The sequence below is a fragment of the Bos indicus x Bos taurus genome, chromosome 11 (genome assembly GCF_003369695.1).
Source record: "Bos indicus x Bos taurus breed Angus x Brahman F1 hybrid chromosome 11, Bos_hybrid_MaternalHap_v2.0, whole genome shotgun sequence".
Lineage (NCBI taxonomy): Eukaryota > Metazoa > Chordata > Mammalia > Artiodactyla > Bovidae > Bos > Bos indicus x Bos taurus.
Window position 1 is genome coordinate 86,563,612 of NC_040086.1, and position 269,803 is coordinate 86,833,414.

At 46.5% G+C, this 269,803-nt stretch overlaps 5 protein-coding genes, 1 long non-coding RNA gene and 1 pseudogene across 10 annotated transcripts; 3 read left to right on the forward strand and 4 right to left on the reverse strand.

Moving 5' to 3' along the window:
• Positions 1 to 20,683: 20,683 nt before the first annotated feature.
• On the reverse strand, positions 20,684 to 27,999 carry RRM2 (ribonucleotide reductase regulatory subunit M2). 2 transcript variants are annotated; one of them, XM_027556095.1, is made up of 10 exons: positions 27,840 to 27,999; positions 27,669 to 27,743; positions 27,170 to 27,313; positions 26,768 to 26,884; positions 26,125 to 26,258; positions 24,638 to 24,732; positions 24,395 to 24,528; positions 22,984 to 23,088; positions 22,786 to 22,899; positions 20,684 to 22,705 (listed from the first exon to the last, which is right to left on the reverse strand). In XM_027556095.1, exons 1-10 carry the CDS (start codon positions 27,936 to 27,938, stop codon positions 22,553 to 22,555), a joined length of 1,170 nt encoding a protein of 389 aa, XP_027411896.1. In that variant the 5' UTR covers positions 27,939 to 27,999; the 3' UTR covers positions 20,684 to 22,552. The 2 variants fall into 2 exon arrangements, with proteins under 2 accessions (XP_027411896.1, XP_027411897.1); XM_027556096.1 differs by lacking the exon at positions 27,170 to 27,313.
• A 9,035-nt stretch (positions 28,000 to 37,034) lies between these two features.
• On the forward strand, positions 37,035 to 55,025 carry LOC113901573. The gene is made up of 3 exons (XR_003513479.1): positions 37,035 to 37,076; positions 53,746 to 53,893; positions 54,863 to 55,025. It is a non-coding gene; the product is annotated as an uncharacterized LOC113901573 (long non-coding RNA).
• A 2,666-nt stretch (positions 55,026 to 57,691) lies between these two features.
• Positions 57,692 to 75,897, forward strand: CYS1 (cystin 1). The gene is made up of 3 exons (XM_027556097.1): positions 57,692 to 58,019; positions 70,660 to 70,712; positions 73,813 to 75,897. The coding sequence occupies exons 1-3, from the start codon at positions 57,702 to 57,704 to the stop codon at positions 73,916 to 73,918; spliced, it is 477 nt and encodes a 158-aa protein (XP_027411898.1). The 5' UTR covers positions 57,692 to 57,701; the 3' UTR covers positions 73,919 to 75,897.
• A 3,295-nt stretch (positions 75,898 to 79,192) lies between these two features.
• Positions 79,193 to 90,884, reverse strand: KLF11 (Kruppel like factor 11). Of its 2 annotated transcripts, none has more exons than XM_027556098.1 (4): positions 90,678 to 90,884; positions 88,329 to 88,598; positions 85,818 to 86,787; positions 79,193 to 81,858 (listed from the first exon to the last, which is right to left on the reverse strand). In XM_027556098.1, the coding sequence occupies exons 1-4, from the start codon at positions 90,720 to 90,722 to the stop codon at positions 81,572 to 81,574; spliced, it is 1,572 nt and encodes a 523-aa protein (XP_027411899.1). In that variant the 5' UTR covers positions 90,723 to 90,884; the 3' UTR covers positions 79,193 to 81,571. The 2 variants fall into 2 exon arrangements, with proteins under 2 accessions (XP_027411899.1, XP_027411900.1); XM_027556099.1 differs by lacking the exon at positions 90,678 to 90,884 and adding an exon at positions 89,734 to 89,910.
• A 28,634-nt stretch (positions 90,885 to 119,518) lies between these two features.
• On the reverse strand, positions 119,519 to 170,487 carry GRHL1 (grainyhead like transcription factor 1). Of its 2 annotated transcripts, none has more exons than XM_027556101.1 (16): positions 170,316 to 170,487; positions 167,009 to 167,195; positions 164,330 to 164,400; positions 161,238 to 161,625; positions 160,104 to 160,180; positions 158,532 to 158,688; positions 157,700 to 157,811; positions 156,639 to 156,733; positions 138,090 to 138,248; positions 134,154 to 134,205; positions 132,707 to 132,846; positions 131,604 to 131,641; positions 128,585 to 128,676; positions 128,163 to 128,248; positions 124,367 to 124,431; positions 119,519 to 121,114 (listed from the first exon to the last, which is right to left on the reverse strand). In XM_027556101.1, the coding sequence occupies exons 1-16, from the start codon at positions 170,333 to 170,335 to the stop codon at positions 121,000 to 121,002; spliced, it is 1,854 nt and encodes a 617-aa protein (XP_027411902.1). In that variant the 5' UTR covers positions 170,336 to 170,487; the 3' UTR covers positions 119,519 to 120,999. The 2 variants fall into 2 exon arrangements, with proteins under 2 accessions (XP_027411902.1, XP_027411901.1); XM_027556100.1 differs by having other exon boundaries at positions 134,118 to 134,205; positions 170,316 to 170,486.
• A 17,008-nt stretch (positions 170,488 to 187,495) lies between these two features.
• On the reverse strand, positions 187,496 to 243,296 carry TAF1B (TATA-box binding protein associated factor, RNA polymerase I subunit B). 2 transcript variants are annotated; one of them, XM_027556102.1, is made up of 15 exons: positions 243,144 to 243,296; positions 241,356 to 241,454; positions 238,055 to 238,142; positions 235,721 to 235,818; positions 233,920 to 234,015; positions 231,639 to 231,792; positions 225,492 to 225,648; positions 220,152 to 220,251; positions 201,779 to 201,926; positions 198,048 to 198,225; positions 197,455 to 197,501; positions 196,595 to 196,685; positions 192,280 to 192,350; positions 191,537 to 191,759; positions 187,496 to 188,279 (listed from the first exon to the last, which is right to left on the reverse strand). In XM_027556102.1, the coding sequence occupies exons 1-15, from the start codon at positions 243,159 to 243,161 to the stop codon at positions 188,075 to 188,077; spliced, it is 1,773 nt and encodes a 590-aa protein (XP_027411903.1). In that variant the 5' UTR covers positions 243,162 to 243,296; the 3' UTR covers positions 187,496 to 188,074. The 2 variants fall into 2 exon arrangements, with proteins under 2 accessions (XP_027411903.1, XP_027411904.1); XM_027556103.1 differs by lacking the exons at positions 238,055 to 238,142; positions 241,356 to 241,454; positions 243,144 to 243,296 and adding an exon at positions 234,968 to 235,127 and having other exon boundaries at positions 235,721 to 235,806.
• On the forward strand, positions 206,136 to 207,303 carry LOC113901577 (annotated as a pseudogene).
• Positions 243,297 to 269,803: the final 26,507 nt, after the last annotated feature.

A 269,803-nucleotide genomic window follows, 5' to 3' on the forward strand; every position in this document is an offset into this window, starting at 1 on the left:
CTTCAATCTTTCCCAGCATGAGGGTCTTTTCAAATGAGTCAGTTCATGGAGAATACTAAAGTGGATTGACATTCCCTTCTCCAGGGGATCTTCCCAATCCAGGGATTGAAGCCCTGTCTCTTATGTCTCCTGCACTGGCTTTTGGGTTCTTTACTGCTAGCACCACATGAGAAGCCCTCCTGGGAGTTACATATGTCCAAGCTTAATATACAGTACGCACTAAATATGTCCAGCTTATTGTATGTCAATAGTACTTAATAAAGCCAAGGAAAACCAGAAAAAAGAAAATCACTCCAAACTAACAAGAACATCTCAAATTCCAAAAAGCAGAAATAACATAAACATTCTCTAATCGCAGTGCAATAAAAGTTTACGACAAAACCTGGGCGGGAGGGCGAGGAGCAGGGGAGCTACCATCTTGAAGGAGAAAAATTCTGCTAACTCATGAGTTGAAGAAGATGCCCACACTCAAACTGCAGAATACATAGCGATAATAATAAAACACCTGAAACCAGACCCCACAGGATTCAGCTAAAACAGTCCTCATAGGAAAACCCATGCTCTTAAAAACTTATATTTAAATTAGCAGAACAACAACAACAAAAAAGGAAATAATTATAAATCCAAAGCTGGAAGTAAGAAAAAGAACAAAATCAACCTATGTGGAAGGAAAGAATACAAACCAAAGTGAACATAACAGGGCTAGAAAAGCAAGGCCCAGGAATGTCCTTCCTGCACCAGTGGGCACAAAGCTCTGCCCTCTTCTCCGCCCTCCCCTCTGGGCTCACCAGGCACCTCAGGTCCTGCTCCACCCCTCTGCCACCCCAGCTCTCCAGCCCTCCAAAGCTGGCCCATCTGAGGGGGAGGGGATGAACACACCTGGGAGTGGGCATGGGAGGATGGGGGCAGGAGGTGGGATGGACAAGCTCACAGGACAGCAGGGTCTGGGCTGCTAGGCCCCCAGCAGAGGATCCACCCCGTGCACCAGCTGAATGGACCACCCGGCAGAGAGTAGACACAGAGTCCACTCACTCCCCTCCCCACCCTCTAGAGCAGTGGTCCCCAACGCTTACCGCACATCAGGTCTGCCAGGGAGCTTTAAACACGCCCAGGTCCTTCCCCCAGAAGCTCGGATTCCATCTAGTTGCAAAATGAAAGAAGCCGCTCAGTCCTGTCCAACTCTTTGCAGCCCCATGGACTCGTCCATGGAATTCTCCAGGCCAGAATACTGGAGTGGGTAACCTATCCCTCCTCCAGGGGATCTTCTGAACCCAGGGATCAAACCCAGGTCTCCCGTCTTACAGGCAGATTCTTTACCAGCTGAGCCACAAGGGAAGCCCAGTTGCAAAAGCCAGGAGCAAGTGGAGAGAGGCAGCCAGGGACATAGAAAGGAAGGTGGGCGTGGGAGCCACCCTGGAGTTCAAACCCCTTCTGCCTTTATGAGCTGGGTGACCTCAGGCCAATACCTTGCCCTCCCTGAGCCTCGGTGTTCTCAAATGGAAGAAGCATCCCAGATGATGGGAGGGGATCAGCAATAACACAGGTAACTTTCAGCTCAGCACAGGTGCCTTAAGAGCGTACGACAAGGCAAGCTGGCATCATTGCCCGCCCCCCCCCGGGAAGCCTCCAATTCCTGCAAGGCAGCTGGGCTCCAGGACCACCTGCCACAGCTGGGGAGTCACAGAAGCCCCTGGGGGAGATGCTGGCCTGCAGATACGGCTGCTATGGACCCCCAGTCCCAGCCTCCAGGAGACTGTTCTGGTTCCAATTCAGAATGCCTGGCTCCTGGCTCAATGGGCTTTGTCCCAAAGATGTAATTTCTATTTTGATTCCACTCGACATTTAATGAAATGACTTTCAGACACCACGCAGCCTGTCTGAGTTATGAAACCACATCTTCTGGATCCCATACTCAGCCCAATCACAAGGCCCTTCTTGTTTCAGGAGCTGCCCCACATCACCCGAGGGAGCTGAGAATGCCCTGGGGGGCGCCAAAGCCTGCAGCGCGGAACCTTTGCTCTGTTTGATCAGGGCCCGGACCCGCGTCCCTGCAGGCTAGACCATGACAGCAGCCTCCACCCTGCCTCCTACTCCCATCTCCCTCTCTCCAATCCATTGCTGTTCAAACTGCAGATTAAAAACTTCCAGGGAGACAGGAAATCAATGGGGAGGGTTGCAAACAGCACTGTCAGAAAAACAGATCAGAGAGAATAGGATAGAAAACACTGGAATGTATCAGGTGTGGCAAGAGTGATGGCTGATGCCAGGACACCCTGCCTGTGTGGTGGACACCAGGCCTCTGTGAAATGAGCAGAAGACTGAAAGATGCGGCTCTCGTCCATGACCCTTGAACTTTCTGAAATGCACACCTGAGCGTGTCACTCCCCAGCTAGAATTCAGTGGGTTTAGGGACAGAGTTCAGATTCCTCAGGATGACATCAAAAGCCCCCCGAGACCCTCATCCCACCCCCATCCCCACTAGAGAGCAGGGGTATCCAGGCTGCCCAGCCCTCACCCCCAGAGGACTCAAGGGCAGGATCTAGTGAGCAGGGTATGATGTCGTAAGTCATCTCCTAGGTGATCCCAGTCCACCAGCTGACCTCCTCTGGGCTAAGACCACTTTCTGGATTCTATAGAAGCAAAGATATGAATATTTCTGGAAGCTTTCTATTCAAAACAAAGTGGTGATGGTGGCAATGGTTTAGTCACTGTCATGTCCAACTTTTACAACCTCATGGACTGTAGCCCACCAGGCTCCTCCATCCATGGGATTTCCCAGGTAAGAATACTGGAGTGGGTTGCCATTTCCTCCTCCAGGGAATCTTCCTGACCCAGGGATCAAACCTGGGTCTCCTGCATTGCAGGCAGATTCCTTACCATTGAGCCACCAGGGAAGCTCCCCAAAAGAAGTAGAGACCTTAAAATTTCTCCATGACTTGAAGTGATAGGACCAGATGCCATGATCTTAGTTTTCTGAATGTTAGCTTTAAGCCAACTTTTTTACTCTCCTCTTTCACTTTCAGCAAGAGGCTTTTTAGTTTCTCTTCACTTTCTGACATAGGGGTGGTGTCATCTGCATATCTGAGGTTATTGATATTTCTCCTGGCAATCTTGATTCCAGCTTGTGCTTCTTCCAGCCCAGCGTTTCTCATGATGTACTCTGCATATAAGTTAAATAAGCAGAGTGACAATATACAGCCTTGACGTACTCCTTTTCCTATTTGGAACCAGTCTGTTGTTCCATGTCCAAATCTAACTGGTGCTTCCTGACCTGCATACAGGTTTCTCAAGAGGCAGGTCAGGTGGTCTGGGATTCCCATCTCTTTCAGAATTTTCCACAGTTTATTGTGATCCACGTAGTCAAAGGCTTTGGCATAGTCAATAAAGCAGAAATAGATGTTTTTCTGGAACTCTCTTGTTTTTTCAATGATCCGGCGGATGTTGGCAATTTGATCTCTGGTTCCTCCGCCTTTTCTAAAACCAGCTTGAACATCTGGAAGTTCATGGTTCATGTATTGCTGAAGCCTGGCTTGGAGAATTTTGAGCATTACTTTACTAGCGTGTGAGATGAGATCATGGCATCTGGTCCCATCACTTCATGGGAAATAGATGGGGAAACAGTGGAAACAGTGTCAGACTTTGTTTTTTTGGGCTCCAAAATCACTGCAGATGGTGATTGCAGCCATGAAATTAAAAGACGCTTACTCCTTGGAAGGAAAGTTATGACCAACCTAGATAGCATATTCAAAAGCAGAGACATTACTTTGCCAACAAAGGTCTGTCTAGTCAAGGCTATGGTTTTTCCTGTGGTCATGTATGGATGTGAGAGTTGGACGGTGAAGAAAGCTGAGCGCCAAAGAATTGGTGCTTTTGAACTGTGGTGTTGGAGAAGACTCTTGAGAGTCCCTTGGACTGCAAGGAGATCTAACCAGTCCATTCTAAAGGAGGTCAGTCCTGGGTATTCTTTGGAAAGAATGATACTAAAGCTGAAACTCCAGTACATTGGCCACCTCATGTGAAGAGTTGATTCATTGGAAAAGACTCTGATGCTGGGAGGGATTGGGGTCAGGAGGAGAAGGGGATGACAGAGGATGAGATGGCTGGATGGCATCACCAACTCGATGGACGTGAGTTTGAGTGAACTCCGGGAGTTGGTGATGGACAGGGAGGCCTGGGGTGCTGCAATTCATGGGGTCCCAAAGAGTCGGACACGACTGAGCAACTGAACTGAACTGAAAGTGAAGTGAAGTGAAGTCACTCAGTCGTGTCCGACTCTTTGCGACCCTGTGGACTGTAGCCCACCAGGCTCCTTTGTCCATGGGATTCTTCAGGCAAGAATACTGGAGTGGATTGCCATTTCCTTCTCCAGAACTGGCTATTAAAAGGGCTTCTCTTGTGGCTCAGCTGGTAAAGAATCCGCCTGCAATGTGGGAGACCTGGGTTCGATCCCTGGGTTGAGAAGATCCCCTGGAGAAGGGATAGGCTACCCACTCCAGTATTCTGGCCTGGAGAATTCCATGGACTGTATAGTCCAGGGGTCACAAAGAGTTGGACACGACTGAGTGCCTTCCACTTCACTGGATATTAAAAATAGGAAGGCAGGCAGCTCTCTGCAGCTGGAGCCCTGCCCCAAGGCTCTGGAAACCTCTAGAACCAGAGGGATGCCAAATGCTACTCTGCCAGCAGCTTCCTAAAGCCCAGTTGCCACCATATCACGTGAACATCTGGACAAGCCCAGGTTCCAAGAGAAGCTGAAAAAGAAATAAACTGAGGACCTCCCCGGTGGTACAGTGGACAGGAATCCGCCTGCCGACACAGGGGAACATGGGTTGGATCCCTGGTCTGGGAAGATCCCACGTGCGCTACTGAGCCTGCGCTCCAGAGCCCAGGAACCTCGACGACTGAACCCACCTGCGTTTTGCAACTACTGAAGCCCGAGCATCCTACCACCCCCCGGCTCCACGAGAGAAGCCACCTCGACGAGAAGCCCCTGCGCGGCAACTAAAGAGTAGTCCCTGCTCACCAGTCCTAGAGAAAAGCCCCCACAGCCACGAAGACCAGCACAACTAACAATAAATAAATTTATTCTAAAAAAGAAATTGAACGTTAGCCACTGACCACTGACCCCTGAACCCGAGGTCTCGAGCGCTGCCTGGTCTCGAGCGCTGCCTGGTCTGCATTCTGAGTCCTCAGAAGGGTGCATGGCCAAGGAGCTTGAAGACACCTGCGGAAGGAAGTTCAGGTCCCTGGCTCTAAAGGTTTGAAGCTCTGCTCACAGGACAGTCTCCAGAAGGCCCTGTGAGCGCAGGGGAGGGAAGGCAGAGACATCTACAGCATCTGAGGATGCAGGTTAGCCCTGAGGGTAAGCGGGGAGATGGGCTTCCCAAGTGGCGCTAGTGGTACAGAACCCACCTGCCAATGCAAGAGACAAGAGACGTGGGTTCGATCCCTTGGTCGGGAAGATCCTCTGGAAGAAGGTCTGGCAACCCACTCCAGTATTCTGGCCTGCAGAATCCCATGGACCGAGGAGCCTGGTGGGCTACAGTCTAAGGGGTCGCACAGAGTTGGACACGACTGAAGTGACTTAGCACTCAGCGTTCATGAGGAGGGACGGTGCGGAGAAAGAGACCCAACCATTATCTCACTTAACCCCTACCGTGTGTGTGCTCCCCAACTCGTTACTGAGTCACAGACAGCAGTTCCCCCAGGTCAGTCACTCACTGTCTCATTCATTCATTCAACAAACATTCAAGAGAATCCAGAACGCCAGACCTGTGCCCGATGATGTCTGGTGGTACCAGGGCACATGGCCCCATCCCTGCCCTCAGGGTACTCACTACCCGAGGGATTGGAGGGGGGGTCAAGAAAGGGACAGACAGGTACCATTCTGTAGTATAAACACTCAGAGCTACAGGCACACAGAGGCACACAGAGGCGACCCCGAGCCCAGCCCCACAGTGTCGGAGTAGCACCATGGGAAAGTGACCTGCTGGACAGGTGCTGAGGTCCAGAAGCCCTGAGGCTCAGTGCTGGTCAGATGGGGTGAAGCCAGTGGGTGCCTGGACTCCGGCAGTGCGAGGGTGAGGGAGGCCCATCCTTTGATCAGCTTTCTAACAGATCACCTGGAGGCTACGTGGAAAATGGACTGGAGGAGGGCACAGCAGGGGAAGACTATTTTTTGGGCGGCTCCAAAATCACTCCAGATGGTGACTGCAGCCATGAAATAAAAAGATGCTTACTCCTTGGAAGAGAAGTTATGACCAACCTAAACAGTGTATTAAAAAGCAGAGCATTACTTTGCCAACAAAGGTGTGTCTAGTCAAAGCTATGGTTTTTCCAGTAGTCATGGATGGATGTGCAATTTGGACTATAAAGAAAGCTGAGCGCCAAAGAATTGATGCTTCTGAACTGTAGTGTTGGATAAGACTCTTGAGAGTCCCTTGGACTGCAAGGAGATCAAACCAGCCCATCCTAAAGGAAATCAGTTCTAAATATTCATTGGAAGGACAGATGTTAAAGCTGAAGCTCCAGTACTTTGGCCACCTGATGCAAAGAACTGACTCATTTGAAAAGACCCTAATGCTGGGAAAGATTGAAGGCGGGAGGAGAAGGGGACGACAGAGGATGAGATGGTTGGATGGCATCACCAACTCAATGGGCATGGGTTTGGGTAGACCCCAGGAGTTGGTGATGGACAAGGAGGCTTGGAGTTCATGGGGTCGCAAAGTGTCGGACATGACTGAGTGACTGAACTGAACTGAACTGAGAGTGGGGGAACCGTGAGCATGAGTGCGGCCATAACCCAGGAGGGATGGCTGGGATCTCCACTAGGAGGGGCTGCCTGGGAGCCTCTGGGACTGATTGCCCAGGACGGTGCGGTGCGGACGAGGGTGCAGTCGGGGGGAAGGCTCCCCCTCCTGGCCACAGCAGGAAGAGCCGCTCCAGCAGCTTGGATCTCTGACCTGGAGAGTTGGGAGTTCGTAGAGTGAGGAAGCTGCAGATGGTGAGCATCCTGGGGATGTAACTTGGGGAGTGGCAGTGGAACGCCCAAGCAGAGATGTCTACTTGCATGTTAGGTCTGGAACTCGAGAACCTGCATTGAGGTGAGAGTTACGACTCCACAGACAGGCGTGCAGACGGCCTGGGGAAAAACCCTGCAAGAGAGACAGGAGAGGGCACGGGGAGGGGTAGGGTGTGGGAGGCAAAGGGCACCGAGGAGGGGCCCCCAGAGCAGAGCCCAGAGGACACAGGTTAGAATTGAAGGGCCCACAAGGGGGCAGACAAGGGGGCAGCACACGACAGACTTGAAAGTTCAGAGCCCCCGCGCTGGGCTGCCCCGGGCTCAAATGCCAGCTCCTCACCTTACTGGTTGTGCGACCTTCAGGAAAAAGCTGTCTTGAAGCTCAGCATTCAGAAAACTAGGATCTTGGCATCCGGTCCCATCACTTTATGGCAAATAGATGGGGAAACAGCGGAAACAGTGGCAGACTTTATTTCTGGGGGCTCCAAAACCACTGCAGATGGTGACTGCACCCATAAAATTAAAAGATGCTTACTCCTTGGAAAGAAAGTTATGACTAACTGAACTGACCTTTGGGAAGTGACTTAACCTTTCTGGGCCTCCATTCCCTTACTTGTAAAGGGATGTTGTGAGAAGCGAGTGAGTCAGTATATAAAAAGTGCTTGGAATAGTGCGTGAAAGTCGCTCAGTCGTGTCCGACTCTTTGAGACCCCATGGACTATACAGTCCATGGAATTCTCCAGGCCGGAATACTGGAGTGGGGAGCCGTTCCCTTCTCCAGGGGATCTTCCCAACCCAGGGATGGAAGCCAGGTCTCCCGCATTGCAGGCGGATTCTGTACCAGCTGAGCCTACTAGGGAAGCCCAAGAATACTGGAGTGAGTGGCCTATCCCTTCTCCAGTATATCTTGCTGACCCAGGAATTGAACCCAGGTCTCCTGCATTGTGGGCGGATTCTTCACCAGCTGAGCGACGCGACGTATCAACGTTAGGGAAAAGAAAGCAAAGGCCCAGTGTCTCGGGGACATAGTGTCGGGGGTGAGGTGGGGAAGAAGCCAGACCGCGGGGAAAACTGAGGCAGGGATGGGGGCGCGGGGAAGTTGGTGGAAACTGCAGAGGGCCAGATGGGCAGAGCAGGGAGAAGTGAGCCGGTGGACAGGAAGGGATGTCGCCCCTCCAAGGACAAGATCCAGGAAGGACAAAGAAACCCAGCCCAGGGCCTGGGAAACTTCCTGGGGGCCCAAGCCCTGACCCAACCCCTGCCTGGTGCCCTGGCAGCGCTGGCTGACGGGTCAGGAAGGCCAACCCTGCCCACCCTCCCTGTCCTCCCCGCAGCCCTCCTGCCCCAGGTGAGACCACTCAGGCCCAAACTGCTCGCTTCCTAGGAATGCAGATTCTTGAGTCTCCAGACAAGCAGGGGCCCACGGGGCAAGGGGAAAACGCGTGGAGATCCACAGTGTCCACGAGCCACGCGGCCCTGCTGACCACACATCGAATAGCAGAGGCTGGTGGGACCCGGAGGGCTGGGCCTGGGCCAGGTCGGGGCAGAGGTGCCCTGTGGGGGGACAGACTCAGTGCTGCTCCCAGCAATAGTCAGGGGCACCCACAGAGAGGGGGGAGCAAGAAAGCACCCCAGGGAGGAGGTGCAGGCCTTCAGGGCCTGCAGTCACCTGCTCCTCTGCCCTGGGGACCTGGCGTGTCCCCCCGCCCTCTGCAAGCCACACCCCTCCTCCTGCAACCTGCCTCCTGCAACCCCTCCCCCAGCGTCCCCTGGCCGCCCCGGCTGCCCTCCTCCTTCACCCTCTTTTCCAGCCTCATGCGGCAGCCCTCAGCCTCCTCATCCCTCGTCTATACCTGCTTCCTGACTTCAGATCCTACCTACCCATCAAAGCCCCCCAAAGGGCTGTCTCCAGCTTAGTCAGGCCTCCTCCCTGAACTCCAGCCCCACCTTCTCACCTGCCTGTCCAGCTCCTGCTTGCACGTGTGCTAAGTCATTTGCAACCCCATGGACTCTAGCCCACCAGGCTCCTCTGTCCATGGGGATTCTCCAGGCAAGAATACTGGAGTGGGTTGACGTTTCCTCCTCCAGGGGATCTTCCTGACCCAGGGGTTGAACCTGTCTCTCCTGCATTGCAGGCAGATTTTTTACCACTAAGCCACCGGGGAAGCCCACCTGCTTGTGACCTAGTAGGCACCTCAAAGGTAACCTGCCCAGGACAGGCCTCTCGTGTGTCCCTCTGGGTGCCCTGCTCTGGCTACTTCCTCTGACTCCCAGCTCACACCACACCAGATGGCCCTGGAGCTAATCCCATCTGCTTTGTCTTCAAAATTCAGACAGGACGTGGCTGCGCCCGCCACCTCTCTGCTGTCCTCCCCACCCGAGCAGGTCACATCGCATCACCTGGGCACCTGCAACTGCCTCTGAACGGGTCTCTGGCCTCCACCAGGACATCCCGGCTGATGGCTGACACAGAAACAAGAGTGCTCCTTTGACAATGGAAGACTGATCCCACACTCCCCACGCTCCTCATCCCATAACAGAGAACAAAACCCAAACTCTTTCCCCGGGCTTGCAAGGCCCCACGCAACCCTCCACGCACAGACACCCCCTCCCACCCCGCCCACTGACCTGGCCCCGTCTCCCACCCCTCGTTCTGCTCTGACCACGCAAAGACAACGGAGGTTCCTGCCACAGGGCCTTGGCTCTTGTCTGGCGGCCGCCAGAAACGTGCTTCCTTCCTTCAAGCACGTTCTGTGTCCCCCAGCTCCTCCTCCTGTTCCTGGGAGGGAGCCCTTCGCTGACCACACACCGCAAAGAGCACATTGCCTTCCTGGCGTCCCGCTCCGGCCCTGGTCTTGTCCAGAGCGCGGCCACCACCCGACGTATGGCAGGGAGGTGAGTCCTGGATCGGCGGGCTTCCTGTCTCCCCACCAGCACACGCTCTGCGCAGGGCCCGGTGTCCCCGGTGCCTGGACCAGCAAGGGTACCCAGCAGGGCTGGGATTAATGGCCTCCCGGCCCCAGCCTCACCCCTCCTCCAGACGGCTGGGTCTGCCTCGCCTGGGCTCAGTGTTTCTGACCCTGGACTAGTTCCCCAACTCCCTCCTGCTCTATCCTTCCCAGGTGCACGGAGGGGGCTCCTCCCCGGCCCCCTACTCCCCCTTCTCCGGAGACGATCACACTCCATCTCTGTGACCTTGGAACACAGGACCCTAACTCAGTGCTCCCGGACCCCAGCCTCCCCCCATTCAGTCTTGTCACGATCTATCTTCTAGCTGCCTCTGCTGGCAGCAACCAGGGATGTGAAGGAGATGGGTCCTGCCCAGAAGGGGCTGGCAGTGACCCCGGAGAGGCCCTACGAGCAAAGGGACGCCATCCTAGCACAGCCCACAAAGGGCATCGCAGAGCATGGCTGGCTGGCACCAGCTGTCTGAAGCCCTGAGGGGGACCCAGTAGGGGTGGTGGGGACAGAGGGTGCCGCCTTAAGTCAGGCTCTGCCTTCTGCAGACTGAACTCCTGTGAGCTCAGTCTGCACACAGCGGAGTGGGACTTAGCCGGGCTCAGTTCTCTCAACTGAAAGAGGCTTCAGAGCATCCCCAACCCTCCCCCAGCCAGCCCTTGTGACAGAAGCAGCAGGCTCCCGGGTCCCAGCCAGATCCAGAACCTTCTGAGCAGCATCGAGAGGCCATAGCAGAGGAGAGGGTACACACAGGAGTCACCAACGCAGCCCAGCAAGCGGCAACCTGGGGTCCTCAGCCTCCACATGGCCAGCACTTCCCGCCACAGCTCCGGGGCTGGGCCCTCTGCCCTGAGCTCCTTGGGGGCCAGAACGGCCATCCGCCTGGTAGATGCGGTCCTTCCTTGCTGCAACTGCTCTTCAATCGAAAACTAAAGCAGAAACGCAGAATAGAAAGCCAAACGGCTCTCCCTCCCACCACTCTGATTTCACTTCTCCATTTGTGATACCCTGTCTTTATCCAGATGGACCCATATTTCTAGATCACTTATGTCACTGTAACCACCAGGCACATATAATTTTCTGTTCAGCTCTTTCATCTCCCGTTACTCTGGAACCAGCTTCCCGCATTGCAACACAGCCTTCCTATTTACCATGTGTAATGACTAGTTAGTACTCCACTGGGTCCATACCCCGTGATTTATTTTAACCATTCCCCTTCTGCTTGACATTTAGGCAATTTCCAGCTCCAGCTCGACTTGGAGATGGAAGGCTGAGTCCCCTGATAAGAGATTGGGAGGATGTAGCCCGTCAGCTGGCGTCCGTGGAGGACTTCCACCTGCAGAGGACACAGAGGAAGCAAGTCACGGAGCCCCGCGTCCACACTTCACTCACAGGCACAACCAGAAACCCACCGACAGACAGCAACCCCCTCGCCACCCTGGTGTGTCCCCCTCCGGCTGGCTCCATATCTTTCCATGGCTCCCCGTGACCTGTCCGCTGGGGCAAGTAGACCCCCCCTTAGCCTGGCGCTCCAGGGCCTGCCCCACCCCTTCAGAGTCCTCTCTTCTCTCCCACCAGGTGGTTCACGCACCACCTCTGCCATCACCCCCGACCCCCAGACCCACACAAGGCCTGGGGTGACCGCCGCCTCGGCGCTTAGCGTCCTTTGTCATTGCTGTGCCGGCAGAGGGCACAGCTGGCTCTATGGGAGGGGACCCTGAATTGCAGCATGTATCAGTTTCCATGGTGTAAATACCAAAAGCTGATTCTGAGCTACCAAAGTGATGTCACTGGTCATGGAATTGGAAAGAGATGCCCAGTAATATGCAACAGAAGTAGAGGGCCCGAGACGCATGGAAAATGATAGTAACATGTATTAAGATAGACTCTTGAATATTGATCATGCTTCTCTTTAATATAATTTATTTAATTGCAAGTTTATGTAATTTAATTTTTAGTAGAAAGGCAAGAGGGCAAAGTGGCTGTCTGAGGAGGCTTACAAATAGCCGAGAAAAGAAGAGACACAAAAGGCAAAGGAGAAAGGGAAAGATATGCCCATTGGAATGCAGAGTTCCAAAGAATTGCAAGGAGAGATAAGAAAGCCTTCTTAAGGGAACAATGCAAAGAAACAGAGAAAACAATAGGGTGCAAAAGACGAGAGATCCCTTCAAGAAAATTGCAGATACTAAGGGAAACTTTTTTGTAAAGATGGGCACAATAAAGGACAGAAATGGCAAGGACCTAACAGAAGCAGAAGAAATTAAGAAAAAGTGGCAAGAATACACAGAAGAACTTACAAAAAAAGGTCTTAATGATCCAGATAATCACAATGGTGTGGTCACTCATCTAGAGTCAGACATCCTGGAGTGTGAAGTCAAGTGGGACTTAGTCAGCATCACTACGAACAAAGCTAGTAGAGGTGATGGAATTCCAGCTGAGCTATTTCAAATTCTGAAAGATGATACTGTTAAAGTGCTGCACTCAATATGCCAGCAAATTGGGAAAACTCAGCAGTGGCCACAGGACTGGAAAAGGTCTGTTTTCATTCCAATCTGAAAGGCAATGCCAAAGAATGCTCAAACGACCACACAATTGTGCTCATTTCACAAACTAGCAAGGTAATACTCAAAATCCTTCAAGCTAGGCTTCAATAGTACGTGAACCATGAACTTCCAGATGTTCAAGCTGGATTTAGAAAGGGCAGAGGGACCAGAAACCAAATTGTAATCATCCACTGGATCATAGAAAAGACAAGGAAATTCCAGAAAAACACATACTTCTGCTTCACTGACTATGCTAAAGCCTTTGACTATGTGAATCAAAACCAACTGTGGAAAATTCTTAGAGATGGGAATACCAGACCACCTTACCTGCCTCCTGAGTAACCTGTATGCATATTAAGAAGCAACAGTTAGAACCAAACATGGAACAACGGACTGGTTCAAAATTGAGAAAAAAGTATGTCAAGGCTGTATATTGTCACCCTGCTTACTTATGGGCAGAGAGCGTGAGTACATGCTAAGTCACTTCAATTGTACCAACTCTGCGACCCTATGGACTGTAGCCCGCCAGGCTCCTCTGTCCACAGGATGCTCCAGGCAAGAATACTGGAGTGGTTGCCATGACCTCCTCCAGGGGATCTTCCTGACCCTGGGATTGAACCTGAGTCTCTTATGCCTCCTGCACTGGCAGGCAGGATCTTTATCACTAGCACCTCCTGGGAAGCCCCCATATGCAGAATGTATCATTCGAAATGCTGGGCTGGATGAATCACAATGGAATCAAGATTGCCGGCAACAACCTCAGATATGCAGATGATACCACTGTAATGCCAGAAAGCAAAGAGAAACTAAAGAGCCTCTTGCTTGACCAAGGTGAAAGAGGAGAGTGACAAAGCTGGCAGAAAACTCAACATTAAAAAAACTAAGATATCATCTGGTCCCATCCCTTCATGGCAAATAGATGGAGAAAAAGTGGAAACAGTGGCAGATTTTATTTTCTTGGGCTCCAAAATCACTGCAGATGGTGACTGCAGCCATGAAATTAAAAGATGCTTTCTCCTTGGAAGAAAAGCTATGACAGACCTAGACAGTGCGTTAAAAAGTAGAGACATTACTTTGCCAACAAAGGTTGAACTGTGATGCTGGAGAAGACTCTTGAGAATCCCTTGGACAGCAAGGCGATCAAACCAGTCAATCCTAAAGGAAATCAACCTTGAATATTCATTGGATAGACTGATGCTGAAGCCGAAGCTCCAATACGTGGGCTACATGATGTGAAGAGCTGATTCATTGGAAAAGACCCTGATGCTGGGAAAGACTGAAGGCAGAAGGAGAAGGGTGTGACTGAGGATGAGATGGTTGGATGGCATCACCAACTCAATGGACATGAGTTTGAGCAAATTCCAGGAGATCGTGGAAGACAGAGAAACCTGGCATGCTGCAGTCCATGGGGTTGCAAAGAGTTGGCCGTGACTTAGCAACAGAACAACAACAACAATAATTTTTAATAATGGCTGTAATTAACAATGCTCAGTGCTATGGGTTGAATTGAGCCCCCTCTCCCAAAATTCATATGCTGGAGTCCCAATCCCCATTACCTCAGAAGTAATGAGGGCTACATGAGATCATAAGGGTGGACCCTGATCCAATCTGACTGGTGTTCTTTTAAGAAGAGAATAACACATGCATAGATCGAGGGACAACCACGGGACCACACAGTCAGAAGGTAGTCATTTGCCAGCAAAGGAGAGAGATCTCAGGAGAAACCAAACCTGCCAAGAACCAGATCTTGGACTTCCAGCCTCCAAAACTGTGAGAAAGCAAACGTCTGTGTGCAAGCCATCCAGTCCAGGGTGCTTTGTTGTGGTGGCCCTAGCAAGTGAATACACTCAAAAAATTCCTGAAAATGTACTAACCGACTCCCGAGTGGGTACTTGCTGGCTCAAGCTGACCACTACTGAACATCTACCACTTTCCCATTTCCTGACTTGATCGTGGATCCCTCAAGAGCAAGGTCCTGCCTCACTCAGAGGTCATCAAACACTATTTAGAAAGGGCCAGAGAGAAAACATCTCAGCTCCACACACAGCACAACCTCTGTCGCAACACATAAACAAGCCATGTGGCCCTGTGCCGGAAGAAGCATTCAGTGGGTGCTGAAATGTAGATTTCCACATATCATGAAATTTTATTCTTTTGATACATTTTTAAACATTTTTAGCTCAGAGTCTGTAAAAAAATAGGCATTGGACCAGATTTGGCCCCAGGGCCTGGTGTTCTGACCCCTGACCTTCAGTACTTCCCTCCCTCAGCAGAGGGAGGAGGGCTCGGTTAATGCTTGATGAAGCAGGGAGGGATGCAATGAAGGTCCGCCAGCCTGCCCGGCATTTCAGTCAGCCAAGTCCCCTTCCGGGCAATGTCAGGAATCTTTTTTTAATGCAAAATGTTTTTCTAATGTGCCAAGGGAAAAAGGGCTTTCTGAAATATAAATCAAATCTCTCTCTGCAAGGCAGACCCATCCCCTCCTTGCTGCCTCTAACATTCTAAGTGATGTGTCTTAGAAATAAAATCCAGTAACTCTTCCATTAATAACTTCTGTTTACCGAGCGTCTCAAAACCATGTCACATCAAACCTAAGGAGACAGAACTCGGATCACTGGTTCCCCGGGGGGCTGAGGCGGAGGGGAAGTGGAGAGGGGCTGCTGATGGGGGACGAGGTCTCTTTCTAAAGTGGGTTGTGTTATCCAACTCTGTGACTATCCTAAAAACCACTGAAATTGTATCTCCATAAAGCTGTTTGAAAAACACACCAGGACCAGAGTCGCCTAATTCTCACAGTGACAGTTTCTAAATCCAGTCTTTGCTGCTGCTGTCCCTGCAGTGACAGAAGCGGGCTTGGCAGGAGGGAGGCCCCCGGTACCCACCTGCAGGCCTTCCCAAGCAGGAGCGCATCGTTGGGGGGGCTCCCTGGGGTCCCACAGGAGAGGCTCTCCACCCCAAGGGGAGGCACAGCGAGACCCCACACAGGCAGCCAGGCTTCTAGGCACCTTCTGAAAGCAACTGGAAACTTCCCATTTTCCACCCCCTGAAAGCGGTCACTGCTCCCATTACTAAACCTGGGATTCAACCTTCCTGGTGCTTCACTGCGAGCTTATTTGCGGGACTCAGGAAGAAGGCAGCCAAGAGTGGCTCCAAAGCCTGGGCCGGTGATGACTTTCTCTGATTTACGAACAGGGAGGCGGGCCACAGGCCCACAGTGACGGAGTGCAGCCCGCCCACCGCACCAGGTACACAGGGAAGGCAGGACGAGGACACGGGCCGCTGGACAAGGTCCCTGAGCAGCAGGAACGGCTCCAGAAGTGCTTCTTGGGACCAGCATGGTGGCCTGGGTGCCTGTCCCTCATAAAGGAGAACAATCACTCCCAAGGGGTAAAGGGACGGAGTGTGGCCATGCGGCCAGGACACATGAGTTCCAGTCCTGGTCAGCCACTGTTTATCTATGTGCTTCCCAGCAAGACTGGTGACCTCCCTGTGCCTCAGGGCTATATCTGTAAAATGGATCTAATTCTCCCTGCCCCAGGGTGATTGTGGATCACAGGAACTCAGGGCTGTTGTAAACTCATTGGCTTACTTAAGGGAATATTTTGGGTGTGGACTTCAGGCATGGCTGGATCCAGAAAGTGAAGTCATGAATACTCTGTTTCTCTGAAAATCAGCTCTCTTTTCCCGTGTGTGCGATGCAATGTCAATACAGGCCTGCTTAATGGTTGAAAGGTGGCTGCAGCAGCCCCAAACCCTCTGTACCCTAAACCCCAAGGCCTGGGGGAAAAACAGGGCCTCCGTTGCCCAAACCAAATGCAAGCCCTAAGCCTGGCTCTGGCTGGCAGTAACCAGATCCTCCTTTCAAGCCATCAGACCACGGTGACTGTGGTCACAGGACTTTGACTGTGAGCAACAAGGGTGGTCAGTGGCCTCTGGTGGGAGGAGGGGGTAACCAGCCTTCCAAGGCTCTACCCACTCCTAAAGCAGATTCCATCTTGCAGAGCCAGGAGGGATAGCAGCACCGCCCACCACATCACAACCCGATTCAGAGGGTGCAGAGTTAGAGGCCTTCTCTGGGTCACAGGAAGCCTCAGGCAGAGCTTGAACTCTCAGGTCAAGGGCCACACCCAGGAAGACTCAGCTCTAACCCCTAAACTTGGAGGGCCCTGCTGTCTCCACACGGGCCTGTGTGCAGGAGCAGTCCCCTGCTACAGGCCTGGCCTCAACCCCTCACCTGGCTTGTCCCCAGGTGAGTGTGGCCAAATTCCAAAACTTGCCCTGCTCACATCACGAGCAGTGATGGGTCACACCTGGCCAGCCTACACTGGCCCCAGAACCCTGCTCTGATGGTACCATCTGGACGTGGGAGGATGGGCATCCTTGTTTATGAGGACAAGTCAACTCCGGGAAGTTACATGACTACCTCAACATTGCCCACTGTATGAACTCCCTTTTGAAATAAGGTGTCCTTCCATCCTGCCCTCCATGTCTCCTATCCCTCCCAACTTCCCACCTGCTTCCAGGTAATTTCTTACAGCTACATCCCTGAGGGTCCCTGAGGGTCACTAATTCATCAGCCATGTCTAATCGTTCTAAACAGGCTATTTTTTAAAGCTCTAAGAGCTTGAATCCCAGTAATGTTGTATTCTTAGAAATTCTAGCTGGTTCTTTTAAAATCGGCCTGTTATTTCTTTATAATTCTGTTCTTTGCGGTTTGATTCACTTTTTCCTTTGATCACATGTGTGTGTCAGTCACTCAGGTGTGTCCAACTCTGCAACCCCATGGACTGTAGCTCACCAGGCTCCTCTGTACAAGGGATTCTCCAGGCAAGAGTACTTATTATTATCTTATTAATCCACATTCTTGAGATTTTTATATCCATTGTTCCTACAGTCATGTGGCTTCTTTGGTTTTTTAAAAAGTATTTTATTTAACTTTATTTTATTTGACTCCATCGGGTCTTAATTGCAGTACCCCAGTTTCCCTCTAGCTGTGGCACACAGGTTTAGTTGCCCTGACACATATGGGATCTTAGTTCCCCAGACCAGGGATCGAACTCGCGTCCTTGTATTGGAAGGTGGACTCTTAACCACTGGACCACCAGGGAAGCCCTTCCTTGTATGTTCTGTTATGTGGGGACCACACACAGCTGGGTTGGGGGTATGCATCTCCCACAAGTTTCTAGACCACAAATCCGAGAGGAGCAGGCCTACCTAGGGTTTTGCCTTTTTCAAAGTCCAGAAAGATCAACACCCTCATCCTCTCCCCAGGGCTAGTGGGATTATTAGACTCTATTTCTATTTCAGCTTTGCTTTGTGCAGATGTTTTGGTTCTAACTCCCCCTAGTGCCGATCAACCCCTCCCAGCTAACCCAAGGGTGTTTGGTCCTTTACTCTGATTTCTCTAAGGAACCAACAAGAGAAATTGTTGGTTCCTTAAAGAAACCAACAGGGCTCTTCCAAGCAGTCTCCCAGGGTCACTGTTTTGTTCCCAGCCTTTGACAATCTCCCTTTCCTAGGAAGGCAGCAGCCATTTAACTTTTATCACTGGGAAGTGTCTGAAGCAGGAGGGTTTTGAGGCGCCATCGTGCTGGAGCCACACTTTAATCTTTAGAGCCAAACTATGGTTTGTCCAGTAGTCGTGTACAGATGTGAGCGTTGGACCATAAAGGCTGTGCGCTGAGGAATTGTTGCTTTCGAACTACAGTGTTGGAGGAAACTTTTGAGAGTCCCTTGGACAGCAAGATCAAACCAGTCGATCCTAAAGGAAATCAATCTTGAATATTCATTGGAAAGTCTGACGCTGAAGCTGAAGTTCCAATACTATGGCCACCTGATGCGAAGAACCAACTCACTGGAAAAGACACTGATGCTGGAGACTGAAGGCAGGAGAAGAGGGTGACAGAGGATGAGATGGTTGGAAGGCATCATTGACCTAAAACTCATGAATTTTGAGCAAACTCCGAGAGCTAGTGAAGGCCAGGGAAGCCCAGTGTGCTGCAGTCCATGGGATCGGACACAACTGAACAAGGTGGTTGTGGTTACTGAATCCACTCCAGGGAATGGCTGTGCCGAGAGTACACCAGGAGGGGGAGCCCCCTCTACAGAAGGGGATGGGGTGGATAGGGTCCAAGCAGTCTTTGCTGGTCTGAATGGGCCAAGCCATGCAATTGTGTGCCTCAAAGCTGTGGTCACTCACTGAGGAGCTGGGATTGTCTTGCTCGGCAGTTAAGACATTATCAGGATCTTAATCCTACTGAACAGCTCCCTGGCCAGAAAGAGAAAGTGAAAGTTGCTCAGTCGTGTCCGACTCTCTGCGACCCCATGGACTGTACAGTCCATGTAATTCTCCAGGCCAGAATACTGGAGTGGGTAGCCTTTCCCTTCTCCAGGTGATCTTCCTGACCCAGGGATTGAACCCAGGTCTCTGGCATTGCAGGCAGATTCTTTACCAGCTGAGCCACGAGGGAAGGCCAAGAATACTGGAGTGGCTACCCTACCCCTTCTCCAGCCTGTCTTCCTGACCCAGGAATCAAACCCAGGTCTCCCACATTGCAGGCAGATTCTTTACAACTGAGCTATCAGGGAAGCCCCTCCCTGGCCAAAGGACACTTATAAATACCATCTCTGCAAGAAGCCAGTCTTCAGGCTTTATTACAGGCCAGGCAATGCCTGGTAGGCAAGGGGAGGCTCCCACCACTGTTACGGCAGCCAGGCTGGGCCACACCAAGGGAACAGAACCCCAGGGATCAGGAGTGATTAAATGTGCCTCCTACATAAGTGCTGGGGCTCAGTACATCTGGACCCCAATCAGAAAGCACATCCAGTGAAACCGAAAAGTGGGATCCAGGTTACCAGGCTTTTTAAAGCCCATGGGTGATTATAATGCCCACCAGCGTTGAAAACCACTGGTTTGAACCATATAAAGTCCATCCCAATGTCAAATGTTTCAGATTCTCCCAAGGTAAACTCAATGGGGGGTGTACCTGAGGGCTGGAGCAGCCAGCATAGGTGGATCACAAGAAAAAACATGACCTTGGGCTGCCTGCTTGGAGGCTAATAGTTGATGGTCCTTAGAGCACAGCTGCCTGGAAGTATCTGATGGTGTTTTGGGGATAAAAGGCAAAGCTCTCCACTGAGACCTCTCCAGGACATAGAACACACTTCTACCCACTCCAAATGCCAGCACAAATTCAATGGCATCCACCAGCCACTCCAAGGGCGTAATCCTTGGAGGCTGTGTGATGAGATAGTTGTCTCTTGTGACTCTGTGGTCTATATCCCACCAGGCTCCTCTGTCCATGGGATTCCCCACCCAGGGACTGAGTCTGCATCTTCTGCATCGGCAGGCAGTCTTTACCACCGAGCTTCGAGGGAAGCCCAAGCTCCAAGACAGGAAGTGGCTAAAATCTGTGCCTTCTAAGTGAACATTCTTCATAGGAGTACAGGGAAGGAATCTCAGTGCAATGAAGCAGAAAAAAAGCAGTTGGAAAGACTCATCCCAACCCCGCCTCCACCAGGGAAAGCAGTGTCTCCACACTCCTAAATTCTCCCCTCCACCAGCATCCCCATGGCTGTCTCCCCTGGTTTGGCTCCAGAACTGCATTCTCATCTAACTGGGCTTTACTTAGGCACCCAGCTTCCTCCTGAGGGGTAAACCTAAACCTCACAGCAGCTTTGTCCTCTGCCCCGCCTCTGACATCCGAACAGTGCCTGGCAACAGTGCCTGGCGGGGAGCCTGCAGTTTGCTCAATGAATGACTGTGTATCACCAGTGGGGACACAATGAGTAATTCATTAGTTTAAGGACACACAGGTGAAAGGAAGTGAGATTGCCCCAGGAAAGGGCATTTACAGACAGTAAATGTCTGTAAAAGTGGGACAGTCTGATGGGGGCCAGGAGACTCAGCCCCCGAGAGGTGGCTCGCCTGAGGCTGTGAGCCAAGTTCAACTCCCTTGCTCCTGGTTTTACAAACCCGCGTGCAGTTCAGCAGATGCTTTGGGGCATCACCTTTCAAGTGAACTGGTTTCCCACACCTTGTGCTAGAACAGCCTCGACAAACCCCCAGAACTGCAGAAAGCACATGAACCCCTACACAATATTTATGAAATACTTTCTAGTTTTTTCTTCCTGGATTGAAACACAAATGTTACCAAGGAACTGACACAAGAACAGTTTTATTGAAATCACTGAACACTTGTGCAGTACTCAATATCCGTATTTTGAGACGTTTTAGACAAAAAAATGTTTCCCTTTAAACGGATGAAGAAACCGGATCCTAGTTGGTGGAAGTTAATGCTTGTATCACACAGCTAAGGGGAGGTAGAATCCTAAAATTTGCTTCCAACTTCCACCTGTACCTGACCATGCCAGCTAAAGCATCTATTTTTGTGTTGCCTAAGTTTAAGGACCATATAATCTAGACTAACTTCACAACAATAATTTAAAAAATAGAGAAGGATCCCATATCACAGAAAATTTTAAATCGACTATTTTACCATTTATACAATGAAGAAAACTGACAATGGTGGGGGGGCAGTGGTCAGCCAACACGCAACACAATGTGTTAAACAGCCACAAGATTGACGGGCATCACTTATTTCCTTCCATGTTACATCTTGCCTTTTTTGGAGGGAGGAAGGAATAAAAAGGCAGATTGACTCAAACCTATTAAATATACCAGTTAAGTTAATATTTGAGTGGAACATGTATTAATTATTCACATAACACTAGCTTTCTACTGCAGTTTAAGAATCCAGCAGATGATGCTAAGGTTTAAGCAAATCCTAGAAGTCATTGCACTGAATGGTTAACTACTCAATTATGAACTGGAAAATAATACTGGGTACTTATTTCAAAGTATAAACTACAGATACAATATTAAAAAAACATAGATAGTAGAAAACTTCTCTAACTTAAAAGTATAAACGGTTAAGTCAACAGTACCTACTTACAAATTTCACAAAATCAGAATAAACACTCAACTTTTAAGAGGGGCCATTTCAGTCCTGCCTTTACCACTTAATAGGAGAAAGATCTTATATAGGTGGGTCCTTTCGTTCAAGGGTGATTTCAAAACCAACTTACAATGTTAATATTATATCTTGGATCCCTGCTAAGAAGACTCTTCAAGGATCTTTCATACTAACTTGAAGTTGAGGAACATACAATCTGAGAAACTAAATAAATGATACAGCCCCTCCCGCACACCGCAGGTTACCTACAGTGAGCCTGGATCTGAACTTTAGTTCCTAGAGATCTCTCATCTCTTATCCTGAGATACTCAACCTGGGCTCTAGAACAGGACACCGACCTGTGTTCTGGAGGGCACCACCTGGCTGATATTAATACCTAGGCGTGCAAAGGATTGAGTCAAAAAGCGCTTCAATTCAATTCATTCAAGGAAAGAAGAAAAATAACATGCTTAGTTTACATAGGCTTAACCTGCTCTGGTCACCTAGTAAATCTTGAATTGGCTGCCACTACTGGTAAATAGAATACTTTTATATTTGGTGCAGAAACCAACAAATTTAGGTAAAATCAAGCCTTTACCCTGACAGTTCAAACTTTGTTTATTTGTATGTAAAGTGCCAGTTTTATATACAAATCATAAGTAAACTTTAAAATCTGCTCAGAAGCAGTGAGTCTGATGTCTTCCTACAGCCTTGTGGTGGTTAATCTTTAATCTTTCCGGATCAAACTCCCTGGAGTCCCTACACTTGGAGGCCAAGAAAGCAGCTGTTAAGACCCAAAGTAAGTCCTGTTCAGCTAGCCTGCTTGCAAAAGCCAAACACGGGCAAGATCTTTCAAGAACCCGAGTAGCTTCTGACTACTTTCCATCGAGGTGACCCCACTAGCATTAACAGGATTGATTTTGAGGTAGCTACACGGTGCTAAAGATGCCATTAGTGAACATGATGGACAATTCATGGTGTAGCTCGTTGATATGGTTCAAGTAGCTGATTTTTTTCTTTTTTGATGAGAAGGAAAAAAAAATAATCAGCAAAGTAAGAGCACGTCTTCAGGTCACTTAGAAGTCGGCATCCAAGGTAAAGGAATTCTCTGTCGGACTTGACATCACTCCCATCCTCTGATACTCGCCTACTCTCTTCTCAAAGAAGTTAGTCTTCCCCTCCAGTGAAATATTTTCCATAAAGTCAAATGGATTTTCTACTCTGAAAACCTGAAAAGGTTCATAGCAAAACATAAGCACAGAACACCGGTTTCAGAAAGAACCAGAGGGCTACCCACAAAATACTTTACCTTGCTAAAGCCCAGCTCCAGCATAAGTCTATCTGCCACGAACTCAATGTACTGCTTCATCAAAGTGCAATTCATCCCAATGAGCTTCACAGGCAGGGCCTCCGTGAGGAACTCCTAGGGGCCAGAGCACAGCTTCTCAATAAAACCGAAGCATTAAGAGGTCTTCTAGCAAGCACAAGGCCTCCCTGTGTTACCCACCTGTTCTATCCTAACTGCATTGACGATTATTTCTTTTACTCTCTGTTCCGAAGGTTTGTGCAACAGGTGTTTGAACATCAGGCAGGCAAAGTCACAATGCAAACCCTAGAAGAAAAAGGTTTAAAGTCACCAACAGAGCAGTGGCACCACACTCCAGTACTCTTGCCTGGAAAATCCCATGGACAGAGGAGCCTGGTGGGCTGCCGTCTATGGGGTCGCTAAGAGTCGGACCTGACTGAGCGATTTCACTTTCACGCATTGGAGAAGGAAATGGCAATCCACTCCAGTGTTCTTGCCTGGAGAATCCCAGGGACGGGGGAGCCTGGTGGGCTGCTGTCTATCGGACACGACTGAAGCGACTTAGCAGCAGTAGCAGCAGCAACAGAGCAGTAGACTTCTATCATTAACGTGGAAGAAGAAACTGTTAGGCTGGCATTCTTGTTAGACATCCTGTGTGGTCAGACTAAAGCATTTCAAATGTCAAGGGGAAGATGACTCAAATGCTTTGTCACTAAGGCAGGCTCAGGCCCCACGCTGGGCCCCAGTGCTGCCCCTAGAGGACAGCAAGACAGGTCTGGTCCTCACTCTGTAGTTGCCAAGGAGTGGGAGGAAATTTTTCTCAGCATTCTTCCTTCCTACAGCCCTGAGCTTTAACATTCACCACCACTACTTCCAGCAGAAAAGGCAAAACTCTGAATAGGCTGGTTAGTTTTTAGATTTATAACCTAATGTCTGGGAAATCAGTAATAGTAATGCAATTTCAAGTGAATCAAGTCTGCAAGTCTTAGTGCATTAAATCCCAAGTAATGTTGATGGGAGTGGTTTTCCTGGTAAGCTCAATGGTAAAGAATTCACCTGCCAATGCAGGAGATGCAGGTTCGATCCTGGGTTAGGAAGATCCCCTGGAGAAGGGAATGGCAACTCTAGTATCTCTTGCCTGCAAAATTTCATGGAGAAGCCTGGCGGGCTACACAGTCCACAGGGTCACAGAGTCAGACATGACTGAGAACACACACACCCAGACAACGCTGATGGGAGTTAAACAGAACATCTGGGCACTAAACTTTTCTTTTTGGCATTTTAATCCAAGTGCATTCAAAGACATACTGGACCTGAATGGATTCAGAGATGTTAGCCAACTAATTCTGAAGTACAGAAGGATCACACACAGGTAGAAATAATATTACTTCCCCTAGGAAAAAATTCCATACATAGGGAAATACCTATGTATACTGAGAATATGAGTAAAATAATTTCAGCAAATTATTTCATTCTCTGCCAAGATGCCTATGGTTGAACCCACATGTTAAATGTGCATTTAAGGCAATCTCACATCTTGGGTTCCCTTCAGTGAACATGGGGTTGTAGGTGTTTGGGGTGCAGGTCAGCCTATTATCTGAATTAGACCCACCTCGTCTCTGCTAATAAGTTCATTGGAAAACGTGAGGCCAGGCATCAGTCCTCGTTTCTTGAGCCAGAATATCGACGCAAAAGAACCGGAAAAGAAGATGCCTTCCACTGCAGCAAAGGCTACCACACGTTCTCCTACAGTTAAAAAAAAAATATTTCTGTATTTGCCTGTGTTCATAGGAACAAACCAGTAACATCACTTAGAAAATGAAGCTCAGGGGTAAGTAGGGCCAAGGTCCCTTACCATATGTAGCTGCTTTGTCCCCAATCCAGCGCAAGGCCCAATCTGCCTTCTTCTTCACACAAGGCATGGTCTCAATGGCGTTGAAGAGAAATTCCCTGGTAGGCACACACAGATGATCAGTCATTCTAGCAAAGACTTCTAGTATCAGCTTCTAGGTAAGAGCACTGGGACCAAGACCAATTTGGGATTCAAACTGAAATGTTTTCTTTTTACTAGCTTGCTTTTTCCTCCAATGTTTTAGAAAAAATATCCAAAATCCATTTGGTTTATGTTAATAAAATTTAGGTATTCATTAGTTCATACTGAGGCCCACAACCTCAGTCTGTTAGATCAAGAGCATTGACTGGTTTCATTATTTCAAGTTCAGGTCATATCCTCTTCCTCCCTGTGCCTACTTTGGGAGTCCAGAGATTCCCCAGCCTGTCCCAGTGAGCTTGTTTTCCTCAGACCTTGGGCTCCTTTTATTCTCTTTGCTTGTCAACCTGGGTCTTGCCTCTCCCTAGCTTTCAAAGCTCAACCATCAGGCCTTTCTGATCCCTCCCTTCTGGTAATCTATTCCAATCATGCCCTACCTTTATTTTCTTTTTTCATTTCCACCTGCAAACATGTTCAAATCGTTTTACAACCCCATCCCCCACCCCCGCAAAGAGTTCCCTCCATCCTGCTGGCCTTTCAAGTCACCACTCATTTTCCCTCTTCACTTTCTTCCACATCATCTACAAAAGGCTACTCCTCAGCTTCACCACTTCTGTTCTACACAGGTTCTTGTCCTGAAGATGACCTTAGTATCTAGACTACTCAAATGCCTATTTCTAGTGCTCCCCTCCTCTCCAGTCAATCCTAACAATGTAAAATAGGCCCTAAGCTACTTACATTTCTTCTCTGTTATCCCCCAATATATACTATCATTTCAGGAAAATTGCTGTGTGCCTGAATTAATTTCATGGTTCATGGTGCTATTTATTATGTAATTCCTCCACTTATATTCCTAGGTCTTATTTTCTATATTATGTTGCAAGCCCCTTAAGAGGCTGGTTTTATCTTCAACTTTGCATCCTCCACCCACTCCACCTTGAGCCAACCTTACACTGTAGGTTGACAGATTTGCCAGACGTGAAAACTATCAAACCTAAGTTTTAGCTCATCAGACAGACTCTTGGAATGTTTTTTCAGAAGGCATTAGACTGGATGTTCATTAGTATGTTTCCAGCTCTAAAAGGATGGAGTAACCTTATAACTGTTTTTAGCAATTGACTAGTAAAGTCCGTCTATGGGGTCGCACAGAGTCGGACACGACTGAAGCAACTTAGCAGCAGCAGCAGCAGTAAAGTGCATTTAGGCCTGTTCTTAAGAGCAGACACGACCGTGGGTGCTAGGAATTTCTTTGACTTGCTCATTTTAGAGTCATTTTTCTATCCCTATACGATTTCAAAAAGTAACAACTAGTAATTCTAAATATGTTGGCATATCACCACCCAAATACTCACCTTTCTTTGGAATCTTTAATGTAAGTGTCAATCAGGAGACTATACATTTCAGAATGTATGTTTTCCATGGCAATTTGGAAGCCATAGAAACAACGGGCCTCGGTAATCTGAACTTCTTGGCTAAACCGCTCCACCTAGTGGTAAAACACAAAGATCAGTTTAAGGAAAATCTACCAGCAGCAATTCAGTCAATGAACACTGATTGCCTCACACTTCCTTTTTTGTATCATTATAAGCTAAACATAGTAATTCATTTTCATTCATTGCAAGGAGGATGCACTCAAGACATATATGCAACCAGTTATTAAAAAAAAACAGCAAAGCCACAAAAAGGAGAGCAAATAGATAGTTACTAGGGTTCTGGATCTATTACTATCACTTAATATGGTCTTAACATTGTTTCTCTACAGTTGAGGGAAAAAAATACCATAAGGAAGAAATAACTGCAAAGTACGCTATAGAACAGAAAATGCCACAGAATATAAACCCTGGTTTACAGAGAGAGAGAGAGAGAGAGAGAGATACCCATTCAGCGTGCAAAATTTTGAAAGACAAAAAAGAGAATTGTTAGTTCTCTCGTAAATCTTGAATAAAGGTACTTTTTCTGGGGGGCGGGGGGTGGGGGGGACGGGGGGGAACTCACCAAGTTTTCATTTACTATGCCATCACTTGCTGCAAAGAAAGCCAGCACATGGGAAATAAAATATCTCTCCTCAGACTTCAGGGCTTCCCAGTGCTGAATGTCCTTGGAAAGGTCCACCTGAAATACAGAAGTTCACAAAGGGTTCAAGCCGGCAGGACCCTCACACATACGCCTAAGTGTTCAACTTTAATAAGTCTACTAGCACCACCTGATTTATATACTTCTCACATATTCTGCCAATTTGAACATTTCACGTCCTGAGTGAACAACCATTCCAAAGAGGTACAGGGAGGACAGCAAAGCATATTTCAAACATGTTATAGCCGGCCCGGCTGGGGTCTTCCTCTAGAGAGGCAATGGGCAAAGGGTCTTTTAAGTCTCCTAGTTGCTGCATCTGATTACCTCCTCAGCTGTCCAAAAGGAAGCCTCAGCTTTCTTATACATCTGCCAAATATCATGGTATTCGATAGGAAAGATGACAAAGCGGCGGGGGTTTTCTCTCAGAAGTGGTTCGTCCTCCACACTGGGGGCAGATAGCTTAGGGTTCTTTTGGGAGAGAAAAAGTAAGGGAAAAAAAAATGTTAAGTATAGGGCGAACCATGAAACTGTCATTTTCTTTTTTCAAGCAGAATACCTCCAACGATCAGAAATTTCATGGGGCTGAATGTAAGTCGGTTGTCATACTTGGATTCTATAGGAGTATAGAGAAATAGGAAATGTCCAGATGTGCAGAGGTGCTGGGGAGGGAACAGACTTTGGCGGGAAAGCAGCGCGGGCCCGGGAGAGGTGGGTAGGGTTTGAGAGCAGACAATGAGGCTTTGGCGCCAAGCAGGCTCCGCCCGCACCGCCTTGCCTGCAGCGCCCCCTCGCCCGGCGCCCCCGCCGCAGCCCACCTACTTACCGGCTCGGAGGGCTCCTGGAAGATCCTCCTCGCGGTCTTGCTGGCCAGCACGCGGGTCCCGCTGAGGGAAGGGGGCTGCAGGGAGGCGCGTGGTCAGAAGCCTGCCCGCGCCCCTAGCCACCCACAGGACCCCGCCGCCCTGCCCCCGACCCCCGACCCCCGCCCGCTCACAGTGTTCTCCTTGTCCGCTAAGCTGAGCCCCTTCAGGGGCGAGAGCTGCTGCTGCTGCGGGTCAGCGATGGTGGCGAGCGGGACGCGGAAGGAGAACATGGTGGCAAAATGGTCAGTGAGATGGAGCTGCGCGCGAGTCCCGAGAGCCCCTGTACGGCCCCGCAGGGGAATATTTAAAGCTCCGGGAGCCGGCCCGGTGGGCGGAGCCACTTCCCCCATTGGCTGGATCCCGGATGGCCCCGCCCACCCACAGAGATTCAAGCGTAGCGCGGGAGCACAGCCTGGCCCCTAGTCCTTGCCCTACCGGGACCCTCCGGCACCTGCCCCTCCCAGGCCTCTGGGCGGCCACGGGAGCTTCCGCCCGCCTCCCCGAGGGCCTCGTCGCACAAAGGCTGCAGCCCCTGCGCGCTCCGTGCGCCTTAGCGGGCGCGCAGGCTCTTTCGCGCGTCCCCAGGACGGTTTGGGATTGAATGAAGCAATGCGATTGGAGCCCGCCAGCCCGCGAGCGGGAGCGAATTCCCCACCCCCGCGGAGCCCCACCTCTCTGAGGACCTCTCTGGAACCCAGGCTCTCGGTTACGCGGGCTCTCGGTTCCGCGTAAATGGTTTTTGCAGATGAGCTTGGTACGGAGGCCCGTAAAACGCCCCTGGCTGCGAGGGAGATGTGGCTGTGGCGATCTGGATACATGTGTGTACCCGGGTGGGGGTGCCAGGTCCCTGAGGTCCGGCAAAGGAGGGGGCTGACCGGTTGGTGACCGCCTAATGGTTAGAGCCGCGGAACTACAGGGCCCCCGGGGTGCAATGGCTGTGTCCCTTGGACACGTCATCTGTTGTCCCCTCCCTGGTGAAATGGGCTTGCAGCCATATCTAAGCTGTGGGCTTTCTAATAAAATGAGAAGACTAAATGAGGTAATTCATGAGCAATACGAAGTCCATTGTAAACCTTCAAGCTGATAACAGAGAGAGAGGGTCTTTGGTGAAGTTTCCCCCTGAAATCTCGTCCTCAACGTAGACAGTATTTTAAAAATTGCAAACTGAGCGAAGATTCAGAGAAAAAGTTCAGAGAATGATTGAATAACTATGACTTCATTTACTGCTTTAAAAGTGAAGTCGCTCAGTCGTGTCCGACTCTTTGCGACCCCATGGACTGTAGCCCACCAGGCTCCTCCGTCCATGGGATTTTCCAGGCAAGAGTACTGGAGTGGGTTGCCATTTCCTTCTCTAGGGGATATTCCCAACCCAGGGACTGAACCCCGGTCTCCCGATCGAACAGCAGTCTCCCGCAGTGCAGGCAGACGTTTTACGTCTGAGCCACCAGGGAAGCCCAAATAAGCCCATTTACTGCTTATTGGGCCTCAAAGAGCTTGAAGAAGAGGTTGAGAACCTCCATCGGGGTGATGGTGGAGACATAAACTTAGTAACATTTTAATTTTACTTTACACTTGGCCTTTCAAATTTGCCATAGATTTTTGCCCTGCATGTGGCAAAACACCAGGAAAGAAATGATTAACCAGGATAAGCTCTAACAGCACGCACACTCAGGGCTGTCACTGAGTGAGGCTTGAACTTTGTACAATGTCTTTTCTAGATATAATACTTTAAAGAGGTGGGGGTAGGGAAGATACCCTCCCCACAGAGGTCTATTTCTTAGAATACTGTATACTGTGTTTAAAGTATTCTCTAAGCCTGAGAAGAAAGATCAGCGACCATCATATCTCTTACACAAAGCAACAACTAAAACTTTGGTCCCAATCATGTGTTTGAAAGCAACTCACAGACATTGTCAATTTCCCCGTCAGCATGTACCTCCAGAAAATGGGTATTTTTATTGACAGATGTGATCATAGCTTTATCAGCCATAAAACTAACAAAACTATCGAGGAGTCCTTGGTATCCTCTGATACCTGACTTACATTCCGATTTCGGGTAATCCATATCCGACCTGCACCCTTTGGTTGCTGCCCCAGGCACCATGTGCTTTTTTACAAGCTCCTGCTATATAGTCTGTGCACGGGTACCATAAAGGATCACTCTGAGAGCCAGAAGCTGTGACTTCATTTTCGGTTGAACAGCCACGAGGCAGTGGTGGGGGTGGGGGGCGGTAAGCCGCCTTCCTCACCGTCCCCTCCTCCCACCTCTGAGTCATTCCGGCTTGTCCCGACTTCCCCCTACATCGGGTTTTTACTGCTCTCACTTTACAAAGGAGGAAGCAAGGGCCGAAGGCTACGTGGCCCCGCCGAGGGGTCACACAGCCGGGTCAAGGTTCTGGTCTGCAGTGGCCCTGTCCTTCTCTTTGCCTGGGTACTGTAGAGGCAAAGGGCCCTGGCGGGACCAGGTCAGGCCCAGTCCCCGGAAGAGAGGATGCTCCCGGCAGCCGCCAAGCTCTGAGATTCGCCTGGGATCTTCACCCTTTTCCCTTCCGCGCCCGTTTTGACAGCTACTCTGCGACTGGTCAGCACACGGAAGCTCCGCCCCCAACTTCCGGGAGGCCGCTCATTCATAGCTTTGCGATGCCACAGTGGCCACCGGAAGCCTCAGCCCGCTTCCGCCGTCCGCCCCCCAGTGGCCGCGCCCCCCAGGAGTCGCACTTTTTTACCGCCTGGAGGCGTGTGAGATGCGGCGTAGCGACATCTACCCGGCCTCTCGCTCGCTCCACCCCTAGGCAGCATTTCTAAGCGTCGGCTCACCTAGGGAGCTCAAGTGAGTTTCAGGGAGCTCGAGTTTCCCGATGCCGCTCATGCCTCCATAAATACCTGACATCGTGCTGGAGACTGTCATAATAATACTAATGACGATGACCCTATAGCCGCTGGACCAGGCGATTTACACTTTAATCCAGAGACAGTGGGAAAGTAGGTGTTTTCAGCCCTGTTCTTAGGTTGAGACTAAGGCCCAAGAGGCAAGGAGACTGCCCAAGGTCACACAGCTCCTTTTACTGCACAGCTGCAGCTTTTCTCTCCCAACTTTTTATTAACAGTATTTTCAACAGGGACTTCCCTGGTGGTGGCCCAGTGGATACGAATCTGCCTGCCAATGCAGGGGACTCGGGTTCCATCCCTGGTCCAGGAAGATCCCACATGCCTTGGAACAACAGAGCCTTCGGGCCACAGCTACACAGGACAGGTACCCTGGAACCCAGAGCTCCAGAACAAGAGAAGCAGTGGCAATGAGAAGCCCCTGCTCCCAGCAACTAGAGAAAGCCCCCGCACAGCAACCAAGACCTAGTACAGCCAAAACATAAAATAATAATAAATGATTTATTTTATTTAAGGAGTGTATTCTACAGGGACTTCCCTCATAGTCCAGTGGCTAAGACTCCAGGCTCCCAATGTAGAGGTCCTGGGTTCAATCCCTGGTCAGGGAAGTAGATACCACATGCCGCATCCAAGACCCCACACAGCCAGATAAATATATATATATATATTTTTTAATGTTTTCAACATACAGAAGAATGGGAAGAAGTCTACAGTGTTCACCCATCATCTAGGGTTCAACTGTTGTTTCCCTTTTGCCCTATCTGCTCCATCCTGGTCTACAGGTATGTGACACTTTGTTTTTTTCTGGATCATTTGATGTGTGTTGTAGATATGACACTTCACGCCTAGATATTTCAGCATACTGCAGCATGTAGCTCCTAAAAGTATCCACATTTTCTAACATAACCACAATACCATATTCAGACCTAAGAAAACTAACATCAATTCTGTATATCACTTCCTATCTAGTCCATAAGTCTCTTTATTTGGTTTGTTCATTTTTGGTGCAGGATCCTATTAAACGCATGCATTACAATTGGTTATTGTGTCTTTTTAGTCTCTTTTGATTCGAAGAACTCCTCCACCTTTTCCCCCCATGGCGCAAACTTTTCAAAAGTCCAGGCTGGTTTTCTTGTAGACTGTCCCACATTCTGCATTTCTCTCACGTGTCTTCACATTATCATTTAACTTGCTCTGCTAATCCCTGTATTTAAACTGAAAGATCTAAAGGTTTTATTAGATTAATTTATCTTTTTTTGCATGTGGTAAAATATATATAAGCTAAAATTCACTATTTGAACCATTTTGAAGTGCACATTTACAGCATTATGCAAACATTGTCACCATCCATCTCCAGAACTTTTTATCATCTCATTAAACACTAGCTCCCCATTCCTCCCTCCCAGCAATCTCTTGTGAAAAACCATTCTACTTTCTGGACTTCCCTGGTGGTGTGGTGGATGGAAGTCTGCCTGCCAGTGCAGGAGCCACAGGTTCAATCCCTGGTTCAAGAAGATCCCACATGCCACAGAGCAACTAAGCCCATGCACCACAACTGCTGAAGCCCTGTGCACCCTAGAGCTCTTGTTCCCAACAAGAGAAGCCGCTGCAATGAGAAACCCACTCACCACAATTGCTGCAATTAGAGAAAGCCCTCACAAAGCAACAAAGACCCAGTGCAGCCAAATATAAATTAAATTATTTTTAAAAAATTCTACTTTCTATATGAATATAAGTGCCTCATGTGAATGCATTCTTACGATATTTGTCCTTTTGTGTCTAGCTTTTTTGATTTAGTGTAATGTCTTCTTTATTCTTTTTTTTAATGAGAGAAAATAGTCTTAGGTATTGCCATATTTTACAGATTTTTAAAATTGAGGTACAGTTAACATATAATGTTATATTAGTTTCAGGTGCACAACATGATGATTTAGTATTTGTATGCATTGCAAAACGATCTCCACAGAAAGCTAGTTAACGTCTGTCACCATCAGTTCAGTTCAGTTCAGTTGCTCAGTCGTGTCCATCTCTGCAACCCCATGGACCAGAGCACACCAGGCCTCCCTGTCCATCACCAACTCCCAGAGCTCAGTCAGACTCATGTCCATCGAGTCAGTGATGCTATCCCACCATCTCATCCTCTGTCGTCCCCTTCTCCTCCCACCTTCAATCTTTCCCAGCATCAGAGTCTTTTCTAATTAGTCAGTTCTTCGCATCAGGTGGCCAAAGTATTGGAGTTTCAGCTTCAACATCAGTCCTTCCAATGAATATTGAGGACTGATTTCCTTTAGGACGGACTGGTTGGATCTCCTTGCAATCCAAGGGACTGTCAAGAGTCTTCTCCAACACTACAGTTCAAAAGCATCAGTTCTTCGGCACTCAGCTTTCTTTATGGTCCAACTCTCACATCTATACATGACTACTGGAAAAACCATAGCTTTGACTAGATGGACCTTTGTTGGCAAAGTAATGTCTCTGCTTTTTAATATGCTGTCTAGGTTGGTCATAACTTTTCTTTCAAGGAGCAAGCGTCTTTTAATTTCATGGCTGCAGTCACCATCTGCAGTGATTTTGGAGCCCCCCAAAATAAAGTCTGTCAGTGTTTCCATTGTTTCCCCATCTATTTCCCTACATAGTTACAATTTTTTTTCTTGGGTTGAGGACTTTTAGGATCTACTCTCTTAGCAATATTCAAATATGCAATACAGTATTATTAACTAGATATGCATTACACCCTATGACTTGTAGCATAATGTCTTCAGCATTCAGTCATGTTATAGCCTGTGTCAGACCTTCATTCCTTTTTAAGGCTGGACAATATTCCCCTGTGTGGGTATCCCACAGTTTGTTGATAAGACTTCCTTTCTGCAGTCCATCGGGCCCTGCCCTCCATGGAGTTCTTTTGTTTCCCAACTGCTAGGAAGCAAGTCAACCCTCCTCTAAGCCGAGCTACATATGTGACTCTAGAGCACCTCCTTCCTCTTCCTGAACTTGGCACCGCCCCCTTCAGACCTTCTGGATGCTCAGACTCCTCTGTTGAAAAACACATCGTTGGGAAGCAGGAAGATGGAATACTCCATTCCAGGCATGACTGTGGGCTGTGGAATTTCGAGAGCAAGACAGTGGGCTGAGGGGTGGGGTTGGGTCCACCTCCCTCTGCCCTCCAGTCTCTCTGCCTAATGCCAGAAAACTTGCCAAGGGACGTCCCCCTCCATATATCTATCTCCTTTGAAAATGCACCCCTCTATCTTACGCCGGGGGGATCCCATATTATCCTCCCTCCTCCAGGCTGGGCCTTTCCTTGCTCTCCTGTCTCCAGAGCCCTGCTCTGATCTTCCTGGGCCCAGGTCAAGCCCCTCTCCCAAAGGCTGTGGGTTTGCCCCTTCCAGGCTATGTCTGAAAGACTGACTTGAAAAAGAAAGAAAAATAAGAATGTCAGACCATGATTGTGCAGGTCTAAGGTTAGTTTATTTCTCTCCCCAATTCAGCTTACTGTCAGCTTATTACTGAATAATTTCTTCTCTAATAGCCTTCTTCCCTGGATAAAGAGGCCATCATATTGACTTTTTTCTAAGTACAGTGGTGTGGGTGTGTGTATGTGTGTGTGTTTGGGAGGATAGGGGTGCAGCCAGCTTAATGTTACTCTGAGCTGGTCGACTGAGAGCAACCTAAGCAAATAGGATGCGATTCCTGGTTTTAGTGAGCGTGTAGGGGGCTGGGGGCTTGCTTCCCTGATGGCTCAGTGGTGAAGAATCCTCCTGCCAATACAGAAGACTCAGTTCAATCCCTGGGTTGGGAATATCCCCTGAAGATGAAAATGGCAACCCACTCCACTATTTTTGCCTAGAAAATCCTGTGGACAGAGGAGCCTGGTGGGCTACAGTCCATGGGGTTGCAGAAGAGTCAGACATGACTTAGGGAGTAAACAATAAAGGGGCTGGGGAGGGGAGGGGGGAAAGCAGGGTCAGCTCCAGCAAAGAGATAAAATATCCTAGGCCACCGCCCACCATCTTAGCTAAATAACAACTTCAAGAGGGAGAGAAGAAAAGCCCAGGAGAATCCACCCAGCAAAACCCTGACGATTGACTTCCTGGAAGTTCAGGTGCTTTTAGACCAGATCAGTATAGTGGAATAAAGGGCCCAGCACTGGATTCAGGTCTGAATTTGTGTCACTTCTTATTTATTCGATGACCTTGGACCAATCACTTGACATTTCTGAGCCTGCTGCTCTACTGATAAAGTGGGTGTGATGATTTCTACACCACAGGGTGAGCCTAAGGACTAAATGGGATAAGATATTTAGTTCAATCCTTGCCATTTAGCCAGTCTCGCTGACCACTCTTAGCTCCTTGGAACACAAAACTCAAATAACTCCAGGGTGTTTTTCTTAGGTTCCTAGTTCAGTGCTTCTCTGGGTCGTCGGGTAACCACAGCCCTGGATTTGCTATTCCAGCTCCTCTGTCCCCATCTTTTTTGTCTCCTCCCCGTCACCACCACAGTATTCCTCATGCCGATGAGTGAAGCAGAAGCAGCCCCTGTCACCCAAGCCAGAGGGCCCTGCTGCACCTGCCGGCCATCACAAGTGGGGACCAGGTTTCCTCCTAGGAAACAAAGGGGTAACTCGTTAGGAAGAGGGAAACAGGCCCAAGTGTCTCAACTCCACAAAGCCCCTATGCCTCCTCTCCCAATTCTTACTCTCATGAAAGCATCCATCCTTTGACATTCTGACCTGAGGCCTGTCCTAACTAGCCAGGTCTGATGACATCCATGCTAAAGGGTGTCACCTCTGGACACCCCAGCTACAGTGTGTGCCTGGTCTGGGCAGCAACTTGACTACTCTCTGCAGGCCTGATGTCTGTGTTATGGGGCTGCCCCATCACTCCTCAGCTTGTCATTGTCTGCTGTGCCCTCTTAGGTCATCACATTGAGCATGGGGATGGGGATGAAGAAGGCAGTGCCCATGAGTGGGCACACAATGGTTGAATGAAAAGAATGAGGAAGAAGAGGCATCATGGCATAGAGATCTTGAACCTAGACTGTGCATCCCAGCTACACCAAGAAGCACTTCCAGCCTGCAAGAACCTTGCACTGGACCAAATTCAAGCACAGCCTTGATGCCAAAGAACAAAGAGATACATGGGGCGGCTTGGGTCAAAAGCCCAGGAAAAATTTTGTGCTCCTTCGTGTCTAACTCTTTGCAGCCCCATGGACTGTAGCCTGCCAGGCTCCTCTGTCCATGGAATTTCCCAGGTAAGAATACTGGAGTGGGTTGCTGTTTCCTGCTCCAAGGGATCTTCCCCACCCAAGGACTGAATCCATGTCTCTTGAGTCTCCTGCATTGGCAGGTGGATTCTTTACCACTAGTACCACCTGGGAAGCCCACTCAAAAGCCCAGATTTTCTCCTATTTAATGAGAAGGAGGACATCTTTGAAATTCACCTTTTCACTGTTCGAAAAGAACTAGCATTTGCTAAAGAGAATGTCTCTTCTTGGAAGAAATGCTGCCCACAGGTTTTCTCTAGTTGCATCCAGCAGGGGCTACTCTCTGGCTGTGGCAGGCAGGCTCCTTGGGGCAGTGGCTTCTCTCCTTACAGAGCACAGGTTCTAGGGCACCAGCTTCAGTAGTTGTGGCTCGAAGGTTAGGTATCCTCATGGCATGTGGGATCTTCCCGGACCAGGGATCGAACCCATGTCCCCTGCATTGGCTGGCAAATTCTTAACCACTGGACCACTTGGGAAGCCCTGGCCTACCTTTTAGTTAAAATTTTGAAATTAATTTATGTACGGCTCACCAGAATTGGGCAGGAAATGGTTAAACAGGAAGAGCCCCACCCCTCCTTGCCGCAAGCAGTTGGAGCCTTTGATGTGGGCCTTTAACCACACCAAAGATGGAAGAAGAATTCAGGCAGTTCTTGCCCCCACAGCCTGGTGGAACCGTAAATTCCAGACAAGCAGATTCAGGGCATCAGTCATCCAGGTAGGATCAGGCAGCCAGCACAGCGCAAGGCTGAGACCAGGGCTTTTCTTTTTGCTGGGGTAGCCCCTAAAAACTGACATTGAAAAGTAGCATGCTCCTTTGTATGCATATAAGTTGATCTTTAAACATCTTCGTGGTAAGTTAAAGTGGTTGTAGGGGATGTCATTTCCACCATGTGGCACAAATATTAGCATCTCAAAAACAATGTGTTTCTTAAAATCCCAAATCCACAGATTTCTGTAGGCTTATGTTTAAATTCTTGATCTTTTCCTTCTAATCTCCAGTGTTGATGGTATGACTTCCATTCCAGGTGGCTCAGAGGTAAAGAATTGCCTGCCAGTGGCAGTAGATGCAGGAGATCTGGTTTGATCCCTGGGCTGGCAAGATCCCCTGGAGAAGGAAATGACAACCGGCTCCAGTATTCTTGCCTGAGAAATCTCATGGACAGAAGAGCCTGGCAGGCTACTGTCTATCGGGTCGCAAAGAGCTGGACATGACTGAGCAGGTACGTGCACGAAAATCCAGTTTGTTGTTTTTCTTTTGAAGTTAGTTTACTTTGTTCGCCTGGGAAGGGTATCACCTCCCCAGGTAGAGCCGGCCTTGGAGAGCTCTGGAGAGGGTGGTCCCCCTACATAAGTCAGCACCTTCTGCATCCTCCTGGAAGCTTCACCTTCACCTCAAGGGACAAAGGAGCCCCAGCCAGAGGAAGAGCTTTGCAAGACACACGTCCCCTGGCTGGGGTGTGGGGGCTAAGGGCGGCGCCCCAGGCTGTGCAGTTCCTATGTATGCTTTTTTTCTTCCAGTTTCATTGAGATATAGTTGACATACAGCACTGTGTATGTGTAGAGCACAATGAATTTTGTTTTTTTTTTTTTTTTTTTTGCTTACGAAAACATGTATTTCATGGAACAAAACATAATTTAGGAAATGCTGATATAAAAAAACAGCATAGGCTGTAGAGTCAGGCTTGGTGGGGACACATCACAGCTGTGTGATCCTGGGAAAGTTACAGAATTTCCCTAGATCTCAGGTTTCTATCTCAAGGAGTTAGGAAGACTCATCCTGCCTATCTCAGCATCTCCAAGTTGTGCGTGCTTAGTCATGTCCAACTCTTTGCAACCCCCATGGACTGTAGCCCCCTACCCCAGGCTCCTCTGTCCAAGGGATTTTCCAGGCAGAAGACTGGAGTGGGTGGCCATTTCCTACTCCAGGAGCAGAATGATTTTTGAAACCATTTGATATCATTTCAGGGTCTCCAAAGAGCTCCTGTATCCCAGTTCTTTGTGTCTCAGAGCAGAAAAGAATTCAGTGGAAGGCAAAGTGATAGATAAGAAGTGGCTTATCAGAATAAGATGCTTGTAAGGTTTACAGTCGGGTGGGCAAAGGGATGCCACACCCCCAAGAACTTACTGCGCTACAGTTTTATAATCAAAGGAAAAGTGGGGAGAGTTAAGAACTTCTTTGTCTTTCTTGAGTAGACGTCATGCTTCCGTCATCAGCTCCTCACTGGCCCGTCTCCCCAGTGGTAAAACAGGTATAATAACAGTGTTTAGAACCTACCTCATAGGATGGTTGTGAGGATTAAACTGAGTTACTACATGTAAAATACTCAGGAAAGTTCCTGGAACATTGAAAGCAACCAGTGAGTAGTAGTTTCCATTATTGCAGTTTGTCTAACCAGCCCCCTGTAACAAGTATGTAAGCCATCTCCAGTTTTTTACTATTATAAATGATGCTGCAACATATATCTTTGTGTTTCCTAGAAGCAGAATTACTGGATCCAGTGAGGTAAACATTTAAAATTTGGATAGGTGCCACCAAGTTGCAGGTTAGACTGTTGGCCAATCCTTACTCTCACTGGCAGTGCCTGGGAACGGCTCTTCCTCTGTATCCATCAGTCTTTACGGATGGAAACTCAGATTTCCTTGTCTTAATCTGAATGTATTTGATTATTAGTGAGGTTGAATGTAAACATATGAACATTTATATTTCTTCTCTGAACTTCCTGATATTTGTCCACATATTGATTGAGCTATTTATTTTCATGGTGATTTATAGGAGCTCTATACATTTTGAATGGCACCTCTTTTTTCTGTAATATATGTTGCAGTTTTATTTCATCATTTTTCATTTACATCTTTTTTTACTAAATGATAAGTTTTTATTTTGAAAGATTTCGAGACACACAAGAAACTGCAAAATTAGAACAGGGTTCTTGTATATTTCACCCAAGTTCCCGTCACACCTTACACAACCATCGTGCGTTGTTAAAACCAGGAAGCTGGCACTGGTGCAATCCTGTTAAGTAAATTATCAACTTTATTTGATAATTTCACCAGTTACTACGTGCACATTTTACCAGTTACTACATGCATTCGTCTGTGTGTGTATGTACATGATTCTTGGAAATATTATCGCATGTGTAGATTTGAGTAAGCATCACCAAACCAGGATGCAGAACTGTTCTGTCACCAGAAGGAAACTCCCTGGGCTACTCCTTAATAGTTGTCTTTTTAAAACCATATATAATTTATTTATTTATTTTTGGTTGCACTCAGTCTTCATTGCCCGCGGGCTTTTTCTAGTTGCAGCGAGCGGGGACTACTCTTGGTTTCGGCGTGTGGGCTTTCATGGCAGTGATTTCTCTTGTTGCAGAACATGGGCTCTGGGCACGCGGGCTTCAGCACTCGCAACGCGTGAACCCAGTCGGAGTGGCACAGGGGCTCAGTTGCTCCACAGCACGTGGAGTCTTCCCGGACCAGGGATCAGAGCCGTGTGCCCTGCATTGGCACGTGGTCTCACCAGTGTTTTATTATTTCAGCTGTTCTAATAAGCCTGTAGCATTGTCTCATCAATGCTACATGCCTATTTGAACACACTGATCTGAGTTACTTAGCAGGTCAAAAATGTTAATTATCCATGTTGGTTTGATTTCAGTTTGGGATTCTTATCCACTGCACCACCAGGGAAGACCTAGTCCTTAACAGTTACACCCTCCCCAACCCCCGACTCCTGGCAACCACTGGTCTGGCCTCCTTCCTCACAACTCTGTCACTTAGAAAACATCATATAAGTGGAATCCCAGTGAGTACCCTTTGAGACAGGGTTTTTCCACTCAGCATAGTGCCCTTGAGATGACCCAGTTTGCCGAGTGGATCAGAAGTTTGTTCCTTTTTGTGGCTGAGAGGTGTCCATGGTGCAGATGCGCCACCTGGTACAGGACCTCGGGGTTTTCTCCAGGCTTTGCTGAGAACAGATGAAGCTGTTAGGAATGTGTGCACACAGGTTTTGGTGTGAACACACGTTTTTATTTCTCTAGGATGACTACACGGAGGTGTCACAGCTGCATCACACGCTGAGGGGATGCTAACCTTTACAAGAAACTGACAGACTGTCTTGCACGGTGGTTGTGCCCTCATTTGCATCCTTACCAGCAACAAAGGAGAACCCCGATCACTCCCCTTCCTCACGAGCATGTGGTATCACCAGTGTTTTTTTATTTCAGGTGTTCTAATAGGCCTGTAGCATTGTCTCATCAATGCTACATGCCTATTTGAACACGTTGATCTGAGTTGCTTAGAAGGTCAAAACTGTTAATTATCCATGTTGGTTTGATTTCAGTTTGGGATATCTTTTAGTTTCCACTCTCAGTTTTTACTGCAATAGTTTGAACATTCTTTGGCATTGCGATCAGAAGACGTGGCATGTTTTTCTTCCTCTTTAAAAAAAAATGTCTTTCAGGGGACTTCCCTGGCAGTCCAGTGGTTAAGACTCCCAGCTTCTGATGCAAGGGGCACACGTTCTATCCCTGGTAGGGGAACTGAGAACCCATGTGTCACACAGCCAAAAAAAAAAGTGTTCTCAAGTACAGAGAATAATCTAATTTTTTGAACAACTGCCATATTGTTTTCCACAGTGGCTGCATCATTTTATATTCCCACCAAGAGTGCATAAGGGTTCCAATTTCTGTATCTCCTTACCAACACATTATTTCATGTTTTTTTTAAAAAGAGGGACTTCCCTGGTGGTCCAGTGGCTGGGACTCTGAGCTCCCAATATAGGGGGCTTGAGTTAGATCCCTGGTTGGAGAATAGGATCCCACATGCCGCCTCCTGAATGTCACAGCTAAGACCTATCACAGACAAATAGACAAATATTTAAAAAAAAAAGTTGTGGTTTTTATGTACATTTCCAGCATTAACTTTTATAGGAGTATTTTAATAAGTGGACCATGTAGAGTCTGGAACAAAATTGATACTATTATCTGTTGCATATCACATGACACCATTCAGTGAAAAATGTTGACAAGAGACCAGATTCATGTGAGGTGGACATGGAAACGGCAGGGGCCTTTGGAGCCAGACACCCGAAGGCAGATCCTCCCTGCCACCTCCTGGCTGTGTAACTGGACAAGCTGCTTTTCCATCGCGCTTTACCTCCCTCATCTGTGAAATGGGTATCCGCACTGCAGTAGGATGTTGTGAGGCTTAAGTGAGGATCCACGGCAGGTCTGACACAGTGGCTGGCGTGCTGCGATCCTCAGAAAATGGTAGCTCTTACTATGCTTTTGAATTTGCTCCAGGAGTTTCCAAGGCCCCTGCCCCGTACCCCTCACCCAAAAGGCCCACTGCCACGTTGCCCGAGGAGACCGGGGAGGCGTCGCTCTCCTCTCTCTGCTTGCGCCTGATGGGAGACTTATCTAGGCTCAGCCCCAGGCAGCAGGGGGAAGATTAGACAGGTGGTGACTGGGCCTGACCGATGCACATTTTCAGAAACCTGCAGAATCATACTTAGGGTGGGTAGACATAACCCAAAGGGGCCAGAAAATGTCCCACGAAGTAGAAGGATGAGGATAAGGTCATGGAGATAGTGCGGACGGGGGCCAGGATGTCAGGGTCCCACATTCTGTGCTGATCCTGATGCCCTTTGTCTTCACCTGTCTCATCCCACGAAGAGCAGAAGTGCAAGTCCTTACAAGGCCCTCAAGACTCATGAGATTTAACATACAACTCATTCCAAACAGTGCTTTTCCAAAGGGCATCAGTCAAGGTCCATAGCCACTCCCACTCCCTCAGTTTAGGGGCAGGTGACAGCCCCTCCACCTCTCCCATGTGGAGGTTCTGGGAGCCCCCTTACTGTTGTTCTTCAGTCCCTAAGTCATGTCTGACTCTTTGTGACCCCATGGACTGCAGCATGCCAGGCTTCCCTGTCCATCACCATCTCTCGGAGTTTACTTAAACTCATGTCCGTTGAGTCGATGATGCCATCCAACCACCTCATGCTCTGTTGCCCCCTTCTCCTCCCACCTTCAATCTTTCCCAGCATCAGCGTCTTTTCCGATGAGTTGGCTGTTCACATCAGGTGGCCAAAGTATTGGAACTTCAGCATCAGTCCTTCCAATGACTATTCAGGGTTGATTTCCTGTAGGATTGACTGGTTGCATCTCCTTGCTGTCCAAGGAACTCTCAAGAGTCTTCTCCAGAACCACAGTTCAAAAGCATCAATTCTTCTGTGCTCAGCTTTCTTTATATTCCAACTCTCACATCCATACATGACTATTGGAAAAACCATAGCTTTGACTAGACAGACCTTTGTTGGCAAAGTAATGTCTCTGCTTTTCATTATGCTGTCTAGGTTTGTCATAAATTTTCTTCCAAGGAGCAAGCGTCTTTTAATTTCATGGCTGCAGTCACCGTCCGCAGTGATTTTGGAGCCCCCCAAAATAAAATCCGCCACTGTTTGCATTTTCTCCCCATCTATTTGCCTTACGCAGCTCCAACTGGGATTCTTGTCCTGGAGAAAGTATCCCACTAGTGGTCAGCAGGGGGCGTGCTTGGCCTTTGGGACGCAAACAAGTTTTTTCCGCTCAAGGCTGGGAACCAAACAGAAGGCAGCCTTGCTGCTCTCCAGAAGCTGTGAGAGCGACTGTGAGGCGACACATGACAGAATAAGACATGGAAGAAGGAAGCCCAGGCCCCACGTGCCGAGGCCGAGAGAAGTGGCATAGTCGTTCATTGTATAGAGGACACCAGGACATGTTACAAAGGAGACATTTTAATCCATGCAGAGTCAGTTAAGGGCTTCCCTGATAGCTCAATTGGTAAAGAATCCCTCTGCAATGCAGAAGACCCCAGTTCGATTCCCAGGTCGGGAAGATCCTCTGGAGAAGGGATAGGCTACCCTCCAGTATTGTTGGGCTTCCCTGGTGGCTCAGCTGGTAAAGAATCTGTCTACAATGCAGGAGACCTGGGTTCGATCCCTGGGTTGGGAAGATTCCCTGGAGAAGGGAAAGGCTACCGACTCTAGTATTCTGGCCTGGAGAATTCCATGAACTGTGTAGTCCGTGGGGTCGAAAAGAGTCGGACACGACTGAGTGACTTTCACTTTCACTATCAGTTCAGTTCAGTAGCTCAGTTGTGTCTGACTCTTTGCGACCCCATGAATCGCAGCACGCCAGGCCTCCCTGTCCATCACCAACTCCAGGAGTTCACTCAGACTCACGTCTATCGAGTCAGTGATACCATCTAGCCATCTCATCCTCTGTTGTCCCCTTCTCCTCCTGCCCCCAGTCCCTCCCAGCATCAGAGTCTTTTCCAATGAGTCAGCTCTTCTCATCAGGTGGCCAAAGTACTGGAGTTTAAGCTTTAGCATCATTCCTTCCAAAGAAATCCCAGGGCTGATCTCCTTCAGAATGGACTGGTTGGATCTCCTTGCTGTCCAAGGGACTCTCAAGAGTCTTCTCCAACATCACAGTTCAAAAGCATCAATTCTTCATCAGTTATTAATGTGGTTGACATCAAGAGCGTCAAAGAGATGATTCTGGAAGCAGACAGACCTGTATTGAATTCCTCTCCCTCACCAGCTGGTGACGCTGGGAAGCTGTGTGCTCAGTGTAACAGGCACCTTGTTAAGATGCTTCATCCACGGGCTTCATTCAGTCCTTACAGCAGGACGTGGAGCTTGGAGGAGGGAAGCAGTGTGAGGTGCATGCCAGCTGTGTGACCCTGGGCATGGCATTTGCACCCTCTCCAGGCCTCAGCTTGATCATGCTGAAGGGTGGCCTTTAGACTGTCGTTGCTAAGGGTAAGCTTCCTTGGTGGTGCTAGGGGTAGAGAACCTGCTTGCCAGTGCAGGAGGCATAGGGAACGCTGGTTTGATCCCTGGGTAGGGAAGATCCCCCGGAGGAGGGCATGGCAACCCACTCCGGTATTCTTGCCTGGAGAGCCCTGTGGACAGAGGAGCCTGGAGGGCTAGAGTCCACGAGGTTCACAAAGAGTCGAACATGACTGAAGTGACTTCGCACGCATGCATGCATTGCTGAAGGTTCTTTGAGTTCTGCCCTACTTTGCTTTCTGATCCTATTGATAAAATGAGTCTGGAGCCAGCAGGCAAAACCAAGTTGTGCAGTGGTTAAGAAGTAAGAACTGCCTGTCATGGCTGCACTGGCCAGCGTGTCCCCAGTGAATGTTCACAGAACTGGGACCAGCCTTAGGCTGATTATACATCCTCAGTTCAATTACCAAACTCTTCTCATGAGCTCTAAGGAATAATTAGCTTTTTCTATTCATTCTCTTGCAAAATGTATTTTGGATTTTAAACAGTCACCTTTTACAAATGCATCTGAGCTCACATTCTTTGAGTGCTTGTTATGGGCTAGACGCTGTTTTAAACAGTCACCTTTTACAAATGCATCTGAGCTCACATTCTTTGAGTGCTTGTTATGGGCTAGACACTGTTTTGTGCTGATGGCTTGACATGCATGACCACATTTAATTTTATTCACTTCTCACAGCAGCTTGATGAGGCAAGTACTATTAATCCCCATTTGATGCATGAAGAGACTGAGGCACCATGAGATTAAGCTACAGAGATGGTGTCAGAGTCACACCCAAGTGTCTCCACTTCCAAGGTGCCACTGCTCCATAAAGCTGACACTTGAGAACAGACCCCATTTCTGGGTTGGGCTTGGCAGAACCACATGCATGTGACATATTTCTGTTCTGGAGAAACAAACACCTACAACAGAACAGTTCTGTGAACAGTTTGCCCCTGCTTGTCCCTGGAGAGAAAGAGTGACTTCTCTCCCACTAGTCACTGACTCAGCAAATAGTTACCAAGGGCCAACCACTATTCTAGATGCTGGGGTCACCATCAGGGACAACACAGAAAAAATCCTGGCCATGGGAGCTTGTATTCTAGCAGGAGAAAAGCAGAAGCAAAGTATCAACATAATTAATAAGTATATCAAATTGTATGTTAGAAGGAGAATGGGCTATGGAAAGAAAATAGAGCCAAATAAAGAGGGTCTGAAGTGTAGGAGGGGAGATTTAATTTAGAATAAGCTTCCTTGTGATAATGAAATGCGAGGGGACATTGCGGGGGGTGAGATACGGACAGATATGAGCTGTACAGCTTTCTGGAAAGGTGAGGCAGACCCAATCAGTGCATAAGGCCCTGAGGTGTGTGTGTTTGGCATGGCTGAGGATGAGCAAGGAGTCCAGGGAGGCTGGAGAGAGGTGAGAGACGGCAATGGAGGTGGTGAGAAGGGGCCAGATTCTAGATATGGAGTCAGAAGGCAGAACTAAGGGAATTGCTGGTGGCTTAAAGGGGGGTTGTAAGAGAAGAGGAGTCAAGAAGGACCCCCATGTAACTGAGTAACTGGAATAATAGGGACTTTAGAATGATGCTGTAGCATTAAGAGGAGGCCAGTTCTCCGAACTTACGGTTGCTAGGGGGAAGGGATAGAGAGTTTGGGATGGACATGTACACACTGCTATATTTTAACTGGACAACCAAGAAGGACCTACTGTATAGCACAGGGAACCCTGCTCAATGTTATGTGGCAGCCCAGATGAGGAGGGAAGTTTGGGGGAAAATGGATACGTGTATATGTTTGGCTGAATCCCTTTACTGTCCACCTGAAGCTATCACAACATTGTTAACTGGCTACACCCCAATACAAAGTCAAAAGTTGTATCTTTTTTTTTAAAGAAGAGGCCAGTTCTCGTCTCTGCTGTCCATGGTCTCTCTAGACCTTTGCCCAGTGGTCTGGATGGCATGACTGTGCCAGAATTAGAGGGGCAAACACATAGGCAGTATGACAAAATTATTTTACGGTGTGCCAAGATACTGAAGCCAGAACCTCCTTTTATTTCCATGAAGAAAAACACACAATTTTAGAAACTTTTTATTTTGAAATAATTTCAGGCTTATGGAAGAGATGAACTGTACAGTTTCTATACTGCAGCCAGCTCCCCCTACTGTTAACATGTGGCATAACCACAGAAAAGTTTAAAAATAAGACATCAACTTTGGTGCAACACCACTAACTACACTGCAGACTTTACACAGATTTCCAGAGTTTTCCCCCTACTGCCTTTTTTTTTTTTTCAACTTTTTACTTTACATAGGAGGATAGCCGATTAACAATATTGTAATCGTTTCAGGTGGACAGCAAAAGGACTCAGCCATACATGTACATGTGTCAGGGGAGTGTGTAATTTCCTTGGTTCTGTCTCGCCACAGCAGAAGTTTGAAGCGGCAGACCAGTGTTACGGCTCGTTACAGCTCAGTTTTATTTGGCAAGCAAAGGAAAATACGTCCTTGAGGCGTGAGGGCAGGCCGACCCAAAAGAAGAGAGCAGTTCAATTTTGGCTCCTCTTTTTATATGTTTTTTTCTCCTTCCCCTGAGCCTGCCCTATGTAAACTGGGCTAGCCAGGAGGGCTGTGTGTTTCACCTGAGGTTCTCACTCGGGTCCTCGGACCTTCCTTTTTCTATTTTTGGGGGGCTTTTCCCTCTCTTTTAGCCACCGCTATTCTGTACTCCTTCTTCCCATTCTACCAGCCTAACACATGTATCCCTTCTCCCTCACACTCCCCTTCCCCCCAGGCTGCCACATAACACTGAGCAGAGTTCCCTGTGCCCTACTGTACTGCCACTTTGATGATACAGGGTCCCTCCCTGAGTTTTCTGTCACGTCTCCTTTAATTTAGGATTTCTCCTTCAACTCGAGATGGTTTCTCTGTCTCCTTGGCAGTTGCCTGGCACCTCTGTCCTTTCTCCTTGGGCCCCAGGTCTGGGCAGGAGTCTGGGGCCAGGGTGGAGCTCTGGTCAACCACCCAGGGAGCCCACCCCCCACCAAGAGAGGAGCAACCCAAGCTTGGTGTCTCCCTTCCCCGGGCCACCACCCTGATCCCCACCTCACAGCCGAGGACCACCAAACCCCCTGGTCACCACGGCCACTTCCGATCCACAGAGCTGGGTCTAAGAGGCAGAGAAACATCCCCCCACCCCTTGTGTTTCCCCAACAAAACACAGATGGTTAAGGAAAGGGAGGGCCCCTCGGTCAGGATCAAAGCACTGACTCTGAAATTTTCCCTGGGGCTGAAGAACATGGCAGCCAGTAAGGAGAGGCCCTTCTGCACCTCCCCCTTGGCCCCCACCCTCCTCACTCCCCTCACCTCATCTCACCCCGACCACAGGAGTTCCGCCCCAACTGTGCCCAGCCAGACAGTGAGCTGCTGCGGGCGCCTTTTGGAGCTGAGACACAGTGGTGTTGCTGGCACTGTTAAAATCAGGAAGAGGCTGATGGCCCAGTTACCATGGCAACCAAAGTTTGCTTTCACAGCAGCTGGTGTTCAGCTCTTGCTTGGACCTAGAGAGGCATGATGTCACAGTGGTGGTCGTGGCTGCTCCAGGCACAGTCAGATGAAGCTTTCCTGGGGGTGGGGCAGTGCTGGAGAGGGTATGGTGCCGCCAGGTCGAAGCTGAAAGATGGACTGGGATCTCCCCAGGGTCTGGAAGATGCTGATACTCCCTGGTCTAGGAAAGAGGCTCCTCATGGAGCCTAAAGGAGCACATGCTTTAAAACTGTCACCAAAGCCATTTATGTCACCGTCTGCTGCTCTGCTAGTTAGGGTGGCTCGTTGGTAACGGAGGGACAGCCAGGGCCCAGGTACCTGGGCTCAGTGTTAGGACAGGTGTTGGGGGCCGGTAGGGATTTGTAGCAAGACCACCGGAGGCTGCAGCACAGATTGACTGTGTGACTGTGGCCAAGTGTCTTGGGCTTTCTGAGCCTCAGTGCCCCATCCATCAAATGGAGGACCACAGACTCTACCCCGTGATGCTCCCAAGGGTCAAACCATCAGAAGTGCCAGGGCATCTTAGCTCTCAGTAACAATAGCTCTGAAATCTTTGCCTGGGGACCCCGCAGGAGCCACTTTTCCTTCTTCAGGACTCTGTTCTGAGCATGCCCTACCCGAGGGTCCCTCAGGGCCGACCCCACACCCCAGCCTTTGCTGTGTGCTCCTTCTCGCCGTGGCTGCCACGCGTGGAGGACCACGTGCTCCAAGTGGCAGAATGACATCTGTCTGTCCCGGGAGGGGGTGATGGTCTGGGGCTGGAGAAGCCATCATTTAATTTAGGATTTCATTTTGTACCAAACGCAGGATTCTTTTTAAAAAATTAGGGTGCTGCCTTCCCCACTATAGCAGTAAGCTAAGGACCAGGAGGGCATTGGGCCAGAAGCACCAACTCTCATTTCCCTCCTCACCCTCCAGTATAGGGAGCATCCATATGTCCTTCCACATCTTGATCCTTTCTCATCTGCATTTTGGAAACTCTCCTCCTTTTAACACCCAGCTCTAGTGTTTTCTCCATGATGCTTTATTGACCTCTCCTAGACTTATTAACTCGTTTACCTTGTCTTTCCTCAGTATTTATACCTGTTATGTCACATTTCTCTGTTTTAATTTTTGAACACGGCTGTCTCCCTCACTGGTCTCTGAGTTCCTGAAGCCAGGGACTATGAATCATTTATTTATATATTCCCCAAGTTTCTCACATGGTAAAAGCTTTACAAGTGCTTATAGAGTTGAGTCAAACTGCATTTCTGTGAGATATATACTAGAAACAGATTGAGTTTCTTTTCTGGTGATTTCATTTTGGTGTAAGTTTGCTTTCAGTTTAAATAATCAAAACATAGTTGGATAAGTGTTCCTGAGTAGATTAAATATAACTCTTAATATATTCCTAGGGTTGATACTTGCAAAAACTCAGAAAGACTTTTTATTTGTATCTAAATAAGAGAAAGAACAGGAAGGAAATGCTGATAACATTTTATCTGTAGAGAAAAAATAAAATCTAGAAGTATAAAAAGATCTCATTATTATAAAAAGTATAATCAGATCTCGTTTCTGGTTCACATACAAGAAGGAATTTAAATATTAAGAGGGCTTATTTGTCTACAAGAACCTTTTCCCTTGGGTTTCATAACTCGACAATCTCACCTGGGGCCCCAAGTGAGCACGCTGAGTTAGGTATGAAGGCAGAAATAAGTTACTAAAAACTGTAGGTGGTTAATATTAACTTCCTTTTCTTTCATGAATAAACCCTATCATCTGGGACGAAACTCAGAGCGCTTTCAACTAAACCAGGGCTCCACACAGTTTATGTAAAGGGCCAGATGGACATATTTCAGGCTTCATAAGACAAATGATCTACAAGTCTTGAACCTGTGCCCTCCGCAGTGAAAACAGAGTCCTAACCACTGGCCCACCAGGGAACTCCTTTTTTTTTTTTTTTTGACAAATGGTCTTTGAAGCAAACCTTCATACACCAGAGGTGTTAACCTTTTGACAAATGTAGGAAGTGTTAGTCGCTCAGTCGTGTCCGACTCTTTGTGACCCCATCGACTGTAACCCGCCAGGCTCCTCTGTCCATGGAATTTTCTAGGCAAGAATACTGGAGTGGATTGCCATGCCCTCCTCCAGGGAGGAATGCAGGAAAGGAATCACTAAAACGATACATGTGCATGCGTGCTAAGTCACTTCAATCGTGTCCAACTGTTTGTGACCCCGTGGACTGTATGTAGCCTGCCAGGCTCCTCTGTCCGTAAAATTCTCCAGGCAAGAATACTGGAGTGGGTTGCCAACACAATAAACCATTAACAGTGGTTACCTTGGGAGACCTGGATGGCCTGTGGTATAGAGCATGCTTTATCTATACGTTTATCTTTCTGCACTCATTGTACTTTTTTCCCTCTGCCATAAGCATGCATGCTTTGTAGTTTAAAACACTAGTTAATAAAATAAAAAGCTATGTTAAAAAGTGAGGGGGAAAATGTAGGAAAGGAAATCTGCCTCTTTTATTACTCAGGGATTTTATGTGACTTACTGTATTAGTCAGGCCTCTCAGAGTAACAGAACCATCAGGATACTTGTGCTCAGTCACGTCCCACTCTCTGAGGCCCCATGGACTGTAGTCCCCCAGGCTTCTCTGTCCATGGGATTTTTCAGGCAAGAATGCTGGAGTGGGTTGCCATTTTCTCTTCCAGGGGATCTTCCCTACCCAGAGATTGAACCCATGTCTCCTGCGTCTCCTGCATTGCCAGGCAGGTTCTTTACCACTGAGCCACCTGGGAAGCTCAAAAGAATACATAAAGAGATGTATATAAGAGGACACAGTACTGGAATTGGCTCACAGGGTTATAGAGGATGAGAAGCCCCACAACCTGCCATCTGCAAGCTGGAGACCCAGAAAAGTCAGTGATGTCAGTGAGTCTGGCTCTGAAGGCCTGAGGATGAGGGCGGCTGGTGTCCACGAGCAGGAGAAGACAATGCCCCAGCTCAGGCAGAGAGCGAGAATCTTCCCTTCCCCCACTTTCTGTTCCCTGCGGGCCCTCAACTGCATTGGTGAAGGCCTCGACTACATTGAGTCCACCGACTCTTCTTGAAACACCCTCCCAGGCACAACCAGAAATAATGTTTTGCCAGCTATCTGGGCATCCCTTAGATCTGTCAAGTTGGCACATAAGATTAACCATCACAACTACCATTAAAGTAACTTTTACTAAATATATATATATATATATATATATATATATATATATATATGACTAATGACTATTAAACATACTCATGTTTTAAGTCTCCAAGGAAATAGTGGTCTGTGACAACTACAAACCTGACTTTTTTACTTTCTAGGAGCCTGCCTCATTCACAGAATTGAGTGTCAATATCTTTTATATTTGGGGGAATTTTTTCTTTAATTTTAAAATTATATATTTATTTTTTGGCTGCACTGAGTCTTAGTTGTGGCACATGGGATCTTCAATCTTTGTTGCAGCATGCAGGACCTTTGAGTTGGGGTATGTGAGATCTAGGTCCCTTATCAGGGAACAAACCCCCTGCCCTCAGCACTGGCAGCTCAGAGTCTTAGCCACTGGACCACCATGGAAGCCCCAGCATCAATGTCTTTACTTTAGAGTATCATTGTCAGTAGCCTGGATTATGTCACAGGAAGAAACAGCCCCAGTGGAACTGGCTTGGAACAGCCAAGATTTAGTTCTTAGAACTCAAGATGAGTTCTTTAGCTCATCCGTCATGAGCGGGATGCTCCAGAACGCTCACTGACAGAGCTGCCACCAGCTTGAACATGGTCCATCTCCACGGTGGAAAAAGAGAATTTGAGGGGCTATTTCAGCAGAATTGACTGCTCCAGTCCATAAATGACACACTCACTTTTTTTCACACAAGATTGTCCCAGGACCATCCGGTCCCATGAGGGGAAGTCATCCCACTCCTACATCCAGGAGGAAGCATTTGCAGAGCAGTACTGGAGACCACCAGACACTGCATTCTAGATCTACTATATTTCTCCAGCTTCCTTTCCCATCTGTGACTGGACTAGTTTGTAAGAACATGACTGGGACTTTGTGTTTTGATGTTGTGTGCGTGTGTGTACAGGGATTGGGAGAAATTCTTTGGCAAGATAGGGTAAAAGCTTAGTTTAAAATGAAGTCATTACCTTCATCACTACTGGGTCAACAGTGTCAGAAGAACTGGTGGAGCCTTGGTAGAGCCCATGTTGCCCTTATCTTGGGGGATGCAACTCTGCTTCCCAGGGGACAGCCTGGCAAATGGAACGTGGCTGGATTGCAGCCTTGACTTGCTGCTTGGTCTGGTATTTTTGTTCCATGAGCAACCTGTGCAACCCTACATGGAGGGTGATCTACTCATCTGCTTGAAAATTCCATGACCCGGAAATACCCCCAGACCCAGGCAAGCAGGAATGGTTGGTCACCCTCCCTGCACGGTAGCCCTGGGTACCAGAGTAGTAGTTCCTTCTACTCAGAGGTCAACTTGTCTATTCGGCTAGGTTTCTCATTTATTTGGGCATAGTTAGCATGATGAAAGAATCCCAGGGACGGTGGAGCCTGGTGGGCTGCCATCTATGGGGTCACACAGAGTCAGACACGACTGAAGTGACTTAGCAGCAGCAGCATGATGAAAAGACCTTGTGGACTAGACAGACCTGGGTTCAAGTCCCAGCTCTGCTATTTACTAGCTTTGAGAACTTAGGTATCCCGCTCTTCTAAGCCTCAGCTTTGCATCCATAAAACAGAGGACCTCAGAAGGCTGTTGAGAGGCTCCTTCAGTGAGTTACAGCCTGGAAGGGCACTGGGGCAGCCTCTTAGGAAGAGGCAGTCAATGGCCTAGAGAAGGAAGTTGTGTTCCTGAGAGCATTCCCAGCAGGAGGACTTGTGCAAACAGCTCACCAGCGTTCATCAGGAACAGTTATGAGCAGGCTAGGACTTCAGCTCCACTTGACAAGTTAAAGAGCTGTGAACAAAAAAGTCAAGAGATTTAATGTTTAACCTGAGCTTTAAGCAGAGACCTCTGTCCCTTCAGCTCGTTAACTCACTAGTTCATTCTCAGGTCTCCAGTGGGAAGTGGGGAACTGTATGTTTTTCCACCTCTCTGGGACCATAGGCTGTTTCTGTGCAGAATGGACCATCCAAATAGGACAACTTCCACATTGCGGAATTGCCATTCTTGGTGACAACGTTTAAGCTTAAAGTGGGACATTTCAAGTATGTTACTCCTTTAAAAAGTGTGTTGATTTACTGGCTGCATCAGGTCTAGTGACAACACACTGGGTCTTCATTGTGTCACGTGGGATCTTGCGTTGGGCACATGGGCTCAGTAGTTGTAGCACGGGATGGTTGCCCTGCACATGTGGGATCTTAGGTCCCTGAGCAGGGATGGAACCCACATCCACTGCATTGCAAGGCAATTCTTAACCACTGGACTACCAGGCAAGTCCCGTGTTACACCCTCCTTTTAGCCAGTGGTACTGCAAAGGTTGACTTCTGTGATAAGCAGAACATGTTAATGGCCACATTTGCATAGGCTTCCTTGCCCCCTCCCCACCTCCCTTTCTGCTACACAATTTCCTCAGGGTGATCAGTTCAGTTCAGTCACTCAGTCGTGTCCGACTCTTTGCAACCCCATGGACTGCAGCACGCCAGGCCTCCCTCTCCCTCACCAACACCAGGAGTTTGCTCAGACTCATGTCCATCGAGTTGGTGATGCCATCCAACCATCTTATCCTCTGTTGTCCCCTTTTCCTCCCGCCTTCAATCTTTCCCAGCATCAGGGTCTTTTCCAATGAGTCAGGGTGATAAATAACCCTACCAAAGCCTGGAATCTGAGTGTGCTTTGAGTGGCCTCCAAATCTGCAACTCAAAACTATGAGTTCATGGAAAGGAGAGTCAGCCTGTGGCCTCTGGGTGGCGGCTCTGCCAGAAGAGGGGACTGGGCCACACTGAGGCCAGCAGATACTGAACTATGTAGTCAGGGGGCCTGCCCTGTCCACTGCCCCGGGGAAGGACAGTCCTCCAACAGGAGCCATCACCATGGTTCAGTGGGCAGGTGTGGGCACCGGAACCCGGGGGAGCCCACTCTAGAGTGACCAGCAAACTCCCCCCCACCCCCCCCCCACCCCACAGCTCCACACTCCAGGTAAAAGCTCAGCAGGAAAAGAGTCTTCCTCACACAGAAGCAGAGTGAGCCACGCCGGCCACCTGGGCCCTTTTCCTCACACATGAAGGGGTTTGGGGGTGATGCACCATCCACAGGAAGAGTCCCAAGCCTCGTCTGTCAGAAGGCTGACCCCCGTTTCCCCGCCAGCCCCTGACAACATATCTTAGGTTGTCACTTCTCTTCCTGTTTCATCTGGCAGCTCTCTACCATCGGCTTTCCATCTTCCAAAAGTGTGTGGAAATCTCTCATTTGTGGATTTCTCTCCCTTTTACAATTCCTTCCCCAACTCCCCCTCCTTTTTATTCTTTTTCTGAACTTCCTTTTTTTACACTTCAATATCTTAATTTTAGAGTAACAAGGAACAAGAGAAGCAAACTCTGCCTGCTCTGTCCTTTTGAACCAGAAGCCCAGAGATGTCTCTTTAAGCAGTGAGACCTGGTCAACTAATGGACAAATCTGCATCAGGAATCCTGTTTCCTACCTTTTGTTCAAAAGGATGTAAGTCACCCATGTTTTACTGCAGGGGGTCAGACTCTTACGGTGTTATAGAATGAGCCAAAGCAATCATGATGCAAACATGCCAGTTCTGAGGACTGAAGATATGTTTTTTTTCTATTTTTTATTTTAAATATGTTTTTAAATTTTTTACAATGTTGTGTCAGTTTCTGCCATACAACAATGCAAAGCAGCCATCATTATACACACATCCCCTCTCCCCCTCCCCTCCCCCCCTCCAAGGCCATCACAAAGTGCCAGACTGGGCTCCCCAGCTGGTGCTGCCCAGCAACCTCTCACCAGCAAGATATGTTTTTTTCTGAGTAAATCTTGCAAAAGAGTCCTGTAACTCATTAATAGTCCTTAATGAATGGTGTTGACTCTCCCTTACTTCTCCTACCCTTTTCTGTGGGGAAGCCATGAAACAGGATGCAAAACCTTGGAGCTTTGCAAGAAGACAATAGCAATTATATGAGATGCTGCCCGTGGAAAGGTATCAGCAATAATTGATAGCACTGTGGCTCTCTCAAGTTACTGATTAAGCATTCAAAACTGAAATCTGGCTTGCCTGTGTTTCAAATACTGTCTCATTTCTCATCTGAATATAAACATTATCCTTCTGCATATTCATAATGACCTGCACCCACACAATATCTCTCTCCTATCTAATAGCTTGGGATGGGCAGGAATGGTGGGAAATTATACTGGTTCTCAGGAGGGAGAAGAGATCTGGAGAGTCCCGGAAGAAGGGTACTTAAGTGTGGCTTTGAAAAGGGAGCTGGTGTTGGCAGCCTACTGCAATGAGGGTGGTCCCCAGGCTGCAGTAAGGGGAGGACCTCCTTCATGTCCAGATGCCAGGCTAGTCCCGTTGCCAAGAGAAACATCAGTCAGGACAGCCTGCAGAAAGTATCAAGAACTGCAGTTCTCTCCCGAAGTTTACTTTGTTCATTGCAGGATGTTCTTATTTTCCAGGAGCTCCCAAGCAGAGCCTCATCTTCCACCCCCTCACCAGCCACCACTCCAGTCACTACATAAAGAAGTCTTTTAATAGTGACTGATGAACCTACATGCAGGGCAGCAATGGAGACACAGACTTAGAGAACAGGCTTCTGGACATGGCAGGGGGTAGGGGTGGGGGCTGGGGGGAGGAAGGAGAGGGCGGGATGTATGGAGAGAGTAACATGGAAACATACACTATATGTAAAACAGATAGCCAATAGGGATTTGCTGTATGACTTGGGAAACTCCAATGGGAGCTCTGTAACAACCTAGAGGGGTGGGATGGGGAAGGAGGTGGGAGGGAGGTTCAAGAAGGAGAGGATATAGGTATACCTATGGTTAATTCATGTTGATATTTGGCAGAAACCAACATGCTGTTGTAAAGCAATTATCCTTCAATTAAAAATAAATAAATTTAATTATATATAAAAAAAGAAGTTCTTTAGCTGGAGGACTGTGGCTGCCAGGATGCTTCCCTAAGAGGGATCAGACCCATTTTAAATGTCCCAATATTCCTTTGTCTCTTTGGGACAAAGAGATTCTTGTTTATTTCTAAATAAGATCTTAGGTGACCTTGGTCATATGGGAAAATTCAGGCTGTTTGCTTGTTATGGGAAGGTGCTAATAAAATCAATCTGGGTTTTAAGCACGAATAAATGGAAGCCAATCCCAGAATGTGGCTGATTTTAAATGCACTCTCAGAGTGGAAAGAACACAGGCTTTGGCACTTATGCTCACTGAAGCCCAGTGAGCCAGAGAAGTCTGGGGAAACAGGGTTAGAATTAAGAGCCATCAGAAAAATCAATTGCCCTGGGAGGTGAACACAGGGAGCTCTGGATATATTTAAACTATGAGTCACATGACTAGACGCTACTTAGGCAGAAGTAAAACATGTTTTCCTTTAAATGATTAAACTTAGTTGAACTTAGTACAAGAAAAATTTCTTTTCCCTGTGAATGTTTTTTTCCCCGGGCTTAAAGAACTTCAAGATGAGATTTGTTTTCTTAAAGAAAAACTTATATCCATAGCTTCAAACTAGATACATCTGTGGACTCAGAACACCCAAATGACACCAGATAAGGTAGCCCATCTCCTGCATCTGGATGGTTAAGATAGCACATTTTAAAAAAAGAAAGGTTAGCCAAAATTCATCTTAACAGTTATTCTGCAGTCCCATCTGGATTCAGGTTAATGTCAAGATGGGAGTTAAAACTCACCATGTTGGAGCTGTCTTGCTTTGGAGAGGTTGGATTTTTTTTTAAATAAGTGACAAAGGGAGAGAAAGAAGTCTTAAATTAAATGCAAGCACAACCAACAATTACACCATCGGTTTCAGTTTGAACTGGACACGTCTGGCCTGTTTGCTGTTCTTCTTTTGGGGTTGGTTCACTTAAAAACAATAAACGTTTTTGTTCTTTCTTTTTTACTATCCAGTGACCAAAAGCTAGAATTAATTATGATCAGTGCCTACTGGCTTTTTCCCTGCGTGGAGAGAGAATGCTTTCTGTGTCTCCTTTTAAATCTTTTCTTTCTCAAAAGTGGTTACCTTTCTGAGGAGGGTTTCTAATGAGGTACCAGATCGCCTTTGGGGCAGGAGCCGCGGGACAGGAAACCCAGGGCACCACTTCCTGCTGCCCGCTCCCTGCTGAAAGGCTGGAGGGGGTAGTCGGTCCGAGAGCGTCGCTCCTTTCCCTCCTTCTGTCCTGTCTTAGGTCTGTCCATGCACGCGAGGGAGAAGGGCAGAAATGAAAGGGTGCGAGGCCCTGCACCGGTGTCATCTTACTCCATCCTCAGAGGTATCTTTACCGTCCTCCCCCCTCCCCCAACTCAATCTTTGAGGAACAGGAGGCTGGGACAGGTGACGTCCCCATGCGCTCCACACTGGGGCTGGACCGGACCGTGGAGTCATCTCCGCGCGCATCATCACCGCAGGCAAGCCGGGGTGGCCTCTGCAGTGCTTTCCATAAAGGAACGAAAAAGCGCGGCCGAGTTAGCCCGAGCGCCGGTAGGGGCTCCAGGGTGTTCAGTTCTTAACTGGTTGCGGGGAGTAGGAGGGTCCCTAGTCCCCAGGAGCCAGGGACTGGAGGGCAGACCCCCGCAAGAAAGCGCAGGACCCAAGGTGGGGAGGGGCGAGGAGGAAGGAGTCGGAGGAGGAGAGGATGCCGGGCTCCAGTGCCCTCGTCCCCGAGCCAGTGCCCCCAGACCCGGCCCTCGGTCCCCACTCCCGGCCGCCGGCTCCCCTAGAGCGCTCACCAGCCCCCAAACCACCTCCCCGGGTCTCGGCCCCCACCGCCAGGCCCCGGCCAGCATCCCGCTCTCAGCCGCCCCCGGCCACCTCTTCGCCGCGGGATCTCGTCCCCAGCCCGGCCCCTCCTCCTGCCCCGGGCCGGGCTCAGCACCCCGGCCCCCAGTCGCGCCTACTCGCACGTTCCCCCCGGTCCCGGGCTCTGGTCCCCTCACCGCGACATCAGGCCCCGCTCTCCCAGCACCGGCGGCTTCGCCCCGCCCCCGGCCCGGCTCGCATCCCCGCCCCCAACTGCGTCCCAGACCTGGGATCACCTCCACCCCCCGAGCCCCGGCCCGGCGCGCCCCCCGCACCTCCCGCTCCCGGTTCGGCTCGCATCCCCTCCCCCAATCGCGTCCCGGGCCCGGGATCACCTCCACCCCCTCTTCCCGGCCCGGCGCGCCCCCGCCCCGCCATCCCGCTCCCAATCGCGTCCCGGGCTCGGGATCTCCTCCCCCCGCCCCCGGCCGAGCGGCGCGCCCCCGGGCCTCCTCCCGCCCCGCCGCCGGCCCGCTCCGCCCGCGCGCCATGGGCAGCGGCAGCAGCCGGAGCGGCCGCGCCCTGCGGCGTCTGCGCAGCCCCGACAGCCGGCCGGCGGGGCCCGACGGGGCAGCCCCGGAGGGCGGGACTGGGCCGCCGGTCTCGGCGCCGGCGGCGGCGGCCCGGGAGGAGGCCCAGGAGGCGGCGGCCGGCAATGATCCCGGCCCCGCGGCGCCCCCCGACGGCGGGGACGAGACCCTGCGCTTGCTGGACCAGCTGCTGGCCGAGTCGGCGGGCTGGGGCCCCGGGGAGCTGGCCCCGCGGGGCCCGGCGCGGCCCAGACCCGCAGCCGGCGCCGGGAGCCCGGTGAGTGTGGGGGCCGCGGCGCCCGTTCCCGCCCAGGGCGGGGGTGCCCTCCCCTCCGGCCCACACCCCGCGCCCTGTCCCCCAGCCCCTGGCGCCGTCCCGCCGTGCGCTCCCTGCTCGCTCCTCTTCCTCCCACCGCCCCCAGTCCCTGCCAGGCTCCCTGGGCTTGCACGATGCCCTGTCCTCGTTGCCCTGTGTCACCCACCGTCTGGCCGTCCCCGAATCCCACCGGGTCTCTTGCTGATCGCACGGCCTCTCTTTCCCAGACATCCCCTCTGAGTCTCTCTGCCTCCTCTGGGTGCTGGTTTAACTGCCTCCAACTTGGGGGTTGGCAGGGACCCAGACATCCCTTAGCAGAAAAGCATCTCCTGGGCTTTCTTCTGGCCAGAGGTCAACTTTTTTTTTTTTTTAAACTGTGGCTCCTTCCAACCTAGGTAGGAGCTGGCCAGGGGGATGCTTGTCTCTCTGGTACCTCCCCCCTCAGCCAACCTCCAGGGCACTGTCAGAGAAGAATCCTAGGAAATGGGACCAGTAGCCAAACAGTGGTAGCAAAGCCCGGCGCCCAACAGACGCGTCAGGATCTTTGCCAACTTCGCGAGTTGTCAAGCAACTCGCACCCTGCTAGCTATTTTTAAGATACTGTGCAATTTCTTTTTGGCTTCCCTCTTCTCTCTTCCAGAACACTTGTAATAACATCCCCGCTGTTCTAGAAAAAGACAATACAAATGAGCACTCTCTTTTGGCAATAGCCACCACTCCGGCAGAACTGAATGAAAGAGATCAGTAGGATCAGTTCCCGGGCTTGAGGAGGATGTACAAGACGGCCCCCTGCCCTGGAGTCCCACAGGCCACACTTAACGACTGTTGGGGACAGGAGGGAAGTGTCTTGGGGGCAGCCACCAAGCAGGAGAAAGTGGGAAGCTCCTCGGCGAGATGGAGGTGGGGAGAGGTGGAAAGGACTGAGCCAACCTAGACGGTGCAGGGTCTTCCTCCCCTGACCACCTCCCGCCCATGCCCTGCTACCCTCCCAAAGTGAGCTGCAGCAAGAGGGAGCGAATTATATAACAAGATTCCTTTAGGATTACATCAGTGTTCCGTTATATAACCCTCAAAAGGGATAAACAGTTGAGAAATTCGTGGGAAATTCTGAGGTGGCATGGAAGCAGTCTTTGTGTTCAGTTTTCAAGTGCTTTGGAAGTTTCAGAAGTGAAAATGAAAACTGAAAGAGAGTGTCCCATCCCACCCCCTGTCCCACCCTCATTGGCTGAGTATCTTAGAAACTCCTAGGGTGCTGAGGCTGCCTTATTCACCCTTTCAGTCATTTCTCAAGTATTGGTTGAGCATCTGCTGTGTGCTGGGCATCACTCTGGGTGCTTGAGATGAACACAGATGGCACAGTCTTTGCCCTAAAGAAGTTCACAGTGTAATGGGCGAGAGAGATCCACAGAGTGGAACACCGGTGGGCAGTCCGTCTAGAGAGTCCACTGGAGGAGGAGCCGGTCCCCTGGAGAAGTCACATCAGCATCCCAGCAGGACAGGGCTTGACCTGGATCTGGAAGGGTCTATGGCGCTTGCCGGGCAAACAAGCAGTGAAGAGCATTTAGGCAAAGAGAATCCTGAGTGCGAGCAATGGTGGTTGGGGCACATGGTACCCAGGGTGTGGGTGCTAACAGTGGAGTTGAAGAGGGTGGGAAGGATGAATGCCAGGCTCCAGACATGTCATGCTAGGAGTGTTCCGGGTTGAGGCATTTGGACTTGATCATAAAAGCCGTGGGTATTTTGAAGGGCTAAGAGGAGTGGTATTTTGTGTCTCAGGAAAGTTAGGCCAACAGCCATGGGGAGGATGAACTGGGCCCAGTAAGACAAGGGGCAAGATGGCTCACGGGACTGCTGGAGCGGTCCACACAAGCAGGTCCTGAGTGAAGCAGGGCAGTTAGAGGGCTGAAGGGGAGATGGAGTCAAGAGACATTAGGAGGTGAAGTTCCCAGCTGTGCTGCTCTTTTGTGTGTGGATAGTATATATCTTCTGTGCCGTAGATATTTCTTGAATAAATCCTGGAGTCCTAGATTATTATAGCAGAATAGATGCTCCCGAATCCTATCCATTCTTTTCAGTTCTGGGGAGACTGAGTAAAACGGCTGAAGGTGCTTCATGTCCTGGCTCTAGAAGTCTCAGGTAGAAAGTTAGCTACTTGTATGGCCAAGTGTGGGGGCTTCCCAGGTGGCGTTAGTGTGGTAAAGAACCCTCCTGCCAATGCAGGAGACATAAAAGACTCAGGTTCGATCCCTGGGTCAGAAAGATACCCTGGAGAAGGAAATGGCAACCCACTGCAGTATTCTCGCCTGGAGAGTCCCACGGACAGAGGAGCCTGGTGGGCTACAGTCCATGGGGTTGCAAAGAGTTGGACACAAATGAAGCGACTTAGCATGCACGCGTGCACATATGGCCAAGTGTGGAGTCTAAGCCTTTCTGCTTTATAGTTTATGCCCTTTAATTGGGTCTGGCTACTGCACATTTTCTAAGACTCTGAGTTATTAATAAATAGGTAAATAGTGCTTTCTCTGTTTTATAAACAAAGCCATTTTAGTCCTAGAGAATGATCACATACCCAAAGCCACACTGCCAGTAAGTGGAGGGAGCAGTTTGTAGCAAGTCTGCCAGGTCCCATCAACAGACAACCTGGAATGTTGTATGCCTTTTTCGTTTTCCACGTGTACAATCTGGAATGTTCCATGCCTTTTTCATTTTCCAGGTGTCTAGCACTTCCAATGCTCTACTCACAGCAGCTCTAATGCCTGGCCCATTTTTCTTTACCAAATGACTTTTTAAAAAAAATACATAGTCATTTATTAATTACAACCAAATGACTTTTTTTTAACATTCAGTAATCCCGAGTGTTCCTCATGCAAACTCATCAGAACCTTTATTTTGTCTGATAAAGGTACTCCACCTTGCCCTCATAATATGCCCTGAATGTTATTTTTGGCAGCCTCCTTGTTCATTCAGATGTTTATATGCTTAGGGATAATACCATTTTTACTAAAAGTTGTGAGACTCCCAATTATTTATTTAATACATCTGTCACCAGCATCCTTTTCTTTGAGCGTTTTCATGAGCCTGTGCATGTAAGCATGTTGCTGGTCACCCAGGGGCAGAGGCAGAAGAACAAAAATGAAAAAGACCCAGAATGAGGTCTGGTCCCTGTCCTGTACCAATTTTGATTTCTACTAAACAGAGGGCTCTGAGGTTCACTTACAGTTGCTCAGAAATCGTTAATATGTTGTAATACAGACACTATTTACTCAGGCTATTCCGAGAGCCCACTCCTAACATCCAGTGTTTTACTTAATCCTTGTCAGAATAGGTCCTTGCCGAATTGCTGTCACTTTCCCCTAACTTCATGTCATAGGGGAGGGGAGAAGCCCCAGAGAGGCAGTTAACTTGGCCAAGGCCATGCAGTTGGAAAGAGCCAGTCCGAGTCTTTCTGAACACACCCTCTGCAGAGCCCTGTGTATACTAGAATTTCTTTCCAGCACTCAGGATCTTTAGTTGCAGCATGTGACCTCTTAGTTGTGGCACGTTAAGATCTAGTTCCCAAACCAGGGATGGAACCCGGGCCCCCTGCAATGAAAGCACAGTACTTAGCCACCGAACCACCAGGGAAGTTCAGTTAGAGTTTTGACTGAGCCAATTTGCCATCAGGAGGGATTTTCACTTGTTCCCCAACTTCTCTGGGGCTCAGTTTTTCTCTGAAATAAGTCTCCATTCCCTGGATCTAGGAACCTTCACCCATTTCCCTGACTGTAAAGATGTGTCCCAGTCACTGAATATGAGTCCAACCCAGCAAAGGTTATGCTTACTTTTAAGTGTTTATTTTTGAATTTAGAATAGGTAATATACATGTGCATGAGAAAAATTTTGTTCTTGGCCGTTCTCTCCAATTAAAAAAAAAAACCTTAAAATGACCTTACTTATGAAAGGGTTTAAATAAAAAGATGAGCCCTATAATTAGCTTCACTTTACAATTATAAAAGAATGTTTGCTCATTGTAGAAAAGTGAGAAAACAAAACAAAACAAAAATATGTATATAAATATATAAAGGAAATAAAGATTTCCGAATAAACTCTGCAGATATTACTGATACAATTTGATGTGGTTCCTTCCAGTTTTCTCTCTCTTTTGTGCATATCTTTTATGTCAGTAAGATCATAGTGTGTGTGTACTCAGTCCCTTAGTTGTAACTGACTCTTTGTAGCCCCATGGACTATAGCCCACAAAGCTCCTCTGTCCGTGGAATTTTCCAGGCAAGAATACTGGAGTGGGTTGCCATGTCCTATACACGTGTCAAAACCTATCAAATTGTATTATTTAAATGTCTACAGCTTGTCCCCTGTTAATTATATATATTATTGATATGTGTACATATACATGTATAAAACTGTTAAAACCTAAATGTTAAGAACAAAAGAAGCAGGATATAAAGGTGGTGGTTTAGTCACTCAGTGTTGTCCAACTCTTTGCAACCCCATGGACTGTAGCCCACAAGGCTCCTCTGTCCATGGAATTTCCACATATTGTTAAATAAAATATGCACTGGATTTTCTATAGATATTTCACTTTTTTTCCAAAACCCCTAGTTGTAAGAGACATGGGAGGCTTTAAGAAATCATCTTATTCATTTCTTCCACATATGCTTCCTGGTTCTCATTCTGCCATGGTGTGGTGTGATTCAGCCTCCCCAAGACCCGGAGTGATGACACGTCACACGCTCGCCCTGAGCTCAGCCCGGTTCCCATGGCCCCAGCCCAGGCGCCATAGCCTCCCTGGGGCTGGACAGAAGTCTGTCCTACTGACCAGGACAGGCATGCAGGCAGCTGGCTGGAGGCGGCAGCTTGCGTCTGCACTCGGCCTGGAGTGGCCACCAGGGGCTGCTGTGTCTTTGCTGTTCATCCAAGCTCCTGCAAAGCTTCCACCAGCTGGATCTTCTGGGAGATCCAGGGTGGGTCAAGCTGGGAGGGTGTCTAAGGCGTTTTGCATCTAAGTCAAGTTACAGACAGATTAACAAGAGAAAGAACCACACTTGCAAACCACAAGCGCAGAAAGGAACACAGGTGAAAAAGTGAAAACACAAAGCTGAACTGTCAGGAAAGTTAAAGAAGAAAGAGTATGATCTTCCGTTTGAGCGCAGCTTCAGGGTGTCCAGTCCTCGTATGCAATGGACCTCATACGTCATTGCCATCTTGCTTGGCCAGCAGCGTGTCACCCTCAATAGTGAGCAGAACAGCTCAGGGAAGTGGAAATAGGGTGATTATGCAAATGTTTGATTCCAATCTGAGCAGTCTTTCACTCAGTTGCCTTTTTTTTTTTTTGCTTATGGGATCTTAGTTGCCCAACCGGGGATTGAATCCAGGCCCTCATCAGTGAAAGCATGGAGTTCTAACCACTGGACCTCCAGGGAAGTCCCTCAGCTGTCCTCCTGAGGGCAGAAACTATATCTGAACAACCCTTACAAAATCTAGTGATGAAAGGAAAAGCCCCCATCTGGTGATGACAAAAGCTGGTTCCAGCAGAAATGGGCAAGAAAGAACTAGGGTCCCTACTGGATGACTTCATGAAAAAAATTGCTAAAGAATGGTTGGGTAAAAAGTATTACTTTTCTTCTGTGTTGTCCCTGAGACTATAACTAAGCTCAGCGACTGAAAACTGCAGGGAGGCAGATTGGTGTCAGTAAAAGAAAGCTTTCTTATGTGCCTGAGAGAACTGAAGGTAGGAGGCTTTATATTCATAAGAGCATTATTCACAATAACCAAAAGGCAGAAGCCACCCAAGTGTCCCTTGATGGATGAATGGATAAACAAAACATGGTATATACGTACAGGGGAATATTACTCCACCTTAAAAAGGAAGTAAGTCCTGACATAGGCTACAACATGGATGAGCCTTGAGGACATTATGCTAAGTGAAATGAGCCAGGCACAAGATGACAAATATCGCATGTTTCCACTTAGGTGGGGTGTCCAGAGGAGTCACTCTTGTAGGACAGAAAGCAGGATGGTGATTGCTGGGGATTGTGGGGTGGGAGTTGTTTACTGGGGACAGGTTTCAGTTTTGTGAGATGAAAGGAGTTTGGGAGGTTGGTTGTAAAACAATGTAAATGCACCTAGTACTGAAATGTACACTTAAAAATGGTTAAAATTGTACATTTTAGATTCTGTGTATTGCACTACAATTAATTTTTTATTAAAAAGAAATTTAAAAGAATTTTCAGATAGTCTGAGCTGCCTGAGATGAAATGGGCTGTTTCAGGAGGCAGAAGAGGTGAGCATGTGTGTGTGTGTGCAAGTGTGTGTGTGTGCATGCACGTGATTTCCCCTGCTTGCTCTCGTGTTCATTACCCCCTCTTCCCACTGTGAATTCCTTGCTGATGTGAGAAGCATCTCCTCTTCATCTTTGCACTCCCCAGAGGCACGGTGAATTTTCAAGGGAATCTTTGGGGAACACTGACTCCACCTGGCAGATCTCCAGCATCCAGCAGCCCCCGTGGCCCCTCAGGTATCCCAGGACCAAGTCTGTGCACCTTCGCTGTGCAGCCTGACTCCACATGGAGAGAGCGCCAGGTGGGCAGGACAGGCTCTTCTAGCCAGGGCATGGGATGCCCACAGTAGCGGATTAGCCACCATGGACCACACCACGGGGCCTGTGTGGTGAGATATACCCGGGGTCAGCTCGCTTCTATTCAGCACCTCAGGTAACAATCCCCAAGAAACACTAGTTTCTTAGGGAAGAAAGTGCTGTCCTGAACCTCTCAGGCCTCAAACACAAGATCTTCCCTGGGCTCTCCTCCTCCTCATGCCTTCAGGTTCTCTTCTCGCTGGGCCAGGTCAGAGGCTACTCTGGGCTGGACACTGGGTCAGATGTTTGTCATGGTGTTTGCAGGTATTATACTAAGGATGAGACAGACACTCTGTCTTCTCTCTGTGGCCCTCAAGGCTAAGTACCTATTACACAGATGAGTAAACTGAGGCTCATAGAGCCTCACAGTCCACCCAAAGGCACATCATGATTAAGTGGCAAAACTGGGCCTTGAACCCTTTTCTGCATTGTGCTATTTTTACTCTTACACCAACTGCTATATAGACAAACTCAGGATTATGCTGCTACTGCTGCTGCTAAGTCGCTTCAGTCGTGTCCGACTCTGTGCGACCCCATAGATGGCAGCCCACCAGGCTCCCCAGTCCCTGGGATTCTCCAGGCAAGAACACTGGAGTGGGTTGCCATTTCCTTCTCCAATGCATGAAAGTGAAAAGTGAAAGTGAAGTCGCTCAGTCGTGTCTGACTCTTAGCGACCCCATGGACTGCAGCCCACCAGGTTCCTCCATCCATGGGATTTTCCAGGCAAAAGTACTGGAGTAGGGTGCCATTGTCTTCTCCAATTATGACTACCCATCAAAGTGACATTGAATCTGATTCAGGAACTATTTTATGTTTATTGTGTGCCCTGCGTAGAGATCTGTAAACTTTAGGCGAAGTGATATTCTTGTTGGGGAGGATTAACTGATGTTAATGTTAACAGCTCTGGGTTTTTCTCCAGTTGTGTCCTCATGTGGGCTGCTCTGGGCGGGGATATCATATCCTTTATGGGCAATAGAACCCTGCGCCCAGCAGGGCACGTGGGAGTTAATGAATGAAGACTTATTCACAGCCTTTGATGACTCCACATATTTGCATATGCTTTTCCTTATCCAGAGTACCCTTCAATTCCTTTCCATCTGGTAAACTCCTAATCTTTCAAAACTCCAGCTAAATGTTATTCATTCCATTCTTCTCGAAAGAGTTTTTCCCATTCAGAGTTGGTTTTCCCTCCTGTTGCAGAGTGTAGGCTTTCCCAGCACCTCCCAGCACCTTATAACTCAGCTATAGAATTCATCACGTGGCATCACATTGCATCTTTATGAGACACGCCCCATGTGCTATGGGCTCCTGGAAGACTGGGTTCTTGACAGCCGCAGTCTGTATTTAGGATGTTGCTTGTGCCAAGGGGGATCTGTTGCACAAAGTAGGCTGACGTCTGGATGGGCTGTGGCCTTGCTCAGCTTCACAGGTCAAAGGCTGGATTCCACAGTGTCAAGTGCCTTATGCTGGGGAACACAGTGAGGAAGCTTATTCAGACAAGCCCCTCTGCTGAAGACGGTTTAATATTCTGGGTATAATTAATGTGATAAGAGTATCTTTGAAGCATAAAGTGGCTCATGAGACAGTGAGGAATTACCAGCCCGGATCTAAGGAAGGCAGAATCCAGAGAGGCAGGTGACCCACCGGGCTGTGCTTGCCTCAGGTGAACGTGAGCTCTGGGTCTGACCATGTCCAACAGTAAAGGGGACAGAGTTTAGGGCCCAGTGAAAACAGAGACTAAGAGTAAATCCTTTACTCGTACGTTCAGGACCCTCACGGGATTGCAAGGCGAGTGTCACAGCACAGAACAGTGCAGGAGGGTACAGAAGCCATAGTCTAGCTATCCCTTAGGTCTGCAGCCCCAGTTCCCATCACCTGGCTGGTCCAAAATACCTGAATCCGTGCAGTGCAGTTCAGTCGCTCAGTCATGTCCTTCCAACTCTTTGAGATCCCATGGACTGCAGCACGCCAGGCCTCCCTGTCCATCACCAACTCCCGGAGTTTACTCAAACTCATGTCCGTTGAGTTGGTGATGCCATCCAACCATCTCATCCTCTGTCGTTCCCTTCTCCTCCTGCCTTCAATTTTTCCCAGCATCAGGGTCTCTTCAAATGAGTCAGTTCTTCTCATCAGGTGGCCAAAGTACTGGAGCTTCAGCTTCGGCATCAGTCCTTCCAATGAATATTCAGAACTGATTCCCTTTAGGATGGGCTGGTTGGCTCTCCTTGCAGTCCAAGGGACTCTCAAGAGTCTTCTCCAACACCACAGTTCAGAAGCATCAATTCTTCGGCACTCAGCTTTCTTTATAGTCCAAATCTCACATCCATACGTGACTACTGGAAAAACCATAGCTTTGACTAGACAGTCCTTTGTTGGCAAAGTAATGTCTCTGCTTTTTAATATGCTATCTAGGTTGGTCGTAACTTTTCTTCCAAGGAGCAAGTATCTTTTAATTTCATGGCTTCAGTCACCATCTGCAGTAATTTTGGAGCCCAAAAAGATAAAGTCTGTCACTGTTTCCCCACCTAGTTGCCATGAAGTAATGGGACCAGATGCCATGATCTTAGTTTTCTTAATGTTGAGCTTTAAGTCAACTTTTTCACTCTGCTCTTTTACTTTCATCAAGAGGCTCTTTAGTTCTTCTTCGTTTTCTGCCATAAGGGTGGTATCATCTGTACATTTGAGGTTATTGATGTTTCTCCCTGAAATATTTTTTTAATTTATTTATTTTAATTGGAGGCTAATAACTTTACAATATTTTGGTGGTTTTTGCCATACATTCACATGAATCAGCCATGGGTGTACATGTGTTTTCCATCCTGAACCCCACTCCCACCTCCTTCCCCATCCCATCCCTCAGGGTCATCCAAGTGCACCAGCCCTGAGCACCCTGTCTCATGCTTCGAATCTGGACTGGTGATCTGTTTCACATATGATAATATACATGTTTCAGTGCTATTCTCTCAAATCATCCCACCTTTGCCTTCTCCAGCTTGCTGGATTTAATTTCAAGTGGGCCCAGACTGAGAGTGCCCCCTAGTGCCTGAACAGAGCAAGTGGATGTCCTCCCCAGAGGAAGGCATCTTCCTCTCAGGCCTCAGAGAACACCCACAAAGGGTTTTCAAGGATAATGAGCATCAGACAAGAAAAAATAATCAACCACCCAGAGAGTTGTTCCTGATGGCTCAGATGGTAAAGAATCTGCGTGCTATGTGGGAGACCCAGACTCAATCCCTGGGTCGGGAAGAGCCCCTGGAGAAGGAGGGAATGACAACTCACTCCAGTGTTCTTTGCTGGAGAATTCCATGGACAGAGGAGCCTGGTGGGCTACAGTCCATGAGGTTGCAAAGAGTCAGACATGACTGAGAAACTAATACTTTCAGAGAGCCAAGTGAAAATCAGAAGAAACAAAAACAACTAAAATAGGTTAGTGAGGGCCTCAGTTATTTATTTGGATTTCCAAAGGTTATTGGCCAACAAAGGTCTGTATAGTCAAAGCTATGGTTTTTCCAGTAGTTGTATACAGATGGGAGAGTTGGACCATAATGAAGGCTGAGCGCCAAAGCATTGATGTTTTCAAGCTGTGGTGTTGGAGAAGACTCTAGAGAGTCCCTCGGACTGCAGGGAGACCAAACCAGTAAATCCTACAGGAAATCAACCCTGAATATTCATTGGAAGGACTGATGCTGAAGCTGAAGCTCCAGTACTTTGGCCACCTGATGAGAAGACCTGACTCATTTGAAAAGACCCTGATGCTGGGAAAGATTGAGGGTGGGAGGAGAAGGGGACGACAGGAGGATGAGATGGTTGGATGGCATCACTGACTCGATCGACATAATTTTGAGCAAACTCCGGGAGATGGTGAAGGACAGGAAATCCTGGCAAGCTGTGGTCCATAAGGTCACAAAAAGTCGGCCACAACGGAGCGATTGAACAAAAACAACAATGTTAAAGAATCCACCTGCACTGCAGGGGATGCAGGAGACACAGGTGCCATCCCTGGGTTGAGAAGATCCCCTGAGGAGGGCATGACAACCCACTCCAGCATTCTTGCCTGGAGAATCCCATGGATAGAGGAACCTGGCAGGCTATAGTCTGTGGGGTTGCAAAAGAGTCGGACACGACTGAAGCGCCTGAGCACACATGCATGTTTATTTGTGGAGAAGAACCTATAGAAATTGACCTAGCATATTTGAAAAACGACCAAATAGAACTTGTAGAAATGAAAAACACAGTAAACAAAATGAGATTCTGATGGTTTGGGTGAACAGGAAATTAGAGATTTAGAGAAGATCAGTGCCCTGTAAAACAGAGCTGAAGAAATGACCAGCACAGAGAGACCGGGATCTGATGAAAGACAGCTTGAGAAAAAAGCCACAGCAAAACTAATATTACATTTGAAATACTTAGGTCTTCCCCTTTCACTACAGGAACAAGGCAGAGATGCCTATTATCATGACTTCTTTTCAAGGTAGTACTGGATGTCCCAGCCAGTGCAGGAAGGCTTGGGGGAAAATATGGAAGGATCAGAAAGGGACAAAACTGAATGGCCATTATTCCCACATAATGTGAGTGGGAAGAAATTAAGTCCGAAAGAATCTACAAATAAATTATTAGGGCTAATTAAGAGAGCTTAGTAAAACTGCTGAACACAAAATGTATGTATTTCAATCGTATCTCTGCACAAACAAGCAGGGAGAAGATAAAATTTTATTTTAAAAAGATATTATCAAGTATCTAGAAATTGGTTTAAAAAGAGGTGTCTATGACTTCTACAGTGAAAATGATTAAGACTTCTTAAAAGACATTAAAGAAATCCTAAACAAATGGAGAGATGTTCCCTGTTTATAAACTGGAAGGCTTGTTATTATAGAGATTATGACATGGGGAAGGGGAAGGGAGGGCAGGGTGACTTGAGAAAGTGACAATATATATATACACACTGTGCTGTGTGCTTCTGTGCTTTGTCGCTCAGTCACGTCCGACTCTTTGCGACCCCATGGACTGCCCGCTAGGCTCCTCTGTCCATAGGATTCTCCAGGAAAGAATACTACAGTGGGTTGCCATGCCTTCCTCTAGAGGATCTTCTCAACCCACGGATTGAACCCAGGTTTCCCACATTGCAGGCAGATTCTTTATTGTCTGAGCCACCAGGGAAGCCCATATCTGTACACTACCATGTATAAAACAGGTGGCTAGTAGGAAGATGCTGTATAGCACAGGGAGCTCAGCTTGGTGCTCTGTGATGACATAGAGGGGGGATGGGGGGAAGGAGGCTCAAGAGGGAGAGGATATATGTATACTTACACTGGATTCACTTCATTGTACAGCAGAAACCAACACCACATTGTAAAGCAATTATACTCCAATTTTTAAAAAGAGATATCAAGTCTGCTTGGAATGATTTGTATATTGATTCAACCCCAACAAAAGCCCCAAGGGGGACAAGCTGACTACAACACACACGTTTGGAAGTGCAAAGAACCAGGACCAATCCAGCTTCATTTGAAGCTGTGGTCATTGAGACGGGGCGGTGCTGGCGACAGGACAGGCATAGATCATTGGGAGAGTTTGCAGACAGACGTGAGCGACGCCTGTGCACTCCTGACTCCGGACAGACAAGGTACAGCAGAGCAGCAGGGCAGGCTGCCAGGCAAGGGCTTGGGTGGACATCAGGACCTCCACTCCCAGAGTGAGAGGTGGGGGCTTGCTGGCCAGTAGCTCCCAGGGAGGAAAGGGCGGGGGGTCTCTTGTTTTGAGTTGTGTAGGTCACTCCCCTCTCCCAGCCTGTTTCCCACCTACCGAACAGGCAGTTGGAGCTAGACAGTAAGGGAGCCTTTCCACTTTCCAGCTCTGGTTTATTAGCCATGGTTGAACGCGGCAGCTCTGTGTCAGCAGGAAGCCAGTGCAAAGGCAGGCTGCAGCACGGACAACCTTCTGATGCCTCTTCCGTTTGTCCTTCTCAAGGTGTCCCCAAAGCGGAGCACTGAAGACCACCCAGAGGGCAGCTGTATCTCTGAGTAAGTATGGGGCAGGGAGGTGCATCTCTGCAAGAAATCACAGCTCCCCTCCTCTGCCACCCCCCAAGCACCTGCATCTCTGCGCCTGCCCTCACTCATTCAGTCAGAAACTGTGCAGTGCTCATCTGTGAATGAGGCGCGGTCCTGGCCTTCAGGAGTTTCCAGCCTAGAGGGGTGATGGGTGGGTCCCCAGTAATCCTATTACAGTGTTAGCAGGAAAACACATTTAAACCCCCTGGAAAGTGTCAGCTGAGGACTCCAGCCATCAGGTGTTGGCACAACCCTGGGCTGTGTGAGGATTCCCCGGGCCCCTGGAGCACACTGCACCTGGAGGCTCGGCTGGGTTGACCTGGGCCCCAGCCCATCTGCCCTTGCTTTCTCGTCTCTAAGGAGTCACCGTGATGGCCCTTGTCCTTGGGACGCAGGGGATGGTGGTGCTCAAGACCATGGATGTGAGAAGCAGTGAAAACGCAGGCTCAACAGCTATTTTTATTACCAATTCCAAATGGTTGCGGGGCCAGAACCTTGCTGGTTCCCCTTATTTAACAAACATTTGCCTTATTTAACAAACCTTTCCTTGAAGAGTGGGGTCTCTTCAGATGGGCTCAAGGGAGGTCCAAGAGGGGACAGAAGCAGCCGGAGGGCTCGTGGAGGAGCTGAGGCTTAAATGGCTTGAAGGACAAGTGGTTTCACCGAGGAGGGCAGGAGCGCGCCAGGTGGCTAGAACCACAAGCAAGATGTGGAGGTGTGAACAGGACCCCGGACACAGGCTGGTAGCATTTAGAACAGAGTCTGGGGGAGAAGGAGGGCTGAAACCAAGAGCTGTAGGTGGCCTGGCCTGCACCAGATTGGGGTGGGGGTTGGGTTCCCAGCCAGAGATGGGCTGGGTCACGGCATTGAGAGCACCAGATCCTGGCCACTAGACCAGTGGTCAGTGACAGGGACCCTGGCCCTTCAGCTTTGCAGGAAAAATATCCACAAAGATGAAAAATAGTGAAGCAAGTCACGTATTGATTAGGAAGGAAAAGAGTGCAGTCTGTGGATAGAAACAGGCAGACTCAGAGGGAGAGTCCCTGAGTTGCTGCGCGGCGCTCTCACGGTAGTTTAAATTACTTTTATGGGATGGTGGTGGTGGTGGTTTAGTCACTCAGTCGTGTCCGACTTTTTGCGACCCCTGGACTGCAGCCTGCCAGGCTCCTCTGTCCATGCGACCCGCCAGGCAAGAACACTGGAGTGGGTTGCCATTCCTTTCCCCACTTTTATGGGATATTTTCTCCCAATTTTCCTTTGGCCAATCATTCTGATTTGCCTGGTTCATGTCCATATTTTGTGTATCTCAGGATCCTCCCATGTATGCACAGGTATCTCTTAGCCTAGATGGATCCTACCGGAAAGGTGTCTGGGTAGAACATCCCTTGACACTGCTCCTCTTTTGACCTCCAAGGAGCCTTTTCTATGCATGTATGGTTGGGGAGGTCTCCTGACTTTGGGAATGAGAAATATGTGGTTTGTGCAAGGTACAGCCTCCTTCCTTAATTGCCCTGCTATTCTCGTCTTGGAGTTTCAGAACAGAGAGAATGTATCTCAATAGCTTTACCATGGGGAGGGGGCCCATCTGTTTCCTGCCTCAGGGCCACTGCTGTTGAGTAGGAGGATGCTGGGTGGGCCCTGGACCTCCATCATGGCCCTGGAGGTGAAGCGGTGAGAGCTTGTACGCTGACTCAGCCCCCCGCCAAGGCCAGAACCTCCCTCAGCAGATTGGAGCATCCCTACCCATCCACCCTGATGGCCCCCTGCCCCTCACGTGTTCTGCAGACAGCACCGGCCACGCCTTGCACACCAGCTCCAGGGGGACTCGGCCCCTTGGGCTCCCATGTGGGACTGGGTGCCGGGTCCCACTGCAGTGACCAGGTACCAGTGGCCAGCTCTGCTCAGCTGACCCGGAAACCCATGCCTATGGCGATGCTGAGGACACCGGCCCAGCCTGGTGCCCACACTGCTCGGTCCTAGCTGCCTATTTCTACTGATTGTAAAGATAATTGGCAGTGACTTTCAGTTTTCATCAACCCAAGGACGTTAGGAGGATTAAATTCCACCTTGAAAGAATTAGCTATTTATTCTTATTTTGAAACAAATGGGTGCCTTCCCCTCACACGCACATTCCAGGATGTCCTTCACCAGGAGTACTTCATTCATTCATTCACTCCCTCAATAGACTTTGGTGACAGCGTGCTGAGCACCACCCTAGGCCCTGGGCTCAGGGCTGGGTGACTCCCAGGCAGGTCCTGGCACAGCGACTGGAAGGGGAGAGAGTCTTGCAGATGCGGTCAGGGCTGTGCTGACCCTCGGGAAACAGGCTCTGAAGCCACACAGGCCCTCCCCAGGGTCTGGATTGCTGGCAGCCTCCCTCCTCAGGGGAGTCTGGGGTCACAGCAAAGTCCAGAAAGCCAGAGAGGGCATGGGCTGCGGGTTGAGGCCAGTGGGAACTGGAGTCCAGCAGTGGGATGAGGAGCCAGGACTTGGTCACTTAATACACTGCCCAGTGGGTAGGGGGCCTGGTCACGATCCAGAGGACCCCACGCCAAATCCTGTTCTGTAGGGCCAGCTCCTGCTAGACCCCCAGAGGGTGCAGACACAAGAATGAGTCAGCCGATAGAGGATCTCGACACAGTTCACCTTTCTGAGGGCTCTGCAGGGTGCAAGATTCAGGGTCACATGCCGTCCACGCATGGTCTCATTTATGCCTCAGAATGAACTTAGGAATGCAGTTCTATTTTAGAGAAAACTGTCACTGAGCTAGTAAGTGGCAGAGCCGGGATGCAAACCAGGTCTTTCGACCCCCAGGCCCTCACCCCGAAGCACTGCCGGCACCGGCTTCCTCACAGGCTAAGGTCTTGGGTTACACAGCAGGAGATGAAACTGAAGAATGAGTCAGGAGCTGCTCATGGAAGAGGTTGAGGATGTGTCCCCAGGGCAGAGGTTTTCAGTCTGAGTTTGAGGATGGATCAGAATTCCATCCATGGCCACTGCGGTTGTCCAGTAGAGATGTGGAGTTTGAAGGTAACATCTTGCTTCCCGTGTCCGTGTTTCTCACCCATAGAGCCCCAGGCAGCTGCCACAAGAAGCCCGAGAGGCAGTCGGCCATCACATATGACTACTCCGAGGAGGAGCTGATGGCCAGCATTGAGCGGGAGTACTGCTGCTGAGGACAGTTCGGCAGCAGCCCCACCGTCACCCAGCAACCAACCAATGTGCCATTCCTCCCAGACCCAGCCCCAGCGGACCGGAACTGGGCTGGGGGGCGCATGTTCCAAGATCTTTCACAACTGGCCTCTTCAAATCCACATTCAGACAGTTCTGAACGTGGCTGGCTGCTGGCCATCATGCTTGCTGGCAAGAGATGGTCAGCCATGCAGACCCAGGCAGAAGGAAGGTGTGGGTGTCGGAGAGAGCTGTCTACAAGGGTCTACTGGATCCTGAAACACTTCCCCTTTCTGATGCCCCCTTGCCACCTGCTCCGGAGGAGGCTCATTAGCTGAGAGTGGCTCAGAGCCGCAGCTTTGGGGCCTCACACGCGTCCCACAGTGCCCCGGGGAGGTCTCCCACTGGAGGGCACATCCAGGAGGTATGCCTTACCGAGCTGGAGGGAGTCACCCTTGGGTCTGCGAATGAGTCTCCTGGAGATGTTGCAGATTCTGATTCCATGGGTCTGGGGCACGGCCTGTGAGTCTGCAGGTCTCAGCAGTTTCCAGGCAAGACCCAGGCTGCTGGGTCCCAGCCGCGCCCAGAGCGGCGGGGATGAGCCCGAGCCTTCGGCCTGGCTGGATCTTCCTCCCCTGGTGCTGGAGGCCTCTCGGAGCCACAGCCCACCCCCCTCCCCTGAGAGAGGCCTGTGCTCCTGCAGTGTGTGTGTGTGTATAGGTGGGGGACCAGAGCCAGAGTCCCCAGTTCTGATCCTTGCCCTCGAACTAACCTGCAGTGACTTCCCCACTCTGGACCTCGGTGCCCCTCTCTAGAAAGTGAGTCCCAGAGGTGTGCCCCCACCCCCCTGCTCTGACCATCTGGGATTACATAATCCCAGGCGTCCTTGGTCTCTGTGGTCCCCCAGGGGCACGGGACTGCCTCCCCTGCTGGGATTGAGCCCTGGTCCCACCTGCTCAGGGCTGCCTGCTCTTCCCACCCGGTAGAAGGAAGAAAATCACAGCGGTGAGGCCAGAAGAGCCTTAGAACATCCCCAGCAGACCAATGAGAAAGCCAACCCCTTGTGAACCAGGAGGACCCCTGGGGGAGACCCGCAGCCTGACCGGAAGGGAGACCCCTGCTGTGGGCCCAGCGTGGCTGCTGTCGGAAAGCTCAGGGTGGCAGGCTGTCAAGAGCCCGGGAGGCAGAAGACCGGGAGGCAGGCCCTCCAGAGCAGCTGGCCAGGACATGGGTAAAAAAGGGCACGTAGAGGGCACCTATTCGCCTCCCGAAGCCAGAACTGGTCCACCAGCGTACAGGTGATTCCTCCACGGCGTCACCTGCAGGAGCATCTCGGGGCTCGAGGAACGGCCACCTGGCACCGTGCCCAGGTCACAGGCCTGCTGCCTAAATGGGCAAACAGGCATTTCCACAAACCTCTGTGACTTGGCAAGGGTGTCTTTGATCAGATGTTTCATGGCAGGGAGATTTTAAACTTCGAGGTTTCAATGGAACCATGGAGCCTTCCAGCAAACGCCCTGGAGGGTTGGCTCAGAACCTCCCCCAAACCAGAGCTATTTCTCATCCAAGCCCAAACCATTTGTTTTGATATGATACGATATGATAACCATTTGTTATTATCTTAATAATACAGATACTTCTTTTTGAAGTTAAAATTTTGTTTCTCCCTAGTAGACAGACCAGGCCTTGACTTTAACGATGTAAATGTTTAGTTTTACATCATTCATTTGGTGAATTAATTCAGCCAGAAAGTTGACACCTTGTACTTTCCTGTGGAAACCTCATAAAACCCTTCACGAGACAAAAGCATTAAGGAAAAGAATTCCTCATGACATTTGATGTCACTGATGGGGTGAATACACTTCATCAAAGCTGAAAAGTCACAGCGGTCGTTCTCAGGTCTTCATATTTTTTTTTCCCCCAATTCAGGAAAAAATGTGTCTTCTGGATGGTGTTTGAGAATAAAGCAGCATGTCCCAGCTTTGAGGTGTTGCCACCCTGTGTCCAGGGGAGGGAGGCCGATCACGCTTGGTGGCAGGGACTAGGGTGCCAGTCCTGGTAACAAGTGCTTCTTGCAGTAGGTGTGCGGACAGGGCCACCTGGGTGCCCAGCGCTGCTCCGGGCCTTCTCTTGGTCGCTCGGTGTTGCCTCTCAGCTGCAGCTTTCTGCCGTGGAGCTGAGCGTGGGATCTTCTCATGGACACAGGGAATGTGGCTGAAACAGAGGCAGGAAGAAAAACGTCTCTGTGTTGAAAGTGACAGTGACACTTGGATGTCCGGGAAAGTCCCAGTGCCACAGACGTGCCTCCTGCTTTGTATGGTGGCAGGTTCCTCTAAGAGGCTCCCAAGCGCAGGAATTTAGAAAATGTGCCCCGGCCCCAGCTCTGAGAAATGTCGTGTCCTTCTTCCTGGGGAGGGAGCCATGGACTTCATTGTGCCAGCCACAGGCCTTCTCAAAGGGGTCCTGCCCAGTTCAGGCCCCCCATCCTCACCTAAAATAAGTTTTCCCCAAGACACTCCCCTTGATGTGCCAAAGTCTTGGGTCCGATTCTCACTGGGCTGCCATTCTGGGTGGGCTGAGGTTGCAGGGGAGGGTGGAAGTTCCCACGAGCGTCTGTTCAACCCACATTCATTCTCATTTTCTGAGCCCCTGCTGCTTTGAGCCCGGCCCTCTACGAGACGCCAGGGTTCCGGTAGCAATATCTGGTCTCCACCAGTGAGGACGTTCTGTTTCTAGTGAGCAGAGACACACTCATCAGTGCTCCGGAAAAGCTTGTTGTTATTCAGTCGCTCAGTCATGTCCAACTCTTTGCTACCCCATGGACTGCAGCCCTCCAGGCTCTTCTGTCCATGGGACTTCCCAGGCAGGAATACTGGAGTGGGTTACCATTCCCTTCTCCACGGGATCTTCCACACCCCAGGGATTGACCCCAAGTTTCCTATGTCTTCTGCGTTGGCAGGCAGGTTCTTTACCTCCGTGCCACCTGGGAAGCCACCACCCCACCTGGTAGGGATGTCCCTCAGCAAAACCACCTGGGCACTTCTTGTTCCAGTTCTTGTGATCCACACACACAGCCATCTCCCCAGGTTCCAATACCAAGCAGGGGCCGCCAGGGGTCAGGTGCCCAGCACACCAAGCCCGAGGCCCAGCCACTGTCCTGGCCCAGTGTCTGGGCCAGGGCATGTGTGCCTCTCCACGCAGCCCCGATCCAACCACGTCGGGTCGGCCTTTGAGAAGCGATGTGAGTAGACTCCTCAGCCCAGAGGATGGACACGCACTCCTGTGCACGATTTGCCTTTGGGGTCAAGGTGTTCTCCTCCCCTTTAGACACACCCCCTCTGTAGATCTCCTGGGTTTTCTGGGCTGTTTCTCTGCCTTGGCACCCTACCCCACACCCCCGTCACCTTGGCATCCCCGGACCCGCAGGTCCATCTGCTCAGTTTGGGGACTCTGCTGGGTCTCTCATGAGTTCCTGTCCCTGCACCACATCCTGTCTCTTAGGGTCACTGTCTTTCATGACCTAAGGTCTAGTTCCTAGAAAACTCTCATTTGATAATCTTGTCTGGTTACTTTGGGTGTTGAGAGTATATTTGGCTTTTCCTGTTACTCCATCTTGGGTAGAAGTGTGAAATTCCTATTACTATTACGTTCATGTTTAAACTGTCACAACTTGGCCAGTGGGAGCCCTGTGCCATTCAGCAGTCCCTGACACCCTTGATGGCAGCTGGCAACAGAATACTCTAAGCCCGTTGTTATTTCTGTGCTCGTTACCCTTCAAGGAGCCCTGAATGCTTTTGGTAAACAACTAGGGCTTTTTCTTCTATGTGTAAAATAAAACTGCCAGACCCTGAGATAGGCCCCTGCTCTCTCTACCTAGTCTTCACTTTATAAATAAGGAAATTAAAGGTCCAGTATCTTTCTCAACACAACACAGCTAGATAGAGTCAGATCTCCACCCAGGCCTGTCTCAGGTACTCCAAGGTTTTGCACTTCAACAGCTAGAAGCATAGATTCCCTATTATTTTTAAAGACAGCGGGGTCAACTGTGAGAAAAGCAAGTGTCGGGACAGGGGGAGACGAGGAGTTTGATCATTTATAGGTTGGGATGCTGGTTAGACACGTGTCAAGCAGACAGCTGGATATAGGAATTTGAAGCCAGCTGCATAAATGTAAAGGAGAGACAGAAATGCGGGGGTCTTTATGGTAGAGATACCATCTTTATCTAAATCACAAGGCTGGAAAAGATCACCAAGGTTGTGAAGAGAATACAAGAGGGGTCAGGGAAAGGAACGAAGACAGATAAGGACAGTGAGGTTAAGAGGAAAGCAGGGTGGTGTGGCCTGCAGGGGAGCCATCGACCCTGAGCAGGGCTGCTGACAGAAGAGCCTGAGGACCAGGAACCGAGGCCACCAGGCTGCCTCTGGTGGGGTGCTGATACACAGCCCGGCACAGTGGCTTAGTGACAATGTACTCACATTACTTTGCCAACAAAGGTCCGTCTGGTCAAAGATAGGGTTTTCCAAGTAGTCATGTATGGATGTGAGTTGGACCATAAAGAAAGCTGAGTGCCAAATAATTGATGCTTTTGAACTATGGTGTGGGAGAAGACTCTGGAGAGAGTCCCTTGGACTGCAAGGAGATTCAACCAGTCCAACCTAAAGGAAATCAGTCCTGAACATTCACTGGAAGAAGGACTGATGCTGAAGCTGAAACTCCAATCCTTTGGCCACCTGATGCGAAGAACTGACTCATTAGAAAAGACCCTGATGCTGGGAAAGATTGAATGCAGGAGGAGAAGGGGACAACAGAGGATGAGATGGTTGGATGGCATCACCAACTCAATGGACATGAGTTTGAAGAAACTCCGGGAGTTGGTGATGGACAGGGAGGCCTGGCATGCTGCAGTCCATGTGGTTGCAGAGTCAGACATGACTGAGTGACTGAACTGAACTGACTCCAGAACCAGGCGTGAAGGCTATGGCTCCTGGATGTTCTTTGGAAGCCTGGGCTGGGGGCTGGGGGGCAGGAAGCGGCTGCCTCCCATCCCCACTCTTGGCATACACAGAGCCTGAGGACAAGGGTAGAGGTTACCCAGCACTCATGGTCCTGTTCTGCCAAGACCAGTCCCAACGTCAGAGCAGCCAACATGGAAACTGCCTCTTCACATGATTTCTTTCAGAAAGAATCCTCCAAAGAACCTGAAGGCCGAACAGAACCCCAGAAAACAAAGAGGAGGGGTGGTGGTCAGGCACTGGGAACATCACAGTACAGGACACAGGTCCAGTTTGCAAATCGAAAGAGTTTTATATGATTCAAAGAAAAGAGTTACATCACACATACTCATTTAAATAATATGTCAAAGTCTGTTACATAAAACATAATTCTGAAACATTTAAAATTTTATCATTGAAACTACTTTAAAAGGCTCAAAGTCAAAAAAGAACAAGCAAAACTGCTTGGGCAGTAAAGTGCTCTAGGGGCCGTGCCTCCCGCGTGCTCCTCCGACGCCCTGGCGCCCAGAGGGACCCCATGCTGAACACGCCCCGCAAGGCTCTGGTTCTCACGTTGCGTTTTTCAGGTGAAGCTGTTTTCCAACTTACAATCTTTCCATCAACAACAGAGGGCCCAAAATGTTGTTTACAGAAGGTATTTCAAAGTCTCATCAGGAAATGGAAGTGTAAATCAAAACCTTTTTTCCTTTTTTTTTTTTTAGCACATCTATTCTTTAGAAACAACACTGTTCAGAGAATGAACTTCATTCAGGGTGACAAGCAACCAAACACTCAGAGACATATTATCCACCAGAACCTTATTCGGACCAATATTATTTTGTGTTAATTATGAAAAATATCCGAATTTAATGCCATTTACAGCATACACATAGAAATGTTTATGCTGATCTAGGGCATGAGTGGAAGGACGGGGTGGTGGGGAAACACGAGCTATGTACATTGAATTCTGGTTCTCTTTTAACTGTAGTATATCTCATGACCAGTAGGAATACTTAGATATAAAAGTGATCAAAGACACGGAAGCCTCCTAAACACAGCCAGCACTTACAGACCTGTATGTCAATCAGCGGTTGATACTAAAGAGTAACTTAATGGGTATCAAGTGACATACAATGAATGACTGGGTGAGGGCTATCAGACTAAAAAAGACCTGAACACAAAGCCTAATTGTACTTACTCAATATTTCACCTTATCATCATTTTAATAAAGGCAAATGCAAATAAATAAGCAGCAAAAACAGAATCTGATTACATACAGCATGACAAAAACCATTCCCAGGCTTGAAGGGCAGAGCGACATTGCCATGTTCCTTGCACACATTCTCTTGCCTGGGTTCCCAAGGCTGCCCAGTGGAAGCAGTCTCAGTGACCTCCTGGACACGGGGGTGCAGTCTCTACAACGCTGGGACCTGTGCTCACAGCTTCAGTGAGGTCTGTGGTCTCTTCTCTAGGCAGATTGCAAAATACCCCATTCCAAGTACTGTTCTGTTTGATCAAAACAACTCCCTTCCAACAAAGTGACTGAACGGACAGCTGGGTAGGATTATTGCTGTTCTGTGTCACTAACATTCCCCATCACTAATACTTAATAAGCAATGGAATCAGAACACGGCAGCTGGACCGCACACACAGCTACTTCACCTCACATAAGCTTTCCTTAGGTGGAAAGTTCCTCCAACCACTAAGGACATCTTTTTCTCTAAGAAGTGATTCTACCCACAAAACACTTGGGTAAGGCCACAGCAAAGGAAGTCAAAGGGACAGAGCAGCTGGGTCTGAGTGCTTATGTCATCTTTTCTTGGTGTCTGAGGTACAGACAGGAGACTGTGAATTGACCACAGACACTTAGATTCTACAGCAGCTCTCTGCTCACTGTATATCTACCGATTATTTTAAGTTCATCTCTGGGGCACAGTCTTCATAAGTCACACCACAGACACAGGTGACTAAGTTCTACTTAAAGAAAATTCTAATTCCTTGGGCTACATAAAGCCTTAAAAGGAACTGTTGTCTGGAATTTCCCTTTAGAGTATTAGGAAGAAGCTGCCTGCAAAGGTTTTCTTCGGCCCCCCTTTCTTTAAGAGCCCCTATTCAACTAGTTCTGATTTTAACTCGTAGATCTAAAAGGCCTGATTGCAAAGTTGTAAAGTTTTTTTTTTTTGCCTGAATAATGTGCCAACTTTACCAAAAGCAGGGTTATTATAAAAATGTTAAACACGGAAAAGAAGATTGTAAAATCATCTATATAGAAATCAGTGATCTGAGAACCAACAATATAAGTATCTTTTTTATAAAAAGCAGTATAAAAATTAGTACCCTGTCTCAATCCTACAAAACAGGAATAGGAAGGTTGTAAAAATCCAAATTTTGCAAAATTTATTGCCAAACTGTGTGTCTGAATGCTGGTGATTTAGATTACCAAATTTTCTTCCATTTCCTTAAAAGAACTTCTGAAACTACAAAAGATACTGAACAGGGTCCCAACCAAAAAAAGCCAAGTTAACAGAACGTTCATCAGAACCAGCTCCCCTAGCTCTCAAGACGATTTTGTTGTTGTTGTTTTTGGAGAGAAAATCATCACTTCCATGATTCCTGAAAAGAAAAAAGGCTTTGGAAAATTCCCGCCCACCACCCCCGGTGGCCCTCTCAGGCGGAGGCCGGCGCACACTCCGGCTCCAGCGGGCTCCCAGGGTCCTCCGCAGAGGCCGCCCTGTTGAGCCTGCCGACCGCCGCCTGCCAGCCGGGAACCCTCTTGGTGGCCATGTGGCGCCGGGCGTGCTTCGTCAGGTGGTCGCTGCGCATGAAACGCCGGTCGCACACTGGGCACACGAACTTCTTCTCCCCGGTGTGAGTTCTGCGGTGGCGCGAGAGTTCATCTGAACGGGCAAATTTCTTGTTGCAGCCGTCCCAGCTGCAGCCGAAAGGCTTCTCTCCTGAGGGGCAAGGAAACAGAAACGTAAATGCCCAGCACCTTACTGGACACGTTAAATCATGTTGTTTTAAAATTCTGTGCATGAAAACCTAAGAGGCAAGTAATATTCCGTTATTCCGGGAACAGGTTATTTGCAGGTCAAGAAATCGTTCAAGACGCGTTTCTTCCTGGCACACCTAAAACGCAACGTGTCAGGGGCCCAGGATGTTGAATTAATCTAATCTTTGTTGTTATTTTTGAACTTTCTATTTTGTATTGGGGTGCAGCCGATTAACAATGCTGTGACAGTTTCAGGTGAACAGGGAAGGGACTCAGCCATTCATACATGTGTATCCATTCCCCCCCAAACCACCCTCCCATCCAGGCTGCCACATAACTCTGAGCAGAGTTCCCTGTGCTGTCCAGTAGGACTTCGGTGGTCATTCACTCTGAACAGAGCAGTGTGTACATGTCCATCCCAAACTCCCTAACCATCCCGTCCCCCTGCCAATCATAAGTTCGTTTTCTAAGTCTGTAAGTCTCTTTCTGTTTCATAAGTAAGTTCATCTGTATCATTTCTTTTCAGATTCCACATATAAGGGATGCCATACCATGTTTTCAAATTAAAATCTCTGACTGTGAACTTGGGGTAGGAGCAAGATTCTTGAAAAGAATCAATTCCTAAAAAAAAAAAAAAAGTAAGTAAAAGAAGAATTCCTTTGCTCTCTGAAGCTGCAGATCTTTAAAAAACCCTCCCAGGACCTTCATGACTTCTCAGCATCATTAACTCCATCTTCGTGTCTGTTATTACACTGACAATGAGGTTAATCACAAGACTGGGGAGAATTCTAATAGCTAACCTCTTGTTGTCACAAGCTTCGTGCGTCTGTCACTCGCTCCATTTCAGAGCAGCTGGCAGCTGTCCCACCTGCACCGGGTCTCCCCGGAGGTACGGAGGGGAGCCAGGGAGCACCTGTCTGCAAAGTCCTCCCGGCCCTTTCCTGCCTCCCAAGGCCCTCGCCTCAACCAGGCTGTGACCATCATACACCACTCGTGCAACTTTGTGAACGGATCTGTTAAATGCTGTTGCGTACGGTCATGACCTTCCTCCTAGAAGGTTTACACCTTGTCTAGTTCATCCATCTATGTACAGTTTAGCTCCCCCGGCACAGCACTTTGTATGAGAGGTGGTGAATAAATGGTTCTGAGTGAATGAGTGCTGAAGAGACATCAACTAAATCTTTGGTATTTTCAAAGCAGATTTAACAGGAAAATTCAGCATCCCAGTCGGTTTTTATGAACCACTCTAAGGGCTTGCATTTCTTGGATTTCAAAGACCCCGTGTTGAAAGCATAAGGTGACCTGTTTCCAGGAAAACGCCACTGGTGGCAGCGTACCAGGTGGCCAGATGTTGCAGAGAGACAACATCTGCAACATTTGGTGTGGGATTTATAAAGTGTCCCATGTTTTCAACTTAGCAAAAATGTAGCCTTTGCCCACTCTACCTTATCCTAAGGAAAACATTTCCAGGTTGGTACAGTGAAAAACCATCTTATCCAGCATAAACTTACCCAAGGTTTCTATTTCTTATGAAAACTCCAACTCAGTGTGTACAAAGTAGCACCAGAATTTGTTTCTTCAGAGCCTTTATGGTTCCTGACACTTAAGAACTTTGGGAAACCTGAAGACAGCTTGCTTGATCACCTTATTTCATGCCATCCTATCAGTATTTCTACCAAGGGAAGCTGACCAAAATGAACAGTAAGACGTCATCCCACTGCATCCCCAGATGTGGAATCTGTGTTTGGATGTGATCTGAAGCTCACCTCAGTAGTCTCAGTGAGAAGTAGAGCTGCCAAGTCAAGGAGCCCCTTAGAGGTACCTGTTCACGCTAACCCTGCAGCACCAATAATCAATCATGACTTTAACTAGAGTCAGGCTCCTAAGACAGACACCGAGTGTATACTCAGTGAGATCACACAAGTATGCTGCTGCTGCTACTAAGTCGCTTCAGTCGTGTCCAACTCTATGTGACCCCACAGACAGCAGCCCACCAGGCTCCGCCATCCCTAGGATTCTCCAGGCAAGAACACTGGAGTGGGTTGCCATTTCCTTCTCCAATGCATGAAAGTGAAAAGTGAAAGTGAAAAGTGAAAGTGAAGTCACTCAGTCATGTCCGACTCTTCTCGACCCCACGGACTGCAGCCTACCAGGCTCCTCCGTCCATGGGAGTTTCCAGGCAAGAGTACTGGAGTGGGGTGCCATTGCCTTCTCCATCAGACAAGTACACAAGTAACTAAAACACAAAGTGAGAACGTGGTGAAAAACACAGCAAACCACTAGGGGCAAAGAAAGGAGGAGAGATGAGGAAATACTTTAAGAACTGGCTCTTACAGGGTTTTCAGTAAGTACACACGTGTCTCACAGGGTTTTCAGTAAGTACAGACGGGCAGAGGGTGAACAGGGGCATCGTGGGGCTGCAGAGAGAAGGTGAAGCCAGAGAGGCAAGGTCTTCACCAGGTTTGCGGCTCATCCCTGAAGCACACAGCCCCTCCACAGCAGGGAGGGTGGTAGAGCTCCTATAAGGCCTACGTTCCAGATGCAACTTCATTCCACAAGTGGGAGCTACCACGGTTAGAGTTTTAATGTGCTAATTACAAACTGCTCTACCTCAAATGCATCTCAGAGTAAACTACCATAACCACTCCCTTCAGTTCAGCTTTTCCTCAGCTGTATTCTACAGTTCACTGCCATCCCCTAGGCCACCAGTAGACACCTGGGGTTCCATGATCAAGGGCGCTTATGAAACACATCTTGACTGCAGAACCCATGACCTGTTACTGTGCTTTCATGTATGAATGTGTATGAACCTTTGTAAGCTGAGTTTAGTGAACCATTTAGCCACAGGACCCTTGAGAACAGAACTGACACTAACACAAAGAGTAAGAGAGCCACCCGAGACACTCAGGCCAAATCAAACAAGTTCCATCTACCAGCAACCTCACACCCCAAGTAAACAATGTGGTAGCCACCAGTGCCATGCTGCTGCTGCTAAGTCGCTTCAGTCATGTCTGACTCTGTTCGAGCCCATAGATGGCAGCCCACCAGGCTCCCCCGTCCCTGGGATTCTCCAGGCAAGAACACTGGAGTGGGTTGCCATTTCCTTCTCCAATGCATGAAAGTGAAAAGTGAAAGTGAATCGCTCGGTCGTGTCGGACTCTTTGAGACTCAATGGACTGCAGCCTACCAGGCTCCTCCGTCCATGGGATTTTCCAGGCAAGCGTACTGGAGTGGGTTGCCATTGCCTTCTCCACACCAGCGCCATGTAGCTATGTAAATGCAAACTCCATGAAAACGTAAAACTAGGTTCCTCAGACGCACTGTTCACATTTCAAGTGGGTGTCAGTGGTAGCTACCTTCCCAATGGATAGAAAACATTTCCATCACTGCCAAAAATCCTTCTGGATGGAATGGACAGGATTATAGAGAGATCACTAGGTCATTACAGTTAGTTTTCTTCTGTGACTTCTGAGTTAAAACTACGTATTTCCAAAAATAAAAAAACGAAATTCCTTTGAAGTTCAAATATTCTAGAATTTTCCACACTTTGGAGACCTCTTTCCCCACAGTAAGCCTAAGTCTCACTAATAAGAGTGTTTACTGAATCTGAATGGACATTTTCTAAAATGCAAAGAAAAGCCTCCACTACAACATGAAGAAAAAGAGGGTTCGTGAGCCTCACCCTAAAAGCCTATCAATCACAGGTTCAGAGAACGACACTATAAACAGAAGATTCTAGAAAAACCACTGACCGATGTACTAACGTTCACCCCAAGACGATGAAGGCTTTTCAAAACCACAGAAAAATGGTCACCTTCTCCAGTGGGTTCCAGCTTTGCTCCCACCAAGAGAAGACTGGACGTGTGTTTCTTAATCACAGTATCTGACCTACCCACGCCCTACCTACCCTGCAGTACTCACCTGTGTGAGTGCGAAGATGAGCCTTGAGGTGGGAACTTTTGAAGTAGGTTTTCCGGCAGCCTGGGAAGTGGCAAACATAGTTTCTCCTTCGGGAAAAGTCTACCTGAGGGGCACAGCTCTGACTGGATGCAATGAACACTGGAGCAGGGGCAAGAGGCAGGAATCTGGTGTTCCCGACAGGCATGTTGCCGGCTGAGCATGTGGTGGGCTGGGGGAGGGCCCCCTGGGGCAGAAGCAGCATCACGGTTCCCTGAGGCACAGACGTTCCCACGAACACAGGCGGGAGTGCAGGAGCTGCGTGGGGCAAGACGGGCTTGACAAGCCCTGCAGACACCTGGGGAGGCGGCTTCAGAACAGCTGGTAACAGGCCACTGGATCCAGTCACAGGGATCATTTGGCAGAGGACGGGGGGACTAGGAATGGGGACGGAGATCAGAGGGGTGGCTTTCCTTGCCAAGTCGTTATCATAATTCTTTGGTGAGCAGGTCTGAATTCCAACGGGCCACCCTGCCTGCTGGCCTTTGTTGGTGGGGATCAGGCCACTGGACTTGTGCAAGCAAGGTTGACAGGACACTGAGTTCATGCTGAGTAAACTGTCTGTGAGGTGCATGTCCTGCAAAGTTTCAACGTGTCCCAGGAACTGTGCTTCTCCTTCTGTGCAAGCTGAAAGTTGGTGTTCTTGAGTCTGGGCCGTGGGACAGGAGTGGTGGGCAGAAGTGGGACTCCCGCCAGCATGGCCAGTGATACCCGTCACCGTGGCCCTGCAGGGAAAGCTGGCAGCTGGCTCCAGCAGCTCTGGTTTCGGACCAGGCAGGCCCCCCTCCGCCGTCCTGTTCAGCACTCTGGCAGCCCCAGCAGAGGCTTGGGGGACCGCCATGACCACAGGGGCTTTAGAAGCAGTTACTTGGGGAGGAACAACTGTCCCAGTCAATGGTTCCAGGAGGTCAGGGCTCTGAGGAGGAGTCATGCACTTAAAAAAAAAAAAAAAAAAGTACCACGTGAAAAGGTTGTTCTGGTTAAATTTTAAGAAACTTACTTTGATCATGTTGTCTCCCCAAGGCCTTTACAAAGAAGTATCTAGAAAAGACTGGTTGAGATCTGCTCACAGCAGCACCCAATGGATACAAAGGCTGTATCAGCCGCTCTACTTCCTAGCTTCCTCCCCTTTTCCTGCCCTCTCTCAAAGCCATCCATTTGCTCAGTTGTAAGAAAACCAGTGCCATGCTTGGCCTCACACATCTACTGAAATGGACAATTTAAATATTAGGACTACAAATGAGAGATAAAAATTTATGTTCAAGATGAGTGCTTTACATGATAATTTTAGATTCTCAAAAAACTTTTAAAAACTCTAGTGGAAATCATCACACTTATCCATTAATCACGCATGTATCCTGTGCCTACTGAATGTAAAGTAAAACCTAACAGAATGATCCCTAAAAGGCCATGTTCCAACCAGGGGTTCTGTCTAAACCAAGCCTCTCTTTGTGTAACAGCTCCTCTGCCCCAACAATTCCCACTTATTTTCAGCCTCCGAGTGGAAAATTCCAACGCCAAGTAACTCTGAGAACATGAGGCAGGGCACCTCAACCCAGGTGGGTGGGGGCGTGTGTGGGGTGGTGTGTGTGTGTGTAGAAAGGCTTGATGGAGAAGTGGTATCTGGGTAGAGGTGGAGGAGAAAGAAGGAACCAGCATAAGCTAAGACCTGTGTCACGTGGACACACATGGAAAGGACAAGAAAGTGGACATGGGGTGACCAGGCATTGGCAGCAGGGCCAGAGGAACTGTGTGGGGAGTGCAGAGCCCAAGGCATTCCGACACTTCACCCTGGGGTCAGACGTGTCTGGGTAGCCAGGCCTACTACCTGGACAATCCTCTCTACTACCCACAAGTCCCTTCTCATCCCTCCAAGTTGGTTTTCCACACTCCTTTCAATACAAGCCCCCAGACCAGGACAATCAGATTATAATGTTCAGTTTTGTTGGCAACTGACAGCTCTCAATGTCTCCAAGTTGACAAGCAAGTTTTCTCCAGGAACTTCATAGCTGTAGCAAGTTAAGAAAACCAAAACCAGTGCCTGACTGCACCCAACTCACCCAAGAGAGAAGCTGGCTGCCACAGAGAGGCCAGATTTCAATCCAGCTAACAAAGGCCACCTGGCACCAGAGCCCAGGCCCTCCCCAGCTGCAGCTGCTGGTCCTGCCCTTGGACTGGGGAATCTGGGGGAACCAAAGCTCTGCCCTGCAGTTTCCCAAGGAAATCAGTGCATTTTACTTTTTCCCATCAATCTGCAGGTTTCAGTCGCTGGACATTTTCACCCCGTGGCTACAAACTATGATCAGTTGAAAGCTATTTTCAAGAGCAAAAGGAAGTTTTCACTCTCTGGACCCACACAGGGGGAGGACATGAACTTGCTAGCCAGCATCAGGCAAATCTACCTAAGATATCTTCAGCACATTTAATGAAAGTACTTCAGTCACTGCACAAATTGCTCCTCTCCTTCCCTCTTACCAGAGTTGATAGAGAATGGAAGTCCTTTGGTAGCTCGGATGGGACCGTGTCCACATGCACTGACGTGGTGACATCCCCTGAGTCAGAGACAGGTGTGAGGGGTCTGATATTCAACAGGTCAGCTTTCTGAGATCTCTGACCCCAGGAGCTCATGCAAACAAGAGCTTCCACAGCTTCCATGTCATTCTGCTCCAAGATGCTGCATGTGGACCTCTCACTGTCATGCCGTTTCCTCTCCAGGATTGACTCACATATGTCCATGATGTCAACCTAAAGGCATAATAGGATGGCTACTCAGTCCCTGGAAACATAGGGAGGTGCACCCTGACAGACAGCATGGGACACGCACGGGAGCCCGCTAAGCCCCACGGGCAGCACACAGATGCACTCTAGCTTTCAGGAAGGATGCCCACAGAGCAGCCGAAGACCACCAAGCTCCAAGATAGCATTCTGCCAACAGGAGGAGGAGGAATGAACTCAGCTGGTCAGTGGCTTCACAGAAAACCCTGATACTTAACAAAGGTTATTAAGTTCCTGTTTTCCGTGGGTAAAATGAATAATAAGACTTATTTCTAGAGGTATGAGTCTGTCTAGTACCTAACTGTCCCCAGCGGAGAAGAAAAGACACCCATGGCTCAGGTCGGCTGAGTTGAGAGCACGGCCCTTCTGAGCCAACGAAGCCACTAGAGTATCCCCACAGACGCATCTGTGACAACCCTGGGGGATCCACACCAGGCAGGGCATCCATTGCTCAGCAGAGCTTGGGGCAGGAGAGCCCGTGCTGTTTGGCCCGGGTCCCCACAGCCGGGGGCACCAAGTCACTTCTGAGGCCACCAGGCCAGCCAGGGGACGGAAGAAAGTGTAAGATCCGCCACCAGCCCAAGGCCTGAGGGCCTTCCAGCGCAGCACCCTGTCTTTTTAAGCAAGAGAGGGGTGGGAAGCAACTGGAACGGATCTGTTCCCAAAAAAACTTTACATCTACGAAGATACACACTTCTAGTCAGTTCAGTCGCTCAGTCCTGTCCGACTCTTTGCGACCCCATGGACTGCAGCACACCAGACCTCCCTGTTCATCACCAACTCCCGGAGCTTGCTCAAACTCGTATCCATCACACTGGTGATGTCTTCCAACCATCTCATCCTCTGTCGTCCCCTTCTCCTCCCGCCTTCCAATCTTTCCCAGCATCAGGGTATTTTCCAATGAGTCAGTTCTTCATATCAGGTGGCCAAAATATTGGAGTTTCGAGTCAGTCTGCCTCAATACCCCACCTGTCCCACCCACGTTGCCCTCCACCCGACCCCCAGAACCCAGGTAATGCTGCTGCTTTTTACAAAGGCCGCTCTGGCCCCGCTTCTGCCCGCTGCTCCGGGCCTCCTCGAAAGGAGCTGCGAACTCGGAACTCACAGACGTGGGGACTGCTGCCTGCTTGGCGAGGAGGAACAGGGCGGTGCGGGGCCCCCGAACCTCTCTCTCGGCTCCTCAGCGGCCCGCGCGGATCGACGACTAGGCCCCAGATGCAGCCGGCGAACTCCACGCGACCCTCAGGCCTGGACCGGAGACACCCCGGGGTAGAGGCGCGGCGCCCCGCCCCCCGCGTGCTGCCTTCCCGCCAGCACTTGCCCCGCCCCTGCGTTCCCACAGCCCTCGCCCCGCCTCCACCTTCCCGCCAGCTGTTGCCCCGCCCCCTCGGCCTTCTCAACGCCCGCGGGCCGCGTTCCCACAGTCCCCGCCCCTCCGCCGGCGCCCCGCCCCCCGCAGCCCTCGCCCCGCCCCCTCGGCCTTTTCGCCGCCCTAGGGCCCCTTTCCCACAGTCCCCGCCCCTTCGATGGCACCCAGCGCCCCCTCGGCCTTTTCCCCACCCCTACCGGCGCCCCGCCCCCCACACAGCCTTTGCCCCGACCCCACCCTCCCGCCAGCTTTTGCCCCGCCCCCTCGGCCTTTTCACCGCCCAAGGGCCGTGTTTCCACAGTCCCCGCCCCTCCGCCGGCCCCCTCAGTCCTCGCCTCGCGTTCCCGCCGGCCGCGCCCCGCCCAACGGCCCCCTCCTCACAGGGCCTGGTGACGTCATGGCTGGAAATAGTCCCGCACCTGGGGGCTGGCAGGGCGGGGCCGCTGCGGCAGCGCCGGACAAAGCTACGCGTGGAGCGGCACGAGGCACACGCCCCCTTCCCGCTCCTCCCGCCGCGGCCTCGCACGGCCACCGCCCCTCCCGGCGGCCGAACCAGCCGGGGTTCCTAGCTGTGCACGCGCGGCGGCGGCGGCGAGGCCCGGGGCCCTCCTCCTCTCGCCGGGCCCGCACAAGGCATCGCGTCCCCACCTCGCCCCTCACGCCGATGGGTGGCCACTCACCACGCGCGGCGCGTCGCCCGGGCCCGCGGAGCCCGGCGTGTGCATGATGCCGGTGGCCCGGAGGCAACAAAGCGCCCGCGAGGCAGGAGCTCGGGGGCTCGGCAGCTGCCGCACGTGCGCGGCGGGCGGCGGCGGCGACCACCCGGAGCACCGGCGGCCAGCGCGCGCCTCCGCCCGCCCGCGCAGCTCTGCCCTAGCGCGGCCCTCGCGGTGCGGGTGGGGCGGGGCCGGGGCCGGGGCTGGAGCGGCGCGGGGGCGGAGCGCGGAGGCGAACCAAAACACGCCCCGCCCCTCAGGGGCGGGGCCGCTCGGGCGACAGCCAGTCCGGGCCCGGCCAGTTCGCCGCCGGCCAATCGGCGCCGCGCCGGGCCGCGTGATCAGAGCCTGGCCGCGGCGTGATCGGGCAGGGCGGGACGCGGCACGTGTTTTGGTCGCGGCGACGGGGCGGGGCCTGAGGCCCTGGAAAGTAGGGGAAAGGTCCCGGCGGCGGCGGCGGCGGCGGGCGGCGGCGACTGCCGCCGCTGCGCTGCAATGTGACTGCCACGGCTGTGGCGGCTGGCCGGGCGGCCAGGCCCCGGGAACCGACCGGGCAGCTGGGGCCGGGGGAGTCCCTGAGCCTAAGGAACTGGCTGGGGAGAAGGACTCCGCGTAAAGGCGGTGGGGGCGGGGCACTGCCCACAGCCTGCCAGAGCGCAGGTCCCCACCGAGTGAATCCGCACGGTGGAGGCGGCTCACCTATTGGCCTCTACCCAGATTTTGCTTTCTTGAGCCCCAGGTTACGTTTCCTGCATCTGCTCTTTGCAGCGGATGTCCAGAGCCCAAGCTGATAGACCTGTGTCTGTTGGACGCGCCCCCCCGCCCCGCCCCCGTCCCCCCCCCCCCCCCGCCCCCGTCCCCCCCCCCCCCCCGCCCCCGTCCCCAGGCAGGTCCGGGCTGCAGCTTCCGCTTAGTTGTTCAGGGAGAGTGGGGAATTGAGGGCAAGACGGATGCCCACCCAAAAGTCATCTGGTGAAACCCATTCTCCCCAGACCAGGTGTGAGCATCACTCCCCTCTGGGACGTCTTCAGGCCTGAATGAGAGAGATGCCAAGGACCCCTAGAAACCCCCCCCAACCCCGCCGCCCCCCTTCGCCTCCGCATCTCCCACCAGCATTTCTGTTTCCTGTGTCTCTCTGGGTGTGGTTTATCCATTCGGCAGCTCAAAGTTCCTAAAGAGCAGGCTGAGTTTATTTGTACCCCACAGCAGCCTGCAGCGAGGCATTAGAGCACCCTTCATCCACTCACGTGACCCATGCTTGCTGAGCTCGGATATGGGTTGGCACAGTTCACGGTCCAGAGGCCACGGTCAGGAAACCTCGACCCTAAAAGCTGAGAGCAGGTGAAAGGAAAGGAAACCTGCCCTGTGGGGACTGGCTCCTTGCAAGAGAATCCCTGAGCATAAGGAACAGGCCACCAGAGCGCCAGGCCCTCCTCCTTGTACGGATAAGCAAGCAGATGGGGTCCAGGGCTCTGGCCAGCTTGTTCCTTGTCAGGCCTGCTCTATTGGGCAGTGGGATAATAAGCTGGCCTCCGACTTCTGTCCATTTCATCTTTTTCAGATCATTCCCAGTACCTTTCATGGCCTGTAACTTAGTTCTGTTTCTTTAGTTATTTGTTAACTGTCTCTCAACCAGAAGGAACCCTCCTCCCAAGTAGTTAGGGACCTTGTCTGATTCACTGTGAACCTCCGGTGCCTGGTTCACTGCAAACACACAGTAACCATTGGTTCAATGAGTGAATGAAGGTCAACACCATCCCCCACAGGCCCTGCCCCTTGGACATCCTGCGGACACCTCTAATTCAATGTCCTTGAAACCGAGTTTCCATTTTACCCCAGTCTGGATTTCTCACCTCTGGAAGGAAACCCACCAGGTACCTCATCCCTTCATCCAGAAATCTGAGAGTCACCTTTGACCCTTCCCTTCCCTACACTTGCTTCCTTCTGCCAGTTACTTTGTGTTCTTCTTCCTAAATATTCCTAGAACTCTTAACTTCTCTCCATTGCCTACTCCTGCTGTGGTTCAAGCCACCATCTTTTCTCCTTTTCTCACCTGAATTATTCCACTGCTTCCCAATGGGTCTCTCTGCCCCATCATCGCTGCAGTCTGCCTCTCATCTCACTGCCAGAATGATCTTCTAGAAGTAGAGATGTTATGAAACCCTCAGTTTGGAATCCAAAGAGCTATGGGACTGAGGCTTATGCCTTAGGTGGGACTCTATGAGTCTGGGTAACCAGGCCCCTGCCAGAGCTTCCTGTACCATTCAAACCAGTTCCCCAAATCCTTTTCCCTCCTGACCCATAGCCCCAGTACAGAGCCCCGTGTCCCCCACACCACATGAAGTCACTCTCTTCTGCTGTGTAAGTGGCATTCCCTCTGCGTGGAACACCCCTTCCCTTCTCCACTTTTACTCTCTGACTGCAGTGTGACTCCTCAGTGAAGCCCTTCTTGACCCCTAAGTGCAGGATTTTGGGGTCAGACCTGGATGCAAATGCCAGCTCTGCCAGTGTGGCCAGGCCATGTGGCTGGCTGTGTCGCTGTAGAAGAGGAGGAGGCGGCAGCCCTCTGGAAATCTAGAGTAGCAGCTCCTCTCACCAGCAGCTTAGTTTCTGCTCCCTGGACAGCAGGCTGGCTCAGGGCTCTGCAGGCATAAGGCATTGTCCTTCCTATATGTGTCCATGTGATAGACAGACAGGTCTTGTGCTCGTCCCTCCTCCCTTCTCCACCACCTCTACCCAGATACAGCTTTTCCATGAAGCCTTTGTATACACACCCGCGCACGTGCACACACACACACCCCAAGCTGAGGTTGCTGCCAGACCCCACATTCTGGTCCTTCTTACAGTCAGTGGGATATTGACATGCTTATAAACTGAAGACAGGCACAAGTCATTCACTCTGAGCCATCACCAAAGCCCTCATCGGCACCAGGCCTCACAACTGTCTAGGGCAGAGCGCAGTCCAGTAGGCAGACTGGGCCTCCTGTATAGAGTAGAGTATGTTGCCACCAGCTAGACTCCCACCACTTCTCGTGGGTCCTCCCAGAGTCTGTGTATATACAGAAATACTTTTACACAGAGGATAATGATCTGTGCACCTACTGAATCTTGCTTGCTGATTTCACAATGCATCTCGGAGGCTGTTGTATGTCTGTACACAAAGATCACCCTTGTGCTTTACCATGGTTAAATAACTATTCTGTTATACGGCCGTGTTGTACTTAATTTAACCACTCCTGCTTAAATCACCAGGGAGTTTAGGCTATTTCCAGTTTTCCGGGACATCATCCATGCATTGTCTGTCTACATGCAAGAATAACTTCATAGAATTGAAACTGCTGAACATGCCCTTGGATTTCTTTTTTTAAATAATAATTATCTGGCTGCACTGGGTCTTAGTTGCAGCACACCGGATCTTTAGTCGAGGCATGCAAACTCTTCGCTGTGGCTCGTGGGATCTAGTTCCCTGACCAAGGATTGGACCCGGGCCCCCTGCATTGGGAGCGTTGACCCAGCCAGTGGACCGCCAGGAAAGTCACTTGCATTTCTTTTCCTTTTCCCTTTTGTTCCCCTTTTGATAAATTTTGTCAAAGTATAGCTTAGATATCAGAAAGTGCAAAAACTTAGATGTACAAGGCAAACACACGTGTGTCACTACATGAAGATAAAGACACAAAGTGTTAGCAGAATCGTAGATGCCCCCTCCCTGAGTCCACCCAGGATAATGCCTGTCAAGACTTCTAACATCGGCTGCCTTTGTGTGTATTGAAACTTGTATCAAGAGAATCATTACAGTTTGTTCTCCTTGAGGTCTGGCATGGAGTTATGTGTAGTTCAGATCATTTATTCTTCTTGCTGTAAAATGCAGCATGATCCATCCACCTGTTCTTCTGTCCACGGGCATCAGGATTGTTTCCAGTCTGGGGCTGTTATGACTAAAGCGGCTTTGAAAATTCTGATACATCAGTTCAGTTCAGTTGCTCAGTCGTGTCCGATTCTTTGCAACCCCATGAACCTCAGCACGCCAGGCCTCCTTGTCCATCACCAACTCCCGGAGTTTACCCAAACTCATGTCCATTGAGTTGGTGATGCCATCTAACCATCTCATGCTCTGTCGTCCCCTTCTCCTCCTGCCTTCAATCTTTCCCAACATCAGGGTCTTTTCAAATGAGTCAGCTCTTTGCATCAGGTGGCCAAAATATTGGGGTTTCAGCTTCAACATCAGTCCTTTCAATGAACACCCAGGACTGATCTCCTTTAGGATGGACTGGTTGTATCTCATTGCAGTCCAAGGGGCTCTCAAGAGTCTTCTCCAACACCGTAGTTCAAAACCATCAATTCTTCTGCTCTCAGCTTTCTTTATAGTCCAACTCTCACATCCATACATGACCACTGGAAAAACCATAGCCTTGACTAGATGGACCTTTGTTGACAAAGTAATGTCTTTGCTTTTTAATATGCTGTCTAGGTTGGTCATAACTTTCCTTCCAAGGAGTAAGCATCTTTTAATTTCATGGCTGCAATTACCATCTGCAGTGATTTTCAAGCCCCCAAAAGTAAAGTCTGCCACTGTTTCCACTGTTTCTCCATCTATTTGCCATGAAGTGATGGGACCAGATGCCATGTTCTTAGTTTTCTGAATGTTGAGCTTTAAGCCAACTTTTTCACTCTCCTCTTTGATTTTCATCAAGAGGCACTTTGGTTCTTCTTCACTTTCTGCCATAAGGGTGGTGTCATCTGCATATCTGAAGTTATTGATATTACTTCCGGCAATCTTGATTCCAGCTTGTGCTTCTTCTAGCCCAGCGTTTCTCATGATGTACTCTGCTTGGAAGTTAAATAAGCAGGGTGACAATATACAGCCTTGATGTACTCCTTTTCCTATTTGGAACCAGTCTGTTGTTCCATGTCCAGTTCTAACTGTTGCTTCCTGACTTGCATATAAGTTTCTCAAGAGGCATGTCAGGTGGTCTGGTATTCCCATCTCTTTCAGAATTTTCCACAGTTTATTGTGATCCACACAGTCAAAGGTTTTGGCATAGTCAATAAAACAGAAATAGATGTTTTTCTGGAACTCTCTTGCTTTTTTGATGATTCAGCGGATGTTGGCAATTTGATCTCTGGTTCCTCTGCCTTTTCTAAAATCAGCTTGCACATCAGGAAGTTCATGGTTCACATATTGCTGAAGCCTGGCTTGGAGAACTTTGAGCTTTCCTTTACTAGTATGGGTAGGTGCATTTTTAATTGAGGGAAATTGTCAAATTGCCCTAGCAAACATGCTTTTGTGTCCATTGACCCTGTCAAAAATAAGCTGTGAAGACATTCCCCTATGTCTTCACTAATAATGGGCCTTCTCGAATATCCTGACTTCTACCAAGCTAGGTCGAAAAAATGAGAACTCGTAACAGTTGATTGCATTTCTTTGGTGGAGTTTTCTTGAGGGTTTTTCATGTATTGAAAAGCCATCATGGACTTCCCTGGTGGCACAGTGGTTAAGAAAACGCTGGCCAATGCAGGGGTTCCACCCCTGGTCTGGGAAGATCCCACATGCAGCAAAGCAACAGCCCATGGGTCACAACTGCTGAGCCCCATGCTCAAGGGCCCCATAGTCACAACTGATGAGCCCCTGAGCCGCAAGTGCTGAAGCCTGCGCACCTTTGTGCGCTCCACAAGAGAAGCCACCACAATGAGAAGCCTGCCATTGCAATGAAGAGTAGCCCTTGCTAGCCACACCTAGAGACAAGCCCACGCGCAGCCAAGAAGACCCAGCACAACCAAAAATTAATGAATTTTTTAACAGTCTAACACAAGATATTATATTTAAAAAGCCATCTTGGTTTCTGTTTGTGTGAACTTTGAAGGAATTTCCAACGGCAGTGCGGGGACTTGAGTATGTTTGTATGCTGAAGCGAAGGGCTCATCGGAGGAAAACAAGTGACCCTGCAGAGAGGGAGGGAGGGAGGTTGGGGAGGTGGGGAGGATGGGGGAGCACATCACAGGGAAGCAGGCCCCGGGCGGGAGGACGGACCGCTTCATCAGAGGTCGGGGGAGGGGAGAGCAGGCGGCCAGGGAGCTGGGCAGCATCCCAGGTGCAGAGGAGACACGGCCAGGGTGTCCACGTGTAATCTACCTTCTTGGTGACATGGGAGCCATCTGGTGGGAAGGGGGCCCTGGTGAGATGAGAACGGTTTGGAGCCGACTCGGGAAATGTGTTAGGGACTCGGCCAGTGAGAGTGACAACGATTGCCTCATGCCCTGAGGATCCAGGCAGGATGCTGGAGTGATCCTGGACAAAGAATGAGGTTGTGTCCTAGCTCCTGCTATTAAAGGGCTGGATCACCTGGACAGGTTTCTTTGTCATCTTTGAGGCTCAGTTTTCTGACCTGCCAAATTGGCAGGTTGGATTAGCTCTTTGATTCTAATCAGCCGTGAATTGTGATCAAGTTAGTTGTCGTTGTTTGGTTATGAATGAGAAAAATAAGTGCAAGGAATGCATTTTTTTCACATAGTCAAGTACAGTTTAAGGACTATCGTTTGTTCAGACTATCATTAATTTTTTTATTATTAAATCTGTTTTTTTTTCTTGTGACATGTCATGTCTTTTAGGAAGAGCTGGTGATAGCAGATGGTACATTGTACTCTAATTTGTGTGAACAAAACACTGGCAACCCTAAGGCAGCCCCCTCAAAGTTGTTCTGAAATTTTATGGTCAGTGAAACACCCACATCTGGGAATTTCTGGACTAGATGCTTCCAAAGGTCCATTCCACCTTGGATAACTATGGTTCTACAAGGGCTGGTCCTCTTTTCATGTTGAAATGGAAGGAGCTGATTTGAAGGCCTATTCAGAAACAGATGGTTGGCACTTCTCCCTGCCCTGGGCCTGGCAGCCATGAAGAGTCAGAGGAGCTGGGGGCATGCACTCTTTCTTTCTCCTGACCCTCAACATCCCCTCCTTGGGTTGCAGACCGGCTGGCCCAGGCTCTGCTAGCTCTTGAGTATTTCAGTCTTTGGCCTGAGCCCAGCTGCAGAGCCAAGAGGAACAAAGCAAGTCTGGAGGCTGCTCTCCCTGCCCGCAGTGCGGCAGGATGGGTGGGAGGGCTGGAGAGAGCGGACTTGGGAGGGGAGAGCTGGCCGCCTGTGAGGCCTGAGTCCAGCCCATTCTTCCTGCTTTCCTTCCTGGGCTGAGCCCACTGGCAGGAAGCCACACAAGGACCAGAACATGCTATGAACTGACCAGTCGCTTTACCCACAAGCAGGTTGGCTAAATGACCTCATCGATGATTGACTAGTGGATGATTCATGAATCACTGACCCACCAATCTCCCACCTGTTGAATGACTGACCCACCAACCTGACAACAGGCATCTAACACCTTTGGTTTCTTCATCTATAAAATGGGGCAGACACTGAGGACGACAGACGTGAAGCAGCCGCGGCTGGCACAGGTGGAGCCAGGCTCCGTGTCTCAGATCCATGGCCCCTGCTTCTTTCTCCCAACCATCTCCTCCTGGAAACAGGCCCTAAGAGCACGTGTGAGTCCAATAAGTGGACTTGGGAGGGGGCCTCCACGGCTCCCAGCAGACAAAGGGAACAGTCAGCTCCTTCTGGGTGTGCTTGTGCGCACACGCGCGCACACACACAGACATACACACACACTCCTTCGTGCTGTGCTCTGTCTTCTCTTTGTGTGTCCCCAAGAGGCCAGGATACACCTCTCTGTGCATTGCATCTTCAAACCTAAGAGGGAGAACCGGGCTCTGTGTATGTCAGGCCCCTGGTCCTGGGTTAGAGTGGCCACGTAGTCTACAACCTGCCCCATTTGCCAAAGGAGAGCTCCAGGGTGGGACTGTGGGCACACTGGGTCCCTGGAGGCTTCCCTTAGGGGACGGTGGTGGGGTCTTGAGAGAGTGGGCTGGGCAGCCTGCAGAGCTGTGAGGAAGGAGGGCTCTGCTGTGTGCCTGGTGCAGGGGGACCGTCGGGGAGACCAGACCCACTCCTGTCCTCTGGTCCCACCATTTGGCAGGAAAGACTGACCCATAAACAAGGGCCGTGGGGAGTGGGTGAGGAGGTGGGCAGAGGGGACCTCACAAGCTCTGCCTGCGAGCTGGTGGGAGGGCCGTTTCCGCAAGAGAGGTCATCGGAGCTGGTATTAAGGGACAAGGGGGAGGTAGCCATCCCGGGAATGGAGGTGGCGTCTCAGTGTTGATGACGAACCTAGCCCACCTGTACACATGCAGCGGGTGCTGCTGCTGCTGCTGCTGCTGCTAAGTCGCTTCAGACTCTGTGCGGCCCCATAGATGGCAGCCTACCAGGCTCCTCCGTCCCTGGGATTCTCCAGGCAAGAACACTGGAGTGGGTTGCCATTTCCTTCTCCAATGCATGAAAGTGAAAAGTGAAAGTGAAGTTGCTCAGTCCTGTCAGACTCTTTGCGACCCCAAGGACTCCAACCTACCAGGCTCCTCTGTCCATGGGATTTTCCAGGCAAGAGTACTGGAATGGGGTGCCATTGCCTTCTCCGCAGCAGGTGCTGAAGGTGGAAATAAGCTTGGCAGAAGGCCTGAGACCTGGGGAGAGCGGCCAGTCCAGTGGATCTCACACGTGAGCAGCACCGGAAAGCCCTGGGGGCTGCATCGACACAGACGGCTGGGTCCACCCCGTGTGTCTGATACAGCAGGTCTCCAATGGCGTCGGAGAAGCAGCATCTCTGATAAGTCCCCGGATGTGGGTGCTGCCACTGGTCCAGGGACCTAGCTGCGAGAAGCAGTCCTCTTGTCCACCCTCCTCATTTTGTGGGAAGAGAAACAGACCAGAGAACAGAAACCACTCGTCCAGATCACTCTCAGATGACCAGAACCCACCCCTCCGGGCTCAGTGCCCCCCACCACAGTACGAGGCCCTCTGGATGGATGCCTCAGGGCCACTGTCCTGAGAGCAGCCACCCGAGAAAAAAGCCCTTGGAGGTCAGTGCAGCATTAGGCAACAGCACAACGAACCTGCTGGCCTGGGCAGGCAGTCTTCCAAGTGTCCCATGGCTGCCCAGCCTGTCTGCCTGGCCAGCGGCCTGTACGTGGGTGTGCTGCCAGCCTGGCTTCCCCAGTGGTCCAGTGCGATGCTGGCACTGGCCCAGGCGGGCAGCAGGGTCAGCGGGACAGCAGCTCAGAGCATTGGCAGAATGGCCAGTCGAGAAGTGTCTTGCAGGGGGCTTGTGTGGGCCCTGCAAGGGTCCTGCCCGGATGCCTGCTCCTCACACCTGCCCTCCAGGAGTACCAGACCCAGCCTCAGTTGCATTGTATCACCCCAGTGGTCCCAAGCTGGCGTGACTCAACATAGGAATGGATTTTAACCCTTCAAGGAGGTGTCAGCTCCCAGCTCAGAGCTGAGCAGGGTGGCACCAGGGGGTGTTGCCCCCATCCCTCAGGTGGGCTGGCCCCACTGCCGGCCTCTTCCTGGGGAACCAGGAGACCCCTGGGGGGCAGCTCCTGCTCCCCATGGCTTCCTCTCTGCCCCGAAGCCCCTCGTCTCCCCCATGAAGCCCCCGCCCCAGGTGTAGTCAGTGCCCCTCCCCGTCAGCGTCCTGCATGCATCTCTTTGGTGACAGTCGCTGTGTTTACCACTTCCTGTCTGTCTCTTTCCTGAACCCAGAGCTCCGACCTCACAGCAGGCCCGTGTGGACGGGGCCAAGACAGGAGTAAACTGCTTATCCAGGATGAGTTAGAAAATGCCTTGAGCTCTGGTTTGCCTGGAGCCCCTGCCCCGACACGCTTCCAGCTCCATGTCACTCTCGGATCCCCGCCGGCTCCCTTGGGTCCCTCCCCATCGTGGCTCTGAGTGACACACTAGCTCGGGCTCTCAGTGTGCGAGCCGTCTTCACTGCCTTTCTCTCTCCCTCCTGCCGGGCAGGGACGCTGAGAGGTGGGAGCCTTCTCTCCCAAAACCCTGCCTCTGCTGGGGCCAGCACCATGACAGCCTCAAGAGACCCGGGGCGGGGAGATGGGAGGACTTGACCCCTGCGCTCAGCTCCCTGGGGCAGGAACAGCAGGCTCAGGGTTTTGCTGTTTCTGTTGAAGTGCAAGCAAGTTCATGTTGAAGCCTGATGCTCTGCCAGCCACTGGGGAGAGATGAGTGTGACACACTCCTAGCTCTCATGGACTTAGCTCAGTACCTGTGTGACCTTAGGCAGGTTGCTTAGCCTCTCTGAACCCCAGGTTGCTCTTCTGTAAAATGGGGATGGTAAAATATTTACTTATAGGAATGTCCTGGGGATTACACGAGATGATGCTTATGTAACTATTCATCAAAGGTGCCTGCCACATCACTACTCATAAATGGTGACTTAAAAGCTGTCTTGTGTCCAACCAGTCCATCTTAAAGGAAATCAGTCCTGAATATTCATTGGAAGGACTGATGCTGAAGCTGAAACTCCAATATTTTGGCCACCTGATGTGAAGAGCTAACTCATTGGAAAAGACCATAATACTGGGAAAGATTGAAGGCAGGAAGAGAAGGGGACGACAGAGGATGAGATGGTTGGATGGCATCACTGACTCAATGGACATGAGTTTGAGCAAACTCCAGGAGTTGGAGATGGACAGGGAGGCCTGGTGTGCTGCAGTTCATGGGGTCGCAAACAGTCAGACACGACTGAGAGATTGAACTGAACTGAACTGATAAGGGAGGCTCACAAGGAAAGTGGTGGTAACGGTGTTGCTGTTCAGTCACTAAGTCGTGTCTGACTCTTTGTGACCCCTGAATTGCAGCATGCCAGGCTTCCCTGTCCTTTACCATCGCCCAGAGTTTGCTGAAACTCATGTCCGTTGAGTCGGTGATGCCATCCAACCATCTTGTCCTCTGTCGTCCCCTTCCCCTGCCTTCCTACAGCGAATGGGAATATGTGTTAGGATTGTAACAAATGCAGGAACTGCACTGTGAAGGGTGAGCTCCCCAACTTGAGATGCCACACCAGGCAGGGCAGAAATCCATCGGGGTGTGGATTCCCGCCGACAGTGGGCTGGCTGGCTGCTGGGGCCCCAGGTCCAGTCCTGAGATTCTGGGGGCTCGGGGCCACACTGACTCCACAGCCTTGGGTGGTTCCTCCCAGGACCCCGCAGTGCCTTCAGACTGTCTTACTGCCCACGGCAGCCCTTCCTCACAGGGAGCAGCAGACTCCGCATCAGGGTGTCCCTCCCAAGCTCTTGCCTAAGTGTCCACGCTAGCAGGTACCACAGTCCTTGAGAGGTAGGCTTAGCTTGTCACCCACACTCCAGCATACGTGCCAACTGTGAAAGTGGCCTGCTAGGGAGTCATTCTGAAGGTCATGCATGGCCTCACTTCAGGGGTCTACCAAGCTGGTGGCCCCACTGGCTAACCAAGGATTCTGAGAGAAACTCAAGTTCCTCCTCTGCATTACTTTGACCGGTGCAGCGGTTAGTTAACCCCCAGGGAAGTGAGCCTCAGCAGGAAATCCTAACTTACCGGCCAGCCGCCCTCTGGGGCCTTGCCTGCCTTCACACTTCCGGACAGCATCCAGCGAGTGGTCTACTCCGCTCATTTCCTCCTGGGCTCCTTTATGGGGCTTCCTGAGGGCTTGGGCCCTCCAGGCACCTGGACGCCTTAGCTCTCAGGCTCAGGAGGAAACTTGAGGAGCCATGGTGTCTGCCAGGTGACATAGCTCCTCCATCCCTGTGGGAGGACGGCTTGCCATGGCCTGGGCCCCCCGCCTGGGCAGTGATCACAGGCCTAGGGAGGCCTGAGTCTCCTGAGAAGGGACTTCTTGGCCTCTGCTTTGTCTGATCTCCAGGCCTAACCCCAGATCTTAGGCCACTTGAGTCAAGAGTGGGGTATGTGGGCTGTAGCGATGATCTCTTATACACACACATTTACAAACGCTTTCCCCCACGTTTTGTCCTCGTGATCCCCTAGGCAGGGACCACTGTCTTTAGGAGGTCAGTTTCTTCAACTCTAAAATGGGAGCAATCACACCTTCCTAGCAGGGTTGTGTTAGGAATTAGAGGTGATGCTCACAAAGCATGGCCCTTACAGGGCGTCAGATGAGCCCCCGTCCAGAGAGGTGATTTCTCTGGTTTGGCTGGGCCCAAACTCCCCCTCATGGCACACCCATTTGTAATGCTGGGAAAGAGGGGGTGCTTTGTATTCTTTGTCTAGGGTAGAGGGGGAAGCTGGGATCCCCACACTGGGACAGCACCCATCACCCCAGACATGGGAACCCCAGAAACCCTGTCAGGGACAGGGGCCAGAGTCCCTGGGGATAGAGGAAGGCACTCCCAGAACGCTGGTGTAGGACAGGAGGCCACTGAGCTTGCACCCCCAGGGTGGGCAGCTTGGTGGGGAGGCTGGGGTGGTCCCAGGGCATTCTCGGAGGGCACCCCATCCCACAGCTAGGCCTTTGAGCTGTTTTGGACACACACGCACTTCATTGCTCAGCCGTTTCAATTTCCTTTTCGCAGCGCCATGCAGCATGTGGGATCTTAGTTCCCCGACCAAGGATCAAACCCACATCCTGTGCACTGGGAGTGTGGAGTCTTAGCTGCTTGACTGCCAGAGAAGGCCCTCAGCTGTCTCAGAGCAAAGCTGGGAGATCATGCAAGCTCCCCACCCTCCGGCTTCCTGGCTCCCTTCACGGTTCTGGGCCAGGAAGGAAGGGAGGGATGAGGGTGTCGCAGGCCCAGAGCATTCCTCAGGGCGGAGGCAGGTGGGAAGGGGCGCTGGAAGCCCCTGGTCCCACAGGGCCCTCCGAGGGCTTTGTCTGGTACCCTGAGAGCCGGAAGCGCCCCACCCTGGGGCAATCCCTCTGCAGCTGGGTGGGCCTGGCCCACTTCCCCTGCCGGAGAACACATCTGGGCTGATGGGCTCTGCAGCTGCTGGGGAGAGGTTAGCAAGGCAGGCACCTTTTGGCCTCAGCCTCTGGGGCTACCCCTTCTGGGGTAGGAGAGGATTTGGTTGGTATGGTGGTAGTAGACTGGCAGAAGCACAGATAAAATAGCCCAGCCAGCCTCTATGGATTCCAGCAAGCATCAGCTGAACCCCAGATGCTCTGTCAGTCCAAACTGGAGAGAGGGTTGGGAAGCATTTGTTCCTAAGATCGTGCTCCATTCACGTGGAGATGCTGCTCTTCGTTCAAAAGACACAAAGAGTTCAATGACCCCCACTCCCATCTGGAAAGTGACATGTTATTCATTCATTCATTTCAATAGACTCTTGGTGATGGCCAGTCCGGAGCTGATCTCAGGGTTCTGGAGAGTAAGCCTGTGCTGGTGTCCCAGAGTTCACAGTCCGGAGGACACAGGGGTGACCAGGCATTGGAAGCTGGGCCAGAGGAACTGTGTGGGGAGTGGGGAGCCCAAGGCAGACCGGCATTTCATCCTGGGGTCAGAACCCTGCCTCTTGGCCATGTTTGAGCTGAGCCTCAAAGAGGAAAGAAAAAAGGAAGCATAAAGGGGGAGTGTGTGTGTGGTGGGTGCGTTGGTGTGGGAGGTAGGGGTGGGAGGCAGACAATAATTTGGGCTTTTTTTGTTTTCTGCTGAATAGTATACCAACATAAGGGCTTTCCAGGTGGCACTAGTGGTAAAGAACCCGCCTGCCAATGCAAGAGACGTAAGAGACATGAGCTCAATCTCAGATCTGGAAAGATCTGCTGGAGGAGGAAATGGCAATCCACTCCAGTACTCTTGCCTGGAGCATCCCATGGACAGAGGAGCCTGGCGGGCTGCAGTCCACGGGGTGGCAAAGAGTCCGACACAACTTAGCAATTAAAACAAGTGTGAGATTTCCACATAAGGTATATTATTATTAATATGTATTATCATGTATGATATATATTGTGTAATATTACATATATATATGGAGAGAGAGAACACAAGAGATATTTATTATAAGGAAGTGACTTGCAGAATTGTGGGGGCTGGTTAGGTGAGTTAGAAATTCAGAGGATGGGTGGCAGGCTGGACCCTCTTGGGCAGGACCAACCACTGCAGGCACAGGTGGAATTTCTTCTTCTTCAGGGTGACCTCAGCTTTGCTATAAGGCCTTTCGCTGGTTGGAAGAGACTCACTCACATTATGGAGGGCAACCTCCTTTGCTTAAAGCCACCTGACTGTGGACATTAACCACATGGACAAAATCCCTTCCCAGCAACCCTCTAGGTTAGCGTTGATGGACTAACTGGTGATGAGAGTCTGGCCAAGTTGACAGGGAAGACTAACCATCACACCCAGAGGCCAAGAGCTGCTGAGGGCCCGGTGGCGAGAGGCAAGGGGCAGTCTCAGCCTCGGTGACCGTGGCTTTCAGGTGCCACCAGCCTCCCCCAGACCACTGCCCTGGTTCGGGCCTCCCTGCTCTTGTCCCTCTCCCTTTAGGCCGCTGTGTGTACATGTATGTTGGGCGGTGGGGGGGGGGTCTGGAAGGGCAAGGCAGGCTCCCCCATCCCCAGGGCTTCACAAAGATTGTGCCCTTAGCTCCTGCAGGCCTCATGGAGCCCAGGGGCTGGGCTAACAGCTGGTGCTCAGAGCTGCCTCCTCTGGGCAGCCCTGGCACCCTGGCCTTCGAGACAGCCTCAGCCTCGCACACACAGCCTGTCTGCTGCTCCCCAAGCATTTGCCTGCCCACAGGGGGAGAAGAGGAGCCCCACTTCTCACGCCGAGGGCCCTGCTTCCGCACCGCAGAGGACAAGACACAGCTGATGCAGGGCGTAGTCCAATCTCTTTCCCCCACGAGCAACAAAGCAGCACGGCAAACACAGACAATACATGCCAAGATATGGGGGCTCCACCTCCTAAGGGAAGGCTGAGCCGGAACTTTTTGAGTACCTATGAAAACAGTGCTCCTGGCCACACACGTCACCTGCCTGGAGCCCACTCATCTCCAACCTCTGTGGTAGTCACCTGCCAGAAGGAGGACAGCCATGGTGGCCGGAGCCGGCTGGCACCCTGAGTGTGCGCACCCCCTCCAGCCCACGTTTGGTGATGTCATATCATAGCTTGAGATCAGCCCTCATGAGAATACTTACACCACAGAAACTGGAAAAGTGAAAAAAGTGTTAGTCGCTCAGGCGTGTCCGACTCTTTGTGACCCCATGGACTGTAGCCCGCCAGGCTCCTCTGTCCATGGGATTCTCTAGGCAAGAATACTGGAGTGGGTTGTCATTTCCTTCTCCAGGGGATCTTCCCGACCCAGAGATTGAATTTGCATCTCCTGCATTGGCAGGTGGATTCTTTACCACTGAGCCACCTGAGAAGTCCTTGAGCTAGATTTAGGAGAAAATAAAAAGAGAATTCAAAAATCAGAAATTGACTAGAACATCATCAGTGATCACATTTGGATAATGGGATTGATGGTTTTGTGAGTGACTGAAAAAACTATTCTTAAAACTTTATTCATAAAAACAAGTAGTGGGCTGAAGTTGGCTCTGAGGCCGTAACTTGCTGACCCCTGGTCAAATGGGCATTATTGTAGCTGGATCATGGTTACATAGGAGTTCACCACACTGTTCTGTCTACATTTGCATATGTATAGTGTCTTCCTCAATAAAATATTTAAAACAGTAACAAAAACGACTTTCCTTCCCAACTATCTTTAAGTTTAATTATATATATATTTTCCAGTTTTATGGAGGTATAAGAGAGTTGAGACCAAATCCATCCCGAGTCCCCAACTCCTGCCCTGTGCTCCAGGGTCCAGGCGGGTGTGGGGGCTGTGGTCACCAGGCTCAGTCTCTCTGCCCCCTGCTTACCTCTCCCTGTCTTGGTTTCTCCATGCGCATCTCAGGCTGTGGCTGGGGCTGCGTTTTCACCCGGCCCTGCTGCCTAGTCATGGCTCTCTGGCAAAGCCCCCCATCCCTAAAGGGTCACGGGCCTGAGGGGAAGAGAAGCGCTGTCTCTGTCTGTCTCAGGGACAGGGTCTGGACCGTGAGGATTTGGTGAGCCCTGTAGCTCTGTGACCCTGGATGAGGAGCTGAGAGTTGGGCCTGGGAGTGTTCAGGGAACTCCAAGCAATCCCTGGAGAAGGACCACCCACAGCGTGGGCAGCATGAGAGCATGGGTCACTGAGCCCACCCTCAGGACTGTTGCTCGAGGGAGGAGGACATCAGGGGCTGAAGGAGCCCAACGATGGCAGGCAGGTGCTGGATGGAGGAGGGAAACATGGGGTGGTCCAAGCCCTGCAGGCCTGAGACCCGGCTCTCCCTGCTCACTCGTGCTGTGCTGCCGTCAGGCCCAAGCCTGAGATGGGAGGCAGGGGCTGGCCGCATGTAATTCCTGTTGGCTTTGGGGACCTGGAAGCATCTGGAGGCTGGAGCGGGAAGTGGGGGAAAGGTCAGAGCGTCGCGCCGGCGGTGGCCTCGCTCCAGGGCCGGTGGGCGGAGGGTGGCCAGCGGCCAGCTGGGCCAGACACCCACAGGCCAGCCCTGGGCTGGCTGTCAGCCACCCAGGGGAGGCCACGCGACCTCGAGGAGGCCTGGGCTGCATCTGCTGTGCTGGCGGGCGGGTGGGCGGAGGCCCTGGGGCTGCTGCTGTGTCTGACCCAGGCTTCTTCAGCCTCGGGGCCTGGCTTCACAATTGGAGGGCTTTCTGGGGACAGAGAGTCAGGTGGACGGGAGTGCGATAGGGGATCCATGGGTGTGAGGCCCCTCAGAGCTAACCGTCTGTCCCTCCATGCAAAGGGCAGAGACTCTTGGAGGAGATATGGGACAGAAAGGAGAGAGGTGGGTCAGGGCTCAGTTCGAGAGTTTCCCCCCTAATGGGCCTATCCATCCCTGTTTCCCTGCTAATGGGCCTGTCCACCCCTTCCAGGCCACTGCGTGCAAAGAGATGAAGCTGATTGCCTGAGGAACCAAGTTTTATTATCGAAAATGCTCAGTTTCAGCAATAAAATACATTGTAAGACATGAGAAGAAATAAGAAAGTATGGCTTATACAGAGGCCAAAAAAAAAACAAACCCAATCGATAGAAACTGTCTTTGGGGAATCCCAGGCTTCCCAGGTGGCACTCGTGGTAAAGAACCCACCTGCCAATGCAGGAGATGCAGGAGACACAGGATCTTCCTTAGTCAGGAGATCCCCCAGAGGAGGAAATGGCAGCACACTCCAGTATTGTTGCCTGGAGAATGCCGTGGACAGAGGAGCCTGGCGGGCTGCAGTCCACAGGGTCACAAAGAGTCGGACACGACACATATAATCAACTGAGGAATCCCAGACATTGGCCTGACTAGATGGAGACTTTCGCTCAGCTATTTCAAATATGATCACAGACCTTCAGGAAACCCTGTCTAGAGAGTAAAGGTGCGAGGATCATGTCTCCCCAGATAGCACCCTCCTGGGGTGGGCCGGCCCCCACACCCTCTGTGGGCTGCCATTGGAAATCAGAGCTGGGGGGGCACTAGATGCCCCTCACGGCCCCCACCCAACCCAGAGGGAGTGGGAAGGGAAGAAGCTGGTTCAGACTGAAGGGGCGTCTGGCTCGCTTCTGCTGAGCTGAGCCCACCCAGCTTGGAGAACAGACTCCATGAGACTAGAAATGGAAAACGGGAGTCAGCTATGGGGAGCAGGGTAGAGGGTCAGGAGGGTCACAGCCATCTTCAGACACCCGGCGCCTTGTGGCTCTGGGGAGGGCCGCGGGCTGGCCAGCCGTGTCTACTGCTGAGTGATGGGGGCTGGCCGCTGAGCCTCTCTGAGCCTGTTGGTTCCTCTGTAAAGTGGATGATGACGCGGGCCCTCCCATCTCACAGCGTTGCCTGTGAGAATCAAAGGCAGAACCGACCCTAAGGGCGGTTCCTCCTCCCCCACAGCTTCTCCCCCAGGGAACCCTCCTGGAGGGGAGCCTCTGTCCCTGGGGCACCTTCTCCCTCGGGAGCTGCAGCCTTCAGCCCTTGTGGCCTGCAGGATGTTTGCCTACTCTTATCACAACCCACATGCACACAGCCGTGGAGAGCTCCATGTGAGCGCCTGGTAACTGGGCCATCCGTGCTGGCTGCCAGGCTTGGGCAGGCCACTGCCCCTGTCTGGTCCAGCAGGACGTGGACATGGCTGGGTGAGGTTCGGGGACCATCTGGCTTTCTGGAAGGCCCGGAACTGCAACAGAGAGCTGACTTAGCCTCAAAATCCCAGGAGGCCGAGAGGCTTTGTCCACTTGGACCACCTGTACTGCTAAGCCCAAGATCTGGGTGCACAGGCCACCCGCAGTGCCCATCTTGGAGACAGGGTCACCCCCGACACTGCCCAGGGTGGGGGCCCAGGACAGGAGGTCAGCACAGCCCCAGAGGAACGTTCTTTGGCTTTGGCTGCAGGTCTGTGCATTTTTTGCGTGAACAAAAGTTTTTTATTAGGACTTTATTTTTTAAGAGCAATTTTGGGTTTGTAGCAAAACTGAGAGGAAAGTAGAGATTTTCCATATATTTGCCGGCCCCCCTGCCCCCCCGGCTCACACATGCCCAGCCAACCCCCCACCCCCACGATCAGTGGGACATTTGTCACCATAGATAAGCCTCTATGCTACATCATTGTCCCTCTGCGAGTCTATATGACGGTTCACACTCGGCAATGCGCATTCCACAGGCTTGAACAGCCTATAATAGCATGTCGACATGTATCCATCATTACTGTACCACACAGAATATTTTTGCTGTCCCAAGCATCCTCCGTGTTCTGGTTTGTCATCCATCCCCCAGAAACCCTGGGAACCACTGCTATTTTTACTGTCCCTATTGCTTCTTTTCTTTCCAGAATGTCACATAGGTGACGTAGCATTTTCAGATTGACACCTTTCCCTTAGTAATGCATTGCTTTTTAGCGCTGAGCAACACTCCATTGACTGGATGTATCGCAGTTGATTTATTCATTCACCTACTGAAGGACATGTGGGTTGCTCCAAGTTTTGGAAGTTATGAATAGAGCTGCTATAAACATCTAGGCTCGGGGCTTTGCGTGGATATGTTTTCAGCTCTTTTGAGTAAACACCAAGGAGCACGATTGTTGGATCATATCTATGGTAAGGGTACGGTTTTGTCAGAAACTGCCAAACTGTCTTTCCAAGTGGCCGCACCATTTTGCATCCCCGCCAGCAACGTCTGGGGATTCCTGTGGCTCTGCATTCTCACTGGCCTTTGGTGCCGTCAGTGTTTTTCTGGATTTTGGGCATTCTCATGGGTGTGTGATGGCATTTCTTGGTTGTTTTTAATTTGCACTCCCTTAATGTCAGATGACAACAAAGGTCCGTCTAGTCAAGGCTATGGTTTTTCCAGTGGTCATGTATGGATGTGAGAGTTGGACTGTGAAGAAGGCTGAGCGCCGAAGAATTGATGCTTTTGAACTGTGGTGTTGGAGAAGACTCTTGAGAGTCCCTTGGACTGCAAGGAGATCCAACCAGTCCATCCTAAAGGAGATCCGTCCTGGGTGTTCATTGGAAGGACTGATGGACTGATGCTGAAGCTGAAACTCCAATACTTTGACCACCTCATGAGAAGAGTTGACTCATTGGAAAAGACCCTGATGCTGGGAGGGATCGGGGGCAGGAGGAGAAGGGGATGACAGAGGATGAGATGGCTGGATGGCATCAGCAACTCGATGGACATGAGTTTGAGTGAACTCTGGGAGTTGGTGATGGACAGGGAGGCCTGGGGTGCTGTGATTAATGGGGTCGCAAAGAGTTGGACACGACTGAGCGACTGAACTGACTGACTGACTAATGTCAGATGATGTGAAGCATCTTTTCATATGTGTATTTGCTGTTGACATGTCCTTTTTTGGTGAGGTGTCTGTTAAGGTCTTTGGCCTGTTTCTTAGTTTGGTAAGTTTGTTTTCTTATTATTAAGTTTTTAAAGTTCTCTGTGTATTTTAGGTAACAGTCCTTTATCAGACATGTTTTTCACAACTGTTTTTTCCCCAGCCAATAACTTGTCTTCTCATTCTCATGACATTATCTTTTGCAGAGCCAATGTTTTAAAATTCAGTGAAATCTAGCTGATCAATTATTTTTCTCGTGGTTCATACCTAAAAATTCATCACCATATCCAAAGTCATCTAGATTTTCTCCTGTGTTGTCTTCTAGGAATGTTAGTGTTTTTTGTATTTTATATTTAGGCCTGTGATCAGTTTTAGCTAAATTTTGTGAAAGACTTACGGTCTGTGTATAGATTTATCTTGGGGAAAAGATTCTGTATCCATTCCAGGGGGCAAAATCCACTTTCCTGCCCTCCTTTAAGGTGGCCAAGGCAGAGCAGTCTCTGTGCTAAACAGCCTGGTGAACTTTGAGTTTCTGGGATCAGAAGGGTTCATGCCTTGCCCTTGCAGAGGGTTATTTCCAGAGAGAGACCTCTCCTCCTGCTTAGGTGGCAGGTCAGCTGGACTCTCAAGAGTTTTCTCTTCCTATAACGTTATAACCCCCTGATCAAGCAGTTGCGTTCTTAACATATGGGATGGAAGGAAGGAAAGAAAGAAGGAAGGAAGGAAAGAATGGAGGAAGTGGGGAGGGGGGAGAGAGAGAGGAAGGAAGAAAATCCTCAAAAGAAATCAAGAGTAAAAAAAAAAAATTGTACTACTTTAGTTTTTATCTTCTATGCTTTTCCTGAAAAATAAGTGCAAGTGAAGCAAAAGTCACTCAGTCATGTCGGACTCTGCAACCCCATGGACTGTAGTCCATGGAGTTCTCCAGGCCAGAATACTGGAGTGGGTAGCCTTTCTCTTCTCCAGGGGATCTTCCCAACCCAGGGATAGAACCCACTGGGTCTCCCGCATTGCAGGCGGATTCTTTACCATCTGAGCCACCAGGGAAGCCCTAAGTAAGTGTGTGTGGGTGTGTGTATGTGTGTTTTCAGTGGAGAGACGTGACCAGGAGTGTCTGTGTCACTTGCTATCTGGCCTCAGAGGCTCCTAATCGCAGGGGCTGCTGTGCCCGTGAGTGTGAGGCAGCTCCCCGGGGCCCTGGACTTAATTTTCCATAAAAAGCGACAGGAGAACCACGCACAGAAAGGAGTAGAGGCCAGAAGTAAAAATCCACTCAGACCCTTGAAATGATCTTCCTTCAAGTACATAATGAAACCTGAACACGGGCATGCTGGTTGGGAACATTTCTGGGAAAGATAGTCAAACTTTCTTTCCTAATCCCTGCAAGAATCACACCCCACCCCAGGCCCCAACCCCAGATGCATGACTCTCCAAAAAACCTGCCTAGCCTTCCTCAGCATTTCATCCTAGAGATCGCGAGGGAGCACCTCTTCAGTAGTATCATACAGGAGAACATGCAAAGGAGGAACAGTCGGAAGACTTCCCTGGCCGTCCAAGGTTAAGAATCTGCCTGTCAATGCAGGGGATACGCGTTCGATCTCTGGTTGAGGAACTAAGATTCCCACATGCCTTGGAGCAGTTAAGCCCGAGCGCCACAACTACTGCTGGAATCAAGATTGCTTGGAGAAATACCAATAGCCTCAGATATGCAGATGACACCACCCTTGTGGCAGAAAGTGAAGAAGAACTAAAAAGCCTCTTGATGAAAGAGGAGAGTGAAAAAGTTGGCTTATAGCTCAACATTCAGAAAACAAAGATCATGGCATCCAGTCCCATCACTTCATGGCAAATAGATGGAGAAACAGTGGAAACAGTGTCAGACTTTATTTTTGGGGGCTCCAAAATCACTACAGATGGTGACTGCAGCCATGAAATTAAAAGATGCTTACTCCTTGGAAGAAAAGTTATGACCAACCTAGATAGCATATTAAAAAGCAGAGACATTACTTTGCCAACAAAGGTCCATCTAGTCAAGGCTACGGTTTTTCCAGTGGTCATGTATGGATGTGAGAGTTGGACTATAAAGAAAGCTGAGCGTCAAAGAATTGATGCTTTTGAACTGTGGTGTTAGAAAAGACTCTTGAGAATCCCTTGGACTGCAAGGAGATCCAACCAGTCCATCCTAAAGGAAATCAGTTCTGAATATTCATTGGCAGGACTGATGCTGAAGCTGAAGCTCCAGTACTTTGGCCACCTGATGTGAAGAGCTGACTCATTGGAAAAGACCCTGATGCTCGGAAAGATTGAGGGCAGGAGGAGAAGGGGACAACAGAGGATGAGATGTTTGGATGGCATCACCGACTCAATGGACATGAGTTTGAGTAAATTCCGGGAGTTGGTGATGAATAGGGAGGCCTGGCCTGCTGCAGTCCATGGGGTCTCAAAGAGTCGACTGAGCAACTGAACTGAACTGAACTGCTACATCTACAGGAGCCTACATGATGTAAGTACAGCCTGTCACAGCCAAATAAATGAAATAAAAATTTTTTAAATGGAAAAAAGGAAAGAACAGTCAGGATCGCAAAGTCCCGTGGCCTGCGATCCAGTTATCTTACGGCAGTGGAGCCATTCAGTCATTCAGTGGAAGTGTATTGATCATTGTATCAGTCGGGGTCTCAAGAGGAATCAGGTGACACATTCAAAATAGTGCTATTCAAAGACAGACAGTGGCAGCCTGGAGGGGTGGGGAGTTTGGAGGAGAATGGATACATGTAGATGTATGACTGAGTCCCTGCACTAATCACCTGAAACTGTCACTACATTGTTAATTGGCTATACTTCAATGTAAAATAAAAAGTTAAAAAAAAAAAAGAAGGATTGTTTATCAAGATGGAATGTAAGGGGTCCTAGGGGAACAGTTTGTGACCCGAAATGAGTAGCAGCTCACCCCTGAAGGAACAAGGAAGCGATCCCATCCCTGAGGGAGACAGCATGTGGAGGAGACCACGTGCTTGGGGGTCAGCCTGCTTGAGGTGGCTGTGGGGAGTCAGAAATCGGTTCCCGACCCTGAGGTTCCTGCCTGAGGCTCTCCTCCCTGGCCATACAGGCTGCGTGGTCCCACAGGTGTGTCCCGGGGAGGAGAGCTGGGCGGGGGTGAAGGATGAATCTAGGGTGGCTGATACAAGACACCCACTCAAGGGTCCATAAGGCACCAGCATTCCTGGAGGCTCTTGGAACGCATTAGGGACCAAGTCAGAAAAAACCCTTGTTCTGATGGAGGGAATATCCTAGTGAAGGAGGTGAACGACAAACAATAAGCATAATAATCAAGTGAAATATATGGTAGGTTAGGTTACCTAACCTAACCATATGTTGGGCTTCCCCGGTGGCTCGGTGCTTAAGAATCTGCCTGCAGTGAAGAGGCACAGGCAACTCAGGTTCCATCCCTGGGTCAGGAAGATCCCTTCCTTGGAGGAGGGTGTGGTAACCCACTCCAGTATTCTGGAGAATTCCCATGGACAGAGGAGTCTCGTGGGCTATGATCCATGGGGCTGTGATCAATGAGGCTACAGCGGGGCACAGGCAACTCAGGCTATGATCAATAAGGCTACAGGGTCGAACACTACTGAAGCAAATGAGCACAGCCCATGGTAGGTTAGAAAGCAACAAGTGCTAAAAAAAAACAGAGAAGGAGCCTGGGGGGCAGGGTCGGTGAGGGGCGGGGAGTATGAAAGGGGAGGACCTTCACCCTGGAGGGGTATCTTGACATGCCCGAGATCACTGGACCCCCAGGAATTTTAGAGACAGCCCGCGGAGTTCCTGTGGTTTTCTCCCCTTTGCACATAGGTACTCACCAGTTTACTGGAGAAGCTATTACCTGCCATTCCTATTTCATCAGTGGAATGGCAAGGTGACCGAGGTCCCCTCAAACTAGACCTGTCTGAGGGCTGGAGACTCAGGATACCCCTGAGCTCTGCAGCAAAGGTGTGACATGGGTCCTGGCAGCTGGAAGTAAAGCGCTTCTGATGGTCTTTTCTAACAGTTATGGAGAAAAAAGTATTTGCCGAGAAGGGTAAGCGTGACACTCAGCCTGCACTCATTTTATTAATGCCATGACATCCCATCGGGCTCATAAATGGGTCTTTCTTCCTGAGACTGAGATTGGTCAGGTATCTCGAGTGGAGATGGGCGGAATTTCAGCAGTGGAAAACTGGTGGTTTATTATCTGTGTGCTGCTGACATCATGTAACCTTGTGAGACATCGCTGAGTAGTATCTTTGGCAAGAGGGCCAGGATGGCTGAAGAGGAATGGGGGGCAGTGACAGGTGAGGTCAGAGGGTAAGGGCCATGGACCCCATCCACATTTAGGGACCTTGACTTTTCCTCTGAGTGAGACAGGGAGCCATTGTAGGGTTTTAAGCCAGAGAAGCTTAATCTAGATTCATATTTTAGAAGGCTCATTTCCTTCTAGATTGAAAATAAAATGAAGGTGGAAACAATGAGTCTAGTTGCGTTGTGCTGTGCTAAGTCGTTCAGTCGTGTCCGACTCTGTGACCCTATGGACTGTAGCCCACCAGGCTCCTCTGTCCATGGGATTCTCTGGGCAAGGATACTGGAGTGGGTTGCCATGCCCTCCTCCAGGGGTTTTCCTGAGCTAGGGATCGAACCTGCATCTCTTACATCTTCTCCATTGGCAGGCTGGTTCTTTACTACTAGCACCACCTGGGAAGCTCTGATGAGTCTAGTTGGGCTACTGCAAAGATACAGGTGAGAGCTGAGGTGGTGCGAGATGGCTGGATTCTGGATGTACTTTGAAGGATATAACAACAGGGTTTGGGGAAGAGACTGGATACAGGATGTGAAAGAAAGGGAAACTGATGATGACTTCAAGGTTTTTGTTCAGGGCAACTAAAAGCATGAATTAGCATCACTGTTTGCTAGTGAACTTCTTTATGCCAAGCACAGTGCTAGACTTCAGAGCGGGGTAAAAAAGCATGGTGTGTGCCCCTATCCTGCTCCCTGTCCCTTGCCCCCTGCCCTCCTGCACTCTGGAATAGGGCTAGAGAGGAGGACGGACAGATATCTCAACAGGTAACTACATAGGATGCTGGAGAGGCCAAAGGAGGGTGTCCATACTTCACCAGGGAAAGTGGAATGCCAAGGAAAGCTCTGAGTTGGTGACGGGTGAGCTGAGTCTCAGAGAATGGGTGAACATGCTCAGCCAAAGCAGAGAGGAGGTCTCCAGGAAACAGGACAGGTAAGGACTCATGTGCTTGGAGATATGCAGATAGCGTGGACTCACGAGCCAGTCTGGACAAGCCATCTGTGGTTTATCGTGACAACTCTGCACTGTGGAGAGAGCCTGTGGGTTGAAGAGTGGCTGAGGGGTGGGTGGGCTACATACAGGTGGGCAGGAAGCTATTTCAACAGTGGAGAAGTGGAAGAAGACAAGCCAGGCCCAAAGGTCTGGAGTGGACGCTGGGATGAGAGAGGTGGCAGAGTCAAAGGTGACCCTGGTTTCCAGCTTGGGTGCCACGCACAACAGGAACCATGACGAGGAGAGGAGCTCAGTTTGGGGTATGAGCCAGGCAGAGAATGTCCAATATGGTTTGGATTTGGAGCTAAAGGGACAGTTTGGATTGGAGAAAGAAATCTGGGAATAGTCTATGCTCAAGACATTAGAATCTGAGGTTGGAGAGATGAGAATAGCAGCACTTCCTGGGCAGGTGTAGGGTCAGAGAGGGTCAGCCAGACATAGGAGAATCAGAGGATGCTGCCTGGTAAGTGTGTCTTATTCTTTCTCTGACCCGTGTCCCCTCTCCAGTCTCCCCAAAGCCCTGATTTCAATTTTCCAAGCTGTGTGGTTGAGGGGAGGAGACTTTTTTGGGGGGATCTGATGACGGTTCACCAGTGGATGGGTAAACTGAGATATTCTGATCCAAATGAATTTCAGGACATTTGCTGGGAGTCCTATGCCTCTGGACTTGAACCAGGAGACACACGGATTTAGGAATTGTTGGCAGTCATCTCGAGACCACACAGGGAGAGTAAAACTTAGGATGGAGCCCCCAAAGGAGGCAAGAAATTAGGCTGCTGGTAACATCAAGGTCCAGGACCAACCTGGGCCACCTTCAGCTTCAGCGTTAGGAGAGCAACACATTTCCTTTATTGTTGAACCAGCTTGTCGTTTCTGATTTTGCAACCAAAACTTTCTAGCTGATATACCCATCACGAAAGCCAAAGAAATTGAGAAGGTTTTCTTTACGGTCAAATGTCCAAGAGAGAGAGAGAGAAGACGAGCCAGCTAGGTCATCCACGACCTTGGCTGGAGCGTTTGCAGTGGACACAGCACGTGAAAGTGGAGAGAACTAGAGGTCTGGAGGTGGACACACTGCTTCTTTCCCCAGCAGTGTGCTCTCCTGGGCCTCAGCTGTGAAATGGGGCTACACCCCACTCACTGGCCCCGGGAGGATTAAAAGAGACCACCCAGCATCTGGCAGAGCTCACTGCACGGTGTGGCAGGGACAGAAGTCAGGCTGCCCCGGGCTGAGAGTGTAAGAAATGAGGAAACGGGACAATAAACAGACTAGTCTTTCAAGGAGGTAAACAGAGAACAAACAGCCCCCAAACAAGAAGTTACGCTCAACTGCCCTCCAACAGAAGCAAGAATCAAAGCACTGAGACGTCGAGAGACAGACTCACACTCAGTGGGCAGGAATGAAACTGGTTCTCTCTGGATAGCAGTTTCACAGTCTCTACATAAAGTTTACTGACCACTATCTCTGACTCGGTACTCCTCTGCTAAGAACTCACTGTGCAGTTCCACTTCACAGGTATGGAAGGACAGACCTGTCCACATTTTTTGCAGCAATGTTTGTAATAGCAAAATCTTGGTCTAAATGTCTACCAGTAGGTACTGATGTGTTGTTCAGTTACTCAGTCGTCTATGTGACCCCATGGACTGTAGCCCACTAGGCTCCTCTGTCCATGGGATTCTCCAGGCAAGAATACTGGAATCTCCTCTAGAGAATCTTCCCGACCCAGGGATCGAACCCGCATCTCCTGCACTGAAGGCAGATTCTTTACCATTTGAGCCACCAGGGAAGCCCTGGGTACTGATTAGACGGTGGTCATTTCTACAATGGAATACAATGCAGTCACTAAAAAGAACTCATGTCTAAAGAATAGTGATAAATGAAAACATCTGCAAAGAATAGTATGACCCTACCTGCAAGACAATATGCACAGTGCACCTGAGTTTGCCTGGAGGATTCTGGTGTGGCCTTGGAGAAACAGATGGCTGGTTCTCTCTGGGGCATCGGACTGGGTGTCAGAAAACTCACCTCTCAGAGAGACACTCTCGTGGAGCTCTCCTTGTTCCTTCTCATGGCATGTGATTTTTTTCTTGGCATGTGTTACATTTGTAAAATTTTCTAAAATTTGGCTAAAAGATTTGAAGGGGGATGATGGCTAAAGGAGTTCAGGATCGAGGGTGTGTGTATGAGACAGAAATGAGCGGAGCAGAGAAGGGACTGTGGCCTGTTGCACACCTGCTGTGACGCCCTCGGGGCAGCCAAGGTGTGGGCTCAAGGCCTGACCACACCGCCCACCAGCCCGTGCTTGTACGCTGGTGGCAGTGTCTGCAGGTGAGACACAGATGTTGCTGACACCGGATGACAGTGATACGCCAGCTCCACAGGGTGGACAGAGGACACTGACCTTGAACGAGTGCACACCTGGTCGGCGGAAGCAGGCATGGTGACCCCGCCCTCTGCACCTGCGGGCTGCATGCACCCCCTGTGACTCTGCCCCCATGACATCCAGTTGGCTCCTTGACACCCCTGCTCCAGGGCCCCGGCTCAGGAACTGTTTTCCTGGCTGCCGCCAGGTTAGGCAGATGATCCCCACTGTGTGCCATGGGGCCAGGTCCAGCCACGCTCACTTCTGAGCTTCTGACTTCTAACCCGTCTCACTGCTGATGTCCTGCAAGGGGCGGGGCTTGTCAAGGGCACCAGCTTGTCACCCCATCATTGCAGGATCATTGACTGAGCACCTGAGCACCGGGCAGGCTGCCAGCGATCCAGGGAGACAAGAGGCTGGGGAGGGCGGCAGGCAGGTTAGGGTCACAAGGTGCGGTGTGTGTGTGTGTGTGTGCAGGGTCAGGGGACCTGGGCTCTCCACTGGGGAGACAGGAGAAGCCCCTCGCCTCCAGGGCAAAGCCAAGCTCTGAGACAAAAGGCAAAAGGTAAGTGACCAAGGTAGAAAGAAACAAAGACGGAGGGAAGGCAGGAAGTGTGAGGGGACAGGGCAGCAGAGTCCAGAAGGGTCCCCTGGGCCAGGCCACAAAGGCCCCACCCCACAGGCTCTGGGGCCTCAGGGGACCATGCGCGGGGTCTCCCCCTCAGGTGTTCTGACCTGCGGCCCCAGGATTAGAGCGAGAGGTCCACAGCCATTGCAGGAAACCTCCCTGGGAGTTACTTCATTTCTGCGATCATGTGTTCACTAGAAATATACTTCAGTGTCTATCACATTTTGGCCCTGGATTACCGGCAGGTACTTAACAACAGCCATTTGATTTAGAAATTCTGATGATCTGAAACATTACTGGTAGATTTTTGTTCCTTTTTTTTGGCCAAGCTACACAGCTTACAGGTTCTTACTTCCCTGATCAGGAATGGAACCTGGGCCCTCTGCAGTGAGAGCGCAGAGTCCCAACCACCGGACCACCAGGGAAGTCCCTGGTAGATTTTTAAACCAAACATTTTCTGTTAAGCTTTAAACTAAGAACTCTGAGATTTCAGGTCTGAAAGCATTTATCTTAAGCTTTGGTGGTTAAGTTTTGGTAGTAGTTAAAAACTCAGTTGGGGCCCCCTCGGTTAACAATTACTCAGATCATTTTAGACCCTCTAAGGTGAGACTAAGAGGAAGGAAGAGAGTTTTCCCAAGTTACATGCTGGGAAACAAGGAGAAAACATGAAAGTGGTTCTTTTTAGCTCTACTTTTTAAGATCTGAGATTCTGCTTTTACTGACTAATGAAAGGAAAAGCCAAGCTGAATAACAGGAAAGGACGTATTACGAAATAGACATATAAAATTTAATCCCTTTGGTTTAAAATACATCTTCAATTATACAATTAAGACAAAATCAATTTCATAAAACAAAATACAAAATATTGTTATATGACCCGTGTCCCATAACATCTTATCTTAGAAAGCCAGCAATTAAGTTCACATACTTCATTAGAATATTTTAATGGAAGAATGTAACTATCAATCCTATGTATACAAATAGCCTATTCTACTTCCCTGAACCTAAAGATACCTGCGATTTTTATTTCCGTTACAAAATTACACTCTTTAGTATTTTTATATATTTAAACACGTATAAAAATGTTCCCCATAGTAATACAGTCTCATAAACTCATGAATGCTTTTTAGAACTGTTAGCATACAAGACAATCAAAGCCTGGAGGTTCTGAAACGTGATAAAACAGAAGTCACTTCCTGTAGCGCAGAGATCTGGAAGTACTCCATCCCGAGTTGCATCTCCTGGTTCACGGTGACGACAGTATGTGCCATGATCACCGTGTTTATGCCCGCGGTCGGGGACGCCTGACTGATGCTAGCAGACACAGCAGACGTGAGCTGCGGTAGTGCTTTTTCCTTTACTTCATTTGTTAAACAGTGCAGATTTCCAAATAACAACCTTCTCAAGATCGTGCAGCATCTCTGTCATCTGAGGTTTTGCTATGCTACAGAATGGTGGCTGTGTTTGGGAAAACCCAGAGAAAGCTTGTGAGTGGGATTCACTAAGCACAGCATGCTACCTGCTGGGTGTACGTGGTCTGAAATAACTTATCCTCTCAAGAAAGTCCTTAGGGTAGACCTCATCGCGTCTCTTCACTGTATGTACAGACACCACACATATATATTATCTATTTATATAAGACAGGTATGTACACATTTACAGACACAGGCCTTCAAGACGTATTGCACTTACACACACGCAGCTTTAGCCTGACGGAGGCGCACTGTCACCGTTCGCGTTCTTCATAATAGAGGCAGTTGATATGTTCAAGACAGTCGCAAAGGAAGATTTCGGTAACCTGCCCTGTTGGAGTAAACACGTACTGGGGAATGAGAGGCCGAGGAGAGAGGGCCCCCCTGTCTGGTGGGGGCACCGTGCCCATGACCTGAGGCGGTCAGAGTCACACCGAGTCTGACCTGCACCGTGCTGAAGAGACAGTTCCATAAATAATGTAGCAGATATCCTAAAGGTTCCCAGGTAACCTAGCAAATCTTGGAACAAAGTTTCCACTTTTAATCCTAAGTATTTATAGCAGAAAATTCAAATATGCTTTCTGGGGTCATCTGAAAAACGTCAATGCAATACATTCAATGCTATCTCCAAGCCAAAAGCAGAGCCACCTCCAACTTCCACTGACATCCACCCACATTTGGAAGGTGGCCGACTGGCAAACCTGTGGCCTGCCAACCCCAAAGGCCCAGGTGACAGCTTCGCTGAGCTTGCTGGGAGTCGTGGGCGGGGCGTCCTCAGATCTCAGTGAGGGTGAGCTTGAACGATCCCCCGGACTCTTCCATCTGCAGCTGGAAGGTGTCTTCGTTGGAGTAATGCTTCACGATATTGTCATCCATGTTCACCAGGATCCTGGAAAAGGGAGACGAGACAGGCCTGCTCACTCCTGCCCACTCTGCAGTCACACCCAAACTCCACAGCTAGCGCTGCCAGTTGCTAGCTGTGCCACGTGAGGCGAACTAGTTACACTCCCTATGCCTCACTTTCCTCATCTGTGAAATGGGTATAATAGTAGGGTCAATCTTACACGGTTGTTGTAGGGATGAAATGAGGAGCTTGGGTAAAGCACTTCACATGCAGGGTGTACGATAAAGAAAACACGGTAGCTGAGTTATTATTTCAGTGTGCAGTAATCATTCAATAAACAGTACTTATTACAGTGAACAAAGTACGTCTACAGAAGCAGCACATGGTCCAGCTACAGAAGGTACATCAGTCAAGTCAACCTACGCGATGGAAGCCACAGCTCCCTGACGACTATTTTCCCCAGTGAGTTACCCTCAAAGTTTAGCCAATCTACTATCAAGGCCAACCCTTCCCACTAGGCCCATCAGGGACATTCCACGTGCTTTAGAATTAAGCCGAAAAATGCTTACTCTGTACCCTGCTTACCCATGCCAAACAGTACTGACACTTAAGTACAGTTCTAAAAATATTAACTTCTGAACAAAGAAGCAACATTCCATGATTGAAAACATGACTCAGGGCAGGAGGGTGGAGGGAGATGGAGCAAAGGCTTTGATGTTGGTCAAAACAGAACCTGAAGCTTGGCCTTGGCACTAAGCTGACCTTGATCCTGGAAAAGCTTCCTAGGCTCTCTGGGGCTCGGCTGCCTCATCCAGAAACTGAGTAGTAACCCCTGTCTTAGAGTAATGGTAACATGAGAATTAAGTAACACACGTGTGCCTGGTCCAGCACCCGACTCATGATGGGGGCTCAATAAATGGGGCAGCGACTGTTGTCAGCCTTGGAAAATTTTATCATGCGCTCTGGAATTTGGAGCCACTGCACTGCTGCCAAGCATGGGAGAAGCAAAGGTTCTACTTGGAAAAAATCCACAAAGATGCCCTAGAAAAATAAATCAACTTTATGTGGATAATCTAGTATGAAAAACTGTATTTTTGACTGATATTTCTATAACTGGTTCTTGACTGGGCACAGATTCAGGTGGATGAAAGTAATTTTCTATGACACTGACATTACTCAGAGAGGCTGTTCTATGAAACTGACATCACTGAGAGGGGCTGTGCTGTAACACTGACATCACTCAGAAGGGTTGTTCTATGACACTGACACCACTCAGAGGGGTTGTTCTATGACACTGACATCACTCAGAGAGGTTGTTCTAAAACACTGACATCACTCAGAGGGCCTGCTCTATGACAGTGACATCACTCAGAGGGGCTGTGCTATAACACTGACATCACTCAGAGGGGCTGCTCTATGACACTGACATCACTCAGAGGGGCTGCTCTATGACACTGACATCACTCAGAGGGGCTGCTCTATGACACTGACATCACTCAGAGGGGCTGTGCTATAACACTGACATCACTCAGAGGGGTTGTTCTATGACACTGATCACTCAGAGGGGCTGCTCTATGACACTGACATCACTCAGAGGGGCTGTGCTATAACACTGACATCACTCAGAGGGGTTGTTCTATGACACTGATCACTCAGAGGGGCTGCTCTATGACACTGACATCACTCAGAGGGGCTGTGCTATAACACTGACATCACTCAGAAGGGCTGTGCTATAACACTGACATCACTCAGAGGGGTTGTTCTATGACACTGATCACTCAGAGGGGCTGTTCTATAACACTGACATCACTCAGAGGGGCTGCTCTATGACACTGACATCACTCAGAGGGGCTGTGCTATAACACTGACATCACTCAGAGGGGTTGTTCTATGACACTGATCACTCAGAGGGGCTGCTCTATGACACTGACATCACTCAGAGGGGCTGTGCTATAACACTGACATCACTCAGAGGGGTTGTTCTATGACACTGATCACTCAGAGGGGCTGCTCTATGACACTGACATCACTCAGAGGGGCTGCTCTATGACACTGACATCACTCAGAGGGGCTGTGCTATAACACTGACATCACTCAGAGGGGCTGTGCTATAACACTGACATCACTCAGAAGGGCTGTGCTATAACACTGACATCACTCAGAGGGGCTGCTCTATGACACTGACATCACTCAGAGGGGCTGCTCTATGACACTGACATCACTCAGAGGGGCTGTGCTATAACACTGACATCACTCAGAGGGGCTGTGCTATAACACTGACATCACTCAGAGGGGCTGTGCTATAACACTGACATCACTCAGAAGGGCTGTGCTATAACACTGACATCACTCAGAGGGGCTGCTCTATGACACTGACATCACTCAGAGGGGCTGTGCTATAACACTGACATCACTCAGAGGGGTTGTTCTATGACACTGATCACTCAGAGGGGCTGCTCTATGACACTGACATCACTCAGAGGGGCTGTGCTATAACACTGACATCACTCAGAGGGGTTGTTCTATGACACTGATCACTCAGAGGGGCTGCTCTATGACACTGACATCACTCAGAGGGGCTGTGCTATAACACTGACATCACTCAGAGGGGTTGTTCTATGACACTGATCACTCAGAGGGGCTGCTCTATGACACTGACATCACTCAGAGGGGCTGTGCTATAACACTGACATCACTCAGAGGGGTTGTTCTATGACACTGATCACTCAGAGGGGCTGCTCTATGACACTGACATCACTCAGAGGGGCTGTGCTATAACACTGACATCACTCAGAGGGGTTGTTCTATGACACTGATCACTCAGAGGGGCTGCTCTATGACACTGACATCACTCAGAGGGGCTGTGCTATAACACTGACATCACTCAGAAGGGCTGTGCTATAACACTGACATCACTCAGAGGGGTTGTTCTATGACACTGATCACTCAGAGGGGCTGTTCTATAACACTGACATCACTCAGAGGGGCTGCTCTATGACACTGACATCACTCAGAGGGGCTGTGCTATAACACTGACATCACTCAGAGGGGTTGTTCTATGACACTGATCACTCAGAGGGGCTGCTCTATGACACTGACATCACTCAGAGGGGCTGCTCTATGACACTGACATCACTCAGAGGGGCTGTGCTATAACACTGACATCACTCAGAGGGGCTGTGCTATAACACTGACATCACTCAGAAGGGCTGTGCTATAACACTGACATCACTCAGAGGGGCTGCTCTATGACACTGACATCACTCAGAGGCTCTAAGGCTGCCAGTCAGCACTCACCCTTTTTTACACTTCTTGAAGATTTTCCCAATCTTTTCTTGGGGAACATCATATTTGTCAGAGATCTAAAAGAACAAAACAAAAATAATATTACAAAGTTGTGTGTTCATGACTTGACAAAACAAATACATTCATACAGTGGTATAGACACTTAGCTTTCTGTTTCTCACATCTGCACACACAAAGACGAGGGCCTATCTGTCCTGGGCAGGGGGGGCTACCCGCCTTTGGAGAGAGCTGGAATCAGGGGTCTGTTGCTTCCCAAAGTCACAGGTGTCACAACTCTATTATATGGCCATGGTGTTTTGAAATTAATACCTTACAGAGCAGTGTTAGGTTTACAGAGAAAGTACAGAGCTGCTCTCTCCACCCAAAATCCAAGTGCTGCACTTGTCCTGTCTGAGGAGCAAACGCTGCTGCAGCAAGAAAACTAAAGTCCTCCATCCACCTCTCTGAGCTGGGAGCTCCATGCATGTTGACATCCATGTGGGCCCCTCTCTGAGCTGGGAGCTCCATGCGTGTTGACATCCACGTGGGCCCCTCTCTGAGCTGTGTGCTCCAAGTGCTGATGTCCACGTGGGCCCCTCTCTGAGCTGGGAGCCCCATGCGTGTTGACATCCATGTGGGCCCCTCTCTGAGCTGTGTGCTCCATGCATGTTGACGTCCACGTGGGCCCCTCTCCGAGCTGCAGGCTCCATGCATGTTGACATCCACGTGGGTCCCTCTCTGAGCTGTACACTCCAAGTGTGCTGATGTCCACATGGGTCCCTCTCTGAGCTGTGAGCTCCAAGCATGCTGACGTCCACATGGGCCCCTCTCCGAGCTGCAGGCTCCATGAGTGTTGACAAGCATCCTGTCTAGGCACTTTACTCAACGCACAAAGGCCTCACTCTGGAGTGAGACACGCCTAAACGGCGTCAGTTCTGACTCAGTTTCCACTGGCAGGTGACTGTTCTAACCCTCGGCCTCCTCTCAACAGGAAACAGAGACCCTCACCTCACATACCCCATGACTGTCGTGGGATTAAGGCATGTCCAGCACAAAGCAGGAGTTCATTTCAGATACAGACTCACCGGAAGGAAGGAACTGTTTGATTCCCCAGCTCAGAAGGCACATCCTCACCGGGGGCGGAGCCTCTCCGGAGGGCAGTGGTCTCTGGCTGAGGCGTGGCCGCGGGCCCCACTCCCGGCCCGCCCCCCCATCCTGACCAGGGGCGTGGGGTCCACACGGTGCAGTGAGCTCTGGAGGTTTCCTCTCAGGCACGGAGCGGTCTGCACAGGGAGGGGACAGCTACTCCAAGGACCAGGGGCTGATTCAATCTAGGTCAGACACTGTTACCTGAGGAACTATCCAGACCGCTCCCACCCAGGGGTCACTGCCCTGCCCACCCTCGATCTGAAGAGCACGGCTCTGCGCGGCCCTGAAATCGGGGCCTCAGAAGACCGGCCTGCAGATCTAACTTTCAATCTAACGAAGATATACCGTACACATCGAACCACATCCCAGCTGCCAGCATACACGTTCACCTCTTTTCTGTACCACTGGATGCTCACTGTGTTTATGAAACCCCCAGCCCAGGAGATGGGAGGCTGGGATGAACTCTTTAAGCGCTGTGAATGAATTATATTTGGCATAGCGAGTCTCAGTCTTTTCCACACTCTCCTCTCTCTCCATCATCAAGAAGTGAGGAAGGGCTGTCAGGAGACAAGGAAGCCGGAGGAACAGGGAGAAGTCACAGGAAGCTGAATGACCCAGAGCAGAGGGCGACAGGTGGCACTGGGCGCCGCTGGCTGAGGTGCAGGGGAGGAGCCGCGGTGACACCTGGTTCCCAGAGACTGAGCGACAGCACCCCCTGGCTGCCATCCCCTGCACTGCCTTAGTTCTCCCCGTAGCATCCAACAGTTCAATTCAGTTCAGTCGCTCAGTCGTGTCTGACTCTTTGTGATTCCCATGGATTGCGGCACACCAGGCTTCCGTATCCATCACCAACTCCCGAAACTTACTCAAACTCATGCCCGTTGAGTTGGTGATGCCATCCAATCATCTCATCCTCTGTCGTCCCCTTCTCCTCCTGCCTTCAATCTTTCCCAGCTTCAGGGTCTTTTCAAATGAGTCCGTTCTTTGCATAAGGTAGCCAAAGTATTGGAATTTCAGCTTCTGCACCAGCCCTTCCAAAGAATATTCAGGACTGATTTCCTGCAGGATGGACTGGTTGGATCTCCTTGCAGTCCAAGGGACTCTCAAGAGTCTTCTCCAACATCACAGTTCAAAACCATCAATTCTTTGACACTCACCTTTCTTTATAGTCCAACTCTCACATCCATACATGATCGCTGGAAAAACCATAGCCTTGACTAGATGGAGCTTTGTTGGCAAAGTAATGTCTCTGCTTTTCAATATGCTGTCTAGGTTAGTCATAACTTTTCTTCCAAGGAGCAAGCATCTTTTAATTTCACGGCTGCCGTCACCACAGTGATTTTGGAGCCTCAAAAAATAAAGTCTCTCACTGTTTCCACTGTTTCCCTATCTATTTGCCATGAAATGATGGGACCAGATGCCATGATCTTAGTTTTCTGAATGTTGAGCTTTAAGCCAACTTTTTCACTCTCGTCTTTCACTTTCATCAAGAGTCTCTTTAGTTCTTCTTCGCTTTCCGCCACGAGGGTGGTGTCATCTGCATATCTGAGGTGACTGATATTTCTCCCCGCACCCATCAGTGCTACCTGGCAAATTACACGGTGGCCTCTGCCGATTTCACTGTAGCCATCTTCCTAACCAGAACGTAAACTCCATTCAGCACTGGGTCACATACTCCTGTATCTCCAGTGCCAAGAACAGTGCCTGGCACAAAGTAGGCCCTTCACAAACGTTTGTCAAATGAATTCTACATTCAGCAGTAGTCAGGGGAAACCTGCTTCCAGCCGAGTTATGGACTCACTTTGAGCTCAAAGATTACAATGATTTATAGGGGCCCGAGGTGGATACATATCAAGACACAGTGCTGATCCCTCGAATTTCACTCTGGGGCAAAGCCAAAACAGGGATCAGCCTGGCACCCTTCTCGTGTCTCTATGATGTCCCCAAGGGCAGGCTGGGGTCAGTGTGCTCTTGGGCCATTTGCTGAGATGCTGCGGCAAAAGGATCTCCGAGCCATTGAAGTTGTATGGGCCCCTTCTCAAGCTAGACATGCAGGTGATCAGAAGTGTGCAGCTAGTGACTTCACTTTAAATCACCTGGCTGTGGTCACCTCTGGTCACAATTCTGCCTTTTCACAATTTGGCTTCAGGTAAGATCTTGACACGAATTCAGTCATTCCCCAAGATCAGGAGTTCCAAAAAAAAAAAAAGGAGTTCCAAAGGCCGATGAAGGAGCCACTGTTTCATGTGTCAAGTTTTTAAGATTTTGATAGAAATAATTTTTTGTTGGCTTCTAAGTAGTCTGTTAAGTGGCAATCTCTTTTTAACCAAGCACAGGAAAGTTAAACCATTCCAAGGGTCGTTACAAATCCACTCAGTTCAGTGGACTAGACGCTGGTGGGTGATTACTACCTACCAATGGGTGCGCTGGGCACAGTGGTGTGAGGTAGGCACAGCCCTGCAACTGCTGAAGACTAAGTTCTGGGGCGGGGGGAGGCAGGGGTGGGTCAGGGTGAAACGTGGCACGTGCCTCGGCCACAGACAAGGTGCTGGGACTCAGGAAAGGCTTCAGCACCACCAAGGAACCCGGACGGGCTGGTAAAATTTGTTCTGATCGAATTCTGTGCAAGTAAGAGGATTATGAAGTTCCTACTACTTACAGCTTCCATCAGGCCTTTCAAGGATGGAGTCTTGAGCATCAGGGCATCGAAGACTTCTTCTGACTCCTTCCGCACGTAGAGCAGCACTGATCCCCAGTGGGGAAGAAGGAGGGAAAAGTGTAATTCATTGATAGGAGCAAAACAAGAAAACGGATTGTGGGTATTGGGAAAAATAAAAAGAGAGGTCCACATTAAGGACGGCAAACATGAACCAATATAAACTCTGTCTCAAGGAACACAGCTTTCAGCTTCTTTTTAACTCTGCTGGAAGTCCCAGCTCAAGCCAGAAGGAGCTGCTCTGATGGAGAAACACTCAAGGGAAGTCAACACTGATGAGGTCTGTTTGAGGAATTCATGCTTTGGCTGGATTCAGAGCTCACTTCCCACTGAAAACTCCCACTACGAAACGTAAACCAACGCACCTCTCTTTGGTTCTTCTACCCGGGTCAGCTTAGCAGGAGGCGGGATCACAAAGTCGTCTTCCGTGCTGTACGGCCCCCTCTTCAAGCTGGACCTGCAGGTGATCCAAGGTGGGCAATTAGTGACTTCACTTTCAATCACTTTCAGAAACAAAAGGAGTTTCCAGGTGTTACCACTGGATTTTACATTTAAAACGCCCTTCGTTTTAAAATGGGCCAGGCCTATTTTGTGGATGAAAATCTGGGGCTCAAGGGAAGAAGCTGACTGAGCCGGGCTCGTGTGACTGAATGGCAGAGGGGGCCACACACTCAGAAGCCTGCAGGACACCCTGCTGCTCTCACATGGCTCCAGCTGCCCTCTCGGGAAGGGGGTTTCTCTTCAGGAAAAAAAAACTTATGAAGGAGGTGGGATGTGAGATGCATGTGAAGGTGGTAACAGAGGAGAAAGCACGTCAAAAGAGGGAGGGTGTGTGAGCGGGAAAACGCTCAGCCACACTGGCTGAGACAGAGAGTCCCGAGGAAGATGAATTGAATCCAGAAAACCTCAATCACTCAGCTCTCGGGAGGCTTAAGACTTTTATGTTGCAGTGATCAGGGTGTGGCAGAGACTGGAGCGGACACCAGGATCCACGAGCAGAAGACAAATGGGAAGACTCTGGAGACAACCACAGCACCAAACCCCAGAGGATCGGAAAAAATACAGCAGTGTCAGCGGAAATACAAAGGGAGGGGAAATATTTCCAGTTGCATATGAAGAAAGAAGGGCTTCCCTGATAGCTCAGTTGGTAAAGAATCCGCCTGCAATGCAGGAGACCCTGGTTCAATTCCTGGGTTGGGAAGATCCCCTGGAGCAGGGATAGGCTACCCACTCCAGTATTCTTGGGCTTCCCTGGTGGCTCAGCTGGTAAAGAATCCACCCTCAGTGCGGGAGACCTGGGTTCAATCCCTGGGTTGGGAAGATCCCCTGGGGAAGGGAAAGGCTACCCACTCCAGTATTCTGGTTTGGAGAATTGCATGAACTACAGTCCATGGGGTCACAAAGAGTCGGACACAATGAGTGACTTTCATGAAGAAAGAAGTGAGAGACCGGTGGGACTGGCTACCAAAGGCACAAGTCACAGTGAGCTCACTGTTGTGAGGTTCAGTGAGTGAGCAAGAAAATAATGAAAAAAAAAAAAAACAAACCCAAAAAACTGAAAATGAAGTAAGTGCGAGCTTCTGAGCCGAACCATCACTTTAAGAATAGCAGCTGGACCTTAACATGCTGTCTCAGCTTCCAGCACAGAACAGGTCTCCAATGAAAGCACTTGCAGGACTCAGGTCTGAGAACACGAGTTAGAGAGGCTGCGGAAAGCCTGCCTTCCGCGAGGCCCGTGGCCCATTTGGGTGGGTGTGGGGAGCCAGGATGGCTCACAGAAGGTGACCAGACCCTCGCCTGGTGGAGTGCTGGGCGGGAGGGCTGCCGGCGAGGCTGAGAAGGGTACCCCTGGGAGCAGGGGGCATTGACACCATCACAGCAACCAGCACACCCAGGGGCCTCCTCCGGCTTTCCGAAGCTCGATCTCCACAAGGAATCTGGGTTTCTTAGAGCAGAGGCTGACTTCGGGGCCGGAGTAGGGCGGAAAAACAAGTGCCTGGTAGACGCCATGCCTGAAGGTGAGGAAGTGCTGGAGCAGTGAGGGCAGAAGGGTTGAGCCGGAGAGATCCAGGAGCAAGTGAGAGGGACCCCGCTGGCTCTGGGACCACGTGAGCAGAGTAAAAGACGATGATGAATCACAGCGTATTAAATACAATGGGAAACCACAAGCCCATGCTGATATAATGCAAATGAGAAATTAAAAGCTTGACAAGGAGTGAGATGTTTACAAAGCACCTCCCCTCAAAACACCTACAAGAGGAGAAAGAGTTTCACTACACAGCAGAGAAGCCTGGCAGAGCCTGCCTGAATCAAGTGACCAGAGCGAACATCACCAGCAGGGGTGCCCTGAAAACATGTGTCCCCGACAAGACACGCTGAGAGCAGGGCTTCGTCTGTGCCAGTCCTGCCCAGATGCATCATCCACCCCAAGAGGAAACCATGGACAGATCCAGACAGAGTGATAGCCTACAAAATGGCGGGAGTGTGACCTGCAGAAGCATTAGCTCAGGAAAGCCAAGGAAAGGCGGAGGCTGTTCCCAGTGGAAGGAGATTCAGGAGCCAGGACAGCAAAAGACCCTGTGTGAGACTGAAAGGGACCCTTTTCTGCCATAAAGTATGTTTTTGGAACAATTAGCAAAGCCTGGACTGGCTGGTACCATGCTAAGGCCTTGATGTCAACATTCTGACTGTGTTATGCAGGGGAACATCCTCATTTGTGGAAACATACAAACCCAGACAGAGTATTAAAAAGCAGAGACATCATTTTTGCCTACAAAGGTCTGCCTAGTCAAAGCTATGGATTTTCCAGTCATGTATGGATGTGAGAGTTGGACTATAAGGAAAGCTGAGCACCAAAGAATTGATGCTTTTTGAACTGTCGTGTTGGAGAAGACTCTTGAGAGTCCCTTGGACTGCAAGGAGATCAAACCAGTCTATCCTAAAGGAAATCAGTCCTGAATGTTCATTGAAAGGACTGATGCTGAAGCTGAAGCTCCAACACTTTGGCCACCGGATTCAAAGAACTGACTCACTGGAAAAGACCCTGATGCTGGGAAAAGATTGAAGGCAGGAGGAGAAGGGGACGACAGAGGATGAGATGGTTGGATGGCATCACTGACTCAATGGACATGAGTTTGAGCAAGCTCCGGGAGTTGGTGATGGACAGGGAGGCCTGGCGAGCTGCAGTCCATGGGGTCGCAAAGAGTCGGACACGACTGAGCAACTAACAACCACCACCACCAAGGACTCAGGGGCACTGGGTCACTGCCAGCAACTTACTCGCCAGTGGCTCAGGAAAAAGTGAGTTCTTTGTACCGTAATTATTCTAGAGGTTTGAGAATGTTTCAAAATAAAAAGTTTAGGAAAACAAAACATAAACCTTACCCTTCACCCTCCAATTCTTCTGAGGCAATGGGAAGGACCTAAGACCAAGGGAAAAAAAAAGACTGTTTTTCAAGCATATGCTAAAATATTTCAGACCTTAAACAAATTATTCCTAAAACAAAAGTAATTTGGAATGTAAATCTCACACAAAATCCGTTAGCCTTATTCAATGACCAGATTCTTAAAGATGTCTTGAACTCCTCCAGTTCAGGAGCTGGCAAACTGCAGCCCATGAACCGAGTCTGGCCTGACGCCCATTTATGTAAATACAGTATTTACTGGTGCACGGCCACGCCCATTCCTGGCGCAGTGCTTAAGGTGATTTTGGCCCCGCAACAGCAGACACAAGTCACAACAGAAAGCCTTCAACCCCAAAAAGCCTAAAATGTTTATTCTTGGGCCCTTTACAGCACAAGATTACTGAACCCCGCTCACCCGAGACTCATGAGAAACTGAATACCCTGGCAGTGCCCTTCCTGAAGAACTCTGCAAAAACATCTGTCTGTCGGAATCTGTGTACAAAGCTCCTGGCATACGTCTCTGGGGCATCTACCTGAACTCAGGTGGAGGGCATGCTCCACTCCGCCCGAGTCCAACCTCCACTGAGCTTCTGCTCCAAGTAGAGTATGCCTGCAGCTTTGATAAATTTCAGATTAGTGGCCGAGACACGACCAACCACGTGCCAGTGACGGTCCCCTAACTGAAACTGCGAGGAGAGTGCTCAGACATCCTTCATCCTATTAAGGCTCCCACTCCTGGTGTTCCTCTGGCTTTTCCCTCCTGTCCAGACCCATGGAAGTGAAATTCACAAGATCACAGACTCAACTCCACATGTTATCATTCCAGTGTCTTTTAAAGAGCGAAGACACCAACAGATAACATCCATACAGAATTAAGTCGGCAGGTCTGGGGCTGCGGATCCACAGCAATGATGCTTACACACACCTAACCGTGAGAACGTCACGTCGCCCAAACCAGACACTCCAAAGAGCTGATCCCTAACCCTGAGCAGACCTCACCAAGCTCTGGCTTCTGTTTGCCAAAGACTCTCCTTCTGGGGCCTGTCGCCTCCTAGCAGCCACCCTGGGATCCGGGTTACCTACGTGAGCACCCCGCTGAAGGCTGGCAAAGTGCACATCAGGGATGAAGAGGACAGGCTGCGTGTCGAGATCAATGAAGGGCTTGAAAACCGTGATGTCCATGCGCTTGTGAGAGGGAAGAAGCGGCACTTTGACGTCGGAAACTGAAAAAAAAAAAACAAAATAACACGAGGACACCACAGTCAACAGCTTCCATTCCCAGACTGCAGGCAGGCTACAGAGCATCTTCCTTAAGAGACTTAAATTATAGCAGAACAGCAGATACAGGTCACGCTGCCTGAAGTGCGAGAAATTACACTTAATGTGTTTGTATTTGCACTAAAATCAATCGCACATCTTACCAAAGGCGGGAGAGAAAAAGCCACGTTTAAACACAAAGACACACACACACAGAGAAAGATCCAGAACAGAGACAAAGTATGTGATTGTTTCTGCCTGAAAGGCTAAAACTTAACGATTGTATAAACATAATTTACAGGTAGTTTCACCCTGGCTCTCCTCATTAGGTAATCTGTTCTGACAGCAGTGTACTCTTGACCTCAGAACAGGCACCTCAACTCCAGACCTTCATCTTCAGAACCGAACCCCAGGGAGGCGGAGAGACAACGTGACTGTCTAATTCTTTATTTACTGAATTACAGACTCCACCGTCCCTCAGCCCCCGGCCCTGAGGTGCTTAGTGATGAGCTTTCCGAGCCGCTGAGCGGCTCTCTGAAGGGACATCTCCTGAGCAGCACTGTGAGACCAGCAGCAGAGCCCGGATGGGAATGCTCAGGCCACATCTGCTGGGCGGCAACCATGCAGAGAGCAGGTGCGGCCGTCTGAGCTCCAGCTGCGCAGAGCATATGCCCCAGCTCCAGGTGTGCAGAGTGCGGGCTCTTTTCCTTCTTTTTAGCTGAGAGCTACGGGATTCTGTGAATATGAATGCTGGCCATATTAAAAAGGAAAAAGAAAAAAAAAAGCTTTCCCGGTACAACGTCCAAACAGAAGCCCTATAGATTCTGCAAATGTTAAGAATATCTGACAGAAGAACACCATGCTATTTCAAATTAAGACAACCTGAATTCCAAAGGGTGTTACTATTACTCTTAAAAATCTAGGCCAGTTCCAATCTCATCATCAGCTATTCAGGTGGAACGTGTGTTATTTGTCAGGAACGGGAGCCAGCAACCTGAACCAGAACTGAGGGCCAAATCGTCTGAACTCTGGAAAAACTCAGGACTCCTTCCTGGAGCTTCCTGAGCATGACTTAGTTCAGGCCCTCGTCGGTCTTTGCTTCCTAGTTAAAGGAAGCAAAGCTATCACTTCACAGCAGTAAGAAGAAAATACCCACTACGCTAGCTTCTGTTTACAAACTTGAGTTACTGTTGGAACGAAAAGGTCTAAAACACTTGGCAGAAACACTTCTACTTACAGGCGTTCAACTGGGAGCTGGGGTCAGTGCACTTGCCTTTTCTTTTGCTTTGTTTTCGTTCTTCATCTCTGATCTTCCGTTCGGCTCCCTGGGTGGAGAGAAGACAAGACGTAGCTCTGTTTACTGACCCTCTTAAAATGCTTAGCTCTTATCCTGACCTTCAGTGGGAAAATACCTCCTCTTTGGAGATGAACTGCACTGCTTATTATACTTCTGGAGCTTATTACGGTAGTTTCCTCTAAAAAAGCCCTTTCTTAAAACTATTTTTAAACTAGAAAAAAAATCACAGGAAAACCCTTGTTTAAAAAACTGAGAGCGCAGAATTCCCTTCAACAATGGATGAGGCCAGGTCAAATGGAAGCCAAGAAAATCAGCTAATGTACTGCACACTGGCTTCAAAGACACAAGTGACTTTTCTTGCTGTCTAACAACAAGAAAATGAGAGAAAAAAATACAAGCTGGTCCCACTTTGAGTATACCGTCCTGTACGGCCAATGTGGTTACTGAAAACTGTGATTCTGTCCAAAGTCTTGGCATTGACTAAGTGATAGATCCAACCAACCATGACTCATAAGAGCAAATATTTGGCTAGAAATCTGCAGTCACTTAAAAGAAAAACTTTACTCCCAGGCCTACAAAGAGGATATACACACAGAACTACACAAAGAACAGCAGGGCTGCACGACTGGACCCACAAGTACATCAGGAACCAACGCAACCTGAAATTGAGCAAGCAAGCAAAATGGAAACAAAATTATTCGTTAGCTATTTTGCTTGACCTACTTGCATTTATTTCTAGACGGTACAGATTTGTTTACAAAATTATTCACATTCCCTGGTAGCTCCACGGTAAAGAATCTGCCTGCAATGCAGGAGATCTGGGTTCGATTGCTGGGTTGGGAAGATCCCCTGGAGAAGGTAGTGGCAATCCACTCTAGTGATTTTTGCCTGGAGAATCCCACGGACAGAGGAGCCAAGCAAGCAACAATCTATGGGGTTGCAGAGTCAGACACAACTGAGTGAATAGCACGTTTTTTTTGGTTAAAGAACTGGTTATTTATTCTTCAGTAAATACATTCCCTGATAGCAAACAGTGGCAATAAAAATCATCCAGTTGATTCGGCACGATTATACAATAAAACATTTTAAAATATGGAATGAAAAACCAGCTTCTACATTTATCGATACATCACTAACGTATCAACACACACAAACTTTCCCACCACCACTGCTAGCTGATGCAAACACTACGTCCCTGCTGGAGAAGAGGCGAAGGTCACCAGGCTGCTTGCTGTTACCATCTGGGGTTGGTCTGTGTCTTGCTCAGTTCCCTCTGAGAGTCTAAAAATAACTCCATATCAAAGTCTTTGCAACCCCACGGACGGTAGCCTGCCAGGCTCCCCTGTCTGTGGGATTTCCCAGGCAAGAATACTGGAGTGGGTTGCCATTTCCTTCTCCAGGGGGATCTTCCCGACCCAGAGGTTGAACCTGCGTCTCCTGCATTAGCAGCAGGGTTCTTTACCACTGGGCCACCAGGGAAGCCCCCAGACCCGCCTAGCAGACCTGGAAGATCCAACAGAAGACCTGGAATTTGCAACTGTTTCCAAGGAGGTTTGCCAGATCTCAGGACAAGGCTCAGGAAGACTCACGGCTGACAGGCACACCCGACAGCCAGCAACATCAAGGTCACAGCCTTTGGTGTCCTGTAAGATCCCAGGAGCCAGGAAACCCCGAGTGAGGAGGAGGATGAAACCACCGCAACAACCCAGAACTGACACGGGAATCCATGGCTAGGCTACTGAAGCCACGGTCCATGTGCTCAAAGAGCCTGTGGGAAAAACTGAACGTGGTAAGCAGAGTCTTGGAAGACATAAAATAGATCCAAACTGATCTTCCAGAGACTAAAACTACATAGGCGGGACTGTAGCAGTGTGGCCAAGGCACAGGGAAAGATGTGAGCACATGTGAAAAAAAATTTTTAATTAAATGGATAAAACTTTAACCTCTCCCTAGAATTTTTAGAAAAAGGACATGGACATAATGATCATTTTTCTTTTGGCTCTAAGAAGAATGTGGCATGAAGGAAGAAAATCCGAGTCAGGGTCAGAGACCTCTGCTCCAGAGCAGATGTGACTTACCCCCGGTTAAGATGCAGCATGTGAGAAAGCGGGGGGCAGGCGGGGGGAAACGAAGGAGGAATGAGCCCCCTAAGAGACACCCACATCTGATGCCCAGAGCCTGGGCCTCTATCGCTTCCACAGCAAGAGGAGGAGGCTGCGCTGACTGCAAGACCGGGAGAGTCACAAGTGTCCACACGGAGGAGCCAGAGGAGGAGGGGGCAGGATGGCTCGCAAGGTGGCGGGGCCACGAGCCAAGGACTGCAGGCAGCCCTAGACAGCGGAAAGGCAGGGGAACGGGTTCTCCACGAGAGACTGAAGATGGAATCAGGCTTCTGGCACCTTGACTTTTGCCCAGTAAGACTTGGGTCAGACTCCCTGACCTACAGAACTGGAAGAAGACAGACACGTGTCGTTTCAAGCCACTAATTTTGTGGTCATTTGTCAACAGCAACAACAGAAGACTAATACAACTGATAACAGCATGACGAGGCAAATGGCAGGTACTCAACATCACTGGACCTGCCCTCTGGACCTAGAAGGTCTCAGGCTCACCCCCTGGAGCTGACACAGTGCTCCGTGCACCCAAAGCACAAGTCAGGACACCAGGCCTCTGATGGCAAATTCACTTCCGGGTTCTTAGCACTTTCTAAAAAAATCTTCATAACACAGAGGTTCAAACAGGATGAAAAGAGGAGATTTTCAAGAAAAAAAAAATGCAACCTGGTATTTCTGAGTGGGAAAAGTCAGAGTCATCTTTACTCTTAGTTCAGTGGACAGTTCTGCCCCGTTCTGGAGGACACCACTGTCTCCAATCCCCAGGGCACCAGGGCCTGCCAGCTTCTTTCTGAATTTAATCCAGCTGAGCGCTGCACCTGGCAAAAGTGCCCATTTCTTCTCCAGAAAACAAGGCGTCACAGCAGAGAAAAGGAATGACACTGACATCATGAGGGCCCGTGCTCTCGCTTCCCACCCACCTGCTGACCTGCTGCTGTCAGCAAGAATCTGAAGCTCATCTTCCCCTTCCTTAGTGAGCTGCTGAACAACCTGCTGAACAGCCTGGAGGGAGGTGTGCCAGTGACGGCGCAGACTGGGAGTCCGCGGACACAGAGCTCAGAAAGAGCTCCAACTCCAGGCCACTGCCCACAGGTCCCTGCGAGCTGAGGGCACACCCAGGACTGGGCGCACTGTCCCTGCGTCCCACCCTATCAGGCACTCCCGAAAGAACGTGCTTATCGACCCTTCTGGTTTTTCAGTCAAAAGGATAGTAGTTTTCTCCCCTGTGTAATGTGGTTTTGCATGGCTAAAACACGAACTGCTAATTTAAGATCAGCTATATTATGTGATCAGCAATATCTGCTTCAGTTCTGTTAGTTGCTCAGTAGTGTCTGACTCCTTGCAACCCCATGGATTGCAGCACGCCAGGCTTCCCTATCCATCACTAACTCCCGGAGCTTGCTCAAACTCATGTCCATTGAGTCGGTGATGATATCCAACCATCTCATCTTCTGTTGTCTCCTTCTCCTCCTGCCTTCAATCTTTCCCAGCTTCAGGGTCTTTTCCAATGAGTCAGTTCTTCCCATCAGGTGGCCAAAGTACTGGAGTTTCAGCATCAGCATCAGCCCTTCCAATGAATATTCAGCACTGATTTCCTTTAGGAAGGACTGATTGGATCTCCTTGCAATCCAGGGACTCTCAAGAGTCTTCTCCAACACCACAGTTCAAAAGCATCACCACTTCTCTAACACCACAGTTCAAAGTACATCCTTACTGGACTTAAGTATAAGAAAGGCCCTGGTCTTTTCCTATGAGGAAGGGTGGATTCTAAGTGTCCACATCCAGTCGATGGCCTTACCTTGTCACAGAAGACCTTTATCTGGCAGTATGCCCGATGCACAGGCTTGTTGCTGCGGTTGTTATAGCTGTAGGTGTCAATCTGGATGTTCAGAGGCAACCCCTTCACACCCTTCTGAGAAGAGAAGTCTGTGCTCAAGCAGTTCACAGAGATGAAAACCTGCAAACGGAAGAAAAAGATCCTGTAAGCAACAGGCACCGACAGTAACCCATTGCACAGCTGGTAAAAATACTAACACCATGGAAATGATTCAGATTATGTTTGAAACAAGAGCTTGTCTTCTCATTTAAAAGAAGATTTTTTTTTAAGAGGTAATAAGGGGTTAATTTAAAACCACTTTTGGCCATAGGAATGACAGCTCTGTCCCCTGTCAATTCTCCTCCCAGAACACTTATTTAATAATCGGAAGGTGGATGAGGCTGGTTGTCTTTCTTGATGTCATCTTTAAAAGTTCCAAGGGGCACAGGTGCTCTTTGCAGCTTTTTGAGAGCCTGCTGCAAACTCTTTGGGGATTCTGCCTGCATTTGTGTCTATACCGTCTCCTAGGATAACCTGTAAAACCTATGTTCCACCATCCTGGAGTTTATGAACTCAGTGAGTCACATGGTTGAAGTGGCACTGAAGGCTGTCACTTAGAGAGACTCAGGTTAATCCTGTACACAAGCATGAACATGCTCAGGGCGCACCGCCCGCCCCCGGCCCCCGTACCTGTGAGTCTGGATTCTAACCTCCCCATACCTGGTCCACTGGTGTTTGGGCTCCCAGTCAATGCTTTTATTTTAGAATTTATTTCTGATGCATAAGCACCACATGGTGGGTATTACTGGAACTACAGTTTGTTAAACAGCCTGGCACATTTCGAAGGCCCCAGACCCTTATTCTAGATTCTGGCCAGTCCATGAGGTGACAACCCAGCAGCCCTAACAACTAAACACAGACCTACCACAGTGGTGCACTATTAGTGAGTGAGCCAAAGTCGCTCAGTCGTGTCTGACTCTTTGCAACCCCATGGGCCATATAGTCCCTGGAATTCTCCAGGCCAGAATACTGGAGTGGGTAGCCTTTCCCTTCTCCAGGGGATCTTCCCAACCTAGGAATCGAACGGGGGTATCCCACATTGGAGGCAGATTCTTAACCAACTGAGCTATCAGGGAAGCCCCAAACTAGATAGTAAATACTCAGTAGGCTAGGTCCATTTTCTCCATTTGGCACCTTTTAAAATAGAAACCTTTTATTTTATGCTGGGTCTAGCTGATTAACAATGTTGTGAGTTGCAGATGGACAGTGAAGGGACTGAGCCACACGTATGCATGTGTCCACTCTCCCTCAAGCCCCTTCCCATCCGGTCTGCCACAGAACATCAAGCAGAGTTCCAAGAGCTGTTGGCACTTTTCTTAATACTTGGCACAGTTTCTGATCTAGTACTGCCTTACCTTGCCTATCTTTTTTCTTTCCGTTTACCTAATCTTCAGCATATGAGCAAATGGCTCTAAGTTTTTAAATACATACATCTAGATACACAGGCAAAAGTAGCACATATGAATTTCAGATCTACACAAACTCAAGGCTTTGACTTTATACCTTTTCATATGTTTTTTTTAAAAAAAACATTTCATATACATTCTGTAAGTCCAACTTAAAAAGTTAGTCTATGGAATAGATGAAAGAAGGACAAACAGAATCGCAGACAGAAAGACAACAGTTCATGCAAACAACAGAGCACATACAGTAACCGAACGGTCACATTTTTTATTTTACAACTTGGTAGAAAATCTAAGCTTTTCTCTTATCACTCTAGGCTGCAAGGCTCAATTCCTAACTCAAAAACAGCTGCCTGGGAAAACTGCACTTTACCCTCCACAATTCCAGGAAGTCTTTGCTCCAAAGTGATATTCCCTTTACAAGAGGATTTCACGGTAATCCAACCTAAAACCTAACCTCCCCTGGCTTCCCAGCATCAAGTTTCTATTCAGAGCAGAAGTAAGCAGGCGCCAAATCCCAGGGTCAGTATAAACACGGAGCCTTCAGAGAGACACCACTCTCCCTGCCGTTCACGACCACTTGAGATAACTTTCTTGCATACGCTCTTCTCTTTTAACACCAACTCTTTCCAAACCTGACAGTTTTCTACATGGGATCAGAGACAGTGGACAGCATCCCTAACTCAGCATTAAAAAATGCCACCTTGTCTCGACAGACACGCAGACATACCAGTAAAAGGTGAACCGCATGTGCAGTGTCTGGTCCAGGAACACAAAGTTCAGAGTCAGTGGGCTAAAGGCCCGCAGGAGAAAGACAAGGGCGGCTCGGAAACACGCCGGACAGTCACAGGGACAGCCAGCACTGAGGGGGACACACTGGCCCTGAGGGGGACACACCAGCCCTGAGGGGGACACGCATGCCGTGTCTAAGCCTCAACCAAAGGCTGACAAGGGGGCAAGAGGCCGTACGTGCGTCCTAGCAAGCAGTAATGTGGTCAACAGGAAAGGCTTTGGTCTGAAAATCAAAGCATCCAGTTTCGGTCCCAGCTCCGTCACTAACTGTGCTGTGACGTGGGCCAGGGTCCACTGGTCAAGCGCAGGGTTGTTGAGACCACCCCAGGTGACTTGTAACTGCAGTGCCAGGTTGGTATTTACACTGAAAGACGATGAACCCTACATTCCTACTCTGCAGGTCTAGTAACAACAGTTTTGTGTAGTATGTTGATCAATCAACTTTTACGTATCATACTCTTAAAAGAGCACCATGTAAGGCTGCCACTTAAAGCAATCATACTAACTACTTGTATAAAATTCAGAATCTTGTGCAACAGTGGTTCTCAAAGTGTGGCCAGAATATCAGCCTGCCTGGAAGTGTGAGTGCTGATCACCCTGACTCGCCTGGAAGTCCGGGCCGTCAGCCTGTACCGGAGACCGTGCGGCCGCCCCTGCTGCTCCTGCTCCTACTGGCTCGGGGTGGGTTCTGGGCTTGAGGACAGCTTCAGGTCCTCTCTGGTCATTCTTGTGATTGGCCAAGTCAAAACCACTGCTGTCAAGTAATTACTGTTTACAAACTTACACACTTTGAGCCATAAAAGAGCTCCTTTGGATCCAAAACTCTGAGGTTAGTAAAACAAGTTGCAATGTATGATTTCCTTTCTTTAAGAAGTTCAGACGTGCTTACATGTGTTTATATGCATCCCATCAGGCATTTTTATATTAAAAAAATTTTTTTACAGAGATACAGTCCTATCAAATAATAATATTCATTTAATCAATGGAAAGATAATGATTAAAGCATCTGCTCAACCTTACTATTCAAGAAGGTCATGCAAATCCTCAAGAATTCCTAGTTTAGAAGACAAACAGACCAGAGAAGAGTGTCTGTCAGACTGTACTTCTTAAGTTTATTCCTCGCGTGACGTTTGGTTTTCACAGGGGCTGACAGCGTGGGGATGAGCTGTGTGTCTGGATGGGGGTGTCAGGCTGACTGCTGGTCGTCCCCAAGGAGGACAGAGACCAGCCTTTCTGCTCCTGGGGCTGGGACACAGCACATGCTCGGCACGCAGGTTTTTAACAAGAGAAAGAAAATGTAGAGAGAGGAGTGAATAAACACAACCGAGATGCATGAAGGAGTTCTCAAGTATTCTTCTAAACCAGGAGTGGGCTAACTTTTTCTGCAGAGGGTCTAATAAGAGTTTCGCCTTCATGGGCCAAATGCAACCACCCAGCTCTGCAGTGACGGTGCGAAAGCCGCCACCACAAACAACACGTGAGCAGAGAAGGGTGGTGGTATCTTGAAAAAACTACTCACATGAACAGCCCGCTGGATGGCCAGAGCCTGAGGGGCAGTCTCCAAGCCGCTGGGACGTAACTGACCTTCACATCGCCACGACGTGGGAACAGTGAGGAAGTGTCAGGCCCTTTTTGTGACTCAGCGTTTCCACTTTCCACACAAGTGGCCCCCTGAGAAGGCAGGCGCTGGGGACATCTCACCAGTGTGACCTCTCCCGTGGACCCCCACCTCTATCAACGCAGCCCAGGCTCGCAGAGGGGACTCCACCAAGTCCTGAAGGAGAAGCGCGGTGTCCGGGAATCTTTATTTAGGAAGGTGACAGACTTTTATCAGTGGCACCCATGACAGGGAGACGGCAAATGTACAACACAAGACCCAGCTCTGCCCCGGGTCCCAGGGCGGCAACAAGACGGGGGTGTTCTGTTCCTCACCCGCGTCAACCCAGGGGCTGGTTCTACCTGGCGGCTTGGCCTTGACTTGCCCTTGGACAACAGGCCAAGTCACCCACGTCTGGATAAGAGAACGTTCAGACCATTCTCACTGTGTAGAGAAATACTTTCTATAATGAGATTACAGAAAAACTCCAATATCCGCTAAAGAAGGTGGGAAAGAGATAGAAAGATGAACTATTACACGTCCAATCCCTCCTCTATAAAACACAAGTATGTGTGCATGCACACAGACACACACAGATACACACACACTTTAAAAAGTCTTATGTCTGGAATCTGAGAGTAGGCTGAATAATGCACAATCTTCCTTCTTCAGAATGACATAAAGATCTTTAAGAACTCAAATAATGACGCTTTCTCTATTTTCGTATTTCTTTACCACTGATTTGGAGGAAAAGTTAAATTTTATTCAAATAATTGGAACATAAATCTCAAAAGATGAGGAATCAATGTCCCCATCCAAAATCACTAGAGAAAAAAAAAAACCCTAACCCTCCCCTCCATCACACACACACACACACACACACACACACACACACACACACACAAAACCCTGCTAAACAGGTGGAAGATGCTTGGCAAGATTCCTCTTTCAATGTCCAGCCCATTTTTCTAAGACAGTTCCTCATTACTGGCTGAGAATTCACGAACTTAGAACTTTTCAAAAAATCTAATTTTGTTTTCATGTACTTAGAATTTTTCAAAAGATTTAATCTTGTCCTCAAAACTCAGTTTGAAAATGAAAACAAGAGAATAAAGAATTGCATTATCGAAGAAGTAACTTGTATAGGTTTTTTTTCACTCCAAATGTTGACAAGCACAGAACCAACAAGCAACCAGACCCTGAGCTAGTTTATGATGACTTTCCCAGGAAGCATTACGGCAGCCACGCAAGACAGGTCTCCAGCCAGCTGCCATGCCCATGACCACCCCTCATGGAAAGAAAGAGAGGAGGAAGACAGAGGGAACCAGTGTGCTCAGAAGCAGCTCACGTTCCAGCAGGTGGAGAGAACGTGGCTAAGAACAGATTCTATAAATTCCCAACTTGCCTGCTCTTTAGGGGCTTCGTCATCTATACCACCAACCAAGACATAATTCCAGAAAACTTACTCTCTAGTCTAAAGGGAGTAGTCAGATGTGTGAGCTTAAACAAGTGAATTTCATCTGCAGGGAGAAGTTCTAGAAATATTGTTCATCTACCTAATTCACAGAAAGAAAGCACTAACAAAGTAAGTAGAATTCATAATGTGACAGTTACAAAAATTATAAGCAGTTTAGTCAAAAGCTGAGTGCTGAGACCAATTAACTTAAATATATTATATTAGGTTAATTTTCATAAACAAAAAGGCTGTTTCTTATCAAAAATCTACCACAACAGTCATACTCACTCCCTATTCTTCACATACAAGGAAAGAAACTGAGAGCCAGATAATACAGTTTTAATTTTTTTCCCCACTGATTTAGGTGAAATTTTACACGTTATTGTATGACAATGACCTTGCTGCTACACTGGTGAAAATCATGTCCTCTGACTTTCATAGTATGGTTTTCTCAATGAAAGGAAAGAAAAATTTCAAAATGTGAACCTTTAGATTCACTGAGAACATTCTGAACCACCCTTATGACAGTTTGGATCAAGTTTTCTTAATTAAACTTTTTTTTTAAGGAATAAACTTTTCATTTTAAGGGCTCCAATTTTTACATTATGATAAAGTATCAAAGCAACGCTCCTAAGTGAGAGGTGAGAGTTGAGGAGCCACGTGACATCACCTCGGTGACGGGGACAACTGAAGAGCTTAGAGAAAGAGCCTGAAGGAACGGACCTGAGTTCCCAAGCCCTCCTATGCCAGCTCTAAAAAACAAAACACTATTCGAGTACCGCACCTCCTTCACAAGACTTTTTATACACACTTTGCAGGGGTCCTTATTTTTGTGGCTCAGCTGGTAAAGAAGCTGCCTGCAATACAGGAGACCTGGGTTCGATCCCTGGGTTGGTAAGATACCCTGGAGAAGGGAAAAGCTACCCACTCTAGTATTCTGGCCTGGAGAATTCCACGGACTGTATAGTCCATGGGGTCGAAAAGAGTCGGACACGATTGAGCGACTTTCACTCACCCAATTTATGATAACCTTTATTTCATTCTCTACTGGCATCTCTCTTATGACTAAAGACCTAGTAACAACTGAAAGGACTTCTCTGAGATGCGTTTCCCTAGCCACCCCCAGAGAATCGCAGCTCCATTTTAGTATCTATCACGTGGTAGTTGAGTAGCCTCCCCAGACTCCTGTGGCCTTTTTCAGGCCAAGGGCCTCTGCACCCATCACTGAGGTCAGGGAAAGGAAAGAACAAGAGCACCGAACATGCCACCTCTACCGAATCCCTGGTCACTGCGTCACCCTGTGAGTGCTGCAAGCCAAGGGTCCCCTACTGCTCGACGATCTGAGATGGAGCTGATATAATCTCAATAGAGAGAATGTGCACAGTAAGTCTCATGTGCCTGAATCATCCCAAAACCGTCCTCCCCACCCTGTCCGTGGAAAACCTGTCTTCCGCAGAACCGGCCCCTTGTGCCAAAGAGGCCGGGGACCGCTGCTCTAAGCCCCTTGATGGCAGGGATTATGTGTGATCCATTAAAAAAAATTTTTTTCCCGGTGTTTAGTATATTTTTTGCATTTCTCCTAACTGGTGCTGAATTAAAAACTGTTAATGAGAGACAGAAAAACCATAGGTAGATAAAAAATCCACCTATTAGCTCCAAATCTTAATTTAACAAGTTTCAAATCCTAACAAAACTTTAAATACACATAACAGTGTCCTGCCCCCAGAACAGACAAAAGCACACAACCCAAAAAAAAAAAAAAAAAAGCTAATATAAATTTACATAAATTAACCCACCTTTCTTCCAACCCCTAGGAGAGGACTGTCTAAACAATAAAATGGCCACAAATCAGGAAATGAAAAGAGAGAGCCTGCTTCCTTGACATTAGGCAACCACCAAACACCGGGATCACTACAGAACCTTAATCATTTATTCTTACTCAACGGTGTTCAATCACTCACCTCTGCCTATGTGACAGACTAAATTCCTCGGCAGTCAAAAGCTGCCTGTGATGCAACCCACCTGTCCAGCTGTGTTTCTTACCACCTACAGCATGTTTCTCAAATGTGAATAACACATGCATCCTTTTTGAAAGAGGAAAAAAAAGTTCCTTGCCCCCTAAGAACATATCCAATCCTAGTCTGAGAAATTACTGCTCTATTCAAACAGCTGAATGCATAATGTTTGACCACATAGCACCCCCAGGAACTCACCTGGCCTGTGTCTGGCTCTAACTTAATACCTAAGCACAAACACTAGCGATGAAACCTCCTGGCAGCAGCTGGCCACCAGAGTATATCTGTGAATTTAAAAAGTCTTATCACTGAATTGAAAACGCAAAGAAACTCCAACCCTGATCTCCTTGGTCCATAGACCCCCAAGGGTTTGAGACAGCTTGCTTACAGGGTGACGTCCAAGGTCTTCACTCGGGCACGACGGGGCCTTCAGAGTCTGGACTCACCTCCTCACCCCACCTCTCACTCGTCTTGGGTGTCAGATTTGAGCTCTGTACTCACTCATATCACAGGCTCATTCTGGGCTCTGAACACTTGGCTCATTCTTAACTGTTCTTTAGGACTCACTCAGTTCAGTTCAGTTCAGTTCAGTCGCTCAGTCGTGTCCGACTCTTTGCGACCCCATGAATCACAGCACGCCAGGCCTCCCTGTCCATCACCAACTCCCGGAGTTCACTCAGACTCATGTCCATCGAGTCAGTGATGCCATCCAACCATCTCATCCTCTGTCGTCCTCTTCTCCTCCTGCCCCCAATCCCTCCCAGCATCAGAGTCTTTTCCAATGAGTCAACTCTTCGCATGAGGTGGCCAAAGTACTGGAGTTTCAGCTTTGGCATCATTCCTTCCAAAGAAATCCCAGGGCTGATCTCCTTCAGAATGGACTGGTTGGATCTCCTTGCAGTCCAAGGGACTCTCAAGAGTCTTCTCCAACACCACAGTTCAAAAGCATCAATTCTTCAGCGCTCAGCCTTCTTCACAGTCCAACTCTCACATCCATACATGACCACAGGAAAAACCATAGCCTTGACCAGACGGACCTTTGTTGGTAAAGTATTGTCTCTGCTTTTGAATATGCTATCACAAGCATCGCCTAAGGGAACCTTCTCTCATCTTCCTATTCTAAGGTAACTTCTACTCTTTTGTGTTTACTTCTATGACTGCACATACTAGAGTAGAAACCTTCACTAAATTCTGAATTTCCAGAGAACTGGGCCATGTTCCACGCAGCTTTACACTCCCAAAGCACCCTGGCAGTGCCTGGCCAATAAGAAAAAAAAACATTCACTGAATGGATGACCCCCAGATTCCTAAAGTCCAGCCAAACAAAACTACATGCTGCTATGATATGTGAGTTACATTTGCTGTACTCTGACAATGTACCTGACTCTTTGGCCCTCAAAACAATATCTGAAACTGGCTCTCTTCTGCCCCCAGTGCACAGATGAGACTTTTTCGAGGTTAGGTAACTTGCTGCCCAAGTTCACAGGTTATTCACTTCACATCTTTTTTCCAAGCACATGTGAACACTGAGGTCATCTTTAGAATCCAGGACATCAAGCAGTTTACCATACACACCAGATATAGATAACTGTAAAATGAACAACTGACTACATATACCCCTCAATCTGGAAAAAGATTATGGAGTTTCGAGGCTCACTGACACAGAGAAAGGGACAGATACGGAAAGTTCTAGGGCAGAGGTAAACCCACAGAGTGAGCCATGAGGTGACTGTCTACTGTACTGATTTACTTTTACACTTTAAAGTATTATGTACAGTGACATCTTTCCTTCACAGCAACTGCAGGTACCTAACAGTGGGATGTGATAATTAGGCATGTTATCCCTTCACATGTAGCTTCATATCATACTGACAGTGTGGTAATGTCTACGACTTTCTTACAAGATTCGAGCATCGTAGCAGCTAAGTCCTGGTGCTGTTTCCCATGCTACAATACACCAGAGTACCTCTGCAGACTGAGCTCCTGCAGGTGCCTCTGAAATTCACAGGAGCTACTCTGGGGGCAGGAATAAGGGAGAAGAAAGGTCCCATCAGACGGCCTTTGCAAAAACACTCCGCAGCCGCCATCTCTCAAAGCACAGAGCCGGTGCCGTCTCTTCTATAAAGCCTTCGCCTCCCTTAGCTGAAGGGACCCCCTTAACCTGGAAACCCTGGGAGCACTCTTTAAACCTCACTTATGACCTGTACATCACATAGAAAGTGTCCCCTCTTTTGAGGACAGGCTTTCTGCTTGTACTGCTTTTCACTCCCTCAGAGTGATCCTAGAGAGAAAAGCACAATGAATAATGTGCTGAATGAATGGAACATACCGTCCACACAGTAGCAACAGATTAACTGCCTTGCATAGAATTTCCTGGAAGGCTATTAGGAATGAGTTAAAGGGATCGATAATGACAGAAACAATTTGTCAAGGGAGAATAGTGCTTTCATCTTTGAAATAAGACTGTACACGACAAGAATTTTGGAAAAGCATCAGCCTGCACGGCTGAGAGCATGCCTGATCAGAATTCCATGTGGGTCACTGTGAATTAAGTGCACATTCAGACAGTTCGATGGAGTTCTAACTGCCTGGTAAATAAACACAAGAAAAGAAAAGCGATCTAATAGAAGAAGGAAAAGAAAAAAAGAAAAATGGGCTGATTTAACTATGGAAGATGCTTCAGAAAGCTGATAACCATAAAATGTTTTATATCCCAAGAATGCACTTCTCCTTGTTGCGCTCCCCAGAAACGTCTACCTTGAACGTGAGCATCAGCTGGCTCAGAAGCTGGCTACTCAGCACCTTAACGCAAGAGAGACACAGAGTCCAGTTGTGGCTCAGGCTCTGAAGAGTCAGGCACACGGGACACAGATGACAAAGCCAGAGCCAGGACCCATGCCTTCTGCACACATCTGTGCTCTTGAAATCACAGTGATACAATGAACACAGAAAGCCCGAAGAAGTTCCCGATGGAAAAACTGTGTGTTGCAGCAGGAAACAGGGGAAAGAGTGACCCTCAAGGGGCTGCAAGCAGAAGGTTCTTCTTTGATCAGGAGGCATGAAATCAAGGGTTCCTATATTCCAAATCAAACAGGGCTTCTACGCCCAATTTCTAGGTGATTTCCTGTACTCAGAGACTTAGTTGTGCCTCGGCCCCGTTAGGCAGTGGCAGCCCTCGTGGGTATTGTCCCAGCTGCCTCTGGGAGTCATTACTGCTTTAACTCATTCTAGTATTAAATTCAACTCATTCTAGTATTAAATTCAACTTAGTCAAAGAGATCATATTCATAATCTCATTCCTGGGATGTAACTGGTCTGTTAAGTTGAAAGTAGGAATCCTAGAACAAGCTTTCATTTAACTCCTTTCCATATCAGTCCAAAAAAAAAATCACTTGAAAATATTTCTAAGTCGCTTTTCTTAGTTAGAAACCTCCTGACAAATTAAATTACAATGTGAGATCAACAGTACAGGTTTATTCTTACCCCAAATCTAATACCACTACTTCAAGATAACAAATTCCCCATTTTTCCAATATGCGTATAGGGAAGTTACGCCAGCCGAAACCAATGGAGTAAGAAACAGTTTAAAGGAAGGAATCAAGGTCCAAGTCTAATCAGACAGGAACATCTATTGAGTATTCTACAGCAGACACTTAATCTTCAACATTCCCTCTCCCACAACTGTGGGGGGGGAGACCCAAACCAAACAAACTCTGATTATCTTAGTTCTGCAGGAGCCTAGCTGCTCCCCTGCTTACTCCCGATGCACAGGCCTAATTAATTAATTACACCCCAGAAGGTATCAGAGGCTGAGTCAGAGGCGGAGACGCAGAGTCCAGCTCCACCACTGATTCATCGGCTAATCCCAGGAAAGTCACACCTCCCCACTCTTCTGATGACATGCGGGGAGTAAAAAGTCCCACTACAGAATTAACATCGGCATGAAACAAGAGCCTTCAAACATGCGACCAGTGTGTGAGTGTGTTCCTTCTTAGACGATCAGAGGGCCATCAGGAGAGGACAGAAAGAACAGGAAGGCTGGGTGGCAAGGGGAGGGGTGTGGAGAGAGCAAAGCACTGACTTGCAATCTTCTGCCAGCGACGTGGGGCGTCTCCCCAAAGACAACATAAGGGTCTAGTCATCGCCCCAACTGCGGCCACAGCGCTGCCTTCCCACGCCGCCCACACGTCAGCTTTGGTCTCTGCAATAGATTGCAGAGAGCCGGGAGAAGTCCCAAAGACAAAGAAAGAGAAGGAGAGAGAAAAACTTCCTGGAGGCACCGTCTTCCCTCTGTCACGTCCTACAAGCAGGGCCTGGTGAACCTAAGGACACTTGGCAGATACAGAGGCTTGGCTCCTGTTGTCCCAAATAAACAGAATGGTTGTTTGAAATGCGAAGATCTGGATGCAGGTGTGAAGCAAGGTAAACACGGACACACCAGCATCTCTAGTACAGAGTATAGGACCGGGAGCAGATGGTCACAAGGGCAGGCTTGGCCAGCAAACTGACTTCCAGTCAAAATTTCAAATTAGACACTGGAACTTTTTTTTAAAAAAAGCGAAAGAAAAAGTGCCTAACTGGGTAATTAATATAGAGTCCACTTATTTTTACTACCAGATTTGGAGTCTCACATGAAGAAGACCTGCCTTGTTAAAAAAAAAAAAAAAAAAAGAAAGAAAATCTTAACTCCCAAGTCCTACACTGTCCCCAGATCTCTATTCCAGGTAAATTCAGTTATGACTAATAACGTCCGGGCAGAGTCAACCCTCTCTGGCTGAAATGACAGACTCAGAAAACCACTCAAGATGGAATTTCCAGGAAGGACCCAGGAGCAGGCGGGTTAAGGTGACAAAGCGTCAGAGAATAAAGCTTGAGAGACGAGCTCACTAGACCGCGGCAGGGCGGAGGGAGGGGGAAACTCTGACCCGCCCTGCTCCAGAGAGACTGAAAAACAAGTTCAAGTGACAGCACTTTTCATAGTGGCTGACATAGTGCCTCAAACCCGTTTCACAAGATGCAGGCTTCACTACCAAACCGAGGCTTTCTTCAGCTGCCAAGTGTCTCCCTCGTCCAACCAAAACCATCACGGCCTGGCCTCGCCCGCAGGCGTGTGCAGCGATGAACGTGCGCTTTTGCGACCTGCAGGTTCGGGAGGCCCACCGGGAATTGGCGCATTCAGTCTCACCACGGGGCCGACCTCCTGCCCAGACACTAGGGTAACACGTGAAATGTTTCCAGCCCAAGCACAACAACCCTCGCTCTAAAAACAGAAACCTCCCTCGTAGTCAGACCCAGGGCGGTCTCTTCAGGGTCAGCTTTCCAACTGCAAAGTCAAGAATTCATCCCGTATCAGCTAATGAAAGGCATACCCCACACATTTCCATTCCAGAAAAATTTCTCATCACTTTCAGTTCTGATCAAACCACAGCTCAAAGACTATTCATTCCCTGTAGAGGAGAGTGACTTTCTGGCACCAACATTTTTTACCTTTCACTTTAATAAACACATACTTTCCAACTGCATGGAGTAGAAAGAGGGTCAGCTCAGAAGCTCCCGGGTTCCCTTGAGTTCTCTAGGGTCTAAGGACAGGACGCTTGGAGAGTCCAGCCCGCGTTTGGCTGGACTCTGAAAGTCTCGTACGTTCATTTTAAAAGTAACAATGCTTCCTGGCTTCCTCCAGTATTTAGGCCAGGGAAGATACACTTTTGTTTGAAATTTCACGCCTACACTTAATTGCAATCGCAAGTAAGATGTCTGACTCACCTCTCCCGCCTCCCTCCCATTCACACTGGAAATTTAAAGTTGAGAAACAAACCAAACCTGCCCCATGCTTAATGCAACCAGGGTGGCAACACCTTCTTTTACTGGAGTGCTTGCTGGGTGCTTCACCAGGATGGAATCCCTCTAAATGCAAGCAGTAGGCTCAGTCCAAACAAACTAAAGACTATTCTCATGATGAATTCCAAATATTATGCTTAGATGAAACAACAAACTGTTATTATACTCATAAACCTGCATCTCACAAGCACACACAGAAAGCCTTAAGTTCAAGTCACCAGCACGGGTCCACCCCTCTGTCATCCTGCGGCAGGAATGATGTAGCCCTCTGCTGAGACAGGGAACAAAGGGAAAGACCGCCATGCTCCAGCCCAACCCAGGCTCTCAGTGCTCCTGGTGGGCTCTGTGTTCTACTCCAATCCTCTTTACTTTGTAACATGAGCCTCTCGGTGACACAGAACACATTTGGCTCAGAAGGACAACCCGGCAGAAGGCCTTGGCGTTTCTCCTGAGAGCTGGCACGTTAGAATTCAAAGCACACAGCGCTCTCTCTCCCACGAGGGAGAGGATGCTCTGATCTGGTCCTGTCTCTTCTCTGCGGGCCCTGGCCCTGCCCTGAAGGTGAACCAGGCAAGGGAACTGAACCAGGAAGAGACAAATGGCGTGTTGAAACGGGCTCTGACCACCCCCTCCCAGAGATGAGATCCTGCCACGAGGAGAGGAAGGCGCAGCTCCATCCACCGCAAGAGCCTTCCTCCCACCTGACCCCAAGTGCCTCCTCCTGCGGGTCCGATGAAGACATCAGGAAGCACGGCCCACAGGATGGACTCTTCCGAGTCTTCAGGTGGTTTTAAGCCACGAAGGCAGAATCCAGACTCCACACCTACTCCTCCTCTGACGGTGCTCACTCCATTAGGAGCTGAGCGCATGTCTGACGGCAAACTTCACTGTTAGTGTTTAGAAGACGAAATTGTGTGATTGGCAGCAGCACCCAACCCACCTGGCAGTAAGGATTTAGAAGTCACCTCTAGAAAAAAACATGTGACATATTCCACCTCCCTGGAGTTTCATCACATCTTTAAAAGGTATGCTCCATACTCAGGAGCTCAGAGCATGTACAGACGATCAAAGCGACCCTGAGCTCTGTTTGCAGCGGCCCCTGCTTTCCTTCCCACCTCCTACACTGTCCAGTTAACTATAACCAAGTATGTCCTGTCCCACTAGCACAACCCCTTCCTGCGAGCGGGGCTCTGCTGGATGCCAGGCTCCCTCAGAACTGGCTGTCCAGTGTCTTGATTCCATAAGGATTTTGGTTTCCAGGAGGATTTTCGGTTTATAATTTCCACTCCTCTGGAGGCAGACACCACTCATCCAACAATCAGTATAAACTGTTCCCTTGTAGCAAAAGTGCTCTACTTGCCAAGGCAATCTGCATTAGTGAACCCACAATGCCTTGCTATTAGTAATTAGGGCTGACACTTCTAGATGTCTCCCCCTGGCAGGATCACTTTCTGTCCATTTCAAGGTGGAGATGCCTGCCTCCTTGGGTGATCTCACCTGGATGACAAGCAGCAAACGTCTTCCCACCTGGAGGACTGAGCGCCTTTTCCTGAGTACTGGGCAGGTGGTACTGCCCGCTAGGTGCCAACACAGGGAAAGCCCCTCAGCATGGTGCCGGGCCTAAAACTGACGTTCAGACAAGTTAATTCTCTCCCCCTAACTTCTTTTTTCCTCTATTTATTTTAGATCTTCAGGCTTTGAGAGGCCCTTACTTCATATCACTATCCAAATCTCAATGCTCTTGTAAACTCTTAGATCTATAGTCCAAGCAAAAAATTAAACCTTGTTCCAGGACGTGAAGGCTATCCAGAACGACTCACTTGACTGGAAACACGGAAACTGGTGCAGAACAGACAACCCCAGCCAATAAGTTATCTGTGTCTCCAAAGTTCATTGGTGAAGTTTCATTTCCTTAGAAACATGATGCTATATTTAGGATCTCAGGCCACAAAAGCCCATTTAACCCACAATACACCTGAACTACAACACCAGTGTTTTCAGCCAGGACAGAGCACTGGGCCATGGGCACAGCAGGTAGCTGGATATTTGGAGGATAAAGTTACGAATTCTTGCAACTGGGGGCAAGGGGCACAGCTGGCTTTGGGTGAAATCTTTACAGAGCCCAAGTCTGTGTTTATCTTCCTCCCACCTTCCTTTACATCTCCCCCTGACCCCTGCAACAATCTCCTAATCCTCCAGGGACCAGAGTCCTCCTACCTGACAAATTCTAAACTCCACCAGAGCACCCTGTTTTAATGTTTTGCAGGGAACCGCTTCTCCCTACCAGAATCACCTCAAGCATATGATCTCAGTCATAAATCAGGAAGGAAGAAATCTGATGAAGTCATTTCCCAATGAAGTGTGAATGCCAGACGAACTTTAATTTGTCTGGGTACTCCTGACTCTTGAGAAGATGCATGGCTACCCAAACAGACCTAATTTTGTGTGGAGTACAGAAAAATGAACGAACTGGGTCTAGACATGGGAGAGCCCAGGGCTGCCACGGGGGCTTGTTTCTAAGACATTTCTGCTTTTCCAAGCAACTTCCTTTTCCCCTGATGCTTTGAAGTCTAATAAACTTTTTTTTAAATGTAAGTTTCATAATTTCTTTGCATTTCCATGGTAATAGCAAGTACATGCTTATGCTGGTAAATGGAGTATAGACAGGAACTGGAGAAGATGAGTCTAACTTAGACAGGGCTTTCCCCAAACTAGAACCTAAGTCAAGGTGCTCAAGATTAAACCGGATGAGTCCGAAAAACAATCACCCCTGAAGAGCAGTGCAATCTACAGAGAAGACGCTCGTGTTGACCCTGGGCTAGAACTCTGGTCTTACTTCTCCTGGTGTGGCAAAAAGGATATATGTTAGGTATCTTTTATTTTTTTTAAGTGGGGGAAGAAAGGAATGCCACATGTCTCTAAGAAACCCTATGTTTGTGGCGGAGAATGAACTGGAATTAAGAATCAACAAACGCATCCTAAATCAGACAAGAAAGTGGGATGATTTCAGAAACTGAAATTCAAAAAAAGCCACCTGTACAGCATTCTGCGTGTCCATCTGTTCACACTAGTTACCCTGGGGCATCCATTACTGTAAGTGTAAAGACAGAAAACATCAACTTGGCCAGGGGAAGCAAAACATCTACGGACTCCATTCCAACAAACGCTTGAAACTGATGCCCGATACCGCTTCAAAAGGCAGCAGCCTCATTAAGAAACGACACCAGCACCATCCAGGAGCTGGCAAAGGCTGAAAAAAAATCAAGTCCGCGTGGGGGTCTGGAAGGGGAAATGAAACTGAATTTACCTACATCAATTAACAACGCTATTAAGACTACTTAGGGACACGCCTCCGACACTATTTCTCTTTAATGCAAACATGCTGAAGGCCTTCAGAATGAAACCAGCCATGATCCCCGCCCGTCAGCTGGGCTTTCATTACTCCCACCCTGAAGAGTGACACATGGAACAAACAAGCCGCCCTGCCCACACGCAAGGCCTTTCCATCACGGTCTCCACGCACCCGACAAGCGCCTGTTGAGTCCTGATGACACCCCAACAGAGCTGGCCACCGTGAGGTTTTCATTCTCCACGGGGAACAGGGGGGAAACTGAGCCGGTGAATCAAGGGACCAACCCGAGATCACAGATAAGTCAGAAAAGTGAGTTCAGGACTTAGGGGTGCTTGATCAGCTCCTCCACAATTTCCCCACAGCCCCTCATGGTGATCAGGACAGACTTGCCTGGTTCAAGGACAGAAGCGCCCAGGGGCAGGTGGGCAGGGACACAGGGCCCACTCTTCTTACAGGCTGCTTGCACAGCGAGCCCTATTTAAGGCATTTCATTTCAGAATAACTGCAACAACAACTATACAAAGTGGAAAGTTCACTTTTCCTTCTACTAGCTTCTCTGCGGTGTTTGTTCCAAACTCTGGGATAAGCAGCCTGCAGACTTTTGCATAGGCTGGAGATGGTCAGCAGGAAAACCTTGGGGCAACTACAAGAACTTAAGCTTCCTAACAGACTGGGGGACCCCACTGACTATACCTTGCACTCTTAAAGATGCACTTTTGCTTTAGACAATAAGAAAGGAAAGCAATTATAGTACAAACTTAAAACTGTTCTCAAGAATCCAGTCAGAGAATTTTTTACAAGCAATCAGGCAGGAAAAATTAAACTCTACGATATTTAGCACTTAATATAGTGTCTTACTCTGCAACTGCTAAAATTCTTGTTGAATAAATAAAAGAGAAGTTGAGAAAGGACAGGAAGGTGAGGATAACTTCAAACATGGACCTTGATAGAGAAAAGTATTCCTACTACTGCCACAAATATTAAGATCAATCTTACTTTAACAACTGCCCCATATTCATATGTTTCTACTGTGTTACCTGAGCTCCCAAACTTTAATGCAACGAAGAGAAATAGTGGAACGCTGTTCAGTTCAGTTGCTCAGTTGCATCCAACACTTTGCAACCCCATGGACTGCAGCACATTAGGCTTCCCTGTCCATCACCATCTCCCAAAGCTTGCTCAAACTCACGTCCATCGAGTTTGTGATGCCATCCAACCATCTCATCCTCTGTCGTCCCCTTCTCCTCCTGCCTTCAATCTTTCCCAATGTCAGGGTCTTTTCCAATGAGTACTAGTATTTTATACTAAAAGAAAAGAAGGCTGTGGGAAGGGCAGGAATGACTTTAAAATATACTTAGTTTTTCTTAAAAGGTACTAAAACTTCCAAATGACCATCTGAATTGGAGGCAGTTCTTCACTTGTCAAAGCCCAAGAAAGAAGAACCGTAAGTAACAGTTGCCTTCGCAAGGCATCAACATGAGACGGAACCTTCTGATGACAACCTGTAGGTCCCCCAGCTTCATGGTCCTGTTCCGACAACCCTTAGAACATGCCTGGAGGAGGGAGCAGAAATGGATTAACTCCACTTCACAAAGGAGAAAGCAATGCCCAGACTGAGGAGTCCAAACTGAGGCTGGATGGTGGCTGCCGGCCCCATCAGGGCCCTGCTACCCGGGACACAGAGTGTCCACCAAGACTGTATTTTGGGGAGGAAGAAAGAACAGAAAAGGGGAGAGGGACATCTGGGAAGATGCTGTGCTTCCAGAAAATGTGCACGAATGAAAAGGGAGAAAGTGAGACCCAGCTGGCTAAGGAACAGGACGCAGGGACAGGCCAAGGAGGGGGGCTGTCCTGCTCCGCGCCCCTCAGGACCACGGCTGTGACCTGCCTTCCTAGCCCTGCCTGTTCTCCCTCCTCCGTAGTGAAGGAGTGAAAACAACAAAAACTGCGCCAAAAAAAAAACAAACAGCTGTCAAATCACTAAGCCCCTCCCGCTCCTCCAAGAGCTGGTCACCTACCTTTGCTTCATCGTTAATGTCCCAAGTGAAAGAAATGGCATTATAAGCGATCTCCTCAATGTTGCTGATGGTGTTGAAGCTTTCTTTGTAGTCAGCTGGGTGAGGGATGAGAGACAGAAGTCATGATTTCCAGTTTCCAACGTGAGATTATAGAGTTCACTGTAAGGTTCAGCTTTTCATATAATCATTGCTGGATAATTTAAATTAATATTTTTGGGGTTGAAAGAAGTTCAAAGAAGGTAGAAAAAGAATAACAGAATCTTTTTCACAGAGGTAAACTTAGATGTATTTAATTTTATCCTGTTATGTCAAAATTAGGACATTTAGGTCTAAAAAGTTTAAATATCTGTCCCAAGGCCACAGAACTAGTCCAGAGAATCAAGACTGGAACTCGATTCTTTTTATACTTCTGAAAGAGAACATGAATACTACCAAAGGCAAAGAAAAGAAGTAACTCAAAGATTAAGAGCTGTTCTGTGACCTAGACAGTGCTTTCACATGAAGGTCACACTCACGTCAAGAACAGGGTTTTCACTAAGCTACTTGACAAAATACGGCGTGCATGGGTCTGCTGCTGCATGCGAGTGATGATGAACCTTTGGGTGTATTTACAGACAGAAGAGACTTGCAATGCAGTTCAGCATGCAACAGGAAGACTAGTTGTGTTACTGCACAACAGCAGTATTTTCTTTTACTTGTTGATTCTTTTCCTCCACCTTACAATTATCTCCAAAAAATTCAGAATGACTTAAAGAAGACATCATCCCTCAAAACACATCTGTAGGCTGGAAAGCAAGACGCTCTTCCGTGAGCCAGGCTCCGCAGCTCTGGGCCCCAGTGTCACATGGAAGCCTCTGCATGGGGCACCTGTCCTCATGAAGGAAGTAACGTTAAGAGCACCGATTCCAGGAGGCCAAGGACAGAGTTTGGAACGGAGCAGTGGCTGGCAGAAAAATTCAAATGTGTTCGGCAGGAAGCTGATCACTGCCAAAAATAACTGGATTTAGAAAAATCTGGATGCGAGCGCCTCTGGGAATGGAAGCGGCTCCGGGGCTCCTTACCTATGTCAATACACCTTTGTTTCGCCGTGTGCTGCCGTGAGTGCCAGTACTTCCAGTGCCTCAGCTGGTCTTCTCTGCTCTTGTCCTCAGCAAAAACCACCATGATCACACTCTGGGAGAGAGGAACCTTAATCAGATACAGACACTACGGGCTGAGTATCTTTCAGAAAACCTAGTTTTTTGATTTTGCAGTGAATTGAGATAGCAATTTTATGATACAAATGAACTTACAAAACAGAAAGAGACTCATAGACTTAGAAAACGAACTCCTGGGTGCCAGGGTGGAAGAGGGGACAGATAGTGGCGGAGTTTGGGAAGGTCATGTACACACTGCTCTATTTAAAATGGAAAACCAACGAAGACCTACTGGAATTCTGCTCAGTGTTATGTGTCAGCCTGGATGGGACGGGGTTTTTGGGAAGAATGGATACATGCATATACATATGGCTGAGTCCCTGCACTGTTCACCTGAAACTTCTACAACACTGTTTTGTTTTCACCACAACATTTTTATTTGGCTATACCCTAATACAAAATAAAACATTTAAAATAATAAATATTTTTTTAATTAAACAATTTTCATTATTTTGAAATTGAAACTTTTTGAAAAGAAATTTCATTATTTTGAAATGAAAATGCAATTTCATTATTTTTTAAATGTATTTAATTTTTTGGCCACCCCGTGCAGCATGCAGGATCCCCGTTCCCCGAGCAGGGATGGATCCCAATCTCCCCATAGTGGGAGCACGGAGTCTCCACCACGGGGATCTTAATTGAGATCCACCTCGGACCTGGCAATAAAGAGCTCCAACCGGCCTAGAGCAGGACTCACTCGGACTTTGCCGATGGGATGGTGGACGGCCTCGCTGCCGCTCACTTCCTTGAGTGTGACGGGGTAGAACTGGCCTTTGTTCAGGTATGTCATGGTGCTGTCTCCTGGCTTCTGTCGGAGCGATTTGGAGGCTTCCAGGGTGTATTCAAAGTTGTTCCTAGAATACAATAAAAGTCACAGACCTCTAATCCACCCCCCTGGAAGCTTCCCCTATGCTTGAGCTCAGACGTGAGACACTGCGGGGTGGACGCATGCACACCGCAGGTGAAACATCCCAACGGACAGTGTCAAGTCACCCCCAGCATTCGCTGCTCTTCCCCAAATCACCTCAAGCGGCCCAGAGAGCCTCCCAGATGTGGGACTACAGACCGCCTCTAGAAAACCTACGAAGCCATGTTAACAAACTAGAGGTCTGGAGGCTAAGGATACTAAAGCTACGAATGAGTGCCAAGCACTCTGGAAGGAGATCTCGCAGGACACGCTGCCAGCCCAGTGCTTACCCAGCAAGGGCTGCGAACAGGAGGCTGGCAGGCCTCTGACGAAAACGGACTTGGCCGCGTAGCACTTTTTTGTTGTTTTACCTATAATTTAAATGTCCTCGGATGGTACTCCATGGTCCTCTACATTTCTATTATCTTCTAGCCCCACCTATACATCCCCCTAAAGTTGTTTAATAACCTTGTCAGGCCAGGGGTTGGCACATTACCCCTATCTTTATAAATAAAGTTTTACTGGAACGTGGCCATGCCCTTTGATTCTGCATTATGACTGCTTCTGTGCGACAGCCCAGAGCTGGGCAGAGCTGGGCAGTTTCAACAGAGGCCGTATGGCCAACATTGCCTGAAATATTTGTTAACTGATCCTTCAAAGAAAAAGCTTACTGACCCCTGCATCTCAGGTCCTGAAGGGACCGGAGTTTGTGACTTCTGGACCTTGATGCAGTTGTGCCTTACAGATTCCCGTAAAATCCATGACTTTTAAATAAAACTTTTATTTTAAAATACAGCACATATAAAAATGCATAAAATGAAATTACAAAATGAACTCCTAGACTCCTAAAAAACCTGAAGATGTTTATATATAATGTTGAAAATATTCATATTTGCAGAGTGAGATGTAATTCTGTGATGCATAAAAGAGGTTGTCAGTCCAGTAAACAGTTGGCTTATAATTAGTGAGACTAATAAAAATACAAAAGCCTTTATCCACTTGATGCTATTCCTAAATTATCACAGGATCATATACTTTTGGAAACAGAACGGACCTCAGATCTGATTTAATCCTTTCATGTCTTCTCTGAGATTCCACTCCACTACATCACATAAAGAAACCAAAGGAAGGAAAAGCACCAACACCAAGAATCACGGAAACGAGAAACACAGTTCAGAGATCAAAACTGAATGCACTAAAACAAAGCAAAGGTCCTCCAGCAAAGATGTCACCACACTAACTGCAGGAAGGTAGAGTTGAAAGCCGCCAAAAGCCACCTCTGATTTTTCAAGATCAAATTAATAAAAAGAGTTAAGTTGCAAAAGTTGCAAGTTAAAAGTCAAATTGAAAGACAACTATTACCCAGAAACACTGTCAAAAACATAGTCCTCTGAATTCATGCCAGGCATCCGCAGACTGAGATCCGAGGGGAAGAAAACCTGAAATACCAATGTGATAAGCCACAAGGATGTAACTGGTGATCAGGCTCACTGAAGACCGACGTCAGGTACAGCATCAGAGTCTGTGGCTTAAGGCAACCCACCACTCTTTTAGAACTCGTCTAAGACAAAAATTTTAACTCTACAAAAAATTTAAAGAGAAAATTAGAAAGAAAAAAATGTCCATTTTATACACCACTTGATCAAACTAAGATAATCTATGTAGGTGGTCTCACAAAGCGCTTCCTTCTCTCTTCTCCCACCTTTCCCACACATCCTACTTCTGCCCAAACTCTGGGGTCTGTACCCCAGATCTCATGACCCTTAGGAGTCAACTCCGCCACTGAACCAAGTTCAGACAACAGCATCAGGTTGGCACCGTGGCTGGCTGGAGTGAGGTGCTTTCTCAGGAAAGGCTTCTGTTCTATTCACTCTGTAAGCGGGTAGGGACTCTCCGCCACCCCATGAGTCATTAAACACAGTTCCAAACGTCCTCAGTCCCTCACTTTGACCTGAGTGACATGTGCATCACCCCGAAACCCTCAGAAGTATTGGAAGTGATGGGTAAATGTCACACAGTGCATTTGTCATTGAGATCTACCTGCTCCCGGACAATACTGCCAACCAAGAAATACCAGGCAAATATATGATAACTCCTTTTATACTAAGACCGGTTGTGGGGAGCTTGTTTTGGTTGAGGACCAAAGCTGAAAACAGACTGTGAGGCTGTGACTGTTGTCTGTGGAAGAATATGTATGCGGCTTTCCTTCTTACTCTCCAGCAAAGCGCTTGGTTGAAATCATAATTGTTAACTCAGCTGCTGGTAAGATTAGCCATGTGCCCTTGATAATAATTTCTGGTTTTATAGGTTTAGTTTACAAATTATACCCGTGGACCTTTTCTCTTAAAAAAAAAAAAGAGAGAGAGAGAGAAACCTCTTTTGTTCCCAATCCACTCACTTCAGGCTGAGTTTCAAGCTTATATAACAAGGAAGAGGTGGAACCCAATACTTAAACAAACACACAGCGTCTTAGAAAGATGCCTGCGTTTCCTGTACCTCCTGAACGCCTTCCTTGAAGGTCTCCGAGAAGGTAGAGTCTGGTGTGCGCCTTTGCGCATTTGGAGGTTGGGCGCCGGAGCCGAACTGGTCAGCATTCAGGTTCCGGTCGAAAACCACCACGCGCTCCGTGGGCTCGGGGTGATACACTGCTGGGGGGATGCCCACAGTGAAGCCGTGGGGCTGGCTCTCTGTCTTGATGGCGTGGGTGGGCATCGCCGAGATGGAGACGGTGACCGTGGTGTCGGGGGCCGTCGGGTGTCCTCTCTTGTCGATGCCCAGCTGGTTGCCGTGGGGAAGGACGATGTTGAACGGCACGTTCTTCAGCACCTGCACCCTGTTCTCACCAGCAGAGATGAGGGGCTGCTCCGTCACATTTGGTACATTTCTTTAAGGAGAGAGAAGCGTGTTTTCAAACTCAGAGCTGAGACAATTCCTGGGACAATTTTAACTTTCCGAAAGGCACTGGGCTGTTGGGTCCTGGGCAATAATAATAATAACACACTTGGTAGAAACCAAATGAATAGGCAATGGCATGATAACTCATCACAAGAGAAAGGAAAAAGCCCTCTACAGTTACAAGTCAAAGCACTGAGTAAAACTTCATTTGGAATGCTGAGAACTCAGAGCTTTCCTCTGCTGCTGCTGCTGCTGCTGCTGCTGCTGCTCAGTCGCTTCAGTCATGTCCGACTCTGTGCGACCCCATAGAGGGCAGCCTACCAGGCTCCCTGGTCCCTGGGATTCTCCAGGCAAGAACACTGGAGTGGGTTGCCATTTCCTCCTCCAATGCATGAAAGTGAAAAGTGAAAGTGAAATCTCTCAGTCGTGTCCGACTCTTAGGGACCCCATGGACTGCAGCCTACCAGGCTCCTCCGTCCATGGGATTTTCCAGGCAAGAGTACTGGAGTGGGGTGCCTTTGCCTTCTCCGGAGCTTTCCTCTACTATATTTTATTTCCAATAACCCCCATAAAATTGGCACATTTTACTAGCAGTCTGAAGCTACACACGTGATTAACTGGAGCAGTATAGGCTGGTGGTTAAAGTATAGATGCCAGAGTCAGATAAGGTAGATTCGAGATCTCTTAGTAACCACATGCTCATCTATAAATGAGGGTAATGATGGCACCTATCCTCACAAGGTTGTGATGAGGATGAAAGGAGTACACTGAAGAGGGCACAGTGATGCCTGGCACACGGGGGCCCACCGCCGGCACTTTTCCTGGGGGGCTTCCGGGATGGCTCAGCGCTTGTAAAGAATCTGCCTGCAATGCGGGAGACCTGGGTTCAATCTCTGGGTGGGGAAGATCCACTGGAGAAAGGAATGGCTACCCACTCCAGCATTCTGGCCTGGAGAATTCCACGGACAGAGGAGTCTGGTGGGCTACAGTCCATGGGTTCACAAAGAGTCGGACATGGACTGAGCAACTAACACTTTCACTTTCACCAACACCATCCCTCACCCCGTGATTGTATTGAACCATCATACACATCAACATAGAGTTACTTTTGGCTCAACAAATATCCTGGGCAATATAAGATGATATTTAGTTTAGGGTAAAATTCATAAATTTTCAAAGTTCCCTCAAATCATACAGGCTGATACAAGGAAAAAATTTGGTAATTTGGCAGATTTCAAGATCAATAAAATATTCAAACTTAAAACCATAAATTCACTTCCATGACTATTTTAAAGAAATTTCTTTAGAGAAAAAGGAGAAAAAAGAAAAAGCTATCTAGAAAGTTGTTCATTAAGGCTTTGTAACAGCAAAAATCAGATACAGCCCTGATACTGAGGATAGCTAGGGTTTGATTTAAAATACTCCAGCAAAATAAATAAAATTTAAATATTAACTAATTAGAAAGTTGGAGAAAGGGAAGAGTAGATCAAACAGATACCAGTCAATCCTAAAGGAGATCAACTCTAAATATTCATTGGAAGAACTGATGCTGAAGCTGAAGCTCCAATACTTTGACCACCTGGTGGAAAGTGCCAACTCACTGGAAAAGACACTGATGCTGGGAAAGATTGAGGGCAGGAGGAGAAGGGGGCGAAAGAGGATGAAATGGTTAAATAGCGTCACTGACTCAATGGACATTAATTTGAGCAAACTCCCGGAGACAATGAAGGACAGGGGAGTCTGGTGCGTTGCAGTCCGTGGGGTCATAAGAGTCGGACATGACTTAGGGGCTGAACAACAACAGCAGCAACAAGGATCAAGCGGCAGGAATTAAGCTGAAACAGTTGAAGCTGAGTACCTATTGGCTTATGCTACTTCTCTACTTTTGTTATGTTTGAAAGTGCCTGTAACAAAAAGTAAAAAAATAAAAGCTATAAGCCCTTTTCCAAATTATGAAGACTAAAACAGTAATGTAGAAAAAACTTATGGAACATATTAAGTAGAAGAAAGTCCTACCTGTGAATACAACCACAACCACATAAAATGCACCTCCCTGCCCAAACAGTAAACAAATAAACTGTCAGCAGAGTGGGATTCCAAGTGATCATTTTTTCTTCAAAAATGTTTCATTCTTGTATTACTAATAGAGCTCAGGACAATTTAAAAGATATATTTAGCTTCTTTCCCAGGTCTATAAAGTCAAGCCTTAATTTTCTGAAAGTTTTAACTTAAAATATTTCAAAAATAACCTCAATAGGCATTTGGAATACAGCTGAACATACTCTATTAAGTTTCACATGGATAGTTATTTCAGGTCATGGGTGATGACTTTTTTAAATGGACCCCTGCCATTGCCTTAAGCCACACTGTTCTTAAGAGAACCTAAAAGACAAATAAGCAAACAGTGCAGTCATGTTGTTAGTAAAAAAAAAAAAAAAAAAATCCCTTTGGATGAGGAGAAAGTTGTCGTTTTTGTTTTCAAGAAAAGGGAACTTCTACAGAAACTGGTGACTTCTCAGTAACAGAATCAGAGTAAGGGGCAGATCAGTAATGAAATCTGTGTTCAGACATAAAGAGTCCAACTTACCTGTGTCTTCCTCTAGTTCCTGTTCACCTAAACAAGCTCTTGCTTTAACTTTCACAGAAACCGGGACTTGGCAGTGTACTGTCTCACGCTCTGTCTTAAACCTTACCTTTTGCTATGGTCTGGCTCGGCGTGCTCAACATCTGCCTTTGCTGCTGATGACCTTCTCTCACGCGGAACCTGAGGCATCAACACACAACACCACAGTTTTGTTCTCACTCCCGAAGCAGAGACACAGTCCCTGCTTTTCAGTAAGTGCAACCCTTCAGGTGACTATGGACTGCCTACCGAGCCCCGGCTCCAGGACACACAATGAATAAGACAGTGTCTGCTCTCAAGGAGTCTACAATCTGGTCACTGGGTTGATATGCAAAAACCAGCTTCTATTCAGTTGGCAAAGAAACTCAGAACATCACAAATTTACTTTGTCATGGAGCGTGGGTTTCATCTCTTAAGAGAAATACCTCTGGTTGGGTTTTACCCATTTATCTATGTAACATGACAGAGAAGAAGCTACTGAAAAGACAACCAGGCTCTTTCAGGGTTCTCCCTGCTCTTCTCTGCTACCCTTCCCTTCAGATCAAATGCAAAATCAAAGGCATCAGCCCCATTAACAGTTCACTCCAAGATCCAAACGGTGGCTCCAAATGATACATTTCGTCAGAGACGCTGGGATTCACAATGTCTGTCACTCAAAGGACAAAGCGGACTCTGTTGGGTCTATTCCTTTTTCAAGCCTGCTTCTCTGCACAGATGAGAGCAGGCCAACTTTAGTGGGTGTCCTGTAGACATCAACCCAACTGAAACTTATCTGCAATACACACTCCAAAAACAATAAGACATTTGAAACCACGTGAAAGTAGAAATTCTATTCCTCCATTCTTATTTTACCCTTAAAGACAGAATGAATTATTGTTTCTGGTAGTAACAACGTGTTTTTTAAGCTTTACCAAGGTTATTATGGAAAAATGACTGAGGGGTACATTCAAACAATTGAAACAAGTCAGTTGATTTAAAAAAGGAAAATAAATAACCCCACATGTGTTCCAAGAAGGCTGACATATAGTACTACTAAGACTGCCACTCTTGATGGGCAGACATGAGGATTTATCTTCTCCTGGATGGCATCACTGACTCTATGGACATGAGTCTGAGTGAACTCCGGGAGTCGGTGATGGACAGGGAGGCCTGGTGTGCTGCTATTCATGGGGTCACAAAGAGTCAGACACAACTGAGTGACTGACTGAACTGAACTGAACTGAACTGAAGATGTATAATACTTTCAGGACCCTTTATTTAAAACACACGCACATACAATCACTGCAACTAGTGTTACTACACAGGTTTTTCTGGCACTAGACTTGGTTTCCTCCCATTCTAGAAAGTTTCAGTTTAAAATATCTAACTTCAAACTTCATAATTAATACTTAGGAACTTACAGTTTCTATACTGAGTCAATAAAACAAGCCACAAGAAGAACAGATATGTAAGTTCTACTTCAAAGGAACCCTTTGTGGCTATACTTCCCAGGCAAAGTTTCTTCTAGCATCCTTGGTTACTATGCAAGTTTCCATTCATATCTAAGGGGGGAAAAAAAACACCTTACCTCATTCCTTCAAACACAAGCTGGATACACGGCCTTACATCAGAAAATAGAGCTTTGGTTTAGGTTCCCCCTCCCCACCCAGTTTTGATAATCAAGCTATCTTCCTTGCTTTTTACCCTCTGCATTTCTTGTATTCCGAAAAGAATACAGTATGAGAACGTAACAAAGAGCTGGAAACTGGTGAATCTGAGAGTTAGCTATCTTGTTATTTTAAGTTTTCTATACGTGTGGACGTTTTAAAGACAAAAAGATGGTGAAAATAAACTGTAATATATAGCCATCCCTGCATGTGGGTTATCGGTTAAAAAGAATGCCAGAGTGAACACAGCAAGCAAAGCCTCGCCCCCAGGAAGCAGAATGGCATACGGAAGAGGGGGCCTGGCACAACCCAAGTCCTGGCTGCACATACTAGTCATGTGACCTGAGAACCTTATTTTTTATCACCCGCAGAATGGGGATAATGGCACAGGACTTGCAGGGTTCCTGGAGGGATCAGAAACAACATGCATTCTGGTAACATGTCTAGCACAGTACAGGTAATCAGTAGGTGGTACCTGGTATCACTGGGATAATGATGTCGACACAGACCAGGGGTGTCAATCCAGACACAAACACCAGGTAAAGCTTCAGGCAGAGGACAGACTGCACTGAATTAAAACTAATCCAAACCTCAAGGAACAGACAATAAAACACATCCTGAACCTTAAACTAGAAAATATGAGGGTTTTTTTTTTTTGTCCCATGAAATCTCACAATCAAATCAATCAGATGCCCTTCAATACCATTCAGGGGAAAGGAAACCACGCTGACTACCTAGGAAGAAAGGGTTAGTGCACAGGCAAAGGGAACCCCTGTCCACTCTTGATGGCGCTAAGAGCTACCTCTGAAGAAATGATCAACCTCATTAAGACACAGTAAATTTCTTCTTTCGTGGTAGCTCCACCTTTCAGATAGAGCCAGAACAGTTGGCTACTGCATACATTTTAGAAACAACCTTTTGATTCTGTGATTGTAGATTTTCAGCTTTGAACCACAGCACGTCAAAGCACTCATTAAACTATTTATAGTCACTACAGAAGCAACTTGCATTACAGTCTACCAGCAAATTACTGTTTTTTACCCTGCTGGATCAAGTGCACCTTGCACAGTAGTTACGGGGTTCTGAAGAGCACGCAAACCCACCTTGTAGTAGTCATAGAGCAAGCCCAGTGCGGCGGCACTGTCCTCATCGCCATTGATACTCATCATCGCTTTGGTTGCTGCAGTGAGCGGGTTTTCCAGGAAAGACTTCCAGGCTTCATCCTCACTAGTATAGGAACGCCGCTGTGAATAAAGTGCTTCATTCTGAAGAACCAAGACTGGCCGTTTGCTTGGGAGAGATTTTTTTTAAAAGAAAAGAAAAAAACAATATATATATATGTGTGTGTGTGTGTGTGTGTGTGTATGTGTGTGTGTGTGTAAAATCACATCTTCTGTTGCAAATCATCATAAGCTAATTTTTGAAAAAGCAAACAGCCAATTCATGATTTTGCAATAAAAGAGTCCACTGTTTCATCATTTCGTCATTAGTAAAGTAAGTTAAGACACAATGAGAAGACAACCCACTTAAATGTAGCCCAATGGATCACCCAGGAAGATGTACAATATTTAGGCAGCCAGGGAACCTGCAGTTAACCTTCACGTGGAACCCTGGACACACTAAGTGACACACACAGAAAACCCACTAAAACCAAAAGTCAAAAACTCACTCCAAGAAAATGTGAAGCTATTCAAACGCTTTACATAAACAAACCCAAGGACAAAGCAAGGCCAAGGAGAACACGCACTCTCCTCAAACACAGGCAACTCAGGACTGTCCCCTCTTCAACAGTACATCCGGTTCCATCCTCAGGCTGCTGTACTGCTATTTCCCTCTCTCTCCCGGTGATGCCATGCCTCAAACTACCAACAAGGGGGAGAGAAGGTGGGGATGGAAGGAAGAAGGGATAACTTGGTTTAATCCTCGGGGGTATATGAGAAAGTTAGAATATTCTACTGATTACCGGCAGATTGAGCATGGAATGTGGCCGAAGGGGACTGTAAACCAATAAGGAGACACAATTTTCTGGCATGGGAGTTCACTGTTTATCTTAGAGATAAACACTTAAGAAGCTACAATAATAAATGAAGCTGCTGGACAAAAAGAGATTCTTTTTTTAAGGAAATAGGTTGGGGAATCTGTCCTCAAAAATCTTCCCTGGTTTTTCACACAGGGCAAGAACTGCTTCACATTAATGCTGTAGTTTGGTGGGAAAAGTCCAGAACATCAACGGAGAACTTTAGTAGAGTCTTATAGAAGATTTAACTTAAAAGAGTAAAGCAAACATGACTGATTCCAAAAACCTGAAATGTAAACAGCCTCAACAACTGTTCAGTTGGCTCTGTTTAGTAAGTCAATAAAAAGAAAAAAGTGGAAAACTACCTCCAGCAAAATCAAGCACTTTTTTTCTTTGGAAAAAAAAAAAGTTTAAATATTCAGAACTACTCCGAATCATCACCATTCTAACAAGCAAATTAAAGGAGCTATTCTCATTGCAACACACAAATGAAATATGTAAATTGCCTAAAGGTGACCTACCTACTCTAAAAGTGAATGTAGAAAGACTGATTATCTTCTCAAGTAATCAACAAGGTTAGGGTTTGGCAGTCACCTAGGCCCTTTAAAAACAGAGATTCTGAAAAAGGAGCGGGGGAGGGAATCCAACAACTTAATTCATCCTCAGTCAAAATTAAATCTTATTTAAAGGAGTGCACATTTGGTAGGAAAAGAAATCTTGAAGGTGGTATACTATTTTAACCCAAAACAAACACAATGGGTTGTTCAAAGTGCATGGTTGGTTTAAAAATGAAGACTTCCTACAAATCTCAAATTTTAAAAAAAATTAAGAATATACAAAAGAGCATTCCTTGTGCCACCAGGAGGAGAGAATAAGAGCTGCCGAGCCAGTGGTACCCCAGGGTGAGTCTCTGGGATCTTGCTAAGCTGTAATATTAATAGTATAATAGCTACTTCCAGAAGATTATAACAGCACTTGGCTCACTCAGTTCCCCTAATGCTAGTTCTTAAGCTTCCCTTCTTCTCCTAACCTCATCCCAAATCTGCACAAGTAACAGAAAATAAATATTTCTTTGCAAATGATTTTGTGTGTGATCACCCTGAAGGTGTCTTAAACTATTTCCAAACTGTGCCTCAGGCCAAAATTTTAGCTCTGGAAATATGCCTTATCTAAACTATAAGTCAAGAAATAAACACGAAACCAGCAGCCTTTTTTAGTCTACTTCCTCATGACAGTCCCTAAAGGCTCATCACTGCCCTCTCCTTGAATTATATATTTTCAAGCAACAATTTATCTGCATACTGTACAACACAAGGTTAATTTAAGTTATTCCACTTAAGCTGTTCCATATATAATACTATCTAAACCTCTCCTCCAGAAAAAGAGCACCCTTACACAAAATGATTCTCAGTAAATAATTACAAAACTGGGAGAAGTACTGCTGTGCCCTGGATTCACTGATCTCAAATATACCTGATTGGTTGGGTGCGACTTACTTGCATTTTTTTCTGAACAATTTTATATTTACAGAAAAGCTGCAAAGGAGCTACAGAAGCGTCCCTGGCCCGGTGTCTCCTAATGTTAACGGCTTACGTTACCGCCTTATAGTTCATGAAAACATTTCTTCAATCACGAGCTCTAGAAAGCGTTATTAGTTAAGTACAAAGCTTCCTAGTTTACCACTCTGACTTCAAAGTCTCATCCTTCTTGATATTTCTGAGCATTTTTAATTACAGCAATCTGTAATTACCACCAATGATGCAAGCGGCAAAAGAACTCCTACAGCAATTTTCTCACTCACACAGTCAGCCAGGGGAAAAAAAAAAAAGAAAATGCCAGGACACCCGAGCACTTCAACTTTTCCCTAGATCTCTCGGTTCCGAGGTTCTAGCAGGCGGCCGAACGACACGGTTGAGCGACGAGAGACTTGATTACCTGAGAAGGCTCCCCTTTTGCAGCCGCGGAGTGCGTCCCAAAGAGCAAAGCCGCCCGGCTTAGGGGGGGTGGGGGTGGGGGGTGGGAGGCGAGGCCTCCGCGCCCCCCTCCCCGGGAGAGCAGAATCGGGGCGCGCCCGGGGGATTGGCCCCCTACCCACACCAGACCAGGACCCCGAAGCTGCGGGCGGGGTGGGGGTTCCACTCCGTAGCGCAGGGCCGCACCCCCCAAGGCAGGGGTCTCCCCCTGGGCGGGGGGGCTTTGGAGGAACAAAGGCAGGGCGGGGGTGCGGAGAAGCCCAGGCCACGGACAGCTAGCTGCGCGCCCCCTCCCGCCGCCCGGCCCCGCGCCCCCCGCCCGGCCTTGCGGCAGGTGCGGCCGACCGGCCGGACGGGCAGGCAGGCAGCAGCGGCCCCGGCGGCACGGCCGGCCTCGCGTACGCCGGCGCCCTCACTCACTTGTCGTACTCCTGTGTCATCGCGCTCGCTCGCCGCTGCCGGGCCGCAGAACTGGACTTTCGGGTTGGGACAGTACACCCGATCCGGGGGGGAGGAGGCGGCGGCGGCTGCGGCGGCGGCGGGTCCGGAGCAGCGGCCCCGACGGGTTGGGTCGGCTTTTCTCGCTCGGAGCCGGCCGGGCACGGGCAGCGCGCACAGGGCGCCCCGCCTCGGCCTCCCATTGGCTGGCGGCGCCGGCACGGGGAGGGGCCTCGGAGCCGCGGGGGGCGGGTGCCGCGGTCTGATTGGCCAGCGGGCCGGGCCGCGGGGCGGGGCCGATGGGCCCCGGGGGGGGCGGGGCGGGGCCCGGCCGCTCCGCGTGGCCGCGTCCGTGCTGCGCGCCCGGCGCTCCAGGGCCCAGCTCCGTCCCAGACTCCAGCCAAGCCTCGAGGCCCGCGGGCGCGCACTTGCTGCCGATCGACGGTCCCTGGCGCGCCCGCGGCTGAGGAAGCCGGGCGCTGCGTCCCCGCTGTGCCCCGCGGCCACCGTGCTCGGCCGCAGCAACCGCCGGACTGGCCGGGTCCCGGCGCCGCCTTCCCGGGGCCCTGGGCGCTCTTCCAGGCCCACCGCCGCTCCAGTGATGGAGCCTCCCCTCCCCACCCGGCGGCTGCATCCTCACGGCCCCCCGCGGTCCGCTGCTCGGCCGCCTCGGGCATCTCCCGGCCTGGGGCCGGTGGAACCGGGGCCCTGCACCCTCTCGCCCCTCTCACCTCTCCGAGCACGTCCTCCTTCCTTACGAGGCTCCTCTGCCTTTTACCCGAGGAAGCGCAAACGTGTCCCTCCTCGCCTTACCCTCCGCCGCCGCCCGAAACTGTCCGGCTTTAGAACCGCCACACCCCCACCCCCCTCCGCCCCGTTCATCCACTTTAGATTGTTCGCTATATGACAGTCGCCACAAAACTGCCACGACCTCCTAAGACGGCGCTTCTCTCCCGCCCCCGCGCGGCCAGGGTGGGATGAGTGTCCGCCGAGTGGTAGCCCCAGCATCACTCCAGCCGCCCCCCTCCTAAGTGCCTGTTCCTCCCCCTCTTCTGTGGGCGCCCCCCCCCCAACTCCGGACGCCCCCACCAGACTCGAACTTCCATCCCTGCCCACCTCTTTAGCCCTCTGGGAACTGCATCTGGACGTCCCCGGCGTTCTTATCCCCCACCACTGCCGCGCCTCCCAGCACCCCCAAGTCTCATCACTCCTCTGTCAGTCCTCTCCCCGGCCAGCTTCTGTGCATTTCCACCCCTGCCTACTCCTGGTCCCAGCTGGCCTTTCCAAGTGGAAGCTCCCTTCTCCAGGGTCTGCCCTTCCTTCCACAAGTATTTATTGAGAGACGGGCCTCTATGCCAGGCACTGCTCTAGCTGCTGGGAATACCTGCAGTGAACACAGGGGACAATATTCCCTGCCTTCTTCCAGCATCCGACTTGGGGGTACTAGGCCATAGCAAAATTAATTAATTGTACTGATAGGTTAGAAAGCTATGTGGGAGGGAAAGTAGAGGCAGCAGCTGGGAGCAGAGGGTGGGATCCATTTGAAGACTTGAAGGAGGTGAAGCCTTCAGGAAGTGGGGAGGGGTGGTCCAGGTGGAGGCATGGCACCGCAGAAGTTGGGAACACCTGGTGTGTTCAGTAACCCCACACTGAAGGGCTGGAGTGCTGAAGGACAGGGGAGATGAGGACAGGGAACACTGTGGGCCTTGTGGGCCTTTTTGCAGACTTGGGTTTTACTGAGTGAGGTGGGGAAGCATTGAAAGGGTTGGAGTATGGCAGGCACGTGACTCAAGGGACATGAGTTTGACCAAGCTCTGGGGGATGTTGAAGGACAGCGAAGCCTGGTGTGCTGTTGTCTGTGGGGTTGCAAAGAGTCAGACAGGACTGAGCGACTGAATAATAATAACAAAGGCACGTGTTGTTTTGCCTTTGTTGTTTTAAAGTGATGAAGCTGGCTGTTGGGTGGTAGGGGACAGATCTGGGAGCAGGGAGACCAGGCCAAAGAAAATAGTTGCTTGGCTTAGGGTGGTGGGGTAGAGTGGTGAGAAACGGTCAAATGCTGGAGATAAACCCAACAAGATTTCCTAAAAACCAGATATGAAGTGTGAGAAAAAAAAAAGAGAGTCAAGGACTACAAGGTTGGCAGCCAAAAACTGAGAAGAATGCTCAGCCATCGCTGAGATGGGGAAGACTGCAGGCAGAGGAGGTCTAGGAGAGGTCAGGAGTTTCATTTTGAACATGTTCATTTCAAGGCTTTTATTGGACAACTAAGTAGATGTATCAGGAGATGATTGGATATGAGTCTGGAGTCGCAGGGAGATGTCTGGGTTGAAAAGACATCTGGGAACCATCAGTACAAAGATGGTGTTGAGAGCCTGGAGATGGGGTGAATCACCATGGCCGTGGAGAGGAAAGAACAGGTCACATGCTGCCAGGATGTCAAGGAAGATGAGGATTTAGCAACATGGAGGCCATCAGGACCTCTGCTTAGCCCTAGCCCCTCATCTACTCCCATCATCTTCCTGCTCCCCGGTCTCTAGGTCTCTTGGGGCCTAAACAGCAGCCACAGACACTTCTCACTGTCTCCTTCCTGGTGGCTCAGACAGTAAAGAGTCTGCCTGCAGTGCCAGAGCCCCGGGCTCAGTCCCTGGATCGGGAAGATCCCCTGGAGAAGGAAATGACAACCCACTCCAGTATCCTTGCCTGGAAAATCCCATGGACAGAGCAGCCTGGCAGGCTACGTAGGGTTCATGGGGTTGCAAAGAGTCAGACGTGACTGAAGCGACTTCATCTTCACCCTTTCACTTTTCCGCCATTGCCAGCTTCTGTCCTCTAGCCCTGAGTACCATGCTAAAGCCAGAGAGTCTCTTCTTTTTTCTTACTCACTAACTTGTTTAAAGAAATTTTATTTTTTTTAAAGTGGGCTAACTTTAAAAACAAATTAAGTAATAGTACAGGTGGTTCCCAGGTATGGTGCAGCTCCACAGAGTTGTGCTGCAGACGAGACTCAACTGGAGAAACAGTGTCTCTGTATGTAGTATTTCCCTCTTCTTCCTCTGATCCATCTCCAGATATGGCCAGAGGGACCCATACAAAGCACAGATTTTAGATCACATCACCTTATTACACTCAGAATATAAGTCCCAATGCCTTTGCATGGAGTGTGTCTGATCAGCTTGCCTGCCCTTCTGCAACTCTGCTCCGTCGTGGTCCTCTCCTCTGGGAACCTCCCCCACCCCACCCCCACCCCCCAGCCCCTACTCCTCATCTTGCTGCTTGGGAGAGTCCACTCCACCCTCCAAGCCGGGCTTGGACTCCCTGCCCTCCCTTCGGGTGGCCTCCACAGCCTTCTGGGCTGGGTTGTGTCCCACATGCACACACAGTACTTAAGCATCACCCCGTTACCACACTTACCACTTTCTGTCTGTAACACTTGACTCTTTGCTTATATCTGTCTCCACCATAGTGGGAGCTTTTCAAGAGAGAGTGGGGACTGTACTGCTTCCATTTTCCTGTCCCCAGCCTCCTGCTATCCACACAGAAGATGTCCATGAAGTGATCCCCGAAGAGACAATGTTCCTCTGCAGGCACCCATTCTGCTCCTCAGCCTCCTCCCATCAGTACCACATCTGCGACTGGTTTAAATGACCCTCCTATTGCAGGAGATGCACAGTCTCATGCTCCCATTCCCCTGTCTGATACATCAGTTCAGTTCAGTCGCTCAGTAGTGTCCGACTCTTTGCAACCCCATGGACTGCAGCATGCCAGGCCTCCTTGTCCATCACCAACTCCCAGAGTTTACTCAAACTCATGTCCATTGAGTCGATGATGCCATTCAACCATCTCATCCTCTGTCATCCCCTTCTCCTCCCGCCTTCAATCTTTCCCATCATCAGGGTCTTTTCAAATGAGTCAATTCTTCACATCAGGTGGCCAAAGTAGTGGAGTTTCAGCTTCAGCATCAGTCCTTCCAATGAATATTCAGGACTGACTTCCTTTAGGATGGACTGGTTGTATCTCCTTGCAGTCCAAGGAACTCTCAAGAGTCTCCTCCAACACCACAGTCTGATATGTAATAGGCACAAGATCAATATGGGATGAATGAATAAACACCAAACCACAAAAACCAGAAAAAAGAACAGTAAAGGCCAGAGGTTATTAGAAAATCAATGTATTAATAAAAAACATTGGGTCTATTTTGTAAATCTGAATACCAGCTTATTTCATTTGTCTTTAAGTGCTCTCTAAAATGGAAGTTAAAATCCACATCTGTATAGCTATTTGGAATTTGCTGTGTGACTCAGGGAGCTCAAACCGGGGCTCTGTAACAACCTAGTAGGGTAGGAATGGGGGGGGAGGGGCAGGGAGGTTCAAGAGGGAGGGGACATATGTGTACCTATGACTGATTCCTGTTGATGCATGGCAGAAACCAATGCGATATTGTCAAGTGATTATCCTTCAATTAAAAATAAATAATTGTTTTAAATGTAAAAAAAAAATCTGTATTTGTAAGCTGTTGACAATATCTTTTTTATTTAAATTTTTTCTACTATTCTTGAATTATAAAAATAATATGTATTTATAGTTTAAAAAGAAGGAGATGTAAGCAATACAGAGGGTTTAGAGCACAGAGCTGCTCCCTCTTCCATCCTGTCCCTCCCCACAAGAGATAACCACTGCTTCCAGTTTTCCTATAACTTTCCAGATATTTCCTGTGTATCCGCAAGTAATCTACATATGGTATATTTTCTTATACAATGGAGTCCATACTGTGTACGGCCCTCTTCAGCTTATTCACTGTCACTTACTATAGAGTCTCACACGTTTTCCACGTCAGCACCTATACATCACCTGTATTTTTAAAAATGACTGTTGTGGGGTTGGTTGAATTGGGAGATGGCGATTGACACATATATATATATATATGTACTATTGAGACTGTGTATCAGCTTCCCTGGTGGCTCAGTCATTAAAGAATCTGCCTGCAATGCAGGAGACCCACCTGAGTGCAGAAGATCAGAGTTCGATCTCTAGTTTGGGAAGATCCCCTGAAGAAGGAAATGGCAACCCACTCCAGTATTCTTGCCTGGGAAATGCCATGGACAGAGGAGCCTGGTGGGCCTGCAGTCCATGCAGTAGCAAGAGTCAGACACAACTTGCTTATGAATTAAGGTGTAATTAAATTCTATGCAAAATGTGAAGTTCTTTACTTGAAATAGCACAGTATTAAATGTTTCAATAAAGCTCCCTCTCTCTGAAAAAAAAAATGGCTGCAGATTATTTCTTTGTATTGATATATGATAACTAGACCCTACCTGCAAGCAATTAGTGTTTTTATCTCCAGTCTTCCACAATTACATTCTGTAATATACATCCCTCTATCTACACACCCTGCACACTTGGTCAAGTACAGACATAGAATAAATCCCCAGAATTGGAGGTGCTGTGAAAAAGGCGTGCACAGTTCCAACCTGTATAGATCTTACCCAACTGTTTTCCAAAAGGCCGACCCTGTTGGACTGCTACCAACAGGACTGGGACTACCTAAAGTGCCACCTCCCCAGACGGGAGCATGCTCAGACTTTGCTAGCCTTTAGATGAAAACTAGTATCTCACTTTTTTTTTTTTTTAATTTGCATTTTAAAAAATCACAAGTGAGGTTTAGTGTCCTTTCAACTGTTTGGCAATGACATTTTAAGGTCAAGGATAGGGTCATTTTTTTTAAGATCTTTGAGGTAGCTTCCCAAGTCTTGAGCTTCAGAATAGGAAATGAATTTGGGGCCGTGCTCCCGTAGGAGACCCCTGGGTTCTAATAGCCCCGTAGAAGTGGAGAGACAGACTGGAAGGTGGATTGGGAATGTCACAGGTCTAGGTACTAGCCCAGGTCCTACTGACCTGCTGGGTGAGTTCAGTGGAGTCATTTTCTCTGGGCCTCTGGGAAAGAACGAGATTGGATGGGTCATCTGGTCCCTTCTAGCTTCAGTGTCTCCTGATTCTAACAGCAGTTGCTAAGAATAGTTCTGATCTTAGCTGCGCACAGTTTACAGATGGCAGTCCAAGCTCCTAAGCCTGGCATTCAAGTTCCCCAACACACAGTCACAAATGTGTGTCCCAGTTAAGAGCGCCCTGCACCCTGGACCCCATCACAGAGTCCCCTGAAAGCGTCCAGCAGTTTCAGGCCCCTGGTTGCCTGTGCTCTTCCTTCTCTCCACCTCATCTCTTCCTGTCCCTGTTCTTCTTTCAAGGCCAACCTCCAATGTCATCTCCTCCAGGACCCCTTTCCCTCCCATACAAATTTCTCCCCCAGCTCCTCAGCTACCCTTCATTAAACACTCATCAGAAACATCCCCACCTTTTAAGTAATTCAGCTTTGCAAGAGTTTGAGGGGATGATTTCGAGTCCATCAGATCTGGATTCCAAGTTCAGATCTGCCTCCTGTTCTTACCTTAAGCAGTCTACCTCACTGCCAGTCCCCAATTTTCTAATCTGCAAAATCAGGAAAACAATATCAAGTTTTGAGGAGTTAAAAAAACTCAATGCAATTAAAGAATCTCACGCGATGCCTGGCTCAAAGACCCTGGACTGTCAGCTTCCATCTTCTCTAGAGACCAGCAGGGCCTGAGCCCTGTCCAGGCCCTCCAAGTGCTTGTTTGTTGGCTGTTCAATCTAGCAGTAGCCTGACCAAGCATTCACAGGGCTCATCACAGGCAGGCTCGTCACATACCCTGGTGAGGCAGCCCCTATTGAAGGGGCAGCTGAAGTAGCTGCAAGACAAGGGCACAGCCTCCATGCCTGACTCCAGGAATCTGTACCAGCCAGTTCACCAGAGCCATTGTGTCTTGCCCTGTTTGCCAGTGCCTCCTGTGAGATGAAAGTCATCCACTCTGGACAAACGGGGCGTGGAAAGGAGAGTGTGACATCTCCACCCTTGTCTCCCAGCTCTGTGACTTGGGAAATTATGGAACCCCTGGAGAATACGGGCTAATGACCCCTATCGCCCAGGGCTGATTGGTTTGTTATGTTTCACGATCTCCTTCTCCAGGGGATCATCCCAACCCAGGGATCAAACTCACGCTTCCTACATTGGCAGGAGGACTCTTTACCACCTAGGAAGCCCCAACAGATCTTTTAGAACTCAATAAATATTAAATCTTCCATCTCCCCATTTTCCTAACTGTATTATAAACTGCTTAAGGAACAGAAACTATATATAATATTTTTTAAAATCCCTCATCATCTAGTGTGGGGATAAGTGTATTATAGAGGTACTTCCCTTGTAGCTCAGTCAGTAAAGAGTCTGCCTGCAATGGAGGAGACCCGGGTTCGTTTCTTGGGTCGGGATCCCCTGGAGAAGGAAATGGCAACCCACTCAAGTATTCTTGACTGGAGAATGCCCTGGACAGAGAAGCCTGGCAGGCTACAGTCTATTGCGTCGCAAGAGTCGGACACGACTGAGGAACTAAGCATACACACACACAGAGGATGAACGATTGTTGTTATTCAGGATGGTAATGACAGTAACCTTCTGGAGGCGTTTGGTATTCAAAGAGTACCTGAGTCATTTGATTCTTAAAGCAACCCTGTGAGACAGGACTACGCCCATCTTATAGATGGAGAAACAAGGTCCAGAGAAATCAAACAACATTTTCAAAGTCTCACAGCCAGTGAATTTGGGGTATGAAGTCAGGCATCTTGTTTCCAAATCCCACACTTTCTCCCCAGGCTTTGGTGCTGCTGACACGTATCTCTGCATGACACCTGGTGTTTCTCCTGTGCCCCCACGGTTGAGCAGCCTGGACACTTGAACAAATGTGGTAGAGTCATGGCTGGGGTTTCTTGTGATGACATCTGTCTTGGGAGATGGTGTTTGCTCGTTCTCTAAGGAAGAAGAAGGAAATGGCAGCCCACGCCAGTATTCTTGCCTGGAGAAGCCCATGGACAGAGAAGCCTGGTGGGCTACAGTCTATGGGGTGGCAAAGAGTCAGACATGACTTAGTGACTAAACAAGCATAGTTAATTCGCAAGCTTAGAGAACATGCCGACCCTGAGGACTCTCTCCGTGGTTTGGTCTTCGTGCCCTCTCTTCTTAAATGTTCTCAGTGGCATCACTTGCTCCTGGAGTCTCTGCCCCTTCCCTGCCTCCCCACCTGTCGGGCCAGGACAGCTGCAGTCCCAGGTGAGTCTCGTAAGGCACCTGGTACTTGATGCAGACGCGTTTCTAATAGAGGCCAAAGAGCCATGTCAAGCTGGGTGTCACCCTCTTTCTGGCAACTTGAACCCAGATAGCTCACATTCTTTTCTCATGGCTTCACTGTAGATCAATCATTCCAGTGAAGGCTCAATAGTTGCAACAGAGCTGTCAGAGAGCTCTCAGCTTAGGAACACTGGCCTTCACCCCCAGGAAACCTCTCTGGCCTGTGACTAACGCTGTGCAAGGTGGAGCCACGATGCTTCCTGTCATTTCATGAAAACGCCCTGATCAGGGGAACTGGGAGGCCCTGACTCTGCCTGCTGGCTCACATCTGCATATTCTCCTCTTTGAAGAAAAGGGTTCGAGTGGTAAAACACCCTCAGCTAAGATCCATTTAAAGGTGTTATCGCATCTCATCGAATTTTTTTTAATTTATTTTTTAATTGAAGTTTAATTGCCTTACAAAATTTTGTTTTCTGTCAAACATCGACAAGAATCAGCCATAGGTACACCATGTCCCCTCCCTCCCGAACCTCTCCCCCATCTCCCTCCCCATCCAACCTTTTAGATTGTCACAGAGCCCCTGTTTGAGTTCCCTGAGACATACAGCAAATTCCCGTTGGCTATCTATTTTACATATGGTGATGTAAGTTTCCATGTTACTCTCTCCATACATCTCACCCTCTCCTCCCATCGCCCGGTGTCCATAGAGGTCTGTTCTCTATGTCTGTTTCTCCTTTGCTGCCCTGCATGCAATTTCATCAGTACCATCTTTGTAGATTGCATATATTTGCATTAGTATACGATATTTATCTTTCTCTTTCTGACTTACTTCACTCTGAATAATAGGCTCTAGGGTCCTCCAATTTTATTGTAAGAGAATTATCTCACATACAGGTAGGAAACTGGGAATGTGATTAAGTCGCTTGCCCAAAGTTGACAGTTCATGAACTCTGTTTTTATGTGTAGATACACTCACTTCTGTGTATCTTCTCTAAGCCATGACCCTATCCATTCCAGTCTCTGGAATTTTGAGTTACATCTTTGGTGATAATTAGAGAACGGAATATGTAGAGGTTGAAAAGAGAAGGGAAAGAAAGCCAGGAGAACTTTGTGACAAGCATCAAGAGAGAAGAAGAAGTAGAAGCAGGTCCTGGAGTTTCATAACTGACGTGCGTTTGGTCTGAAATCATCATGGGCATCACTATGACTGTATTACTTGGAGATTGGGAAATAGCTGAGGATTACTTGCTTAGGTATCCTTTAATGCTTTTAATAAAGGTTCCTCAAAGCATCACAAAGAATCCATAAGACTCTACTTTGAGGCCATAGTGGGAATCAGAGGATGGGGATGCTAATTCAGATATATGAAACCAGAGGGCTGCTGACAAGTAGAGGGAGGACCAGGCAAAGCACCAAAAAACGCTTCTTAGTTGACATACAGTCCTTAGTAAAGCAAAACCGATGTGCAGGCATCTCCTCGAAAATGCGTAGAGGAAAAGTCCTGCAAAGTTTCTGACGAGCTCTGGTGGGAAGTGGAAATTAACTGTATAAACCTCATTGTCACCAATTAGGTGTGTGAAATCTCCTAAATATGCTTTTTCTTTCGCATGTTGCTTTTATCTTTGTCAACTCTGTTCTTCACACAAGTTCTCAAATGTCTTCCCCCAGCCCTTACTCACAGTCTCGTGGTCAAATAGCTCAATCTAGAGACCCGGGCACCTTAGCACAAATGGTATAAATACCCTAACAAGAAACAAATCTCTCTGAGTTGGGAAGGATGGATCCTGCCAGGAGCTGAGGCGGGGAAAGTGGAGGAGGTGGCAATTGAGCAGGGTCATCACAGACAAATAAACATCCTCCTGAGACGAGGGAGGAAACTCCTGAGACAGCATACAGCAGGGGCAAAGGTACTGAGTGCGAGGGTCACGGCTCACCCAGGAGCCCCTTGTCCTCGATGCAGGGAGCAGGGGCAGGGCACGTGGCAGGGCTGGTTGTGTAGGAGCCGCAGTCTAATGGACCCCAGGCCAAGCCGTCGGCTTGCAGGCAGCAGGAAGCCATCAAAGGGTTTTGAGCCTCAAAGTGTTACTTGGTCTACTTTTGGAAAATAACAGTTGGCAGAGGAATGAGTAATTGTAAAGTTGAGAGGTTTTGAGACTTTCCTGTAGCTCAAATGGTGAAGAATCTGCCTACGATGCAGGAGACCAGGGTTTGATCACTGGGTCGGGAAGACCCTCTGGAGAAGGGAATGACAATCCACTCCAGTATTCCTGCCTGGAGAATCCCATGGACATAGAAGCCCGGCAGGCTACTATGTTCGTGGGGTGGCAAAGAGTCGGACAGAACCGAGTAACTAACACACGCACAGAAGGGAGGCGATGAGGGCCTGACCTGGGCAGTCACTGTGTCATGGAAGACGGGAAACAGGCCAGAGAGGTACTTGGTGGTGGAACTGCCAGAGATGAGTGATGGATGAGATGTTGGGGGTGACAGTCAGGGGGGACGACTTATAGCTTAGTGGTTAGTTGAATGGAGCTAGCAATTGAGAGATGAGGAGCGGAGAGTACAGGTAGGGTTGGGGTGGAGGTTTGGAGTGAGTGTCCGTGAGGGTGCACTCCACTCACTCAGGCTAATGTTGTCTCCTTCTGGGCAGCAGTGGGGTTCCTTAGATTCCACACTGACATCACCAGCTCTCGGAGACACAGTGCTGCAAGCTGGCAAAGCCTACAGATTCTGGAGCTAGGCTGCCTGGGATCAGAATGTCTCAACATCCTTATTTGTAAGATCAATCATAGCACCACGTCATCTGAGATGAGATGAAAGGATTGAAAGAGGTAATTTGTGTCAAGTGCTGAGGATGGTGCCTAGCACGTTTGAGCATCATAGAGTTACTGGGTGAGGCCACAAGTACACTTGGGCAAAAGCTATATCCATTTTTCCCCCTTCTGTCTTAAAAGTCCTTGAGTTTGATTCACAACCAGCGTCTGGAAGGCAGACAACTAAGTTCATTCATTAGGTGGTGATCATTGCACTGTGGTAAACTGCTAAGAACGCAGGATGCTTTTTGTAATTTCCCTTTTTTAAAAAACAGCATCATTACTTTCATCGAAGACATTTATTAAACAAATATTGGAAGTAGGGTTCTGTATGGAGCCGTGAGAAATGGCCCCCAGCCTCAAAGGACAATAAAGCCTAGTCAGGACAGCAGCACACACGCAGAATCAGGCGGCAATAAATGCCAAATATAGGAGGTGCTGTGGGTGCAGAGGCATCATAGGAAAGGCGCTCCTGTTGACGCCTTTTCAGACAGAGGGAGGGTGAAGGTGGTTGAGGTCAGGGAGGTGGGAGGCGGGTGGTGGGGGGTAGTCCCTACCCTCCGTGCCTGGGGATGGGCAGTGGAGTGGCGGGTGATGAAATGCAGACTCTGAGGCCAACCCCCCCCAATTCTGATTGGCAGGCAGTGGTGAGGAGGGGGCAGGCAGGGGAGCCCCCGGTCTGGTCTGCACGAGCCCTGGCCTGAGCAGATTCGGATCCCTGGGCTGTGCGTTGAGAAAGAAAGTGTGTCTAGATGGGCGTGGAGAGGGCTTGGCAGGAACACACTGTGTTTGGGGTGGCTGGATGGGGGGTGGGAGAGGAGGTCCCTGCCTTCGGGCCCCAGTAGGGTGACTGCTTAGGGCAGCTGGGACCCCAAGCAGAGACCTTTCCAGGGAGGCTGTTAATTCAAGTGTGAGTTTTTAAGGAGGGAAAGGTGAAAATAAGTAAACATATTTTATAATATTTTTCTGATCCTTTCACATGGTAAAGAACACATTTTTCCTACTTTAACCTTGGACGTTTTAAAATTCAGAGACCACCATCTTCGTTTTAGGTAATGTTTAACTTAATCGCTTCATCTGAATTAACATGGACAAGAATGGTGACACAAAGATAATTACATTTAAGTGGTATTCTAACTTAAAAATTTCTTTGGGAATATTTGTGAGTCACCCTGTTCAACTCAAATATCCATAAAACGTGTACTAATTGTTCCAGAAGGAAATCATTGTTGCAGAGGGCAAAAGGCCAAGTGAGCTGAAATAGCAGGTTCTTAATTTATAGTCAATAAAAGGCCTCTTTTGTAAGTTCTTCTCAAGTCATAGCATATTATCAGGCAAGTCTGGCACTAAAGTCACTTCATGCTTAAATACTTCACAAGGGCCCCAAACAAGGGAGCTCCGTGAAACATTCTGTGAGACTTGATACTGTGAATTCACTGAGCTTTCAAGATTGCAGAGGCATTTTAAATTTTACAAAGTTGCCAGCAAAAAAAAGTTACAGCTACCTACTCAAGATAAAAACATACATTTTAAAACATTTTAAACTACCTGCAGTATATAATAGGGGCTTCCCTGGAGGCTCAGATGGTACAGAATCTGCCTGCAAGGCAGGAGACCTGGGTTCGATCCCTGGGTTGGGAAGAACTCTCAGGGCTACCTGCTCCAGTAGTCTTGCCTGGAGAATCCCATGGACAGACAAGCCTGGCAGGCTACGCAGTCCATGGGGTCAAAGAGTCGGACACAACTGAGTGACTGACACAATAATACATAATAGTCGGACACGACTGAGTGACTAACACAATAACACATAATAACTCGCAGAACTTTTTACAGCTGCCACACTGGAGATTCTGCTCGAGGTTTTCTTTGAGACTCAGAAATAATGGTCCTTCTTTCCTTCTGAGCAGTATAGCTTCCTTTGTCAATCCAGGACTGAATTAGTACTGCTTTTTTTTTTTTTTTTTTTTTTTAATTTCCTTAGGTGGCTTTGTGCCAATATGGGGAGGGGAGCACCCAAAGAGATAACAAAGAACTACAGATACTCTGTCCGTCAGTGCCAGGCCTCCCTCCTTTGGGCTGTAGAAGTGCCACTTCGGAGTGTCAGCGACAGGTCTGCTGCTTTTAGGCCGGAGGGAAGAGCCATGCTTCAGTGGGATAAGGAACCCATGGCTCCCCACTGCATGGCTCCCCGCTGAGCCATCATTATTTCCCCATGACAATGATGATTGATCTGTTGCAAGAGGAGCCACGGCAGGCAGAGCTGGCAGGAAGGAGACATTCCTCTTGCTTTTAAGTCTAACAGAATCTCAAACTGACTAAAGAAACCTGCATTTTTTTTTTTTTTGGCAGGGGAAAGATTGAAAAAAAAAAAAGAAACAAGAACCTGAACTAACAAAACTATGTTCAAAATGTATGAGCTCTCCCTGTAGACTAATGAACAGTTTGGGCCGATGTTCTGTATTCTAGTAGGAACACACGCTCGTTGTATTTTCACCAGATTTAAATTTTTTTTTTTTTTTTTTTTTTTTTACATTTTTTTTAATTTTATTTTATTTTTAAACTTTACATAATTGTATTAGTTTTGCCAAATATCAAAATGAATCCACCACAGGTATACATGTGTTCCCCATCCTGAACCCTCCTCCCTCCTCCCTCCCCATACCATCCCTCTGGGTCGTCCCAGTGCACTAGCCCCAAGCATCCAGTATCGTGCATCGAACCTGGACTGGCTTTAAATTTTTTAAGATACATGTTTAACAAGGTTAAAGTTTTTACTTTAGTCAGTTCAGTTGCTCATTCATGTCCAACTCTTTGCGACCCCTAGGACTGCAGCACGCCAGGCCTCCCTGTCCATCACCAACTCCCAGAATTTACTCAAACTCCTGTCTGTTGAGTTGGTGATGCTTGCATCAGGTGGCCGAAGTATTGGAGTTTCAGCTTCAGCATCAGTCCCTTCAATGAATATTCAGGACTGATTTCCTTTAGGATGGACTGGTTGGATCTCCTTGCAGTTCAAGGGACTCTCAAGAGTCTTCTCCAACACAACAGTTCAAAAGCATCAACTCTTCAGCACTCAGTTTTCTTTATAGACCAAATCTCACATCCAAACATGACCACTGGAAAAACCATAGCCTTGACTAGACAGTACTCTTGCCTGAAAAATCCCATGGATGGAGGAGCCTGGTAGGCTGCAGTCCATGGGGTTGCGAAGAGTCAGACACGACTGAGCGACTTCACTTTCACTTTTCACTTTCATGCATTGGAGAAGGAAATGGCAACCCACTCCAGTGTTCTTGCCTGGAGAATCCCAGGGCTGGGGGAGCCTGGTGGGAGGCTATCTATGGGGTTGCACAGAGTCGGAAACGACTGAAGTGACTTAGCAGCAGCAGCAGACGGACCTTTGTTGGCAAAGTAATGTCTCTGCTTTTGAATATGCTGTCTAGGTTGGTCATAACTTTCCTTCCAAGGAGCAAGTGTCTTTTAATATCATGGCTGCAATCACCATCTGCAGTGATTTTGGAGCCCCCCAAAATAAAGTCTGTCACTGTTTCCACCAGAAGACATGATCTGTTTTCTGAATGTTGAGTTTTAAGCCAACTTTTTCACTCTCCTCTTTCACTTTCATCAAGAGGCCCTTTAGTTCTTCTTTGCTTTCTGCCATAAGGGTGTCATCTGCATATCTGAGGTTATTGATATTTCTCCTGGAAATCTTGATTCCAGCTTGTGCTTCATCCAGCTCAGCGTTTCTCATGATTATACTCTGCATATAAGTTAAATAAGCAGGTGACAATATACAGCCTCGACATATTCCTTTCCCGATTTGGAACCAGTCTGTTGTTCCTTGTCCAGTTCTAACTGTTGCTTCCTGACCTGCATACAGATTTCTTACTTTAGTCTACAATGAGCAAAACTTTGTTGCTATAGTTATAGCAGATACTTATCTAGATATATTAAATGAGAAATATTAAAGTGTTCAGTAAGTAGATAGGCAGATGCACATTTAATATGTTACATAGCTGTGCTTTTCACGTTTTGATGATCTGCAACTAAAAACATGAAATTTTTAGCATTTTCAGCACATGTGTGCTCTATTTACATGACCATCAGCTTAGACTGATCATTCAAAGACAGAAAATGATTTCAGGACTCTTTTTTTCCCAGAAATATCTGGTGTATTCTATTTTCATCTCCTAGAAGTCTCTGATTTCACACTATTACAATGTTTTCCAGATCTGAGACCATGTGAAATCCCACTTGATTCTCCCATACTTCCTTTGAGGTATATGTGCTCAGTCGCTCAGGAGCCTGGCAGGCTCCTCTGTCTGTGAGATTCTGCAGGCAAGAATACTGGAGTGGGTTGCCACTTCTCCAGGGGATCTTCCCAAATCAAGAAACAAACCCAGGTCTCCTGCATTGCAAGCAGACTCTTTACCAACTGAGCCACGAGTGAGCTACCATGAGCTACAACTGAGCTACCATGGTGACCTAAATTATAAAATTGTTTCACTGCAGTGCTGATTTAATTTAAAAACTAAGTAAGATTTGTTCATAATAGAGAGTCCATCCAAATCAACAACTATAAGTCACTCTAGTGGCAAAACAATTTATCACTTCCCCTGAATGGGCAATCAGTTTGAAAAAATTTGATTCCTGAGGGGCAGCCTGCTGGGGAACAAAAGTCGTCCTCCACCCAGCGGTGTCTCTTCCCCTTCTATGCTCCTATTGGGTGCTGTTCGTACAACCATTGTGGCACTGTGCCCGCTTCTGCCTTATTTCCTAATCATATCCCTTTGTCGTTTAGAAATAGCTGAGCCAAGTGTTTAGGCAGAGAAGGCCTGAAGAGACCACCTACAGGGTGCCCTGTGTCAACACGAGTGGGGTGATTCCAGCACAGAAGAAATGGCTGCTCAGCCCCGAGGGTCCCCGAGGGTTGAAGGGCTCCCGAAGTGCCCCCCTGCTCCCGGCGAAGAGATGGAGGGCGCAGGTGGAGCTGGGCGCTGTGTGGATGGCCCTGAGGGCAGTGGTGGTTGCTCTACTGTGTATCAGAATCACCCTGGAGGGCTTGTTAGCAAATTGAGCTCTTTACTCCGCTCAAGTACTACAGCACTTCAGATCATGGTGTTGATTCCATAAAGCTCATATACAAATAATTTTCTGATTCAGGTCTTTGGAAGGCAATTTTTTAAGTCTTATAAAGACATGTTTCTTCTATAGCCCCCTCAATCTCTTGCCCCACTCTCTAGCTGGTGTTGTGACTTATTTCAATAGTTTGTTTCTTTTTACAGCTAAGTGGTATTCCCTTGTATGGATATACCACATCCATTCACCTGTTGATGGCCATTTGGGCTGTTTATCTGTTAACAATCTCAGATAAAGTTGCTGTGAATATTTGTGTATAAGTCTTTGTGTGGAAAGATGCTTTGATTTTTCCCGGGTAGACGCCAAGTACCGTGTCCTGTGCCTGAAATGATCTCCCCCTGGATGGCCACACGGCCTGCCCCCTCGACTGCATTTCACACAGGCTGGTTTCAGCTCAAATGTCACTTCCAGACCGTCCTTCTCATCTACTTTGAACTAAAGGGCCCACCTGATCACACATCCCTTACCCTACCTTTTCCTCACTGCACTTCATTGCGCCCAATATTATTTATTTGTATACTATCTGTCCCTGCCTTGTTCAGTACTGTACCTCCAGGGTCTAGCGTGTGTCTGGAACACAGAAGTTGCTCAGTAAGTATTGATTGCACAAATAAACGAATGATGAAATCAGAATGCCTTTTTCCAATATCCACACCAGGTATTAGACACCTGTATAATCTTTGCCTACCTAATATGCGGGAAACATCTCTGTAACTTGCATTTAATATGAGTGACACCGACTACCCTGTTTTTAGCTTGGCCTTTGTCTTTTGTTTTTTCAGAAAGCTAGCTTTTCATATCCTTTGTTCAGCCATCTTTTTCCTATTACTTTGCAAGCACTATTGATATATTAAAGGACTTATCCCTTTGTTCATTGTACACTATAATGGTATTTTCCCAGCTTTTCAGTTGCCTTTGACTTTGTAGTCATATTATTAATCTTTTCCTTTTGCTTTCTGGTTTTGAGACATCTTAGAAAGTCCTTCCCCATTCCAAGATCATCACAGCATTCACAGTTGTTTTCTTCTAAGACTTTATACATGTATATACAAAAGATTATAACGTTTAGATCTTTGATCCACCTGGGATTTACTTTGGGGTGTAAAGAGTAAGGACGTGATCTAGTTTAAAAAGAAAATTTAGCTTTAAAATACAATGAAGCAACTTCCCTGCTGGTCCAATGGTTAAGACTCTGAGCTTCCAATTCAGGGGCCCAGGTTCCATCCCTGGCTGGGGAACTAGATCCCACATGCCACAACTAAGAGTTTGCATGCCACGACTAAAGATCCCACATGCTGCAACTGAGACCCGGTGCAGCCAAATAAATAAATAAGTGTTTTTTTAAAATACAAAGAATACAAATTCCTGGATACCATTTACTTAATATTTTAACGAGAACATTCATAATTTAAAAATAAATTCAAATAAATTTCACCTGTTTTCCAACATACATTTTTGTTTGATATAGGTATTTGTATGTATGTACATGTACGTAATAAAACTCTATTTTTCACCATTCTCTAGAATTTTATATTACAATGACATTACTTTCATTATTAAAATATTTTCCCTGGCAAGTTTCCACTTCATTTCTTTCAATATTTTCTTGTTTTCCTGGATCTTGAAGATTTCTTGTTTGTTTTATTATATTTTGCTTTAAAAAGTCTCTTTTCTATTAAGCTCACTTCTTCATGGAGAAAGGAAGTCTTTATTCTCAGCAAGAAGGAGAAGAGATTTAGTATAAACTGGTAACTCAGAGAAAAATTGGATTCTTCGTAGGTTGTCACATGCTTACAATGGCTAGAAGGGGAAGAAAAAAGACACCATGTTTAAAGAGCCATTTAGAAAGGTATGCACTGGTCCCTTGAATATCCCCCAAATAACCTAAAAACTGTATATGGTTAGACTTAAGATAGTACTCTGAGCTAGAAGGAAACGAACAACCTGGAAGGAATCCTACATTTTATAAAGGAAAAAAATGTTAGCACTGTCTGTGGCCATCAGGCGTGGGACACAGGTAGTCCATAGCCAGTTCTCACAGCTCCTCCTCCACGCCAGGTGGGCCCCCCCTCTTACCACTGTCAAGGCAAACAAAAGCACACAGGGAGAGATTCTGGACATACTGAAAACATACCAGCAAAATAATCCCCAGCTCCCAACCAAAATAGGATACCAGGCTTAATAATGTATGTTGCAATTCTGTATTATAGAAGGAAGAGTTAATGAAGCAATTTTGCTTATTTTAAAGTAATAAGTAGAACCTGAATCTGATCAAATCTCTAAAACACTAAGGAAAACTGCTAAGTAACTCTGCCAATCTCTGCCTACACCAACGTGGAAGCAGGGGGAAAGGGGAACACGTTAAAAGGTGTCATGGGCTGTAATCAGCAAAATCTAGACTACAGGAAATTGTACAGGACACATGACCTGGATTACTCAATAAGTAAACTGCAAGGGGGAAATAAAAGAGATAAAGGGGGAATTTATGAACTAAAGCATTTAAGGGCTATCTCTACCAGCGGCAATGTAAAGACTTTATGTGGATTCTGAGTTATTTAAAAACTTACTGTTGACAATCAGGAAAATCTAGACACTGACTGCATGTTTGATGAGATTAAGGAATTACTACTAGTTTTTAATGTCAGATTAATAGTATTCTGGCTTTAAGAAAATTATGAAGTTTGGGACTTGCTTCCAAATAATCTGGGAGTAGAGGGGTAAAGCAGTGAGCTGGCTAGGGTATGGGGAAAACAAGTCTAGCCACGTGGAAAGTTGTTAATGTGAGGGTGACTATGGGTAGGGGGCGTTAATTATACTGTGCTCTCTACCTTTGAATATACTTGAAGTTTTCCATAATAAATAGTTTTAAACAAGTGAACAATATATAGATGGTATAAGCATTTAGACAATGATTTATGTTAACAAATATGGCCCTAAATTCCTGAAAGAATGCTTGCATTTGCACCATAGAGCTCAGACACCCATCAGATGTGACTATGGATAACTACTCTTGGTTCTTTCATCTGCAAAACAGAAAAAAATAACTACCTCATAAGATGGAAAAGAGGATTGAATGAGAATATATATTAAGCACTTATCCAATAGCTGGCACAAAGTAAGGGCTCAAAAATGTTCACTTTCCGTATACTCCTTTAAAACTGATTTTTAAATTTTCACTTAAAATCTTAAGCCTATTTTAATAATATACAAAAAAGCCAATACCCAACTATGTTCACTAGTAGGAAATTTAAAAGCCTCAAATGTTTGTGCATTGATTAGTTTAATGGAAACAGAGTATAAGCCATTTATATGAATTCTCACAAATAAGGTGCCCTCTTTTCTTCTTTTCTAATTTTTAATTTTAGCTCTATGAAGAAAGATTCTTTCAGACAAAATATTATCACAAAAAGGGTAAAAATATTGTTTCCCTTGCCTAGGGACCATAAAGAAAGTTTTATTTTTACAACAAAAAGATAAGAAAAGGTGTACAGTAGGACTTTTTATTTCTAAGTTGAATCAACAACAGTATCTTTTAAGGAGGAAATGGCAACCCACTCTAGTACTCTTGCCTGGAGAATCCCATGGGGGGAAGAGCCTGGTAGGCTACAGTCCACGGGGTCGCAAAGAGTCGGACATGACTGAGCTACTTCACTTCACTCACTTCCCTTATCATAAACTCGGAAAATTTAAATTTTCCTAAAGTTTTAAGTGATAAAACCAAATTTAACATACAATCATTTAAATTCATCCAGATTGTTAGCTCCGCCTCAGACAAGAAGGATAAATACCCTCATGATCTGAAGGGCTCTCACAGCCTTTCTCTGCTTAGTTCTCAAGGCCTGAGTGTTCTCAAAATTATTTCCCAGTACAATGCTTGTCTCTTCTGAACCCTCAAAACTGAGTCCTCCTGCATAACAAAATTCTCCATATAGCTGAAGATCTGCTCTGTTAAGGATCAAAAGATTTCATTTTAACCATTTTGGATAGACATCTTTTAAAACTGAGTTATATATTATTTGGTTATTATTAATCAGAGAACATTCAGCCTATTTTCAAAAGCCTTTACAATTATATGGTGACAAGTTGTCCACTTTTATTGTGGAAATACTAGAAAATACAGGTAAGAAAAACAAACCCAAAGAGAATGCACGTAATTTGGGGACATGCTAAAGCAGATACAGGGTCAAGTTTATTTAGTCCTGTGGAGCTGTTGTGTGTCATGAATGAACTTCAGACCACTGTAATTTGAGTTCTTTTGTCTGCTTCTGCGGCTGGTTCCTCTATTGTTTGTCAAACGGGTACCACTTATATTTGCTGTCAAGACATTCAGCAGCAGATACCTCTCAGTCTCCCACCTACTCTGCATCTTCTGATGGCGAGGAATCTGGAAATCAGACAACTCAGCCTGATGGACACACACCTCCCAGCAGGGTGAGGGACTAAAGGGCCTCCTGAGAAGAGTGTATATACGTTAGTTACGGACTCAGTAGCCATTTTATTGGTTAGCTGGACCCTTTTTTGCTTACTATGTGGTTTTAGGCTATGGACTAAATAGGCAAGGTAATTTGACAGACGATTTTGGTACACAAAACCATGGTGATAACCATGCTTGATGCATAGAGTGTATTGCTTAGCCTTATAACTCATGCAGAGAAAAAAGTCTTGGTTGTTTCATCTCTGATTATAACAAGGTCTATTTGTAACTAACTGTCTTATGTTACAGGATTATACCCATTAAAAACATCCAAAAATGCACTGATCGTGCCATGTGAAGAGCACAAAGGTGTAGGTTCCCCACTAACCCCCGAGGACCGACTGCAGGCAGATAAAGCAGATGGTACTAACGCATCAGGTCCTAACTTCCTGTCCCACGTGTGGGTCTGGGTGGCTCACCATCTTCTAAAGTCCAACCAATAACCCATCTGCCTCTCATTATGACCAACTCCTTTAAATCATAGGTGGCCTTTTTTTTTTTAATGAGAAAAGACTACTGCTTCAGGCCAGACCAGAGGTTTCAGGGTGGTTTTTATCCCATTATTTCTAAGAGCATTGCATACCTTTTACAGAACTTCTGCGTACTCAGCCAGTAGAGGGAATTCTTGGTTGTCAGGGACTGGCCTTTCTGCTGCAGGACTCCCTGGAGGCTATGCCCATGGAAACAAGGCCTCTCGCTGTCCTCTTCAGTCCAGTTGAACTGAAAACTTGAAGGCTTTTTTTTTTCAACGTTTGGTGCTGAATCCACCAGTGTGCTAAACTGTTTCTGAAGACTCACCACCATTTCTGGAAATGAAGGGAAAAGAAATGAAATAAAAACTCACGTTAAATGACGAGGTCTGTAGTTTACTTGATAGTAACGCACCAACGCTGGTTTAGTAGTTTTGACAAACGCTCCATGGTGATATAAGAGCATAACTAGGGGAAACTGACACTGGAAGAGGGATGGCGAGGAACTACTTGAAAAGGCTAAAAGGTAAGTTTTATGTTATGTGTATTTTACCACACACAAAAAAACACCAAAAACCAAAAAAAGCAGTTCTCCAAATAAAGAGTTCTGAGAGTATAGATGTATATAGCATTTAAGATTTTGGCAAGAACTTAAGTTCTGTTTGAATATTGCAATGTTCCTGAAATAGATTTCTATGGACATTTCCTACAGAGAAGGACGTTTCTCTGGATGTGCAATGGGACACTTGTTAAACAACTGAGAAAAGGACTTATGCATTCACTTTTCAATTTAAAACACTTAGCTTTTCTACAGCTGGGCTGTTACTTGGTGTTAACGAGACGAAACCCCACTCACCTCTTCTTTTATACACTACCGGCCTGTCAATGGCTGAGTAGTAGAGTGGCTTTTCACCTTTCCACAGAAACCTGCCAAGATAAAGACGCATTTAGAGCAGGATGGAGATGAAATGGGCCTCAACACACTTCAGAGAAGTTTCTCAATGGCAGTATCTGAAATTCCTGATACTCATATAATAGTTCTGACTTAGAATGACCTGCTGACACGCGTCTCTACAGCACTCATGACTTAGACGTAAGAGGGTGGCACTGCAGGAGGCAGGAAGTCAATGGAAGGATAAGTTCCACACAAAACCTCCCAGATGCCATAAGATCACGAAGAAATGATTGATTATACCATCATCATAAAATTCCCATGTCGCCTGTTCTCATACAGTGAGGCCACCTAAGAAACTGTTCCTCCTTGTCTTTGGCCAAACACCCTTCTGCTGCAGATAAGGTAGTGGTACTTCTGACTCTGATAACTTGTGCAAAGTGAACAGTAAGTGCCTGCCTTCTAATGCAGAGGTGTAATCACGGTGAATAGGTTATGGTCTTCCTGAAAATTATATGTGAACTAAATCATACCACATTTAAATATTCAGAGAGCTTGCCATTTGTGATTCTTTCAAACATCTTTTTGTTATTTATCAAATAATAAAAGTGACAATATATTCAAGGTAAAAAATCTCTTAATAATAAAGAAGTTCCCTAAACAGTTTAATCCCACTCCCTAGATAAACCCACTATTAAAAACGCCTTGTGACTACCTCATCTAGATAGATTTTCTTATGCATTTATAGTAAATGCCCATACAGGTTGCAATTACGCTGCAGTCAAGGAGGTGTTATTACTTCCTTGAGGTTATATGCCCAGAAGGTGGGAAAGGTGGGCCATCAAAAATGATTAACACTCGTCAGACAGTCCTTCTTTAAGCATTTACTTTACTTTGTTTACCTCTTTTCAAAACTACAAACAATAGAGGCCCAGCACGAAGCCAGGAAGCCACAAGGTGGCTTTTCTCCAGGAAGCCACAAGGTCCTATATGCTCTGTCTGTCCAGTCTTCCCTCGAGATTTGGTTCCCCACTGCTGTATATTAAGGTATAATTCACATGTAGTAAAACCAACCCTGTTCAGTGTATAGCTGCACTAGTTTAGACAAACACATACAGTTGTATAATCACCACCATGAACAGTTCCATACTCTCAAATCTCCCATGCCTCTTGAAGGTCAACTCCTCCCCTGATCCTCAGTTAAACTTGGTCTCAATCACCAATCTGTTTCTCTATTCTTACAGCTTAGCCTTTTCCAGAAAATCATATAAATGAAATTAGACCGTATGTAACCTTTTGAGTCTTTCATTAGCATAATGTATTTATGATTCATTCATATTTCTGGATGTATCAGAAGTCTGTTCCTTTCTAGTACTGAAGAGTGTTTCATTTTACAGATATGCTACAGTTTACCCATTACCACCTGAAGGGCATCTGGGTTGTTGCCAGTTTTGGGCCACAAGGTTTCATTCGTTTTCTTGTGAATGAAGTATACAGATCTCTATATATTCATATATAGGTTTCTGTGTGAACTTACTTTTGGCCCATTTAAAAAACTGAGTTGTTTTCTTATTATACGAAAATAATTCTGGATACAACCATATATTGGATACAAATCATATATTCTGGATATAAACCTTCTATCAGATATGTGATTTGAACATATTTTCTCCTAGCCTGTAGCTTTTCTTAACAGTATTTTTAGAAGAGAAGTTCTTTCTTTTGATGAAGTCTAACTTGTCTTTTTTTTTTCCTTTATGGATCATGGCTTTGGTATCATATCTGAGAAAATTTTTGCCTAACTTAAAAGGCTGCAAAGATCTGCACATGCTTTTAAATTTTCCTCCATGAAAACTGGCAGTCAAAGCACTCTCTAAAGCTATTTTTAGGTTTTCAACTACAGTTTACTAGTGTTGCTCACAATCCCATGCATAGAGAGACCTATGCTGCACTGTAGAAAATACTTTAACAACTTTTACCTGACAATATGGAAGATGATGTCTAGAAGAATAGAGAGAAAAATTAGAAATTTATGTCAACAACAGAGATGGGGAAGGGCAGAACAGGTGACGGGCATACATGGGAGCCCTGTGCCCACAGAGCAGTCAGCAGTGACTTAGAAGTCATCTCAGTCATCCCAAAGCACAGACTCTACGAAGGATCTTGGTAACAGATCCCCTGGACAAGCTCTTCCCAGAGGCCTGGTGTCCATCTGGAAAATGCCACTTTGAAACTAGACATACGTTCTTTGGTCACTAAATTCTCCCTTAAAGTAGCTACAAGTCAGTGAGCCTTTTGATGCACAGCTGACTGAGGCACTGCAGGAAGAATCTGGGCTCTAACAGGTATGTCTGAAGTGTAAGTTGGTGCCTGGTTTGGGTTCACGAATGGGCACCTGTTCAACCCTGAGATGCCCAAGTGGCATGGCCTCTGAATACCTAGCCTTTCAGTACTGGCCGGGACCACCCCAGCGGCACCAGAAAAGAAAGGTCCGATGGCTGGTTCTCCAAGATTACCTAAGAACTCAGGACAGCCTATGTTCTCGCTGCTACTCTTGTGCCTGCTGAGAGCCAATGACTAAAGACATTCCTTCTCCAACAGAAAAGAGGAAGGCCTCCGTTCCCCGGGTGCCCACAGCTGCCAGAAGCTCACCCTCACTATCTGTCCAACCTGAACAGGAAGAAACTGCCCATCTCCTCCCCTCTTCAGCAAGGATCCTCTCTCCCACAGCGCTTTATTCATCCCCAGAAGTCTGTTTCTCGATTTAAAAGCTCTCTTAAATTCAGGGGAGAAATAATCTAATTCTATCTGCAAACACTGAAATTTAGTTCTTGATTAAGAATATCAAGGAGGCCTTATTAGCCTTACTTTACTGATGAAGAAACTGGAGTTATCATTTTAACTAATTTGAGGAATCTTGATTTTTCTCAGGGGATATAAAATGACTTGAGCAAATGAGTACTGTTGCAAAATGACATAAACTACAGAAATGTTAACCTTTTCTTCAAAGTTTCACAGAGACTCAAAGTTCCAAGAACAGATATAAAACCCGTTCAAATCAGAAACCTATAGCAATGTACCCTCTACTACATAACACAGTATCTCTGAAAATTTATGAGCTGACTACATTTCAGTGCACTGAGGCCGCAGTTAAACAGCTGGTTTTAAACAATCAGGATTCACCCCTGCACTGTCTCTAATGCTATGCTCTTTCCACTCTGCCACGGTGGACCTGGGTGGGCTTCCCTGTTGCTCAGTGGTAAAGAACCGCCTGCCAATTCAGGAGATGTGGATTTGATCCCTGGGTCGGGAAGATCCCCTGGAGAAGGAAACAGCAACCCACTCCAGTATTCTTGCCTGGGAAACCCCATGGACAGAGGAATCTGGCGTGCTGCAGTCCATGGGGGTCACGAAGAGTTGGACACAACTTAGCGACTAAACAACAACAATGGACCTACGTGAGGAGGAGAGCTCCAGGTCAAACAGTGAGACTGACTGAAACATGCTACTCTCTTTCTGCTTTGCTTTGTTTGGATTTTTATAGGGAACTTTATTTTGGAGGAACAGTCCAGTTATAGACGACACAGGCTGACGTCTGCAGTCTTCTGTAATAGTGGGAAGCGCAGATGGGAACTGAGCCACTGTGGGAAACGAAAGAGGGAGGAATACCAGAAACGCAGAGAAGAGTCATGCAGATTACGAAAAGACGAGTACTGGGTACAATACAGCTCCCTGGACTGGATTCTGGATCAGGAGGAGGACACTAATATTACTATTTTTTAAATCTTCTGGCCACACCGTGTGGCATGTGGTATCTTAGTTCCCTGACCACGGATGGACCCTGCCTCCCTCACGTTGGCAGTGTGGAGTCTTAACCACTGGATCACCAGGGACGCCCCTAAAAGGACATTATAGGGCTTCCCTGATAGCTCAGTTGGTAAAGAATCTGCCTGCAAAGCAGGAGACCCCGGTTTGATTCCTGGTTTGGGAAGATCCCCTGGAGAAGGAAAAGGTTACCCACTCCAGTATTCTGGCCTGGAGAATTCCAGGGACTATACGGCCCATGGGGTTGCAAAAAGTCGGACATAACTGAGCGACTTTCACTCACTCACTAATAGTTAATAGAAATATTTTAAAAAGTTTAGACAGAGGGGTTAATTCTAGAAAAAAGGGTCATAATGCTGGTGAGTCTGAACTGATGAAACTCGAGCTTTCAGATGTAAAGCAATAGACTTGAAAAATAAAGTCGGTGAATCTAAAGCTAGAAGAGGTAACATACTTTGCCCTGGCTTCCTCCCACTTTTGTTTTTTCTCATCAATAGCTTTCTTCATAACTTGGTACCATTTTCTGAAATCAAACCATGGTTTATCTGAAAGAAATGAAATCCATGATTATTAACCAAATATGTCACATTATTATAACACATGTTGCTCATTTGAGTCTCTACTCACTGATCTGACTAAACATTTATATGCCAGCCCTTGGAAATTATGGAGGGACTGACTATGTCCACACTCTAGTATGACTCCTGAGCAATCTGCTGTCACTCCCTTCCGTTCTGAGCTCTCACCTATACTGTGGCCCTTTATTACACCAAAACTACCTTAAAAAAAAAAAATTGGAATATAGCTGCTTTACACTGTGGTGTCAGTTTCTGTTGTACAGCAAACTGAATCAGCCATACATACACATATATCCCCCTTTTTTGGACTTTCTTCCAATTAAAGTCACCACAGAGCACTGAGCAGAGCTCCCGCAGCTCTACAGTAGGTTCTCATTAGTGATCTATTTTATACATAGTAGTGTAGATATATGTCAATACCAATCTCCCAATTCACCCCATCCCCCTGCCTTTTCCCCTTTGGTAATCATACGTTTCTTCTCTACAGCTGTGTTTCTATTTTTGCTTTGCAAATAAGATCTTTACTATTTTTCTAGATTCCACATTTTGAAACCATCTTTTTACATGTCTGTTTATCCTAGATTTGACTATTACCTCCTTGAGAATAGAAGATATATTAGATAATTATACATATAAACAGTCTGATACAAGGTACAAGTTTCTTCTTCTCTATATTTATTGTATCTTTTAATTCACCTTTTACAATCACTTGATTGACTAAAAACAAAAAAAGTACCTTCTTTGTTCTTTTCATTATATTTCTTGGCAATATTAGACAAAGACCTGGAGACAAATAAACAAATCAATTTATTTGGAAATCATTCATTTGAAGACAGTTAAATTTTGAATTCTTCCGAAAGAGAAGTATAGAACAGTACTTGAAACTGATGCCAACTTTTAATGCAGAAGCAAGCACTTAAATAGGGAAAAAGACACTGCCACTCTTTGTTGGCATTTTAAGATTCTTTCACTTTCCAAAATAATCTTTGAGGATACATAGTGCCAGAAACCAAAAGGTACACAGATGAAGTGCTAAGTGACTCTTTAGAATTTGTGTATGATGATTTAAAACTCAAGAGAAAGAGACACATGTGTATCTTCCTAAAAATGGAAGAAAACATGATCCAAACAACTTTCTAAAGGAGAATGAAATCTCTGACAAATACCTGAGCCAAAACATCAGGTAAGGAGTAACTGCTGCTACGAGTCAGTGTTCTGTAACAACTGAGAGTCTCTACTTTCTACTGAGTAAAGGATATAGAATCCTTTACTCTGAATTAGTAGGGGAAAATCATACAATTTTTTCCTCCTAAGAGTACACACACTTACCATTCTAAATTGTCATCCAATAAAAAGAGCAGTTTCAATGCCACTATAATGACAGCTACAGCTTGCACATCATATTTAACAGTTTTTGCCTTTTTAGCTATAGGATCAAATCTTAGAAAATCCACTTCTCCTATTCCAGTCGATTTTACCACTAGGCAGGTTACATTATGCATTTCATCTGTTGAAGAACAAAACAGAAAAATGTGAAATTAAATTCTTTGGTTAATGAGACCATACTAATGTATACATCCATGAGATAAGCTTTATCTTAAAATATGATACTATGCCAGAACTCTGAGGTATACCATTTTGTGTATAAATAAACCAAAAAATGAAATGTGTATAGAAAAACAAATGGTCGAATCCTGGCAAGGTTTATCTTCTCCTATTCTGACTTCCCAAAATGCCTGCTATCTATGGCACATATCTTGGCACCAAATATACAGGCACACATCCATCTTCTATTGCTTCATCCACGCTCCTTGTCTGTGTTTCTACAGCAATTTGCATTTACCTGAAACTAACTTTCCTGTAAGACCAAGGGCTTCTCTAATATGTACTCACTCGGAAAGCTAGGGCGCCTGGCCTTCCAGAGTGCATCCCGCCCGCTGCACTGCTTTCCCAAAGAAATTACACGCTCAGCACAGACTCATCTGTTATTCAAGGCTGAGTAACTTGGGACTTGGAGCCAGAACACCTACAGCCTATATATTCAGGCCTTCTGATCATGAGCTTTGTGACTCCGGACTAGAGCCACTCAACCTCAGTTTCTTCATTTGTAAAAGTGGGTTATGGTGAAGATAAACATAGGACATAAAAGACAGGACAAGTGAATTATACTTTGAAAACTCTGAATTACTAAGCAAATTTCTTTACTTACTAACTGAAGTACCTATGTTTTGATTAAATTCAAGTAGAACAGTTGTTCTTTACAAGAGCATAATAAGTTGTATTGCATTTCCTATATACTGTCAGTCATTATGTTCTATTGATTCTATTCTCTTAATGTAATATACAATACTTTTATAACAGTACAAATAATATTACATACAGTACATACATGTCCTCTATATAGTATTATATATAGAATGTATTACTATAAAAATGGTATTTCTTGAAAAATGTCTCCCCTATTTATTTAAAATTAATATCTTGAATTGCTTCTCTTATACTAAAGTACATAGTAATAAAAAGCAAATGAAAGCAATTATGAGGAAGGGAGCCAGGAGAGGAGAGAAAAACGAAGATTCTGACCTGGAGTATTATGGGACCTGGAGTACTATGTGACGCCTCGGCCGTCAAGCAGCCAGGCGTCACTCAGCTTGCCTACGTTTCATCTGAGATGAGCACACCTACCCGTCCTCCCTTTCCACCTTCACAGATGAGGTAATACAGATGAAGGCACTTTGGAAACTCTACAGGGTTCCCCACAAATTAAACAGACATGATTATGAAAGCGGCCAGGAATTCTCTCTGGCCGGCTTCTCAGTCCCAGGATGAGGGACAAAACTAAGGGATGTATTTGGAGTTCAGTCAGAGCCACAAAAGAGGCAGTGCTTACTCAGCAAGGGTGTGTGTGTGTGACATGCTTGCTGGAAGCTGCTTTCTGCTCAGTTCCAGAGACGACATTGTCATACATAAAGGCACTGAGGAGGGGCATTCATTGCCCCAGCATGCTTAAAACCACCTTTAGTTTTCTGGGAACCCGAAAACCTCTCTTTGAAAAAGGGCCAAGTACACAGATCTCTTCTTTTTGATCAACAGCACAAGAGAACTGTAGAGCGCAAACTTTCAGCTTTGAAAATGGCAATATTCTAGAAGTCTTCTTATAATCTCATGGGTAGGAGGCCAATCAATGTCACATTTTAGAATGTAATTTCTAAGGTGAAGGGACCACCACATCTTAGTTTGTAGATCTATTTTGTTTACTGTTTCCTCCCACTATTACGTAATACAAACTCAGTATAGGACATTTATAAGATACATAAAGTGCAAAGAAGGAAAAAATGCATTACTATAACTTAGACATAGCACTTCAATATTTGGGTAAATTTATTTCCAATATTTTCACGAATATTTTAACTATATAGCTATGATTATATTATATATAATTTATAATTTGGCCTATTTCCTTTTCTATTATGACATAAACATTTCCCATGCTTTTATATACTCTTCACAAACATGATTTTAAAAGATGCACACGGTTCCACTTAATATACAAAATATTTACTTAAACATTACCTTTCTGTTGGATATTTATTTCTGATTTCTCAGTATTAAAAACAAGGTCAATAACACTTGTGTATAGTTTTTTATCTATATTCCAAATTATTTCTATTGAACACTTTGTGAGAAGTAAAATTTCTCTAACTTGGCTCTTTTTAAAATGGTCTCTAAAACAGCACTTTAAAACATCAGATGATAGCAGTCTCTCTCTGTATATTATAGTGGTTTTAATTCTACTTGTTACTTTCAGGAAGAGTTGGGTGAGAAATACTACTAAGTTACACACACTGGTCAGAAAACACTGCCACCATCGTTTCTGTCCAATAGCAACTACGTGAGCTAAACACTTGCCATAACCCAGCCTGAGCCAGTTATATTTTGGAAATTCCTTGCATTCTTTCCATATCTTAGTGTTCCCCATTATGAGCTTAGGGTTTTGGAGTATATAACAGAACACAGGAACTTGCCATATTTTGAAAAAAAACACTCCAAAAGTAAATCAAAAAACCAAAATCCAAAACAATAAACCAATATATGTAACTTGCTAAAGTGCAGCAATCAGACTTCCCAAATTCTGGAATCTTAATCAAAGAGCCAGTGACTTCTGAAGTTACAGTAAGAGACATACATTCCTTAGCTTAATAAATGATACATTTTGAGAAGTGTATTTTTTCCTCTTTAAAAAATATTTTATAAGACTTAATATTTACATTTGTGTATATATGTTACTCCAATTTATGTTTATTTTTATAGCTAAAATTATATGTGCAGCTTTGTATATTGTTTTTTTCATACAACATGTCTTTTCCTTTCCTATTAAAAATATATTCAATCACTTTTTTTTATTTGCATAAGCAATAATATAGTCACGCCATGTTTGTATTTTCTGTTAAGAATAGAAACCCTGCATTTCTCACATTTCTAGTTTAGCAAGAAATTCAGGAATAGATTCCATCGGCGAATTCCGCTGGGGTGACCTGTGTCTTGGTGTATTGTGAAGAAGGGCTAGTGAGGCTGCCTTTGCATCCTACCAGACCTTCATCTCCATTTGCTTTAGGGACTGGAAACAGCAATATGTTACTAAACAATAAAAATATCACTGTAGATTAACTTCTGGGATTTTAAAAATTAGAATTCTTTAATAATTATGCTTCATGCAAATGGAGGAGTGCTGCCCTTTTTTGGCGGAGGTTCCTAAGTAATTAATAATACATACTGAATCATGTGTTACTTGTATTCAGCAAAAACTTACTGTAAAAACCAAACATTATCTCTCAAGCTTATCCCTTTCATCCAAAATAGAACTCATTACTTCTGAAGAGTGTCCTTTTAACCATTTTAAATGGTCCAAAACATTTTAAGAAAGAATTTTGAAATTAACCTTCATGTTACTGTGGACCCTGTCAGGTGACTCTAATAGTCTCTGATTGAGAGGATTCAATACATTTTTCATAATAATTCAATAAGTCAAGGCTTACTCACCATATATACCTCACACTTACCAGGGAGATTGACCTCCATCAAGTATTTCATACACAAGATGTTTGGATGAAGATAGCAGTTTTCAGTTATGTCTGGAAAACGTGGCAAATCTAAAAATGTGGCAACTTCAATTATTTTTTTAAAGATAACTTCATAGTTAGGCCAAGACTGGAATGAAAGAGATAGTCAAAGTAGCAATTTTTGCAACATAAATTATTTTTAAAACTACTTTCTGATTTTAAAAATAACATGTATTCACTGAATAAAACTTGGAGTATAGATTAAAAACATTAAGTAGAAACACCCATAAACCCCAAATATCCTCACTGAGCTGTTTTAAACAGTAATAGTGATAAATTAAAAAGCCACTAAAATTCTATCTGGCTCAAACAATTCTTACTGGCCTTACCCATGATATAGTGAAACCATTACTTCTTGCCAATCATGGAAGAATCTGGGATAAAGCTGCAATCCTACTGGAATTATGATGTTGTCATAATCCCAGCAAAGCAGGACTTCCCTCTCGCCTTCCCTAACCAGCACCCTCTCGCCAACCTTCAAATTCACAGCTAACAGATTCAGTTCAGTGTCACATAACATTCACATGCTTCTATGTTGGAGATGACACCAGGGCTTAAGTCTATTAGTTAGAAACGTGTGATTCAGCTTTCTATTTTCTCACATGTTAGCCTATAAGAAAGAGTATCTTACAGAATTTGGGAAAATGTATGAGCCAATATTAATAAATTAATTCTGTTCATTTTAAGAGCAGCCTTGTAGTTAATTTGGTATGCTATTTATATTTCTGCAATTTCTAAACATTCTTCTCATTGATACTACATATAATTTTTCCTCATTTACTTATCCATTCACATAAAAATATTAAATTTAGAGTCTATTCTATGTAAGATACTTCGGGAAATATAAAGATGAATAAAGTGATCTCTTCAAGGAATATATACTCTAGAAAAGGAGGTCAGTGTTCAAAAATAACTATAGGATAAGATAGCTGTTGAGTGCTACAACTAAGATTTTTTTTTAAAGATCTATGGGATTTCAGAAAAACTAACATTTCTGACATGGTTGCTGCTGCTAAGTCGCTTCAGTCGTGGCCGACTCTGTGCGACCCCATAGACGGCAGCCCAACTGGCTCTCCTGTCCCTGGGATTCTCCAGGCAAGAACACTGGAGTGGGTTGCCATTTCCTTCTCCAATGCATGAAAGTGAAAAGTGAAAGTGAAGTTGCTCAGTCGTGTCCGACTGTTAGCGACCTCATGGATTGCAGCTACCAGGCTCCTCCATCCATGGGATTTGCCAGGCAAGAATATTGGAGTGGGGTGCCATTGCCTTCTCCTTCTGACATGGTTGGACCTCGTTAAAATTAGGCCAGAATACAAACATTCTGGAAACCTGTTTGGCAATATTTATTAAAGTTGACTGGAAGTCAAGAGTGAGATTACTCTCAGGGTGCAGGTGATCACGACTGGAAGTGGGGACTGGATGGAGCTTCTGGGGTGCAGAGATTGTTGTTTCTTGATCTAGGGGGCTGGTTCAGGTAATGAAAGTTCATCAGGTTGGGTACATTTGTGATATGTTCACTTTGCTGTATGTATGTCTAGCTTAAAAAAACATGGTAAGAGAGAAACTTCAGTAAACTATTTTGTGTAACAATCACTTCATACATCACTCTATACGAGAAATCATCCAACCAGCAAATTCAGAGTTGGCAAGACCTTTAAAGGTATCTGGTCTAAATTTACAAAACCCCCTAGCAGCTGTATGTCTAGCTCTTCTTTTAAATCTCCAGTGATGGGAACTCAATACCTTTCCTGAAGGTAGTCTATTCAATTTGTAATGCATTTAATCATTACAAGCTTCTTCCTTATTCTAAGTGAAAATCTGTTTCCCAACAATTTGTACCAATAATATTGCTCTGTCATGTCTTGCCCATTTTCTAAACGTGTGAAAGTGTTTGGGAACCAAGTGAAAGGACGAATACTTCTCTGTTCAATGTTACTTTGGTATGTTCAGCTTACATGCAATTATAAAGCACAAGGGAATACATTATAATGGTACTGGCTCAGATGGTACAGCATCTGCCTGCAATGCTGGAGACCTGGGTTCGAACCCTGGGTTGGGAAGATCCCCTGGAGAAGGAAATGGCAACCCACTCCAGTACTCTTACCTGGAAAATCCCATGAACAGAAGAGCCTGGCAGGCCATAGTCCATGGGGTCGCAGAGTCAGACATGACTGAGCGACTTGACTTACTTACAGAAAACAAACTGTAAATTTCCAGAATTTATAACTATGTCCAATTTTACTTTGCCTGAGGTTACAACCTTCTTTGTATTGTATTTATTTTGATACCAGTATTTCAGTATCTAAACTTTTAATTCCTTATGCCTATACAGTGGAAGTGAGAAATAGATTTAAGGGACTAGATCTGATAGAGTACCTGATGAACTATGGACAGAGGTCCGTGACACTGTACAGGAGACAGGGATCAAGACCATCCCCATGGAAAAGAAATGCAAAAAAGCAAAATGGTTGTCTGGGGAGGCCTTACAAATAGCTGTGAAAAGAAGAGAAGCGAAAAGCAAAGGAGAAAAGGAAAGATATATCCATCTGAATGCAGAGTTCCGAAGAATAGCAAGGAGAGATAAGAAAGCCTTCCTCAGCGATCAATGCAAAGACATAGAGGAAAACAACAGAATGGGAAAGACTAGAGATCTCTTCAAGAAAATTAAAGATACCAAGGGAACATTTCATGCAAAGCTGGGCTCAGTAAAGGACAGAAATGGTATGGACCTAACAGAAGCAGAAGATATTAAGAAGAGGTGACAAGAATACACAGAAGAACTGTACAAAAAAGATCTTCACAACCAAGATAATCACGATGGTGTGATCACTCACCTAGGGCCAGACATCCTGGAATGTGAAGTCAAGTGGGCCTTAGAAAGCATCACTATGAACAAAGCTAGTGCAAGTGATGGAATTCCAGTTGAGCTATTTCAAATCCTGGAAGATGATGCTGTGAAAGTGCTGCACTCAATACGCCAGCAAGTTTGGAAAACTCAGCAGTGGACACAGGACTGGAAAAGGTCAGTTTTCATTCCAATCCCAAAGAAAGGCAATGACAAAGAATGCTCAAACTACCGCACAATTGCACTCATCTCACACGCTAGTAAAGTAATGCTCAAAATTCTCCAAGCCAGGCTTCAGCAATACGTGAACCGTGAACTTCCAGATGTTCAAGCTGGTTTTAGAAAAGGCAGAGGAACCAGAGATCAAATTGCCAACATCCTCTGGATCATAGAAAAAGCAAGAGAATTCCAGAAAAACATCTATTTCTGCTTTATTGACTATGCCAAAGCCTTTGACTGTGTGGATCACAATAAACTGTGGAAAATTCTGAAAGAGATGGGAATACCAGACCACCTGACATGCCTCTTGCGAAACCTATATGCAGGTCAGGAAGCAACAGTTAGAACTGGACATGGAACAACAGACTGGTTCCAAATAGGAAAAGGAGTACGTCAAGGCTGTATATTGTCACCCTGCTTATTTAACTTCCAAGCAGAGTACATCATGAGAAACGCTGGGCTGGAAGAAGCACAGGCTGGAATCAAGATTGCCAGGAGAAATATCAATAACCTCAGATATGCAGATGATACCACCCTTGTGGCAGAAAGTGAAGAGGAACTAAAAAGCCTCTTGATGAAAGTGAAAGAGGAGAGTAAAAAAGTTGGCTTAAAGCTCAACATTCAGAAAACGAAGATCATGGCATCTGGTCTCATCACTTCATGGGAAATAGATGGGGAAACACTGGAAACTGTATCAGACTTTATTTTCCTGGGCTCCAAAATCACTGCAGATGGTGACTGCAGCCTTGAAATCAAAAGATGCTTGCTCCTTAGAAGGAGGGTTATGACCAACCTAGATAGCATATTCAAAAGCAGAGACGTTACTTGGCCAACAAAGGTCTGTCTGGTCAAGGCTATGGTTTTTCCAGTGGTCATGTATGGATGTGAAAGTTGGACTGTGAAGAAAGCTGAGTGCCAAAGAATTGATGCTTTTGAACTGTGGTGTTGGAGAAGACTCTTGAGAGTCCCTTGGACTGCAAGGAGATCCAACCAGTCCATCCTAAAGGAGATCAGTCCTGGGTGTTCTTTGGAAGGACTGATGCTAAAGCTGCAACTCCAATACTTTGGCCACCTCATGCGAAGAGTTGACTCATTGGAAAAGACCCTGATGTTGGGAGGGTTTGGGGGCAGGAGAAGGGGACAACGGAGGATGAGATGGCTGGATGGCATCACTGACTAGATGGACATGAGTCTGGGTAAACTCCAGGAGTTGGTGATGGACACGGAGGCCTGGTGTGCTGCAATTCATGGGGTCGCAAAGGGTCGGACACGACTGAGCAACTGAACTCTACTGAAAAATTTGAGTTTTATTAGGGAAAAAAGGCTTTCAGTTTATGCTATATTATTAACATATGATCAACCTGTAGCTGAAGAATACAAAGTAAATTTCTAACCAAATAGCAATGTGGCCTTTTAAGTCTGTTTCTAAATGCTCAGGTACAGTAATTCTATTTGTATATGAAAATACTATTAACAACTCTATTTTAATCTGTAAATTTAAAAAGGAAAAAATGACCCAGTCACTGAGCTGCCGCCAGGGACTCAGCGGCCTCCCCTTGCCTCCCGATGGAGGCTCTGTCCCGCCGCCCGCTTTCTCCCGCCACCACCTTCCGCAGGCCATTTCCACCGAGGAAAAGGAATCATACTTTATGTCCCCTATCCAGAACATCCACTCTTTCGACCCTTTGCTGATGCAAGTGAGGGTGATGATCTGCTTCCTGCTGGCACTGAGGATTATATCCATATAAGAATTCAACAGAGAAACGGCAGGAAGACCCTTACTACTGTCCAAGAGATCACTGATGATTATGATAAAAAGAAACTAGTGAAGACGTTAAAGAAGAAATTTGCGTGCAATGGTACTGTAATTGAGCATCCAGAATACGGAGAAGGAATTAAGCTACAGGGTGACCAGCACAAGAACATATGCCAGTTCCTGGTGGAGACTGGACTGGCTAAGGACGACCAGCTGAAGGTTCACGGGTTTTAAGTGCTTTCGGCTTACTGAAGCTTAAGTGAGGATTTCATTGCAATGAGTAGAATTTCCCTTCTGTCCCTAGTCACGAGTTTAAAAACCTCACAGCCTGTATAATGTAACCATAATTTGGGGTTTGCTTTTAACTTGGGACTAGTGTAACTCCTACATGCAATAAACTGAAAAGAGCCCCCCCATCCCAAAAAAAAAAAAGTTAAAAATGCAAACATATACTCTCAGTGACCTTTTGGAAAAGCTGTCTTTTTATCTTTATAAAATCAACTCATTTAGATATCTGCTTCATTTTGCCCAGAATTTGAAGTATCTTCTCAAGTTAACAATTAACATTACTGACAAGATTTATGGTAACCCTAATCCTGCTTCCCTGGTAGCTTAAGCGGTAAAGACTCTGCCTACAATGCAGGAGACTGGGGTTCAATCCTTGCATCAGGAAGATCCCCTGGAGAAGGAAATGGCAACCCACTCCAGTATTCTTGCCTGGACAATTCCATGGACACAAGAATTCTAGTCATGGAGCTGCGAAGAGTCAGACATGACTAAAGCGACAATCCTTTTAAATAATGCAGGTAGGAGATGAAATTAAGTACTTTTACCTGCAAACAAACAAACACTAGAGCAGTGAATGTTCCTCTTTGAAAAATAATCATCTCAGAAAACCAACTTAATGGATAATAAATTCATGACAAGTAATTGTAAGATCATTAATGAAAAGGAATCTAGTAAGCAAAAAAGAATTGATGCTTTCGAACTGTGGTGTTGGAGAAGACTCTTGAGAGTCCCTTGGACTGCAAGGAGATCAGACCAGTCCATCCTAAAGGAAATCAGTCCTGAGTGTTCATTGGAAGGACTGATGTTGATGCTGAAGCTCCAATACTTTGGCCACCTGATGCAAAAAGCTGACTCATTGGAAAAGACCCTGATGTTGGGAAAGACTGAAGGCAAAAGGAGAAGAGGGCAGCAGAGGATGAGATGGTTAGATGGCATCACCGACTCAATGGAAATGAATTTGAGTGAACTCCGGGAAACAGTGAAGGACAGAGGAGCCTGGTGTGCTGCAGTCCATGGGGTCGCAAAGAGTCAGACACGACTTAGCGGCTGAACACAAACACAAAATATCCACGCTGACATCCGCTACCTTCTGCCTCCAACATCACGTGAAATGGTGGCCCAACTGGCTCTACAGGGCTTGGCTACGGACTCCCCACACATCTGGCCCTATTCCAACCAAGCCAGGCCACTCTAGGGGCCTGCACCACCAGCTCAGCAAAGCATCCGACCTGGGGCAGGAGACTGGCAGGACTATGACACGGCACCGTTGTAGAGAACGTCATCACAGGATCACATTTTTGTGTTCGTGCCATTGTCCTTAGCCCGGAGAGCGGAAGCAGGCTGGAATTTTGACAAGATTCCAAAACATGGATATAAAATAATTACAGTAAACATTTAATGACTGTATTAGAATAGTCTTATTTTGACTTTCAGAAAAATGTATGCATGTATAGAACACACCTAAAGGAAAGATGTCATAAAAGTTGCTGGGCATTTGTGCTATATTTCATTTGGAATCTGTGATGTGTTAAGGAGAATAAGGGGACTACTAGAATACTGTCTAAAACTTTGCACGTTTCAGTTCAGTTTAGTTCAGTTCAGTCGCTCAGTCGTGTCCAACTTTTTGCAACCCCATGAATTGCAGCACGCCAGACCTCCCTGTCCATCACCAACTCCGGAATTCACCCAAACTCATGTGCATTGAGTCGGTGATGCCATCCAGCCATCTCATCCTCTGCTGCCTTCTTCTCCTTTTGCCTTCAGTTTTTCCCAACATCAGGGTCTTTTCCAATGAGTCAGCTTTTTGCATCAGGTGGCCAAAGTATTGGAGCTTCAGCATCAACATCAGTCCTTCCAATGAACACTCAGGACTGATTTCCTTTAGGATGGACTGGTTGGATCTCCTTGCAGTCCAAGGGACTCTCAAGAGTCTTCTCCAACACCACAGTTCAAACGCATCAATTCTTCTGTGTTCAGCTTTCCTTATAGTCCAGCTCTCACATCCATACATGACCACTGGAAAAACCATAGCCGTGACTAGACAGACCTTTGTTGGCAAAGTAATATCTCTGCTTTTGAATGTGCTGTCTAGGTTGGTCATAACCCTCCTTCCAAGGAGTAAGCGTCTTTTAATTTCATGGCTGCAATCACCATCTGCAGTGATTTTGGAGCCCAGAAAAACAAAGGAGTTTAGGTACAACAGTACTTTGTTTTATATTGGTCTTTGGTTATCCCCTAATTAGTCTACTTTTACCTCTAGTTTTTTTTTTTGTGGAACATGATACAATAACATAAGATAGAGGCAGAGATGAAAAGACTAGTCTGTATTGCTCAGAGCACATTTCTATCAGAACCACTTGCAAGACGCTGATTTAAAAGTCCTCAATCCCACACCAGACTTCATAAATCCATCCCTAACACTAGGTCTAAAAGAACCTGTAGTTTAAACAAACTCTCCACAATATTCTTGTGCAAAATAATAATAAAATAAAATAAAGTGGCTCTCCTCTCCTTCCTGGAGCCTGGAAGAGACCCTCAGACGGTTTTAGTTCACAAGCCTGATGAGAGAAGTGCACCCACACATTCCAGCGATGGCTAAGATGCTGCAGAAAGCCAGGAACAAAAGAGCACGTCAGCTGGTTTCTATTCATGCTGCCTAGCAGTAGTAATCCTGGAAGGGAGTGGGAGTGAGGGAACCTGAGAACACCTGTTATCATTACACTCGTCTCAGTTTCCCTCAGGTAGATTTCAAACCTGCTAGATGATTACTCTAACAGAGGTTGCACAAACAATCCCAAGAGCGACATGCGGCCTACAGAGGAAGATGGTGAAAAAATATGGAGTAAAGTTTGAAGACTCAGAGTGTATTAAAGCTTGATCCATCGAGACAGTCATCTGGAGGGGCTCAGAGAGTGACTGAGAGCTCTGAAGGAGTCTTTTTCTTCCTTAAACCATCAGGGACCTAGTTTCACAAAGGGCGTAAGATTGCTCTGAGGCAAAATGAATCATCATGGCAAAGTGCCACTCAGTGGGTTTGGCTGAACCAGCATTGCATCTTTTCTTTTCACTCATTCAAAGAGGAGATCAGAATGTTGTTCATCAACATTCACAAAGCTGGAGATGTACTTCAGAATGGATTTCCAGGTTCCTCTTTATTGCTTCTTGCTGAGTCTAGTGAGGGATGACGAAATGACTAATTCTTGAGAGGCCTTAGAATCACTGTCGAGGACCATGGTAGAATAATAAGTATGTTACATACTAACTGTTTAGAAATTGGTCTGTGGGTTTAAAACACATAAAGATTTAAAAAAAAAAAAAAACAAGGCTGAAAATACACAAGTAGCTCCACTGTCTACTAAGTTATTGGCAGAATAAATTCCACCTGTAAGAGAAAAGTCTGTTTAGGCCCAACTTTGGCTTAAGCAGCAATTTGCTTATCTGGTACTCTATACAAAGATGATGTCTCTGAAAAAGAATATATTTTTAGTTTATTCTACCAGATGAACTGAAAGATTTTTGCTAGAAATAAATGAAGCTTCATATCAGCACCACACTTCAGAAATTTGACTCAAAAATAAAGCAGCAGAAGAGACAGAGGCAGAAAGAAAGAGGAGGAGGTTATCTTCAAATTAAAAAATAAAGATAATGAAACAGTTTACCTCCCAGGAGTTGGGAATCACAACTCAGAAAAAGGAGATGGTTGGAAATTCTAAAATTTAATTTTCACACCTGTTTCCCTCTTCTGAACTCGACTCAAGTCAGAGTAATGGCAGAAAGACAAACCCATGGCCCGCTTGGAAGAAGAAACAAACCACATCAATACTCTCTACTCTGGATTCCACTCCCCTATGTTGTAAAGTGAGTTTTGTCAGATTTGTTGTTGTTGGGCCCACCTGAATATTAACAGAACAATTTAATGGAAAGAAACAGTTCACACAGGATGAAGGTTCAAGGGTCTTTAAAGCCTTTTTTTCCCTCCTCCCTTTGGTTTCTTTTTTTTAAGGTGTGCTCAACTTTCTGGAATAACAAAAACAAAACAAAACCAAACACAGAAGAAAAACAGTCCCAAGCAGCCCACACACACAAAACTCCCCTGGCATTATCTTCATCACCATCTCCTAGAACAATCGCACCTTTTGTCATTTCTGGTGGAGGTACAGCTGCTGAAGAAGCCAAGACTTAGTAGAGAAAGCTAAGACATGAAGGGAGGGAAGAAAATGCTTCCTTTGTTAACGAAAAGCTGTTTCCATTTAAAAGTTTCAACATACTATGGAATAGTGAATGCACTTTTGTGAGCAAACGCAAAGCGTACAATGAAGAAAAGCTGCCTGTCAACTAAATAAACAGTCGTCTGAAGGCATCCCAAACCTTCTCCACTTTTCTTGAAAAATGTAGGGGAGATGGGGGAGGGAGTATGTACTATTAGTAGCCACAGTGGAGGATGTGTCTAAAACGTATAGTAAATATGACACATAGGGCTTCTAGAGGGCTATAGATCCATTTAATTACAATATTAAGAAATCCCAAGGTGAATATGTTTTTTAAAAGACCACAAGGGTATAATCAATTGCTCTAGCGTGTATTAAAAATGGCGTGCTTGGGAAAGCATTTTATTGAATTTCACAAATATTCCGCTGAGTTTATTTTCCTTCATGAAGCAATGCCTGAAGACAGGTAAGGACAAGCTAGAGTTTCTGTTACACAACAGCAGGCTCTTGTGATAAACCTGATTACAATACCCTGTCAGAGGTGAACTTCCTGCTTTGCTATTAAAAAAAAAAGCACAGTGCCACACCCTTACTTATTGTTGTTTTGAAGCAAAAATTCAGCTGAGAAAAAGCTAATGCTACATGCACCTGTTAACCCAAACCTAAAATAAGGCTTTCTATGGCAAAGGGAAATTAATAAAGAATAAAACTATGTCAGAAGAGATGACAAAGCACTGTAATATATTACTTATGGAGGAAGGATAAAATGAATTCCACACGCATTATGATTCAGAAAACAGTTCAATTCGCATTTCTGGTCTGCTAGAATTAACTTAATTGTTGTAAATCTATTAGAAGTAACAAGAAATATACTTTTTTATATTTAAAATCTAGTCTTCTGAAAGCCTATGGTGAATACATTACTTTACGTGAAATATAGTCTTGGTCGTGGGGATAAGACCATTTTAGAAACATGCTGTTGACTTGTCCAGACCTTATGAACAAAAACAAATTTATGAACCGATGACCAACTGAACAGGAGAGGGTCACTTGGTTTGGCCTCAGGATCAGAGTTGGGAAAAACCTACCGAAGTTCTCCTTCTTAAAATGCATCTGTCCTCCAAACATTCTGCTTATTGTGGAATACCTACATTTAAATTCACCCATCTGTACTGAAGCATATTAAAAGCTGGTATCCAGAAGAGCAGACAATCCCCAAATAATTTCCATTTGATCTTGGCAGGGTTACATGATTATTTTTGCAGCAGACTAACCTTTGTCACTGGGCTTCCCTGGTGGCTCAGTCGGTAAAGAATCCACCTGCAATGCAAGAGAGCTGGGTTCGATCCCTGGGTTGGGAAGATCTCCTGGAGAAGGGCATGGCAACCCACTCTAGTATTCTTGCCTGGAGAATTCCATGGACAGAGGAGCCTGGTGGGCTACAGTCCACAGGGTCGCAAAGAGTCAGGCACGACTGAGCGACTAAGCACAGCACAACCTTTGTCATTACTCAGTTTTCCTTAGGCAAGTACAAAACTTGGTTCTCATTCCTTCTCCTGGGAAGCAGAGTTTGGGGGAGGCCTGGGCTGAGCACGCTGGGTACCAGGGGTGGATACTGACACAGGATCAAACTAAGTCACAGACACTTCACATGAAATCACTGGCTTCACTCTGCAAACATCAGGTATTATTTTTCTAAAAAAAAGTCATCCATGTAGCCTCAAACATACATTTTCCGACTAGGGTAATTTACTATTGGTTTCGGTATATGGGTGAGCAGTACGAAGAACTGATAAGATTATTAATCTCACAAGCTGGTTTTCATGAGTGATACTGACACACCCATAAATTGAGTTTGTAAATGTCCTTACTTATAAGCAGAAATTACATCCCTTATGCATTTACCACTAAAATATCAGTGGAATGCTCTTTTATTTTTTCAGCCAAATGCCACTAATAGCCTCCTGATACATAATAAATATAAAAGAAGCAGACTGAAAGCTTACTATTCAGGTAGAAAAAAATCCCCAACAAATCTATTTGAACTCTTCTCTAAATAAAGTATTTAATTCTGTTTTTCAGCTATTTCAAATCATTTAATCCACAAACACAGAGTCCTTTTCCATGTATACAGAATTGTATTATATATGAGGTCTTATGTGTGTGTGTGTGCGCACACGCCTGCTCAGTCATGTCTGACTTTGCGACCCCGTGAACTAAAGCTCGCCAGGCTCCTCTGTCCACGGAATTCTCCAGGCAAGAATACTGGAGTGGATAGCCATTTCCTACTCCAGGGGATCTTCCCGACTCAGGGATCAAACTTGCATCTCTTGCATCTCCTGCATTTCCAGGTGGATTCTTTACCACTGAGCCATCATGGAAGCCCATGAAGTCTTAAGGATGACAAATAGAAGTACTACATGATTCCTACTGTCAAAGAGTAGCTAGGGATGCAAAGAATATACAATCAAATCAACTGCTACATCTGCCCATGGACTCCTCCTTTAGTACTCCCTCTGTGGTTCTCCCTCCAGAGGCAACTATTTATCCTGAATTTTGCTTACCATGAACTTTTAAAAAAAATAGTTCTATCATACATATCAGAGCAGATCAGTTGCTCAGTTGTGTCCGACTCTTTGTGACCCCATGAATCGCAGCATGCCAGGCCTCCCTGCCCATCACCAACTCCCGGAGTTCACTGAGATTCACGTCCATCGAGTCGGTGATGCCATCCAGCCATCTCATCCTCTGTCGTCCCCTTCTCCTCTTGCCCCCAATCCCTCCCAGCATCAGAGTCTTTTCCAATGAATCAACTCTTTGCATGAGGTGGCCAAAGTACTGGAGTTTCAGCTTCAGCATCATTCCTTCCAAAGAAATCCCAGGACTGATCTCCTTCAGAATGGACTGGTTGGATCTCCTTGCAGTCCAAGGGACTCTCAAGAGTCTTCTCCAACACCACAGTTCAAAAGCATCAATTCTTCAGTGCTCAGCCTTCTTCACAGTCCAACTCTCACATCCATACGTGACCACAGGAAACATATAAATATACCTACATATTTAGTTTAACTTCTTTTTTGAGCTTAACAAAAATAGCATCATACTGTACATAGTTTCCTAAGACTTGCCTCTCACACTCGACAGAATGTTAGGTTCATTCCTGCTGCTTGTATCTAAGGTTATTTAATACACCATGTCTGACTATGTCACATTTTATCCCTTTTTCTGGTGACAGACATTTAGATTGTTTCCAGTTCTATTTGTTTGTTTTTTATTCATCACCTAGCTGCCTTCTTTAGCCTGTTAGCCTTGTATCCTTAAACACTAATCTCCATCAATAGACAACTAGTGAGGTAATTGTGGCATATCTATTCTGTGCAGCTTCCAGAAAAATAAAAAGTTAAAGTTAGTAGTTAACTGCAGTTATACAAAGATTAAAAGAAAACTAAGATCATGGCACCTGGTCCCACCACTTCATGGCAAATAGATGGGGAAACAGTGTCAGACTTTATTTTTGGGGGCTCCAAAATCACTGCAGATGGTGACTGCAGTCATGAAACTAAAAGATACTTGCTCCTTGGAAGGAAAGTTATGATCAACCTAGACAGCATATTAAAAAGCAGAGACATTACTTTGCCAACAAAGGTCCGTCTAGTCAAAACTATGGTTTTTCCAGTGGTCATGTATGGATGTGAGAGTTGGACTGTGAAGAAAGCTGAGCACCGAAGAATTGATGCTTCTGAACTGTGGTGTTGGAGAAGACTCTTGAGAGTCCCTTGGACTGCAAGGAGATCCAACCAGTCCATCCTAAAGGAAATCAGTCCTGAATATTCATTGGAAGGACTGATGCAGAAGCTGAAGCTCCAATACTCTGGCCACCTGATGTGAAGAACTGACTCATTTGAAAAAACCCTGATGCTGGGAAAGATTGAGAGCAGGAGGAGAAGGGAACAACAGAGGATGAGATGGTTGAATGGCATCACCAACTCAACGGACATAAGTTTGAGTAAATTCCAGGAGCTGGTGATAGACAGGGAGGCCTGGCGTGATGCAGTCCACCGGGTCACAAAGAGTCGGACATGACTGAGTGACTGAACTCAACTGAACTGAAGAGATTATCCCTATTCTTAGAAAATATACACTAAAATATTTAGGGATGATGTGCCATATAAATGTAACTTACCCTCAATGATTCAGAAATAGAATTGCAGAGATAGATACAGTGATAGAACAGCACAAAGAATAAAACTGTAGGATAAAATAGTAATAACACTTGAATCTGGGTAAAGGATATATTTTTATTTTTGCAGCTTTTTTATAAATCTAAAACTATTCCCAAATAAAAGTTTATTTAAAAAAAAAAAAAAAGCTCTCTAAAGATATACCATGTTCTTGGATTGGAAGAATCAATATTGTTAAAATGACTTTACTACCTAAAGCAATCTACAGATTCAATGCAGTCCCTATCAAATTACCAATGTCGTTTTTCACAAAACTAGAACAAAAAAATCTGATAATTTGTATGGAAACACAAGAGTCTGAACAACCAAAGCAATCTTGAGAAAGTAAAATGGAGCTGAAGGAATCAACCGATTAGAATACTTCCTTGTTAGGAAAATAAACTATACACAAAATAAAACTAAATACACAAAAATAAACTAAAAATGGATTAAAGACCTAAATGTAATCATCAGAGACTATAAAACTCTTAGAGGAAAATATAGGCAGAACACTCTTTGATATAAATCCCAGAAAGATCTTCTATGACCCACCTCCTAGAGTAATGGAAATAAAAACAAATGGGACTTAATTAAACTCTAAAGCTTTTACACAGCAAAAGAAACCATAAACAAAATGAAAAGACAACCCTCAGAATGGGAAAAATAACTGCAAATGAATCAATGGACAAAGGATTAATCTCCAAAATATACAAACAGCTCAATACCAGAACAAACAACCCAATCAGAAAATGGACAGAAGACCTAAACAGACATTTCTCCAAAGAAGACATTTAGATGACCAATAAATGCATGAAAAGGTGCTCGACATCTCTCATTATTAGAGAAATGCAAATCAAAACTACAATGAGGTATCACCTCACACTGGTCATGGCCATAATCAAAAAATCTACAAACAATGAATGCTGGAGAGGATGTGCAGTAAAGGGAACCCTCCTGCACTGTTGGTAGGAATGTAAATTGATACAGTCACTATGGAGAACAGTATGGAGATTCTTTCAAAAACTAGGAATAAAACTACCATATGCCCCAGCAATTCCACTACTGAGTATATACTTTGAGAAAACCATAATTGAAAAAGATAACATGTACCACAATGTTCACTGCAGCACTATTTACAATAGCTAGGACACAGAAGCAACCTAGATGTCCATCAAAAGATGAATGGATAAAGAAGTTGTGGTACATATATACAATGGAATATTACTCAGTCAGAAAAACGAACACATTTGAGTCAGTTCTAGTGAGGTGAATGAACCTAGAGCCTTTTAACAGAGTGAAGTAAGTCAGAAAGAGAAAAAAAATATCGTATATTAACGCATATATATGGAATCTAGAAAAATGGTGCTGATGAACCTCTTTGCAGGGCAGGAAGAGAGACGCAGAGGCAGAGAACAGACTTGTGGACACAGTGGGGGAAGGAAAGGGAGGGACAAATTGAGACAGTAACACTGAAACATATATGTTGCTGTATGTAAAACAGATAGCTAGTGGGAAGTTGCGGTGTAACACAGGGAGCTCAACCCAGTGCTCTGCAACAACCTAGAGGAGTGGGATAGGGGTGGGAAGGAGGTTCAGGAGAGAAGGGACACGTGTACTTACGGCTGATTCACACTGTTGAATGGCAGAAAGCAACACAACATTGTAAAGCAATTATCCTCCAATTAAAAATAAAATATATATATATATATAGAGAGAGAGAGAGGCTAATTCCTCCAAAAAAAAAAAGCTCTCTAAGATACAAGTGAAAAAGGCAAAGTGCAATAGTTATTGTTATCCAGATATAGTCTCATTTTAAGCTTATACTTTCTATCAAAATCTCTATAAGAAATCATTACCCTCTTTTACTCCTGCCTCCTCACTCAAGATTAATTTAAAACTAGTCAACAAAAGAGATTGTTATTAGGGTGAGAATTTTGTATAAACAAAAGTTTATAAACATGATCCTCCAATAACATGGTCCAGCTGGTAGAAAATTCAGAAGCAAAGATTAGACAATATTTGTGAATAGAGATTATAATTTTCAAAAAAATCCAGGAATAAATGAGCAATTGGATACTTTCAGGCATTCAAGAAAGAACTGTTTAGGTAACAATCAGCTAAAAAGCATCTGAATATTGACTTTATTTCTAAATGTCTAAAAAGTAGTATTTGGAACACTTCTATTTCTGCCCTTAAAGCACTAACTACTTTCGGAATTGACTTCCCATGATAAACAGAGAATTGGAAAAAATATATAAGGGGACTTCCCCCTGGTAGCCCAGTGGTTAAGAATCTGCCTTGCAATGTACGGATGCAGGTTTGATTCCTATTTGGGGAACTAAGATCTCACATGCCCTGAGCGCTGCAACTACCGAAGCCAGCACCACTGAAAGGCCCAGGTGCCGCAACAACTGAGACCATGCGCTCTGGGGCCTCGGCCCAGAACTAGAGAGCCTGCACGCACTACTGAGCCCATATGCCCCAACCAGAGTCCATGTACTGCAACAAAAGACCCCACAAGATGCAACGAAGATCCTGCCTACCGCAACTAAATAAATAAATAAATTTTTTAAGAAAAAATATATGAAACAATTTCAGGCATTAGAAAACAGGAAGCACAGGATGATATGCCCTAAAAGAGAAACAAATGGCTACAGGATGTTGCCTGGAGGCAGTCTGCAACCAGCAGTTCAGGGAGCAGGGAATGAAACAGAGCCCCGTGTTCTCGCTGAGTTAGAGAGGGATTAGAGTTCCTGGAAGCTGGGGTGGCTGTAATTTGCAGACAGAGTAAGAGTGAGGACGCAGATGCACAGAGAACTCTGGAGGTCTGCAAAGCGGTCCTCTCAAGTCTTGGCTGAGTACCAAACTGTGCATGCTTAAAAAAAAAAACCAAAACCTGAGGCCAGGGGAGAAAAAAAAATCACTGGATCTTTTCCCCCAATGAATCCAGACAATTCTCAGAGCTCAGAAAAGGCACCAGCTGGAGTGGAGAGGCTTCATAATAGTGGGGGCACTAGGTAAAGTCTTTCAGACGGACATCACTTAGTAGGAGGAGCTAAGTTAGTCCAAGAATAAAGGCTCTGGAACAGCCATAAAAAAGCTTGAAAACAAGCTTTTAAATGATCAAACTGATATCCAAGCTACCTAATCATACACCAGAACAAAAATCCAGTATCCATCAACACAAAATTCAAACTGTCTGCATCCAATCAAAACCACCAGGCATGGAAAGCAGGAAAACATGCCACACAATCAGGAGAGAAACCAGTCAACAGCCTCAGAGGTAACAGAATCCATAGATGAGAACCTTCAAACATCTACTGTAAATACTGTCAATAAACTGGAGGATGAAAAAGAAAACATAAACATAGCGAGAGAAATGAAAAATAAGGCTAAAATGGAATTTCTAGAAATGAAAATCATGGAATCTGAAATGAAAAAAACAGCAGATTACAAATTCAAGAAGTAAAGATCAGTGAATTTGAAGACATCACCATAGAAACTATACAATACAAAACATAATGAGGGGGGTGGGAAAAGAACAGAAGGCTGTACTTCGAGTTTGAGACTACTATGTACAATGACCTTGGCAAACAATTCTACCTTCTGAAGGGTTTGAGCTTCCCTGGTGGCTCAGTCAGTAAAGAGTCTGCCTGCAATGCAGGAGACCGGGGTTCAATCCCTGGGTCAGGAAGATCCCCTGGAGAAGGAAATGACAACCCACTCCGATATTCTTGCCTGGAGAATCCCATGGACAGAAGAGTCTGGCGAATTCCAGTGCATGGGATCATAAAGAATTGGACACAACTGAGCGACTAACACTTCACTCTGAGGTGTTTACTCACATGTATAATTGGGAAGATGGTGAACCATACTCATGCAGAGGTTTAGTAAGGATCATAAATGTCTCTTAAATAAACTGAAAACAACGTGAAGGCTGTGAAGGTTAAGAAAGCCTATGAAAAGAATTCCTTAAGTGGGCAAATGCAGGATAATATTTAATATTAATATTTAGTACCCTGAAAACCTGATGAAGAACAAAGGGAATATAACCTTTGAGTACTATAAATAGTGATAAAGACTCATAATTAAAAGAACAGAAGATCTTCCACTGGAAACATGAAAAGAGAGCTAGAGGAGGACAAATGTAAACAAAGGACTTAAAATAGTGCCTCTCAAAACAAAAGTGCCGGTGCTCAGTCGTATTTGACTCTGCAATCACATGGACTACAGCCCGCCAGCTCCTCTGTCCATGGGATTCTCCAGGCAAGAATACTCGAGTGGTTTGTCATTCTCTTCTCCAGGAGATCTTCCTGACCCAGGGATTGAACTCGGGTCTTCCACACTGCAGGGAGATTCTTTACCATCAGAGCCACCAGGGAAGCCCTAACATAGTCACTTTCAGTTCTTTCCTCCACAGCAACAAAGTGAGCAAATAATAACAACATACATAGTTTTTTAAATTTGAAATTAGTTCAAGTTCTCTATATAAAACTTCTGAAATTTCGTCTCAACAGTACACTTATTGGCAGTGCACACGTCTCACACTAAAGCTGTATTCTGAGAACAGCCTAAACAATGAAGAAACCACAAAAAGAAAATACAAATAATAGTTCTACTCTTTATTAAGATATGATTACTGCTCCATATTTGAATAGAACAAAAAGTGGATGACTTTTTTAAACTTCAACATGAAATAGTAAATCAGGAGATGAATATAAATCGCCAATTACTCTAATGTCTCATAAGTGACTACAAAGTAAAAAAGAAAATAATTTACCTCTATGGCAAAGATTCCTTTGTCACGTCCATATAATTTCATCTCTTCTGGAAAATGCTGAAAAGCATGTATGTAAGGAATATGTTCTTCTTCAACAAATCTGTATTTTTGAAAAAGTTTCAATATAAGATATGTACTGATTTGGCAAAGTAAACAAAAGAGGGGAAAATGTTATATTTCAAAGACAAGGTAAGAAGCAGTTGAGTATACTGTATATCTCAAATAGATTTAAGAATAATTAACCTGAAAATATCTGTATTTCTATTCCCTTGTGCAGAGACAAGATTTAGTTGATTATCTAATAATCCCTTCTGTTTCTGCCCAAATAGATAAAATATTTCTAAAAGGTGTGTTTATCTTATTTGCCAATTTACCAGGCTTGTAGATATGGCATTCCTTCTGTCTATCCCTAGTTTCTCTGACATGATTAGTTTCTACTCATCTTTTAAATCACTTCTTCAGGGAGACCTTTTGATCTCTGTTTTCCTTGTTAGAATACCTCCTTGCCCACCATTTGGTCCCCAGTACCTATGACAGTACACGGTAAGTACCTGTCACTGGAAGAACAATTAAAGAAACACTTGTTTACCACTGTCTCAATGTCTGGTACATAGTAACTGGTCAACTATTTTGAGTAAATTACTGAGTTTGAAGAAGTTAGCACATAAATATAAATAAGTATTCATACATACTTATCTACAAGTCATTCATTCATTGGACAGAAATTTATCAAGTCCAATAATATATACCCAACACTATTTGAGACACAGCAGTGAACAAAACAAAAACACATTCGTGTTCCCATGGAGTTTACATTGCACTGAGAAGATAAAGATGACAAAACAAATAAGTGAAATATACAGTATGTTAGGTAGGAGGAAATGGTAAAAAGAAAAACAGGGATAAAAAAAGAGCAGTGGGGTAGACTGACAGCGTCTCATTCGCCCCTCCTGACCAAGAAACCAATACTCCAGTCATGACCCCTGGAGATACTATCTCTACTTATAATACTATCTTACTTTCCAAAAGCTTCAATCTGTGACAGACTGACATTTAACAAACTAGTTATTCATTACAGGCAGTTTAAGCAGCACTGCATTAGAGTTAAGTTGTGTCCACTCAGAAAACATATCCTGAACCCCTTCACTTCATTCTAGTTCTATCACCGCCACCCTAATCCAAGCCACTACCTCTTGTTCTAAGTATAGAAAAGACCACCCAGTCTCTCTGCTTCCACTCGTGTCTACCTAGAATCCACTTTCCTCATAGTTGCCTGAACAATCTTGAAAACATAAACCAGATCAGATCATGTCTTTCCTGTTAAACTCTTTGGTGGCTTACTATCACACTTAAAGGCAAACTTCTGATGGGTATGGGGTTTCCTCTTGGAGTGATGAATATATCCAGGAAATAGAGGTGACGGCTGCACACCCTGCGAATATACTGAAAACCACTGACTTGTATACTTTAAAAGGGTGAATTGTATATAAATTATACTTAAAAAAAAAAAAAAAATCCAAACTCCTAACTTGGTTTACAAAGACCTATGTCTGGTCCTGTTTATTATCTCCTTGCCCTCATCTTCCTCCTACTCCTTCAAATTCGCAATCCCATCACATCAGCCTCCTCTGCTCCTGGATCATACAGAGCTTGCAACCGCTTTAGGGCCTGGCACTAGCAAACTCTCTTTACCTGGAATGCTAGTACTTCTGATACTCAACAGCTGGTTTTATTTTCATTCAGAGTGCAATTTAAATTCCACCTTCTCACTGAGGCCTTTCCTAATAACCCATCTAAAGTAGCCATCTGCTAACAAACACATGAAAAGATGCTCAACATCACTCATTATCAGAGAAATGCAAATCAAAACCACTATGAGGTACCATTTCACGCCAGTCAGAATGGCTGCAATCCAGAAGTCTACAAGTAATAAATGCTGGAGAGGATGTGGAGAAAAGGGAACCCTCTTACACTGTTGGTGGGAATGCAAACTAGTACAGCCACTATGGAGAACAGTGTGGAGATTCCTTAAAAACTGGAAATAGAACTGCCTTATGATCCAGCAATCCCACTGCTGGGCATACACACTGAGGAAACCAGAATTGAAAGAGACACATGTACCCCAATGTTCATCGCAGCACTGTTTACAATAGCCAGGACATGGAAGCAACCTAGATGTCCATCAGCAGATGAATGGATAAGAAAGCTGTGGTACATATACACAATGGAGTATTACTCAGCCATTAAAAAGAATACATTTGAATCAGTTCTAATGAGGTGGATGAAACTGGAGCCTATTATACAGAGTGAAGTAAGCCAGAAGGAAAAACACCAATACAGTATACTAACGCATATATATGGAATTTAGAAAGACGGTAACAATAACCCTGTATACAAGACAGCAAAAGAGACACTGATGTATAGAACAGTCTTTTGGACTCTGTGGGAGAGGGAGAGGGTGAGATGATTTGGGAGAATGGCATTGAAATATGTATAATATCACATATGAAACGAATCGCCAGTCCAGGTTCGATGCACGATACTGGATGCTTGGGGCTGGTGCACTGGGACGACCCAGAGGGATGGTATGGGGAGGGAGGAGGGAGGAGGGTTCAGGATGGGGAACACGTGTATGCCTGTGTCATTTCGATATATGGCAGAACCAATACAATATTGTAAAGTTCAAAAATAAAATTAAAAAAAAATAATAAATAAATAAAGACGCCATCTGGTCATTCTCTATCACATCACCCTATTTAAATCTTCTGAACAGCATTCCCTTGTCTGATTCACTTATTTATGTATTTGCTTATCTGTCCTCTCCTCTAGTCTTAAACTTCAGGAGAGCAGGGACTTTATCTATATGGTTCACAAATGTATTTCAAGGGTCTGGACTCTAGAACAACACCTGCCAATAGTAGATATTCAACAAATATTTGTGGCATGAATATTTGTTGGCTGTTTTTACTTAATTATAATTGTTAAGTACAGGGTCCTTTAAAGGCTCCTCAAGGGTTATGAATTAATCTAAGGAGGATGCTGCTAAAGGATTTAACAGAGAAGTGATATACAGGATCAGTATAAGATACATGGGTATTGTGGAAAGGCTAATAATGTAGGCCCTTCAAATCAATGTTCTTTAAATAGTTTATTCAGGGTGTAGCAATAATAGTTCTCAAACTTTGGCATCCCTTAGAATCCCCAGACGGCTTATTAAAACAGAGATTGATTACCAGGCCCTGTTCCCAGAGTTTCTGACTCAGAAGGTTAGAATGGGTCCAAGAATTTGCCTTTCTAACAAATTCCCAGAAGCTGCTGATGCTGCTGGTCAGGACCACACTTTGAGAACCTGTGACTTAGAGCTCTTTTCCAAGAAAAGCAGGAGAGAGGACCAGTGGTAAAGTCTTTCTTCTACTCCTTCAAGCAATTAAACCAGGTCTCAAACTTACATGTCCCACAGAGCAAAATAAAAGCCCTCCAGCTAACTAGATCTAATCTTCTTGAAGGCAGTTTACAATTCCCCTTGGAGGGGAAAGCAAGGAAAAGCAAGGGAAAAAGGAGGGAGACAGAGGGGTGAGGAGAGAGGCAGAAGAGGGGAAGAGAGACAGACAAACGTGTAGGATCTTATCCCATCCCTCCAACCACATAAAATATTCTTCCTGAGAAGAATTTTTGGGCAAATAATTTTCTCTATTATTTCTGGGTAACTATTATTTCTTCCTGGTTAGATTTCTCGGGGAGTTTTGTTACCCCCTTACAGACTGCCTTGTATAGAACAGCTACCCTTTCATCCAGCCCCAGTGACGCGATCCTTCCTGTAAGATCCTTCAGGTTACCAGGAGGAAATGGACAGGAGAGGCACAAGATTCACCTGGGAGGTGGCTAAGTAATCCAGGTGAAGACAGAGACAGAGGGAATGGGGGAAACATGGTTCTCAGAGTTATTCTGGAAGTACAATCGAGAGGACATATTGATTAAACTACATGCAGAGAGAGGAAAGAGCCAAGGATGGGTCTCAGGTGCCTGTATGAGATGAAACAGGGTATTCGTGAAGAAGGCAATCAGTGGAGGAAGAGATGAACTGAGGAGAAAGATGATGAAGGAGTATCCAGCAGGCAGCCGATTATGTGAATATATGGGTCTGGCCCTCACTAGACAAGTCTGGGCTGGAAATTTCAGATCTGGGAGTCGTCATCGTACAGATGGTAATTAGAGCCTTGGGGAAGGGTGAGATCACCAATGAGGGCGGACAGAACAAGATGAGGTCTTAACGTAACAGTAAAATTCACTGAATCATGGACTATCTGCATGTCAAGTTAATCACATCTGAGAAAAGCCTTGTTATTTGGTTGATGTGGCCAAATTCAAAGGCACTATTCTCATTTACTGGAGGCACTTTATTTAATCCAAGGGCCCAGTGCCAATGATGATGATGACGATAAAGAAAACATAAACAACAATCACTAGAACTGAGTTCTTGTTATGCACCAGGTACGATGTGCTTTTCATGTGGTACTAAGTATTGAAAGTAGTTTCAACTCTCTGAGGCAGATATTATTAGTAACCTCATTTTACCAATGAGGAAACAGAGGCAGAAAGAAATTAAATAACTTACTCAAGGTCCTATAGTACGTAAGTGATAGAACCAGGATTCGAACCCAGGGTTCTGGTTCCAAATCTATTCTCTGAAAATCACCCCACACACTGAGAAACTCAAATGTTATTATTTAGAACACATAATGAGCAAGGAAAAATGAACACATTAATGACTGTGGTACATCTTCTATTTAATGAGAAATTCTTACATACCATACCATAATTTATTCATTACCTATAAAACCCTGCAGATAATCTTGAAAACTGTACATGCTAACTATCCACATAACAGGTTCTTCTAATAGCTTTGTTTTCCATTTTAGCTTATAAACACAGACAACCTATCTTTTAGCTCTTAACAACACCAAGGTATGCTTTTGTATAACTACTACTACTATTTGCCATGTGAAGGTCATCTATTCATCTTCTCTCTTAAAAATGAAAAATACTTAATAATACTGTGCAGGTACTTAAATGTCACTTTTCACCTTCAAAGCATTTTATTCACATTGAATGATAAATTCTCTAATACCCCAAGTAAGATAAATAGTATTATTTCCACTATATAAATAAGGAAACCCAGGAGATGAATTCTTAGCCCAGGGAGAATTACATTTCAGAGTCAGAATTCAGACTACCTAATCTTTCCCTTCCTTAATTGAAGCCTCCTGGTAAAATCCAAAATATCCACAGGCTGTCACACAGATAATCAGCAAAAGCATCATCGTAAGAGGCCCAGCTTACCTCAAAAGATCTGAAAGAGTAATTGTCTCTCTCTGCCAAAGTAATGACAGATAGCAGAAGGCTAGCGTCCGTGGTACACTCATCTTCATGACCCCCTTCTCCTTCCGCAACGAATATTCCACTCCATCAAGAGACCCAGAACAGACAGAGGTCGTTTCTTAAGGGACAAATGGAGATTTTTTTTTTAAGCGTAAGCAACTATTTTGGACAAGAAAAGAAGAAAAACAGCAAAATCCAAAGAGGTATTTTAAATATCTTAAAATTATTGATAGAATCTTTACACAGAGCAACTTGGCAATAAATGGTAGTAATGATTTGGAAGAAAACTGGCCAAAACGTTACGTGCTAGTTCTCTGTGGGAGTGGGGTATGTGGAGAGTCTAAGGAGCGATCTGTTTTTTCTGGATTTTTTGTAGTGAACGGGAGCAAGTTTTCAAATAAATAAAAGGACAAACAATTACTAAGCGAAGCAAAAACGTGTCATTCCTTTGTCCCCTTCTCCGACAGGCTCTCCAAATAGCTAAGGTAGCACCTCTCCCACTCCCATGCTCCGGGCGTCCTCCCCCGCGGCATCATTTCATCCTCGGTGCATTCATTCCACAAATACTTGTCCATCTTACTCTGTGCCTCTCTTCCAGGTCTGGGGAAATGACTGTACAGTATCTCATCTCTCCTTAAACTCACATACTAGTAGTGAGGGACAGTAAATGACCAAAAAAAAAAAAAAAAACCTGAGAGACAGTGGTTAAGTGCAACATGGAAAAACAGCAATGTAGGGGCATACAGAGTAATGGGAAGGGAAGAGACCTGTGCTTTTTCACATGGGTAGTCCCAGAAGCCCTGTGGGGAGGGTGACACCTGAGCAGAGACCTGGCTGAAATCAGAGAATAAGGCTCAAGGATCTGGGAAGGAACACAAGAGTCTATCAGCAGAGTCAACCTGAAGGAACAGCAAGGAAGCCAGTGTGGCTAGAGCACCATGGGTGAGGGGGAGCGGCAGGAGACGACCACAGAGAATGGTAGGTGATAAGAAACCAAACTGTTAAAGGGCTTTGTTGGCCATGATCTGTCTTTCAGATTTTCAACTAAGTATAATAAGAGTTTTCTGGAAACTTTTAAACAGAAGAGCAATATAATCCCATTTATGATTTTTAAAAGGTTACTCTGGCTGCTATGAAGAATAGAATTAGGGGACGGCACACAGGAGACCATGATGCCAGGTCTGCAGCAATGGGTCCTCGTGCTGGAGTGGAGATCCTGTAGATGGTGAGGGGCAGCTGGACCCTGGACATATTCTGAAGGCAGAGTCAGAAAGACTTGCTGATGGACTGGATGTGAAGTATGAGACAACAAGGGGAGACGAGTAGAAGTCTAAGGTTTTGGGGCCTGAGCAACAAGAAGAATGGAGATGTCACTTACTAAGACAAGGAAGGAGGCAGAAGATCAGGCTTGACCAGAGAAATCAAGATATCAGACCTGCACATGTTAAGTGTAAGACTTTATTAAACATGCAAATGGAAATGCTGAGTAGGCAGCTGAATATAAAATTCTAGAGTTGAGAGGATAGGAATTTTAGAGCTGTTGGATATAGCTGGTGTTTGAAGCCAGGAGTGAGGGTAGATGGAAAAGCGGGACTAGGAATAACCCTGAGAGACTCCCAAGTTTTCTTAAGCAAAAACTCTCCTATTTATCCCTCAAAATCCCCTTTTCTAAATCCTGAAGATCCTTTCTTCATAGCATTTATCAGGAACTGCCCTATTCTTTTTCACGTGTGCATTTATTGTCCAGCTCCTCCCAGGACACTCTATGGAGCTTGAAGACAGACAGTATTGCTCACCATGGCATCCACAGAGCTCAGAACAGGCTCCAGGTGGAGAAGGAACCCAATAAATATTTGGTGACCAATGGTCTAGCAGCCCTACTTCAAGATTTCATCTTAGTGAAATGATTTTTAAAACATGCAAAGGTTCAGGGTCAAGGTGTGTTATGACAACACTGTTTATAATAAGAAAACAATTTAAAACAACATAAGTGACTAGAATAGAAATTTAATTAACTCCATGCAATGAAAACAGTGCATAACAATGTACACAATGCTTTGTGTAAACGCACTGGACTGTTCTCCAGGTACAGCTGTTGGACCAGGTATATTAGCATCATCTGAGAACACGGTAGAGATGCAAATTATTGAGCTCACCGGCCCTCCATCCCTACCATCCTCCGGTGGATGCTAAAGGCTGACGACTACGGTTTTAAAAGAATATACAGGGACACAGATTTCTATAAAATATTATTTTAAAAACTTCTTTATATATTACATATATAAAAACATGTAGGAACTTCCAGTTAAGATGGCAGATTGAAAACAACACATTAGCTTCTGTTTTGTCCCACTTTAATTTTAAAAATATATATATACAAGAACAAATAACATGGAAAAAGAGATAACAGCAATAAAATGTTAAAAGCTGAAAAGCAAATGGACAGGTGAATATTGCCTTAGCAGTGCTGAGAAAGTTTCACAGCCAGCAGTAGGGAAGGCAGAAATCAATGTAATTTTCCCTGGGGACCTCTAAGGAAGGCTCAGGAGTTGGTTAAACCAGGTAGCCCTGGAAAGTGTGTGAAGTAGGACCAACACCAGGAGGACTGCTTGGAAGCCTGACTAAGAAGTTATACACCCAGACTCCTTCCCAAGCTCCATGCAGCCAAATGACTGCTCCTCCCCAATCTTGCCCGAAAATGGGAAGTTTCTCCTCCAGAGACCCTCTCCTCCCCTGAGGCCTTCTTCCCACCCATTTCCCAGGACAGTTGAGGTTATACCCTCAAAAAAAAAAAAAAAAAAAAAAAAACACCTCAGAGATGTTTCTGGAAAATCTGGTCAGCTGAGGGGTAAAAGAGTTAAAGATGACAATGCTGGAGGTTCATCAAGAAAATAAACCAGAGCAGAAGTGACAAGACTTACTGTGGGTAGAAAGCTTTCAACCAACTTTTCAATCTCCATTCTTAAACAGGACTAGCCTTCTTAGGCTTGCTAAGCACTTGAAGAAACCCTCTAGTATAAAAAGGCAAAGAAAGAAAGTGAAGTCGCTCAGTTGTGTCCGATTCTTTGTGACCCCATGGACTGTAGCCTACTAGGCTCCTCCATCCATGGGATTTTCCAGGAAAGAATACTGGAATGGGTTGCCATTTCCTTCTCCAGGAGATCTTCCTGACCCAGGGATTGAACCCAGGTCTCCCGCATTGTAGGAAGACGCTTTACCGTCAAATCTTCAAATCAGTGGGAAATAACATTAATATCCTCAGCAAAATAAGAAAAGATGCTCCACAAATTGAGGGTGTGTACCAAGAAAGAAGATGAAGTGAGATAAAGAAATGAGAAATTTAACCACAGACAGGTGACAGACTTCTCGGGATGGTGGTAAAGAGATCCCCAAGACAGAGGTCTGGAGATACATCATTCTCGATCAAAGCAGCTCAGAAGTTCCAGGATCTATTACGGAAGATGAAATTGACAGAATAAGGAATTGAGAGATTGTCAGAATTGAGGGGAAGTGTGGAGATACATTAGTAACAGATTATAGATTCATAGTTTCACTAAGTTGTATTTGACTCTTTTGTGACCCCATGGACTGTAGCCCACCAGGCTCCTCCGTCCATGGATTCTCCAGGCAAGCTTTCTATTTATTTATTACTAATCTGTAATCTGGGCTTCCGAGGTGGCTTAGTGGTAAGAATCTGCCCACCAGTGCAGAAGACATGGATTTGATCCCTGGGTTGGGAAGATCCCCTCGAGAAGGAAATGGCAATCCAATCGGACATGACTGAGTGACTTCACTTTCACTTTTTACTTTCATGCATTGGAAAAGGAAATGGCAACCCACTCCAGTGTTCTTGCCTGGAGAATCCCAGTGATGGGGCAGCCTGGTGGGCTGCCGTCTATGAGGTCACACAGAGTCGGACACAAATGAAGCAACTTAGCAGCAGCAGCAGCAAACAAATTATCAACTCTGGAAAAACCAATGCATATACAGAAAAAGTAATCATAGTAAGCTATATGACTCAGCTCTGATGAATATTCATATACATTTACAATTTAAGCACCAAAAAATTGACCAAGCAAAAAATTATATTGGAAAGCTAGAGAAGGAGAAATTCATAATTGTGTACTGGTAATTATGTGGCAGGGGGTGGGGAGGGACAGTGAGGGATGAGTGAAAGAGCTAAGGCTTCATCATCCACAGTGGGAATTTAATCACTCATGTGCAAAACGAGAAATCAAGATGTAATAACAGAAGCATGTGATACAGCGATACAGCATTTAAAAAAAGTTGAAAATGAATGCCTCTGGGAAACGGGACATTTGAGGGAGATAGTAGACTGCAATTTATTTTTATTTGTGTAACAAGTCCTATAAATCTATTTGAATCAACATGCATGTAGAATTTTGATCAAAAAAATTTAAAGAATCAAGAAGTAGTTCACATTTTTGGAAAACAAAACTCGTGCTTTCTCTCTCTATATATATATGAATAAAAAATCTAGAATGTAGAAGAATACAGTAATAGTGGTTATTTTGGGGTGGTACAATAACTCGTGAGTTTATTTTCTTTATGAACATCTGTTTTTTTTTTTTTTGGTCAGGCCACACAGCTTACAGGATCTTAATTCCCTAAAGAGGGATTAAACCTGGGCCCCAGCAGTGGAAGGGCCAAGTTCTAACCACTGGACTGCCAGGGAATTCCCATGAATATCTGAATTTTATAGTTTTGCATTAATAATGAGTTGTTTTAATAGTTACATTTAATAGAAAAATGAAAATAAAGCTCTAAGGATCATCATTTACTAAGAAACAAACATGCAAATCCCTAACATAGGTAAACAATCATGATGTCTTACTAAAAAGGCTTGGATGGTTTCAGAGTCCTAGTTCTCTGAGATTTTTTGAGTCAGGTGGCCTGAGGCATGGAAAAGGAAACCCCACATGCCACACTGCCCAATTATCCTACGACCTAACTTCTTTGGACACAACATGTAACTTATTTGATAACTATGTCGTTGTGCAGTCCATCAAGAAATGCAGATATGCTGAAGGAAAAAAAAGGAAATGACAAAAAATAAAAAGAAACATGGATATGCTGATAAAAGGAATTTTTAATCTCTGGAGGGTGAGGGGCTTGCAAAGAAGCAGTCCATACTAGAAATGTTTTGTTGAAAATTTTACATAACCACACGTAATGCAGACTTCAACAATTCCTAACACCATGAAGTTTGCAGGCTGTCTCCCAAACAACTCTAGTAGCACACATCAAGACCTTCACAATCTATAATAAAATCTTTCTCTGTTTTCCACCACGTTTCTTTGTTTTTGTTTCTAAAAGTAATGTAGAAACAACTAAAATCATGAATAAATGCTCTGAGGAGAAGGTCTGTATCTGTAACCTTAAAGACACTCCTTATCTATTTTAAATTATGGAATTAAACCAGAAAGTAAGACATACATGCACGTGCACACACACACACACACACACACACAATATGGTGATCTGATTCAGCCTGCGTTAGTCTACGCAGAGAAACTGGCAGCTTATCTTTGACTCCTGTCTATCTTACCACATGGCTAAGTTCTATTAGTTCTCTGCTACAACTTTTCTCTGAGCCCACAGCTATCTTACTTGAGTTAGCCTCCTTTTTGGATCTACTTATTGCTTGAAAAGTCAAAGTATTAGTCATTCAGTCATGTGTGACTCTTTACACCTCATGGACTGTAGCCCGCCAGGCTCCTCCGCCCATGGGATTCTCAAGAACAGCTCCTGGAGTGGGGAGAAATTCCCTTCTCCAAGGGATCTTCCCGACCCAGCAGAGATCAAACCCTGGTCTTCTACAGGTAGATTCTTTCCCACCTAAGCCACCTGGGAAGCCTTACTGTTTAGTTCCCTTTAAAAATCACACCTAAAAGCTCATGCAGAAACAATGTACCTTTTTAAAAACTGCCCTAACATTTCACTCAGTTCACCTTTCTCCTTGCCATATGATTCAACAAATCATTCTTCCTTGCTAGGCCAAGTTCCCTTCCTTGGAATATGAAGAGACAGGACTACATTACATTATTTCTAAGATGCACAGCCAGAGTGTTAGTTTGTCATCTTTACCTGAATGTGATGCTTTGATGATGGGGAAAGGCTTTGGAGTGCGGACATCAGGCTGAGACTCTGCTCCACTCTCAGCAAAAGATAGACAGCTCATGTCACTCAGCAGCTCAGGCTCACTCTCCCAATCTGAATGGCTCAAATTATCTTCTAATACCTGTTTTGTAAAAGAATATAAATTATGATTATATTGGAATTACAACATAATTCATTTCCACAAACTGTAAACAATACTTGAGCATCACAAACACCAGAGAAGGAACCACTCTAGAGACCTGCAGTCATCTGCCTGGTCCCTGAGACCAAGAGAGCCAGACTTCTGCACGTGCTCCTCAGCAGCTCCCAGCCATGTTTCTCAGATAAGGACGCCAAACAAGCATGAGCAGAGAAACAGGCAGACACAACAGGCCTAGTTCTTTCTGTAAACACCTCTCCTATAGCTCTAGCATCAACACCAATAAAAACATCAAGTGTCAATAATGACTCTAGACACACTAAGGCTTGACAATCATACATTATCTCTTACCATGATTTAATTTTTCACAAGTGTATCGCCGAAATAGCAGTCAGAATGTCTCTTAGAAAGGTTAGCTGGCCAGCTACCTAAAGGCCTCATTAACTGACATGACTTGGGGAGCTGATCACAGTCAAAAAGCCATGCTCTCAGTCATGTAGGCCAGAAACTTGATCTCACTGTGAGGAGATAAAGCTCATATTAAAGGAACTCACAGAGAATGAGACAGAACAAAGAACCCAGGGACAGGATAATGCTTGTTTCTTCTGTCAAGAACATTCCCTCTGGTAGGTGAGCCCACGAGGGGCCAGGGAACCATAAAGCTGGCTGATACATGGAGATGACTGAGAAAACTGAAGCAATCCTAAGGAAACTCCCACACCACACGCTCGGCCCTCTGTCAGCCTCTGCGCCCTTCCCTGCTCCCATCTACAGCAACGTCTCCCTCTGTGCACTCGATTCCACCTCTCACTGTTGTTCAGTCGCTAAGTTGTGTCCGCCTCTTTGCAACCCCATGGACTGCAGCATGCCAAGCTTCCTGGTCCTTCCTGGAGTTTGCTCAGACTCATATCCATTGAGTCACTGATGCCATCCAACCACCTCATCCTCTGTTGGCCCCTTCTCCTTTTGCCCTCAATCTTTCCCAGCATCTGGGTCCTTTCAATGAATATTCAGAGCTCAGTCTTGGTCCTCTTCTCTGTCTTTATTCCTCAGGGATGTTATCTGGTCTTGTAGTTTAAATACCATCTACTACGTATACTGTTTTCAATTCTAATGTGCACTCCCCCATCTCCATATTTTAACATCCCTGAAATCAGGAATATCTTACAGTCAGCGTCATGGCACAATTTAATTTGCAGCATTTTCTTTTTTCTTGGGGGTACTTAAAAATAATGGTGCATCTTACAAACAGTGGTATTTTAGATTTGATTATAGTGTGAGCTGACAACTTCCAAATTTGTATCTCCAGTCCAGATCTCTCCCCCGGAACTGAAGTGTATCTGAGGACTCCACATTTCCTCCTGGATGTCCAATAGCTGTCTCAAACTTACTGCTTAAAACTGAACTATCGTTATTCCTGCTCCATCTGCTATTTCTAAACTTTTCATTCCTGCAATTTCTAAACGTCTCATTTCTTTCACTAAACTCTGCGTGTGGAACCTATGAGACCCTAACCAAACAAGTAAACACTGGGCCAAGTTTCCAAGCTCTTAACAAATGTGTGTCAAACAGAGTCAGAATCCCTTGACAGTCCTAGAGAGTAAGAACCACACATAAAACACATCAAAGCTTATCAAACCTCATTTCCCAGCAGTGGAATCCTCCCCTATTCCAAACAAAATGATCCATGGCACATTTAATAAGCAGTGAAAAGCAAACTGCTAAAAACATAACTGCTTTGATGGACAGGGGTGGGGTGGTGAAGGATCCAGATGACAACTGAGCTGAATCTTGAAATGCCAGGTAAAGCAAGCAGGTGTTCCAAGCAAAAAGAATAACATTTGCAAAACAGTTTTTAATAGTACAATGGTAGAAACTCCTTTAAACTTCTATTTAGAAACTTAACCACAAATTTATGTTTCAACTGGTCAAATAAGAAGTCAAAAATCCAATGCCTACATCACTGACCCTGTCCTTCTGGACTATAAATGAAACCTCTTCACTGAAACTCCTCTGAAAACCATAATTCAGGTAAGGCTGAACCTCATCTTCATTTCTATCTCTCACCAGATATGTCTTTTGGTCCCACTTGTCAGACATGTGCCTTACCGTAGTTTTCCTTCTGCTGGTATAAACTGGGTTTTTACAGTATGCCTGCTTGCTCTTCTGAAGGTAGCGCTTCCAAAAATTATGCAAAACTTCATTCTAATGTGGAAGAGAAACAAGAATGCTTCAGGTTCTGATGAAAATATACTGGCACATCCAGACCACAGAACCTCTATTCTCTTGTACTTTACATACTGCTTCCATCTAAATGTATTCTTACCTTTCTTACTTAAATTTCCTTGAAAGAATTATCATTTCAGTATCAGGTGTATGAGAAGCACTGAATATAGTCTTCCTAATCTTAGATTTTAGGAAAGGAAGGAACTAGTTCCTTAAAATCACCTAGTTGAATCCCTTCTTTTTACAAGTTAAGTAAATTAAGATCCAGAGAAAGAAAGTCACTTATGTGTGACTACATTTCTAGATAGGAGCAAAGTTGCTATTGCATTTAGTGACCTACTGACACCCCCTTCCTCCTCCTACCCTCTGTCCAAGCAAAAGTAAAACAAAACAAAGCAGCTTTTCCATTTATTCATCACCTACTAGGCACAAGGCATCCATAAGCTTTAACACAATCCTGCAAAACAGTTATTAGCTCATGTTTTACCACTGAACACACTGAGTAACATGGCCAAAATGACCCATGAATAGGATCTAGAGTCAGTTCTGACTCTGGAGCCTGGGTTATCATAACACCATTCCTGTACCATTTAGCTGGTCAGGTCTAAACACTCATACTTATTGGTTAATTTCAGAGAAACTGTTTTTAGGATTAATCTTGATGAAGTAGGTATCAATAGAAAGCTATATAGGTGTAAACCCTACTGAAGCTATTTGGTGGAACTACCTGAAACCATTTATTAAAAAACACTCATACATCGGATACCTATGCCAGGAGAAACCAGATTCACAAACCTGCAGGCTACCAGCAATCTTACCCAGCAATGGCTGTCAAGGTTAAGGCTCACACTTGGGCTATGCACTGGCCTATGGGTCACTCTGCCTGCCTGCTGCAGACACTCATTGCTTTGAATAGCAAAGGCTGCTTTACCAATCTTCTCTTGGTGACTTCAGTAGTTGATCTTTCTTCCTTCGCTTTTTGCTCTTGTTTTCATTTATGAGCATAGTGCTACATAATGTCCTTTCACTCATTCCACATACACATGGAAACTTCTCTCCAACTAAGCTGACTCCAGCGGCATCAGCGTCACCTGGAAACGTGTTAGAAATGCAGATTCTTGGGCCCTACTCCAGACCTGCTTATCAGAAACTCTGGAATGGGGTCAAGCAATCTGTTTTAACAAGCCTTCCAAGTTGATTCTGATACACAGTCAAGTTTGAAAACCACTGATTTAATGTATCACTGCACAAAGTGCATTTTCTGGAAGTCCTGATGAATGCTACTCTCCCCATCTCACCCCCTCACACACACCAGAGGATTTTACCCTCAAATTGTGAATACTGCACATTGCATCCCCTAGGAAATGAAACAGCACATTAACACATAAAAGGCACCAAAAAGTGCACAAAGTTATTTGTTTTATTTTAACCTAATGTTTCCTAATTATCTGAAGACTAAAACCTTTCTTACTTTCTTTTGGATGTACTGCTTATTTACACCCTAGAGAACACATTTTGGGGATTACTGGTCTTGCAAAAGGATTAAAGAAAAATTATCAGAAAAATTATTGTTTCTAATAGGCCAAGTGCTATTACTGATAACCCTACTATTAATTCCACTCTAAGCCTACTGTTCTTCAAACAACAAAATGAAAGGTTAACATGTGAACTCAAATGGACTTACCTTTAACTCTGGGCCTACTCCAAGGCTCTGTAAGGCTTCTGCTTGTTGATAAAGTATGTGCTGAAAACCTTCACACACATACCAATCCCAGCCTTTCTCTAAATGACAAATGACAGACTTCAGACATCTGAGTTTCTTACTTACTAAATGCAATGCTACTGCACAGTTACAATTGTGTTTCACACACTTCAGCTGGAATTTTTTCATATCCCTGAGTAGAGTTTCCATTCTTATACTCTTGCTTCCAATCTGGCAAATCTATACACAAATGCTAAAGTAAATTTAATTTTTCTGAAATATCAATATAAGGGCAGCAAAATGGTTAGTCACCACATTAAAAAAAGAAAACAAGTTTTATAAATGTACTGAACAATACCCAGCAGAAGCCTAAATGAAAGGATACTCAACACTCAGCCACTGTTTCTCCTCCGACTCCTCTGTTCCACCTCACATAGAAAGGGAACAATAAGTATTTGGAGAATGAATGAACTAAAACAAAGAGGGGAAGCTCCAAGATGGCAGGAAAGGGCGTACAACAAGAACACACAAAGCAAACGAACTGCTCAACAGCTTTCTCCTTTCATCAAGACGGTTCTAGGTAGGAGTGTGAAACTGAAAGCAAGGAAACTAAGATTCATTGAACTCGGTCCAGTCACCATGTATTTTAAGTATTAATAGGTTATTTTCTTGCAACCTCAAAACAGTCTTAAGAGATTCTGAAGGAATGGACAAAGCTACATGCTTAAATAAAACTACCAGTTAAAAGAAAATGCTCAAATCTGTTAAGACTCTTACGTTTTACCCCTCCCAGGTCGACAAATACTGCAACTCTTTGAAAAAATATGCTTCTGAAGTCTGCTGCTATGACTCCAAGATGCCCTCCCCGCTGCAGAAAGTCACAGGGCTCCTGTGCCCCTCCCTAACCTCAGTGTCACAAGGCCTCCCCACCTCTGCTGACTAACTCACTTTCTGGAAAGGGTCTTAGTTTGCATAGGAGTAAAATAAGATTCCCCAAATCATTAGATATTTGGCACTTTCTCATCACTCAAGCCCAGATGTTACCACCTCACAAAGATCTTTTCTAAAGTAAAAGTAACCACTATTACTATTACTCTCCATATTACCACAAAAAAAAAAATAAATAAAATAAAATAAAATAAGAAGCCTGCAAAGGTGTGGGAGTTTAAACTCCCCAAGCAATAGCCAGCCACGTGTGCTCTCTCCTTCATGTACCCTGTTCTGACGAACTAATACAGTTGTATCTTAAATTCGGAGTCTGGGTTCCTACTCTCTATAATAAATGGTATTACCCTCTTACTTTACACATGAAGAAAGTAAGGACAAAGAGGTTGAATATAAGACTCTCAACATTTAATTTGAAACACCTGATGTTCTTTCAGCACTTTAAGCTTAAACTATACAATTTTTACTACCTAGATGGCAAGCCCAAATTAATCAGGTTTTATTCTAATTAAATTTAATTAAGATTAATCAGGTTTTAGCCTAATAAAAACAGTCACTACTAAAGTTTAAACAGGAACATGAGTTGGCATCTAGGCATTCTCTGTTATTCATCTAAGAACAGCAATGTATTTCATGCAGTTATTTCACCAACATTTATATATATTATATATTTCACGTGTGTATCCTTAAAGCTACCTTAGGTAGAAGAGTCCGCCATTATCTTTAGCCTAATTTCAAACCTGAGCATCTGGCTCTAGGCAATCAGTCACAGAAATAAAAAGCATCAACTAAACTTCACCTCAGATTCTTCTCAATAACTGTTAATTATATGTACTCCCTGGATTAATGAAATAGATTGCCTTTCAAAGCACACCCATGCTGAGGTTATTTTAAAGGAAATTAATTTTCCCTATTATAAAAGGGTGTGTTCAAAATCACTGTGAGAAATGGATTTCTGAAAGCTGAGTATCATATTTAACTTGCCTAACCTGACAACTCCATAGCTGAAACATGTCAGAAGAGAAGCAATTTTTTTTAAAAGCACAGAAAATCATGAGAGATTACAGATACAGAATAGAGAAACATATGCCAACAGATACAAAGAAATATGCTCCCTTGACTAATATTATTTTTTGCATAGGAGTTGCACCACTGAAAAATCAAATCATCTATAATAAACAATAAAAAATGGGTATGCTTTAAGAAGTTGCTTCCAATTTTACCAAAAATAATTATCGACTTTAATTCTATTTTGGCTTAAAATTCAGGCAACTTCATTAGAATCTATTTAGAATTCCAATTGCACACACCCAAATTATGAAAATGAAAACATGATTGAAAAATACAAGCACATATGAAGAAAGAGCTTACCAAGTTTTCGTTTTCTTTTAAGTCCCCGGTTGATGGCTTGTATTTTAGTATTAGGAATAGCCCCAGTGTCTATAACTTCCCTAGATCTCTGCAGGAAACAGAGGCAGACCGTTAAAATAGACCACACAGGTAACTTCACTTCTCCTTGACTGTGTTTCCAAGCATGCTCTGGGGTGTGTAATGAACCAGACGGTGGATGCCAGGACCAATGACCATAGCACTTTGGGACAATTAGATAAAGTGGACACTCTGGTTAGCCTTTATGTTATTTTCTGATTCAGAACTTCTTAGTACCTAAAACTGTGTGGAGAACAGTCTTAAACATACTAAATAAATTACTGTCAAATGAATAACCTTTTATTTTCAATCAGTTTTTAATTGTTTGACATCAATCCTAAAGTCAAATTTATTCACCCTTTTCTCCACCCCAAACCACTTTGAAACTAAAATAATTTCTGTATTTATTGTAGTCAGCAATGCCTGAGCTACACACAGATTACTTTCATCCTACTTTTCTATGTGTTGGAATCATACTCTAAAACAGCTTTATAAAATTATAAAAGTACTACTTTCATTCTTAATCAGACCTGTAAGATTTCAGAATGACTTATTGCTGAGTACGGTTCACCCCAAAGTCTTCAATTCCAAGTGCTCTCAAGGGCTGGGACCTAAGATTCCAGTTCTCTCACAACCAAAATATATTAATAAAAGCATCAGCCCTACGTGATGGGGGAAAGGTGAAGATTTTTAACCAAGAGAGAACACTACCTATGTATTTGTCTAAATCTAGAGATTTGGAATGAAATTTATCTTCAACTTTCATTAAGAATAAAAGAAATGCCTCTAACAACAGGATTTTTGGAATACATTCTCTCTGTATTCCACAGAAACCACATTCAAAGCCGTTCTGGTGGATGGGGTTGGCCACACTGAGAACGTAAGACATTTCAGAACACACACCAGAGCAATTATCCAACAAAAAAAGGTAAAACTTATAAAGAGTGGGGGTGGGGGTGGGGGGTGGAGAGGATGGCGGGGGAAGGCTTAAAATAAGAATTAGACAAAATGCAAAATAACTAAAAGTTAAAAAAACCTAAATACCCAGACTGAAGCTGTAACTAATTACAGAATGGTTATACTGTGGACTATTTATACAGTTAATTAACACATTCACACAAGATTGGGGGTACTCACCCGTATCCCCTTGCCCCTCTCATATACAGACAGTCTCTCATATAAAAGACTAAATGGAAGCTACTGAAATGTATGTTGAGCTCACTGGTGATTGTAGCTTTCATCTTCATCATTTCTACATTTTCTACAGTAAATCTGCTCTTACGATCATATAAATCTGTTAAACTCACACGATCTTAGCTTATACCTTTATTAAATACCCATAAAATACTTGCAAGAATGTCTATACATAGACCAGATTTAAGATCTGAAAATATTTTTCCTGTATAAAATCAATCAAGATAACATTCTAATTCCTTTATGAATTCAGAAGGCCTTCCTTCAGATGATGGGTATCTAGAAAATGAAAATTACATACAAGAGTAAGTTGAGGGGCAATGAAAGGAGCAGAAAAACACAGAAAGCTGTACCACAACCTTCACTCTCCGTAGGTCTAACCACAGCTCACCAGCCATTTCCCACCAGGTGGATTTAAACATTGGCACACCAAGCCCACACCAGTCACGTCCTTTTCTATCTGAAGAATGTGCCATAAAGCCAAGAGAACCACTGAGGTTGTGCAACACACAGCTCTGTCTATCACACGGGAGGCACTGAGATAGGTTCTGGGCCTGTAGGAAGATGGTGCCCACCGTCCAGAATGCTCCACTCTTGACAGGTTATTCCATACAAAGCTGGTACCTTTCAAGTGTGGAAATACTGGTATTAGGATCTTTCAAGTTAAAAACTGACTGCAGCAGATTTTATCAGACAGAAATAAATAGAAACACTATCAAAGACAAATAAAAGAAAGCAATTAGTTAATGTATTAATAGTTTAATTTCTCCAAAAAAAGTATATGCTGTCTTCATCTGCTAATGACAGTCCATTATACACATCTTGCTTCACCGTGTTTACATTTGCACTGCTGGTACAAAACCAAAAACTGTTAATGCCTCAACAAACATCAAAGCAAAGGACCCAACTGCGTATATTTAAAGTGTATGATCTGATGTGTGTGTATGTATATCCATGAAACCATCACCACAAATGAAGTAATGAACATATTATCACCCCAACAGTTTCATCGAGTGAGTTCATATTTTATGAATACTGTGGGTGACCAAATGGGAAGCAGAATGAAGAACAATGACTGTCTCAATGATAGTTGCAAGCTACATTAACCACTTTTCTCAAAAATCCCGGAGGACTACAGGGCAAAGGTAATAAATATATCTGCTCTTCCTGGCTCTGTAGACTTTGAGCAAATCCTCTTCCGGAGAGAAAACTCCTGGTGTGTTTAGCCCACCCAACAGCAGGCTGTCCACACTCTGGATTATTTCGGTTATGTTGTTCTGTCCTGAGGGTTGTGGTGACGAGAAGAGGACCTAGCACTCCCTGTGTGAATGCAGTCTCATTTACCACGGACCCACAGGACAGGATGTCAGCCTCTGTCCTAAGAGGCAGGTGTGGTGGAATTAAATGAACGCTGGCTTGAGTTAGAAGCCTCAGGTTCAAATCCTGCCTTAATACTTTCTAGCCATGAGACTTTGGCAAACTCACTCACCTGATGAGGCCCACTTGCCCCACCTGTAGACAGGCATAATAGTGTATCTCACACATTGTCAAGAGGAGGAAATGAATGAATAGATAAGAAAACACTCATGATGTGTAAGGCATTGTGCAAAGACATAATGATAACAATGTATATTTCCAGTACTCAGGATAGTCCTCTAACATTGTATATTCCAAACCTCCATGCTATCATGGCACATTAAAAACTCTTAAATAAGTACTAACTAATGAAAAGAAATTTATCATCTTCCAAGTGCAAGTTTAATTACTTCCCCTTATAAATATACCATACAGTCTGAATCAGGAAAACACTTATATTTATAGCCCAAGATAGTTTCAGAAGCTCATCCTAAATCTAATTCACAAAGTCTTTAACCCTTGTGTCACCATTTGAGGACGACTTATATTCTTGGTATTTGGGCACTGCTTAGTAATAAAAAATAGATCAATTTGGCGGTGCGGCGGGGGCGAGGGGGGGTACTATGCCATATAATAGGCTGAAATTGCAAATTTTAAAGCACAAGCAAATTCATAAATGAGACCTGTTACTTACTTCTGTAACATTGTGGCAAGAAGTGCAATAATATTTGCCTTCATCAGTAAGACCCCAAGAAACAGCGGCACACTGAGAGCAGCGCTCTCTGAACTCTCTCTGTGGGAGAAAAGGAACATCACATTTAACACACGGCGCCTAAACCCTGCAGTTCCACCTACAGGCCTCCCTGCAACTTTACTCTATCAGTAAAGAATCGCTGAAAATAGAAAACATACCAAAGAGACTATTATGTACAAACAAGAAGAGCAGTTCTGTCTGAGCAGTTTGAAATGGAATTAAACTATTAAATGTTTCTAAAACACGCAGTGTGTGGGAAGGGGAAGAAAAAAGGTGGTGGGGTAAAGTGGGGGGTGGGGGAAGATGAGTAAATAAAACTTGAAAATGCTGTGAGGAAAAAAGATGATGAGATTTAAGTACAGAGAAGACTTAAACAGCATACCGTTTGGAACTTCTTCCAGGACACTAAGAACACATAACCCACCACAAAGGAACCAGAGTTTTATTAGGGTTATTTCAAGTTTCCATTTGTTCATTCAGCAATCCAAGGAGTACCTACTATGTATGCTCTAGACACTTAACTAGGTGCTGGAGATGTGACGTTGAGCAAAACAGACAAGATCCCTACTCATAACTCTACAGGCTCATGGTGAGTTCTAGTTGTTCATTTCATTAACCCAGCATCTACACACCGCTAACCATCATTCAAGAGGCATTTATCAGCACCTACAATGAGAAAAGCCTTCTATCACCATGATGCTTCTGTACATACATAGACTGGCACTAAATAATCAATTCTCAGCTCTTTGGTGTGTGAAATCTTATTATTATTGATCTAATTACCCAATATTCCTCTAACACCATCAGTTCAGTTCAGTTCAGTTCAGTCGCTCAGTCGTGTCTGACTTTGCAACCCCAAGGACTGCAGCAGCCAGGCCTCCCTGTCCATCACCAACTCTTGTAGTTTACTCAAACTCATGTCCATTGAGTCCGTGATGCCATCCAACCATCTCATCTTCTGTCCTCCACTTCTCCTCCCGCCTTGGATCTTTCCCAGCATCAGGGTCTTTTCCAATGAGTCAGTTCTTTGCATCAGGTGGCCAAAGTATTGGAGTTTCAGCTTCAGCATCAGTCCTTCCAATGAATATTCAGGACTGATTTCGTTTAGGATAGACTGGTTGGATCTCCGCGCAGTCCAAGGGACTCTCATCAAAGACTGACAAAACGCACGGCCAATTGATTTCAAAAGCAGGTCAAGTTTTCAGGGACCCTATACTAGTAACCAGTAAAATCTTGGCCGTGCCCTCACACCCGAATCTGGCCCTCCCTACGCAAGGCCGAGACGAGGATTCCCAAAGACTAGGTGCTGGAAGATATGACCTTACTTGGGGTTACAGGGGTTACTTGGGGGGCATTCGGGTTCCAGCCCCCGGCCTCCCTCGCCCTACCTCCAGCATCAAAGGGAACTTGCGGGTTGTCCAGTCTAGAGCAGGTGAGCCACGAGGGCGGCCACCTCACAAAACCCACAAGTTCATCCTACCCCTAAAACACACCCCCCTCGATCAACACCTCACCCCGTCTCCACTCACAACCTCACCCAGCCAGCAGCTCCAGCCTGTCTCCCCCATCACGCCGGTACCCACGGCCCGCCAGCTCCATCCCTTTCTGACCCGCCCCACTTCGAGACCAGAGCGCCTCCACAGCCAGCTGGCGTCCTCCGGCGCCTTCTCCTCAGCCTCATGGCCCTCCCGCCCCGTCGCCTGGTCGCGCAGCAGCCGGACTTCTTACCGCCTCCTCCAGGTCCATAACGGCGCCTTACCCGCTTCAGCCCCGGGACCCGTTACCCAGGCAGCGAGCGCAGCTTCCGGGAGCGGCGGGAAGAGCCCTCCGGGCGGAAACCCAGACTCTTGACTCTAGATTTCCGTCTCCTACAGCCGCAGGGAAGCCTCTGCGAGCGGTGGAAGGAAGCTCCGCTAATCCGGCACCCCTCCCAGAAAGCATCCCGTTCCTACTCTAGGAACCGAAGCCAATCAGTAAAAAAAAAAAGGTGGGCGGCGCCTACTGCTGAGCGGATTCAGTCTCTTCCGACAGCCGGTGGGAAATGCGAAAAATGAAAAGAAATGAGAAAAGGCGAAACAGTTGTCTGAGGAGGCCTTCCTTACAAATAGCTGAGAAAAGAAGAGAAACTAAAGGCAAAGGAGAAAAGGAAAGCTGTACCCATCTGAATGCAGAGTTCCAAAGAATAGCAAGGAGACGTAAGAAAGCCTTCCTCAGTGGTCAGTGCAAATACAGGAAAACAATAGAATGGGAAAGATAGCGATCTCTTCAAGAAAATTAGAGATACCAAGGGAAAATTTCATGCAAAGATGGACACAATAAAGGACAGAAATAGTATGGAGCTAACAGAAGCAGAAGATATTAAGAAGAGGTGACAAGAATACACAGAAGAACTATACAAAAAAGATCTTCATGACCCAGATAATCACCATGGTATGATCACTCACCTAGAGCCAGACATCCTGGAATGTGAAGTCAAGTGGGCCCTAGGAAGCATAACTACAAACAAAGCTAGTGGAGGTGATGGAATTCCAGTTGAGCTATTTCAAATCCTAAATGATGACACTGTGAAAGTGCTGCACTCAATATGCCAGCAAGTTTGGAAAACTAAGCAGTGGCCACAGGACTGGAAAAGGTCAGTTTTCATTCCAATCCCAAAGAAAGGCAATGCCAAAGAATGTTCAAACTACCGCATAATTGCACTCATCTCACACGCTAGCAAAGTAATGCTCATAATTCTCCAGGCCAGGCTTCAGCAATACATGAACCGTCAATTTCCAGATGTTGAAACTGATTTTAGAAAAGGCAAAGGAACCAGAGATCAAATTGCCAACATCATCTGGATCATCGAAAAAGCAAGAGAGTTCCAGAAAAACATCTGCTTCTGCTTTATTGACTATGCCAAGGCCTTTAACTGTGTGGATCACAACAAACTGTGGAAAATTCTGAAAGAGATGGGAATACCAGACCACCTGACCTGGCTCTTGAGAAATCTGTATGCAGGTCAGGAAGCAACAGTTAGAACTGGACATGGAACAACAAACTGGTTCCAAATTGGGAAAGGAGTACATGAAGGCTGTATATTGTCACCCTACTTATGTAACTGATGTTCAGAGTACATCATGCAAAATACCAGGCTGGAAGAAGCACAAGCTGGAATCAAGATTGCCGGGAGGAATATCAATAAACTCAGATATGCAGATGACACCATCTTTATGGCAGAAAGTGAAGAAGAACTAAAGTGCCTCTTGATGAAAGTGGAAGAGGAGAGTGAAAAAGTTGACTTAAAACTTAGCATTCAGAAAACTAGGATCATGGCATGCAATTCAATCACTTCATGGCAAATAGATGGGGAAACAATGGAAACAGTGGGAGACTTTATTTTGGGGGTCTCTAAAATCACTGCAGATGGTGACTGCAACCTTAAAATTAAAAGATACTTGCTCCTTGGAAGAAAAGTTTTGACCACTCTAGACAGCATATTAAAAAGCAGAGACATTACTTTGCCAACAAAGGTCCATCTAGTCAAAGTTATGGTTTTTCCAGTAGTCATGTATGGATGTGAGAGTTGGACTATAAAGAAAGCTAAGCGCTAAAGAATTGATGCTTTTAAACTGTGGTGTTAGAGAAGACTCTTGAGAGTCCCCTGGACTGCAAGGAGATCCAACCAATCAATCTTAAAGGAAATCAGTCTGAATATTCATTGGAAAGACTGATGTTGAAGCTGAAACTCCAATACTTTGGCCACCTGATGTGAAGAGCTGACTCACTGGAAAAGACCCTGATGCTGGGAAAGATAGAAGGCAGGAGGAGAAGGGGACGACAGAGGATGAGATGGTTGGATGGTATCACCGACTCGATGGACATGAGTTTGAGTAAGCTCTGGGAACTGTTGATGGACAGGGAAGCCTGGTGTGCCCCAGTCCATGGGTTCGCAAGGAGTCAGACACGACTGAATGACTGAACTGAACTGAACTGACAGCTGATCTCTCCTGGCCACTCTTAAGTATGTGGGCTGGGAGGGGTGCCATGGCTTGGACCCCGACCCCTCTGGACTCTCCACCTACTTCTGGCTTTTCACAGCACAGGAGAGTTGCCAGGTTCTGGAGGAAAGAACACATTGTTGGATTAGACCTGGGTTTCTTATCACAGCTTTTCTGTGCCTCCTCTGTAAAAATTAGCTACTACCCATGAGTCCCTTGCAAGGGATCCTCGCATGGTAAATACTTATTAAATTTAGTTTCATTGTTTTCCTTTCATTGAACACATTCATTTCATTAAACAGGTGCTGTTTTAAGTCTTGGGATTCAGTAGTGAGCCCAGTAAAGAAAAATTCCTTCTTTTATGGAGATTATAAACTAGTGGGGAGAGAAAAAATAAATAAGGAAAATATATGGTATATTAAATGGGCATGATTGCCAAGGAGGGAAAAATAAAACAGATAAAGGAGAACGGGAGCCATAATGTGGCTTCAATTTTAAATGGAGTGGTCAACAGTATGAGTGGAGTAGTCAACAGTATGAACACCAAGGGGTGGGACAAAGAGGGATGGGACAAATTGGGAGATTGGGGTTGACGTATTGATACACTATTGATACTAAGTCTAAGTGTAAATAGATAACTAATGAGAACCTACTGTATAGATCAGGGAACCTTACTCAGTGCTCTGTGGTGACCTGAATCCAAAATTGGGAAGGAAATCCAAAAAAAAGAGGGATGGGATACACGTATGTGGTATACCTATAGCTAATTCACTTCACTGTGTAATAGAAAGTAACACAACACTGTAAAGCAACCATACCAGTAAAAGTTAATTAAAAAAAATAAGTGAAGTGGTCAAGAAAGGTCTCACTGAGAAGGTGACCTATGAGGCAAGGGAGTAAGAACCATGCTGGGAATATCATTCCCAGCAGAGGGAACAGTGAGGACCAGGGCCCTAGTCCCGAGTATCATTTCAGGATCAGCAAGGAGGTCAGCCAGTGGCTGGAATGGTGAACTAAAGGGAGAGTAGAAAATGAGGTGGGGGCAAAATCGAGTTATAAGGGCTTAGAGAAACTGTATAAGCAGGTGGAGGATTTACACAATCTGACGTGTTTAAAAGATCAGTCTGTCTATTGTGGGGCTTCCCTAGTGGCTCAGACAGTAAAGAATCTTCCTGCAATGCAGGAGACACGGATTCAATCCCTGGGTCAGGAAGATCCCCTGGAGGAGGAAGTGGAAACCCACTCCAGTATTCTTGCCTGGAAAATTCCATGAACAGAGGAGCCTGCCAGGCTCCAGTCCACGGGGTCACAAAGAGTCGGACACAACTAAGTAACTGACACTGGCTATTGTGAGGAGAATGGACTGCCGGGGTAAAGGCAGAAGCTGGGAGGCAAGTCAGGAGACTATTAAAATAATCCTAGTTGCTTGAACCAGGTGAAAGCAGGGGAGACAGTGAGAAGTAGACATGGAAATGTGTATTTTGAAGGTGGAACCATAAGGATAACTTGATGGACAAAAAGTCCATCAAGCAGCTATAGAGGAAGAAGGGAGTCAAGTATGACTTCAAGATTTTTGTCCTGAGCACCTGGAAGAGTGAAGATATATTTGACAGGGTAGGGGCAGGCTATGGTTGGAAGAGTTTGGGAGGAGGTAGAGGAGGAATCGGGAATTTGATCTTTGGCATATGAAGTTAGAGATGCTTATAAGACGTGCAGGTCGGATAAGAAGGCAATTGGATGTAGGAGTCTAGCATTCAGAGGCAAGTTCTGGTCTGAAGATATATTCTTGGGTGTGCTTTCTGCCTAGATGGTATTTAAAGTCATGAGAGTAGTTAAGATCACCAAGGGAGTAGCTCTGTATTCGCTCACTCCTTCTTCACTTGTCAATTCATTTCTTTCCCAAAGTCATTAAACACCACTGTGTCAGGGCATTGTGCCAGGAATTGGGAAAGGACAGATAAACAGGACCAAGTTCCTGCCTTCAAGAGGCACCCAGTGCAGTGGGGTATTCAGTCTTATTATTTTATCATGGTGCTAGTTAAATGCTCTTCTCCAGCTGTCATTTACCAGTCTTGGCTCTGAAACTTCAGACTCTTACCTATGTTCAAAGCACCAAGACTTGTCATATGAACAGCTTGATTATAAGCCTCTAATTATGGCCCTGATATCAAATGTTGAAATATTATAATGGGGAGGGGACAGAATCGAATATCCAACTAAATAGCAGTTGTGTATTGAACTAAAAGTTCACCAGGGGCTTCCCTGGTGGCTCAGATGGTAAAGCATCTGCCCGCAATGCAGGAGACCCGGGTTCAATCCCTGGGTCAGGAAGATCCCCTGGAGGAGGAAATGGCAACCCCCTCCAGTACTCTTGCCTGGAAAATCCCATGAATGGAGGAGCCTGGTAGGGTTCGTGGGGTCCACATAGAGTCAGACACGACTGAGCGACTCTTAAGTAATTGAACTAGACTATGAGCACCATGGCATTGGGGATTTTTTGTCTTTTTGTTTATGGCTAAAGACCCAGCCTGGCTTGAAACTCAACATTTAAAAAAACTAAGATCATGGCATCCAGTCTCATCACTTTATGACAAAAGAAGTGGAAAAAGTGAAAACAGTGACAGATTTTATTTTCTTGGGTTCCAGAATCAGTGCAGATGGTGACTGTAGTCATGAAATTAAAAGACACTTGTTCCTTGGAAGGAAAGCTATGACAAACCTAGTGTGTGCCTGCTAAATTGCTTCAGTTGTATCTGACTCTTTGTGACCCTATAAATTGAAGCCTGCCCAGATCCTCTGTCCACGGGATTCTCCAGGCAAGAATACTAGAGTAGGTTGTAGTGCCCTCTTCTAGAGGATCTTTCTGACCCAGGGATTGAATCTGTGTCTCCTGCATTAGGTAGATGGGTTCTGTACCACTAGCACCACCTGGGAAGCCCCATGACAAACCTAGACAGCATATCAAAAAGCAGGGACACCACTTTGCCATCAAAGGTCTGGATAGTCAAACCTATGGTTTTTCCAGGAGTCATGTATGGATGTGAGAGTTGGACCATAAGAAAGCTGAGTGCTGAAGAATTGATGCTTTTGAACTGTGCTGGAGAAGACTCTTGAGAGCCCCTTGGACTGCAAGGAGATCAAACCAGGACTGATGCTGAAGCTGAAACTCCGATACCACCTAATGGGAAGAGCCAACTCACTGGAAAAGACCCTGATACTGGAAAAGCTGGAAAGCAAAAGGAGAAGGGGGTGGTAGAGGATGAGATGGTTAGATAGCATCACCAACTTAATGGACATGAGTTTGAACTCCAGGAGACAGTGGAAGACAGAGGAGCCTGGCGTGCTGCAGTCCATGGGACTGCAAAGAGCCCACTTTTTTAAGACATTTATAAGCTCATGGAAATGAACTCTCAGGGAGAGAAAAGTGCTGATGCAGAAGAGAGAGGGCACAATTTCAGGGGGCTCTCCCTGAGCTGAGAGATGGCCAAGCAGAAGGATTGGCCTCATTGACAATTCTTCTGTGAACTGAGAGTGTGTGAGCCAACTCAGACACTCACTATGGGAATACCCAGAAAGGCTTTTCTGATAATTTCTGGTGAGAGGGGACATCATCAGCTGAGTGTGGGGTTAGGGAGCGGGGGTATGGAATGTCTGAGGAAGAATCAGAGGTACTATCTCTTGGAAATGGGAGAATTAAACCAGAAATCTAATAAATTATCAGGCAGCATTAGGGGCCCCTGGATGTCTGTGATCTTAAATATAAAGATAAGGCCACTCAACACACCCAGTCACTCAGCTACTTATTTGGTTAAAACATCCCATTTACTCCATTAGGTGTATTGACAATTTCAAAAATGTCTCCTGGGCAATATACCACTGACAGCCATTTGTCATCCCGTGTCCAAATCTGACACTTGTATTTTGGTGTGAAAAGGAAAAAAGATAACTTATCTGTAAGTCTGATAGGTTTTTTAAGCATTTTGCCACAAGATATCCACAACCATCACTGTGGAATGAAGGACTTCCACGGAGATTCAGCCCATTACAGGTTACAGTAGTGATCCTGTGACGGCTGAACAGTTTTGTGTTTAAAAAATTAAGTAGATCCATTAACCTACCTTGGGCTTCTCAGGTGGCACTAGAGGTAAAGAACCCACCTCCCAGTGCAGAACAAAAAAGAGAAGTGGGTTCAATCCATGGGTCAGGAAGATCCCCTCTAGAGAAGGAGATGACAACCCACTCCAGTATTCTTGCCTGGAGAATCCCATGGATAGAGGAGCCTGGTGGGCTATAGTCCATGGGGGTCACAAAGAGTCGCACACGTCTGAGTGACTTAACACACACATGGCATCCTGCAGTGACGGGCACACTCCTGCCTTCAGCATTTGCTGCCACTTCCTGCTGGTGGATGAGGCCATGGATGGGTTATGCCCACAGCACTGAAGGCAATCTAATCTCAGTCTTTTTATCATTCTAGTCACAGCAGCCACTCCTTCACTTGTTGTATGGATACAATTTTACCAAAAATATTGCTTTCATAACAAAAATTATTTACTGTTGAGAATATATGCTCCCTGGTGCATCTTCTTGTTAGCAGCTCCTCAGTTCAGTTCAGTCGCTCAGTCGTGTCCAACTCTTCTAGACCCCATGAATCACAGCACGCCAGGCTTCCCTGTCCATCACCAACTCCCGGAGTTCACTCAGACTCACGTCCATCGAGTCAGTGATGCCATCCAGCCATCTCATCCTCTGTCGTCCCCTTCTCCTGCCCTCAATCCCTCCCAGCATCAGAGTCTTTTCCAATGAGTCAACTCTTCGCATGAGGTGGCCAAAGTACTGGAGTTTCAGCTTTGGCATCATTCCCTCCAAAGAAATCCCAGGGCTGATCTCCTTCAGAATGGACTGGTTGGATCTCCTTGCAGTCCAAGGGGCTTTCAAGAGTCTTCTCCAACACCACAGTTCAAAAGCATCAATTCTTCGGTGCTCAGCTTTCTTCACAGTCCAACTCTCACATCCATACATGACCACTGGAAAAACCATAGCCTTGACTCGACAGACCTTTGTTGGCAAAGTAATGTCTCTGCTTTTGAATATGCTATCTAGGTTGGTCATAACTTTCCTTCCAAGGAGTAAGCGTCTTCTAATTTCATGGCTGCAGTCACCATCTGCAGTGATTTTGGAGCCCAGAAAAATAAAGTCTGACACTGTTTCCACTGTTTCCCCATCTATTTCCCATGAAGTGATGGGACCAGATGCCATGAACTTCGTTTTCTGAATGTTGAGCTTTAAGCCAACATTTTCACTCTCCACTTTCACTTTCATCAAGAGGCTTTTTAGTTCCTCTTCACTTTCTGCCATAAGGGTGGTGTCATCTGCATATTTGAAGTTATTGATATTTTTCTCGGCAATCTTGATTCCAGCTTGTGCTTCTTCCAGCCCAGCGTTTCTCATGATGTACTCTGCATAGAAGTTAAATAAGCAGGGTGACAATATACAGTCTTGATGTACTCCTTTTCCTATTTTCAGCTCGTCAGAAGTTCAATAATTCTTTTCACACTTCATTTTTAAAAAATTTTGTTGTTCAGTCACTAACTCGTGTCCAACTCTTTGTGATCCCATGGACTGGAGCACACCAGGTTTCCCTGTTCTTCACTATCTCCTTTGTTCAAATTTACATGCATTGAGTCAGTGATGCTATCTAGCCATCTCATCCTCTGCCGCCCTCTTCTTCTCCTGCCCACAATCTTTCCCAGCATCAGGGTCTTTTTCAATGAGTCATCTCTTTGCATCAAGTGGTCAAAGTATTGGAGCTTCAGCTTCAGCATGAATCCTTCCAATGAATATTCAGGGTTGATTTCCTTTAGGATGGACTGGTTTGTTCTCCCTGCTGTCCAAGGGACTTTTATTTTTAAAAATAATTTTATATATTTGTTTATTTTTGACTGTGCTGAATCTTCATTGTCGTGCGGGCTTTTCTCTAGCTGCCTTGAGCAGGAGCTGCTCTCTAGGTGCCGTGTGAGGGCTTCTCATTGTGGTGGCTTCTCTTATTGAAGAGCATGGCTCTAGGTGCTTGGGCTTCAGTAGTTGAGGCTCGTGAGTTACAGACTCAGTAGTTAAGTGTGAGCTCAGCTGCTCCACCCCATGTGCGATCTTCCCAGATCAGGGATTGAACCCATGTCTCCTGCTCTGGCAGGTGAATTCTTTACCACTGAGCCACCAAGCGAAGCCCCCACATTTCATTTTTGAAACAGTCTAGGGACTGCCATAATCAGGGACTTGTTAGAAACATCTATATTTTATTCAACTGCCTAAATTGCAAGCCTGTATGATTTGTTCTCATTCTTGTTTCTTCTAAATTTTCAGCTTTCTCTCTATCTTCCAAGATTATTTGTTGCCTATTGTTTCAGCCATATGTATTACAGCAGAGTGATAGAAAGCTGACAAATACAAAATATAACTTTAGGGAGAGGACGGCTGCTTTAGAAAATATAGCCAGGTAGGTGTCTATGGTGACCCAGCTGGGGGTCACGAGGGAAACCTCTCAGAAGAAGGGCCAGGCGAGTCAAGATGGGAACACAGTGAGCACCCCTGCAGGAATCTGTGTCCCAGGGAGAGTGACAAGGCCTGAAGCCACCGAACTTGGTGTGTTTGAGGAACAAAAGGAAGCCTGTGTGGCTGGAGGTTAATAGGTGAAAGGTCGAGTTATTTGCATCCGGGTCAGGAGCTGGGAAAGGCTAGACTGCCAGTTGCTAAAGCCCTTGTGGACTCACAGGGCTAACATACAGCCAGGGCACCCGTGCAGCCCCTTCCACATGTTATACCAGGCATCCCTGGTGGTTCCAACATCTTGACCACCATCTTTGGCTCCCGCCAGGGAGGGGGATGGGACTCTGGGTGGATCAGGTCTAGGCTGGCCGGCCAGCTATGACCCCTGGTCCTGAGTGCCCACTGAACCTGGGCCTGTCTGGGGGGTTTACAGTCTTCATGAGACTTTGGCTTAAAGAGAGCAGGGAGAGCTGGGGGGAGCAGAAAAATGGGGCCCCACACAGGCACCAACCAGACATTGGGGCTGCACAGGAGGGTGGGTGGGCTGTGGAGGAAGGAGGGGCTTGAGGACACCAGGGTGCAGCCCCTCTTCTCACCATCCTTACTGAACTTGACTTTCATTTGGGGGCAAGCATTTGTTAAAAACCTTCCAGGAGCCTTCTGGTCAAGGGCACCGACAGCCCTGGTTTCCTTAGAGAGTGACAGCCAGGGCATAGCTAGCATTTTCTTGGCCAGGAACCAATCTAAACACTTTAACTCATTTGAACATTATCATCACCATCAGCCCCATTTTACAGACAAGAAAACTAAAACAAAGAGATGTAAAATTTCTGTACACAGCGCTACACTGAAAGTTCAGCCCAGTAAGTTCATCACCAGGACTTACCAGTGAGGGAGAAAGAAATGAACCAAAGTTTCTGACTGGGATCGTTTGCTTCTCTTCATCAGTTTTTTAGTTCATTCGGTTCCTTCCTCTCCATCTACTTCATTTCAGCCCTCAAACTTCCTGAGAGGTAAAGATTGAAGGTCTCATTTTATAGATTGGCAAACAGAGGCTCAGAGTTTGATGCTGGGTTGCCAGTGTGGTAGCAGCCACATATAGCTCTGTAAATTAAAATGCAATGAAGTGTAAAATGTTCTGTTCAGATAAATAAATATCTTTAAAAATAAAAATTTTTGTAAGCAGCCAAGCCAGGAGTCAAAACCCATCAGCCTGGTGGAGAACCCAGTTTTGGCCGCCATGACATACCCTCTCTAAAAGGTCAGCCTCATGAAATACAATAAAATACTGTAGAGTAGATTCCAGTGGTTTAGCCAGGAATAAGATGTTGACTATGTAAGAACCTCAGATGATATTGTAAAGCTCAGAAGATGTCTGAATATAATTACTCTGCGTTCGACAGAAGCTGAGGGACAATTCAGTAGCACAAACAATATCGTCTTATTAAGAGAAATTCTCTATTTTGAGACCACAAGTTACATAGTGTCTTGTCTACTGATTTAATGGAGAAGTTATTGGAAGAGTTTGAGGCATCTCACTCTGTCAAATCATAGCTCCGACAGGGGCATTATCTAATTAGTGAGAACATGTTAAACCAAAGATCACATGAAAACCAGAAATGACTTGGAAATTGTCAGACTGATTTGACAAATGCTCTGTGTTTCAACTTACCTCATCTGTAGGCAGTTTGATTATATAAACAGATATGGTTTGGTTTATTTAGAAAATAGAAGAGAATGTATTTTAAAATTGTGATTTGCATAGAAACATATATATGACTATTTATTTCCCTACCAGTTGTTAAATATGGGTATTTTGAATATTTCTTCTGAGGCCATGGACGGTATTTCAATTTAATTCTAAACGTGCCGAGAAGTCATTGAAGGATTTTGAACAGAAGAGTGACATGGTCTAATTTGTGCTATAAGCTGTTATTCAAGTCTCTGTATAGGGAACTGCCACAGAGCATAAGCATGTTATGAAGATGGCTACTGGGGAGTGTCAACTGAAAAAATGCACAACCTACAAGTTGAGAACTATGCTTGATTCAGCAGACATACTGAAGACATAAGCTTGGGAGATGGCCTCTCACATAGCTCTGAGGGACTTCTCCAAAGAGGAAAGGGAGGAGCTAGGATACACAGGAGTTTTTGCAAAAACAAACAAACAAACAAACAAAAATCCCAGGTAGTCAGGACATCAAAGCTGGCTCCCCACTCCAGTATTCTTGCCTGGAGAATCCCATGGACAGAGGAGGCTGGCGTGCTGTGATCCATGGTGTCATACAGAATTGGGCATGATTGAGCAACCAACACTTCCACTAAAGAAAAACCAGAATCTGAAGTTAATGAGTGCTGAAGAATTGATGCTTTTGAACTGTGGTGTTGGAGAAGACTCTTGAGAGTCCCTTGGACTGCAAAGAGATCCAACCAGTCCATCCTAAAGAAAATCAGTCCTGAATATTCACTGGAAGGACTGATGCTGAAGCTGAAATGCCAATACTTTGGCCACCTGATGTGAAGAACTGACTCATTGGAAAAGATCCTGATGCTGGGAAAGATTGAAAGTGGGAGGAGAAGGGGACGACAGGGAAGGAGATGGTTGGATGTCATCACTGACTCGATGGACGTGAGTTTGAGTAAGCTCCAGCAGTTGGTGATGGACAGGGAGGCCTGGCATGCTGTAGTCCATGGGGTTGCAAAGAGTCAGACATGACTGAGTGGCTGAACTGAACTGAAGTTAATGAATTTAGCACTTTATTTTTTTATGATGTATGGAAAGATGCAAGAGTCTGGGCTCACTGACCTCTTTCCTTTGATGTGTACCTTAGCTACCTAGCACCAGTATCCTGTTCTCTCCATTCTGAACCTCCTCAGGGTGCACCATGGGGAGAGGGGGTACTGATGACTTTGTGGCCACAACGTCCTCTGTTTACTGGTATGGCAGGCAACAGTCTCTGTCCACAGGAGGCTGTTTCAGGAATCCAGGCCAGAGAGGGCTGTACTTGGTTAAGAGTGCCACAGTGGACAGTGGGATGTAGATACACTTTGAAAGTGGAGCAACAATGGATCGGATGTAGTTGTGAGAAAGGGAGGAATCAAGGATGATACCGTGAGGTGAATGGTGAAGCGGAGATGGTTATGAGCAGCTTTGGGGTAAAAATCAAGATGGGGACATGCTAAGTTTAATATGTCTATTAGAAATACAGGAGGAAATATGACAGCTAGATGAATCTGGAATTCAGAGATGTTCTGACTGGAGACCTGGATTTGGGCATCATTGTGTAAAAATGAGATTTAAACCCCTGGGTCTAAATGAGAGCTCCTGGGGAGTGAGATCAGCGAGTGAGTGAGAGGTGAGAGCCCTGGCTGAGACGTGCGCCCTGTGACATTTGGAGGTTGGAAGAGCAGAACAGCCTAGTAAAGGGGTAGAGGAGGAGCAGCTGATGTGAAGGAGGAAAACGGGCGAAGTGTGGTGACCAGGGCCATGTGAAGAGTTTCAAGAAAGAGGAAATGCCAAATGCTATTAAGAGACTCTTGAGGGTCCCTTGGACAGCAAGAAGATCAAGCCAGTGCATCCTAAAGGAAATCAACCCTGAATATTCATAGGAAGGACTGATGCTGAAGCTGAAGCTCCAACACTCTGGCCACCTGATGCAAAGAAAAAACCCTGATGCTGGGAAAGATTGAAGGTAGGAGGAGAAGGGGATGACTGAGGATGAGATGGTTGGATGGCATTACCAACTGGATGGACATGAGTTTGAGGAAAGCTCCGGGAGCTGGTGAGGGACAGGGAGGCCTGGCATGCTCCAGTCCATGGGGTCAAAGAGTTGGACAAAAGAGTGACTGAACAACATTGAGTTCAGTGTAGAGCTGAGCTTAGCATAGGACTTCACCAGATGCAAAACAGCATTGACAAGACTTTAGTAATGCATTACGGATGACAGTGGAGTTGGAGTGGGGTCAAGGCTGAGCCGGAGGAACAGGATTGACAGTCAGTAAAGACCTATAAGGAAGAGTAGGAAGGTGCAGAGGGGTAAAAATGTAAACTATGGCAGCATGTTTTCATGTGAATGGAAATGAAGTATTGACTAGGAGGAGAGTGGGCTGCAGAGAATTCCAAGAGTGGATGAGAGGGGCAGACTGGTCCCCCACGAGGCCACCCTGAGGGGCTGCATTATTCCCACCTGACCTGGCCATGGAAATTTCTGGAATGTGACCACCACTCAGCCAGGCTGGGGCCCCCAATCTGCTGGGTGTGGCCACAGCAGAGCATCCGAGCTGGTTCCACCACCTTCTCCTGACAGCCCCCCACCCCCCCCCCCGCCCCCGGATGCGCTCAATATCCCAGGGCTTAGAGCCCAGGACAGCTCAGCTAGATTTTAGTTAAGAGGATCTGCTGAGTGTGGGAATAGCTAAGTACTGTTTCTAGGAGGCAACAGAGCAGAGAGACTCTGCAATCAGGAGTGCAGATCTGAATCTTGGCCCTGAAACTTACCTGCCGGCCGTGTGACCTACACGAGTCACTTCTCTGAGTCTCAGGTCTCTCGTCTGCATGTGGAGACGATGACTCTACCAAGACACCTACTGAGTGAGACTGTGAGGTGAAAACAGGATGCTGGGGACTTTCCTGGTGGTCTGGCTTAACGGTTAAGACTCCCAATTCAGGGGGCCCGGGGTTCCATCTCAGGTCGGGGAACTAGATCCCACTTGCCACAACTGAAAAATCCTGTATGCCACAAATAAGACCCAGCACAGCCAAATAAACACATGAAAACAAATAATTTTTAAAAAATGCTCTGTAAACTGGTTCATGAGATACAAATGCCATAAGCTGTCCTGAGGCTTCATTCACTGCATCATCCCCCCATTCATCTCACAAAACAGGCACAGCTCACAGAGGAGGCATTTCTTTGCACACATTCCTGGGCCATTCCTCTCTGTGAGTTTAATTTTCATAACTAGACTTTTAAGTTTTTTTTTTTTTTAAAGATAAGAGCAAGTCTTGGCTCCTTGTGAGAACCTTTGAATTTTATTACAGACATAAGTATATCACGTCAAGATCATCAGTTGAAAGGGAGGGGAGACCTATTATTATCTTCAAAGCTTTCTGGGGACCTATTAAATGCTAATAACAAAGCACCGGGCTAGTCTAAAGAGCAAACGCCATCCTTGACACCTATCATATGCATGAGCCTCCCCTCTCCCCTGGGCTCCATTGATATTTCTGCTGGAGGAAGAGGAAATCAAATGTGGACCACTGAGGGCTCCAAGGCCTGCTTCACCCTGGTCTGTCCATCACTGAGGCTAAGACTGCCTTGGTTTTCACAGAGCTGGGGAGAAGGGTAAAGAAATGAATACTCGATGGGCCTGTAAAAGGCCCATTACTCAGGTTATCTCATCACTGGGCTGGGAGGTCATCATCTCTTCTCATCAGAGGGGAAGGGAAATTGAGGCCCAGGAGGTCAAACCAGGTCACATGGCCAGCAAGAGTCAGAGGGGGTACCTTGTCATTCATTTCTCCCTTCTTCAAAGGGCCCACTCTTTCTGCTGACAGAGTAGGTGCTTCATAAAGGTTTTCGTAGTGAATGAGTAAGTGGATGATTGAATAAAGTCCTCTGGATTCACAGCTGCCTTGTCAGAGGACATCAACAGCCAGAAGGCACAGCCCCAATTAAACAGAAGCAAAACAGCCTTGTAAGATTCATGTGAGGCGCTCAGAGTGTGGCTTAAATAAGTCAGGAGTTTTCAAGCTCTCGAGTGATAAGATCTCAGCCAAGTTGCAGAACCTGCTGGGGGCTGGTTTCTCTATTTCTAATCTTCAGGCAAATATGTCTTGCTCCTCCCTCCCTCCCAGGAAGCAGAGTTAACAGAACACTGGTGTTCGTATCTCCGGTCACGGGCCCTAAAGTCCTTGAAGGATGAGTCCTGGCTTGTGACCCTCCCATGGCCAGTATTGCTACATAGTTCATGGGTCACAGCACAAACTGGAAATGTGGATTGAAAACTAATAAGAATTTCAAGACGGTGACATCAGAGTGCTAAACTGAGCCTGGGTCCCTTCTGTGTATGGGGTCCCCTGTGACTGCACAGACTGCCCACCCACGAAGCCAGCCCTGCCTGTGGCCACTGATTCCAGAGTAGGGAAGAAAAGATCTTTTTTTTTAAAAGGTCTTAAAAACAGATTGGTGGGACATCTTAGGAGCACCAAAAATAAGACAAATCAATAAGGTAGCCATGGAGATCTGGTTTCCTGAAACAAACAATCTTAGAATACGAAGAGTTTTAAAATTTCATCTAGTAAAGACAAACATCATATGATATCAGTTATATGTGGAATCTAAAAAAATAGTACAAATAAACTTATTTACCAAACATAGAGTCATGATAGGAAACAAACTTATGGTTACCATGGGGGAAGGTTGTTGAGTCACTAAGTCGCATCCAACTCTTTGAGACCTCATGGACTGCAGCAAACCAGGCTGCCCTGTCCTTCACTATCTCCCGGAGTTTGCTCAAACTTATGTCCATTGAGTCAGTGATGCCATCTCATCCTCTGTCTCTCACTTCTTCTCCCGCCCTCAATCTTTCCCAGCATCAGGGTCTTTTCCAATGAGTCGACTCTTTGCATCAGATGGCCAAAGAGTTGGAGCTTCAGCTTTAGCATCAGTCCTCCCAATGAATATTCAGGGTTGATTTCCTTTAGGATGGACTGGTTGGATCTCCTTTCAGTAGAAGGAACTCTCAAGAGTCTTCTCTGTCATCAGAATTGAAAAGCATCAATTCTTTGGTGCTCGGCTTTCTTTATGGTCCAAATTTCACATTCGTACGTGACCACCAGGGGCAAAGGAGAAGAGAGCCAATAAATTGGAAAATTGGGATTGATGTATACATACTACTATATATAAAATAGATAACTAATAAGAATCTACTTCAAAGCACAGAAAACTCTATTCAATACTCTGTAATGACTTATATGGGAAAAGAATCTTAAAAAGAGAGGGATATATGTATAAAATAGAGACCCAGTCAGAAGCAGTGACTTGGGTAGTCTTGGGATCCCACAGAGAAGGCAAGTCCTCTCTGAATCTCATATCGTCTCCTTATTATTGAAATAGTGTAGGCTGGATTGAATAATGTGTTATTTGCTTATTTTCCCTTCCTGAACTTCACTAAAATAACAGCAAAGTAAAAGAGTTAAGTCCGCTACTATATAGCACAGGAACTACACTCAATATCTTGTAGTAACTTTTAATGGAAGAGAATGTTAAACTGAATCGCTTTGCTGTACACCTGAAACTAACACAACATTGCAAATCAACTATTTCAATAATTTTTTAAGGGTTAAGTCCACAAGGACTAGGGAAATGGAAGGAGAGGCAATAGTAACTGAAGAGGCTTTGACAGTGGGCAGGTGGGATAGGAGGACACATATTTCAGAAATGAGTGAAAATCTGATTGCTGCCCCTCTCTCTTCCCAGAATTCCAGTAGCAAGTTCTACATCCCTCCCTGCTGCCCCTGCCCCTCCAGGCAAAAGATAACAGTCTTCTCTGGAGTGGAGCCCAGACACCACCATTTAGGATTCTTTACAATGAGCTGATGTGAACTTCTGTCCTATTAGACTGAAGCCCTAGGTCCCAAGTCTGGTTTATCTGCAAAGAGCTTTCTAGACTCCCAAGTGAGAGGCAATAGCTAAGTACCTCCAGACATGTGGGAAAGCTTCTAACTTGAAAGACAGAAAACAAAACAAACAAATGGAAAAAAGAACTGGGAGAAATCAGAGACAGTGTCAAACTATCTCCCTGAAAAGAGTAGGGATGATATTGTGTGTATGGAAAAAAAAAATCTTTAGAAAAATCCCCCAAACAAAGAAAACTTACATATGAGTCAAAATAAAAATTTAACATAAACAATAAATTCAGAGAAACTTCCAGAAGATAGGACAAAAAGACAGACAAATGGAAAATAAAGATAAAGCAAGAAGGTAAGTCTAAGAGGTTGAAGACCAACACCTGGAAATGTCAGAAAGAGAGCCAAGGGGACAGAATTATCAAGGAGATTTTCTCAGAACTATGGCATGAGTTTTCAACTCAAAAGAACTCACTCAAGGGATGTGCCTAGCAGAGAGAAAGAAAAAACCCAGAGTCAGACACACCACTGTTAACTCTGAATACCAGCGATACAGAGAAGATAGTATAAACTTCCAGAGAAAAAAAGAAGAGGGTTAGAGTCAACAGATCTCTCAACAACAAAGCTTTGGGATCTAGTGGACAATGGACCAATGCCTAAGATGCTCTCCCTTATGTCCACTCTTCTATATAAAGCTAAACTGTTCATCTCCTTTGATCTGCAGTCCATGGGGTCGCAAAGAGTCGGGCACGACTGAGCAACTGAACTGAACTGAAACTGTCCATCAGGTAAGGGTAGAATAAGATATTTTCAGACATACAAGAATGAAAATCATTTACTTCTCTTGTACCTTTAATGAGCTACGGGAGGTAGTGATCCAGTGAAAAGAGGGAGTAAACCAAGAAATGAATACCTGGAATCTAGGAAGTGAGGGATCCAAAGTGTAAGTGGCAACAAGAATTCCCTCAATGAAGATGAGTGGAAATTTCCAGATGACGTCTGTACAGCATCCTGTGTAAATTGGGGAACTTGGAAGAAAGGCTCTGAGAAGAAGGTCTCCAGGAATAAGATAAATATGACATATTTGAGATTATGGAAAACATTACTAACAGAATTGAAGCAGACTTTACTGGGGCATTAGAAAGTAACTCCTGAATAAGGATCGAGAGCCCAGAGCAGAATCTGCATTTATGACATGCTGATAATGCAACAGATATGGCATCATCAGTCAATGAGAATATAGGTCTAACAATTTGTTATCATGCTGATAGAAATAGAATTTGAGTCTTACCTCACATGAGGCTTATTTCTGAAAGGCAAAGCTGTAAATCTTTTAGGAGAAAAATACCAAACGCTATTTTAAATGTTAGGATGGAAAATATTTCTTAAACAAACACATAAGAAACAAAATGTACAAGAAAAGATTAATAAAACTGAATGCATCAAAAAAAAAAAAAAAAAAAAAAGAAATTAACAATAAGTGTGTAGAAAATCGGGCACCTGGGAAGATGAGTGAGTGGGTTGTCACTCAGTCATGTCCGACTCTTTGCAACCCCATGGATTGTAGCCTGCCAGGCTCCTCTGTCCATAGTAACTCCAGTAAAGGTGGAAGTGGTATGGGATGGGCAGTGTTCAGGTGGGTCTCCGTGCTGACGTGCTCAGTCGTGGCGGACTCTTTGCCATCCCATGGACTGTAGCCCGTCGGATTCCTCTGTTCATGGAATTTTCCAGGCAAGAAATTGGAGTGGGTTGCCATTTCCTTCTCCACAGGTGGGTCTTTAGGGAATGGCATTTGTGCAATCGTAATTAAATACATCCTGACTGTAACTGTGTTGAGGGGATAGGGAAGTGGAAATGAGAAAGTAAGGGAGATCTGAGTTCTTATTTATCTTTGTGGGAACTCAATGGCAGTGTCTCAAAATGAGAATTAGTACACTAAGAAATGGGGATAGCCCAAGTCCATGGTTTTTCTTTTAAAAAATTGTTTCTTTTTGTTCCATGGTTTTTCACATCATCTACAGGACTTCAACATTTAAGAGGGTGAAGGAAAGAGGTTTCCACTTCTTTTTTCTCTCAAAAAATAAAGAAGAAAACAAACAGAAACAGACTGTTCTTAACACTAGCAGACACTGAAAATGTGAACCATTAAATGTGGACCACTGAGTGGCCAGAAGAATGACAAGAAAATGAATAAAGATGAATCCAAATACCAGTAGAAGTCTAATTTATTTATAATAAAATTCACCAATTTTATTATTTTTACCCAAATTTTATTATTTACCAAAAATACTCAAGAGTGGAATTCATGAGTCATATGGTAAGTGAACATTTAACTTTGTAAATAAATGCTAACCTGTTGCTCCACATTCTAGCCAACACTTGGCATTGCCAAGTCTTTTAAATTCTATCCACTACAGTGGATATGTAGTAGTATCTCCATTTGGTTTAAATTTGTATTTCCTTAACAACCAGTGATGTTGAATGTCTTTTCATATGATTTTCTGGCATCTATGTTTTTGATAAGATGTTCAGATCTTTTGCCTAATTTTAATTGTCTTATCTTAATATTGATAATTCATTATGTATTATGGAGATAAGTCCTTTTATTCTGTGTATGTTTGGCAAACATACACAAAACATAGTTTCCCAGTCTCTGCCTTGTCTTTTCTTTTTTCTAATTGTGCTTTCAAAGAGCAGACATTTTTAATTTTGATGAAGTCCAAGTAACTGATTTTTAAAATTTTTGCGTCATATTTTTTAAATATTTGCCTAACCCAAGATCACTAAGGTTTTATCCTATTTTTTAAAAAGGTTTGTAGTTTTAGTTCACTTTTGTACATATAGCCAATGAATTATTCTAGCACTGTTTGTTGAAAAGATTGTCCTTTCTGCCATTTAATTTTCTTGACCCCTTTGCTAGAAAACCAGTTGACCACAAATACATGTGTATCTGGGCTTCCCTGGTGGCTCAGATGGTAAAGAATCTGCCTGCAATGCAGGAGACCTAGGTTTGACTCCTGGGTCTGAAAAATCCCTGGAGAAGGGAATGGAAACCCACTCCAGTATTCTTGCCTGGATACTTCCATGGACAGAGGAGCCTAGTGGGCTACAGTCCTTGGGGGTCAGAAAGAGTCGGACACCACTGAGTGACTAACACACACATATGTGGATCGATTTCTGGATTTTTACTTTGTTCCATTGGTCTGTATGTCAACTTTTGCTTGAATACCATTCTGTACTAATTACTGTCAGTTTTATAGTATTAAAAGATCTTGAAACTAGATTAGATAAGGCCTTCAACTTTGCTCTTTTTCTATGTTATTTTGGCTATTCTGCATGGCTTGTACTTCCATACAAACTTTAAAATTTTCTTATTAAATTAAAAAAAAATAACCCTGCTAATATTTTGAATGTCATTGTACTGAATCTATTGACCGATTTTGGGGAGAGTTGGCATTTTAAACAACACTGAATCTTCCAGTGGGTAAGTATGGTGTATCTAACCATTTGCACTCAACTTTCTCTCAGTAATGTTATGTAGTTTTCAAAGTACAGTTATTGCATATATTTGTTAACTATATCCCTACTTCATAATTCTGTGTGCTTGCGTATGTGTTTGAGAGAGAGAAAAAAAGAGGGAGGGAGGAAGAAGGTTTCTTTTATGTTCCCCAAAGTTGAGCAAAAGAGAATCGGCTAATTAAGGACTGTGGTTAGCTGAATTCCAGTTAAGTAAGATTTTACTGTATTTGGCATTCACACTAATAGCTCTGACTATGTCACACCCATGTTCAAAAACCTTCATTGGGAAATAATTATGGGATGCTCTCAAAGAATGTAGTGTCAATTTACAAAGGGAAAAATTGGAAACAACCGAGCAAGCTGATTAAGTGATGCTGTACTCTGACCTTGCAGCCAAAAACATGACGTTATGCAACAGCGGTTTTCAGAATGGGGTCAGAGTGTCTTACAGGGTCAGGCAGGTGTCAGGGCCCCCATTCATGTTCGGATCACAGTAGCTCTATATCCCTCTATAGAGGCTTTATGTCTCCCTTTTGGCTTTTGAGGTTCCTGGTAGGACTTTGTTTAAAAGTAGAGTTCTGGTGCATATGTTTAAAAGCTGTTATTGCAAAAGAATTTCTAATGACCAAGAAAGATGTTAATGGAATTATAATCAGATTAGAAAAGAATCCATGTTTCAGGTCCCTGTTTGAAGAAAAAAAGAAATGTGTGAAGAAAAAAATTGTAAGGTTATATATTTCAAAATGCTAATAGCAATTACATCTGCCTAGTTAAGATGTGAACTATTTCTGAATGTTTCCATTCATCTTTTTCTAAATATGTACAGTGTGAAGTGTATTATTCTTTAAGGAGAACAGAATAAACTACAAATTTCCTAGCGTGTCATTCAAGGCTCTCCACCATCTGACAGTAAAAGTCTTTCTCGACTCCTTGCTAAACCTCAGCTCATCATAGAGTCACAAGTTTAGCCTCAAAGAATTACTCACCGTTGGCTGAATATGCCCTTTGTTTCCCTGTCTCCACACCTTTTCTCCAGCTGTGTTCTTAGGCCAGAATTCCCTAATCACACGCCCACTGGTGTTCAACCCATTCAAAGTGAATGTGATAAAATGTATGTTAAACAGGAAAAAAAAAAACAATTCAAAACTATATAGAAAGTATGATTTCAACTAGTTTAAAAAACACAATGTGAATGACACCTCTGTGTCGGGATTATCAATCTTTTGTTTGGTGCATTTTATTATACTTCCAAATTGTCTACAATGATGTACTGAAATAGGAAAAAAATTAATAGCCATTTCAAGACCTATTTCAAATGCTAACGCCTCCAAGAGCCTTTCACAAAATAATAATAATATATGTTTTAGATTCTCCAGCTTGTGTCTCCTAACAGTTTAACTCTGTGTATTGCATCATATAGTATGAAGAGGTCTGAACCTGTAGGCAAAAGATGTGGGATTAATCCTGGCTTCTCCTCTTTGCTGGTCTGCGCCTGGTGACTTGCCTCACCTCTCTGTCTGATTCCTCCCAGGACTGCAGTAGGGATTAACTGAGACAGCGTGAACAGGTTCTGTAAACTGTAAAGTGCCATTCAAATGTATGCTGTGTGTGGTTCTCCTACGAGGCCGAAGCTCAACCACCTCAAGCTATCCACCACAGGCAACACTCAGCAAAAAGCCTGTTGATTTAAAACCTTTTCTGGCAGTTCCAAAAGAGAGCAAAAATCTCTTTGTACCCCGAAATGTTACCAGTAGTCTGGGATTTAATAAAGGCCTATACTCCAGACAGCCTGTCATTTTCATCGTGTTCATTTTCCTCTGCTGTTCCCAGGACCTGTGGCCTCAATAAGCCATCCAGGAGACAGTGGGCTCTAGCACAGCCCAGGGGCACTCTTCAGTGTTATTAAAAATGCAAAATTACAGGCCAAAGCAATATGCACGCTGAAGATGGCTCTGTAGCCCTGGGGAGCATGCCTTCATTGCCCACCTCTCTAAATGAGATGACGCAGAGCAGAGTTGCTGCTGTCACTTCAGTCGTGTCCGACTCTGTAAGACTCCATAGATGGCAGCCCATCAGGCTCCACCGTCCCTGGGATTCTCCAGGCAAGAACACTGGAGTGGGTTGCCATTTCCTTCTCCAATGCGAGAAAGTGAAAAGTGAAAGTGAAGTCGCTCAGTCGTGTCCGACTCTTATCGACCCCATGGACTGCAGCCCACCAGGCTCCTCCATCCATGGGATTTTCCAGGCAAGAGTACTGGAGTGGGGTGCCATTGCCTTCTCTGAGAGCAGAGTTGGCCATGACCTTTATCACCTGGACTCCGGGAGAGACAAGGGGGCAGCCACCTGAGCTGTCGGTCTAGCCCTTTGGTCCTCGGAGGTGGGTGCTGAAGTCCCAAGGAGGGAGATACCTTGCCCAGGGCGCATGCTATTCGGGGACAACTGGTCAGCACTGGTCCCAGAGCACCCATGTGTGGTACTCTGGTACCCAGTTCAACTGAGACTGCTCTGAGGCAGAGGAATTCCCACTCTGCTCCCCACCCCTCGGCACAAACAGGGCCCAGCCGCAGTTGGTCTTCCGTAAATGTTTGCTGACACAGCCATGCACAAATCTGCACATCGCTTTCCTTGTGACCCAGCTGGAGCCCTCAGAAGAGGTTCTTTCCGGACTAAGGAAGATCTGGCCACCGGTCCAGGACGGGGCCCTGTCAGCTCTGAAGCAGTTTCCAGACACCGGCTCATCACGGCTCAGTGACCAGCAGTCACGATGACAAGAACCAAACAAAGCAGGCGGGTTGAAGAAAGAAGCTCTGCTAAACATAGGGAAGGAGAAACTGGGTGGGGGACCCCAGTGTTGCCAGAGCTTCCACAGATTTTGTTTTTTAAGACAGAAATCTTCACTTTTCAAGAAGTTGCTGGATTCTAAAATGTAGACTCAAGATATTTAAAAATAGTTTGAGGCCAAACAAAGTATGTCCACCTGCAGGTAGTCAGCCTGTCTACACCTCCAGGAAGAACGTTCCTCTGGCCGATAGCAAATGAGTGTGGGCTCTTGAGGCCTCTGTGGGGTTAGGGCGAGACTGTGGGTGCCAGTCACTACTAACTGAGTGGCTCAGTCCCTCTGTTTAAGACTCTGGATCCCCAGGATGGAAACCCTAACACCTGTCTCAAGGAGTTGTTGAGAGAGTTATAAGATCGTGTAGAGAAAAAGCAAATAGTGAAGCAGGGTGCCAGGAGTTAATATATAGTTTTATGTGTGTGTGTTTGTGTTCTGGTGCTTCAGTCGTGTCTGACTCAGCAACACCATGGACTGTAGCCCGCCAGGCTCCTCTGTCCATGGAATGCTCCAGACAAGAATACTGAAGTGGGTTGCCATGCCCTCCTCCAGGGAGTCTTCCCAACCCAGGGACCGAACCTGTGTCACTTACGTCTCCTGCATTTGCAGGCGGGTTCTTTACCACTAGTGCCACCTGGGAAGCCAAGCGATTCTATTACACGTTATCAGAATACTAGGATTGCTTTAAATCACCAAAGCTGGGCAGTTCTGGGTTTATGACACATAACCCTGGGAATTAGCTCCTTGAACTGCATTCAAGACTCTCACCAGGAATGTTACAGAGGATTAGGCATTTGTGAGCTCAGGATGAACACATTCAGATCGAAGTCTGCACTTACTAGAATATTTGTTCCGAGGGCAAGGTGTGGGAGGAAGAGTACAGAACTGCAAACCAGAATTCCATCCCAGGGTTGCCACCAGGGCCATGTGTCCCTGCGTGTCACATTTTTGCTCTAGGGCCTCAATTTCTCTATCAACAACCTGAGCATCAGGACCGGCCTCCGGCCAGCTCTGAGGTTCTCAGACATCAGCATCCTTCTCAGCTTGGCTTCCTGGTGCTCCACCCTGTCTGCCGTGGGGACACCCTGCCTGTGTGGCCTGTGCTGTCACGTCCTAAGTAGGGCCTCTGCCTTGTCCCCAGGCACCCATGACCCAGGTGTGCTAAAACTCTGACGGAAACTTAGTGGGGAGGGGTTGGCATAGAAGGATGGGCTGATTCAGGCCTTGAATTGACTTCTCAGACTAAAATCAGACAGATGAGGGAGGCAGATAAACACCAGCCAGATGGAAGCTCCATGGAAAGCAGACTTGGGACCTTCTGAGGCTTAGCTTTTGTAGGGGAGGCAAGATCTTCCTGCCCTCTTAGGGGTTTTCAGTTGGGCCTGAGAATTAAACTGATATAGGACAGATCAACAGGAGAAAAGCATACAGATTTATTTAACAAGAGTTTCATATGACATGTTGTTTTTGTATAGTCGCTAAGTGGTGCCTGTTCTTTGCGATCCCACGGACAGTAGCCCTCTAAGCTCCTGTTTCCATGGGATTCTCCAGGCAAGAGTATAGGAGTGGGATGCCATTTCCTCCTCCAGGGGATCTTTCCAACCCAGGGATAGAACCTGTCCTCGTTGGCAGGCAGATTCTTTACCACTGAACCACAGGAACCCTCAAAAGAAAATGAAGACCCAAAGAAGGGGCAAAACCTCCACGCTTTTACATGAAGTTAAGCAGAGAGATGCTATTGTGGAAAAGAAACTGAAATGTGTGAGCAGGCTAAAGGAAGATGAGTTATTTTCACAAGGCCCAGAATTCTCTGGTCTTGCCTGTCTGTCCTGATGCTAAGCACACTACTTTCTGTCTGGGGTCGGGAGGACATCTTTCACCTGGGAATTTCATCTCTCTCTTGCCCTTTTTTTCCGTTTTCACCAGGAACTTTACTGTACAATAAATTAGCTGGCTTTTTTTGTTTGTTTGTTTTATCTATTTATTTGGCTAAGTCGGGTCTCAGTTGCAGTACATGGGATCTTCGTTCTTCATGCAGGATCTTTGTTGCAAGGTCTCAGTAGTTGTGGGCCACAGGCTTAGCTGCCCCATGGCATGCGGGATCTTAGTTTCACAGCCAGGGATTGAACCCACTTCCTCTGCACTGCAAGACAGATTCTTAACCACTGGACCACCAGGGAAGTCTTGGAATTTCAGCTCTCCCTTTTAAGAAACAGAAGGGAAAATCAGGGTGGTCTTCTGTTCCTCACATGCCTTTAACTCACAATGGTCAGTTTGCCAGAGATGCATATGTTGGCATGGCGCGTTCTGTTCTCCTCCCCAAGAGGAGGGAGTCAGACCAGATCAGTTCTGACAGTAACCGTTGTATCAGACCCTGGCCTGTGCTCAGCCCTCCAGCGTGCTTCCACACACACTGCCTCATTGTGGAACGAGTCTCCCTACTCTGAGGCTGGGAGACGAAGAGGCTGCGAGATTTCCTCTAAGACAGAGTCCCCTATGGGGAGGTGGGGCCTGCATTCCAGCCGCACCCCCACCCCACCCTGCCCCTGGGTCCTGGGAGCTGTAGTTATTGTGCATTCAGGTCACTTTTTGCCTCGAGTCATTCAATCTTCACGACTCTCCACAAGAGTGGGTTTCACTGAGGGGTAAAGCAAAGCAGAGCAGAGGAGTGGCTTCCCTAAATTTCATGTGTCCAATATGTGTCTCTCAGAGCTGAAACCTAGGCTCTTAGCCCCTCCCCAGCTCCAGGGCCTGGCAGAGCAGGAAGGTTGGTCCAGGAGCCAGTGTTTTGATGCTGTGACTTCATCTGAGATCTTAGTCTGGAGGAGCCCTCTTAGTGCGCTCTCATGATTTCACCTTTGCTCTCCTAGCCCCAGAGCCAGAACCACAGGGCATGAGCTAACTCTCCTAAGCCTGACCTTGGACAGAAATCATGACCTTGATCTCTGGACATGGCCTCCTGGTCTGGGAAGGCAGAGGAGAGGCACTTCTGTCTCCTGAGGGCCCTGCACTGTGCAATCCCGTCATTGTGTGCTGGTGTCCCTGTCCCCCAAGACCAAAACCCAAGCAAAAAACCCACCCCTACATCCCTGCTTGGCTCCTAAAGTATCACTGGGGGGACCAAGGACAAGGATCCAGACTGGCCAGGAATCAAGCAGGCCTCGAGTCCCAAGAGGCCTGTGTTCTTGAAACCTCTAATAGTCCCAGATTCACAAAGGCCAGCAGAGCGAGTGACTTCTCCTAACAACAAATGCTGAACATGGACTGAACACATTCCTGGGACCCTTTGGACCTCCAGTGAGCCGAGTGCTGGTTCACATTTCCCTCCCACTGCCTGCCCCTGCAGGAGTCCCTCCAGCTCTGTGCCCAGACACCCAATGGTGCTTCAGGAAAAGGACACATTTCCATGTGTCGTGGCTTCCAGGGTCTCAGGTAAACCAGACTCTGAAGACCAGAAACCACCTGGGAACTTCTGGGCCCAAAAAGCAACCATTCTCACAGCAAGCAGCCAAGCAGTAGTTCTTGCAATATTTCTGTCAACTTCAACATCTTTGAACTCTTCCCTGGAAAACACTGCCAGCCATGAGAAGACATCTCTGGGGTCTCTCTCCATGTGAATTGAGTGACCCCAGAAAGGGAGTTTCTTTTCCCTGCACGTAGAACTGAGAATGAATCACAGAAAAAAGAACCACGACATGCCTCATTCTCTGTCTTCTGTTGACATCTATGTCCCAATGAGAGAGGGCGAGGCTTTGAGATGAAAAACCACACATGAGGTCCGGCTGTCTCGTAATTTCATCCCATTCAATTTGACAAATATTTGTCACTGCCTCTGCACAGCGCTGTGCAAGGGACCAGCAGGAACCACCCTGATCTTGGA

Bases quoted from the DNA above. Each gene is read 5' to 3' on its own strand.
- RRM2 (XM_027556095.1), bottom strand. From the start codon at position 27,938: ATGTTCTCCTTCCGCGTCCCGCTCGCCACCATCGCTGACCCGCAGCAG. The intron at 24,529-24,637 runs GTAAGGGACCTT...TTTTAACTGTAG, and splicing joins GGACAAAGCAGCTACATATG to GAGAACGTGTGGTAGCCTTT. The intron at 22,706-22,785 runs GTAAAGTATTTT...GAACCTTTTCAG, and splicing joins TGGAGCTGGGCTTTAGCAAG to GTTTTCAGAGTAGAAAATCC.
- CYS1 (XM_027556097.1), top strand. From the start codon at position 57,702: ATGGGCAGCGGCAGCAGCCGGAGCGGCCGCGCCCTGCGGCGTCTGCGC. The intron at 58,020-70,659 runs GTGAGTGTGGGG...GTCCTTCTCAAG, and splicing joins CAGCCGGCGCCGGGAGCCCG to GTGTCCCCAAAGCGGAGCAC. The intron at 70,713-73,812 runs GTAAGTATGGGG...TCTCACCCATAG, and splicing joins GAGGGCAGCTGTATCTCTGA to AGCCCCAGGCAGCTGCCACA.
- KLF11 (XM_027556098.1), bottom strand. From the start codon at position 90,722: ATGCACACGCCGGGCTCCGCGGGCCCGGGCGACGCGCCGCGCGTG. The intron at 88,599-90,677 runs GTGAGTGGCCAC...TTATGCCTTTAG, and splicing joins CGGGCGACGCGCCGCGCGTG to GTTGACATCATGGACATATG. The intron at 81,859-85,817 runs GTGAGTACTGCA...CTTGCCCCTCAG, and splicing joins TCATCTTCGCACTCACACAG to GAGAGAAGCCTTTCGGCTGC.
- GRHL1 (XM_027556100.1), bottom strand. From the start codon at position 170,335: ATGACACAGGAGTACGACAA. The intron at 158,689-160,103 runs GTAATAGTTGTC...ATTGTATTCTAG, and splicing joins GTTTTTGACAGTGTTTCTGG to GAACAACTTTGAATACACCC. The intron at 156,734-157,699 runs GTAAGGAGCCCC...TCCCTCACCCAG, and splicing joins ACAAAGGTGTATTGACATAG to CTGACTACAAAGAAAGCTTC.
- TAF1B (XM_027556102.1), bottom strand. The intron at 201,927-220,151 runs GTAAATTATTTT...CTTTCATTCCAG, and splicing joins AAGGAATCTTTGCCATAGAG to TCTTGGCCTAACTATGAAGT. The intron at 192,351-196,594 runs GTATGTTACCTC...TTATCTTGGCAG, and splicing joins TGGGAGGAAGCCAGGGCAAA to GTTTCTGTGGAAAGGTGAAA.